At 47.1% G+C, this 233,398-nt stretch overlaps 3 protein-coding genes, 2 long non-coding RNA genes and 2 pseudogenes across 25 annotated transcripts, besides 21 other annotated features; 3 read left to right on the top strand and 4 right to left on the bottom strand.

Annotated features, from left to right (window-relative positions):
* Positions 1–14,785: 14,785 nt before the first annotated feature.
* Positions 14,786–37,658, top strand: C1QTNF2 (C1q and TNF related 2). 7 transcript variants are annotated; one of them, XM_011534426.4, is made up of 5 exons: positions 14,786–14,900; positions 30,069–30,185; positions 30,392–30,644; positions 35,631–35,648; positions 35,853–36,420. In XM_011534426.4, the coding sequence occupies exons 2-5, from the start codon at positions 30,141–30,143 to the stop codon at positions 36,242–36,244; spliced, it is 708 nt and encodes a 235-aa protein (XP_011532728.2). In that variant the 5' UTR covers positions 14,786–14,900; positions 30,069–30,140; the 3' UTR covers positions 36,245–36,420. The 7 variants fall into 7 exon arrangements, with proteins under 7 accessions (XP_011532728.2, XP_011532729.2, XP_011532727.2 ...); XM_011534427.3 differs by having other exon boundaries at positions 35,536–35,648; XM_011534425.3 differs by having other exon boundaries at positions 35,631–37,658.
* Positions 37,659–45,841: 8,183 nt separating this feature from the next.
* CCNJL (cyclin J like) lies at positions 45,842–136,329 on the top strand. 11 transcript variants are annotated; one of them, NR_131769.2, is made up of 8 exons: positions 45,842–45,967; positions 69,907–70,030; positions 104,674–104,887; positions 115,868–115,949; positions 125,641–125,943; positions 129,704–129,863; positions 131,077–131,283; positions 131,614–136,306. NR_131769.2 is itself a non-coding variant. In NM_024565.8 (7 exons), the coding sequence occupies exons 2-7, from the start codon at positions 73,489–73,491 to the stop codon at positions 132,032–132,034; spliced, it is 1,308 nt and encodes a 435-aa protein (NP_078841.3). In that variant the 5' UTR covers positions 72,848–73,048; positions 73,440–73,488; the 3' UTR covers positions 132,035–136,329. The 11 variants fall into 11 exon arrangements, 9 of the variants coding, with proteins under 9 accessions (XP_011532948.1, NP_078841.3, XP_047273657.1 ...); NR_177110.1 differs by lacking the exons at positions 45,842–45,967; positions 69,907–70,030; positions 115,868–115,949 and adding exons at positions 72,848–73,048; positions 73,440–73,554 and having other exon boundaries at positions 131,614–136,329; NM_024565.8 differs by lacking the exons at positions 45,842–45,967; positions 69,907–70,030; positions 115,868–115,949; positions 131,077–131,283 and adding exons at positions 72,848–73,048; positions 73,440–73,554; positions 109,000–109,143 and having other exon boundaries at positions 131,614–136,329.
* On the bottom strand, positions 58,287–58,753 carry SNRPEP1 (SNRPE pseudogene 1; annotated as a pseudogene).
* Positions 72,630–72,689: a silencer, noted in NCBI's record as "silent region_16583". NCBI's record gives its function as "represses an Ori minimal core promoter by ATAC-STARR-seq in GM12878 lymphoblastoid cells {active_cell/tissue: GM12878}" and the evidence as "EXISTENCE:reporter gene assay evidence [ECO:0000049][PMID:35858748]".
* Positions 72,800–72,919: a silencer, noted in NCBI's record as "silent region_16582". NCBI's record gives its function as "represses an Ori minimal core promoter by ATAC-STARR-seq in GM12878 lymphoblastoid cells {active_cell/tissue: GM12878}" and the evidence as "EXISTENCE:reporter gene assay evidence [ECO:0000049][PMID:35858748]".
* Positions 96,031–97,008: an enhancer, noted in NCBI's record as "H3K27ac-H3K4me1 hESC enhancer chr5:159715411-159716388 (GRCh37/hg19 assembly coordinates)". NCBI's record gives its function as "activates a minimal SCP1, AML or CMV promoter by ChIP-STARR-seq in naive H9 embryonic stem cells {active_cell/tissue: H9 hESC(naive)}" and the evidence as "EXISTENCE:reporter gene assay evidence [ECO:0000049][PMID:30033119]".
* Positions 98,523–99,256: an enhancer, noted in NCBI's record as "H3K27ac-H3K4me1 hESC enhancer chr5:159713163-159713896 (GRCh37/hg19 assembly coordinates)". NCBI's record gives its function as "activates a minimal SCP1, AML or CMV promoter by ChIP-STARR-seq in naive H9 embryonic stem cells {active_cell/tissue: H9 hESC(naive)}" and the evidence as "EXISTENCE:reporter gene assay evidence [ECO:0000049][PMID:30033119]".
* Positions 99,257–99,990: an enhancer, noted in NCBI's record as "H3K27ac-H3K4me1 hESC enhancer chr5:159712429-159713162 (GRCh37/hg19 assembly coordinates)". NCBI's record gives its function as "activates a minimal SCP1, AML or CMV promoter by ChIP-STARR-seq in naive H9 embryonic stem cells {active_cell/tissue: H9 hESC(naive)}" and the evidence as "EXISTENCE:reporter gene assay evidence [ECO:0000049][PMID:30033119]".
* Positions 106,130–106,657: an enhancer, noted in NCBI's record as "H3K27ac-H3K4me1 hESC enhancer chr5:159705762-159706289 (GRCh37/hg19 assembly coordinates)". NCBI's record gives its function as "activates a minimal SCP1, AML or CMV promoter by ChIP-STARR-seq in primed H9 embryonic stem cells {active_cell/tissue: H9 hESC(primed)}" and the evidence as "EXISTENCE:reporter gene assay evidence [ECO:0000049][PMID:30033119]".
* LOC105377691 (uncharacterized) lies at positions 114,347–117,146 on the bottom strand. 2 transcript variants are annotated; one of them, XR_007059027.1, is made up of 3 exons: positions 117,058–117,146; positions 116,344–116,487; positions 114,347–114,658 (listed from the first exon to the last, which is right to left on the bottom strand). It is a non-coding gene; the product is annotated as an uncharacterized LOC105377691 (long non-coding RNA). The 2 variants fall into 2 exon arrangements; XR_007059026.1 differs by having other exon boundaries at positions 116,344–116,492; positions 117,058–117,132.
* Positions 124,002–124,141: an enhancer, noted in NCBI's record as "active region_23558". NCBI's record gives its function as "activates an Ori minimal core promoter by ATAC-STARR-seq in GM12878 lymphoblastoid cells {active_cell/tissue: GM12878}" and the evidence as "EXISTENCE:reporter gene assay evidence [ECO:0000049][PMID:35858748]".
* On the bottom strand, positions 126,712–127,173 carry LOC727947 (ubiquinol-cytochrome c reductase binding protein pseudogene; annotated as a pseudogene).
* Positions 146,690–198,031, bottom strand: FABP6 (fatty acid binding protein 6). Of its 3 annotated transcripts, NM_001130958.2 has the most exons (7): positions 197,958–198,031; positions 186,255–186,363; positions 171,593–171,676; positions 155,788–155,866; positions 153,139–153,314; positions 150,503–150,592; positions 146,696–146,806 (listed from the first exon to the last, which is right to left on the bottom strand). In NM_001130958.2, the coding sequence occupies exons 2-7, from the start codon at positions 186,303–186,305 to the stop codon at positions 146,753–146,755; spliced, it is 534 nt and encodes a 177-aa protein (NP_001124430.1). In that variant the 5' UTR covers positions 186,306–186,363; positions 197,958–198,031; the 3' UTR covers positions 146,696–146,752. The 3 variants fall into 3 exon arrangements, with proteins under 3 accessions (NP_001035532.1, NP_001124430.1, NP_001436.1); NM_001040442.1 differs by lacking the exon at positions 197,958–198,031 and having other exon boundaries at positions 146,690–146,806; positions 186,255–186,371; NM_001445.3 differs by lacking the exons at positions 171,593–171,676; positions 186,255–186,363; positions 197,958–198,031 and having other exon boundaries at positions 155,788–155,906.
* Positions 147,063–148,018: an enhancer, noted in NCBI's record as "NANOG-H3K27ac-H3K4me1 hESC enhancer chr5:159664401-159665356 (GRCh37/hg19 assembly coordinates)". NCBI's record gives its function as "activates a minimal SCP1, AML or CMV promoter by ChIP-STARR-seq in naive and primed H9 embryonic stem cells {active_cell/tissue: H9 hESC(naive and primed)}" and the evidence as "EXISTENCE:reporter gene assay evidence [ECO:0000049][PMID:30033119]".
* Positions 151,963–152,012: a silencer, noted in NCBI's record as "silent region_16581". NCBI's record gives its function as "represses an Ori minimal core promoter by ATAC-STARR-seq in GM12878 lymphoblastoid cells {active_cell/tissue: GM12878}" and the evidence as "EXISTENCE:reporter gene assay evidence [ECO:0000049][PMID:35858748]".
* On the top strand, positions 175,342–189,716 carry FABP6-AS1 (FABP6 antisense RNA 1). Of its 2 annotated transcripts, none has more exons than XR_002956232.2 (4): positions 175,342–175,435; positions 180,590–180,690; positions 186,241–186,589; positions 189,465–189,716. It is a non-coding gene; the product is annotated as an FABP6 antisense RNA 1 (long non-coding RNA). The 2 variants fall into 2 exon arrangements; XR_941148.3 differs by having other exon boundaries at positions 186,241–187,185.
* Positions 185,767–186,126: a silencer, noted in NCBI's record as "silent region_16580". NCBI's record gives its function as "represses an Ori minimal core promoter by ATAC-STARR-seq in GM12878 lymphoblastoid cells {active_cell/tissue: GM12878}" and the evidence as "EXISTENCE:reporter gene assay evidence [ECO:0000049][PMID:35858748]".
* Positions 191,779–191,979: a silencer, noted in NCBI's record as "peak5559 fragment used in MPRA reporter construct". NCBI's record gives its function as "represses an SCP1 promoter by STARR-seq MPRAs in K562 erythroleukemia cells {active_cell/tissue: K562}" and the evidence as "EXISTENCE:reporter gene assay evidence [ECO:0000049][PMID:32103011]".
* Positions 196,835–196,934: a silencer, noted in NCBI's record as "silent region_16579". NCBI's record gives its function as "represses an Ori minimal core promoter by ATAC-STARR-seq in GM12878 lymphoblastoid cells {active_cell/tissue: GM12878}" and the evidence as "EXISTENCE:reporter gene assay evidence [ECO:0000049][PMID:35858748]".
* Positions 209,171–209,759: an enhancer, noted in NCBI's record as "H3K27ac-H3K4me1 hESC enhancer chr5:159602660-159603248 (GRCh37/hg19 assembly coordinates)". NCBI's record gives its function as "activates a minimal SCP1, AML or CMV promoter by ChIP-STARR-seq in naive H9 embryonic stem cells {active_cell/tissue: H9 hESC(naive)}" and the evidence as "EXISTENCE:reporter gene assay evidence [ECO:0000049][PMID:30033119]".
* Positions 218,121–218,721: an enhancer, noted in NCBI's record as "OCT4-NANOG-H3K27ac hESC enhancer chr5:159593698-159594298 (GRCh37/hg19 assembly coordinates)". NCBI's record gives its function as "activates a minimal SCP1, AML or CMV promoter by ChIP-STARR-seq in naive H9 embryonic stem cells {active_cell/tissue: H9 hESC(naive)}" and the evidence as "EXISTENCE:reporter gene assay evidence [ECO:0000049][PMID:30033119]".
* Positions 219,376–219,670: an enhancer, noted in NCBI's record as "tiled region #721; HepG2 Activating DNase unmatched - State 4:PromP". NCBI's record gives its function as "activates a minimal TATA promoter and a strong SV40 promoter by Sharpr-MPRA in HepG2 cells {active_cell/tissue: HepG2}" and the evidence as "EXISTENCE:reporter gene assay evidence [ECO:0000049][PMID:27701403]".
* Positions 219,376–219,670: a silencer, noted in NCBI's record as "tiled region #721; K562 Repressive non-DNase unmatched - State 21:Repr". NCBI's record gives its function as "represses a minimal TATA promoter and a strong SV40 promoter by Sharpr-MPRA in K562 cells {active_cell/tissue: K562}" and the evidence as "EXISTENCE:reporter gene assay evidence [ECO:0000049][PMID:27701403]".
* Positions 219,923–220,522: an enhancer, noted in NCBI's record as "NANOG-H3K27ac-H3K4me1 hESC enhancer chr5:159591897-159592496 (GRCh37/hg19 assembly coordinates)". NCBI's record gives its function as "activates a minimal SCP1, AML or CMV promoter by ChIP-STARR-seq in primed H9 embryonic stem cells {active_cell/tissue: H9 hESC(primed)}" and the evidence as "EXISTENCE:reporter gene assay evidence [ECO:0000049][PMID:30033119]".
* Positions 222,204–222,858: an enhancer, noted in NCBI's record as "H3K27ac hESC enhancer chr5:159589561-159590215 (GRCh37/hg19 assembly coordinates)". NCBI's record gives its function as "activates a minimal SCP1, AML or CMV promoter by ChIP-STARR-seq in naive H9 embryonic stem cells {active_cell/tissue: H9 hESC(naive)}" and the evidence as "EXISTENCE:reporter gene assay evidence [ECO:0000049][PMID:30033119]".
* Positions 223,516–224,171: an enhancer, noted in NCBI's record as "H3K27ac-H3K4me1 hESC enhancer chr5:159588248-159588903 (GRCh37/hg19 assembly coordinates)". NCBI's record gives its function as "activates a minimal SCP1, AML or CMV promoter by ChIP-STARR-seq in naive H9 embryonic stem cells {active_cell/tissue: H9 hESC(naive)}" and the evidence as "EXISTENCE:reporter gene assay evidence [ECO:0000049][PMID:30033119]".
* Positions 225,393–225,462: an enhancer, noted in NCBI's record as "active region_23557". NCBI's record gives its function as "activates an Ori minimal core promoter by ATAC-STARR-seq in GM12878 lymphoblastoid cells {active_cell/tissue: GM12878}" and the evidence as "EXISTENCE:reporter gene assay evidence [ECO:0000049][PMID:35858748]".
* Positions 232,920–232,989: an enhancer, noted in NCBI's record as "active region_23556". NCBI's record gives its function as "activates an Ori minimal core promoter by ATAC-STARR-seq in GM12878 lymphoblastoid cells {active_cell/tissue: GM12878}" and the evidence as "EXISTENCE:reporter gene assay evidence [ECO:0000049][PMID:35858748]".

The raw sequence follows: 233,398 nt of genomic DNA, 5'->3' as shown, positions 1-233,398 counted from the left end.
TCAGTTGCAAGTAACTGAGTCTTAAGTAAATCATTCTATCATTCTAACAAAGCAGATGCTTCTGGGTGATGAAGTACATGACAAAACCAATAAATTCCATGGGCATCAGTCTATTGCCACACTCTGTTATGGACTGAATGTTTCCCCCCCAAATTCATATGTTGAAGGCCTAACCCCCCATCAATATGACAGTACTTGGAGATGGGACCTTTGGGAGGGTGTTAGGGTTAGGTGAGGTCATGAGGGCAGGACCCTGGTCCCGTGAGATTAGTGCCCTTATAAGAAGAAGAGATACCAAGAGATTTGTGCAAGATGGCAGCTGCCTACAAGGCCAAGAGAAGAGGCCTTAGAATGAAACCTACCTTGCCAGTACCTTGATCTTGGACTTCACACCCTCCACTGTAAGGAATAAATTTCTGTTGTTTAATTCACCTAGTCTGTGGCATTTTATTGTGGCAGCCCAAGCAGACTAATACATACCCCTTTGCTAATCTTTGATAAGAAGTAATGTGATGCATGATACCATGACAGTTAATAAGGCTGGCAGAGATAATAAAGGCAAAGTCATATCCAGAATATGTATCTTTTCTAGTGACAGTAAATAGAAAGTGCCCACTGTAATCAACCTGCCACCAAGTACCTATGTTAGGCGCTCAGTGTTGGTCCCTGCTGTTGGCAGGTCAGGCACTCAGCATATCAAACTTGGTGAGAGGAAGTCCATGTTGTTGAGCCTAAATGTAAGTCTCCATCCTTGCCAGCATGGCCTCTCTTGTACATGGACCTATTGGGCAGTCATTGGGAATTTTGGGGAAAGAGGCCATCTGATATCCGCAGAGTATGTCATCTTTTTTTCTTTTTTTAAACTGATATTTGAGAGTTATACATATTTGGGGTGTACATGTGACAGTTTTACACATGTGTACAATATGTCGTGATCAAATCGGGGTATTGTAATATCTGTCACCTCAAACATTTTTCTTTGTGTTGGGAGCATTACAATTTTTCTAGCTATTTTGAAGTATACAATAAATTACTGTTAACTATAGGTTCCCTACTGTATTATTGAATGCTATAACATATTCCTTTTTTTTTTTTTTTTTGAGACATAGTTTTGCTCTTGTTGTCTAGGCTAGGGTGCAATGGTGAGATCTCAGCTCACTGCAACCTCCACCTCCCGGGTCCAAGCAATTCTCCTGCCTCAGCCTCCCGAGTAGCTGGGATTACAGGTACCTGCCACCACGCCTGGGTAATTTTTGTATTTTTAGTAGAGATGGGGTTTCACCATGTTGGCCAGGCTGGTCTCGAACTCCTGACCTCAAGTGATCCATCTACCTCGGCCTCCCAAAGTGCTGGGATTACAGGTGTGAGCCACCATGCCCAGCCCCATATTCCTTCTTTATAACTGTAATTTTTTTTACTTAATTACCAACTTCTCTGCATTCTCCCCTGCCCACCACCACCACCACCACCCTACTCTTTGCAGCCTCTGCTAACTACCATTTTACTCTCTATCTCCATGAGATCCATGTTTTTAGCTCCCACATATGACTGAGAACATGTGATATTTGTCTTTCTAGGCCTGACTTATTTCACTGAACATAATGACCTCCAGTCTCATTCATGTTGCTGCAAATGACAGGATTTCATTCTTTTTTAAAGGCCAAATAATATTCCATTGTGTATATATACCACGTCTTTATCCATTCATCCATTGAAGGAGACTTAGGTTGGTTCCATATGTTTACTGTTGTGAATAGTGCTGCAGTAAACACAGAAGTGCAGATACACTGATTTCCTTTCTTGTGGATACATACTTAGCAGTGGGATTACTGGATCATATAGTGGTTCTATTTTTAGTTTTTTTGAGGAACCTCCACATTGTTCTCCATATTCACTGTACCACTTTACATCCCTACCAACAACATATGAGCATTCTCCTTCTCTGCATCCTCACTAGCATTTATTATTTTTTGTCTTTTTGGCAATAGACATTTTAACTGGGGTAGATGATATCTCATTGTGGTTTTGATTTGCATCTCCCTGATGATTAGTGATGTTGAACATTTTGTCATACACCTGTTGGCTATTTTTATGTCTTCTTTTGAGAATTATCTATTCAGGACTTTTGCCCATTTTTAATTTGGATTATTTAGTTTTTGCTATTGAGTTGCTTGAGTTCTTTATATATTGTTCTTTTATTATTATATTAATCTCTTGTCAAATGGATAGTTTGCAAGTATTTTCTCCCATTCTGTAGGTTGTCTTTTCATTCTGTTGATTGTTTCCTTTACTGTGCAGATGCTTATTCATTTAAGGTAATCCCTTTGTCTATTTTTCTTTTGTTGCCTGTGCTTTTGAGGTCTTATTCAAAAATTTTTTCCCAGACCAGTATCCTGTAGGGTTTTCTCTATGTTTTTGTCTAGTAATTTAATAGTTCTTGGACTTAGGTTTAAGTCTTTAATCCATTTTTAGTTGATTTTTGTATGTTGTAAAAGAGATCTCGTTTCATTCTTCTGTATGTGGATATCCAGTTTTCCCAGCACCACTAATTAAAGAGACCACCCTTTCCTAAGTTTATTTTCTTGGTGCCTTTGTCAAAAATGAGTTGGCTATAAATGTGTAGATTTATTTCTGGGTTCTTTTATCTTTTCCATTGGTCTATGTGAAAGAGTGTCATCTTGTCTTACTGTTTATTGAGAGCCTCCTCTGCAGTGGATGGATGTCTGTGTTAGTTTAGGTTCAGCAAGGCAGTCCAGAAGACCTCAAGCCAAAGTCAGCTGTCACAAGAGACCCATATATTCCAGCAATAGGCGTGGCTAAGTATTCCTGCCACGCTCAGACATTTGCTGGGGAGAGCTCCCAGGAAGTGTGAACTGGCACAAGTACAGTGATGAAATTCAGAGTGCATTAATTTCAGCCTCTGGGGACCCTGGTTAATTATGTTGCCTGTAGTTGACAGCTGCAAAGTGCATTCTCATGGGCACACAACATCGTTTGGTAAGTATCCATCTGGAGCACAATTATCTTTAATTCTCTGCCTATTCTAAGAGGTCCATTCATATACCTGTCCCCCACACCTTTTTGTCACTTATCTTCTCAATCTGTTTTTTCCAAGTCCCTGATCGTCCATCAAACCATTAGTAACTTCCCTTGACTACTGCAGTTTAGATCCATACTTTTGGATATTGTTCAATTCAGACATAGTAGAGAACCAAATGTACTGCTCAAAATTTTCTCTAGGAAATTTTCCCTTCATTAGGATCTTTCCAAGACATACCTGATCCGGGTTGTAATGCTGCAATAGATTTTGCAGCAACCAGCTTGTACCAGCATATTGGTCAGAATAAATTATAAACCAGTTCTAAATTTCTTCCTGCTAGTCAGCTGGTCATAAAGAACTCCCCATGTAGCCTAAATTATGGATTGAGAAAAAAGAAGGCTTGCAACACAAGTAGGTGTCAATGGTGTTAAGCCACTTACTCAGGCAACTTGCTTGTGCCTTCCAAATCTGCTTAATCTTTGTTTCTTCTGTACTTCTTTCCACTTGAGGATAGATTGCTGCTATGCTCACTCCAATTTATGGCTTGCTGGATCAAATAGCACCCTATCCCATGGTTAGATGCCTAGTATCAAATCAGTGACTATTTCTCAGGAGAAAAATAGTTATCTACAGAAGAGGGTGTGGATTTTCTCTACCACCCCAGAGGTCAATGCTTCAGTTCTCCTATTGGCATTTGCCAAAGCCTCCATTAAGAATTCCTATTTGCCACATTCAGGTGTCATTGGATCTGCTGCCTCTTAAGCTCCAAGTGGCAGAGTAGCTAGCACTACAGCATGGACTTGCTGCAGAGCCTTTTCGGGCTCTGGTCTCCACTCCAAACTGGCAGTCTTATGGATTACTTGGTAAATGGGTCAGAGCAGCATCACTCATTTGTGGTATATGTTGCATCCAGATTTAAAAAGAAGCTCATCAAGCACTGTTCCTCTGCTGTATAGTGGTAGGTCATGCAAGGCACAGCAACTTCTTGTTCACCTTGAAGGGGATATTGCAATATGCTCCAGACTATTAGCACATCAGAAACTTTGCTAAGGTCATGAGTCCCTCTATTTTTGTGGTGGTTATCTCCCATTCTCTGACCCACATGCATTTTGCTAAGACATCTGAAGTACTTGCTACTACCTTCTTATCAGATCAGTTACTCTGTGGAATGTCAAGATGATCGAAATCTCTGCAGACTATATTATAGCAGTCAGTAAGTTAATATATCTCTAAGGCAAGTCTGTGAAGGTGATCTCTTGGCTCTGTCAGGTAAAGACAAACTGTTTCTGGTGTTCATTGCAAATTGGTATAGAGAAAAAAAGTCATTTGCCTTATCACTAAGAACCTCTTAAGACTTTGGATTCTTTTCTCTACATTATGCCAGAAAGTTCTGAGACCTCAAACTGATTATATATAGGTTACTGTTTAGTCCAAGTTTCTGTCATCTAAGTAAGTAAATTCTTAATACAATCTAACACCCAGAATCTCTGATACGTACTCTCATACCAGTAAATTTGGCCTGTTATATTCCACCTTCTTTGGTCTAACACTCTTAGAATCCCATTCCAATATATATTGACCAGGTTTCAGCCTATAGAAATTAGAAAAATCTTGCAGTTCTTTTGGATTATAAAGTATTTCCTTCGGAATCAGACTTTGTATTTGTTCCCTTGGAATATGCTGGGTTTGACCCTAGTTACGTCCTGGTGGCAACAAGGAGTAGTTAGGCCGTGTCTTAGAGAATATAGGCACCTCCTTGAAAGGCTCTTGCCTCAGGTGAGGTTATTACAAGGTCTTCAAGCAAAAGATAGCTAATCTCAGACATGGAAGATTTTCAGCTTCATCCAAGTCCATGAAGGTGTCCTCATTCCAATTCTTGGGGACACTTTCCAAATTCTCACCCTAACTTTTGCTGGGAAATGTGGGCTATGAAATGTATCTAAATCTCATTTAGATACTTTTAGGACTGCCACAGATGCTCTCTAGTTCTCTGACAAAGACTTGAGCTGAGATTTGAAAGAGCTGAGTGTGACATTTTCTTCCTGTAAGCACTCCATGCACTCAGAAGCGGGCATCCCACCTCACAATGTTTATAGTCATCTTCATTCCAAGCAGCCACGTGGGCCCCCAAGGCACCTGCCTCAGGGGGTTCTTTATTACAATAAATAATTTGAATATCAGTGTCATTCCATCCCATGGATTACCAGCATCCCATTTCATGACAAAGAGCTCAACATTTCATTCAAGTCTAAAGACAAACCCAAACACCTCAAAAATTCCATCTTTGAGAGTCTGTTTCCTGGGACTCCTGATCCCAATTTCTGAATCAATCAGGGTTCAGTCAGGATACATAAGCTATACCAGTTACTTTCACAGGGAGAATTTAACATAAAGAAGTGTTAACCAGGTATTGGAGAACTGGAGGGGCAAAAAGAATACTATAGTAAATGCACAAAGCAGCTACCAGCCCTACAGCTGGGAGAACATGGAGAGTAATTTGGGACTATTAAAATGCAGAAACTTTGATGGAGGGCCCCACGGAGCTGGGACTGAGAGGGCATCTGCCATCTGATACTGGTTGTCTGAAGAAATATAATGAGACTGAGATTGTGGAAAAAAATGCAAACTTGAACCAGCTGCTTCTACGGGAAATAACTGTCATTGCCAGGGTAAGGAACTGTTGCTTAGTGACAATGACAGTAACAGGAACAAAACAGAAAGGACCAAGTTCCTTGCCACTGTTCTTGACTTCCAATCTTCTTCTAGTATTCCCTATTTGCAGGCTGACAGAAGGCCGGCTGGTAAAGAAGAAATGGGATTTGCAAAGTACCAGCCCTGGCATCACGTAGCTGAGTTTGGAACTGAGACTATAGCTTAATAACCAATACTGTGTGTGTCTGTCTGTGCATGCGTACACTTGCATGTGTGTTCATGTGTGTTTTCCGAACCATTTTAAAGTGAGTTCATCGTGTGCCTTTACCCCTACATACTTCAGCATGCATCTCCTAAAAATAAGGACATCCTTTTTTTTTTTTTTAAACAGTTTCACTCTTTTTGCTCAAGCTGGAGTGCAATGGCGCGATCTCAGCTCACTGCAACCTCCACCTCCTGGGTTCAAGTGATTCTCATGCCTCAGCCTCCCCAGTAGCTGGGATTACAGGCACACACCACCATCCCCGGCTAATTTTTGTATTTTTAGTAGAGATGGGGTTTCACCATGTTGGCCAGGCTGGTCTCGAACTTCTGACCTCAGGCAATCCACCCACCTCGGCCTCCCAAAGTGCTGGGATTACAGGTGTGAGCCACCATGACCAGCTGACATTATCCTTTCTAAGTACAAAACCATTCTTCACACCTGATAAAAAGTAATAATTCTTTAATATTACCTAATACTCAGACCATATTGAAAGTCCTCCCCAATATCTTTTATTTCTGATTTTATTATCTTTTATTTCTGAACCACCTTTTTATTTTTTCATGACATTAAAATTTTGAAGAATATCCCACTTACTTGATTGGAGTATCTTCTTGTATGCCATTTAACGAATTATTCTAGGTTTTCTGCTAATCAGAGGTTAGGTTGAAAGGCTTTATTCAATTCAGGTTAGTATCATTTGATTCAGTTTAGTAGGTATAAAATGCCAAATTGTTACATCCTTGGTAATGCTAAATTTACTTAATTGGTTACAGAGTAGCCACCAAATCTATGTTTTTCCCTTTGAGCTTTTTTTAGAATGTCTTATTTTTAATATGTAATACATGCATATGGTAAATTGCAACAGTACAGAGAAAGCTGTGACTCCCGTCCTTATCTCCCAGCTCCAGAATTCTCCCCAGAAGCAGCTACTGTTACCAGATTATGGATTTTTAAAGAGATAGTTATTAATAAACGAGTATGTGCATGGGTGCCTGGGTACATTGTGTGTGTGTGTGTCTGTGTGTGTGTGTGTGTAACCTTTTTTTCTTCACAAGTAGTAGCACATTACACATTCTTGAATACTTCAAGATTTTTAATTTACTGTCAATAAAATAAATTTACTGGATGTAAATTAAGTGGATGAGGCATAGTCTTCTGAGTGTTATTTAAAGGACATCTGTAGAAGTCTTTTGAAATACAAGATTTAGAGAAATTAGTCACCTTCTACTTCAGAACAGCTAACAGTTAAAATACCCCTTTCCAGCCACTAGCAATATCTCATTTATGCAGTTTAATCATGTCTCATTTCCTTAATGTGGGACTCCTACTTTTCTTCCCAGCCAAAAGGCAAAGATGGATCCTTTATTTCTCATATTCCCTCCTAAAATCACGCGGGCAAAATGTGGCAAAGCCTGTTTCTGGACTCATTCGTAGGCTACTTTCCTCAGAACCTGATTCTACAAAGCAGAAGCCTCTAGAACTTAGCAGGGCATTTTCTCAAATCAAATGTTAGTTCATTTCTGATCCACACACTGAGTGGAGAAACCTCATCAAGAGCTTTTTGCATCAGATTCCAAAATGAAGTCTTTCCAGCTGAGGCCCTTTGAGTTACATCTGGAAACTGATTGGAGCTTTTCTGGGTCAATTCTTGTTGAATGTAAACGATAGCTATTTTAGTCTGATTTCTTCTACACTAGGACTCTGTCTCAGAGCTTTAACTTTTTTTTTTTTTTTTTTTTTTTTTGGAGATGGAGTTTCACTCTTGTTGCCCCGGCTACTGGAGTGCAATGGCGCGATCTCAGCTCACCACAACATCTGCCTCCCAGGTTCAAGCGATTCTCCTGCCTCAGCCTCCCGAGCAGCTGGGATTACAGGCATGCACCACCACGCCCAGCTAATTTTTTTGTATTTTTTTAGTAGAGATAGGGTTTCTCCATGTTGGTCAGGCTGGTCTCGAACTCCTGACCTCAGATGATCCACCTGCCTCGGCCTCCCAAAGTGCTGGGATTACAGGCGTGAGCCACCGCGTCCGGTCAGAGCTTTAACTTTCTTAAAATCTGAAATGGGGCCAGGCGTGATGGCTCATGCCTGTGATCTCAACACTTTGGGAGGCCAAGGCAGGTGGATCACCTGAAGTCAGAAGTTCGAGACCAGCCTGACCAACATGGTGAAACCCCGTCTCTACTAAAAATACAAAAATTAGCCGGGCATGATGGCACATGCCTGTAATCTCAGCTACTCGGAGGCTGAGGCAGGAGAATTGCTTGAACCCGGGAGGCAGAAATTGTGGTGAGCCGAGATCACGCCATTGCACTCCAGCCTGGGCAACAAGAGCGAAACTCCATCTCAAAACAAAACAAAACAAAAAACAAAAAAAACCTAAAGCAAGAAGAGCCTCTGAGAACTCTGGTTCTTCTTTTCCTTCCCATGAAAACTACTCGCTTGTTGACGCCCTCTGCCCAGCTAAATATAGTCTAGTAGAAGGAACTTATGGCTGGGTGCAATATTTTGGTTATCCCAACTCTGACCCTCATTCAATGTGTAACCTTGGGAAGATGACCTGCCTCTGTGCCTCAGTTCCTTCAGGTGTATAATGAGGGAAATACTTGTCCCAAATTTGAAAGATGGAACAAAAAGCTATTTAAAAAATTTTTTTAAGAAAGCATATCATTGTAGAGGGATTACTATTATTAACTATCCAAACTCTGGCACATCCCCAGATCCAGCTCATCCATAAGAGCAAAAGAAGAATTTCCAAAAACTACAACACAGCATAGACTTTATTTTTTATTTTCTTGGAGGGAGGGATGTTGAATAAGTAACATATTCCCATGGTTTTAAAAATCAAATCATTCCAAAAGACAAGCAGTGAATAAGCCTCCCTCTCACAACTGTTTTCCAGTTCCCCTCTCCAGAGACAACTTCATGGGTTACAATTTCTGTATCCTTCCAGAAATAATTGTTTTTATACCCATGTGTGTTTGTGTGTTTTCCTTGCCTTTCTTTTATTAATGTGTATAGTAGCAAACTATATACATTGTTCTGCTCCTTATTTTTCTCACTAAACAGTATATCTCAGAGATCATTCCATATAAGACATAGAATTCTGCCTCTGTGTAGATATGTATAGTGATTTATTTAATCAGCTCCCTGTTATTGGGCATTTAGATTGTTTCCAATCCTTTATTAAACAAGGTTGCAGTGAATATCCATATGCACATTCCCAGAATAAGTTCCTGGAAACAGAATGGCTATATCAAAAAATAAATTGTGTATTTTTAGTTTTTTTAATAAATCAGCAAGCTTTCATTTGGGTTGATCTGGTTTCATTCTAAGTGACATAATACACAGAGCAGCCAACATTCACTTCGACATCATGGTCTTTTAAACCTGGGCTGTTTTGATCTTTTCCCTCATATGGCATTAGAACAATGAATACAGTTCTCCAGGCTGGAGGGCTTAGAAGTCTGTGGAATGGCAGCAAGTCCTCTCTATGAACAGCTATCTCCCCGGTACTGCCACATTGGTGAGCACCATCTGGAATTATCTCATTCTGGAGAAACTCACAGACCCTTATTAAAAGTAAGCATCTGAGAACTTGGGTCTTGGCCATCAGCTGTTTGGAATGATTCAACAATAGTTTTAAAATATTATTTTATACCAAAATTGGAGAAAATAAAAGGCTGAAAATGGCAACAAAAAAAAGCCTACATTTAAATAATGAGTGTAAGTCAGAAGACTTTCTTCTTGGCTCCACAACCATTAAATCATTGAAGGTCTCTGGACCTCTTTGTCTTCGGGTATAAAATGAAGACCTTGGACCAAATTATTTCTCAGGACCTTTCCTCCTTTGATATTCTGAAGATTCAGATGCAGCATAAGTGGTACTTGTCCTCCCAATCTGACCATTTTCAAAATGCAAGAAGTGTCACAAATCACTACATGATTACTATCCAAATGGGTGATATAGTTGTGAAGGGATTTAGACAGTGATGTGCTGGTGAACAGGCTGGGGGCTGGGGTAGAGGAAACAGTGCTCTGATTTGTAGAATTTGCTGATTTCATGGTGTGATTACTTTCACATTACCAACATGACATCACTAAACTCAGAGTTGGGAAGAGATGCATGGAATTGGCTGCTGGGATCCACCAAACCACAAGTTAAGAATGCAAAGAAGGGATTTTCTTCATACTGTTCTATGCTGAGAGGACTTCATAAAAGAGGAAAGATTTGGACTAGGCATTGAAGGATATTGATTAGGACTTTCCATGGTAACTGACAGAAACAATTCAAACTAGCTTAAAGAAAGAAAAAGAATATGAGAATGAACCTGTTTTAGCACAAGTATCTGAAAAAAGGGCTTTAATAATGTAGTCATGGCACTTGCTCCACCTTTCAGTTCTTCTTGAATCTACTTCTATTTGTGTATTCATGTCATTGTCTCCTGCCATAAGCAGGCTGTCTCCAAGTGGCAGGAAAAACATGGCTAGTGGCAGCCCAGGGGCTACCTCTTTGCAGTCAACAATTCAAAAGAAAAGCAATGCACTCTTATGGAGATCACGTGGAAAGACTGATTGGCTCACTTGGATCTCATGCCCACCAATTCAACTCCTAACTGGGCAGAAAGGGAAAGGGTATGTAATTCACATGCCCCTGGCACTGTAGCCAGAGAGCAGACAGAGCACTAAGATAGACCTCTCTTCCCCTACCACCCAAAACACATGAGAGTCATCCAAACAGAGTTCACCAATGGAAAAAGCCATGAATTTCTGGTAGAAATAATGGTAAGGCTTTGTGGAGAGGTAGAAGAAGATATAGTAATTAGAGGGAATGGCATATGTAGGTGCAGAAATGTAAACATTGATGGTGCATTTGGGAGTCAGTGAGAAAACCACCCTGAGCAAAGCAGAGCTTACCTATAAGACAGTGGTTTGCAACAGAGGGCAATTTTGCCCCTCTGGAAAGATTTGGCAAAGTCTGAAGACATTTTTGTTGTCCCAGCTGGGGTCGAGGAGGGCTGCTACTAGTAGGTAGTATCTAGTGGGTAGAGGCCAGAGATCCTGCTAATCCTACAATGCATAGGACAGTCCCCTCAACAAAAAAAGGCTGAGTTTAGGCTTTATCCTCTGTTACACAGGGAAGCATTAGAAAGATATTTAGAAGGACTAAGGTAGCTTGTACATACCCTGCTCCTTCTGCCTGGCACCACTCCTCACCTTGGCTACCTTTGTATGACTAGCCCTTTTTTATCCTTTGGGACTCAGCTTAAATATCACCTACTGAAGAGATCATCTAGACTTTTCAATCAAAGTAGGTTATCTCACAGACTTCATACCGTTATTCTTTCCCATGTTTCCCTCTTATTTTCACCACAATTTTGAATTATATGTTTATTTGGTTGCTGGTTTCACATCTGTCTCATAAGGAGAGACCTTCCTTATTCATTCATCACTGTGAGCTCAACATCAAGCAGAGTGCCTGGTGCATTGTAGTTGCTGATATTTAATCAATGATTAATCTGAAGGTTGATGGGAGGATTGAAATGGGGTTGAGCATAGGAGGTGGATAGAAAGAGGAAAGAAGGCAGTCCTCTAGATTTCTTCTCTGCTTGTTCTGATCCACACTCATCTCCTTTCCCTGACTTTCACAGCACCTATAGTTCATAACATGACATGTCAGTTAGGATTTTAAGCAGACATGAATTTAATAAAAAGAATCAAATAGACTCAGAACCATTGCAGAACAAGTTCTGGCTTGGGCTTGCAGGAATGAGTCCCAAAACCTGCCGTCGTACTAACCCCACCACCCCAAGGGATGTGGCCTTCTGCCACAATCAGGAGGCCGGCGACTGGCCTAGTCTGACTACAAGAACACAACATCTTAGGTGTAATCTGGGGATCAGGAACTGGCAGAACTCTAGAGTCACACTGCATCTTCCAGGTCACCACCAGCAAAGTGGATTCCTCCCAGGCTGCTACCTCCTCTTCACATAACTGTTTTTGTTTTTTGTTTTTCTGAACACAATTTTGAATTCAGGTCTTTCCCAGGTGCACAGGACTGGCTAAACCTAAATTATAATGGGAGCCCCAACAGCAAGGAGTCTAGGAAATGGATTTTTAGCTTTCTAGTCTCTGTTGTATAGGAAAGCACACCAAGAAAAGTTTGGACAATTGTGGAACAAGCCAATCTGCCACATCTGCCTCATGGCTGCCCCGCTCTGTGGCCATCAATGTCATAATATCATTCGTCTTCTCTAGGTGGATACTAGCATGTTCTCTAGATGTGAATGGATGTGAAATGAATTGAATGAAATCGAAGGGGAAAATCCTCCTCTTTCATGTTCACACTTTGCACCTTTCCTATGGCACTTAATTGTATTTTGCCTCCTGGTGTAATTTGTGTTCTCATTCAGAAGTTCATCTCTTTGTCCCCATACTCATAATAGGTAATAAATGTTTATAGACTGTGGCCGGGTGCAATGGCTCACGCCTGTAATCCCAGCACTTTGGGAGGCCGAGGCAGTTGGATGACATGAGGCCAGGATTTCAAAACCAGCCTGAGCAAAATAGTGAAGCCCCATCTCTACTAAAAGTACAAAAATTAGCCTAGTGTGGTGTTGCGCGCCTGTGGTCCCAGCTACTTGGCAGGCTGAGACGGGAGAATCGTTTGAACCCGGGAGGTGGAGATTGCAGTGAGCTGAGATTGTGCCACTGCACTCCAGCCTAGGCAACAGAGCAAGACTCCATCTTAAACAAACAAACAAACAAATGTTCGTAGACTGAATTCAAGCAGAGAGTAAAGACAGAGAGAGGCTAGGGAGAGGAAGTTCTAAGCCCCATTCTAGCTTGACACAGTTCCTGCAGCTCGTGGAACTGCCACCGGACAAGTATTTTGGATTGCATGCTACATGAAGCCATCACCACTGCAAGGAACCATAGGACAGGGACCCAGGAACTCTGCTAGGCTTCAGGAAACCTAGGTTCCAGGTATCCTTCAAAAGTTGGAAAAACATGTGCCCCCATTCATTCAATCAGTAGTGTTTATTAAATGTTTCACACTACCAGGTATAGCAGCACTGCCTTTCTTAACTTTTCATTAACCTTTTTTTTTTAACCAATGAGAGCATGCCAGTGATTTCAACCTCTGTCATGATGGAGCCACATGGATAACACACAGATATTACCACTCTACTCTAGGAGAGGGGCTTTCCTGAGCCCTTTAGATTCTGAATGGCCTCCAGGCATTCTAAGCAGTTTCCTCACCTTTCCAATTGCTGACACATCTGACCCAAGAGGCGGTGGATGGAAGTTTCCTTTCCAGCCATCTGTGTATCAACACCCTAAACTCCACTCCACATGTTATCATTCCTTCATTTTTTGAGCTCACACTTCCCCTACATTCAGACAAGTCTCAGTCATCTCTCAGGGTTCACCTGAAACATCAGTTTCCCAGGCCTTCCCCTGACTGCCCAGTTTATACTTTAAGCTTTTCTTTTCTATAACACTCATTTCACTTGTAACCACTTGTGTCATCCCCAGCTGGAGGACTCTAAGTTTCATGAGGGTAGGCATCAAGCCTATTTGTTTCCCTCTATGTCCCCAGCACCTTGCTTGGGGACTGACACACAATGGATGCTTATTAAATATTTGTTGAATGAATGTTTGTTAAGCCTACAAACTTTCTTTCTCAAATAGTATTTATGTGATATTAGTAATAATTCCCTACATAGTTCAATGGCTTACCAAACATCTTTATGAGTTAGTGTCCCAACTTTGGGGTAAAGGCAGTGCAGGTAATATTATTCTCCCATTTTTTTTAGAAAATAAAACACCATCTGTGAGATTATCTGACTTGATTAAGGTGGTGGATACAACATTAGAATTCAAATGCATATCTGTATTAAAATTCTGACTGTAAATTTTGTGTCACTTACCAGCTGTTAACCAGATGCTCTGGCTGTGCAGAGTGAAATATGGGTAGCTAGTGGAAGAGAGCAGTGGAAGGAACAGGGAGAAGCAAAAGCCAGGCCTTGGAGGATTTCCTTTCCTCCAGTGCCTGCTTGATTCCCAAATAGGATTGCTTTGCCTATCCTGGGAGCTGAGACCCTCCATAAGTCTCTCAATGACTTGAGGCTGGGCCAGAGTGAGTGAGACCAGTGAATCCTCACCTTCTGGGGAGAAGAGAAATGAGAGCTGGTACACAGGGGAACTCACCCACACTAGTGTGTATGTGCACACTCACATCCGGACAAAATCCACACCAAGGCATGCATAGAAATCAACACATAGAATGAGCCACTGCACAGTCATACACACATTTAAACATACACCCCACATACAGATGTCAAACCAACACACAGAATGAGCCCCTGCACAGTCACACACACATTTAAACATGCACCCCACATACAGATGTCTAGCCACTATCGTGTACATCCAACCACTGATGTGCCCTCCAGTTTTACACCAAGCTGCCATCTTGGACATGTGCATGCATGTGTACATACACCGAACAGCCCTGATGAAAATTTGGATAAACGCACGTACGCACACACACAACTAAACACATCCCTATGATTTATCATCACACTCAAGTACATGCACACCTTTGCAAACGCGTGGGAAACAATCACTCTGATCACTCTGGCGCACAAAACCTCCAAATACGCTAACAAGCTCTACAAACGCAGAGATGCATCGACACACCCGAGTTGTCATCAGCACTGCAAGTTTTTTCCAAACAGCTGCTAAAAAGAGAATGCTGCGCTGCGGGCCAGCCCACGTGACCGGGAGGAAGGCTCTCCCGCCCATGACGGGATGGGAAAACTATGCCTGGGGCCGACGCTCTGCCCGGCTGCTGCCGCTGAGGAAAGCCGGGACGCGGAGCCCCGCCGAGAGCTTCTTTGCTCCGGACGCCCCTGGACGTGGCGGGCAGCCGCGAGGGTGAGTGTCCCGCACCGCGGTCGGGCGGGGGCGGCAAGTGCGCGCGGGGAGGAGGAGGAGGAGGACTCGCACTGCTGCGGGCGGGGCGGGATGCGGAAGGTGGGAGAGCTGCCAGCGCGCCTTTATTGCGGGCTGGGCAGCTCCTGCATTCCTGCCTCTCGACTTCTACCTTCGTATTATAATACAAATTAACATGTTTTGAGTCCTTACTGTGTGCCAGGCTCTGTGCCCAGTGGTTTACCCGTTACAATAGTAACACCCGTAGCTCTGCCATTTATTGAGCGCCTACTTTGTGCCAAGTCCTGCTAGCACTTTACTTGTGCTCTTTCATTTTCATGACAACAGATTATCCCCGTCTACAAAAGAGGAACTGGGCTCAGAGACATTAATGACTTGGACAGGGTTGCACAGCTAGTAATTGATAAAAAAGGGACTTGAAGTCTGGTAAATCTGAGTCCAATACCCGAGCTAACAATCACAGTTAACATTTACTGAATGCATTATTTCACTTAACCTTCACATTTATTTAAATATATGATACAGACTGGCAAACTGAGCTCAAAAGGTATTGAACGGCAGGCAGAGATTTGTACTCAATGCCTCATGACTCTCTTCACTCTCCTTCCCCACCTAAACTACTTGTCTTAATATGCTTTGTCCTTATTTCTCCATCCCCACTGCTGCTGCCCCATTCTAGGACCTCGCTTTTCAGCTAAATAATTGCAGTGGGCCCTAATAGTCTCCCAGCCCAGGTCTCTCCTCTGACACCATGAGTCCCTTGCATTACCTCATTGTGATCCTCCTCTGCTCCTTGACCACAAAATTGCCCTGCTTGGAAGCCTGCAGAGGTCCCTTCCTTAGACTGGCCATCTCTCAGAGACCCTGTGTTTCCACCATGCTGAAGTAGCAGTAATAGAAAGACAATGTCTTACATAGGTCAATCCAAGGCTGGTGCTCAGTTAGCACTGTTAAAAATCTGTCCTCTCACATCCTTATTTTTGCCCTCCCTCTGCACCATTCTCTAATTTATTCTGTCATCTGGAGTAATTATATCAATTACTCCTGCTTTCAACTGCCCGATCCTCAAACTCTCCACACATTTCCAAGCATCACTACAGCCCTTCATTGTAACACATCAGATTCACTGCAGAATTTGTTTCCTCCCAAATGTCTGACTTCTCCCCATCTCCTAGCAGGGATACCACACTTACCAGTCTTCCAATCCTTAAACCTTAGGTTTACCTTTTGTTTTAAATGTTATAAAAGTAACGACGCTCATCACAAGAAATTCGAACAGTTCAAAAAGGTAGAAAGAGAAAAGTAAAAGCCCACACACCCCCTCCCAATTCTGAAAGGTAACCCCTTAACAAGATTGTGTCTTTTCGGAAAGTATTTCCCCAACCCTTCTGTACATATATATACTCTGTATTTGTGCTGTTTTTTTTTTTTTTAAACTCAAAGAGAAGCATACTTTACATTCCATGGTACAACTTGCTTTTTTCACTTAACAGTGTGTCTTCGCCATGTTTTCATATCTGCATATACAGGCTTACTTTGTTCTTCTAATGGGCATAGTGTGTCATTGTATGGATGAACTGAGATTATTTTTCACAAGGCTGGAGTCACGTTTGAAGCCACTCTGTCTCCATTGAATGTTCAGCAAGTTCTCCAAGGTGTCACTTTTTTCCTCTGCAAATCTCCCTATTCCTCCCCCCTGTCTCGCTATTCCTTCTCTTATGCTGACCCTGCTGATCAGACAGTCTCTCCTGCTGTCTCAATCACTGATGCTTCCTACTCCTAAATGTTCACTGTGGGGTAACAGAGTCTCTCTCCACACCCACAGCTTCACCCACTCCTTCTTCCTGGTCAAAGGCCTGCCAACCTTAATTTACCTCTGTGAGATGAACTCTTGCATAAATCAAACTTCTGTTAGTTATATTCCATTTTAGCTTCTCTTTTTTTTCTTTTTTCTTTTTTTTTGAGAAGGAGTCTCGCTCTGTTGCCCAGGCTGGAGTACAGTGGCACAATCTCGGCTCACTGCAATCTCCGCCTCCTGGGTTCAAGCAATTCTTCTGCCTCAGCCTCCCCAGTAGCTGGGACTACAGGCGCACACCACCTCACCCAGCTAATTTTTGTATTTTTAGTAGAGACGGGGTTTCACCATATTGGCCGGGCTGGTCTCAAACTCCTGATCTTGTGATCCGCCCGCCTCGGCCTCCCAAAGCGCTGGGATTACAGGCATGAGCCACCGCGCCCAGCCCATTCTAGCTTTTCTTTTGAAAGGAATTATGTGCCAAATATTTTTTCAAGCAAATAACCTTCCCCTGGATTTGTTCACTTCTGTTAAGTGGCTTACTCCTATAACACACATACACATGCGCATACACATCACTGCCCTGTTAGTAACTCCCCTGTTAGCTGAGGGGCCATGGTGGAGGAACATGAGCTCTGGGCCCTGAGCCAGCAGGCCTGAGTTCCACCCAAACATTGACCTAGGAAAAGTAATTTTTCCCTTTTCTGAGCTCTGTTTTCTCTTCTGCCAAGTGGAGATGACAGTATCAGCCTCTTAGAAGTGTGGGGAGATTTAAAGGAGATATGAACATCAAAACTTTGAAATAAGAACACACAACATACATGGAGAATCATTACTCTTTTCCTCTAGATTAGGGGTTGCAAACCCAGATACTGACAGAGACTGTGCACAATGTATATAGGAATGGGATGCATGACATTTGGGAGTGGTGAGGACTGTGGACACTGTAGAACACAGGCTCTCTGTCCTAGTCAGCGTGGGGCACCGTGACAACACCACAGACTGGGGAGCTGCAACAATAGACATTTATTTCTCACGATCCCTAGAGGCTGGAAGCCCATCATCAAGGTATCTGCAGTGTTGGTTTCTTCTGAGTCCTCTCTCTGTGGCTTGCAGGTGGCCATCATCTGCTGTGTCTTCACATGGTTGTCACTCTGTATGTGTCTGTGTCCTGATCTCCTCTTAATGTAACGACACCACTCATACTGGATTAGGGCCTACCCATATGACTCATATTACCTTGGTTACCGTTTTTAAGGTCCTATCTCTAAATACAGTCCCATTCTGATAATCTAAGAGTTAGGACTTCAATGTGTGAATTCTGGGGAGACACAAGTCAGCCTGTAATACCTTGTCTCAAGGGGCAGCTACCTGTTGACCTGCCCAAATGCAGGCTCAGTGCTGCCCAGATCCTTCTGCTGCCCAAGAAAAGCTGCAAACGTCGATGTTAACAGAAAATCTCCCAAGTTTTACATTGGCAACAATTTCAAATTAAAAACCCAAAACAAAAAGTACAGAGTAGTCTGTGATCTGTGTGAGGCCACTGATAAGCCAACTGATCCCTGCTTGTCTAGGCTATAATTTCCTCAGTGGCAGGGGCATGTTCCATAGCTTTTTAATCCTCCTCAGCCAGTCTCTGCACGTTGTTTATTCTTTTTCTTTTTTTTTTTTTTTTTTGACAATGTCTTGCTCTGTTGCCCAGATTGAAGTGCAGCGGCACAATCTCTGTTCACTGCAGCCTCTGCCTCCTGGACTCAAGCAATTCTCCCCACTCAGCCCCCCAAGTAATTGGGACTACAGGCATGCACCACCACGCCCGGCTAATTTTTGTAGTTTTTGTAGAGATGAGGTTTTGCCATATTGTCCAGGCTGGTCTCGAACTCCTAGGCTCAGGCACTCCACCTGCTTTGGCCTCCAAAAGTGCTGGGATTATAGGTGTGAGCCGCCGCACTCAGCCTGCACATTGTAATATTAACAAAAAGTTAAAAGCTAATCACTGAATGACTAAATTTGAATTTTACAATCTTGTGTAAAGTAGGGCACACCTGTAGAAATCCTGTACCTCTTTGCATTTATGCCCAGCTATACAATTGCATCAGCCATTATAACTGCTTTCATTGCCATTGATGCCAAAGTTTGCAAATGTTCAGCTCCTCACGGGGTCACTGTTACGGCCACTTTACAGATGGGGAAACAGCAGACCCAGGTCTATCCAGGTTTACCCAGGTCTGCTTGTTTATTCTCATGAGTGTGGCAACCTTCTCCCATGACATCATCTTTCTCTTTGTTCTCAGGAATGATTATTGTATCAAAAATCACTACTGTTACTGAGTGCTTACTGTGGGCTGGTTGCTGCATTATCTCATTAAATATTCACAATTACTCTGTAAGGGAGGTGTGAGCAGTCAAATTACTCAAGGGAGGCATTCCTAAAGACCTCAAATAATTCAAAACTGGTATCATTAAAAGCTCACGGGCCGAATGGAAAACCAAACATTGTATGTTCTCACTCATAAGTGAGAGCTAAGCTATGAGGATGCAAAGGCATAAGAATGACACAATGGACTTTGGGGACTCAAGGGGAAAGGGTGAAAGGGAGCAATGGATGAAAGACTACAAATAGGGCACAGTGTGTACCGCTCGGGTGATGGGTGCACCAAAATCTCACAAATCACCACTAAAGAACTCACTCATGTAACCAAACACCACCTGTTCCCCAATAATCTATGGAAATTAAAAAATTTTTTAAAAAAGCTCACCTGCTGAAGAATGGTAGATATTTCTGATTACCTGTTAGGACAGTGCTGTTATGTGGCTATAGCATAAATACAGTTTACAATTTACAATTCACACTGCCTTACAAGATTTTTGACAACTTTTAACTTGGGAAAATTGGGGTTATTTCAGATTTCACACATCAAGTGAAACAATGAATATTCAAATTCAAATAAGACCATACAGTATTATTTTTCTCATTTTACAGACAAAGAAACTGAGGCCTAGAGAGATTAAATAACTTGGCCCAAGGTCAAACAGCTGGAAAACAACTTAACCACCAGACCAGCTCGTGCTTCTCTAGGGGTAGACCTGTATCTGATTTTTTTTTCTTTGTAGAGATGGCGGGGTGAGGTGGGGGGAGGTCTCACTTTGTTGCCCAGAGGGTCTCACTTTGTTGGCCAGACTGGTCTCGAACTCCTGTCTTCAGGTGATCCCCCCACCTCAGCCTCCCAAAGTGCTAGGATTATAGATGTGAGACATTGTGCCCGGCCCTGTATCAGAAGTTTAGGGTTACTCCGAACGCCCATCAAGGCCTGACCAGAAATGACTCCATGGAAGTTCTTGGGTTCACCCAGAAAAGTCAAGGAAAACTTAGCCTTTTCTCCCTGTCCCCTTCAAAGTTCAGATTCTGTTTCTCTCCCTCAGTTCTTAGATCTTCAAGTGTAGTCCCTTTTATGTCATTCCCAGGGATTGTTGCCTAATCCCAAAATTTCCTTCCCCTGCCGCCTGCCTGGTCTTGAATGCTGTTATGTCTAGATGCTGTTAGGTGCCTATTACAAAGGAAAAGGAGAGTGAGGCTTTTCTTTCCCGGTTACACAGGTGTGCCAGCTGGATGCTCAGGTAAGCAGACAGTTATAACCTGCCCAGGTAGTTCTAGGGATCAGAGTGGGCCCTACAGGAGCAGCAACTACATCTTTTCACCTCTAATTCCCCAGTGTCTGGCCTCAAAGGCAGTAATAATAAACCATACTATTTATTGGGTATCCATGTGCCAGGCTACAGTATCATGCACACATGCACACCTCATATCCCATTTGGCCCTGTCGCTTGATGAGATGAGCACCATCCCGCTTCTTCCCTGGTCTTTGTATTATGGAGCACAGACACGCCAGGTGGCTCAAAGTTGTGGAGCCAAGGCAACACCCCATCCTTCCCTCAGAGCAGAAACAGCAAGGCAGGAAAAAAGGCCCAGCCTCCCTAGGACTTTTTTTTGGTAGCACCTGACAGAGCCATCACTCAAAGTGATAAGTGAAAATGGGAATTTATGAGAAGCTACAGGAGTCTCTACCTGAAATGCATGCAGGACTCAGGGTGGCAGATCAGGACTGGTTTTTGTTAGTTCAACTGCAGTTAGTGGCAATTACAATTTTAAACAAGGTCTTAAAACTCGTATCATTACATTCAACATCCATTATCTTGTTTGATTTTCGGAAGGGCAAGAAATAATAAAATAATAGAAGCTAATGCTTTTATACCTCTTGCCATATGCCAGGCCTTATTCTAGAAACATTAAATCCTCGTAACAACTGTCTAAGGTAGGTTCTATTATTATCGTGTTCATGTTGGAGAGGAGGAGACTGAAGGGGAGAGATTAAGTAACGTGTAAAGGTACTACAGCTAGTTCATGGCATCTGAACTCACACAGCTATGCTGGAGCTATTATGGAAGCCACCATGCGGCTATTGGAGACTTGGAATGCTCCAGTCTGAATTGAGATCCGCTGCAAGTGTGAAATACATCACTGGGCTTCAAAGACTTAGTACTAACTTAAGAATGTAAAATGTCTCATTAATAATTTTTATGGTGATTACATGTTGAAATGATGATATTTGGGAAATCAAGGGCTAAATAGCATTGAAATTAATTTCACCTGTTTCTTTTTTACTTTTTTAATGTGACTACAAGACAAACTGACACATGTGACTTGCGTCATTTTCCTATTGGGCTGAGCTGCTCACACCCACTCCCCCACCGCTGTGGTCAGGCACGTGGAGACTGGCCCTGAGGATGCGATATGGGGATATGAACACCCTCAGCCGCCTTCTCTACCCCTCACATCTCGCACAGCTGCTGCATTCTTCTCTCCCATGGCAGTCCTTGGTCTCCACGTGGCAGAAAACAGCTGCAGACAATGCCAAAGCTTGATGGCTTTGTCTTCAGCCGCTCCAGAGCCTGACTCTTGCCCTTATTGTGCAGAGGAGGCAGCTGAGGCTCAGACGTGCAGCAGGCCAGGGCCCAGGGGGTGGGCTCCACTGCCCACCACGTTATACACCACATTTGTCATTTTGTAAAGGCTGGGCTTGTATATATTAGAAGGTATAATTCTTCAGCTTTAACATACAGGCTGATTTCCTGTGTGCTTTCAGGAATTCTTGCTGAGACAAACCCCTGGCTTCTGAGACCTTGTTAGATCATGATGTGTCCTTGGATCTCATTTTCTAGGCTGAACCAGAAATGAGGAGAGAGAAAATAGCAGATCAAATATTTTCTGAGGCATCCTGTCAAGTGGGCCCCAGGACTTTTAAGCCTCTGTATTTAGACTCTGGATTCTGGACAGTTTCCAAAAGGACACTGATCTTGAGATCTGGAGAGAGGGGACATTTCGTGAGTACTGTGAGGAGCGGCAGCCAGCCGCTTTTTCCTCCAAAGGATCTCTTTAGCTTTTCAGAGAAGCTGGAGAGGACTGTTTCCAATTTACTTCCTGGAATTCAGGGAGGGCGTGGAGTGTTTTTTATTATAGTATTCTATTCTCCCATCAAAGTGGATTTTCAGCAAGCTTCATCTGCAAGCAAACCTTGTCCCTTTTAACACCAAACACAGGGAGAATTGCCCTGCTGGGTGAGATTTGGGTGTCCTCCTCCACCAAGGATGAGGCCTCCCCTGAAACACTCCTGGGGCTCCCAGTGGGAGTTCAGGACTGTGATCCCTTAGTTCAATTGCAACTAGTAACAATTACAATTTTAAATACGACTCTAATTTTGTATCACGTTTTGTTTTCAAATCCACTATCTTATTTGATTCTCTGAATAACCCTGTAAGGCAGACTGGGCAAATGTTAATATCTCCATTTTACAGGTGAGGAAATGAAGGCCCAGATAAGATGAACTGACTTTCACAGTCACGCGATCAGTAAGTTACAAAACTAGGACTGGGACCCCAGTCTTCAGAATCCAAGCCCAGTCATTGCACTGGGTTTTCCTCAGTAGCCAAGTGAGGCTTTGTCATCCGCACGTTTATTGAGACCCTTGAGATCCCCTTGTTTTATAAATTATAATAATACCGGTGGGCTGGGGAGGTCCTCAAACGCCAGTGGGACCTCGACCCCAGCCAGTGTCCAGGCGCTTGACACCATCTCAAGAAGGAATTCAAGGATGAGTCAGAAAATTGTGAAAGTATGGTGATTTTTTGCAAGGGAAAACAGTACACACTCAGGAGAGGGGGCTGTGGGCATTCTCAAGAGAGAGTTGGGCAGAAGTGTTTGGGGTTTCTATCTTTATGGGTTTCTTTAACCAAGAGGTGGAATATTCATGAAAATTCCTGGAAAAAGGTGGAGATTTCCCGGAACTGTGGTGCCACTCATTTCTACACCAAATATGGGTGTTCTCGGAGCTGTCGTGGCACTGGTGGGTGTGTGATTGAGTACATGAATCAGCGTATAAAGAGGTCCTAGGTGAAACCTAGATCAAATCCATCAACATGTTGGGTCCAGTGGGTCTTAGCCAGCTTGGTCCACACCCTGTTTTTCAGGGTCTTATCGGTCTATATAGCCTCTAATCATGTCAAATTGCTGCCTGGGATTTTTCTCCTATGACCACCCTGGATTATTCCAGTCTCCGTAAGGGCGGCCAGTTCATTCAAGGTTATTCAACAGCTGCGTGTTGAGCACTTACTCTATGCAGTGCTGCGCTAGGCTCCAGCAGCCCAGCTGAGAGCAACATGCAGGGCCCATACGTTCCTGGACCTTCCATTCCAGGGAAAGAGCCAGAGAGTTAACAAGTCAAGAAACAAACAAATACATAATCACAAATTGGGCCAGGTGCCTTGAAAGAACAGGATGGGATAAGAGCATATGCAGGATGGGTGCAATGCTTTGGATCACGTGATCAGGGCAGGTCTCTCTGAGGAGATGATATGAGACCTGAGACTTGAAGGATGAGGCTGGCAGCTACCTGAGGGCTTCCCAGAGGAGGTTAAGGACTGGGGGCATTTTAGGCACAGTTCTTTCCAACCGTGGAGCGTTTACAGTGTCAAACACTGGGCTAAATAGAATCTTTGAATGCATTCCTTCACTCATTTCTCACACAAACTCCCTGAGGTAGGTATACTATTATTTTCATTGCATAGTTGAGGGAATCAAGTGCTGGGTGTTCCATGGCTCTTAACCACGGAGTTAAATGCCACTCCTATCTGTCAGTGTGTCAAAACCTGATAACCAACAGGCCAGATTTATTTGAGCATAATTTACATCTTCCAATCTGCAACGGGAGACTGTTCAGCACCCAGGCCTAGTAGGCTTGCTCAAGACAAGTATTCCTGGAGCTTCTACTACTAGCAGACACATTCAGGAAGGATCAATGAGAGGCCCACGTCCCCACTTTTGGCACCTCTCACATCACAGTCTGGGCAGAGGGCCCTTGGGAATAAACCAGAGGGCCATGTCCTGTGGGCCAGGAGGAAGACTTCCCTGACAGTAGACCCAGCCTGTGGCACTTTAGCTCCTAGCGCTTTTCTAGAACATGTGTATTGATGAATCATTAGCTACTTAACAGAGAGATGAGAAGCCCAGGGACTGGGCAGCTGAAAGCCAGACTTAAGAACTCATCCAAGTTCAGCCAGCTACAGTGGCTCACACCTGTAATCCCAGCACTTTGAGGCGAGGCAGGTGGATAACGAGGTCAGGAGTTCGAGACCAGCCTGGCCAGCATGATGAAACCCCGTCTCTACTAAAAATACAAAAAATTAGCCGGGCATGGTGGTGCGCACCTGTAGTCCCAGCTACTCAGGGGGCTGAGGCAGGAGAATTGCTTGAACCCAGCAGATGGAGGTTGCAGTGAGCTGAGATTGCGCCACTGCACTCCAGCCTGGCAGCAGAGCGAGACTCCATCTCAAAAAAAAAAAAAAAAAGAACTCATCCAAGTTTATCAACCCACAATTCCATTTCTGGGGTTTAACCAACTAATATTTTTTATCCCTTTAGTAGGAAGGCTCTAATGAAGGCTTCCATATTAAACTAACACCTTCCCACCCCCAGAAAGGACAATTTAGGAACTCAGATTGTTTTTTTACAGGTGAGAAAGGACTAATACTTACCTCTCTTCTGGTTAATTGGACAGCTCTCTATGGAGCACCTACTCTATCTAAGGCATTCTGCAAGGCTGGCCCCACCCTAGGGGCCAGAGAGGGAACAACCTAGCCCCTATACTGTAAGGGGTCAAAAGCAAGGAGGGATTTGATCTGATTCGGGTTAGAAAAGCAGAGGAAAAAAGAACAGATTTGTATCAAGGGGTGTCAGTGCTCTCTCTTCTGGATTTCAGCCACTGTCTGGTTTTCTCTTCGCTGTGGATTTTCTTGAGGGCAGAGTCTGCGTCTCCAACACTTACTAATTAAGCAAATATTTCTTGAACATTCACTGTGTGTGAGGAAGTTTGAAGCCAGGTGGCCAGCTGGGGTCCTGTACTCATGGAGCTTACATTTTAGTGGAGACACATGGGGGAGGCAACCAAGTAAAGTGAATATGGGTGAGTGGTTTCAAGTGCTGGAAAAGAAACAAAGAGCTGGGAAAAGGGAGCTTGCAGAAAGCGGGCGCTGGCTGAGAGGGCACATCAGGGAATGCCTGGAGGAAGTGACATTTAAACTGAAATACAGCAGATAAAGAGCCAGCAAACCAAGAGGGTGGAGCCGTGAGGTTACTGGTGGAGTGGCTGGTGCCTTGGGGCTGAATGGAGCTTGGCCTAGAAAAGGTAGGGGGGGTGGGTGCTGGGCCAGAGGAGCCGAGGGAGCCAGGGAGGAGCTGAGGCTGGGGCAGGGGCTAGAGCCAGCTCAACTGGGGCATTGTAAGCCATGGCCTGGGTTCTGATGTTTGCTATTTTAAGCCAGCACCTATTGGAGGGTCTTGGGGAGTGACACCCTGATCTTTTGGTTCAGGCCTTGGAAACTCCCCCATTAACACACCAGAGGGGCTTATGGTGGGGACCCAGGGCCCAGGAGGCTGTCCCCTCCACGCCTCTCATCACCTTGTCTAATCCAAGTGTGGGCCTCTCAAAGGACAGGAGGTTTTGCTCAAGCATTGATTTACTCCAGCACCCCAAGAGAGAGAAAAAGCATCACTTGTACGTTTTCAAAGTCATGTACTGTGTGTGTAAAAATTGTAAAATAAAATACAGGGCATCAGAGAGATTTCTCTATGGCTGTGTGTGGTTTTGGCATATGCTTCAAGGTCTTTTCTGTAATGTGGAATATTTAGGGGGAAAAATATAAGAAATGCTGACATAATGGAAAGCATTTGGGTACTAGGATCAGCCAAACCCAAGTTCAAATATAACTTCTGCCACTAACTACTTGTGTAAACATAAGTAAATTAGCCTCTCCAAGTTTCAATGTCTTTTATAAAATGGGGGGAAAATAGCAGGGGCAGGAAGCAAGGTGGCATGGATTAAGCATAGTTTTCAGAGGCACACAGACATGGGTTTGGATGCCATCTCCATTAATCCCTGATTGTGTGACTCTGGGTAAATAACTTCACTTCTTGGAGTATCTGTTTTTTCCTCTGAAAAAAAAAATGGGACAATAAGGGCTCAGGTAAGCTTCATAGGGCTCTAGTAAGCTTTGTATAAAACAATGCAGCAGGCTGGATGCGGTGGCTCACGCCTGTAATCTCAGCACTTTGGGAGGCTGAAACGGGTAGATCGCTGGACTGGAGTTTGAGACCAGCGGATGACATGGCAAGACCCCATCTCTACAAAAAATACAAAAATTAGCTGGGCATGGTGGCACGCTCCTATAGTCCCAGCTTCTCGGGAGGCTGAGGAGGGAGAAACACTTGAGTCCGAGAGGTGGAGGTTGCAGTGAGCCGAGATCACGCCACTGCACTCCAGCCTGGGCGACAAAGTGAGATAAAAAAAGCAATGTAGATACAGGGCTTCACACAGTGCCTGGAACATTGTAGGTGCGTAATAAGGTCAGTTTGCTTCTGCCTTGGTTTCCCCATCTGTAACTGAAGAGGTTGGATTAGATGGTTCCTTGAGGCCCTCCCCAAGTTCTTGATTCTAAATGTATTTAAAAGGTGCTAGCTGAGAGTGGTGGCACACTCCTGTAGGTCCACCTACTTGGGACAGAAGGCTGAGGCAGGAGGATCACTTGAGCCCAAGAGTTCAAGGCTGTAGTAAGCTCTTGCACCACGCACTCCAGCCTGGGCAACAGAGCAAGACCCCCATCCCTAAAAAGAAAAAAAAAAATTAAAGAAAGGCCCTGGAAGAGTTAATCTGCCTGGATTCCTTGGGGCTTTAGTGCCCCTCTAAGCACCCTGCCCCCCAGGCTTTCTCGACACCCTTGTGTAGAGAGTGGGGTGAGGGTGGGGCAGGGCACAAGCTGGGAGCAGGGCTATTTGTAGCCTTGTTTTTCTTGGAGGTGTTGTGGAGGCAAGGAGACTCTCCTCTCCCTCCCTTCCTCTAGGTTTGGAACTAGAATCTAGTCTCCCCGCCTTTATTTCCAAAACAGTTCCTGGCTCTAGCTCCCAAGACTCCTCTGGGACTCCAGGAGCTTCAGGCTCCAGTTCAGAAAACGCTTCCTCCCTGTGTGTCTCAGACACACACCCTTCCACCCAGGCACTGGGGCCTGCCCCAAACCAGCTTTCGCAGACAGGCATTCCCTCTTTGTCCAGAGAAGCTGGTGCAAGGCCATTGTGGGCAAGAGAGCAAATCCGCCTTCCTCTTGTGGAGCCTGTGTGGCTGGGCATGGAGGTCAGAAGAGAGAGGGGAGTTGTCAGCTGTGACAGATGGTTCCCTTTCTCTCCCTCTCTCTCGTCCGGCTGGCTCTCTTTTCTGCCTGTCTCTCTCCCTCTCTCTCGTCCGGCTGGCTCTCTTTTCTGCCAGTCTCTCTCCCTCTCTCTCGTCCGGCTGGCTCTCTTTTCTGCCAGTCTCTCTCCCTCTCTCTCGTCCGGCTGGCTCTCTTTTCTGCCTGTCTTCAGCTAGCTGTTTGCAGGATTCTCATCTGCCTCGAAGACTCGCTTCCACTTACTCCCTCCTTCTCTCCCTACTGCAAAATGGTTGTAGACTGCAACTTTCCAAATCATTTCGAACCTGCTTTAAAAATTCAGTTTCTATTCTGGGGGTCCCAGATGTGCTGCAGCTCACAAATAAGGCCAACCAGTTTTCCAAGACTCTCCTAACGTAGACAGGGAAAGAAATGGTGATTCACAGGGCCTGGGGAGTGTCTAGGCCATAGTTTTCCAAAAGCACCTGTCATTCATGTAACATTTCCATGATGTTTGCCGTACCTGCCTACCATCTCTACTATTATTTATCCAACCTAGGTTGAGCAAGTGTGACATCAGAAATACAATCAAACTGCATCCTTATTTTTGCCTACCCCTCCCTACTTATAATTTAGTCAGTGAGGGGAGCTCCTCCTCCCCCTGGTTGAAGTCTCCACTCCCAGGCAACCCACACCTCAATTTCCATTCGAAGGTGAGATTTCTTCCTGCTCCCCCAGTGAAGGTGTGAAACGGGCAAGGCCATCTGCTCCCCTTGTCAGCTCACCTGTTTCCAAGTTGAAGGGAGGGGAGGTACAGGGACAGGAGGAGGATTTCTAGATGTTTCACGACTGGGGCGGGCCTAGACTGCTCTGTGTCTCTGTGCCTGGCAGACATTTAAAGCTGTCTTTTCCATGGGGGCCTTTTGCAGGCTCTTTGGGAGTAACCATTTTGGGCCCTGTGATTGTCACACTGCTGGGATGTGGGCAATGAACATTTTCCTTTCTCTGCAAGTCTAGGCCTTCCCCTCAGCATCTGTTTCCAGGGTTAAAGATCCTGGAGGGGGCAGGAGGAGAGGTATGGTCAGCCTGTTTCTGAGGGGAACAGCCAGAGGCAGCCGAAAAGCCTGGACAGGCTCCAAGAGCCAGGGGCCAAGCAGAGTCTGAAGGGAAAGGGGATTGAAAGCCCAGAAGGAAAAATGAGTTCCAAAGGTCAATGCCTGAGTAATGCCCCTGCTGTGCAACCAGGACCACAGCTGCCGAGGATCCCCCTAATACTTAAACGCTCTGATTGGATAGCCACAGGCTGAGTGAGGACTACAAAGCCCACAGTGCTTTGTATCTGGAAAGAGAACAGATTGAAGTCTGAAAGGCTCAGCATTGGAGCTAGAAGAGACCCTAGAGACCATCTACTCTAGTGGTTCCCAAAACAAGGTCTCTGGACCACCATCAGCAGCATCCCTTGGAAACTTATTAGAAATGCAAATGGTCCAGCTTCACCCCAGAACTAATGAATCAGAAACTTTGGGGATAAGGCCCAACAACCTGTGTGCTAACAAGCCCTCGAGGTGAGTGTGATGCGCACTGAAGTTTAGGAACCACTGCTCTAGCCCAGCCCCTGTTGTTCAGGTGAGGAAACTGAGGCCCAGAGAGGGAAAAGGGTTTGCCTAAGGTCACAAAGCAAGTTGCCATTTTATAGTTAATCGCCATGGCAGGAAGTCATGCCTGGGATGTTCCCCCTCCTGGTTTCATTCTTGAGAGAGAGGCTGTTAATTACAAAGCAAAGGAACTGATTTGTTGAGAGATCTTGGGCAAGTTGCTTATTTCTGCTCTGGGTCTCAGTTTCTGCGTATGCATAGTGAGGGCAGGGAGTAGATACCTCCAGGTGCATAGCACACTGATCTCCAGTGGGATCGTGCTATTGCTGCCATCAGCCTTAAGGACACGGTCTAGCCTGGGACAGGAGGGCACAGGCTCTGGATCTGGACAGCCTGGTTCAAACCTTAGCCCTGCCATCTACTCATCGCATGATGTAGACCAGGAGTGTCCAATCTTTTGGCTTCCCTGTGCCACATTGGAAGAAGAATTGTCTTGGGCCACACATAAAATACACTAACGATAGGTGATGAGCTTAAAAAAAAATCGCAAGAAATATCTCATGATGTTTTAAGAAAGTTTACAAAACTTGTGTTGGGCTGCATTCAAAGCCATCCTGGGGTGCATGCGGCCCACAGGCCCCGGGTTGGAAAAGCGTGATGTAGACACATTGCTCAACTTCTCTGAGCCTCCGCTTCTTCTCCTGTATCTATTCTATAAGGGTATTGTGAAGATCAAGTAATGAATGGAAAGCTCTTAGCACATGCCTGGCGCACAGGAAGCGCTTGGGGGAGGAGCTGCTACCACGGCCTGCCAGGGTCACTCAGGTGATGGTTGACCTCCACTCAGTAACTGAATCCTCAGCCCTCCTCATGTGCAACCCTGAGTCTCCCATGAGAAGCAGACTAGTTGCAAAGTCACCTACAATTCAAACATTACCCTTGTAGAACTGTAACTTTCTATTCATGCCACAGATTTGGATGAAACCATGGATCATTTCTCTCCATTCACAGCTCCTCCCAGTCATCAGTCTCTGGGTCATAAGTTCTGCATCCATTTCAGCCACTCTGGAAGATGATGGTCTGATGATGAATGCCTCACCCCCGAGACCCCTTCGAAGTGTATTCTGGGTAATGACTCCACTCACCCAAATATGTCCTCAAGATATGACGACTCTGTCCACATCACATCTACTTGTATGTGATGCAGGAAAGAGCAAGAGACAGAAATCCAACTGAGTGTATCCCAGCTGCCTCCTCCTGTGCATCCCCTCTGACCAGCCCCAGGTCAGCTTGGTGGCCACACTCACCTGTCACAGCTCTCTTGCCTCCCACAGGTAACCACCATGATCCCCTGGGTGCTCCTGGCCTGTGCCCTCCCCTGTGCTGCTGACCCACTGCTTGGCGCCTTTGCTCGCAGGGACTTCCGGAAAGGCTCCCCTCAACTGGTCTGCAGCCTGCCTGGCCCCCAGGGCCCACCCGGCCCCCCAGGAGCCCCAGGGCCCTCAGGAATGATGGGACGAATGGGCTTTCCTGGCAAAGACGGCCAAGATGGACACGACGGCGACCGGGGGGACAGCGGAGAGGAAGGTAAGAGGCCTATACGTGCCACTCTCGTTCCCACCTGGCTGACAGCATCCGGCATGTGGGGGGCATCATGAAGTTAATAAAACTAGTATTAATCCTCTTCATTATAAATCAAATTACTATTTACTTATAAATCTATATATATATATATATATATATATATATATATATACTTTTTTTTTTTTTCCCCTTGAGACAGAGGCTTGCTCTGTCGCCCAGGCTGGTGTGCAGTGACATGATCTCAGCTCACTGCAACCTCTGCCTCCTGGGATCAAGCAATTCTCCTGCCTCAGCCTCCTGAGTAGCTGGAATTACAGATGCATGCCACCATTCCTGGCTAATTTTTGTATTTTTTAGTAGAGAGGGGGTTTCACCATGTTGGCCAGGCTGGTCTCAAACTCCTGACCTCAAGTGATCCATCTACCTCGCCCTTCCAAAGTGCTGGGATTACAGGCATGGGCCACTGTGCCCGGCCTCAGAGCAGTTTATTCTGAAAGGAACATGGGTATTGAATTTTGTGTTCCTGCCCCCGGTGCACCTTTGGGTTGCTAAGTGACTTTGGAAAAGTCTCCCAAAATATTACTGAGAACTCTTGATAATTGCAAGTGACAGAAACTCAATTTATAGTCCCAAATGGAATGTATTAGCCCATAAAACTGAGACATCAGGCCAGGCGCGGTGGCTCACACCTGTAATCTCAGCACTTGGGAGGCCGAGGTGGACAGATCACTTGAGGCCAGGAGTTCAAGACTAGCCAGGCCAACATGGCAAAACCCCATCTCTACTAAAAATACAAAAAATTAGCCAGGTCTGGTGGTGTATGCCTGTAATCCCAGCTACTCTGGAGGCTGAGGTAGGAGAATTGCTTGAACCCAGGAGGCAGAGGTTGGAGTGAGTTGAGATCGTGCCACTGCACTCCAGCCTGGGAAACAGAGCAGGACAGTGTCTCAAAAAAAAAAAAAAAAAAAAAAAAAAAAAAAAAGCCTGAGAAGTCCAAGAGCCAAGCTCCAGGAATAGCTGAGTCCAGGAGCTCAAATATCATTGTCACGGCTCTGCTTCTCTCTGTGTTTGTTGTATCCTCACAAAGGCTAGAAGTTCTGAAATAGCACTGCTGGGCTCCGGCCCACATCTTCCTGGCTTCATCCACAGAGCAAATCTCAGAACAGCCAATTCTCCTTGGCCACATGCGTATCCTGGACCAATTCCCTTGACCAAGGAGGTGAGGTGCCTCCATTTGCAGGGCAGGCTCATGGACCCACCCCTGCGTGTGTGTGAGTGGGTGGTGGGGGCAGTCAGTCATTGTGACTGACAGCCCCGCTAGGACCGTATGAAATGAAATGGTGAAGGGCAACTCCCCAAAGGAAGGGATGCCAGGCAGACGGCGAGCAGAATGGATATACTCTACAGACCTTTCCGTTGTGACATTCCTTATATCTCCAAACTTTCACCCCAGCAACCAAGCACTTTTCAGTGTCAGCAGCATCCCTAAGCCTACATTTTAAGCAGTAGAGAAATATAATAATTTTTATTTGTATGGCATTTTAATATTGACAAAGCACTTTTGAACATGTTGCCCATCTGACCATCCATATCGTGTGCCGGAGGGATTCTTATTTTCCCCATGTTACAGATGAGGATACTGAGAGTCAGAGTGATTCAGTTGATAGCAAAATGTCATCCTCGCAAGAACGTGAACTTTGGAAACAAACCTGGACACTGATTTTGACAAACTACTTAACTTCTCTCCAAACCATGGTTTCCTCATCTCTAAAATATGGATAATAATAGCACCTGTCTCACAAGGTTGTGGTAAAGATGAAATAAAACAATGTATGAAGGACCAGTCTCAGCATAGACATACAATAAATGTTAGGCACCCTGTAATTGACTTATTGAGCTCACATAGCATGCAGATAGCTGACTCCAAATCCAGGTCTTTTCCTACCACACCAAACTAATTCCTTCAAAGGTACCTCCTCCCCAGGAGATTAGTATAAAAGTAACTATCATAGCTTTAACTGGGGTGGGTCTTCCAGCGTGCTGGGCACTGGTATCATGATATCCAATTTCCTGACCACGGCGGCAGACTCAGGTCTGGACATGTGCTCCAAGCAGGCCAGCTAGAGTTTTCCCTGAGATTTGCCTATGGATCCTGAGGGACAGAGTCTCTGCTGTTGACTTCCCCAAATAGATAAAGCTTACCAGGAAGTTCTACCATGTACTGGGGCTGCCTTTGGCCATCTGTTCTGCTGTGTGTTGAGTCTCTGCAGAGAAGGAAGCCACCACACCAAGGAAGGCAGTGTTGGGAGAGTCCCAGCGCATGTAACTCAAACAAAGCTTGTCACCCTGGGGCCAATTCAGGATAACATCCAACCACCCGCCATCACCACACATACAAATTCACCTCCAGAAAAGTCTTTCAAGAGTAAAGTCAGCTTTTCCCAAAGTCTCTCAAAAAAGGTAAAGAAGAGGAAAGCACATTATATAATACATGGTAGGACCTCCTGGTAAGCTTTTTTATCTATTTGTCTCCCGCCAAAAACCCCAAGTCAAAATGACTTGGAGGCTGCGTGGTGGCTCATGCCTGTAATTTCAGCAGTTTGGGAGGCCAAGGCAAGAGTACTGGGAGGCCAGGAGTTTGAGACCAGACTGGGCAACATAGGGAGACACCATTTCTACAAAAAATTTTAAAATTAACTAAGTGTGGTGGTGTGTGCCTGAAGTCCCAGCTACTCAGGAGGCTGAGGCAGGAAGATTACTCAAGCCCAAGAGTTTGAGGTTACAGTGAGCTATGATCGCGCCACTGCACTCCAGCCTGCGTAACAGCGTGAGACTCTATCTTTAAAAAAAAAAAAAAAAAGATTCTGTCTCTATTCCTCTTCTCTTGGCCCCTTTTCCCACCTTTTGTTTATTTTCATTTTTTCAAGAAATAGCTTTGTGACTTTTCTGAGTTTTATTTTTTCCCATTCTTTTTGTTTATTTTTAATTATATGAGTAATATACAAATACAGTCTCATTGTAATATATTCAAACAATACACATAAAGCAAAAGTCCTCCTTACTTACTACCCCTTCTCATCCTTCCCTCACCCTCCAGAGGTAACCACTATTAATTGGTTAGGTATGTATCTTTCCTGGCCTTTTTCTATATATTTACATATGTATTTAATAATACCAGGCATTGTCAGGCACTTAACATAAGCACTCTGTTCCTGAAAATCAAGTGTTCAGTAACAAAATGCAATTTGGAAACCTATTTCCGAATTATGTAAAATAGGAAAAATTCAGATGCATTACAGATTAACTCAAAACTCTAAAACACAGTGAAATGCCTACATACAAATGTATAAGAAACAAAGTAACTTGTTAGGATGTAAAATGCCTAAAACTTTACTTCCTTGACCCAGTTCATATGGTTCTAACAACCTTGTGTCGAGTGAACTCAAGTCATTATCCATATAGGTTTTGCTTAAAATGTTGTATTGAGTTGAGGGGACATAAACTAAATTGATTTTATGCAATCAGTAGCCAAAAATGTTGGATTGAGAGAAATGTGCATTTTATGAAACATTGGAGTATGAAACATCAAAAAGCCTTCTAAAGGAAAACACAACTGGGGGAATTGTTCTGCAGGGAATGCCAGCTAGTATTTAGGAATGTTTGCTATAGGCCAAGCACTCTTCTATGCGTTTAAATGGGTGTAGAAATATTTAGCACTGTGGGCCAGGTGTGGTGGCTCACGCCTGTAATCCCAGCACTTTGGGAGGCCGAGGTGGGCAGATCACGAGGTCAGGAGTTTAAGACCATCCTGGCTAACACGGTGAAACCCCATCTCTACTAAATATACAAAAAATTAGCCGGGCGTGGTGGCAGGTGCCTGTAGTCCCAGCTACTCAGGAGGCTGAGGCAGAAGAATGGTGTGAACCTGGGAGGCGGAGCTTGCAGTGAGCGGAGATCGCGCCACTGTGCTCCAGCCTGGGCGACAGAGCAAGATTCCGTCTCAAAAAAAAAAAAAAAAAATTGGCATTGTGGATTCCATTCCTTTTGTTTTTCTAATTTTTATTTTTTAGAGACAAGGTCTTACTCTGTTGCCCAGGCTGGAATGCAGTGACACAATCATAGCTCACTGTAACCTGGAACTCGTGGGCTCAAGGGATCCTGTCACCTCAGCCTCCCAAGTAGATGGGGCTAAAGGCATATGCCACCATGCCTGACTAATTTTTGTATTTTTTGTAGAGACTGTCTGGCTACATTGCCCAGGCTGGTCTCAAACTCCTGGCCTCAAGCAATCCTCCAGTCCCAGCTTCCCAAAGTGCTGGGATTATAGACGCGAGCCACCTTGCCCGGCCTGCCTTCCTTTTAACACAAAGGGTCTGGCCACCTGCTCTTTCCTCTTAGTGTATGTTAGAGAAGGTTTCATAGAGCACACGTAACTCTACTTTTTTTTTTAACTCCTGCATAGAAATCCACAGTATAGATGGACCGTAATGTTTTTTATCATTTGCCTTTGGATGGGCATTTAGTTGTTCCTATTTTTTGCTATTATAAGCAATGCTGCAATAAAATCCTTGTACACGTGGGCAGGGCTTATATGCACTAGGCAGGGATTTTACTAAGATCAACGTGTTGAAATCAAGAGGCTTTTTCCAGTTCTCTTCTCAACCCATTACCAGCGCAGCCCATGGAAGGATTGAGCTGGCAGACAGACCAGACCCTTCCTTAGAAGGCAGGAAAAGGAAAGGGTGTGAACTGTTACAAGTTATTCTTTTTGCCCTGATCCACAGTGATTCTTGAAGGTAAGTATCATCATTTCCATTTTCCAGAGAGCTAGCATTAGGATTTACACCCACTTCTATATGTCTGCAAAGCCTTCTTGTTCTTTCTATTACCCAAGCACTCCTTCTCCAAGATTGGAAGACCAAGCCGCACCGCACCCCTCTGCCTAGGTCTGTGAGGACCCTCCATAACACCAGCTGCTCTGTCTTCCAGGTCCACCTGGCCGGACAGGTAACCGGGGAAAGCCAGGACCAAAGGGCAAAGCCGGGGCCATTGGGCGGGCTGGCCCCCGTGGCCCCAAGGGGGTCAACGGTACCCCCGGGAAGCATGGCACACCAGGCAAGAAGGGGCCCAAGGGCAAGAAGGGGGAGCCAGGCCTCCCAGGCCCCTGCAGCTGTGGCAGTGGCCATACCAAGTCAGCTTTCTCGGTGGCAGTGACCAAGAGCTACCCACGGGAGCGGCTGCCCATCAAGTTTGACAAGATTCTGATGAACGAGGGTGGCCACTACAATGCTTCCAGCGGCAAGTTCGTCTGCGGCGTGCCTGGGATCTACTACTTCACCTACGACATCACGCTGGCCAACAAGCACCTGGCCATCGGCCTGGTGCACAACGGCCAGTACCGCATCCGGACCTTTGATGCCAACACCGGCAACCACGATGTGGCCTCAGGCTCCACCATCCTGGCTCTCAAGCAGGGTGACGAAGTTTGGCTGCAGATCTTCTACTCAGAGCAGAACGGGCTCTTCTATGACCCTTACTGGACAGACAGCCTCTTTACGGGCTTCCTAATCTATGCCGACCAGGATGACCCCAACGAGGTATAGACATGCCACGGCGGTCCTCCAGGCAGGGAACAAGCTTCTGGACTTGGGCTTACAGAGCAAGACCCCACAACTGTAGGCTGGGGGTGGGGGGTCGAGTGAGCGGTTCTAGCCTCAGGCTCACCTCCTCTGCCTCTTTTTTTCCCCTTCATTAAATCCAAACCTTTTTATTCATCCAACCATCTATTTATTCACTTCTTTTTAAAGTATCTACTGTGTAACAGGCACTATGCTATTCTCTGAAAGATGCAGCAGTGGACAAGACAGAGTATCTGTCCTCATGCAGCTTACATTCTAGCAGGAGATACAATTTACAAATATACAAGCAAATAATATAATATTATGCCAGGATAGAAATGAACATGCCATGGTTGACAGTAATAGGAATAACAGGAGACAGGGAAGAGGTGGAAATTTGTTTCTTTTTTTAAGTTTGCGTTTTTAGGTTTACTTACATACAGTGACTCTCCAGATTTTAAGTTGACAACTCAGTGAATAATTTTTGCTTATGTGCACACTCTGAAACCTCCATGTAGATCAAAGAACAAGCTATTTCCAACTTCTCACCTCCCTTCCCCAAAAGCTCTCTTAAGACCCCTCTAAGTCAGTACCTGGAAAATTTCCATTTTTGAGCTGAGTTCCAAAGAAGGAAATAGAGCAACACAAAGGCCTCGAAAAGAGGTCTCCAGCAAAAGGCTCTGCAAGTGCAAAGACCTTGACAGGAAAGAGGGAGGGGCCAAGGTAAGAACTGAGAAGGGAGGCATGAGGCGTGAGGCTGGAAGATAATACAGAATGTCCCAGGCCATGGCAGAGCTCGTTCCATTCACGAAGGCTTATCAGAATACAAAGTGACACTGATAGGCGGATCATCTTGAATCTGCTCATTGCATGAGTCAAGTCGGCCACAGACTTGAGCGCTTTATTATTAGTTAATCTTTTGCAGGCCCGCTTCTCAATGAATGAGATACACCAGGATATGCACGTGCATCTGAGAACCGCTGCTCTGAGATGGCAGGAATGGATCCCACGCAAATGAATCGCACCCCAAGCACAGGTGTTGCCAGTATGCAGGGATCTGGGGGCTTAAGAAGCTGCAGTAAAAGTGCCAGGTGCTGGCGGGATGTGGTAGCTCATGCCTATAATCCCAGGACTTTGGGAAGCTGAGGTGGACGGATCATTTGAGGTCAGGAGTTCAAGACCAGCCTGACCAACATGGCAAAACATCGTCTAAAAAAATACAAAAATTAGACAGGCGTGGTGTTGGGTGCCTGTAATCCCAGCTACTGGGGAGGCTGAGGCGGGAGAATCGCTTGAACCCAGGAGGTGGAGGTTGCAGTTAGCTGAGATCCTGCCACTGCACTCCAGCCTGGGCAACAGAGTGAGACTATCTCAAAAAAAAACAAAAAAAAAAAAAAAACAAAAACAAAAACGCAGGTACTGAGAGACCCATGAAACGATTTGCTGGAGATAATTTTCAGTTGGAGCTGCAGCTCCCTAGCAGCTTTCTCTGGCTGCCCGCCTAGTGAGATCCTCAGGGACAAGGATAGCTGCACGGGATAGTTCCAGAAGGAGTGGCCATCTCCATAAATAAAATCGGGTTTATTTAAAATAACTCCATTGTCTCTGGGCCATAAATGGTTTGGGATTGGGGTGGGTCTGAAACATTCAGGAAAGGCTTTCTGGCCCAATCAGATTGACGTGTGGGTTGGGGTCCCCTGCAGCACCCCTGTGGGAAGGGGTCAGCTTTGGTCAGTGAACAGTTCTTTTTACCTTTTCTTTTTCTTACAAAAATAAATTTTAGGAGAGCCTTTCGCTTCTTCCTCTTCCTTCCCTCAGGGATATAGGCATTTGAAGGCATTTGACTTAACCCTTTGTAGCCCAGGTAATAAATCCAAACTCAGCAAGATGGGCTGGACCCCAGAGCTCTGTGGTTGCCACTTTTTGGCCCATATTGAACCGATGTCCCCTTGGCATCTACCAGGGACTCCTCAGGGAGAGTGTGGGAATGATGGGGGAAGACTCGTCACTCTTTTGTAGAGCGTGGGGCAGATGATAGCAGAGACCTTCCAGGGCCCAGGGCTGGGGTCTTGTCTTCCTTGGATGTGGTCTAGCGTTGCTCCAGATGGTGGGTTTGTGGCAGGTGGGGCAGAAGCAGATGATGCAGTTGAGGCGGGTCTCTGGTAGAGAGTGATGTCAAAGATGAGCACTCCTTTTATCCCCTGACTCTTCTGAGGATGGCTGCCTCCTTGGTGAGCCACTTGGAGGTCTCAGGCTGATCATGCGGGATGGTGGCCCAGATGAGGAAGGGGATCCAAGGCGGTGGCCTTCCCAGATGCACTGGGCCCCAGCCCTTCTTCCTAGCTTCGGCTGATTACTGTGGGCTTCAGCAACCAGGGCCTACCTGTAGGTCTCCACATTTGTAAGCACCACAGAACCCAGTGCATCTTTGTGCACTCAAATCGCCCTTGATCCAGGGGTATTTTCTCATTCAGAACACACTTTGAAAGGCGGCCATTCCCCTTCTGGAGAAAGCCTGGAGAATCTACAGTGCCCTTAATTACAGTGCAAAGAGCACTAGACACACAAGGCCCTCACAGGCCAGCGCAACCCTGGGTGGAGCCTCAGGGTTCAGCTGACAAATGATGAGGGTCTTACTCCCTATGTCTAGGGGGGCTTCGTGGGCTGACTTCTGCATCAGGACTATGATGAGGGTGGGGGAGCGAAATTGAGGCACTCACGTCATGCACAAAATGTAAGAGGGTGACAAAAACCACAGTAATCAATAGAAATATATATATTTTTGAGACAGAGTCTTGTTCTGTCACCGAGGCTGGAGTGCAGTGGCACGATCACAGCTCACTGCAGCCTCGACCTCCTGGGCTCAAGTGATCCTCCCACCTCAGCCTCCTGAGAAGCTGGAACTATAGACCTGTGCCACCACACACGGCTAATTTTTAAATTATTTGTAGAGACGGAGGTCTTGCTATGTTGCCCAGGCTGGTCTCAAACTCCTGGCCTCAAATGATCCTCCCACCTCAGCCTCCGCAAAGTGCTGGGATTACAGGTATGAGCTAGCGCACCTGGCAGAAATAATTTTTTTTAAGATGGAATCTTGCTCTGTCGCCCAGGCTAGAGTGCAGTGGCGCAATCTCAATTTACTGCAACCCGTGCCTCCCTGGTTCAAACGATTCTTGTGCCTCAGCCTCCCGAGTAGCTGAGATTACAGGCGCCCTACCAACACGGCTGGCTAGTTTATTTTTTTATTTTTTTATTTTTAGTAGAGACGGGGGTTTCACCATGTTGGCCAGGCTGGTCTCGAACTCCTGACCTCAAATGATCCACCCGCCTCAGCCTTCCAAAGTTTTGGGATTATAGGAGTGAGCCACCACCCCCGGCCAGAAATATTTTAATACAATATTTTAATAAATCAAAAATAACCCAAAAACTCTATGATAAACAAAATATCAGAATGTTAAGTAAAGATGAGATCTGACAGGGCCGGGATCAGGGCGAGGTAAGGGAGGGCGAGTCATGGAAGAGCAGCTGGATCCTGGTGTCCATCCGCAGCTCGGGAGCCCTTGGCAGCCAGGCCTCGCAGGTGAAAAGGCTTTTTTTCCCTCCTGCCTGTCATCTTCACTCAGGCCACTAGGGGGAGAACGTCGACTACACAAACCTCCCGGCCTGCGGCATGGAGGCTGGGAGATACACCCTGGTCTCAGGCTATTTTCTAGATTGCCTGCCAGAAAGCAGGTTGTTGTTCAGTCCATTGAAGGTCTCTTTCAATTCAGCAGACGTGTCCTGAGCACTCACTGAGGCAAGGCTGAAGAATGCACCCGGGGTCCCCAAACCAGGTGAGGAGTCAGATCTATCTGGCACCACAACCTCATTCAGCAGCCGAACCTCCTGCGGGGACAGCTTCCATGCGCTTTCATAAAAGCTCCTCAGCCGATTCTAACCCACAGCCGGCTTTGCCAAGCTCTGGGCCGGGCTGAGGGGAAAACTAACACAGGAAAGACTCGAGTTCTGCCCTTCAAGGGAGGACATTTTGTGTGCCTCCCTTGTCCCGGTGTCATTTCCACAGCTGTCCTCAGGCCGGGGTGGCACTGAGAATGGAGCACAGTGTGGGTTTGAAGGTCACCTCGCAGGCCCAGCTCCTCAACCACAGCATCTGAGGGTGCTCCCGAAGACCTCTGTGGCTTCCCAACACTTTTCTCTCCCTGCTCCAGAGACGGAGACCCAAAAAGAATTTCTCCGAAAGAGGCCGGGCACGGTGTCTCACGCCTGTAATCCCAGCACTTTGGGAGGCCGAGGTGAGTGGATCATTTGAGGTCAGGAGTTCGAGACCAGCCTGGCCAACATGATGAAACCCTGTCTCTACTAAAAATACAAAAAAAAAAAAAAAAAATTAGCCGGGCATGGTGACGGGTGCCTGTAATCCCAGCTACTCGGGAGGCTGAGGCACTAAAATTGTTTGAACCCAGGAGGCGGAGGTTATGGTGAACCAAGATTGTGCCACTGCACTCCAGCCTAGGCAACAGAGTGAGACTCCGTTTCAAAAAAAAAAAAAAGAATTTCTCAGAAAGAGCCCAAAGATGGCTCTGGAAAATGGTGGGGTTTGTTTTTTTATTTTTTATTTTTTAAACATTCTCCATCTACTTTATACTTTTGCCTCAGATTGGCCCTGACTTAAAAACAATAATGAAGAGTTCAACCTCATCACAGGTGTTTATTTTTGCTGATGCCGTTGCAAACTTCCGACAGTCATTTATCTCCACCCCAAGTGGGTTTCAAGCTGATGCTGACAGCGGTCCGAAATGGCTTCCTCGTGTGAAATGTCCATATTCTATTTGGGGCTCTCTTATCCCATAAAACACACTTAATGTGTGAGCTTCAAGACATGGAGATCAAGGGCCTCAGAGGTGAAAGGCTAACGGGGCATTAATCCTCAACCTCCTCAGTTTCCTGTCACTTGGCAGAACTAGATGGGCAAATCACTTTTGAAAAGCTCCTCATTCCCTGATGTTGAGTCTGGTTCTAGGCATCCTACAACCTGAAACCGAGGAGGGTGTGGAGGGTCTAGAAGTGCCACCTGCCGTAGGAGTGTTGGCTGTTCAACCTTGAGGAGAGAAGACTGGGAGTCCTGGTGAGACTGTCAGGGAGTAGCACTGGTGGAGTAACAGCAGAGCTGAAGGGCAAGTGGGAGTTGGCAAGGGAAGCTGGATGGAGAGGGCTTTCCAGGGAGGGGCATGGCAGGCAAAGGCCCCGTGGTGGGGCAGGGCATGACACAGGAGAGGAATCAAAGAAGCCCCTCCCCAGGTCATGGGGGCAAAGTGTGCAAGGGGAGAAGATGAGGGGGCAGAGCCCAGACCTTGAAGGCTGATAGGTCAAACTAAAGATGGCTATCTTGACCATGAGAATAACAGGAAACCACAGAATGATTTTAAGGGGGCAAGTGACATAAGCAGACTTGGGTTTTGAGAAGACCACTCTTGCAGCTATAGGAGAAACATTTCAACTTACCCTATAGAAGAGCTTTCATTTTGTTTGTTGGTTGGTTTGTTTGTTTTGAGATAGAGTCTTGTTCTGTCGCCCAGGCTGGAGTGCAGTGGTGCCATCTTGGCTCACTGCAACCTCTGCCTCCAGGGTTCAAGCGATTCTTCTGCCTTAGCCTCCTGAGTAGCTGGAATTACAGGCACCCGCCACTACACCTGGTGAATTTTTGTATTTTTAGTAGAGATGGGGTTTCACCATGTTGGCCAGGCTGGTCTCGAACTCCTGACCTCAGGTAATCCACCCACCTGGGCCTCCCACAGTGCTGGGATTACAGGTATGATCCACGTCGCTCGGCCCAGAAGAGCTTTCTAATAGAATGCTAGACCTTGGGAAAGTAATAACAATAAAAACTAACATTTACTGAGTTCTTACTAGGAATGAAACACTGTGTGCTTTTCATGGATTAATACGTTTGGCCTTGAGAACAACATGTAAGGTAGGTGTATTACGATGATCCACTTTCCACAGATGAAGAAATAGAGGCTAGAAGAGGTTCAGAAAGTTGACTGAGGTTACCCAGTTGGAGAAGTTGCACAGCAGGAGCTCAAATCCAAGTCCTTCAGACCTCAGAGGTCATGGTCATAATGACTACAGCCCTCTGACATCCAGGCTGCCAGGGACCACAACTCTGGTTCTAACCGTGGTTGCACCTGGGTGGAGTGGTAAGACTTCTAATCCTGTCTCCCACCCACCAAGTGACTCTAATGCAATTAGTCTGGAGTACAGCCTGGACATTGGGAATTTTTGGAAACTCCCCAGCTGAGTCTGTGGTGCAGCCACATTGAGACTCATAGGCAGATAGCTCGTAAAACACTTGAGAGAGCTGTTGCAGGGAATAGCCATCTCTCTGGCTGGACTCAGTGATCTCTGAGTTCCCTTCTAGCTTGGATTTTTTTTTGACTTTATGATTCACCAGTTCTGCTGCCAGAAGGCTTTCTCCAAGGTGACTGAATTTCTGGAACTGACAGATGGAGCCTGAGGGACCTTGGTAATACTGTGTCAGCTCCCGTGGCCAGTCAGGGAGAGCAGAGTCTTCAGGGCTGTATCTCCGCACCCTGCCCACCATCTTCCCTCTGACGCAGACCAAGCCTGCAGACCAGTGAGAGGAGAAGAAATGAAGTCAGCTGACCCACAGTTGGCACTGCCAGGACTGGATGCTGCTGGCTGTTGGCCAGGATCTGATCCACTCCTTTGAGAGTGTCAGGAGCTGTGGAAGGTATGGGGTGGGGGGCGGGGTTCCTCCCAAGGCAAAGTTCCTGTGGAGGTCAGATGAGACTGAGCTTGAGAACTGAGTTATGAAAAAAACCTCAAGGAACATCCTTCACCTGCCCTCTATGGCTCCTTAGCTTCTTGAGGTTCTGCTGCTCAGAGCCTAGTGTGATAAATAACCTCTTTCTCTTTAGCCACCTGGTCTCCTGTCACTTGAAGGGGTGGCAAGCTCATTCCCCACTCCAGGCCTTTGTACTTGCTGGTTGACCAAACTGTGATGCATCCATACCATGATATACCACTCAGCAATAAAAAGAAACAAACTATTGATACACTGAAACAACCTAGATGAAAAATTATAAAAAGTAGTCATCCCTTTTGGCCCCAAATCCCAACTTGAAGAAGGGAAATGCTGAATACGTAAAAGACGAGTTATTGAAATAAATGCTGTCAAAGGACAAAATTTTGACAAATTTAAAGATCTTAATTGGCTTTTATTTGCAATTCTAGAATCAGGCAATACCTCATATTCCGTAAACCAGAATGAGTGTTCCTAGAATCGGAGCAGAGAATGTTGGTTTTATAGACCTAAAAGGGCTGAGGAAAGCAGAAACAGAAAGCAAAAAGCGGATGGGTTGCTTCAAAGTTACTTTCCTTGTGAAGGTTAAAGAAGAGAGGACTTCCTTATCATACCAGCTAAAACTAGCTTGTTTAGAAATTTGGCTATTGTCTCTCCTGATTTCTGGGAAGGTCAGATAAACAACTTAGTTTTGGCTGGGTGACACGGAACTTCAGCATGACTGATCCCATTTTGGTTTATTCAGTTGGGCCTAACGCAGGAGTTCAGTCTAAACCAATGGCCTCCTACACATTTTATTTAACAGCACTTACTGAGGACCTTTATATGCCAGGCTCTGTTCTGGGCCCTGGAGATAAAGCAGTGAACAAGACAGAGAAGGATTCCTGCCTTCGTGGAACTTACATTCTAATACAGAGACTGGCAATAAACCAAGTAAACATAAAATAAAATGGGGTTAGATGGTCAAAGTGCTACGGAGAGAAAATAAAGTAGGGGAGAAAATGGGGGTGCTGGTTAAGGGTGGATTACAGCTTTATGGGGGTGGTTAGGGAAGCTGTTACTGCAAAGGCAACATTTGAGTACAGTCCTTTTAGAAAGTGAGATGAGAATATATGAGGGTAGGGGTGGAAGGTAGCAGGGAGCATTTCAGGCAGTGGAAATATCTGAACCTGAAGCAAGAGTAAGCCTGGTGGGTTGAAGGAATAGCCAAGAGGCCACCATGGCTAGAGTCCTTGGTCAGAGAGATCATGGATGGCATTTATGGACCATTGACCTGACGGTGGTCCCTGGAGTTTTGCTGTTGTCTTTTTTTTTTTTTTTTTTTAAGATGGAGTCTTGCTCTGTCGCCCAGGCTGGAGTGCAGTGATCTTGGCTCCCCGCAACCTCCACCTCCCGTGTTCAAGTAATTCTCCTGCCTCAGCCTCCTGAGTAGCTGGGATTACAGGCACCTGCCACCATGTCCAGATAATTTTTGTCCTTTTTGTAGAGAAGGGGTTTTGCCATGTTGCCCAGGCTGGTCTCAAACTCCAGACCTCAAGTGATCCACCCACCTCAGCCTCCCAAAGTGCTGGGATTACAGGGCATGAGCCACCTTGCCCAGCCCCCTGGAGTGTCTTGTACAATAAAACACTCACATGTAAACAGGAAATAAATGTGAACTCAAGATCCCCCTGCAGAGATGCTGATTGTGTGGGTCAGAATCTGACCTTGTCCTGAAGTAGGTTTCATAGTGAGTAACAAGAAAAGGGGGGCAGGGTAGGAAACAGCTCAAGAGAAATGCATATCTCTGAACAAACTATAAATAAGAAATAATCCCCCAGAGTAGGATGGGGATGCTTTTCCTGGGCTTTTTCTGCTCAGGTTCGGTGAGGTGATGGTGGAGATCTTAGCAACACACAGGAGTAGGAAGTGGAACATCCTCACTCAGGCTGCAGCCCTTCTCACTTGCCCTCATCGGCCCTAGGGTCCAGACACTCCGAAATGCTTTACAGACAACCCCACACTTTAACAAATTGAATCCTCACAGCAACCTCATGAGCCAGGTCCTGTCTTCTTTGTTACATTTTAAATCAACACCATGTAAAAGAAATGCTTTCAATTTTAAAATTTGTCTGTTAAAAGACCCTTCAAATGGATTAATTTATTAATTAAGACACATTCTCAATAGCAGAAATGCCAAAAAATCAATAATAGGATTGAGGAAATTGCAAATGGGCATCCATTTCATAGATAATGAAATTGAGGCTCCTGCAGTTGGAATTAAACCATCAGGGGCTTGAACCTGAAACTGTTCCAGCCCCAACTCCCTCATTTTAATAACTGGCAACTCCATCCACCCAGGTGCTCGGCTCAAAAATGTAGAAATAATTCCCTCCACCACAGCGTTGTCACAGAGGGTTTGTCTTAGTCCTAAATTAGCGGGACCTTGAATTGGCAGATGGCACCTCCTACTATAACTCCCATCTGTTGATTTCTTGATCCATGGCCCAGCTCGTGAATTTTGCTGATGTGTTTTAATCTTTCGAATATATGTGATTTTGACATTCTCCTTATTAACATCTCTATTTGTATGAACATAAAAATAAAATGTTTTTCTCAGCCAAATCTTTGAATCATATTGAAGCTTGAGGAAAATGGGCCGTGGCCTTGAGTACCTGGAACACGCTGATAAAGTTGATCCATTTGGTTGTGTGTTTCCAATTAGTCAACCACAGCTTGCAACTTGGCAGATATGAGTAACAGATGAAAAAACACTTTCTGTGTCAGCACTAATGGATAACTGAAAGCAAGTCGACAAAGATTTGGAAAATGAGGCATACGTCTAAAAGAAAACCACAATATTATGAGGCTGAAATGGTACTGAAATATTACAAACACTTGGAGGAGTAAGTAAATCTTAATGTATTTAAATTGAAGAACGTGTTTGGATGTGTTTTGGGGTTTTGGCGTTTTTTTTTGTTTTTTTTTTTTGTTTTGCATGTTGCTCATTATATAGAGTTACAAAGTGATAATCACTTTCACTCTGGCAATTATACATTTGATTTGTTTATACCATACATATATATATATAAATTATATATATATGCACATTTCTTAAGTATTATCCATGTCTTGGATTTTATTGCTCTATCTTCAAAGCCATCTCTTGTTTATAGAGATTGAGGTTTAATTGCAAGTGCTAGGCTAGAGCATGGCACTGTGGTTAATTTTGCCAGGTCTTTTTGAGGTTTAAGAGTAGTTTTAGCCTGGGTGCGGTGGCTCATGCCTGGAATCCCAGCACTTTGGGAGTCCGAGGTGGGTGGATCACAAGGTCAGGAGTTCGAGACCGGCCTGGCCAACAGGGTGAAACCCCATCTCTACTAAATACAAAAATTTGCCGGGCATGGTGGCAGGTGCCTATAATCCCAGCTGCTCAGGAGGCTGAGGCAGGAGAATCGCTTGGACCCGGAGGTAGAAGTGGCAATGAGCTGAGATCGCGCCACTGCACTCCAGTCTGGGTGACAGAGCCAGACTTAGTCTCAAAAAAAAAGAAGAAGAAGAGTAGTTTTAGTATACCTAGGATGAATACAGTTACTGAGCTTTTAAAATGTGCCAGGCCCTATGGTAAGTGCTTTATACGCATTACCTAAGTCCTTCTTACCCATCTGAGATCTCATGGGCCAAGATTATAATCATTCCCTTATACAAATAGCCCTTACATTCTTGCCCTTTTCTCTCATCATTCTTTCCTAGCAAAACCTTAATCCAGCCAAACCCAATCCTTCTCTTTCTTAATTCTGTGAATAAAAGTTCTCTAAAAAGGAATTTGGAGGAAACAGGCTTTATTTCAGTGAACAGTTTACAAACCAAGGGGACACAGCCTTTAGTGTAAAATGAAGATACGTTCCAGAGACAAAGAGAAGGTTTGGCTTTTTTTGGGGGGTGGGGGAGTTGAGGGGGACAGGGTCTCACTCTGTCACCCAGGTCGGAGTGCAGTGGCGTGATCTCAGCTCACTGCAACCTTCTCTGGGCTCAAGATTCTCCCGCCTCAGCCTCCCAAATAGCTCAGACTACAGGCCCATGCCACCACACCCAGTTAGCTTTTTTGTGTTTTTTTGTAGAGACGGGGTTTCACCATGTTACCCAGGGTGGCTTCCAACTTCTGGGCTCAAATGACCCACCCGCCTTGGCCTCCCAAAGTGCTGGGACTACAGGAGTGAGCCAGGTTTAGCTTTTATAGAAAAAGTTCCCACATAGGTTTCCAATCAAACATGTTTATGCAAATGAAGGATTCAAACTTGCTTAGTTCTGAATTGTTGATACAGCTGAGTTCTGCTTGATTGATACAGCTGAGCCCTGATTGGCTGAAGTAGGTGAGCTCTGGTTGGTTGAGGTGAGCCCTGAAAGTCCCAAAATTAAACGGAGGTGAGGGGTGTTTGCAGAACTCAGAGTATGTGTGTGATCTGTAGTCAGCAAATGGTCATTTGGCTCTATTTTAAATTTAGGCCCAGTTAGCCACTCAGGATCTATCTTGAAGGATTGGTTCTTTCAGGTTCACATTTGTTCACAATTCACTCATTTCCAACTAAATATTAAGAAGAACACGTAACTGTGCTGATTGGGCCTACTTTCAATTCATGCCTACAAATCTCCAATGGCACAAAATGTAACCTGGCAACATTTTGTTGGAAGGAGCTCTACCAGCTCCTTCCCAACCCCCGACATTCTCAATGCAACGTCCCTAAGGTGGGAGTCAACATGGTTGGCTCAAGGAGCAGAGTAACAGGAAGAGAGTGGCAGGTGATGACCTCAGAAAGGTTACAAGCACCCAGATCATGTAGGGCCCTGCAGAACTGGTAACCACTTGGCTTTTATGCTGAGTGAGACGTGAAATAATTGGAGGGCTTTGAGCAGATGCGCGATGAAGTCTGGTTTCAATTATAACAGCATTCCTCCAGCTACTATTTGAGAATAGACTGTGAGGGGCAATGACAAAAGAGGGAGACAGGAGATTAGTTTAATAATCCCAGCAGCCAAGTTCGGTGGCTTACACCTGTAATCCCAGCACTTTGGGAGGCGAGGCGAGACAGAAGGATCTTTTCAGCCCAGGAGTTCAAGACCAGCCTGGGCAACATGGTGAAAACCTGTCTCTACACCCTAAAAAAAAAAAAAATCAAAAATTTGCCGGGCATGGTGGTACGTGCCTGTAGCCCCAGCTACTCAGAAGGCTGAGGTGGGAGGATTGCTTGAGCCCAGGAGGCAGAGGCTGCAGTAGTCCATGATCGTGCCACTGCTCTCCAAGCTGGGCAACAGAGCTAGACCCTGTCAAAAAAAAAAAAAAAAAAAAGAAAGAAAAAGAAAGAAGGAAGGAAGGGAGGGAGGGAGGAAAAAAAAAATCCCAGCAAGGGATGATGGGAGCTTGGCCCCAAGTGGTTGCAGGAAAGAGGTAAGAAACGATGTAATTTTGGCCGTCTTTGGAGATAGAGCCAACAGGTTTCACTGAGTATTTGGATGTGGCCTGTGACGGAAAGTGAAGGGTCAACACTGACATAAAGGTTTTTGCCTGAGCAACTTTAAGGCTGGAATTGCCCTTCACCAGGATGGGAAACACTGCTCCTGGGAGGAGTGGGAGGAGCAGGCTCTGTGGATGGGAGCAGGAGGTGAGTAAATAGAGTTTGTTTTGAGAAACATTGTGTCAGAGATGTCTATAAAACATCTGTGTAAGTTTCCTAGAGCTGCCATAACAGATTACCACAAACTGTGGCTTAAAACAACAGAAATGGATTCTCCCACAGTTCTGGAACCCAGAGTCTGACATCTACATGTCAGCAGCAGGGCCGCGCTTACTCTGAAGGATCTTGGTTGGATTCTGTTCCTTGCCTCTTCCAGCTTCTGGTGGCCATCAGCATTCCTTGACTTGCAGCTGCATTGCTGCAGTCTCTGCCTCCTTGGTCACACAGCCTTCTCCTCTTCTGAGTGGTTCTCCTCTCTTTGTGTCTTATAAGAACACTTCTATTTGACTTAGGGACCCTCTTAGAGATCTTCTCACCTCAAGACCCTTAATTACATCTGCAAAGACCCTTTTTCCAAATAAGGCCACATTCACAGGTTCCAGACATTTGATGTAGACATATTCTTTTGAGGACTGTCATCAACAACTAAGTTGAGATGGCAAATGGGTAGTTGAATGTATGAGTCTGGAGTTCAGAGAAGAGTTCTGGACTGACGATATAAATTTAGAAGTCCTCAGTCTATAGATGGCTTTTAAGCCATGGTTCTAGAGAGATCACAAGGGGGAAGAATTCAAATAAAGAAGGGGAGAGTCTGAAGACTGAGTCCTGGGACACTCTGGTATTTGGATTGTGGACGATGAGGAGGACTGAAAAGTAAGTGGTTGCTACAGAGCTAGAAGAGAATCAAGAGACTGTGATGCTGGAAACCAAAGATACTGTTAAAAAGAGCAAGGGGTCTGGGTGTAGTGTCTCATGCCTGTAATTCTAGCACTTTGGGAAGCTGAAGCGGGAGGATCACTTGAAGCCAGGAATTTGAGAATGGCTTGGACAACAAAGCAAAACATTGTTTCTACAAAAAAAAAAAAAAATTTCAAAAAAAAAAATTAGACATGATGGCATTTGTCTATAGTCCCAGCTATCTGAGAGGCTGAGGCAGGAGGATCTCTTGAGCCCAGGAGTTCAAAGGCTGCAGCGAGCTATGATCACGCCACTGCACTCCAGCTTGGGCAACAGAGACCCCATCTCAAAAAAAAGAGAAAGAAAGAAAGACGAAGGAATGATCAACCATATCAGATGATGCAGACTAAGTGTTGACCATTGGCTTTAGCAAGATGGAGATCAGAGACCTTGAAAGAGCATTTTGGGTGGAGGAATGGAGGCAAAACATGCCCAGGCAAGAGACAATAGGAAGCTGTACTCTAGCAACTTTCTTGTGGATTCTTTGGGATTTTCTGTATATAAAAATATATAAATTCTATATATCCAGGTACATAAAAATATAGATATATAAATAGATCATAAACTATATAGTCTACATTATATATAAACAGATATATTAAAATGTAATTTTTCTTTTAGATGGAGTCTCGCTCTCTTGCCCAGGCTGGAGTACAGTGGCATGATCTCTGCTCACTGCAACCTCTGCCTGCCAGGTTCAAGTGATTCTCCTGCCTCAGCCTCCCCAGTAGCTGGGATTACAGGCGCATGCCACCACACCTGACTAATTGCTGTATTTTTAGTAGAGATGGGATTTCACCATGTTGGCCAGGCTGGTCTCAAACTTCTGACCTCAAGTGATCTGCCCACCTTGGCCTCCCAAAGTACTGGGATTAGAGGCATGAGCCACTGTGCCCGGCCAAAATGTATAATCTATATATAAAACATTAGGACACAGTCGTGATGGTTGCACAACAGTGTGAATGTAATTAATGTCACTGAACTGTACAGCAGCACCGCCTGGGCAGTTGTTGGAAAGGCTCATCATCAGCCCACATTTTCTTGTCATGGATTTGGAAGCCCAGAGAATGGGGTCCAGCCATCTGTTCTTAACAAACCCTCCAGGTGGATCTGATGCCAGGTCTCATGTGAGAAGGCTGGCCAAAGGAATTGTGGGAGAAATGCTCGACAACAGCGGTGTGTGAAGTTCATGGATCCCGAGAGGCCAGTGTAGTGGTCCTGAGTATCAATTCTGGGGCTGAATTGCCGGTTCTGTTCTAATTCCTCCACCCAGCTGTGTGATCTTGGACAAGTCTCTTAACCTTTCTGTGCTTCAGTTTTCTCATCTTGAAATGAGGATGATAATAGTAGTATCTCATAAGGTTGTCGTGAGGATTAAATGACTTACTGTATGTCAGGCACCTATAATGGTACCTTGCCCATGGAGAGCACTATGAGAATAGCTATTGTGATTGATTTAAAGTGAGGCCATCGGCATGGATTTGTATCATTTTATTGTGCCCTCTGGTTGCGCAGGTGCTGAGTAGGTGGAATGTTGCCTTTGATAAGGGCTGGGTTTTTGCTGGGTAAAAATCATGAATCGAGAGTAGGCAGCCTAGTGGAGATTGTGTACAACCAAAGGATTTAATGGTGAGCCATGGAATCTGCACTGTGTGTAGCACGGGCATGACAGCGGTGGGCGAGGCAGTGAAAAGGTGGAGGGATCAATGGATGGAGGACCCAATGGAGTAGGGTGGTTGCTGAAGTTGGGGTGCCTGAGGGGTGAGCTGGCAAGACAGTGTTGTTGGTCACAGCATGCGATTCCTGAAATGGATGGTTTGCAATTATCAGTAACAACAGAGTCTGAGTTTTGGCCACAGAGTAAGTGGCTGAGTTAGGGTGGAGAATACGATTGTTGGATAGGACTTTAAGGAACTGAAAAACCTGGGTCTTGGATGAATCATCTACCAAGACAGCAAAATCACCAAGAATTCTGATGAAGCAATGTTGGAATTGCAACAGCAAGGCACCAACTCAGCTCTTCTAGGAGTGAGGGGAAAACCCTGGGGGTCCACAGGATACAGGGGCAAGATGGACTAGTCTGATGATGTGAATTGCTAAGCAAGGGGGCGTAGAGAAGGGAAGGAGAGTGGCTTGGGTGTGGTGATGGGGAGCAGGGGTCACCACCTTCCGCTTGGTCCTCTTGGTACAAGGGGAGAGGGACAGAAAACAACTCCACCTAAGGGGATTATAGTGGAAGCTTGTTCTCTTAGCTAGAGGGAAAATAGAAAGGGATTTTTTTTTTTTTTTGGAGACAGGGTCTCACTCTGTTACCCAGGCTGGAGTGCAGTGGTGTGATCATGGGTGACTGCAGCCTTGACCTCCTAGGCTCAAACAATCCTTCTACCTCAGCCTTCTGAGTAGCTGGGACTACAGGTGCACACTGCCATGCCTGGCTACTTTTTAAAAAAATTTTTGGGCTGGGCACGGTGGCTCATGCCTGTAATCCCAGCACTTTGGGAGGCTGAAGTGGGCAGATAACGAGGTCAGGAGATCAAGACCATCCAGGCTAACACGGTGAAACCCCATCTCTACTAAAATATACAAAAAAATTAGCCGGGCGTGGTGGCGGGTGCCTGTAGTCCTAGCTACTCGGGAGGCGGAGGCAGGAGAATGGCGTGAACCTGGGAGGCGGAGCTTGCAATGAGCCGAGAGCGTGCCACTGCACTCCAGCCTGGGCGACAGAGCGAGACTCCATCTCAAAAAAAAAAAAAAAATTTGTAGAGACTGGGTAGTCATATGTTGGCCAGGCCAGTCTCAAACTCCTGAGCTCAAGCAATCCTGCTGTTTTGGCATCCCAAAGTGCTGGGATTACAGATGTGAGCCACCATGCCCAGCGGAGGAAGAGAATCGTTGATGAGGTTGATGGTCTTAATTCACTGATCCACTTCTATGCCTGGCACTCAGCTGGGCACTGCGATGGAGAAGAAAAGTGTAAGATATTTCTGCCATCATGGACTTTATGCTCCACCCAGGAGACAGAGAGTAAACAAGATTTTAAAAGCCAAATATGTAGTCTATTAGATAGTGCTAAGGACTAGGAGAAAAAAAAAAGCAGAGAAGACATATGGAAGGGTCAGTAGTTGAAACTATAATAGGTGGCTGGGAAAAGCCCCCCTGCTAAGATGACATGGAGTAAAAACTTGAAGGATATTGGAGAGCTGGCTGTACAGATATGTGGGGCTGGGAAGAACGGCAAGTGTGGAGGCCCTGAGGTGGGAGCATGCCCAGAATGTCTGAGGACAAGCAAGAGGCCAGTGTGGTGGGAGCAGGTGGACAGGGTGGGGACCGTGGGAGAAGATGAGGTCAGACAGGTTAACAAAGGTGTAGGCAGATCACACAGGGCCCTGTAGGTATAGGCCTTTACTCTGAGTGAGATGAAGAATCACTGAGGGGTTTTGGGCAAAGGAAGAATGTGAATTGCATTTTGATGGAGTCATTCTGGCTGGGCAAAGTTGGGGAGAGGGGCAAGGGCAGATGTAAGGCGACTGGTTAGGGAGCTTTTGCCACTATCCAGTGGAGAGTTGGTGGCAGCTTGGACCAGGGAAGTCGTGGGGCCTGGTTTTAAGGCCAGATGGCCAGTGTGTCCTCAATAAAAGAAAGCAGGCAGCATGTGTGGGTACAGGTGCAGTAAGAGGAGGCAGAGGTGTGGTGTGGGAGCTTGTGGAAGTTCCTCTGATTTTTCCTATGTTCTTAGTGTATAAGGAAGCTAGCTGAATGTGAGGAGGGGTGAGGAAGTATTAGACGTCAGCAGGGAGAAGAGATGGCATGAAATATTCATCTTGGAGAGAGGGAGGGGAAACAGATTCTAGCAATGGTATATACTGGGGCCCATGCATCAGACTCACCAGAGGCTTGGTTAAAGTAGAGTGCTGGGCCCACCCCCAGAGTATTATGATTGAGTAGCTCTGACATGGGGTCTGAGAATTTGCATTTCTAACAAGTTCCCAGATGATGCTGATGCTGCTGGTTCAGGGACCATCCTTGAGACCCACCAGACAAGAGAAATATAGTAGGCTTGCTCAGCCAAATGGAAAACCCATTTGTGCTTAATGATGGTGACTTTACTGGAAGGCCATTAGTATGGCTGTGTTTCTGTCCCATCACGGTCAGTGCACAGGATCTGGTGCAGAACAGGCAGCTGTATTGAACCTGGGTTGAAGGTTGACCAAGTGGATGCTGCAAGTTATGAGAAAGTCAAGAGGGTTAAGGGTAGATGCAAATGATTGATTCCACTGATTGACTTTGGAATGGAATCTGGAAAAGGTGAGAAGAGAGGAGGTGAGACAGCAGAGAGGAGATAAGATCCAGGGCTTCGGGCTGGGCACGGTGGCTCACGCCTGTAATCCCAGGACTTTGGGAGGCTGAGGCAGGCGGATCACGAGGTCAGGAGATGAAGACCATCCTGGCTAACACAGTGAAACCCTGTCCCTACTAAAAATACAAAAAAATTAGCCGGGCGTGGTGGTGGGCACCTGTAGTCCCAGCTACTTGGGAGGCTGAGGCAGGAGAATGGTGTGAACCCGGGAGGCAGAGCTTGCAGTGAGCCAAGATCACGCCACCGCACTCCAGCCTGGGCGACAGAGCAAGACTCCATCTCACAAAAAAAAAAAAAAAAAGAAAGAAAGAAAGAAAAGAAAAGATTCAGGGCTTCAAGGATAACTGGGGTCTGGGTCCTAGTGAGGGTGAGCTGGAAAGATGGCAAGTGATAAGTGGTGAGTGGTCGAGGAGTTATTGGACGCTGAGACCATGGATGGTGCAAGACCATCACAAGGAACAGCTGAGGTGAGATGGAAGACAGGGGATTAGAGGACAGGGGATCAGAGTCTCAGAAGGTCCATCTATCTGTTTGGATATTGAAAACACTGAGAATTAAGACAGGAGCAGTGGGCCGGGCACAGTGGCTCACGCCTATAATCCCAGCACTTTGGGAGGCCAAGGTGGGCAGATCAGAGTTCGAGACTAGCCCGGCCAACATGGTGAAACCCCATTTCTACTAAAAATACAAAAATTAGCCAGGCATGATGGCGCATGCCTGTAATCCCAGCTACTTGGGAGGCTGAGGCAGGAGAACTGCTTGAACCCAGGAGGAGGAGGTTGCAGTTAGCCGAGACCGCACCACTGCACTCCAGCCTGGGTAACAGAGGGAGACTCTGTCTCAAAAAAAAAAAGAAAAGAAAAGACAGGAGCAGTGTTAGAGAGAGTGATCATGAGCCAGGAGCTAAAATCCTCAAGCAATCAGGGGTGACCTGGTGGCCAGGAGGTGCACTTTGAAGACATGAGGTTTAAAGCCTGAAGGTTTTACAGGAACAATGATGGAGAAGAGAATGGCAGTGACAAGGGGGAGCCGAGAGGAGAGAGGAGCCCACGACACCTTTAGGCCCATGGTGCGGAGGCGGCAGGAAGTGAACACAGCCACCACTTAAGGCAGCTGAGCTCTCAGGGAGAGCCAGGGTCTGTTCCATCTGTGGTTCTTGACCCAGCCACAAATTAGAAACACCTGGGGAATTTTGAGAACATGCCAATACCTGGATGCCACAATCTGAAATTTTATTTTATTGGTCTGGTGAGGAGCCTGGACTTCAGGATGTTTTTAAGCCCTTGAGGTGATATGAATGTGCAGCCCAGGAATGAGAGTAAGAAGATCAAGGGGACCCTGAGAGATTTGGACCAGGGTCCAGAACAGAGTGGCAGGTTTCAGGAGACAGGGTCAGAATTGGGGACAATGGCAAGGCGGGACATGAGGATTCAAATCTGAAGGAGCAAGGGGAGACCTGAGCTTCTATAGTAACAGACATGAAGAAGGCTCAGGTGCCTCACTGTGGTCTCAAGGCAGGTCATGGTGATGAGTCTGTGTTGGAAAGAGGCAGGGGTGGGGGTCTTGCCAGGAGCAAAGAGAGGGTGGTGGTCTCTCCATAACCACAGTGGTGATGTGGAGGACAGCGGACGGGTGTCCTAACAATACCTGTCTCAAAGAATGAAATGTCAACAAATTGAGTTTCAAAGATTTAATTGGCTTTTATTAGCAATTCATGAATTGGACAGATCCCATCTGCAAAATAGAAAGGTGTTCCAATGAGCTGAGCAGAGGTGGTGGGCTTTATAGGCAGAAAAAGGCTGAAGAAAGTAGAAACAAGGATCAAAAAGCAGATGGGTCATTTCCAAGTTACTTTCCTTAGAGGGTTAAAGAAGAGGCCGGGCGTAGTGGCTCACACCTGTAATCCCAGCACTTTGGGAGGCCAAGGTGGGTGGGTCATGAGGTCAGGAGATCGAGATCATCCTGGCTAACACGGTGAAACCCCATCTCTACTAAAAATACAAAAAATTAGCCGGCGTGGTGGTGGGCGCCTGTAGTGCCAGCTACTCTGGAGTCTGAGGCGGGAGAATGGCATGAACCCGGGAGGTGGAGCTTGCAGTGAGCCGAGATCATGCCGCTGCACTCCAGCTTGGGCAACAGAGCGAGACTCTGTCTCAAAAAAAAAAAAAAAAAAGAAGACTTCCTTATCATACTGGCTCAGGTTGATGAGCCCCTTTGGGTTGGTTGCTGTGAATCTCTTGTTTTTCAAGAAACTCTCCTGTTTCTAAGTTTAGTTTGACTACATAGCACCTAGCATGAGGGACTCCATTCTGGTTTGATCTGGTCTGCTGGGGCCTAGTATAGGGGCTCAGTCCAAAACAATGTTTTTTTGTCTCATAAATTGTTTTTAACACCTGGACCTCCAGGACTGTGGCTTGGCTCCTAGCTTCCTCTTCCCTTTACCTCCATGTCGGATTCCTCAGCCAAGGCATGGGTTCCAGTGAGGCAGGGGAGCCTCGTGGTTAGAGTACAGACTGTGGAACCAGATGGTCTTGGTTCAAATCTCTGCCCTGGGTAACCTTGGATAAGTTACTCAATCTTTCTGTGCATATAGTAGGGCCTAGTGTGTTGCCATTATTCATTTTTTCTTTTTCTTTTTTTTTTTGAGACAGAGTCTCGCTCTCTTGCCCAGGCTGGAGTGCAGTGGCGTGCTCTTGGCTCACTGCAACCTCCGCCTCCTGGGTTCAAGAGATTCTTCTCCCTCAGCCTCCTGAGTAGCTGGGACTACAGGCACATACCACCACGCACGGCTAATTTTTTTTTTTTTTTGTATTTTTAATAGAGACGGGGTTTCACCATATTGGTCAGGCTGGTCTTGAACTCCTGACCTCGTGATCCCAAAGAGCTGGGATTACAGGAGTAAGCCAATAAGCCCAGTCTTTTTTTTTTTTTAAGAGACAGTATCTTGCTGTGTTGCCCAGGCTGGTCTTGAACTCCTGAGCTCAAACGATCTTACTGCCTTGACCTCCCAAAGTGCTGGGATTACAGGCTTGAGCCACCATGCCCAGTCCGCCATTATTCTTTACAAAACATATCCCAAATCATCTATTTCTCTTCATCCGCGTTATTCCAACACCAGTCCAAGCCACCGGTATCACTTGCCAGGAGTTCTGCAGTAGCCTCCTTAACGGGTGTCCTGTTTCTACTCACTGCCTACTCTAACTCACTCTCATGCTGCAGCCAGGGTGACATTTTGAAACTGAAGATTAATCCCTGTTCCTCCTGTGTTTAAAATCTTCCCATGACTTCTCATCCATGGCATTTAGAATAAAGTCCCAAATCAGTATACCTGGGTTACAGGAAAGTCCCTCACAATCTGGCCTTCCTCTTCACCTCATTTCCTCAGCCACTAAATTCCAGGTTCGCTGCCCTTTCTCTTCTTTAACATGCCACGCGCACTCCTGCGTGAGCCTCTGTACCAGCTGTTCCCTCTGCAGAGTATTCATCCTCTAGCCGGGGCATGGCTGGATTCCTCCTGTCACTCAGCTCTCAATGGAGGCATTCCATGGCCCCAGTGTCAGGGGGTGTCTGATCACTCACTTTGTTCACACCTGTTTTCATTCTCTGCATGGCACTTACTACTTTTTTGTATTGTTTTTTTGTTTTTGTTTGTTTACAATTTGTTCTTCTTTGGATTTCCTCCAAAGCCGACACTGAAACAGGTTTGGATACAGATAGTTTATTTGGATAATGTTGCCAGAAAGCAGGGAAGGTGAGACAGGAAAAGTGCAAAGTCAATGTGAGGGTGTTACTAGCGTCTCTCCTTACTCTGGAGCTTTATCCTGCCAGGACCTCTGACAAGGGTCATACAGAATGCCTCCCAGAGTTGTTCTTCTGAAGGACGGGGGCCATATCCTCTATCGCCAACTCCTGGCCCACCTTGTTGGGGGCTGCCTCTGGGCATTAATTCCTCCCTTCCAGGTTGTGCTTGCCTGAGAGCCAAACTGGTTCCAGCTACATCGCTGCATTGGAGAAGGCTTTGGCAGCCAGAGAAGAGTCAAAGCTTTCCCCTATGGCTGTGGCTGAACTCAGTGGTGGCCCAAGTGGCTGTGCAACAGGTATCAGTGGTGTCTGCTGCCTGCTCCATTTCCCCCAACATCTTCCTAAGTTAAGCTCTTCCTAAGTGGAAATGTGGCTGTTTTGCTCACTGATGCTCCCAAGAGCCTAGCACAGTGCCTGACACAAAGTAGCTATCACTAAATATTAGTTGAATGGACTCCTTTCATCAATCCAAGGGTAGGCACTGCTGTTATCCTCATTATATTCAGACGAGGAAACAAAGACTCACCCAGCTCACATAGGTGGCACAGCTGGAGTATGAGTCCAGGCAATCTGACTTTAGACTTTGAGCTTTTTTTTTTTTTAAATACAAACAATCCCATAGCATTTATTGCCATCTTGTAATAACATAAGGGTAATCAAAACAATACGAATAAATGTTCATATTGGACAAAAAACATCTAAAAACAAACTGTATCCATCTCAACAATTTCTCACTTCATTGTTCATTTCTAGTTGGAGAAACTTCGTAGCAGAGTAATATTATGTCCTTTTAGCATGATCCGACTCGGTCGTATTCATGACTTTGTTTTAGAATGAATCTCTTCTGTATCATCTAATACAAGGTTCATATACTCATCAAAACTAATGATACAGCCTTCTATCCGCATATTCACTTGCTCATAGAGCCACACCTGAATCTGCGATCTATTTTGTAAGTTTATCTGAAGATGAGATTGATGGGCTGCACCATAACCTTCTGCACTTTCTGGCCCTGGCCATGGTATGCCATGGTGGAATTTCACAAAGAGCACACCCACCCGCTGATTTCAAGCTTTTAACTCTAAGAACCTACTTTATCAGTAGCTATAGTTACTGAGGACTATGATTAGAGTTGATCATTTAATTTATATTGGCAGTGTAATCGTTTTGAATATTTATTTTAGAGATTGCCTTGCCTTTATGGCATAATGGCTTTTTTTTTTTTTTTTTTTTTTTGGAGACAGAGTCTAGCTCTGTCGCCCAGGCTGGAATGCAGTTGGAATGCAGTGGTACAATCTTTGCTCACTGCAAACTTCACCTCCCGGGTTCAAGCGATTGTCCTGCCTCAGCCACCCAAGTAGCTAGGGTTACAGATGCGTGCCACCATGCCTGGCTAATTTTTGTATTTTTAGTAGAGACAGGGTTTCACCATATTGGCCAGGCTGGTCTCAAACTCCTGACCTCAGGTGATCCGCCTGCCTCAGCCTCCTAAAGTGTTTGGATTACAGGCTTGTCCTACCCACACCCCACCCGGCATAATGGCTTTCATATTGTGTTAGGATATGATCAAGAGGATTAAGAAGAATGAAAAACTCTAGTATTTCAAAGGCCTTGGAAGACAGGATAAATACTTGCAACTGGCCAGGTCTGATATGGAGTAGGAAGAGGTCCTGGAGTACGTGCACGCTCCACAGTTGGTGCCTTGTAGCAGGAGTTGGCAAACTTTTTTGTAAAGGGCTGGATAGCAAATAGGCTTTCTAGGCCATAGAGTCTCTGTCTCAACTACTCACCTCTGCCACAGTAAAAGGAAAGCATCCACTGTGAATATATAAACAAATGGGTGGGGCTGTGTTCCAATCAAACTTTATTTCTAAAAACAGAGTCCAGGTCAGATTTGGCCCACAGGCTGTGGCTTGCTGACCTGTCTTTGAGGATGTAAGCTAGATCTTCTGACCTTTCAAGAGAAGATGAAAATCAGGATTTTTATGTTAAAAAAAAATCCCAATTCTGAAAATACAGTGTGGGCTGCCAGTTTGCTTGCTTATATTGCCTCAAATATGTGTATACTTTTGTTTAGTAAATAGGACATAAATATCAACAACCATAATACCCATGGCATGTGGAAAATACTGTAGTTCAAAAGAGTGACAAATTCCCCTGGAACAGGCAATAGTCACTAATGGCTTAATGGAGGAGACGGTGCTCAGCTGGGATTTAACAGTTAGGTAAAGTTTTTCCATACGAAATTTAGGATGTGGTAACATTCCCAGCAAAAGCAATAGTATTAGCAAAAATATCTGAGGAACCAGAAATATTCATTTTGACAGGGAGCAACAGGCGATAAGATTGGGCAAGCAGGAAAGGAGACCAATGACTGCTGAGGGGGCTGGAGTCTGGTTTATGGACTGCTCAAAACTGCACTGTAGGGAAGCTGGTGTTAGCAATGCCCATTAACAATTGGGGCATGGAGCAATCAAAAATGGAGAGACTAGTTAACAGACTGCTGTACTAGGCAGTAACTGTTTCTTAAAATGAGCTCTTAACTCAGAGCCAACATGCCCAATTTCTAGCTCAAGAACTAAAATCATAGGATGCCAGAGCTAGGAGGAAGCTCAGAGGTCTAACCACCTCTGCCCCCACTGACAGATGGGGAAGCTGTGATCTGAGAGATGTCACTTGCCCACGGCCACAGAGCAAGCTAGGGCAGAGGCAGGCCTGGAACCCAGTTCCCATGAGCACACACACCAAGTACCTTGGAAGCATATACCCTTGCAAAGGGAGAAAAGGTTTGGCTGCTCGTATTCTATAGTGTAGATCATAAAAGCCCAACACAAAATTTAAAGACAGCAGGAAAAACGTGTGTAACAAATTCAGTAACTAATTCTTCCTTTAGCAAAACTCTAAGACATCAACAGAAAGATTGGTAAAGGACAGTTTGTAGAAGAAGAAATACATATGACAGATAGTCACATTCAGAAAACACCAGTCTTGCTGGAGAGCAAAGAAATGTGAACTACAATGATATATTCAATTTCATAATCAATTTGAGGAAACACTGATTCTAAATATATATTTATTATAGATAGATAGATAGACAGACAGTTTTTTGTGTGTGTTTTTGTGTTTTTGCTTTTTGTTTTTGTTTTTTGGAGACCGAGTTTTGCTCTTGTTGCCCAGGCTGGAGTACAATGGCACGATTTCAGCTCACTGCAACTTTCACCTCCTGGGTTCAAGCAATTCTCCTGCCTCAGCCTCATGAGTAGCTGGGATTACAGGTGCCCGCCACCACGCCTGGCTAATTTTTGTATTTTTAATAGAGACAGGGTTTCACTGTGTTGGCCAGGCTGGTCTAGAACTCCTGACCTCAGGTGATCCGCCTGCCTCGGCCTCCCAAAGTGCTGGGATTACAGGCATGAGCCACCACGCCTGGCCAGATAGATAGATTTAACAATGACTTAGTCTTAGTGAGAATCCACTTTTTAACATTGTTGATGAGGATGTTTTAGTATAGCCTTCCTGGAGGTCAATTCATAATCTATTTCAGAAGTCTTAAAACTATTCATACCCTTTGTATAAGTCAAGTTTCTCTAGAGAACCAGAACCAATAGAAGACGAATGGACTGATGGATTATAAGGAATTGATTAATATGTTCATGGAGGCTGACAAGTCCCAAGATCTGTAGTTGGCAAGCTGGAGACCCATGAGGTCTGAGGGTGTAGCTCCAGCCCAAGCCCACAGGCCTGAGCACCAGAAGAGTCTTGGGGATAGTCCCCGTCGGAATGCAGGTGAGCTTGAAACCCAGAAAGAGCCAATGTTTCAATCTGAGTCCAAAGGTGGGAAAAATCAATGTCCCAACTCAAAGACAGACAGAAAAAGAAATTCTCTTTTACTCAGCCTTTTTATTTTATTCAGGTCTTCAACTGACTAGATGAAGCCCACCACACTGGGGAGGGCAGTCAGCTTCCCTCAGTCCACCAATTCAAATGTGACTGTAGAAACCCCCACAGATATACCCAGATCAGCGTTTAACTAATTATGTGGGCACCCCCTGGCCCAGTCAAGTGGAGGCACAAAATTAACTGTCACACCCTTCATCACAACAATTTCACTTCTAGGAGTGTATCCTCAGGATATTGGAGAAGCATAAAGAAAGGATGTTTTTAGGATTTTCATCTCAGTGTTGTTTACAATGCACAGAGAAAAGCCAGAAACAGCATGAGTTGCCAATAGCTCTTAGTCATATTTAAAATACCTAAAATGAAAGACTGGTTAAATAAATGAATTGCCTATACGATAGAATATTATGTAGCTAGTAAAAATATTTTTGAGCCAGGCACGGTGGCTCACACCCATAATTCCAGCTACTTAAGAGGCTGAGGTGGGAGCTTTGCTAGAGGCCAGGAGTTCAAGACCAGCTTGGGCAACATAGTGAGACACTGCTTCTAAACAAACAAACAAATTTTTGAGGGACTTTTTTTTTTTTTTTTGAGTTGGAGTCTCGCTCTGTTGCCCAGGCTGGAGTGCAGTGTCACGATCTCAGCTCACTGCAACCTCCGCCTCCCGGGTTCAAGCAATTCTCTTGCCTTGGCCTCCCGAGTACCTGGGACTACAGGCACCTGCCACCACACCCAGCTAATTTTTGTATGTTTTTAGTAAAGACGGGGTTTCACCATATTGGCCAGGCTGGTCTCAAGCTCCTGACCTTGTGATCCACCCGCCTCAGCCTCCCAAAGGGCTGGGATTACAGTCGTGAGCCACCGCGCCTGGCCTTGAGGGACATTTTTATTATTTTTTTTTTTAATTTTTTTTGAGATGGAGTGTTGCTCTGTCTCCCAGGCTGGAGTGCAGTAGCGCAATCTCGGCTCACTGCGTCCTCCCTCTGCCTGCCTGTTTCAAGCGATTCCTCTGCCTCAGCCTCCCAAGTAGCTGGGACTACAGGTGCGCTGCGCAACCACGCCCAGCTAATTTTTGTAGCTTTAGTAGAGATGGGGTTTCACCATATTGGCCAGGCTGGTCTCAAGCTCCTGACCTTGTGATCCACCTGCCTCAGCCTCCCAAAGTGCTGGGATTACAGGCGTGAGCCACCGCGCCCAGCCGAGGGACATTTTTAAAGGTATCTCATGAAAAATGCTCGTGAGATCATTTTGGGCTTAGAAGTAGCAGGCTAGGAAACTATGTATGCATACAATTACAACTTAATGATTACACAGTAATTTTGGCTCGCACTTATTCAACACCCTTTATATACCAGGCATCATATCATTTGACCTTCATATAACCCCATAAAGGCAGTACTATTATTATCCCCATTTTGGAAAGAAGGAATCTGGGGTTAGCTAACTTGCTTGAGATCATTAACTAGAAAAAAATCAAAGCCAACATTGAAGTCTGGGGCAGTCTTAGAGCCTTAGCTGTAATACTGAGCTGGTGGAAGCAGGCTGGGTTGGGAAAAGAGGGAAGAGGGCAATACATCAAAAATGTCCTTAGAGACGTGATTAAGTTCCACATCTAAGTAAATGGGAACTTCACCCTTTAGGTGTTCAGAGGTAAAACCTGGGGTCATCTGATTTCTTTCTCTTACACCTCACATCTAGTCCATCAGCAGATCCTATAGGCTCCTGTTTCTAACTATGCTCAAGATCTGGCCCCTCCTCACTCCCTTCACCTCTTCCCCCTGCCCAAGCCAGCCCCATCTCTCAGCTGGATTATTACAGTAGGCTCTGACCTGGTCTGCCTTTCCTCACCCCCACTGCCTATGTGCCTGGCCAAAGACCATTCCATCAATATCACAGTGGTTACCTGCTGGTAGGGGGCAGGGTTGGGGGAGGTGTTGTTCAGGATCTTAATAATATATATATTTTTTGAGACGGAGTCTCACTCTGTCGCCCAGGCTGGAGTGCAGTGGCACCGTCTCGGCTCCACACCCAACTAATTTTTTTGTTGTATTTTTTTAGTGGAGACAGGGTTTCACCATGTTGGCAAGGCTGGTCTTGAACTACTGATCTACCTGCCTCTGCCTCCCAAAGTGCTGGGATTACAGGCGTGAGCCACCGCGCCCGGCCAGGATCTTAATAATATTTTAATCGTGCTTTAATAGTGGTACAAGGAGAATGATACTTGCGTAATCAAGAAATTTTTCATAGATTTCCCAACCCTTCTCCACCCCAAGCCTGAGTCCCCTCAGCTGAGCGGCTGCGACCGTAATCCTTGGCTCTTGAACTTTGGGTCTTTGCAGCCCTGGAAGCTACGGAAGCCCCTCATAGAAGGTGGCTTTGTGGCATCCAGGTGGCCCAAGGAAAGCAGCACCCTGCTGCTGGCAGTGAGGAACTTCTAGGCATGAGGGTCCCCCGGCAGGCTTGTCTGGTCACCTTTCACTGTCCAGTCTCAGTCTCCTTCCTGTTTATTGTCTGTTGGAGGAGCAGGGCTGGCAGGCTCAGGGGGGTTGAAGTTAATGGTGCCTTTTATTTCCTCCTCCTGGAGTCTGGAAAGCTCTTATCCCATTGTTCCCTGCAGAATCCCTGTCAGGCTGGAGGGCTCCTATCACACACCTACGCCAGGGTTTCCAAGCCAGGGCTGATGTGGTGTGTCGCCCACATGGTGGAAAAAAAAGAGAGAGAGAGAAAGAGAGAAGGAAAGAAAGAAAGAAAGAAAGAAAGAAAGAAAGAAAGAAAGAAAGAAAGAAAGAAAGAAAGAAAGAAAGAAAGAAAGAGAGAGAGAGAGAGAGAAAGAAAGAAAGAGAGAGAGGGAGGGAGAGACAGAGAGGAGAGAAGGAGGGAAGGAAGGAAGGAAAGAAGGAAGGAAGGAAGGGACAGAGGGAGGGAGGGAAGAAAGAAAGAAAAAGAAAGAAAGAGAGAAAGAAAGAAAGAAAGAAGGAAAGAAAGAAAGAAAGAAAGAAAGAAAGAAAGAAAGAAAGAAAGAAAGAAAGAAAGAAAGGAAAGAAAGAAAAGAAAGAAAGAAAAGAAAGAGGCAAAGTCAAGCCAGTATTTTAAAATCAGGAGATATCTCAATTTCCTCTTTCTTTTGAAGTCAAACAATCTGGCAATAGTGGGCACCAATTCCCAAGCTTTCACAATTTGAGGGGATGCAGAAGGGGCTCCCCACCCTGGATGCAGCACGCACCCACTGGTCAACCACAGTCCTCATCGCTCCACACTGCTTCCTGGCACTGTGGCTGGTGTGGACATTGACTGTCAAACTCAGGCGGTTTTTTCCTCATAAAGAGGAATACTTCTCTCCCTCCAAGTTTCTTCCAAAGGTTGGGGAGTGGGGGAAGTTAGACCAGGAGGGCCGTAAGTCATCTTCTCGTTATGTTGTCTTCCTGACCCTCTTATCCCCCCAGATTGTGTCCTCTGGGATCGAATCCCACCCCCTCCTTTCACAGAAGGAGAAACTGAGGCCCATGGAAGGAAGGCTACTCACTCAAGCCTCACCATGGGTTCACAGAGCTTGCTTCAGGCTCCAAAGAGCAATGTCATCGGAAGGTTCTAGCCTGCTCTGTTATTATTATGGATGACAAAATAATATTAGAGAGCAATTTATACCTCATGATTCTTCATGTCATACAACAGTCCTTTAAGGAAAGAGTAGTTTTCTCATTTTACTAATATGAACAAGGAGGTCCAAAAAGCATAAGTGGCCCATAGAGGGTCACACACTTTCTAGATCTCATTTGAAAAATGAGGACAGTAACTCCTGACCAGTCTGAAGTCTGGGCCAGGTGATTCCCATAGGTCCCCGTTAGCTCCGCTATCCATGTTATCCATCGTTTATTTATTTATTTATTTATTTATTATTTATTTATTGAGACAGGGTCTTGCTCTGTTGCTCAGGCTGTACTGCAGTGGAGAGATCAGGGCTTACTGCAGCCACGATCTCCCCACCTCAACCTCCCAAGTAGCTGGCACTAACAGGCTTGCACACCACCACACCTGGCTAAATTAAAAAACAAAAAAAATTGTAGAAACGGTCTCACTATGTTTCCTAGGCTCGTCTTAAGCTACTGGACTCAGGTGATCCTCCCACCTCAGCCTCCCAACGTACTGGGATTCCAGACTTGAGTCACTGTGCCTGACCTGTTGTTTATTATTTCAGTAAACCTATATTGACGACGTCCTTTACTGCAGGCACTGGGCTAGATGTTGGGGATACAAATACGGAAAAGATACAGGTCTTGTCTTCGAGGAACCTGAAGTGTGTGGGGTAGATAGATGCAGGTGTGGGAGAACAGAAAGAAAGGCAATGGATAATTATTTGGGAAGTAGGGAAGCCTGCTCTCAGTGATTGCTTGGACATGTGTCACAGTGCTGGCATAAGCTAAGCATGCCGCAAATGATAAATTTTCTCATATTTATCCACAAAAATACATCACTAGCAAGGGGGAAAACTTTGCCACAAGGATTGCTCACAAAGGAGATGGGTGACTTCAGGTTAAAAACAACATGGGCTGGGCGAGGTGACCCTTGCTTGTAGTCCCAGCTACTCAAAAGGCTGAGGCAGGAGGATCCCTTGTTGAACCCAGGAGTTCTAGGCCACAGTGAGCTATGATCATACCACTGCACTCCAGCCTGGATGACAGAGCAAAACTCCATCTCTTAAAACAAAAGAGAAAGAGAGAATATCTTTGGAAGGAAACATAAATGAATTTCTTCTGGGATGGCAGTCAGGTGGGACAGAGTGGGAGCAGTGTGAGATAGTTTTTGGACAGTTTACGGAGCCCTCTCTCAACTTGTTGTGAGTTCTTTCTAAAAATTTTTTATTGAGATATTTTTAAAATATGCTATTTAATGTCATTTTCAGCAAAGAAAAATTCAAAATGTAAAGTATTAGCAAGAGTTTTTATCATTTATATTATGCATGCCAGTTTTAAATGCAAAAATAAGAACACAGCTCACATGCAAAATCACTGAAATTACACAAATTCTATTTTGTAGCCTGAACATGCATATATATTTCATTCTTTCCGTAATGGTGAAAACACTCCACAAAATTAAGTTAACTATTTTTATTTCACTCTCGATACATGCACATCCAATCAACACGCTCTACCTTAGGCATAATACTAATGAGTAAGGAAGAGCTGAAGGAAGAGGAACTATGGGTTGCCCCATTTTTCCCTTTCTATTTATGTCATAATACATGGTTGCCTAACACAGGGACACAACACCCCTAAGAAAGCATATGATAGGGTTCCCCGGTCATTCATCTTTCCTAGAATACTATTGCCTTCTGTTATGGATTGAATGGTGTACCTCCACAAAAGATAAGTTGAAGTCTTAACCCTCAGTAGCTCACAATGTGACCTTATTAGGAAATAGGTTCATTGCAGATGTCATTAGTTCAGATGACATCATATTGAGTAGGGTGGGCCCTTAGTCCAATATGACCGGTGTCCTTGTAAGAAGACATGGCCCGGCGTGGTGGCTCACGCCTGTAATTCCAGCACTTTGGGAGGCCAAGGTGGGTAGATCACCTGAGGTCAGGAGTTCAACACCAGCCTGGTCAACATGGTGAAACCCTGTCTCTACTAAAAATACAAAAATTAGCCAGGCATGGTGGTGCGTGCCTGTAATCCCAGCTACTGGGGAGGCTGAGGCAGGAGAATTGCTTGAACCCTGGAGGCAGTGGTTGCAGTGAGCCGAGATTGTGCTACTGCACTCCAGCCTGGCAACAGAGTGAGACTCCATCTCAAAAAAAAAAAACAAAAAAAGAAGAAGAAAAAGAAGACTACGTGAAGAGAAAGAGAAGAAGCCCGTGTGAAGACACAGGCAGGGTCTGGAGTGCTGTAGCTACAAGCCAAGGAAGAACAAGGGACTCCAGTTGTAATACCTGGCCACCCCCAAAAACCAGGAAGAGGAAAAAAGAATTTTTCCTTAGAGTTTTCAGAGGGAGTGTGGCCCTACTGATGCCTTGATTTGGGACTTCTAGTACCCAGAATCGTGAGAGAGGAAAGTTCTCTTGTTTCAAGCCATCCCATTGTTGTACTTTGTTATGGCAGCCCCAGAAACTGATAACACCTTCTTTCCGTGTTCCAAAGCAAGTTCTAGTTCAAATAGAAAGCACAGCCTCTCAGGTACTCCCCCCACCCCATGCCCACTTGTACACATGATCCACTGACCTTCTGCTCCCTTTGAATGTCACCAAACTCCATGCATCGCAGGTCCACTGGAATTCTATGCTCATGAGGCACGGGATATAGTACATGCAAACAGAGAACGGAACAGCAGACACTTATCATGTGTCTCCTCTGCTCCCTGCATGCTTCACTGTCCTGAAGGACTTCATTTACAAAACACAGGTTCAACGATAAAATTTTCTATATGGATGGAGCTGGCCCTGCGTGAGAGGGAGGTTTATTTTTCACTTATTCCTTCTGTGCCTTTTTAAATTTAAAAAAGTAATGTGGACCAGCTTTATGAATGTCCTAGGCTTTGAGTTCTGTTTGCAAAATGCTGCTTTTTTATTCTTCCTGCCTTGTTCTCAGACCTAATCTGCCGACTCATATCTCAAGAACTTGTAGTCAAGGATCATAAAGGATTTGGCAAATGTTCTCTTGACTAAGTAGAGCACACGATTAAAAATCATTTAAAGGCATTGGATTGGTTTTTGGTTAAAGATCAAAGTGGTAATAAGGCAGATGTCTTCCGTCTGTCTCTATAAACTGAGCCAGGCTTCATGCTTTTGGTCCTGAATGGAGCAGTGCCAACCATTAACACCATGAGGAAACACTATTCAAAGTATATGCCTCAACTTCCCCTGGACAGTTGAGTATTTGAGGAATTTATATGCTTGACCCTGTCAGGATATTCACTGCAGTATGGTTACATGGAAGCAAATATTCACTGCAGTGTGGTTATATGGAAGCAGAAGGCTAGAAATGTATGGACATTCCCAGGCTAAATGTCCACACATCATGATGGATCCATACTATGGAACTACGGGATGCCATGCAGTTCTTTGGGCACTGCCATAAAACAACAAAACACAAAACAGTAAGGCACACAAGGATGTGTAGAGTATGCTACCTTTCATGTAAAAGGAGAAAAAGGCATGAATGTCTACACTGGTGAATGCATAAATCACTTCCGAAGGAAACATAAGACTCTGGTTATCATTGGGGAGGAGGAGAACAAGGCCTGGGACCAGAGGGAGAACGTGTACATTTTTCCATGTTTGAGAGTTTGTATCATATGAAAAGCAAAAGGAAAGTTCAGTGCAAACTGGGCAGTTGATAATATCACAGTGAAAATATTAGACCAATTTGTCCTCTAAGGAAGATTGAAAAGGGCAGATTTTTTTTTTTTTAGGGATATATAAGAAAGCTGAAGATAAGTAGAATGCACTTGCTCTAAATCTGTTGTTCCCAACCTGTGAGCTTCAGAGGTTGAGGGTGGAGGGATGGTAACTGACTCATGGTAAGCACTTAATGAAAGTTTAGTTTTTGAATGGCTTAATGAATGCTTCTTCTTGTCTTGGTTGGGGGTGGATGGGAGAAGTGATTCCAGTTGCATTGGTACTTCCTGCTGCCCGGCACAGGAAGCCTTCTCTGCTAAGGGCACCTGTGGACAGTGACTCAGCACAAAACCATCTGTTTATTGGTGCAATGTATATTTACTCTTCAGAAATACTGAGAAAATGAGGGACTCTGGAGAATGATACACAAAGGGGTGTGGAATGAGTATGCTTAGAATCCTACTGAAATACCCCTGGAGAAAAGCCCAAAGCTTCTGCTTTCCCTCTTAGTTATCCAAACTCCTGATAATTGATAGCTGAAGTTTAGGAAAAGGGCAGTACATATTAGTGAATAATAAAGGCCTGTCTTCTTTCAATGTACCCAGCATAGAAAGACTGGGAAATAAATAATACTGCTATGAAAAACAAAACAAAACAACAATGCTGTTCATTGTTGTTGAATGGAAGAACCCTCTAGTACATATTGATATGTCATGTGATTATTTTAAAGTAACATTCACTCTTTTTTTCTGGTTATGAAATAATGCATATTTCTTGTTGAAAATTTAGAAAATACAGAAATATTAGGAAAAAAGGTAAATTAAAATTTACCATAATCCTACCACTCTGATTACACAGTTAATATTTTTGCATATGTGTGTGTGCATGAATGTAGTTTAACTGGGATCGTACTCTAATCTTTTTTTGTTTTTATTCATCCCCTTAAAGACAGCTTATTCTTTCTCTTGTTTTTGTTTTTGTTTTCAGAGGCAGTGTCTCGCTCTGTTGCCCAGGCTGGAGTGCAGTGGCACAATCACGGCTCACTGCTGCCTCAACCTTTGGTGCTCAAGTGATTCTTCTATTTCAGCTTTCTGAGCAGCTAAGACTACAGGTGTATACCACCACACCTGGCTAGTGTGTGTGTGTGTGTGTGTGTGTGTGTGTGTGTGTGTGTTGGGGGGCGGGGGCGGGATCTTGCTATGTTGCCCAAGCTGGTCTTGAACTCCTGGCCTCATGCAATTCTCCCACCTCAGCCTGCCAGTGTGCTAGGATTACAGGCATGAGCCACCGTGCCCAGCCCAGTTTATCCTTTTTATTTAATAAATTATAAACATTTTCTCCAATTCATCATGCATCCTTTAAAAAATGCTTTTAAGAGACAAATAATTATTAAACCAGTTCCCTGTTCTAATGGTTCACTATGATGAAAAAGCATTTTTGATGAAACACCTTTGAAATAAATCTGCTTTTTTTAAAAGAATAAATTTCTACAGGTGGAAGAGTTGGATCAAATAATACAGTTTAAAATGTTTTGATTTATGTTGTCTTTCAGAAAGATGGTCTTAATTTATATTCCCAACAACACTGTGGATTGACCAAAATTCCTTAACAAAAAAGTACCCCACTGTTTTTTTAAAAAAAGCTTTTAATTTGCATGCTAGGGAGTATGAGCATTTTAAAAATAACATCTATCCATATGAATTCCTTCTCTGACGGCATACCTACTCATGTCTTGCATCCATTTCTGCACGTAGGGTGTTAATGTTTTACATACCGATTTATCAGAGGTCTAGAAAGTAGCATCAACCTTTTGTCACATTTGTTAAAAATATTTTCTCAAATTTGTCGTTTGCCTTTTTGGCAATGATAATTGATGTATCTAGATCCTGCATATTTATTCAAATTTGTCTACTCACCTTGCCTTTGGTTTCTTCCCATGTCTTAGTATCTAGGCCTTCCCCTCCGTATAATTCGTGTATGTTTTCTTCTTATCCTCTTGTGATTTGCTTGTTTGTAGTTCTCTGAGTTCTTATATTTATTTTGGTGATATTTAAACAAGTCCTTAGTTTTACTTTTTTCCCCCAACCTAATTTATTAAATAATTTAGCCGTTTATACTTGTCCCAACAAAGTGAAATGCCACATTTATCATACAGTGAATTTTTAAATATATTAAATTTTCCTAGACTTTCAGTTATTCCACTGATGCTTAATCCATCCATTCTTGTGTGAACACTACACTGTTTTAACTATAGTGTTGCAATATGCTTTAAGATTTGATAATACAGGTCTGTCCCCCCAGTTTTTTTGTTCGTTTGTTTGTTGAGACGGAGTTTCACTCTTGTTGCCCAAGCTGGAGTGCAGTGGCACGATCTCGGCTCACTGCAACCTCCGCCTCCCAGATGCAAGTGACTCTCCTGCCTCAGCCTACCAAGTAGCTGGGATTACAGGCGTGCACCACCACACTCGGCTAATTTTTTGTATTTTTAGTAGAAACAGGGTTTCACCATGTTAGCCAGTTTGGTCTCAAACTCCTGACCTCAGGTGATCTGCCTGCCCTTGGCCTCCCAAAGTGTTGGGATTACAGGCGTGAGCCACCGCGCCCCGCCATCCCCCCATTTTTAAAATATAAATTTCTTAGCTTTTCTCGCAGATATTCTCCCATTTGAAGGTTAGAAAACATGTTAAGTGCCCCCTCCTCCAATCTACCCACAACCATTAAAATTTTATTAAATAGAGTAATTTGGGTTAAGTTGGTGTTTGTGCCTCTATTCCTTCAAGCCTTCTTTATTATGTTTCAACCTTTGTAATGTCTTCATTAAGAGCCTGCACATTTATTCAGTTTATTTTTAGGTATCTTACACTTTTAAAATGGTTCGTTTGTTTTACATTAAAACTGCTCTTCAAGGTCCAATTGAAGCTTATCAAAGCTGATTTAATTTTTTTTTCCCAGGTGTGTCTTTATGTGCAGGAAAGCAGTCAGAAACTAAAGGCTCTTCAGTCACAGTTGTTTACTGAGTGTTCACTTAATACCTGGTGTAGTGATTATCCCTTTACACGCATTATCTCCTTTAATTTTCAGCAGGTTGGTTTAACTTTTATTTCCATTTTACACACGAGGCTCTGAGTTTGAGGAACTTGACAAAAATCACCCAGTTGGTAAGTGGATTTGATTCCAAATTTGTGAATCTCCAAAACTATCACAAAAATCAATCAGCCAAGAAGGATAGCCCAATGCTATGCCATCAGATGGGCTGACTCAAAAGGATGACTTTCCAAAAGCAAGCAATTGAATTAAAAAGACAATGTTTTCCATCCACCGGACCCGGCAAAAAAAGACTGGTTTTCCTCCAATGTGAGGCATAGTTCATATTCTGCAGGAGCACAATAATACCAGTGACTTAGGCTCCTTTAGAATTAGGGACTCGTGGGTGAACAAGGGTGGTTTTTCTGCAGCTTTCACTGGAATTGTCCGTTTGGAAATCTACCTCCCCATGGCAGGGCGGGTTTCAAAGAAGAGGAGAACAAACAAAAAACAAAAACAGGAAAAAAAAAAAAAGAGAGAGAGAAAGAAAAACAGGTGGAACCGACGTAAGGATGGCTAGAGCAGTGCGCGCGGAAGGCAGAACTTTCTGGGGGCGTCCTGTCCGCACGTTTCACGCGTGGTGCGCGCAGGTGGCGCCGCGGTCCCTTTGCTCCCTGCGCAAGCCGGAGGGGTGCCCAGAAGGCTACCACTAGCCTCAGCGAAGGTGAGAGAGAAGCTTTCCGCCGAAGCGAGGGAGGAGGGCGGGCAGGAAGCGGAGCCAGAGCTGGCAAAGAAAGGCTCCAATTCCCAGCCCCCCGCCCCGCGGGGCGCGGGGGCGCCGGCAGCGCATGCGCGAGGCCCGGCCCCCAATTCCCCCAGCGAGGGAGGGAGGCCCCCGGCGGCCGGGAGCCTGCGAGCCGCGGCGGGACCCGAGCGCACGCAGGGGCGCGGCGACGGCGGGGGCTAGTCGGGCTGCGGAGGCGGCCGTCGGGAGTGCGGAGCGCCTCGGACGAGGGTCCAACCGCCGGCAGGCACCAGAGGGCACGGCTGGCTCGGCACTGGGAGGGGCCCGGCGCTCGCAGCCCCCCACGCCCAGAGAGGATGCGTGAGTTTCGCCCCGGCTCGAGGGCAGGATGTGGGAGCAGGACAAAGGCTGGGCGGCGGGGGAGGAGTTGGGGACGGCGAGCCTGTGGCCGCCGCCAGAGCCCCAGCCTCGAGCGAGCTAGCGGAGTTGACAACTTTCTCTGCAACTTTTGCAAAAGGGAAGATAAAAATTCTGCAAGTTGTTGCACAGCTCCATATCGCCCCGTGTCCGGCGAGCAGAGGGGAGGGGGCACCGCAGCCTTCCGCGGACCAGAGGCGACCTCCAGCTCCTCTGAGCGGCGCAGGAGGGGGCGCCCGCCGGGGCCCGGGGCCAGGGGCGAGAGAGGATAGGGACACCGGGGGTCGGAGCCCGGGGTACGCTCTGGCCGCTGAAGTTGCCCGTGTCCACGCAGGGTGCGCCCTGAGAGCCGGGTAGCCTCGGATAGCGGCGCTGCGTACGCGATGATGGATGAGCCGTGGTGGGAAGGGCGCGTCGCCTCGGACGTCCACTGCACCCTGCGCGAGAAGGTCAGTCCCTCCCTGCCCTTGTCACTCTCAAGACTGGGTACAGTCTCCTTCGGTCTCGACTTCGTGTTCTCAGGTCGCCTGCGTGGGAACTCAGAACTCCCGGGTGCCTTTTTTTCCTCTTACCCTTTACCTTCTCCCGGAGTGTCTGAGCGGAATTGGGGGGCGGGGGTTAGAGACTGGAGATGGGAGAGATTGAAGTTGGTTTTTCTGATAAGGAGCTCAGAACTCTGGGCCAACTAGTCAGAGACAGCCACTGTACCTCTAAGGCAGTGTTTCCTATAGTATTGCCACCCTAGGTTATTTTAAACCGTACGTGAAGGGGTCTTTAAAAAATATTGTGTATTCATTCTAATGTGTAATTTAAGAATGTGTATGTATCTAGCAAGCTCTGCGTTTGCGATTTTCCATTTATTGTAATAATGATGTCGCAGTTTATTTTAAAACAAATTTAAGTAAAAGTAGTAACTCTATATAAAGATAAGTGGTAGTACAGGGAATACATGGTTATGGCCAAATACGTGTATCTATGTGTATATCTAGAATGGGACCGAATGAAATTTAAGGAACACCTGTATAATTGAAAGAGGCTACAAAACAGGGAGGCTGAGGGAAGAAAACAAAAACTCCCCTGCCGGTTTGCCTCCTGTGGCAGAAGGTGGGTGGGAGCAGCTGAAATGTGATCCCTGCACACCCCTCCCCTCAAGGAGAGAAGGGCTGAGGGGCATTGGGAAGGTGGAAGAGTCCAGGTGGGCTGGAGGCATGGCCTGTGTGTCTTGCCTCCAGTCCCTGGGCTGAGATTGGCAAGGGGTGGCTTGGGGAACAGGTGTGAAGTAGTGAATGGATTGGTTTCCTAGGGCTGCCATTACAAAGGACCACACAAACTGGAGGGCTTAAAGCAACAGAAATTTATTTCAGCTCTGGAAGCTGAAGATCCCAGATCAAGGTGTTAGCAGGGCCATGACTCTCAAAAGGCTCTAGAGAAGGATCTTTCCTTCTTCCTTCTTAAATTTGCTGGTGCTTGGTCATCCTTGGCATTCCTCGGCTTGTAGGTACATCATTCCAGTCTCTGCCTCCACTGTCACATGGTGCTATCTGTCTGTCTGTTTTCTCTTCTTACAAGGATACCCGATCATTGGAGTAGAACCCACCCTAATCCAATGTGATGTCATCATAATTTAATTACATCTGAAAAGACTCCATTTCCAAGTAAGGTCACATTCTGAAGTTCCAGATTAACATGACATTTGGGGGGACACTACTGCGCCCAATACAGGGAGGAAAAGGTCTTCCTAGTGCAGTACCTGAGCCCCCACACAGGTTTCACAGTCAGTGCATTTGCTCCGAGTGTCTGGAGGAGTTCTGCTTAAAGGGTCACCAGCTACTCAGTGTTTTTACCTCATTGAGTAGCTGTCTTCCTGTCCAATTAATGCCTTTTTCTTTTCTTTCTGTACCTGCTGACCTGTCTTTGTCCTGCGTTGCTTGGCAAGGCTGTGGCTTTCATCTGTTCCCTTGGTCTTCTTCCCAGAACAGAGTGGCCAACGTGTGGCACATTCTAGGCATCTGGACAAGAAGAAATCCAGGTCTTGTTGGTTCAGTTGAAAAGCAAGGAAAGTGGTAGGGGTATGGTCCTGGCCCTTTTCTGGAGGAGGTGGCTGAATGGAGCTAGTGAGGACTGCCGTGGAAATTGGGCTTCCTTGTTTATCATAGACTCAAGTGGTTGTCATTTCTGCTCATAGCTTAGGAGGAACGACTTCTACCTGATTTGCCCCTTTCTAGAGGGAAGGATTTCTAAGAGCAATAAATGCCATTTGTTTAGTTACCTGAGAATGCCCAACCTTTTATACATAAGGGAGGATGTCCTAAATGTTCCTTCGGCTGCTCAAAGAAGCAAGAAAGGCTCCATGAACTGCTATAGCCATGTCATAGTGCCGTATGAGTTTACTATTGGGCTGCCCACCTCGGAGAGACGATGAGTTTGTCCCAGTTTTGCAGGTTAGAAATAGAAAGCTCACCCAAGGACTGATGGCCAAGGTCAACCTTGACTTAAAGCTGGCCTTATTAGGACAAATCCCAAGTTCCTTTGGTTATAATGTCCCACCTCCTCAAAATACTGCTATTGTTCTCCTTTACTTTATTTCCTCTCCCACTTCAAAGAAGAAAATGCTTCTTCAAAAATTTGGCTTCATGGAGTTTGGCAAGAAGAGTGAAGAATAGGGGAACTTAGTAGCCATACTAGCCTCGCCTTTCTTGAGGAATGAGGGCTGGCATTTTGTTTTTCTCAGACAGGGTAATTGTTTTTCTCAAATGTCTACTCTGATAATATGTTTCTAACACTGTAGAACAACTTTACAAGAGCGTGGCACACAGTAGACACTCTTAGTTGAATGTTGCCTGATGAATACAAAGCATGTTTACATATGTGCTGTGTAACTGTTTCCATACAACCACAAGCAATTATCCTCACCTGACCGACACAGGAGGCGAAGTTGAGATCACTGAGACGTTGGGAGCCCCAGTTTGTCAAATATGAGATTCCAGTCTGGCATCATACTACAGGGTATCAAAAACTTGACACCATGGAAACAAGTCTTGGTACTGCATGCACGCTAGTGATGGAAGTGAAACCCTGATCTGCTCATTTAACCTCTCTAAATCTGGCCCCTATCATCCATTCTTCCCAGAATAGCCAGAATTTAGATTGTGTCATTCTCTGCTTAAAGACCTCCAATGTCATCTCACTGCACTTAAAATTCCCAGTCCTTACCACTGCGTGGAATACCCAGCATAGCCTGGCTCTGGCCTGCTCTCTGACCTTGTCTCTTACCCCTTCCCTACCCTCCATGCCATTGCTCTTAAGCCACACTGACCTCCTTTCTGTTCCTGGAACAAGTCAAGCTTGTTCATGTCTCAGGGTCTTTGCACTGGCTCTTTCCTCTATTTGGATTCTGTGTTTCTCAGACTCTCACATGGTTGCTTGTCTCCCTTAATCTATTGCTGCCTCTCCATGTCACTCTATTAAATCACCTTGCTTTTTCTTTGTAGCATTTACCAGGATCTGAAGTGTTTTTCTGTTTTTTGTTTGTTTGGTTGGTTGGTTTCTTTGAGACGGAGTCTCACTCTGTCGCACAGGCTAGAGTGCAGTGGCACTATCAGCTCAGTGCAACCTCCGCCTCCCGGGTTCACACCATTCTCCTGCCTCAGCCTCCTGAGTAGCTGGGATTACAGGCATGTGCCACCACACCCAGCTAATTTTCGTATTTTTAGTAGAGACGGGGTTTCACCTGTTGGTCAGGCTGGTCTCGAAGAACCCCTGACCTCGTTATCCGTCAGCCTCGGCCTCCCAAAGTCCTGGGATTACAGGCGTGAGCCACCGTGCCTGGCCTGAAGTTATTTTTCGTTTGTTTGCTGCCTTTCTTCCCACACTAGAATACATGCTACACGAGAAGAGACCTGTGTCTGTCTTCTTCCTTGCGGGGGCCTCAGTGCCATGAACACAGCTTCCCGATGTGTATGGAATGACAAGGAGAATGAATAAGTCAGTCTTCGCTTTCCTCTTCTGTAAGCTGGGAGAAACGTTTTACAGCAATGTTAAGATTAAGTGAGATAACTTAAGAACAGTGTGAGGTGCATGGTGGGTACTTGGCAGGCATTGCACCTCTCCACTTAGGGTTGCTGCAAGACAGTGATGGCCCGTTCACATAGTGCTGCTCAGAGTAAGGCTTAGGGTTTGTGACCACCCTCCAAGGGGTCCACAGATGTGATGGGTAATCCTTGTAAGAAAGGCACTGTTAGCCACTTGGACCATTGGTCCTATGATGGTGTTGAAGTCAGGAAAGGGACTAGTTCACCAAAAATCATGTATCTACTGAGGGCTGGGAACCAGGAGTGAGACCCCATTGGTAAGACCCTCTAAGCAGCCTGGCATCCCAATGGGTGAATGTGGGGAGTTGAACCCTCCTCCAGCCCAAATTGCTCTGGAGAAATCTCTCCCTCCCCTTCCTGTAGGCCACCTTTATCCCATGCTCAGCCCTTAAATTCCTCCTTGGATCCTTCTTCCTGTCCCTGCTGCATCTGCAGAAGCCCACCTAGGACCCCGCTCCCTTCAGCTCCTCTGACCTTTCTGCTGGGGGTGGGAGTGCCAGCCAGTACAGGGATGTGGGGTTTCTTGCCTGCTACGTGTGCCCCTTGACCCTCTTCCCTGAACCAAAAGGAGGAGTAGATTGTCACCAGGCTGGCGTCACCAGTGAGGAGGCTGCTAGTGATGTTTTTCTGGTAACCAAGTCTGTGCCAGGTCTGTCCAGATTAAAACTCGGGGCCATTTGTTTTTTTCTTGAAAGATGCATCCACCTAAGTTTAAAATTAATAGGGTGTTGAATCCAAGAACTAACAGATTTTGGTGAGTGCTGGTTACACATGATGGAACGAGAGCATTGGATGGTATGCAGCTTGAGGGCCACGTTCCTTGTCCCTTAAGCCTCTCCTTTGTCATGTGTCCTGGCCCCACCCTCATCCTTGCTTCTTTCACCATCTTTGTCACCCTGCATAGTGACTTGTCCTACCCACTAGACTGTGAGCTCCTTGCAGGTATGAGGTGTGCCTTGTTACCTTGGCATTCCCAGACCAGTGTCTGAGTCAGAGAGGGACCTCAGGGTGTCCCCCACCTCACCTGATGCAGGCACAGGCATTGGGAGTGCACAAAAGAGTGAGACAGCCCCAAATGGACTCTTCTGGGAAATGTTGAATGAATGCTTGTGTGCAGGGATGCTTCCTGGGAATCCTTCATCTCGTCTTCGGCATCTGCCAGGACAGTCTTTGTGTGTGTGGGCACAGCATTGACTGTGGTGCCCAGCACAGGATCTGGTTGATGGAGGATGCCACCCCAGCTTCCTACAGACCTGCATGTTCTCCTGTCAGGTAACATGGGGCAGGAAGTTAGAAAAGCAATTACCTGCAAGGGCAGATTTACTGGCCTGGACCAAAGTACAGCTTAAGGATCTTAGGAAAATAACTGCAGGTTGCGCCCAGATAACAGAAATGTAGATAATTCCTCCCAGACTTCTAACAGGAGGTCCTGTTTTTCTTCCTGAATTTTCTGAGCAGCAAAGTAGATAGAACTTGCACTCGTCTCCTTTTGATTTATGCCCATTTTACACATAGTCTTCCCTCTCCAATTAGAAGGAAATAGTTATGTTAGTAAGCAAAGACACACACCACTGTGACTTAAGGCTTCATGAGTGTGTAGAAGACTTTCTGAATACAGGGATTTCTGGAGTTCTTAGGGGAAAAAAATCTCCCTCCCAAAGCCATGTTGATAAGCTCTGCTTGACATGAGCTGGTAACTTTATCTTCCTGGGCTCCAGGGAGCCAGGGGCTAGGGGCTCCCTCCTTCTCGTCCACTGGGTGTTTACCTTCTCCCAAGACGGGAGTCATGTGATACCTTAGGGGTCTTCTCATCCTGCTCCAGACTTGAGATCTGCAGGGCAACCAGCCACCTAATGCATTTTTTCCCACTTCCTGAAGCTTACTTCATTGCACACTCAGAGGACTTCAGCTCTGTGAGACCGCTTTTTTTTTTTTTTTTTTTTTTGAGACGGAGTCTTGCTCTGTCACCCAAGCTGGAGAGCAGTGGCATGATTTTGGCTTACTGCAACCACTGCCTCCTGGGTTCAAGTGATTCCCCTGCCTCAGCCTCCCGAGTAGCTAGGATTACAGGCGCACACCACACCCAGCTAACTTTTGTATTTTTAGTAGAGGCGGGGTTTCACCATGTTGGCCAGGCTGGTCTCTAACTCCTGACCTCAGGTGATCCGCCCGCCTTGGCCTCTCAGAGTGCTGGGATCACAGGCGTGAGCCACTGTTCCCGGCCACATTTCTTAAACCAGTGGACAGATAAAAGATGTTTGATTTGTGACTGAATCTATGCAAAGATCTTCCAAAACATGAACAGCAAACATTTCGTTTAGTGTTGATAATGTTAGTAGCTACTGTTTATTGAGCACTTTCTAGATTTCAGGCAGTGTGCCAGCATGCTCCCATATATTATCTTATTTACTCCTCACTTTGGCCCTAGTGTTAGGATTAACCCCAGTTTACAGACAAGAAACTGCAAGGCTCACAGGAATAAGTGTCTGAGATGAAACCGCGGATTGTATCAAAGCTTGAACGTAAATTCATTTTAAAAATATCCAATTTAACACAAAGTGGAAATACAAAGCAGGGGAAAATTGAGGTTCTGTCATCCATGACACTATAGGCTCTTGTGTTTTAGTTTGTTTTCTGGCGCTCTCCAACGGATGTGCTCTCTCTAAACCATCCTGAGAAGCCAGCCGCTATGGACGTGGGCCTTGCTGTGGGCATTGGAAAGGGCTGATGACTAGGCCAAGGTCGCCTTTATTTGGCCCTGGTGAGTGGCCATGCCTGGACCTCACCTGTGTGTGGTGCCTCTCCCCTCAAAGTGATTTGGCCTCTGCCATTGCCTGTCCCTAACTTGCCAGGGAAAAGGACACCTCAGGGCCCCCCCGCTTGCCGAACTCTGACAGCTGGATAGTGGTAGAAATTCATCCCAGCTTCATCCTCAGCCCCTGTGTCAAAACTGCATTATTTTTTTAGTGACTCCTGAAGCTTGCACGTCCTTTTATTTCTCTCTTTCAACATCAGTATTTTTTTCTCACTCCTTCCCCTAAATTCCTCAAATTTCCCCACTTCAAGGCTGAACACCTGTCTCCTTATAGAAATCAGTGACCTGGCCAGGCGCGGTGGCTCATGCCTGTAATCCCAGCACTTTGGGAGGCCGAGATGAGCGGTTCACGAGGTCAAGAGATCGAGACCATCCTGGCCAACAAGGTGAAGCCCCGTCTCTACTAAAAATACAAAAAAAATAGCCGGGCGTGGTGGTGTGCACCTGTAGTCCCAGCTACTCATGAAGCTGAGGCAGGAGCATTGCTTGAACCTGGGAGGCGGACGTTGCAGTGAGCTGAGATCACGCCATTGCATTCCAGCCTGGTGACAGAGCGAGATTTCCTCTAAAAAAAAAAAGAAAGAAAGTAGTGACCAAGGTCCATACTCAACAAAGGGCTCATGGATTTGGGTAGGTCATCCTCCGCTTGGTTTTTCCATTCCCTTCCCCTCCTTTTGGATTTCTGCATCCCTCAAGGGAAAGTTCCCCCCAAATCACAAGATGCCCCCAGATCTACCAAAAAGAAAGTGTTCCAAACTCTGGCAGTGGGATGTGTCTGCCCGGCTTAGTTACAGGAATGTGTCATTCAGGCCTTTCAAGCTCAAATGCTGGCTTTGACAAGCTCTTTCCTCCTCTAATGGCAGGGCTATCTTATGTTTGCAGTCTTCAAGTGAGACCTGAAGCAGTCTGCCCTCATGACCCCCTGGAGATGAAGGTGTGGGGGTTCATAAAATAAGGAGAAATTTCCTGCAGTCTAACCTGCAGAGGTGATTCAAGCTGTCTTAGAAGGTGTATACAGAGGATGGAAGATGGACTGGGAAGAATTGAAAACCGCAAATGAGGTTGGGGGACAAGATGGGCTGCCACTCAAGATAGTGTCTAGCTTTGAAACTGACTGCAGTGCTTCACCCGTATTCTCGAGGAATCTGGTGACAAAACTGAACCAGAACTTGGCGTTGTCACTTGAGTCTTTTAGGTCTTAGAATACCAAAATGCTCAGTGTGTGCACGATACCCAGTCAAGACATGGTCTCAGTGCACCTTATCTGTGGCAGAAGCAAATTACCTTTGAAGGCTTCCTTTCCTCTGCAAAATCACGACAGCAATCCCTGCCCCACCTGCCACCCAGGTGTCCCAGGGAGAAAATGGGTGTGGGTGTACCCCATCAATCTCCAGGGCCTCCACATCATGAGATGGGCAAGGGACTTGGCTGGGCACCCTGGTTGGCTGGGGAAGCCTGTGCTAAGGGAGTGGAGGACATTTAAGACTTGGAGCTGGCCCTGTGCCCTTGTCATTGACTTCTTCTTTGTCTTCCTAAATCACACAGTCCCTCGGGTAAAGGGAGTGCAGCCAGCAGTTCTCTAGTATATCTGAGCACCTGGCAGAAAGAGGTGACACTGCGACTCTGCTGTTCTCTCTTTTTCTTTTTGAGTTATTACACACACACACACACAGACACACACACACACACACACACACACAGACACACAGAGGATTTGTTTAAGAAATGGCAAAAATGAATACAAGCAAACAGAAGAAAGTAAAATTCCCCTCACAATCCTACCACTTGGAAACAATCTCTGTTGACATTTTTGGTGTGTGTCCTTTACTGTGTGTGTCATCACAATACATTTTTATTTTGGATTTTTTTTTTTTTTTGTAAAAATGGAAAATACCGGCCGAGTGCAGTGGCTTACGCCTGTAATCCCAGCACTTTGGGAGGCTGAGGCAGGTGGCTCACTTGAGATCAGGAGTTTGAGACCAGCCTGGCCAACGTGGAGAAACCCTGTCTCTACTAAAACTACAAAAATTAGCTGGGTATGGTGATGAGTGCCTGTAATCCCAGCTACTGAGGAGGCCGAGGCAGGAGAATCGCTTGAACCCGGGAGACGGAGGTTGCAGTGAGCCGAGATTGCACCATTGCGCTCCAGCTTGGGCAACAAGAGCAAAACTCCATCTCAAAAAAAATAAATAAATGAAAAGGAAAATACCTTGTCGTAAAACACTTTATCTATTTCCCATATACATTTTTCCATATCATTCTTCTCCACCCAATTCCTGATTATTGGACACTAGCAAAAAATTAGAAACAATCAATTGTTTGTTTAGAACAGATAACACATGAATGTGATTTTGTAAAACCACGCTATACAAAAGAGTAGATGATGGAAAGGCTTCCTGCCACCGTTGTCCCCAAATTTCCCTCCGCAGAAGATACCACTGACCCCAATTTCTCGTGAATCCTATTCTGTGCATAAGAAAGCATAAATTACGTATGCTTTGACAGAGAGGTAGTATGAATTACACACTTTACCATTTCATTATTTTAATGTTTATTTTATTTTATTATTATTATTTTTTTTTTTTTATTGAGACAGAGTCTCACTGTGTTGTCCAGGCTGAAGTGCAGTGGCATGATCTTGGCTCACTGCAACCTCTGCCTCCTGGGGACAAATGATTCTCCTGCCTCAGCCTCCTGAGTAGCTGGAATTACAGGCATGTGCCATGACGCCCAGCTAATTTTTGTATTTTTAGTAGAGATGGGGTTTCATCACGTTGGCCAGGCTGGTCTCAAACTCCTGACCTCAAGTGATCCGCCCATCTCAGCCTCCCAAAATGCTGGGATTATAGGAGTGAGCCACCATGCCTGGCCTCATTATTTTAATGTGTAGATTTTAATAATCTAAATAACTTTTATGAAACCATGAATAGAAGGGATTTTTGATATATTTCGCTAATTGTAGCAATAATGATATATAGTGGGCACTCAGGAAATTTATATTGAACAAATGAATAGAAGATTTCCTTTTGGTCATTTTCTTTTCAAGTATATACATTTTATTTTACAAAAATACTATCAAGTATATCACAGTTTCATAACTTTTTTCCTTAACTGCACGTGCTAAATAACCTTCTATGTCATTTTCTGTCCTTCTGCAATCCAATGCATAATGTTTTATGGATACATCATGATTTCACTAACTCATCTCATTGTTGGATATTTAGGGGACTGCTTATTCATTTTTTAAAAATTGAAGTATAATTTATATACAGTACAATATACAGATCTTAAGTGAATATACCGTTTATAGTGTACAGTGAGTTTTGACAAATGTATATACTCATGTAACCACCACCATAATCAAGACATAAGGCCAGGCACGGTGGCTCATGCCTGTAATCCCAGCACTTTGGGAGGCCGAGGTGGGTGGATCACATGAGGCCAGGAGTTCGAGACCTGCCTGGCCAACATGGTGAAGCCCCATCTCTACTAAAAATACAAAAATTAGCTGGGCGTGGTGGCACATGCCTGTAATCCCAGCTACTCGGGAGGCTGAGGCAGGAGAATTGCTTGAACCCGGGAGGCAGAGGTTGCAGTGACCCAAGATCATGCCACTGCACTCCAGCCTGGGTGACAAAGAGAGACTGTTTCAAAAAAAAAAAAGACGACCGGGTGCGGTGGCTCACACCTGTAATCCCAGCACTTTGGGAGGCCGAGGCAAGTGGATCACAAAGGCAGGAGTTCAAGACCATCCTGGCCAACATGGTGAAATCCCATCTCTACTAAAAATAAACAAAAAAATTGCTGGGCGTGGTGGCACATGCCTGTAGTCACAGCTATTCAGGAAGCCGAGGCAGAAGAATCGCTTGAACCCGCGAGGCAGAGGTTGCAGTGAGCCGAGACTGTGCCACTGTACTCCAGCCTGGGTGACAGAGTGAGACTCCATCTCAAAAAAAAAAAAAAGACATAGGCCATTGCCATCAACCTAGAAAGTTCCTCATCAGTCCCATCCTGCCCCCAGCCTTAGGCAATCACTGATGTGCTTTTTGTCCTTGTAAATTAGATTTGTCTTTTCTAGAGTTTCACATAAATGGAGTTATATATATGTACTCCTTTCTGCCTGCTCCTTTTTACTTAATGTAATGCTTTTGAGATTCATCCATGTCGTTGTGTCTATCAGGAGTTTATTTCTTTTTATTGCTGATTAGTATTCCGTTTTATGTCTATAAAAATTTGTTCATCCATTTCCCCACTGAATGCCTTTTTGAGTTGCTTCTCGTGCACCATTTGATTTTATATAGCACTGCTGTGGTGATCCTTGATTTATATCTGTCAGTATGCTCAGGAATAAGTTCCTAAAGTGGAAGCCCTAATCACAGGGTATGATTTTAAGAACCTTGCATATCACCAGGTAATACATTCCCACAAGATTGCGCTAGTATACTTCCAGTGGTGGTATGGAAGAGTGCCTGCTTCCCAGCAACTTTGCTAACCCTGGATATTACCCTTAAAAAAAATTAGTACCATTTGGATAGGTTAAAAATGGTGCTGAATGGCTGTGTTTAAAAGGAGCAGGAGCCGGGCATGGTGGCATGCACCTGTAGTCCCACCTACTAGAGAAGTTGAAATGGGAGGATCACTTGGGCCCAGGAGTATGAGGCTGCAGTGTGCTATGATTATGCCAGAGTGAAACCCCTATCTCTTTTTTTAAAAAAAAGAGTGGGAACCTCGAGTGGGAAAATGACTAGAGCGGGGGTGTCCAATCTTTTGGCTTTCTTGGGCCACACTGGAAGAAGAATTGCCTTGGGCCACACATAGAATACACTAACACTAACAATAATTGATGAGCTAAAAAAAGAATCACAAAAAAATCTCATAATGTTTTAAGAAAGTTTAGGAGTTTGTGCTTGCCACATTTAAAGTTGTCCTGGGCAGCATGGGGCCCATGGTCTGTGGGTTGGACACGCTTGTGCTAGAGGATGGCAAGGCGAGAGGAAGGGAACTCTGAATCCTTTCTAGGCTTCATGGAGCCCCATCTGCAGCACGGAACTGGGCTGAGACCTGCATCAAGGGCTGGATGAGGGCTGTTAAGGTGACCTGGCTGGAAAACTCCTCCAGCTCCCTCTTAGTCCCCGCATTGCAGTGTGTGCTGCCCCTGGTAACTGGATCCTTCGGAGGCAGAATTTGAATCATCCTGAGGCACTCAGTGCCTTGTAGGTCCCTGGAGCAGATGGTTCCAGGCCCTGGGCATTCTTGTGACATGGATACCCATGCCATGCCGCCAGCTGCTAAGTCTGGAAGTGGTCATCAAGTGATTTGGGTGGAAGGGTTGGGGGGACACGAGGAGGAAGGAGAGGATGTCATTCAGAACAGAAGCATCGGGAATTGGATAGATTCAGTTATTGTAAGGGAAAGTTGGAGAGAACTTCAATGGCATCAGAAGGAAATTGGCCACACTGCGGTCCGTCCATGCATGAAAATATGGTGCAGTCATTAGACGCAACGTGGTAGACAGCGTTGGTGTGCAATGGACTTTTCTGATTATTGTAAAAAAAAAAAAAAAATCCAAGCAATTCAGAGCACTTCCGACTCTTTGGAGTGAACCATTGTTTTTTCCTTAACTTTTTATTGTGGAAATTTAAAAAGATAACACAAATGTGGAAAGAACAGTAGAATGAGTCCTCACATACCCACCACCCAGCTTCCTCACCTGTTTCATCTGCTCCCCCAGACAGTGTGTCATTTTACCCATAAATGGCACTACCAGATAAGGGCTTTTTTTTTTTTTAACATAACAACTATGCCATTTTCACACCTAAAATAATTACCAATAATTCATTAATATCTTCTGTTGTCCATTCCTCTGTTGTCTCAGAAATGGTTTTTATAGTTGTTCACATCATAATCCAGATAAAGTCCATGCATTACATTTTTTTTTAGCGTCTTTTAAGCTGGGCATGGTGGCTCACTTCTATAATCCCAGCACTTTGGGAGGCCGAGGTGGGTGGATCACCTGAGGTCAGGAATTCGAGACCAGCCTGGACAACATAGTGAAACTCTGTCTCTACTAAAAATACAAAAAAATTAGCCGGGCCTGTTGGCAGGCACGTGTAATCCCACCTACTCGGGAGGCTGAGGCAGGAGAATCGCTTAAACCCGGGAGACAGAGGTTGCAGTGAGCCGAGGTCACGCCATTGTGCTCCAGCCTGGGCAACAAGAGGGAAACTCATCTCAAAAAAAAAATTTTTTTTTAAATTAGCTAGGCATGGTGACACACACCTGTAATCCCAACTACTTGGAAGGCTGTGGTAGGAGGATTGCTTGAGCACGGGAGGTCCAGGCTGCAGTGAGCCGTGTTTATGCCACTACACTGTAGCCTGGGTGACAGATCAAGACTCTGTCTCAAAAAATAAATAAATAAATAAATATAAAATACGTAAGTGTTCTCAAGTATTTTACTCTCCAATGGTCCCCTACCCTGCCTGAAAATATTTTTTTTCATGCCATTGATTTTCAGAGAAAACAGTTTGATTTGTCCTGATAAATGTCCTATATTCTGGATTTGACCTGCTACCTCCTCATACTGTCATTTAACTTGAATTCATTGTTAACAGATTGGTTTATACACTTCGCTAATGTTGTGGGATTATAATATGCTTTAGCCTACCTGTTTTCTAGCTGTAGACTCAAGCTGTTGTCCATCGCTTCCTCAGAGAAGCCGTCCCTGACTCCCAGACAAGGACGGGCTGGGCCTTTTGTATGTTCTCAGAGCACCCTTGGTGATTCCTTAAGCACTTAGCACAATTTGTAATCATACACCTATTTCTGCAATTATTTGTTGTAGAGCTAGCTCCCTCCCCAGACTGTAGGCCCAGGGGAGCAGGCGCTGGGTCTCTCCAGCTCTCAGCAGAGTGTGTGTTGCATAAGAGTCCCTCCATCAGGATTTGCTCATCACTGACACCTTATCTGACTGAAGTCTGTGCTGTGCAGCCCGCAAATTGCCTTCCTGGACTTCACTGTCGAAACTGTCTTTTTTTTTTTTTAAATAGAGTCTCTCTCTGTTGCCCACACTGGAGCGCAGTGGCGCAACCTCGCTCACTGCAACCTCCACCTCCTGGATTCAAGCGATTCTCATGCCTCAGCCTTCTGAGTAGCTGGGATTACAGGTGCGCACCACCACGCCCGGCCTCAACATAGTCTTGTGGGGTAGGTAGCATGGCTACCAGTAACTCCACCATGTACTAGTAGAAAAATGGCTTCTGAGGGGTTAAATGTTTGACCAGAGTCCCCCTTTTAAGCAAGGTAGTTAAAGCCTTAATATTTTGCGGATCTGCTGTCCCCGCCTGACCTTAGATAAGGCACACATAGAGCAGAGGACTTGCAATGCAGCCTCCAAGTTGGTGATGGTATAACATGGACTTCCCCTCAAGCAGAGCTGACACCCTGGGCAGCCACCAAGCTAGGTGAGAAGGCGGGGGTTGGTGGAGCAAAGCTGTTGACTTGGCGCTGGAATTTCTCTTCGGTCTCTCCTTTTGTGTTAACTTTTGGTTTTGAAATCATTTCAAACTTAGAGAAGAGTTGCAAGCATAATATGCAATTTTGTGAACATTTTAACACATTTGTCCTGTCATTCTTTTTCTCTATTTATATTTCTTTTCTTCAACCAAGTTGCAAAAATAATGCCCTATTATCCCTTAATACTTCAGGGTTTATTTCTCCGGTGTTTTGTTTTTTTTTTTTTTTTTTGTAAATAGAGACGAGATCTCACTGTGTTGCCAGGTTGGTCTCAAACTCTTAGGCTTAAGCGATCCTCCCACCTTGGCTTCTTAAAGTGTTGGGCTTACAGGCGTGAACCACTGCACCCAGCCATGGTTACTTTTAAGACGGGCTCTGAAGTGGTTTCTGCGGGAATTTTTGTCAGATCACTAGGGACATCTATCTTCCCAGGACCTCCCCAGAGCCATGTTTCAGGAAGAGGGGATTCAGCATTCTAGTTAGGAAGAAGCCAAGCAGTCACTGGTGGGCTTTGCTGGCTTCAACTGTGGGGAAGGCAGAGCTCTGGCTAATTTTCTGGGGCCATCTTCTTGGCTTGGTTGTCACACAGTGCCTGCGAAAGCAGCCTCTTTATCCAGTGGTCATTTAGTGAGCCTCATGTGTAATCTGCAAGACCTGTGGGAGGCTCTGCCAGGAGAAACCATGACCCAAAACCTGCCCTGAGGCCCTTAGCATAGCTGAAGATATAGTCATATCAAACCACTTATAGCCATATGTTAATGGCCATAATAGCCATTTAATGTTAGTAATGATAGTCCACTTTTAATGGGTGCTTACCATGTGCTGAGAGCTTGAGATCCCCTCCATTAGCTAAGTCCTCAGGCAACTCCTTCCAGTAGGTCCTATACTTATCCCCATTTTACAGATGGGACATGCAAAGTTTAGAGAGTTACATACCTTACCCAAGCCCACATAGCTAGTAGGCAACCTGGCTCCAAAGCTCACTCCTACCGCTATACCAAAGACAGGTCCAGTTGCCCAAGGAAGTCTTAAAAAGCTTCAAGGAGGAGGTGCTGTTTGATTTGGGTTTGAAGGATGAGTAGAAGTTTGCCAGGCAGAGACAGGTGTGAAGTTCATCTCTCTGCAGGGTCCAGGGCAGCTAGGGAGAGTCAAGCATTAGCGGCCTGCAAGGGGCAGCCTGGTCAGTTGTGGGGAGGACCAGGAGATGCACCAGGAACACTGGCTTAGAGGATGTGGGTCTTCCTAGATGTTTGAACCTTATCCTGAGAACCCATGGAGGGCAATGGGAAGGGTGGGGAGGAGAGTGCCAGCTCCCTGGAAATGCACCCTGGCCTCAGAGACTAGTTATTACAGTTATTGCAGTCGCCCCAAAGCGATGGCATCTGAACTAGGGGAGGAAGTGAGGATATTTGACAGGTTGTAGACAATAGGGTCAAAAGGACCAGCGAACAAAAAGCGTGGAAGATTTCAAGTTTCTTGCTAGTTGGAACAAAGTAACTTTCCTTAGCTGAGCTTGTTCAGCCTTTTTCATAGTAAACATTATTCTTGGAGGGCCCCTTCTGGAAACTGTCAGTTGAAGGACTCCCTCTGCCCTGTAAGTGAAGGGAATTGATGTTCATTGGGCACCTGCAGAGTGCTAGCAACTGTTAAGTGCCTTGTGTATGTTATCTGGCTTGATTATTAAAGTTGCTTCAGAAAGAAAAAGGATGAGTTAAATGTACTGACCAAGGCACTGGTGGTTCTTGAATATCTGCATGTTTATTCCTGCATTTAACACACTGTTTTTAGCAGCCAACTGCATGCTACACACTGTGCTAGCCACTGCCTACAGGATGAACAAAAATTGTGTACACAATTGGGGATGAACAAAAATTGTGTCATGGAGGTTATAGTTGAGCATCAGGCTCAAGCGGAGAACTTGTAAAGCATAGATAGGTGCCCAGCTCCATCCCCAGGAATTCTGATTCGGTGAGACAGGAAATAGAGGGTGTATTAGGTCCCTAGGGCTACTGTGACAACGTGCCACAAACTTGGGGCTTTATTCTCTCACAGTTGTGGAGACCAGAAGTCTGACATCGGGGTGTCAGCAGACCATGGTTCCCTCTGAAGGCTCTAGGGGAAGGTCCTTCCTTGCTCTTCTATCATTTGGCAGCAGCTGGCATTTTATCCGTGGTCTTCCTTGGCTTGTAGCTGCATCATTCCAGTTTCTGCCTCCATCTTCACAAGGCCTTCTCCTCCTTGTCTGTCCTCACCTCGTCTTCCCTCTGTGTCTCTGTCTCTGTTTACTCTTCCTATAAGAACACAAAACACTGATTAGCGCCTATCCTGATCTAATATGACCTCATTTTAACTTGATTGCATCTGTAAAGACTCTATTTTCTTATTTATTTATTTATTTGAGACAGAGTCTCGCTCTGTCGCCCAGGCTGGAGTGCAGTGGCGCGATCTCGGCTCACTACAACCTCCAGTGCCCGGGTTCAAGAGATCTCCTGCCTCAGCCTCCCGAGTAGCTGGGACTACGGGTGTGCACCACCATGCCCAGCTAATTTTTTGTATTTTTAGTAGAGACAGGGTTTCACCTGTTGGACAGGATGGTCTCGATCTCTTGACCTCGTGAACCGCCCTCCTTGGCCTCCCAAAGTGCTGGGATTACAGGTGTGAGCCACTGTGCCCGGCTGACTATTTTCAAATAAGGTCACATTCTGAGGTTTTGAGTAGACAAGAATTGTCAGGGAAATACTATTCATCCCAGTACGGGGGGGAACCCCCTTTTTAAATAGGTCCCCAGGGGATTTGAATGCGTGTGGTCAACTGGCAACCCATTTGAGAAACCTTTGGACTGTAGATGGGTAGGGAAGTAGAGTCGCAGCGAGGGGGTAGTGGTGCAGTCACCCTACTGTCCCATTTTGGGCTTCTCATTAGGGTCGAAGCTCCCAGGAGAATCCACAAAAGGAATCTGGAAATCGGGGGCAGGAGCTGGAGGTGTGGAGGGAAGAGCTTTGGAGCCACTCCACAGAGTGATCCAGGAGGAAAGCGGAGAGATCCAAGAATTGGACCTGTGACAGAGAACCAGCATGGAGGGGGACATCGGGACCTCTTCCCCTGGATAACAGAGGGCGTGGGAGGATGAGGGGCACCCCAGTCCTCCACTCCAGAAGGTATGGGGGATGCGGTCCTGTAGGAAGCTGGCAGAAGTAAAGAATTCAGTTGGAGGGTGTGGCGTCTTTTAAAAAGGCCATGAATGTTGTGTATGGGGGTGTTTGGAGGCCCCAGAGCCATGGGTTGGATGGGGGACCAGTGAGGGTTGTGCACGCATGTGTGTGGTCACTGTGGATGCCCTGGCAGCTGTGGCTGGGCCTGGTACAGAGTTTGCCCAGAAGGGCAGTGGCTCTGGCTTCCGGGAATGAGGAGGTGTGCTTGGAGCTGGCCTGCCTGCCATCTGCCCAGGAGTAGTACAGACGCCGGCTGCGGATGTGGTGCCTGGGTTACCTTTCACTCTGCTGGAAGGAAGCTACAGGCTGGACTTCAGCAGGAGGGGACGTTACGGGCATTGTTGGCCTTATGTGACACGGGCCACCCTCTCAAGAATGTTGAAATAGTGTTCCCACAGAGGTGTTGATGCTTTACGGAAAATGCTTCCTTGGGCCTTATGAAGCAATCGGGGCAGAGAGAGGAAGGAGGGTGAGCCTCCTGCCTTGCTGGGCCTCCCAGGTCGTGCTGTGTACTGAGGCCTCTGAAGAGCCAGCCTTTCTCCCCCTTTCTTTGCCACTTTACATTTGCAAGTCTCCACTTCCTGTTGGTCACCTTGGTTACACATGGTGTTTCTTCACCTCTCTGCGGTTCTTTGTTCTTAGACAAGACCCCTCTAGCTGTTGTCTCAACCCAGGGCGTGGATTCCCGGGCTCTTGTTGGCAGCAGTAGGGATAGGCATGGTAGGGAGATTGGAGGAGGAAAGCAGAGTGGTTTCTCTTGGTGGCTGGTGTTTGAGAGCAGCTCAGCCCTGCTTTACTGCACCTTGAGCTGTTTACGAAGTGGTTGTCGCCCTCCAAGTATTGTCATACCCCAAGCCCTGGCCCGCTCCTCTGATGTCCAAGCCCAAGATTTACCACTCACCTGCAGTGTGGCCTTGGCAGTTATACTTCTGTGCCTCAGTTTCCTGGCTACTAGGGCTAGTGCTGGTTCCACCTCGGAGGGTGGGTGTGGGGAGATAGCAAATGCACATAGCATTTACGTTCTAGTTGTAAGGGAGGAGATAGTCCCATGAGAGAGAGAGAAGTGGACATGCGTGCGCACAGAGAAACAGGACCGGACATGCGCATGCCGACATGTGTACATTCTCCGAGTATTTACGTGCTGATGGAATTGCTGGAGACTTTAGTTCTCTTTGTGCTCCTCTGTATTTTCTAAAATTCCTATAGTGATTAAGTATTTTATAATCAGTTAAATAAAACATTATTATTATTATCATTTTCTGAGATGGAGTCTCGCTCTGTCACCCAGGCTGGAATGCAGCCCACTGCAACCTCCACCTCCCGGGTTCAAGCAATTCTCTTATTTCAGCCTCCCAAGTAGCTGAGGCTGAGGTTACAGGCGTGCACCACCACGCCCAGCTAATCCTTTTGTATTTGTAGTAGAGACGGGGTTTCACCATGTTGGCCAGGCTGGTCTTGAACTCCTGACCTCAGGTAATCTGCCTGCCTCGGCCTCCCAAAGTGCTGGGATTACAGGTGTGAGCCACCATGCCCAGCCTAAAACATTATTTTGAAAGGAAAATACAAACAAACCTAAACTATCACATGGAGGGTTAGAACACAGTGTTTTGAGAACATAGTGTCTAGAAAACAGTAGAGTCAGAAGACCCAGGTTCAGATTCACCATTTATTAACTGGGTGATCTTAAGCAAGTTACTTAGTCTCTCTGAGCCATCCTTGTCTGTAATGTAGGGATGCTGGTAATCTCAGAACCCTTTTCTGTAAGAAGCATATTTTGAGATTGTGTGACACAGAATATGTATTGAGAAACATTGCCTTTGAAATGACTGCTAGGTGCATAGTTTATAATTTTTGAAGCTTCCAATCTTTGTGGGTCTGTTGGAGAATTAGAGTACAAGATGCATGGAATGCAGTGTCTGCCAAATTATAGAAAAAAATATTAAATTGTATATATACATACAGACTTTCAAGTTATATATATATATATAAAACTACTATATATATATACACACACATGTTACATATATATACACACACACATATACATACACGTTAGAGACAGGGTCTCACTGTCACCCAGGCTAGAGTGCAGTGGCATAATCGTAGGTCACTGCAGCCTCAAACTTCTGGGCTTAAATGATCCTTTCACCTCATCCTCCCAAGTAGTTAGGCCTACAGGTGCTCACCACCATGCCCGGCTAATTTTTTATCTTTTGTAGAGATGAGGTCTCCCTAAATTGCCCAGGCTGGTCTCAAACTCCTGGCCTCAAGTGATCCTCCCACCTCAATCTCCCAAAGTGCTGGAATTATAGGCATGAGCCACCATGCTTGGCCTCAAGTTAAATATTTTTAATGTATATCTATCTGTATGTATAGAGATATCTATATATCTCATAAGGCTCTATAAAACTATTCATCATAATGAGCAATTCCAAATACTCATGAAGACTTGCGGGAAGGTATGAGAAGCTGGAGGAGCTAAATTTCGGAGGAAAGAGAAGGCTGTGTCCTTCCTTGCCCTAGGATGGTGTGTGCCTCGGTCTACCAAGTAGCAACAGAGGGTTTCCACGGAGGAAGCAGTTTAGTGTTTTTGTTTTGTTTTGTTTTTTAAAGAGACGGGGTCTTACTGTGATGCCCAGGCTTGAATGCAGCGCGTATTCAGAGGTATGATCCCAATAGTGATCAGCATGGGGGTTTTGACCTGTTCCATTTCCAAGTCGGGCCAGTTCACCCCTCCTTAAACAACCTGGTGGTTCCCCACCCCTGGGAAATCACCATATTATATACATAATATATAAGAGATGGGCACCTGGACCTCCCAAGGCAGGACACCCAGCACTTGGCTGCCTGGGGCTTCTGTGAGCTGCCATGCGCTTTTTGTAAGCCTCTCCTAGGCTCCTGATGCCATGGCCATGTGGACGTTCTTACTAGGGCGTTTCTGCAGGTGAAAGCTGTGGTTCTTAATCTCGGCAAGCTTTTCAGTAAATCTCTAGGTTTAGAATCATTGAATTATTAGGCATCACGCCAGGGATTTTTGCAAGTCTCGCCTTGTGGATGCACTGCAGTTTCATTTTCGCTGGCATACCAGGTGCCCCGTAGCTGGCACCCTCAGGCACCTTTTCCCAGAGTCAGCTTTCTGGGATGTTACTCTGCCCCCAAAGAGGGAGGAGGGCAGGAGGAGTGTCCTGTGGATAAATTCAGCCTAGAGTTTTCCAAAGTTATATTATTTTTTTGACGAACAAATGTTTCAGGGCCTCTACTGGGCTAATATAGGCTTCCTTTAAGGAGCAATGTAGTATGCGATGTTTCGCCAAACTGTGGCCCACAGAACCCTTTTTTTCAGGGAGCATATCTTGGGACTAGTGTGCCACAGAACACACATTAGGAAACATTGCCTTTGAAAAATGACTGCTAGGTGCACAGTTTATAATTTTTGAAGCTTCCACTTCTCCATAAACACTGACCCGCTTCTTCCGTGGAAACCCACTGTTGCTCTTGGGTAGACTGAGGCACATGTCACCCCAGGGCAAGGACAGAGCTTTCTCTTTCTGCTGGAATCCAACTCCCTCACTTACTTTCTTTTCTTTCTTTCTTTCTCTCTCTCTTTCTTTCTTTTTTTTTTTTTTTTTTTTTTTTTAAGTAAAGACGGGGTGTTTCTATGTTGCCCAGGCTGGTCTCATCAAGCGATCCTCCTGTCTCAGCCTCCCAAAGTGTTGCAATTACTGGTGTGAGTCACTGCACCCAGCCCCTGCCCTGTTTCTTATGCCTCCTCGCTGGTCTTCATGAGTACTGGGAATTGCTTATTATGATAAATAGGTTTATACAACCTAAGATCAGGAACAAATAATGTTTTTTCTCACCTGTTTAAGTATTTGCCATTCCTGAAATATGGAGGTTTTTGTAATTATCAGGTGTTCCTTTTGCATCAGGTATTGGGGTCACAGAGCTGAACAAGACAAGCCCAGTCTGTGCCCTCATGGTGGTTACAGTCTAGCAGGCAGGAGGACAGTAAGAGCAAATGAATGAGTAGATAAAAAGTCCTAGGTGCTTGGGGGGGATCTCACAGAAGCATGAGCCTGAAACACCTTTTTCAGCAGTGACTTTTAGGCCAGGCATGGTAGCTCATGTCTGTAATCCCAGCACTTTGGGAGGCCGAGGCAGGCAGATCACTTGAAGTCAGGAGTTCGAGACCAGCCTGGCCAACATGGTGAAAACCCCGTCTCTACTAAAAATTACAAAAATTAGACGGGTGTGGTGGTGGGTGCCTGTAATTCCAGCTACTCGGGAGGCTGAGGCAGGAGAATCTCTTGAACCTAGAAGGCGGAGGTTGCAGTAAGCTGAGATCGTGCCACTGTACTCCACCCTGGGCAACAGAGCAACACTGTCTCAAAAAAAAAAATTAAATAAATAGAAAAAAAAGAAGTGACTTTTAAGCTGAGATCTGAAGGAAAAGTGGATTAATAATGAGAAGTAAAACCTCAAGGCAATTAGAAGAAAATAATGCAGTGCAGGACACTAAAAGTTAAACCGAGGACTTCACTTCCTCCCCTAATAGAAGAAACCAAGGGTGCCTGGCGGAACTTTCATAGTACAAGTCACCTTCTAACCCCTCCGAGGTTAGCCTCAAAATGCTTTCAAAGCCTGTGTGTGAAGAGCACATGCTGAATTTTTTCCTCCCCCTCCCCGGCTATGCAGCAGTGATAGGTATGGTTCTCTTGGGGGCAGTCTCTGCCCTGCACATCTGGCCGTGGGCCCAGGGTCTTGAGTGACTGCATTTCACCTGGCCTCACCTGCACTCCCGGGCACGTCTGAGCCCAGCACAGGTATGGGAAGTGTTTGTCACTCTGCCAAGGTCAGCACCTGGGGACGGGGGTTGGGAAAAGCAGCCAAGGACCAGACACATGCCTGGAATCTTCAGAGACCTGTCCAGGCAGCCCTGCTGCCTCTCTGTCTCTCCGTGTAGCTTAGGTTGGGGCTTTAGGTGGGCTGTGATTCATGAGTCCTTGGCCTTTTCCGGGGCACTTTCCCTCTCAGGTAATCCTCTTTCTGCTTGAGAACCCCCAGGCAAAACTCTTGGGCAGCAAGGAGAGTGGTTTCTAAAGGGGCAGCCACCTCTCCTTCCCCCAGAATGGCTCCTCTGGTCTCAGAAATGCTGGCTCACACGTCACAGTGGGGTTTCCCACTTGGGGAGCAGTGACCTCTGCCATGGGTTACCCTAAGGAAGGAAGCCAGGGTAGATAAGGGAGTCCCGAGAGGAAGGGAGGGCATAGAGGGCCACAGGCAGAGGGAAGATTCCTCAAAACACTCTCCATGTATTCAGACGTCCATTCACTGAGCCAGCAGCTACTCATTAGTACTTACTCTGTGCCAGGGACCAAGGGTATGGCCAAGGGCAGGAGAGAAAAGCAGCTCCGTCCCTCATGGAAACCCCCTTCTGTGGGGGGCAGGGGACAGTTCCTAAACATGCTTCAATGTGCAGTGGCTGCTGGCGGTGGGAAGCCCACAGGAGGCTGCTGGGTAGGAGGGAGGTCAGGGATGGCCTCTGAGGAATGGTCTGAACAGGGACCTGAAGGAAGAGAAACAGCCCACATGCCCAAAATCTGGGTTTGATGACGTCATGGCACAACCTTACGGTGGAAAACTAGGCAGCCATTGCAGACATTGTTTCCCATGCTCTCTGAGGGGCAAGTGGGAAGCAGTTGTAGATCGCTATGGCATTTTATGAGAGTTTGCACAAAGAAATATCTGAAGAATCCAGGTAGAACCTAGTAGTACTTCTGTCTGAATCCTTCTAAGTGAGGGAATATGAGTGATGTTATTCTTTTTTTTTTTTTTTTTTTTTTTAGACAGAGTCTCGCTCTGTCGCCCAGGCTGGAGTGCAGTGGCACGATGTCCATTCACTGCAAGCTCCGCCCCCCCGGGTTCATGCCATTCTCCTGCCTCAGCCTCTAATTTTTTTGTATTTTTAGTAGAGACAGGATTTCACCATGTTCGCCAGGATGGTCTCGATCTCCTGACCTCGTGATCCGCCCGCCTCAGCCTCCCAAAGTGCTGGGATTACAGGCGTGAGCCACCACACCTGGCTGGTTATTCTTTTTAAGATTCATCAGTGAACATATAATTTATAATTAGTAAAAAGAAAAAGAAAGGAAAAGAAAAAAATGGAAAATTCCTTCTGGAAGGGGCTTTGCATTGTAGGAAGATGAAGTGGGATACTTACTGGGCATGGGGTGTTATTATGACAGGGCAGATTTTGTTAAAGGGATGATGTGGGGTTGCTAGGAAATCCTCAGGGATAAATTTTGAGCTGGGCCTTGTAACACAGTGGGTATCTAGTCTTTTTGTTTGTTTCCAAACTGAAAACATAGTAACTGAAGTAATAAAGTGGTTATGCATTGAGCATTTTTGAAAAATTCAGGCTGTTGAAAAGCATGATCGTGAAAATGCAAGATCTCAGTGCCCATCCCGACCTCTCCTCCGTAGCCACTGTTAATATTTTGATGTATCTTTTCTAAGTTTTTTCTAGCCCGTAGCTATTATGTTAAAAAATAATAATAATAATAAAGGACTGTGATGACAAAAGCAGGGGTTTTTGTAAGGTGGATTTCTTTTTCCCGGAACTCCACCATGGCCATCTGTCCATGCCTCCACCTGTTCATCTCTAGATACTCCTGCGGCAGATGGGCTTCCCTGAGTCAGGTGATCAAGGGCCAACAGCTGGGGAGGGAGAGTGATCAGGAAGCCTCTGCCCTTCCCTCCCCTCCCACCTCAGCCCCCTTCTTCTACAGCCTCCCCCTAGCCTTTCTGCTGCCCACACTCTCACCGCCTGTGGCCCTGCCAGGCATGCTGAGGGGAAGGTCACCCTGCCTGGCCAGGTTCCTGCCCGCCCAGCGCCTGCCTGATTGCTGAATGCCTGCCAAGCTCCTGCCTAATCTGGGGAGAGCTTTAGAAGCCGCCCTAGGGCAGGCTGCTCTTTTGTTTCTGGAATCCAGGCCACTCAGCAGAGGGGCTGGCTTCCTGCACTGCGCTGCTGCGGCCTTCAAGTGGACTTAGGTCAAGAGTGCCTGGGGAGGAATGCAGTCCCTTAGAGCAAAGCCCTTGTAATGAATGCCTTCCCTGCACCCCCTAATTGGGTTAGCGAAGTGATCAGCTAGATTCTCAAACTAAACAGGATAGGCATGCTGCAGTCCTACATTGTTATTTCCATGACAAAGAATCTCCCTTTTCCCAGTGAGGGGAACAAGCTGAGGCTCAGAGCTGCTAATTCTACTTGGTTTGAGGGCTCTGCAGAGGACACACTGACAGAGGCACCTCAGCTCAAAGGTAGAAAGCCTCATTGCACATTTCTCAAAGCAGGTTTCTTTGAAAGCCCAAAGAGCCTTTGACAGAGATAGATCAATTCAACTTCTCTGAGACTTGATTCCCCAGCTTGAGGGAAGAGGAAGGGCCACTAGGCTTGCTGAGCTGCTGTTAACACCAAATACTCTACATTTACGGCAGCGTGACCCCCATTTCTCAGATAGGGACACTGAGGGTCAGTTCACATGCCCAAGGTTGGTAAATAGTGGAACTAAGATTCCGACCCAGAACTGCCTGACCTCACACTCTGTAGGTATCAAGCTAATCCCCGGTATGTGGGGGCGGGAGGTGAGGTGGTTGGTACAGGGAGTGACTCTGTATTTATTCTTTCTTATTCGATACATATTTATTGAATGTCTGCATCTGTGCCAGCTACATAAATAAGTAAATTTTCGGCCACAAAGAGAAGACTACCAAGAGAATAAGGGGAACCTGATTTGGAATGATGGAGAGGTCAGAGAAGTCTTAGGAAGTGACATTTAAGTCAGTATTTGAGGGACAAACAGAAACAGGGAGAAAGAGCATCCCAGGGAGCCAGTGTTCTAGCTTCAAAATCCTGCCCTCTTGAGACCAGCCCCTTCCAGCACGCTGTACCTACTAACCCCTACTTGCCATATATTGCTATGCATTCCAGTGGTCCATAACTTTTCCTTTTTTCTTTTCTTTGCTTTTTTTTTGAGACAGAGTCTCACTCTGTCACCCAGGCTGGAGTGCAGTGGTACAATATTGGCTCACTGCAACCTCTGCTTCCCGGGTTCAAGTGATTCTCGTGCCTCAGCCTCCCGTGTAACTGGGACCACAGGTGTGCACCACCATGCCTAGCTAATTTTTGTATTTTTAGTAGAGACGGGGTTTTGCCATGACGACCAGGCTGGTCTTGAACTCCTGGCCTCAAGCGATCCGCCCACCTTGGCCTCCCACAGTGCTTGGATTACATGAGCCACTGCACCTGGTCCATAACTTTTTCTTTTATGCACCAATGTCTTTCTTTGAGAATCTGCTCAAGGCAAAGGACGCTTCTCCCAGGAACACGTACAGGAAAGACGTTCTTTGTGTTGCCTTGAGTTCTCTTCTCTCACTTGGCTCAAGGGAAAATCTAGAAGGCTTTGAGCTTGGCCAGTTGAGTGGGGAGGGAGGTCAAGACGTTGCCTATCTGACTTGTGTTTGGGGGCTTTGGACTGCACTGATGAAGGCAGCGTGGCCCGGCCAAAGGTCACTTGGCTAAGTCTAATTTCCGGCAGCTGCAGCCCACCAGACACCAAGGATCTATGACTGTGGCTGCTGCTTGTCATGACCCTAAACTTAGAGCCCTGTGCTTAGAGGAAATACCCACGTAGTCTGCAAGCTTGTAGGGGCTGCTGGAAGGTAGGAGCACTGTTGAGAGGAGCTGCCGCCCCGCACTGGCTGCTGCTACCAGCTGTCTGGCCTTACCCTAGGAAGAAGCTGGCCAAAAGATCTCTATGCAAGGCTGCTCAGACCAGGCCAATGATCTGCTCTAATCCCTTCAGTTTCTATTGCCCTCAGAGTAGGGCAAGGCAGTTTTCTCAACAGGGCATGCAAGCTGGGCCCCTGCCCACGTTTCCAGCCTGTGTCTAGGCACACCCTGCCTGGCTGGCTGTTCCCCAGATGGGACACTTGTGTGGCTTTGCAGGTGCTGTTTCTCCTAGTGAGAGATCCTTACCTTTCCTGCATCTTCAACAGGTAAATTGTACAACTTGGCTCAATCTGTCTTCTTTGAAGTTCCCATGGACTTGCTACTCTGTAGAGTTGGTCACGACTTCCCTCTGTTGGCCACGACTTCCCTCTGTTGGCCAGGACCTTCTGTATCCACCACTGCAATTCTTTCCTTGCTTTCTTTACTGCCTCTCCCTCCCTCCCCACCCCTTCTGTCTTTCAGCAATTAGTTATTGGGCACCTAACCCTGTTCTCTTCACACTGGGGTGCTGAAGTAACAGTGATGTGCAAAGGAGACCCAGATCTGCCCTCAAGGAGTTTGAACTCCATGGTGGCTGCATAAATTCATCAAACCATGAAGATGAAGAATACACAAGCACATCAGGTCTTTTCCTTAAAGAAGTTAAGCTGGGGCTAAAAGAGCTCCATGACTGATTGATTGATTGATTTTGAGATGGAGTCTCACTCTGTCACCCAAGCTAGAGTGCAGTGGTGCGATCTCAGCTCACTGCAACCTCCACCTACCAGGTTCAAGTGATTCTCCTCCCTCAGCCTTCTGGGTAGCTGGGATTACAGAAGCGTGCCACCATGCCCAGCTAATTCTTGAACTGAGGTCTTGAACTCCTGACCTCAAGTGATCCACCCCCGTCGACCTCCCAAAGTGCTGAGATTACGGGTGTGAGCCACCGTGCCCAGCCGAGCTCCATGACTTAAAAAAAATAAAAATAAAAAAGTTTTCTGGTAAGCCCAAGCAATTAAAAAAAAAAGTTGAAAAAAGGGATACTTTGAAAGTCTTCTAATTAAGATCTTTTGCTAGTTAGATAAAGCCCAGGGACTCAGGGACTTTTTGAAACTCAATTTCTTCATATATAAACATAAGGGAGAAGAAGTAATTTATTCAGGCTTTGAGAGCCTTCCATGAGCAAAGCTCTAGGACTGCGAAAAATAGCTGAGTCCTGGTCTCTGAGCTCTCTGGAGGATCAGGCCAGAGGAGAAGTAATCAGTGTGAAATCTCAACTCAAGCCTCACTTTCAGGAGGCAGGCCTCCCTCCCCTCAGAGACAATGGGGCCTCCCAGAGCATCTGTGGCTTTCTTTTGCAGTATTAGTTCATCACAGTTTGGAATTCTGCAACTGTCTTATTGCTGGATTGCCACCTCTCTCCCTTGTTGGACTGTGGACTCCATGACTGTGGGTGATAACGTCTGTCTTGTTTTTTTATAGCAGCTTTATTGAGATATAACAATTCACATATCATAAAATTCACTTTTATTTTATTTTAATTTTTTTTGAGACAGGGTCTGGCTCTGTCGTCCAGGCTAGAGTGCAGTGACACAATCTCGGGTCACTGCAGCCTCCTCCTCCTGTGCTCAAGTGATCCTTGCACCTCAGCCTCCTAAGTAACTGGGACTACAGGCACTCACCACCACAACAGGCTAATTTTTTCATCTTTTGTGGAAATGGGGTTTTGCCATGTTGCCCAGGCTAGTCTCAAACTCCTAAACTCAAGCGATCCACCCGCCTCAGCCTCCCAAAGTGCTGGGATTACAGGTGTGAGCCACTGCACCTAGCCAAAATTTAGCTTTTTTAACGTGCAGTCAAGCAACCTAAATGTCCATCAACAGATAAATGGATAAAGAACATGTGCTACATATACACAGTGGAGTACTATTCAGCCGTAAAAAAGAGTGAGATCCTGTCATTTGCAACATGGATGGAACTGGAGATCATTGTATTAAGTGAAATAAACCAGGCACAGAAAGACAAACTTCACATGTTCTCACTTATTTGTGGAATCTAAAAATCAAAGCAATTGAACTCATGGACATAGAGAGTAGAAGGATGGTTACCAAAGGCTGGGAAGGGTAGTGGGGGTTGTGGGGGAGGTGGGGATGGTTAATGGGTACAAAAAATATATAAAGAATGAATAAGACATACTATTGTATTGCACAACGGGGTGAATATAATCAATATCTTAATTGTACATTTCAAAATAACTAAGAGTGTGATTAGATTGTTTGTAACACAAAGGATAAATGCTTGCGGGGATGGATACCCCATTCTCCACGATGTGATTATTTCACATTGCATACCTGTATCAAAACGTCTCCTGTACCACACAAATCTATATACCTACTATGTACCCACAAAATTAAAAGTAAAAAAATTAAAATATGCAGTTTAGTTGTTTGTGTATTCACAGAGCTATACAATCATCACCACTATCTAATGACAGAACAGCTTTATAACTCCAAAAAGAAACCCCATACCCATTAGCAGTTATTTCCCATTAACTGTTACCCCTAACCTCTGGCAACCACTAATCTACTTTCTGTTTGTATGGATTTGCCTATTCTGGACATTTCATATAAATGGAATTATATAATATGTGGCCATTTACGACTAGCTTTTTTCACTTAACATAATGTTTTCAAGATTCACCCCTGCTGTAACATGTGTAATATTCTGTTGTATGGATACATTACATTTTGTTTATCCATTCATCAGTTGATAAGTGTTTGAGTTGTTTCTACTTGGGAACTGTTATGAATGATGCTGCTGTGAGTATTCATATACAAGTTTTTGTGTGGCCATATGTTTTCATTTCTCTTAGGTATATATATATATATATGTATATATATATATATATATATATATATATATATATATATATATTCCAAGGACTGGAATGGCTGGGTCACTTAAGAACCCTACGTTTAACATTTTAAGGAGTTTCCAGACTGTTTCCCACAGTGGCTGCACCATTTTACTTACCCACCAGCAGTATATGAGGGTTCCAGTTTGCCCCTATCCAGCACTTGTATATACATTTTCAGTTTTGTATTGATTTTTTTTACAACAACCATTCTAATGAGTGTGAGGTGGTATCTTATCAGGGTTTTAATTTGCATTTCCCTAATGATTAGTAATGTTGGGCACCTTTTCATGTGTTTGTTGGTCATTTTTATACTTTCTTTGGAGAACTGTCTGGTCAGTTCATTGCCTATTTTTAAATTGGGTTGTTTGCCTTTTTATTGTTGAGCTGTAAGAGTTCTTTGTATGTTCTGGATACAGTCTTTTATTAACATGTGATTTTCAAATATTTTCCTCCATTTTGCAGGTTGTCTTTTTTCTTTCTGGATGGTATCTTTGGAAGCATAAATGTTTTAAGTTTTGAAATTCAACTTATGTATTTTTCCCTTGATGCTTCTTGTTTTAGTGTCATATCTAAGAAACCATTGCCTAATCTAAGGCCATTAAAGATTTCCCCCTGTTTTCTTCTAAGAGTTTTATAGTTGTAAGTCTTAACGTTTATGTCTATGTCTATCTTATTCCAGATTGCATCCCCAGTGCCTAGAATAACACCCAGTGTAGAGAAGGTACTTCATACTTACTGAGTAAAATGAATGAATAGCTCTTGAATGAATGAATGAATGAATGAGCAGATATCCCTTTCTAGTCCTGGATCTGCTGCTAGTTAAGTAAGCCCCAGGGTTAAGAGAGAGGTTTTCTATAGAAGAGGGGCACCAATTTGTTTCGATCTCATCCCGTTGTGAGCCTGCCATAAGTGAGCTTTCACATTCCTTTTCTGCCAACTTATTTCCTGTTTTCCTTCAATTTTACTTCTTTTTAGTTTCCTTCTTTGGCAAAATGTTGCAAAGACATTTCCTAAACAAGTAGTGTCTAGGCTGGGCTTGATGGCTCAGGCCTGTAATCCCAGCGCTTTAGGAGGCCAAGGTGGGAAGGATCGCTTGAGGTCAGGAGTTTGAGACCATCCCAGGCAACACAATGAGACCCCTGTCTCTACAAAAAATACAAAAACAATTAGCTGGGTGCAGTGATGAATGCCTGTAGTCCTAGCTACTTGGGAGGCCAAGGTGGGAGGATTGCTTGAGCCCAGAAGTTCAAGGCTTCTGTGAGCTGTGATTGCACCACTGCTCTCCAGCCTGGGTAAGAGGGGGAGACTCCTCTCTTAAACAAACAAACAAACAAACAAACAAATAGTGTCTAATCTTCTTTGATTGAACGGTAAATATGAGAGATACTGCATATAAGAACATTATTATGTTGTAAAAAACTTTGTTGGTTTGATATCTTTTATTGGTTTTTCTTGAGTTAGACAAATAAAATAAGGTAATGTGGCAGTATATATATTGCAAAGTAGAAGTAAAAGTCATCTAGTCACCTCCCAGGGGTGTGGGAAGTATCATGATATCTGAACTTACTTTTAGAAAAAAAATGTATATGCATGTAGAGAAAAAGAAGGCAGATGTCAAAAATTAGGGAATTGAGGTGAAGGGTATTTGGGAGTTCCTTGTACTATTATTTCAACAACTTTTTTAGGTTGATTTTTTTCAAAAACCCGTCTCTCGTAATCCTACCCTCAGAAAGAATTAGATGTGGATCCTGAGAGGTCACAGGTGTGCTAGGCATTTTGCATACATTTTAAATTTAGTTCTCAGCTCTCGAGGAGGAAACAAAGGTGATGGCAGGTGACCAGGGTCACACAACTTGGCTGAGTAGTGGAACCAGAATTTGGATGTGTTACTTCAGACCAGACCCTAGGGGAAAAAAAAAGAATTTGGACTTAGACCTCTGACCCCAATGCCTTTATTCCTTTATGGCCTTGTGTATCTCAAATAGCAAACCTTTCCCATGGGAAGGAATGACTGGCTTCCTCTGTCATCCTCTAGGTCCTTGATACTTTATGAGCCTGTGCTTAGTGAAAGCAGATGGGAGATAGCCCAGGCGGGGCTGCCATCCTGGGACTTGCAGGAAAACTAAGAAGGGTATGGAGGGAATCGTTGCCTCCCATTCAGGCCCTGAGGTCCCATTTCCTGGGACAGCCGAGACTCTCAGGAGGCAGCCCTGACCGTCACCCCTCCGCCCCGCCTGTCCTCCAGGAACTGAAGCTGCCCACCTTCCGAGCCCACTCCCCACTCCTGAAGAGCCGCCGGTTCTTCGTGGACATCCTGACCCTGCTGAGCAGCCACTGCCAGCTCTGCCCTGCAGCCCGGCACCTGGCCGTCTACCTGCTGGACCACTTCATGGATCGCTACAACGTCACCACCTCCAAGCAGCTCTACACCGTGGCCGTCTCCTGCCTCCTGCTTGCAAGTAAGCGAAAACCTACGTCTTCCTCCGCGCTTGTGCGGTCTCCTCCCGCTCAGTGCGCCTGGCTGCTTCCAAATCACTTTACATTTTGACGATCTTTGCACGTCTTATATGTTCATCCTTCACTGAGCGTTTTTTAGCATCAACATTTTTAGATGCAACATTTTTTAGCATCTTTAATGTACCAGACCAAGTGATAAGGATGTTAGCAGCTTGTCTCAATCCACACAGTGGCCCTAGGAGGCAGATACTCTTAGTATACCCCACTTTACAGAGGCACAGAGAGGTGACGAAGCCAGTTTTGGGCTGCCCGGGTAGTATATGGCAGACAAGATTTGAGCCCAGAACTGCCTGGTGCCAGAACCTGTGCCCTCAACCTCCTGTCTCCTGCTTCCTGGTATGGGGGATATGAACGTGCTGGGAGGGGAACCCTAGCAACCACTGTTCATAAGGTGTTTTGAAATGTGACTGCTTGATTTGGACCTAAGCAGGACCCATTGTGTGGTCACCAGGCCTGGGCACAGCCCTCTTGGGGTTTGCACCTTCCAAACAGGCCTCACTAAAAACACAGCGTAGCTTTGACCATCTGTCTGTCTGCCTTGGTAGAGATTACTGTGTTAATTCGCTGCTACTCGGATGATCTCCTTAAAACACAGTTCTGCCATGCCACCCTTCCACTTAACATCATCCCATGGTTTACTGGCAGTCTTAGGTTAAAGACCAACCCTTGAGTTCCTGCCTCTTTGCCCTGTGCCTTTCTCCTCATCACTTCCTGGGTTCCAGCCACACTGGCCAAGCCCCCTCTTGTCATAGAGCTTTGCACATGCTGTTCCCTCTACCTGGATTGCTTCTCCCTCCCTCCCGCTGCCCACCTGGTTCTGGGTAAACATCACCGAGGCTCTAGATCCCTGTGAAAACCTTCCCCCACTGCCCTCAGCAGGTGAGGTCTCCCAAGTATGCAGACCCTCAGCGTCATGTGCTTTGAATGAACAACCACCACCCCCCATGGATAGCAAGTTTCAGGGATGGAAAGGAGCTTGGCACATAGTAAGACCTCAAAAATAATCTGTGTAATCAATGAAACTAATGGAGCTAATGGTTCCTTGAGAGCCAGGCCTCTATACTTCTATAGTTGCCCTAATGCAGAGGAATGGAATGCCCCAGAGGCCTCAGGCTCAAAGTGGCCAGGTACAATTAGGACATTTCTTTGACATCTGGTATTTTATCCTTGACAGTCAGATTTTACATTCTCCTCTGAGATATGTTTGTGTCCTATTTCATTATTCATTTCCCCTCCCTGCCCCTCCATCCTTCATCCTGCTTGGTGCTGCAGGACTATGGCACCCACTTTCTCCTGTAGCTTTGTCTGCTTTTGGCAGGCTTCCATAAACCCCATGGGCACGATCACCCAGTTCCGGAAGCACAGATTTAGAGTTTTCAGAATTCTGTCTCGTTTTCCACGCTGGCACCTTTTACCTGCTGTTGTTCGTGATCCCATTGGCTGCTTTAGGCTCATAGCCCCACATTTGGTGATTTTTCTCTACCTTTGGCCAACTGGATTCCCTTGTTACACATGCGAGCCAGTCTTGCTGGGTGTCCAGCCTGTCTCAGCACCCCAAATCAACGTGCAGCCCCCTTTCGTCTGCGGGGCTTGTGAAACATCTCCGGCTGTGGAGGGCACACTGGGCATCGTATTTCAAGCAGCACAGGAGAAATTTGCGCCACGGCCTTTGGCCTGCTGCTGTCTGTGATCTGTGGGCTGCATCGCGGCCCGCTGGGGGCAGGGGACTTATATTTCCATGGGGCCATGGAAGCTCTCCCCGAGTGTCTGTCTGGGGAGCTGGGATGTGAGGCACACACTGGAGACTCCTTTGTGCTGCTGCCACCTTGGCGGAGAGAGGGGACGTTTCAGACAGAGAGGCAGACGCCCCCACCCACGTGTCTGAGGGCAGCACAGCCTCGGGCAGCAGGAACAGATTTTTCAGGACACCTGCCATATGCTGCAGAGACCAGAGGGAAGAAAAGTTTCCATGACAGCCTGAAATCCTATTCTTCCCTCCTCCCCTCTCCCCAGGCCATTGTGGGCCACAAGGGGGATCCCCTTGCCTCGGGAAGTTTGGAGATCTGCTAATTTGGTACCAAATTATTCTGAGATAAGAAGAGCTGGGGTTCTTGCCCCCCCACCTGTCAATCTCAGGTTTTTAAATCTGCTTCCAGATAGACAGGAAGGCTGGGCGCGGTGGCTCACACCTATAATCCCAACACCTTGGGAGGCAGAGGCAGGTGGATCACCTGAGGTCAGGAGTTTGAGATCAGCCCAGCCAACATGATGAAACCTTGTCTCTCCTAAAAATACAAAAATATTAGCCAGGCCAGTCGGATAACCTGAGGTCAGAAGTTTGAGACCAGCCTGACTAACATGGAGAAACCCCATCTCTACTAAAAATACAAAATTAGCTGGGCATGGTGGTGCATGCCTGTAATCCCAGCTACTCAGGAAGCTGAGGCAGCAGAATCGCTTGAACCCGGGAGGCAGAGGTTGCAGTGAGCTGAGATCATGCCATTGCATTCCAGCCTGGGCAACAAGAACGAAACCCCATCTCAGAAAAAAAAAGCAATTAGCCAGGCGTGATGGGCGCCTGTAATCCCAGCTATTCAGGAGGCTGAGGCAGGAGAATTGCTTGAACCCAGGACAGGGAGGTTGCAGTGAGCCAAGATGGCGCCATTGCACTCCAGGCTGGGCAACAAGAGCAAAACTCCATCTCAAAAAAAAAAAAAAAAAACAGATAGACAGGAAGCAGAGATGGGATTTTCTCACCTACCTACAGCCCCTTCTGCCCCGTCCAACAGGGCTCAGCCAGGGACCCATGTCTGCGGGCCACAGGAGGAGGCAGAAGAAGCGAGAGCATTTCGTCATTCCACAGTGGACATGTGGCAAAGACACCCTCTCTCCCTCAGAGTTCATTGTTTGCGTCTCCTACCTTAACACAGGATAGAACTCTACCATAAATATAGTATAGAGATCACTAAACAGTAAATGAAGTTGAGCCTCCCTCTTCTTTAATCTTTCATCTTATACAGCACCCCTCCTGCAATGTCTTTTTGTTCTTCCTGTTGTTTAATTAAAAGGATAATTTGACAACGTGGAAATCCCACAACTTCCAGGTGAGTTGGCTTTGGCAGTGCCCCTGAATCATCGGCATCACAGCGGCTGTGGCTTCCTTCCTTACTGTTCTTTCTACATGCTGGACCCCATGCCAGGCACTTTACACACATCGCACGGATCCTCACGACCAGCCTATGCGGTCGTGCTGTCACCCGCCCTTTTTATAGGTTCAGAGAGGCCACAAAACTTGCCCAACTTGTAGTGTGGGGTTGTGTTTGTGGGTTTTTTGTTGTTGTTGTTTGTTTGTTTGTTTTTGTAAAGAAAAATACAACCAGGCACGGTGGCTCACACCTGTAATCCCAGCACTTTGGGAGGCTGAGGCAGGCAGATCCCTTGAGGCCAGCAGTTCAAGACCAGCCTGGCCAACATGGAGAAACCCTGTCTCTACTAAAAAGAAAAACCCACAAAAATTAGCTGGGTGTTGGTGGCTCATGCCTGTAGTCTCAGCTACATGGGAGGCTGAGGCTGGAGAATTGCTTGAGCCTGGGAAGCAGAGGTTACAGTGAGCTGAGATCATGCCACTGCACTCCAGCCTGGGTGACAGAACAAGACTCTGTCTCAAAAAAGAAAAAAAAAGAGAGATAAAATTCATGCCACAACATAAAATTCAGGATTTTAACCATTTTCAAGTGTACGGTTGAGTGGTGTTTAGCACCTTCACGCTCTCTCTACTTCCAGAACATTTTTATCACCTTAAAAGGAAACTTCGTACCCATTAAGCAGTCACTTGCCGTTTCTTCCTATCCCCCAGCTCTGGCAGCCACTAATCTGCTTTCTGTCTGTATGGATTCGTCTATTCTGGCTATTTTATATAAAGGGGATTATACAATATGTGACCATTTGTGTCTAGCATTGTTCTCTTCATACAGAATTTTGAAGGATCATCCATGTTGCAACATGTATCAGTACTTCATTTCTTTTTTTTTTCTTTTTCTTTTTTTTTTTTGAGACGGAGTTTCGCTCTTATCGCCCAGGCTGAAGTGCAGTGGCATGATCTCAGCTCATTGCAACCTCCACCTCCCAGGTTCAAGCAATTCTCCTGCTTCAGCGCCCCACCCCCCACCCACACCGCCCCAAGTAGCTGAGACTACAGGTATGTCCCACTATGCCTGGCTAATTTTGTATCCTTAGTAGAGGCAAGGTTTCACCATGTTGGCCAGGTTAGTCTCGAACTCCTGACCTCGGGTGATTCACCCGCCTCGGTCCCACAAAGTGCTGGGGTTACAGGCGTGAGCCACAGTGCCCAGCCTTCATTTCTTTTTATGACTGAATAATATTCCATTGTATATCCCACAGTGTGTTTATCCAGTCATCTGTTGATGGATGTTTAGGTTGTTTTCACCTTTTGGCTGTTGTGAACAGCGCTGCAGTGAATATTTGGGTACCAGTTATATTTGAACACTGGTTTCTAATTCTTTTGGGTATATGCCTATGGGTTGGATTATGGGTCATGTGGTAATTTTATGTTGGACTTTTTGAGACACCTTGGAGGTTTGCTTTTGCTTGGTGGTTGCTGCCTGGAGATGACTGCAGTATTGAGTCTTTGGCCCCAGGGCATGGACCAGCCTGAGGAGGGAGGGAGGGTTGGGGAGAAAGCCAGGAGGGCAAGAGGTGACCTTTTGCTAGGGTAGCTAGGCCTTAACTGTAAGACCTTATTATTTTGCACAAGAAGTGTGAGATACGTTTTTACTTTTAAAAACCTGAAAGCATTTAGCCAGGTGTGGTGGCACGTGCTTGTAGTCCCCGCTACTTGGGAGGCTGAGGTGGGAGGAACTCTTGAGCCCAGGAGGTGGAGGTTGAAGTGAGCTGAGATCTTGACACTGCACTCCAGCCTGGGCCACAGAGCCAGACCCTATCTCAAAACAAACAAACACAAAAAACCTGAAAGGTACAGAAGTACCTAGTGTGAAAAATTAGTTTCTCCCCTTTGCTCACAGTCCCACTCCCACAGTTTTGTGTGAATCCTTCCAGACCTCAGCCGGGCACGGTGACTCAAGCCTGTTACCCCAGCACTTTAGGAGGCCAAGGCGGGCAGATCACTTGAGATCAGAAGTTCAAGACCAGCCTGGCCAACATGGTGAAACCCCCTCTCTACTAAAAATTCCAAAAATTAGCCAGGCATGGTGGCACGCACCTGTAATCCCACCTACTCAGGAGGCTGAGGTGGAAGAATTGCTTGAACCCGGGAGGCGGAGGTTGCAGTGAGCCAAGATTGCACCACTGCACCCCAGCCTAGGCCGCAGGGCAAGACTCTGTCTCAAAAAAAAAAAAAAAAACACACAAATCCTTCCAAACCTAGATGTGTTTTCATAGCTGGGAAAATTTATTTTCATTTATGGGGGGAAAATGAATCATAGATTACACCCCTACACACTACCCAGTGAACAAAACTGCCAGATTCCCTCTCTTCCTTCCTTTTCCATTCTTCCTTTTTCTTCCCCATCTAATGGCAATTCCATCGTACTTTTTCTGTTTTCTTTCACTGTCACTTCCGGACCCTGAGCCTGAGCCTGTCCCTGAGAAAACAAGGTTTCTCACTGGTGAGTGGTTTTCCTCTGTCCTCTGAGCCCCTCCTGCCCCTGGCCCACTGCCTGTTGTCTGTGAAAAGCAGTGGAAGGTGAGGCTGATAGATCTGACTCTTACAGTAAAGTTCTGACTTCTGGTTTCTGTAGGTGGGGCCACATCCTGTGCTGACCTTCGTGCTGGCCCCTGTCCTCCTCCCTAGGAGAAGTGTCTGGCAGGAGGTGGTCGCATGGCCTTTCTTTCAGGGGGGTGGGAAAGCCCCCGTCTCTGGCTCTGGTCCTCCTGCAGAGCAGGGTCCCTTAGCTCTGTGAGTCAGTCATGCTGTGCTGAGCTTACCTGTGAAAAGGCCCATCTCCTTACTACAGATTGTTTTTTTTTTTGAGACGAGGTCTCACTCTGTCACCTAGGCTGGAGTGCAGTGGCATGATCTTGGCTCATTGCAACCTCTGCCTCCTGGGTTCAGGTGATTCTCGTGCTTCAGCCTCCTGAGTAGCTGGGATTACAGGCACACACCACCACATCCAGCTCATTTTTTTATTTTTAGTAGAAACGGGGTTTCACCATGTTGGCCAGGCTAGTCTCAAACACCTGACCTCAAATGATCTGCCTGCCTCGGCCTCCCAAAGTGCTGGGATTACAAACGTGAGCCACCACACCTGGCCCTTACTATAGATTTTTAAAATTACAATTATTATACTCACTTGTAAAGTGAGATCCAAAGAATAAAATAAAAATCCTTTTCCCAATCCCAGGTAACCCCTGGGAACAGTTTCTTCTGAATTTGATCTGGTGTATTTTTCTGGAATTGTTCCATGGATATACAAACACAGTTGATTCTCATTACGGGTTCTGTTCTTGCGAATTTGCCTACTTGCTAAAACTCTTTTGTAGGCCGGGTGCAGTGGCTCACGCCTGTAATCCCAGCACTTTGGGAGGCCGAGGTGGGTGGATCACCTGAGGTCAGAAGTTCGAGACCAGCCTGGCCAACATGGGGAAACCCCTTCTCTACTAAAAATACAAAAAAATTAGCCGGTTGTGGTGGTGGGCACCTGTAGTCCCAGCTACTCGGGAGGCTGAGGGAGGAGAATTGCTTGAACCTGGGAGGCAGAGGTTGCAGTGAGCCAAGATCGCGCCACTGTACCACAGCTTGGATGACAGAGTGAGACTCTGTCTCAAAAAAAAAAAAAAAAAAAAAAGTGGCGGCACTTTCGTGGTGCTTTGCAAACACGCACAGAGCTGTGTGTCCCATATGGATTGACCCATACCCATATTCCAAGCTGAGACCCAGTAAGAAGCACTCTGTCTTCTTCTTTCACCTCTCACACTGTAAACAAATGTGTTTTTAGTGGACTTAGTGCCACATTTTTCATATTTTTGTGCTTTTTGTTGGTGATTTTGGTGTCAACAAGTCTCCAAGAATAGAGCTGAAGTGCTGTCTAGAGCTCCCAAGGTCAAGAAGGCTGTGATGTGCCTTGTAGAAAAAAGCCTCTGTTAGAGAAGCTGTGTTCAGGCAGAAGTTATAATGCTGTTGGCCATGAGTTCAATATTAATGAATTAATGTATTAAACAAATACACAACACAAAGTTATAGGCTGATCAGTTGATGAAATGTTGTGATCAGAGCCTTGCAGGAACCTAACCTTGTACCTTCCCCTAGGAGCAGTGGTTCAGTATTCACTAATTCAGTGTTCACAATGGCTTTATAGAGCATAACTGACATGAATAACAAGAATTGACCAGATATATTTACACAGCTGGGTTACTGCTAAAGGTGCTTTCTTCATAGTATGTTACGGAACCTCTTTTTCCATCAGCGCTTGTGGATTTACTTCACTCTTTTTATTGACTGCAAAGTCCTTTGTTTTATAAACACTGTCATTTATGTAATGATTTCTCTATTTTTGGACATTCAGGTTGCCATCTCTTTTTTTCACTGCTGTACAGTGACTGGCTTTTTCCCTGTATCTTTGCAAACTTACATGAGTCTGTCTGTAAGATAAATTCCCAGAGGTGGAATTGTTTTGGTCAACAGGTAGGTAACACTGAAGATTTTGATAAGTAGTGCCAAATTGCCTTACAGAAGTTTTAACTCAACCAACAGCTGATGAGACCCGTTTTTCCGTAAATTTGACTTCATTTGTGGGAGCCTTTGGAACTGTTAGCATTGGTGGTACAGTGGTGAGCACAGCTGCCTTCCAGAAAAACATTTATTTGACTTACTCTCTACCTAAACAATAAACTATAAAAGAACAAGCAATGTCTCTTCTCCATCCCGGCCCCTCACCCGTGTCCACTTGGGGCTTCTCTTCTGTGCTCCCAGCCACGAGAGCCTTTGCCCTGCATTTCTGCCTTTCCCTATCCAGGAAGCACAGACAAGGAATCCTTTCCAGACTGATTGCTTTTAGTGCCTGTTAAGCCTCATGTCTTAGGGCAGATACCACTAAAAGCTATTGCCTGCCAGGTACCTGCAGTGGGGCTTCAGGAGATTCTAGGAGAGGCCTGTCTTCCTCCCAGTAAACCAGCATCACTCCCCTTTGCATCCTCCATCCCCCACTCACCCCTGCTTTGATTACTTGGCAACTGTTGCTTCTGAAAAGCAGCTTCTTTGACAACAAGGCAGGGGACGGGATGGGGTCTCCCCACTGGAGATTTCAGAAACTTGAAAGCAGTCTTAATCCTTTCTGGTCGACAAGGATGAATGAATATGCTGCTTCCTAGCCTGGAGAAGTTAAATACATCAGCTCTCCCCAAAGCTGGGAATGCTTGAGATGCCTCCACGGCTCTAATTGTAGGCAGCAGCTGCAAATGGGGCAATATTTCCAGGTGGTCTTTTTCAGGGGTGTATTTCTGACAAAACATGAGATTTATTGATAGAATTAAACCTAAATCTTCAAGGAAACGTGGCAGCGCCCTTGCAGGAGATAATTTAATAGCTCCCTACATCTCATGCAAGAGTGGTCAGGAGGAAACTCCATTTCCTTCCTGCCGTGGAGAGCATTTGAAATGCTTGAGCCTTTCAATGTTTGAACATTTCAGGAATCAGAACAGGTCTTACATTTGATGTGTGCAATTAAAGTGACTATTGCTTATCTTTCTTCCAAAACACTGCCATGACATCAATGGTGCTTCTCTAATCAGTGACGTTTGCGTGGTGGCCACGCGGCACAGGGCAACTGGAAAAGGTGGTCTGTCACATTAGTGAGGGCCATGCTGAGCAAATCTGGGCACGGGGCTCGAATGTCACAGCACAGTGAGCGGAGGACATGGTGATTTTCCATTTCCTGTTCCCATCTCTGCAGACTGGCAGGCTTAGAGCTGTTTCAGGGGAGGGATTTTGTGTAAACTGCCTGTCAGACAGCTGGCTGGGCCGGAAGCTCTTAAATTGTTCAATTTGCCTTAGCAAGTTTAACACCCAGACCTGTTTGTCCAGGGCCTAACTTTCCGGGCTCTGCATGGCTTTTTTTTATTTTAATTTTATTTTTGTTTTCCGGGAGTGGGGGTTGTATTTCAAGCTGCACGAATAATTAATTGAACATGCGGTGTTCAGGAGCCCCTGATCGCAGCAGCCCACCCCTCACCACCCAAGCACTTACCTGTCAGTATTGTCAGTTGTGATAGCTAGCACTGGCAGGGCAGCTTTGGTTGATTTTGAAATCCGTTTCAGACTCGAACGAGATATGTTGGCCTATTCTATCCCTTGGTGCTAAGATTAGAGATTATTTTTATGTGTGGAGCATTTACCTGGATTTTTGAGATTGTCTTCAAGGAGTGTGTGTTGCCTCCCTCCACCTCCTAAATCTTAATTTTAATTACAAGCATTGTGGTGTCTAGACAGGAAAAGTCTCTCTTTGTCACCGACATAGTGAGGTTTCTGGGACTTTTCTAGGAAAGTCTGATGCCTCCCGACTTGTAGGTACTTGTAAAACAGGTTCATGCCGAGATATTCTTGGACTGGAGCAGACCTACGTTCTGGAATGTTCTCTGGCAGTTATTCTGCTAGCTCTGGCTTCTAGATTCCCAGCAGCAGAGTCTTGCCTTCTGAGGAGTTTAAAGTGTTTTTATCAGCAGGAGAGTAATATTTGTTCCTGTAGAAAACCAGAAGATGGGAAAAAATAAAAATAACAAAATAAAAATCACTTGTAATCTCACTACATTTCTCTTTTCTATAATCGGAACCTGCGGGTGGAGGGTAAATCCTAGCCTCAGTGGTGATGGGATCGTTAATGTTTATTGAGTGTTTGTTTATTTTTATTTATCTTTTTGAGGCAGGATCTCACTCTGTCACTCAGGCTGGAGTACAGTAGCATGATCACGGCTCCCTGCACCTCAGCCTCCCAGTACCTGGGACCACAGGCGCGTCCATACCACCAGGCCCTGCTAATTTTTTTTTTTTTCGAGACACCATTTTGCTCTGTCACCCAGGCTGGTGTGCAGTGGCGCAATTTCGGCTCACCGCAACCTCCGCCTCCCAGGTTCAAATGATTCTCCTGCCACAGCCTCCTGAGTAGCTGAGATTACAGGTTCCCACCACCTCACCCAGCTAATTTTTGTATTTTTAGTAGAGACAGGGTTTCACCATATTGGTCAGGCTGGTCTTGAACTCCTGGCCTCAAGTGATCTGCCCGCCCCGGCCTCCCAAAGTGCTGGGATTACAGGCGTGAGCCACTGCGCCCAGACTTTTTTTTTTTTTGGTAGAGACAAGGTTTTGCCATGTTGCCCAGGCTGGTCTCTAACTTGTGTGCTCAAGCAGTCCACCAGCCTCGGCCTCCCAAAGTGCTGGGATTATAGGCATGAGTCACTGTGCCCAGCCTATATGTCACACAGTGTTCTGAATTTTTTACACAGATTTACTAATTTAATCCTCAAAACAATTCTATAAGGTAGGCTGTAGTTGTATTTTCCGCAAGTATCAGAGGAAGAATCCGAGGCCCAGTAAGTTAGGACACTTCCCTAAAAGCATACAGCTCGGATGTGCCTAGTAATGGGGACACAGGTTGTCACCTTGGGGTTGACTCAGTGGTTCTCAGCCACTGTACAACTATGGCCCTAGTTGTACAGCCAGACCACGTCCTTCCTTGGCTGTGCCAGGAAGATTCAGGTCAGAACGCGGAGAGATTGCTGGGAGACTCCTGGGCACACTTCCTTCTGAGCCAGCAGAGCAGCATTTGTGCTGACCCCGATGAAAACATCAGCCCTCAGGACCAGCTCTTGTATCTGGAAGCATCTCCCCTCTGAACCACAAGGGCGGTACCCAAGATGGCCTCTCCTTTTCCTTCTCCCTGTTCCCCGCATAGGTCGGAACAAAGGATCAGGGTCCCCAGTGCCCACACGTTCAGCGCAGCAGTGCCGTCAGACCTGGGCCAGAGGCAGCCCCTGGTGAGTTAGGAGTGAGCTTTCTTTAAAGCAGTGACACCGAAACCTTCTTTCGTGACAGGAGATAACTCCTATCCTCCGTACGAGGACAGAAGCACTTGTGGGATGCAGGCCCCAGATGCCAGCTATTCGGGTGACAAATGGCCCCCACCCCGCAGGCCCTGCTTTCAGTCAGTGACACTTATTTGGGTCACGTGTAAAGCGGAGCACAAAGGAACCAGGGGTTGCCTGAGGCCGCAGTGTGATGTCATCACAGCAGTTTCTCCTTCCTGACACAGGGAAGTCCTCCCAGCAAGAAGGGAAGCCCGTGGGTGACCCAGCTGGCCGAATGCCACCTCTGACCTAGAAGGCATTTTCACAATTTCCTCCTAAAGAAAACAACCACCCACAACCTCACCTCTGGTCTCTTTTTAAAACTGGGCTCAGGAATTGATTCAGCCTGTCAGAAATGGGCTTGCTTTCATTCTTTCATCCATCCGTCCTTCCATCCATTCGTTGATTATTTATCAAGGCCTCTGTGCCAGAGACTGGAGATGCAGCCCTGCTCTTGAGAGAGGAAGGAGAAGAAGAGAGCTTTTTCTTGATTTCCTGAGGGAGAAAGGAAGCTCAGCCAGGCAGGGTACCCAGATCCACCTTCACACCAGGTCTACCCAGCGGACTTTGGAAGCCCAGGAATGGCTGGTGTTGGAGGCCTGTTTCTCCAGGATGTTTCCTAACTACAGGATCAGAAATGGGCCAGAGATCTTGGATGCAGCTACAGCAGGTCCTTAAGGGGACTTAAGGGGAGGCTACCTGGCCTCCAACCCCTGTGGTCCTCTCAGCTTTCTCCCTTCCTTGAGCACCACTGAAGCACCCTCTTACAGATGAAGGGTTTTCTTGCTTTGTCCCTGGCTTTCTCTCTCCCCTACACCAAATCTCATCCAGAAACCAAACCACTGTCATTGTAGCTGTGACTGTCATTACAGGGCTGGCTCTGAATTGAGCACAAGTTTACAAAGGGTGCTGTTCTAAGCACACTAAGCCATCATGTCACCCTCACCACAATTCTATCTACTTGTCTTCTTCCCATTTCACAGATGAGGAAACACAGGTCCAAGAAGTTGTGACTTACCCCAGACCACATGGCTAGTAAGCGGCTGCCACTCCGTAGAATCCAGGACAGTCATCATCAGAGTGTGGGCACTGCCCGCTGCACTGCCTTACACAGTAAAAACAGCCTGCCAGAGCATGGTGCCCTCAGAGTAGTTTCACACCCTCTCCATCAATTGCTCAAAATCTGTCTCCCCTGGTTCCTCAGAAAGACGCTTGTCTGCTGGGCGTATGAGCAGTGCCTTTTTTTGCCAAGAGTAGGAAGCACCTTTCTTGCCTTCAATAACTGCAAGAAGTCAAAGAGAGTTTCTGTTTTTTAAAAAAAGTCAGGCTGGGGAGCACCTTTAGTACAAAAAGTTTCCTGTTAGAGAGCCACTCCTTTGACTTAAATGCTATCATTGGAAGAAAAAACTAAGTCCTGTTGATCATATAGCTCTTTAGTGGAAAGGCTCTGGAATTAAATTGCTAAGTAGCGTAAGCAAAGGAGAGATTGAAGTCAAGAGAATTTGTGGAAGGGCCAAGCATGGTGGTGCATGCCTGTAATCCCAGCACTTTGGGAAGCCGAAGCAGGAAGATCACTTGAGCCCAGGAGTTCAAGACCAGCCTGGGCAACATAGTGAGACACTATCTCTTCAACAAGTAAACAATTTTTAAAAATTTTTTCAAAATTAAGAGTATTTGTGGAGAACAGGGCGGTTAGATGGGGTGAAGCTGAAACTAGCCTGACACATCCATGGAAGTTCCTCCACCCAGATAGATACACTTATTATGGAGCTTATAGGATTGCAGGGGGCCTTGTGACTGTATATAAGGTTTCCTGCTTATGATGTAAAAAGCTCGGGACTTTGGAATCATTTATTCATTCATTTTTTAAAATACACAAAAGCTATTATTAATTTTATGCTAGAGGCTGTGCTAGGTGAACAGGATCTGTGGTGTTCTGCAAGACAGATTTGTTCCCTACCCTCATGGAGCAGACAGACTTTTAAATGCTGCTTTGTCCCTTATCAGCTGGGAGATCGGGGTAACTCAACCTTTCTGAGCTTCTGTTTCCATGTGGGAAACACCCCCAACCTCCCAGGGTCGTTGCCAGAATCAGCTGAGAGCATCTGTTAAGGGCACAGCAAGCACAGTTCACAGACCCCCTAGCCCACCCAACCCTGCAGTAAATAGATGTGTGGTCCAGGGTCTGCCAGCACATTTGATGCCTGCTGTGCGTTGGGCCTCGGGATGCAGCAGAGAACCAAATGCCAAACGAAGCTCCCCGCCCTCCCAGAGCTCACATCCTGGTGTGTGGATTCTCTGCCTCTTGCTACCCAGTGGATTCTCTGCCTCTTGCAACCCAACTGGGTTACCTGGGAAAAGTCTCACCCTGGGGGAGGGGGACATCTGGGAAAGGCCTTGGACGCAACACTCACTCCCCTTTCTTCCTCCCGGACTGTGAGCCTTGAAATCACCAGCAGGAGGCCAGAGTTCAAGGTCACAGTCCTGGGGAAAGGAAGCTGTAACGACTCCAGTCCACTCCATGCATTCCAGCACAGTGTTGACTGTGGAGTCGGGTAAGGGTAGGGGAGCCTTTTGTTGGGCCTTTTTCAGCCCCTTTTTCAGAACCTGTAAGAAAATATTTCTAGATAACAGGACTTGAGAAGATCCCGGGTCTGGAGTGCAAAGAATACCATGTTCAATAAATAATACAGCAGCTGCTACCATTTATAGAGCACCTCCCACATGCCCGTCATGTTACCTGGGACACTCCTTGCACCCTCCCTACTGCCCTATGAGGTGTGGGTTTCCAGGTGATTGCCCAAGATCACACAAATGATACCAGGAGTGAGGATGGGAAACTGGCACTTGAGCCCCTGCCCTGCCCCTGCTCCAGGACATTCCTGCCTGTTTCTGGTGGGGACCTCCCCCAGAATCCTGGCTGTCCCTGGTCACACCGGCTCCAAGGCCATAAATAAAGCTGGTAGAAGTTCTGCCTTTTCTGGGGCTACTTTTCTCCACTCCAGGAAGGAAGAATCTGAGAGAAAAAAGCATTAGCATCAGAAAGGTCTCTATTGAGCCTGGCCCTGCGTGGGCTTCCACCCCTGGGACACTGGCCTCCCTTGCCAGCAAAGGCTGCAAAGCTGGGAAAAAGCCCTTTCAGCCAGAGCTTTCTCTTTCCTCTTCTGTCCCTGCCACCTGACTGCGTAGCACTGCCCACATGCACCTGGGAAGATAGATGTCAGGCCCCACCTGGGAAAAGGCAAGGCCTGGGTACCACTGGGCGGTCCTTGATCCCTCTGACCCGCCAGCACCATCTTTCCTTTATCATCAGCACCTGCAGGGTAGGCTGGTGGCTGCTGGAGGGGCATGGGGATAGCTATGGGATCTCAACTTCTGATAAAAGTCTGGTTCTCATTCTCAGATAAAATGAGGAAGAGATTTTTTAATAGGAGAGCGGCCATTCTTGTGGAAGAATAGCTTTGCTTGTTTTTAAAGGCATTGCATTTCTTTTTTCTTTTTTTTTTTTTTTTTTCCCCTGGAGACGGAGTCTCGCTCTGTCGCCCAGGCTAGAGTGCAGTGCCCCGATCTTGGCTCATGGCAACCTCTGCCTCTGGGGTTCAAGCAATTCTGCCTCAGCCTCCTGAGTAGCTGGGATTTCAGGCATGCACCACCACACCCAGCTGATTTTTGTATTTTAGTAGAGACAGGGTTTCACCATGTTGGCCAGGCTGGGGCATTGCATTTCCTTTTTTTTTTGAGATGGAGTCTCACTCTGTTGCCCAGGATGGAGTGCAGTGGCGTGGTCTTGGCTCACTGCAACCTTCGCTGCCCAGGTTCAAGCGATTCTGCCTTAGCCTCCTGAGTAGCTGGGACTACAGGCGCACACTACCACACCTGGGTAATTTTTAAATTTTTTTAGTAGAGACAGGGTTTCACTATATTGGACAGGCTGGTCTTGAACTTCTGACCTCGTGATCCGCCTGCTTCGGTCTCCCAAAGTGCTGGGATTACAGGCGTGAGCCACCACACCTGGCCGGCATTGCATTTCTTTAGGGAAGAAAAGTAGCCAGCTGTGGCTTTAAAACCTGTTTCTCTTTAGCCAGGAAACTTTGGCCTAATCTCTGAGCCTGGGTTAAGCACCTGAAAGGGCAGCAGGTAGCCCTGAATGGGTCCATCAGTAGGCATCTTCCCACGCATGAAGGACTTTTGGGGGCATTCGTGGGGCACAGTGCAGAACACGGTCTGTCTAGTTGGGGGTGGGCCGCGCTCAAGCCTGGGCAACAGGAATGAGAGAATGCTGAATTTCTACAGAACCTTGTTCTGTGCTGGTTACCTTTTTGTTTTAAGTTTTCGGGCTTTTTTAAAGGCAGTGTAAATGCTGATGACTGTTGGCACTGGGTAATAACATTCAAGGGAGTTCATTATAGTAACATTTCTCTCTCTCTTTTCGTATATTTAAAATTTTCTAAAATGAAACGGCTTTTTAAGCAATTAAAAATAACTGCTTCTCTTGGCGCTAATTCAGAAGAGTCAGGAATCCTGTTTGGTCTGCCTTGAGGCTTGATTGCCAGGACAGTAGGTAGAAGATAAGCCAGTCTTCAGAGTGTTCACCTTCATAGAGAAAGAAAGTAGAATGTGCTTGCCAAGGACTCGGGAGAGGGGGGACCTAGGAATTATTGTTTAATGGGGACAGAGTTTCAGCAGGATGAAAAGAGTTCTGGAGAGGGATGGTGGTGATGGCTGCCCGTCATTGTGAGTGTCCATATAATGTCACTGAACTGTACAGTGAAAAATGGTAAACTTTATATTATGTGTTGTCATAAGTTTTTTCTAATTAAAAAAAAAAAAGCCAGTCTGTAAGCTGGATCCACAGCATCTTGCCACCACGGCCTCATCTGTGGTTAAGCATGTAGGCCACATGGATGGATGCATGGTCATCCTCACCTGCCACGAATTGCCCAGGAGCTCTGTGTGCCAGCCTCAGGAAATGGTGTTAGGGATCAGCCAGCCACATGCAGAAAGGAGGGCACATAAGAGGCATCACTTACAGGCACCACCGTCACCACCAACACTGGGGGTACACGTGCGTCTGCCTAGCCTCCGAGAGCCAGAGAAGTGCTTCACTAGGTTTAGAATGCTTTTTAATCTTATAAGTATGTTGATAGTGACTAGGCACAGTGGCTAATGCCTGTAATCCCAACACTTGGGGAGGCCGGGGCGGGCAGATCACTTGAGCCCAGGATTTCGACCAGCCTGGGCTCTACTAAAATTACAAAAATTAGCCAGGTGTGGTGGCGTGTGCCTATATACCTAGGTACTCAGGAGGCTGAGGTGGGAGGGCCACCTGAACCCAGGAAGTTGAAGATATGGTGAGCCGAGATTGAGCTACTTGCACTCCAGCTTGTGCGACAGGAGTGAGACCCTATCTCAAAAAAAAAAAAAAAAAAGAGGTTGATAGGGCTCCTGCTGTTCCAATTTAGGACAATGTGAACATCAAAAAGAAAAATGTAGATGGAATGATATGATTTTTAAAACTTCCTTTTCAACCCCCAGTATAATAATTTATTCAGAAAAGGATCATCCATGGATGCAAAGCCATTGAGCTAAAGGTTGTTGAGAAACAGGATATTCACAAAGTGTGCCCTCCCAGATTATTTATTAATTTCCCAGGGAAGCTGGTACCTTGAACTGGAGCAGTCTCGTGTCACCACCTTAATCAAGTGATCTAACATAAGCCAGGACAAAGTGACGTTTCCTAGGACTCCTGCTATGGTCCAGTGGGTGAGAAGGACAGAACAGCTTCTGTCATTTGCTTGCCTGTACTGTTTGACCTGCATCTAATTGTGAGGAAACAATCAGGCAGATCCAGAATGTGGAGCATTTTACAAGACAACTGGCCTAGATTCTCCCAGAGTCAGTGTCATGAAAAGCAAACGAAACAAGGGGACTTCAGCGGTAATAGACTCCATGTGTGAACCTAGTTTGGATTCTGGATCCAAAAACACAAAACAAAGGTTATAAAAGGCATTTTTAGGACCCCTGGAGAAAGTCAGATGTGGACTGAATATTAGAAAATGTGATTGCATTAATGTTCATGTCTTAGAAATGCTAATAACATTACAATTTGTAGGAAAATGACCTCAGGAACGGATGCTGAAGTGTTCGGGGTGGCATGTCACGTCTGCAACTTGACTAGAAATGGTCTAACAAAACCAGTATTTACAGACAGAATACACCTAGACAGAGCACACATGGATCAGGGTCAGCAAGGGCAGAATCTGGTGAAGGGTCCTATGTGTTCATTGTTGTCTTTCATCTTTTCTCTGATTTGAAAATTTTCGAAATCAAAAGTGCATCAGAGAAGTCAGAGATTCCATGGCTATTGTCTGGCTTGGAAGGACTCAGAATTCTGTTCCCAGCCTCTCCCAGGGGACTCGCCTGAAGTCTTCTAGGCATCTGTTGCCTGTGCAGTTTGTCGATAAGGAGGAAGCAGCTGAGTAACGGTGCTTGGTGGTGGCAGCGCTGGGGACAAGGGGCCAGCCCCACTCACAGTCCCAGGAGGAAGGGAGGAAATGTCTGCCAGGCACGTGCAGCATCAGGAAACTCATAAAATCTTTTCTGGCTGCTTTTTAACTGCTGGCCAGGCCAAGCCCAGGTTAACTCTGAAGTCTGCTTCTGGGTGTAGAAGCTGAGTTCTCCCATCAGCTTTTTCTCTGAGCCTCTGAGGATTGTAAAGAACCTACCTAGAAGGTTCCTGCCACGAGCAAGTGCATGACCAGCTCGAAGCACAGCCCATTCTGTGTGCCGGGGGCTTGTGAAGCACTTTCCATTCTGCAGCACCATTTTATCTTCATGTGGGACAAGGTCCTACAACATAAGCAAATAAGCAGCCTGTCGAGTTTAGTGCTCGTAGGTCCAGGGCAAACTCCTGAGGATTCAGACCCAGCACTGCCTGGCTGTGGCCTGCCGTGTGCGTTCCCAGGAAGCAGAGGGAGCAGGTGAAATCAGATTCCGCAGTAATCCCTGGTGCCTTCCATTGGAGGATAATCCTCTTGGGCCTGGTAGCAGAGCTCTGAAAGGTTTGAAAAGCGAGGAGGGGAGGAGGAAACTAATCTGATTGAGCACATCTGCCAGTTCTAAGAGATTGCTGGCTGCCAGCAGTGCTGTGCAAGGGTCTTAGTGCCACCCCAGTACAGTGCACCTTCACCTCGCCACCTCCTGCTCTGGGGAGGGAAAGAGCTCGTTTCTGCTGAGTGCATGCAACCAAGGCTGGCTCAGCACAAGATTCAGGGGAGCCGGGGCAACTTTGGAAAAAATAAATAAATAAAATTCTTCCTTTTAAAAACTGCACAAAGAATACATGATCATTGGAGAAAAAACTGGGGAATACAAGATCATCAGAGAAAAATTCAAATGGCCTAAAATATCTGTTTCCTGAGAGGACTATTCATTCATTTAACAAATATTTATTGGGTACCTACTATGTGCCAGGCATGTGCTGGGAACTGGTGGCACAGCAGCGAATGGGTTGGACTCAGTTCCTATTCTTACAAGGCTTAGAGTCAGATGCCAGCCATTCATATTAATACTTGATGTTAAGCAAGTAATCTAAGTGTAGGAAGTCCGTTTAATATCTGGAGGTCTCTAAACTGAGCTCTGGAGGACACCGATAAGGGGGGTGAGGGGAAGAGCATTCCCAGCCCGGGGAGGGGTTGGAGTCCCACGTGGCTGGATCCTGTGCTTGAAGAGGGAGTGTTGGGGGGAGTATGGGGGGAGCTGCCAAAGCCAATAGAGCCAGTCGGCCAGAGCCTCAACCCTGGGATTTCCAGCCATGCAGGAGGCTCTTCCTCTCTGGGCAGCTTTGACCTCGCGTTGGCCTGCCTGAGTTGTTCTTGTGTGCAAGACAAGAAAGTGTGTACTTCGGACACAGCACCATTGCAGGCTGAGTGACTGGGCTCCGGAAAGGGATGGAATGTGTGCTTGCTGTAAACTGCATGGTGCGGGGCTGGTAGTGCCTCTGCCCTTCACTGTCTTGTACATTTCCAATCACTAGACTCCTCTGCATCAAAGACCAGAGCTCTGTGTCAGGTCGTCGTTACCCACCGAGTGGGCTGCTGCAAGGCTTGCCGAGAAGGGAGCAACCCTGGCTTGCTGAGACGTGGTTGATTCATTCTGCAGTGACGTCTTTTGAGCCGTCCTCAGGAATGTGTTGTATCTACTGTGGAGCAGCCTGTGGTGGTTACTTCCTTATCTCCCCTAAGCAGCATGAGAGATGGGAACTGGGTCAGAGGCACTTGCAGCTGGGAGCAGGTGCGTGCATGTGTTGTTTGCCCTTCCCTTCGTGAGCACTGATGTGTGCTTTGAGGTCAGCTGGGCCGCCCCAATGCCTCTTTTGGCATTTACTTAGTGGCAGCTCCACACCCCATGAGGCTGGCCTTGGGGTCATGGGTGAACAGACCGAGGCCAGGCCCTTGAAGGCCTCACCACCTGATGTGGGAGTCGTACAGTACAGGGGGCTGGTGTGGAGGGCGTCTTCTGAGAGGCAGGGACTCCAGGTGAAGGACAGGTCAGGGTTGGCTGAGTGAGGAGGGGATGGGGAAGGGTGCTCCAGGCCCAGGGGGCTGTGTCAATGAAGGCTTATAGGCAAGAACTGCCAAGGACAGGGTCCACGGCCACCTGTGGGGTGGTTTTCCCAGAGTGAGGAACATTGAGGCTGGAGAGGCCCACAGTCTGCAGAGCCTCACGCAGTGGAAGCTGTCATGCCCCCCCACCAGCCCCTGAGTCTTGACCCTCAGGGCACAAGGACCTCCCATTGTTCCCTGAGAGCATCCACAACTGATGACTGCCGGGGTTGCTATGTAAATGCCTCTGCTCTTTAACCCGTGGGTAGGATAACCTGAGGCCTGTCTTAGGCTGTTTCTCAGAATTCCTCAGTAGGATTAAGCTCGGGTTGTCCACAGTGGTGACTCGCTTGTGTCCTTTTGGGCTTTCTTCCCTTTCCTGTTCTCGTCCCCCACCTACCGATCTTTCCTGGGCTTACCTTCCAAGACCTGGAAACCAGAGGGAACCCACACTAAGACCCCGTTTACACAGTTTGAACTCAATAGCCAGGATAGCGGGAAGCCATTGAAGAGCTTTTCTACACGTGGAGGGACAGGGCCAGGTTTGCGTGGCCATGCTGACTCTAGCCAGGAGGTTGGATTGGTTAGGGCCAGATGGAGAGTAGGGAGGGCACCTTATTCCCCAGCCCCTGGCTGCTGCTGCTGACCGCTATCGGCTGCTTTGTGTTCCAGAGGCTTGTCTGAGCATTTGGTTTGCATTTTCCCATTGACTCTAACAAAAGCCTTATGAAGTATAGGTTCCATCTTACAGATGAGGAAACTGAGTCACAGAGAGGTTGAGACACCTAGCCATGATCCCCCAGTGGGAAGTGATGGCTTGTGGATTCAAGCCTAGGTTTGACAGATCTGGAATGTGTGCTCCTATTCCTCCGCAGTCTGGCCTGTCTGCTTTCTGTCTTCTTTGCCAGCAATGTCCAGGCACTGTAAGGTGGGCCGTTAGCTTCCTGGGTTCAGGTAAATGTCTTCCAGTAACCCCTGCTTCCCCTGCTCCCCGACAGGTAAGTTCGAGGATCGGGAAGACCACGTCCCCAAGTTGGAGCAAATAAACAGCACGAGGATCCTGAGCAGCCAGAACTTCACCCTCACCAAGAAGGAGCTGCTGAGCACAGAGCTGCTGCTCCTGGAGGCCTTCAGCTGGAACCTCTGCCTGCCCACGCCTGCCCACTTCCTGGACTACTACCTCTTGGCCTCCGTCAGCCAGAAGGACCACCACTGCCACACCTGGCCCACCACCTGCCCCCGCAAGACCAAAGAGTGCCTCAAGGAGTATGCCCATTACTTCCTAGAGGTCACCCTGCAAGGTGACAGCTGGGACCCGATGGCAGGACCTCCCACCCCTTCCCCACCACCCAGGGGTCGGGGTCAGGCGGCTCTAAAAGGCATGTCCATCCAGATCAGGCCTTCTCACTGGGGCCTGTGCACCCAGATCACTCTTAACTTTGCAGGCAGTAAGCAAAGAAAGGGCAAGGATTCGCCCAGTAACATGTAAAAGAGAAATAGCAACTTATATGCAGGCAGCCAGAAACCTAGAAACTTACAGATCAACTGGTAATTTTTCTTACAGTAACCTGAAACATTGCAAATGAATTAAATAGCACAGATTTGCAGATCGGTTATTCTCAAATAGCGGCCATCATACAGATAGTATGGGGAGAGGGAATTATGTTTACATCTGTTTTAGCAATAAAAGTTACCCTGTTACTTGAAACTTACTTGAAACTTGAAACTCAGTCTTCCCAGTGTTTTAAAATCTAGATGTTAACTGGGTCAAAAATACTGCTGATAGGGGCGGGCGCGGTAGCTCACACCTGTAATGGGAGGCCAAGGCGGACAGATCACGAGGTCAGGAGATCGGGACCATCCTGGCCAACATGGGGAAACCCTGTCTCTACTAAAATACAAAATATTAACCGGGTGTGGTGGTGCATGCCTGTAGTCCCAGCTATTTGGGAGGCTGAGGCAGGGGAATTGCTTGAACTCAGGTGGCGGAGATTGCAGTGAGCGGAGATTGCGCCACTGCACTCCAGCCTGGCAACAGAGCGAGACTCTGTCTTTTTTTTGTTTGTTTTTTACAATAGATATTTATTTAAAGTAAAACAGCTGCAGACCAAATAATTCTTAAGATTGTTTCAGGTTTAACCATCTTCGTAACAGCTGCATCCACAGACTTCAACTACATGATTACCTCTTTGCCCATTCTGCTCTTTCTTTTCTTTCCCGAATAACCTCTTTCAGATACGGTTCAAGGTAGAAATTTTCCTCTTCATATTTGGTCCACTGCTCTTTAGGCAAGATCTGATGCTTCATGGACAGGTCCAGTGCCCTCTTCATGTGAAACATCCTGTCATTATAAAGGTTCTCAGGAAGCCTTCTTATGGCTTCTTTCACATCTTCATTCTCATATATTGTATCATCTTTCATTAACCCCAGTTTATTGAATCCTGTGGCGTTGTAATACCATTTTCGAATACCATCCAGCCACTTGCCTGATGCTGCAACAGCCTTCTTGCCAGCCATTTTGACCAGCGAGACTCGGTCTTAAAAAAAAAAAAAATACTGTTGATACAACCATCCCATAACCTACCACAAACTAAAATGGGCATGAGTATCCAGATCAATGATTGGACTGGGCGCGGTGGCTTATGCTTATAATTCCAGCACTTTGGGAGGCTGAGGTGGGCAGATCACCTGAGGTCAGGAGTTCAAGACCAGCCTGGCCAACATAGTGAAACCCCATCTCTACTAAAATACAAAAATTAGCCAGGTGTGGTGGTGGGCGCCTATAGTCTCAGCTACTTGGGAGGCTGAGGCAGGAGAATTGCTTGAACCCAGGAGGCAGAGGTTGCAGTGAGCCGAGATCGTGCCATTGAACTCCAGCTTGGGCAACAAGAACAAGACTCCATCTAAAAAAAAAAAAAAAATCAGTGATTGTGATCCCAAGCATTAACTGAGCATTTACTGCATGCCAAGTGTCTTGCTTCAGTGCTTTGCATACATTATCTCATTTGAACCTCACAGCAACCCCACACCAAAATCACCTCCATTAATCATATTTTACAAAAGAGGAAAATGATGCTGTAACTTACCCAAGGTTGCGCTTATTTTTTTTTTTCCTTTTTGTGGAGAACGGGGTCTCGCTATATTGCCCAGGTAGGTCTCGAACTCCTGGGCTCAAGCTATCCTCCCACCTCTACCTCCCTGAGAGCTGGGATTACAGGCGTGAGCCACCACACCCAGCTGTAACTTACCCAAGGTTATTGCTAGGATTTTATTTTATTTTTTATTTTTATTTTTTGAGACGGAGGCTTGCTCTGTCACCCAGGCTGGAGTGTAGTGGCACGATCTTGGCTCACTGCAAGCTCCGCCTCCCAGGTTCAAGCGATTCTCCTGCCTCAGCCTCCCGAGTAGCTGGGATTACAGGCGCCCGCCACCACGCCTGGCTAATTTTTTGTATTTTTAGTAGAGTTGGGGTTTCACCGTGTCAGCCAGGATGGTCTCGATCTCCTGACCTCGTGATCTGCCCCTCTCGGCCTCCCAAAGTGCTGGGATTACAGGCGTGAACCACTGCACCCGGCCAATTTTTTAAATTTTTTTAGAGATGGGGTCTCGCCATGTTGCTCAGGCTCGTCTCAAACTCCTGGGATTACAAGTGAGAGCTACCATGCCCTGCTCATTGCTAGGATTTGAACCTTGGGAGTCTGACTGAATGATCGTTTGTATCACCCTGTTAGCACCCTGACTGATACTTTATTTTTTAAATTTGTTGTTGTTGTTTAGCTGCCCTATGAACTGATCTTTAAAAGGCAAAAGTGGAAGTAATTGAAAATCATGAAAAAAAATTTTTTTTTTTTTGAGATGAAGTCTTGCCCTGTCGCCCAGGCTGGAGTGCAATGGCTCGATCTCAGCTCACTGCAACCTCCACCTCCCGGGTTCAAGCGATTCTCCTGCCTCAGCCTCCCAAGTAGCTGGGATTACAGGCGCCCACCACCACGCGTGGCTAATTTTTTGTATCTTTAGTAGAGATGGGGGTTTCACCATGTTGGCCAGGCTGGTCTCGAACTCCTGACCTCGTGATCCACCTGCCTTGGCCTCCCAAAGTGCTGGGATTACAGATGTGAGCCACTGCGCCCAGCAAAAATCATGAACAATTTAAGACAACAGAGTAATAAACTGAAAATCCAGTGTCATTCAGGAAAACTGCAGAAATTTCAACTGTTTGCACATATTTAGCACCAGCTTTTCCTCGTGGCCAGATATCTTAGTTGGACATTAAGATTCCTCAGTCAACCTAAGTGCCAATTTTAGTTATAAATATCAAAGTCTTACAACCACTCATTCAGTAGATTTTCACTGAGTGCCTACTATGGGCCAGGCATTGTTACAATTAATAAGTAGCTTTAAGTCATACCCCAAAACGGAAGCCTTTGAAATAGTGTGTCATTCTCTTATAATAACCAAAGAAAGGACAAATGTTTTGCAGTTCTATTTGTAGAACATCAGCAAGCTCCTTGCTGCTCCCTGGGAGCCGTGGACAGTATTTTGAAAACACTGTTCTAGGCTGCTATCAGAAATCTCAGACTGGTCTGAGCGTGGTGGCTCACACCTGTAATCCCAGCACTTTGGGAGGCTGAGGCAGGAGGATTGCTTGAGCTCAGGAGTTCGATACCAGCCTGAATTACATGCTGAAACCCTATCTCTCAAAAAAATACGAAAATTAGCCAGATGTGTTTGTACATGCCTGTAGTCCCAGCTACTCAAAAGGCTGAGGTAGTAGGATCTCTTGGGCCTGGGAAGTTGAGGCTGCAGTGAGCTGTGATCTCACCACTGCACTCCAGCCTGGGCAACAGAGCGAGACCCTGTCTCAACAAAAAATAAATCCCAGACCAAGAGCCAAGGTTAAGATTCAAAAATGGAACTTCACAGTTTCTAATTTTCCATCCTATTTGTAGGGCAGCGATGAAAAGCCTTGAAAGCGATTCATTTGTCCATCCATTCTCAGGGTGGGCCTGGGATTCCAAGGGGAGGATTTGGATGCTGACTCCCTCCGTGGCTTTCTTTCAGATCACATATTCTACAAATTCCAGCCTTCTGTGGTCGCTGCGGCCTGTGTTGGGGCCTCCAGGATTTGCCTGCAGCTTTCTCCCTACTGGACCAGAGACCTGCAGAGGATCTCAAGCTATTCCCTGGAGCACCTCAGCACGTGTATTGAAATCCTGCTGGTGTAAGTTTCTCCCCTGAATCCTGTGTTTCTGAAATAGTGAGGTTCCTCTTGCCTTGAGGCCTGCCTCAGGCCACGGGCAGTTTCCAGAGTCTGGAACTTGTGGTGGTTCTTCCAGCTACAGGGTCTCAGGGAAAGTGGGCCATGGTGACTCCTGGTAGAAGTGGGGTTTCGAGAACCAGTTCTTCCTATTTTGAATAGCTTCAGGTTTGCTTTTTATTTTATTTTATTTTTTTTTTGAGACAGAGTCTCGCTCTGTCACCCAGGCTGGAGTGCAATGGCACGATCTCGGCTCACTGCAACCTCCGCCTCCCGGGTTCAAGCGATTCTCCTGCCTCAGCCTCCTAAGTAGCTGAGATTACAGGTGCGCGCCACCACGCTTGGCTAATTTTTGTATTTTTAGTAGAGACGGGGTTTCACCATGTTGGTCAGGCTGGTCTTGAACTCCTGACCTCATGATCCACCCACCTCAGCTTCCCAAAGTGCTGGGATTACAGGTGTGAGCCACTGCGCCCGACCGGGTTTACATCTTTAAAGTCAGGCAGCAAGGGAGAAGCGGGCTGTTTGCACCTTTAAATGTCTAGGCTATTTGATCTAAGTCCCAGTGTAATCTTATAGATAATCGCATTGAAGGACTTCCATTATAAGCTACTTTTCTCAGACATGGTCACAAAGCTGACCTCTTAGCCAGTAAGCTCCCCTAAGCGCCACAGCCTCTGCAAGGGTCCCTGGGAATCTTGGGGAGGAAATGTTCAGTGTGTCAGAGAAGATACTTAAAGGCATCATGAGCCCAACACCCTGAAACTGACACTGGAGGTAAATGTGCCCCATAGTTACTGCAGGGAGCAAGGCAAACAGGACAGAGCCATTCCCAGTAGGCACACACTGTCCAGTTCCCCTTCCACCTGCCAGGCACTGCGTATCCTGGGTGCTGGCCTGACTGACTGGTGGGCTGTGTGGGCAAAGCGGAAGCCCTTAGACCCCTGAAGAGAGCCCTCCCCGATGTGGGAAGCTTTGCTGGCAGCTGTCTTTATCTCATTCCTCTGAAAAGTCAGTCCTACTCCGTAGGCCTTATTTTAAAATTTGTGTTTTTGAGAAGGTCCCCAAAGCCTGGTCTGAGTGTCGGTGCATGCCTTACATAAGCCTCTAATTGTTTTGTTTTCCCAAAAAGCTATATGGGAAGCTTTTTTTGAGATGGCAAAAATCTCTGTTCCAGCCCCCTTTTCAGATGAAAAATCCTAGGCCCCAGCGGTCAATTTGGTTGATATCAGCTAGCTAAGGAGTGACCCCGCTGGGGATGGAGCTGGCCCAGAATTGCCTGGAAAGCAGAGATTGGGCTCATTCAGGCCCCAGGAACACTCCAGTGCCAGGGGATGGGAAGGCATTGGTGAGCACAAGCAGGCGCCATCCTCCTGGAAGCCAGGTAACTAGAAGTTACCCTCTGGAGCAGGTTACTCTCTGGGGTATTGACTGTGGAGATAGGGCAGCATGGGGCTGTGGGGACAGCCAGCCTAGTCTGGAGGGGCCAGAAGAAATTTTCTGTAGGAAGCAGATCCAAGCTGAGAGCCAAGGCCTGAATCTAGTTTGTGAACAGCTGGAGCGGTGCCACACACAGTGAGCACAGCCAGGTAAGGCCTGGTGGACACAGGACACACGCATCTCTTCCAGTCCCACTTAGCAAGACAGGTAGAGACACACACAGGCATCTGGTGGCTTTTGGCCTCCAGTTCTCACCCAGGTCTTCTCGTTTCAGAGTGTATGACAACGTCCTCAAGGATGCCGTAGCCGTCAAGAGCCAGGCCTTGGCAATGGTGCCCGGCACACCCCCCACCCCCACTCAAGTGCTGTTCCAGCCACCAGCCTACCCGGCCCTCGGCCAGCCAGCGACCACCCTGGCACAGTTCCAGACCCCCGTGCAGGACCTATGCTTGGCCTATCGGGACTCCTTGCAGGCCCACCGTTCAGGGAGCCTGCTCTCGGGGAGTACAGGCTCATCCCTCCACACCCCGTACCAACCGCTGCAGCCCTTGGATATGTGTCCCGTGCCCGTCCCTGCATCCCTTAGCATGCATATGGCCATTGCAGCTGAGCCCAGGCACTGCCTCGCCACCACCTATGGAAGCAGCTACTTCAGTGGGAGCCACATGTTCCCCACCGGCTGCTTTGACAGATAGGCCACCTCCAGACCTCACGAGGAAGCCTTGGAGATGTGGGCAGAGGAAGAGGACACTGAAGAGGAGAGCTCAGCCAAGTGAGGCAGCAGGAGGCCATCCCTGAAGAGCCTTGGAACGTGGAGGGTCTGTGCTCCTTTTAAATAAAACTGACCCAGAGCAAAACATTCAATAACATACCTCACCCGAGAGCATTCCTCTGAGAAACGTCTGCCACGTGTGGCTAGGGTACAAAAGGATGGCTTGGTGGCCGTCCCCCCACACAGGGGCCCAGTGAATCGAGAAAGACTTGATAAGAGGCCAGGAGAGTGGGAACTGGACACAGACCACTGATCTCAAGCATGTCCAGTTTTTAGCATTAAAGACTTTTCTATTCTTTGCTGATGGCAGCTACACCGCTGAAAAAGGAGGGGCAGCCTGGCGTGTTCTCAGGACCCCCGGAGGATCCCATATTGGGTGCTTTTCTTTCCCTGGCTCTATGCAGAGGGGCCTGAGTTGGTGTGTATGCCTGAGTGTTTGCCTTGCGAGGCACAGTGGGTGGCTGTCTTGCCTTTGTTTTCGAACCTAAAACCATTTTCAGCCTTTTAGATATGTCATGTGCTGCTGCTTCCCGAAGTGGTCTTGCTTTCTGTTTCGTAAGATGTCTTGTTTACACACTGTATCAGGGATTTGGTGATACTTGAAAATTCCTTTGGAGAAAAAAACAAATTTAATTGCCACACTGCCTGTCCCACATGAGGGCTGTTAATTTGGAACCCAAGTTTGAACCCAACTTGTGATGGACCCGCAGGTAACCACAGAGCTTCCTTTTTGAAGGCATATGGTTGGAGAGAACCATTTTCCCAGCTCTCGGTTCCGGAAGATTCCACGTCTTGGAGGCTGTGTTCACCACTAGAACTTTAATAACTACCCAGGGAGGGAGAAGCTCGTTGAAAGGAAGACAAAGATTTAAACAGTTCCCACCTCTCTCCACCACATACTTACAGGGCATGAGTTTAACCCAGTCTAGGCTTTGAGTGTGGCTGATAGCGAAGGATAGCAATGTGGAAAATTTGCTTAGTCCCACCTGTATTTGGGGAGTGGGATGTACATGGGCGTTTGATACCACCATTGATAGGCAAGCGACTGGTTGGATCAAAAGCCAGTATTTAGGGATCTGCAGCGAGAGGGCCCTCAGGAAGACTCTTGTAACCATGTGCAATATGTTTTTATTCTGACTCGCAGCTTGTGCTCAGCATGTTCTTTGGTTTAGTTTGGGGTTGGGGGACACATTGTTCACCCAGCAGAACTGGGAGGTGCAAAGGACCGTGGAAGCAATTTTTGTTTTGTTTGAGGAATACCTGTCTTGGATTCCTTAGCCCCTTGCCAGTCCTGGAGACTGTGGCAGGGGCCGCCAGGAAGGCAGCTGTCTGCTGCTGAGTCAGATCGGAAGGTGGTGAATCTTTCCAGAGCAGCTGAAAATCTCAGCATGGAGACAGTAAGAAAAGAGACGGGGTGTGGATAAGACTCTGCCACCGTGTCACACTAGCATAGGAGGCTGCACGTTCATTTGTTGTTGTTTTTTTTTCCTTTGCCAACCTCCGTTCTATTTATGTGCAAGCAGTTTGGATTCAAGTTCTTGTATCTGTCTGTTCTGGGACCTGGGGATTGTGAGGGTTCCCTCACAGCCAGCACGACCCCCAGAAAGAGGCGTCCCACAATAAACACGTCACCTGCTCTTGATCTCTCACCTCTTGTCCTAGGCATCCCCTCTTGGGCCGGCCCCTCCTTCCCTCTCTCAAATCAGCCCTGGTGAGCATCTCCCTATGGTAGAGGGTGGAATATTGGGGGCAGCAGCAAGACCTCGGGAGCTGAGTCCTGCCCTCTGAGTAGGAGCTGGGCCTCCCTGGGCACACAGAGGCCAGCGGAGGGGTGTATAAGGCTTGACACCCCAGCTCCATCACCGTCTCAGGGTTTTTCCAAAGAAACCAGTAGGATATATATGGAGAGAGATTTATTTTAAGGAATTGGCTCATGTGATTGCAGAGGCTGTGGTCTAAAATTTGTGGGGCATGTCAGCAGGCTGGAAATTCAGGTAAGAGCTGATGTTGCAGTAGAGTTCAAAATCTGTAGGGCAGGCCCACAGGCTGGAAACTCAGGCATGATTTCTGTGTTAGCAGTCGTGAGGCAAAATTTATTCTCCAGGAAACCTCAATCTTTGCTCTTACGACCTTTTACCAGTTGGATGAGGCCCACCCACATTATGGAGGCTTTTCTTAAAGTCAACTGATTGTAAATGTTAATCACATCTAAAAATACCTTGACAGCAACATCTAGACTAGTACCTAGCCACACAACAGGCACTGTAGCCTAGCCAAGCTGCCACATAAACTTAATGATCACACCACTTACCAGCTGTTGGAAGGCAGTTGACCCAACCTCTCTCTGAGCCTCCATCTTGTCACCTGTTAAAATGGGAGTGATAACACCTTGCCTCATAGGGTTCTTAAGAGGATTAAATAACATAATGTACATCAAGGCCAGTACCTCCAAAAAAGGAGATAATTATTATATTTCTTCAAGCATAAGATCAGCTTTTTGTAAGATGCACTATTATTTTATGCACTAATAAGACTTTTTAGAAAACTAAATCATGAGGCAGTTTGCAAGATACCATTGATTATATGTTGCATTCTGATTTCAGAAGCGTTACATGTCAAAATATGTATATGTAGAATTGATGAGATATAGCATCAGCTGTTATGAAAAATGTCAGATTCGTACTCCTCCTTGAAGGGAGTCTCACTCAAGACTTCTGTCTTGCCCTCTACCTACCCAGCTTCCAGCAGGAGAACCACCCCAGAGAGCCGGTGTCACTGTGGGGCTGAGACATTTGCTAAGTGCAGATGCCTTTGATTAGACAATTAGGGGAGGAATGGGAAGATGAGCTCAGGGCCTGAGGCTGCAGCCCAGACCCAGGAGTGTGTTTGACACCGCCAAGGGCGGGGCTGAGGGCAGTGCTCACCACCCGCTGTGTGCAAGGCTAGGTGAGGCAGGAAGCTCTAAGTTTTGGGGATTCAGAGACAAGGCAAGTCTTGGGTTGACCAAGAGCACCCACCTCACTTTGGACAAATCCCTCCCTCTTTGGGCTTCCATTTCTCCATCTGTTACTATGGAGATGGTCAAGTTGGTGGATGGTTCTAAGCTCTTGGGGCGGGGGGAGACTGTGCCACAGAGGCTGTGACCTCTGTGGCCTTCAGCCAGAGGGATCCACTTGTATTTCTTCCACCCTTGGGCACTCCCATGTAAGATTGTGTTAATTCCCATGCTGGAGGACAGCTATGAAAGCTTTAAAAAGCACAAAGATAGTCTTAAAGTTCCTCCCAGGGCTGGCATCAGGTTAAATTCAGAGGTTTTCAAGCCTGAGCAAGCTGCAGAATGACCTGGAGCCTTCTCTAGGAGGGGTGGGGACCTGGAATCTGCACTTTAGCCAGCTTCTTGGTCATTCAGGCATATGATTTCTTTGTTTGTTTTTTATATTTCAGTTGTATTTTTATAACTCCCCAGTTTAGTTTGATTTTTTAAATTTTTATTTTATTTATTTATTTATTTATTTATTTATTTATTTATTTATTTTTTGAAACAGGGTCTCACTCTGTGGCCCAGGCTAGAGTGCAGTGGCACAGTCACGGCTCACTGCAGCTTCAACCTTCTGGGCTCAAGTGATCCTCCCACCTCAGCCTCCTGAGTAGCTGGGACTACAGGCACCTGTCACCATACCCAGCTAATTTTGGTATTTTTTGTAGAGATGAGGTTTCACCATGTTGTCCAGGCTGGTCTCAGACTCCTGAGCTCAAGCAATCTGACTGCCTCGGCCTCCCAAAGTGCTGAGATTACAGGTATAAGCCACTACGCCTGGTCCAGCTTGTTTTGAAAAGTATTTTCTGACGTCTATATGAATTTAACAGAATTATCTCAAAGTACACAGAAATTACCTGTATTTGCCAGTAAATATGAGATGCTGATGAAAGAATACTCAATATACCAATATTTAAGCATGTCAACATAATAGAACTTTTTCCACCTTTTAAAATTATTTTTCCCACCTAACCCAATTTATATTTGACATTTGGGTTACATGTGCATATAGAAACAGACCTATTCCACAACTGACCATAGATAAACTAGCATGCAAGTGTCCTTTCTGGATGTAATTAAGTTTCAGAGGCAGCATGGTTCAAATGGGAGCAAATGAGCTGACCTCCTCATGAAATACACTAGGCAAAAAATCAAGAAGTATTAAAGTTGCTAAAGACTGATTCCAGATCTTTTATTTCTTCCTTTTTCTTTTTAATTTTGAGACAGGGTCTCACTCTGTCGCCCAGGCTGGAGTACAGTGGTCCGATCTCGGCTCACTGCAACCTCTGCTTCCCAGGTTCAGGCAATTCTCCTGCCTCAACTTCTCAGGTAGCTGGGAGTACTGGTGCGCGCCACCATGCCCGGCCAATTTTTGTATTTTTAGCAGAGACAGGGTTTCACCATGTTGGCCAGGCTGGTCTCAAACTCCTGGCCTCAAGTGATCCACCCGCCTCGGCCTCCCAAAGTGCTGGGATTACAGGCATAAGCCACCCGCCCAGCCTCTTCCCTATCTTTTAAATATACAAGTGTGCACTGTGGGTGTGTGTGAATTAAGACGATTCTGGACTGTGAGCTCCTATGGGCGGGGCTATTGTCACTCTATAAAAAGCCCTAGGGCAAAAAGATGGAGGTAGTGCAGGGAGCAGAGGGCGCCTGTCCTCCATCCAGCCATCATCAAACCCACCGAAGAGGCAGACCCGATTAAGTCTTAGTGGGTTAGGTGTTGACCTGGGCCTTCAAGGGAGGTTTTACTCCACTGTGTTTTATTTTATTGTTTTATGTCGTTTGTTCCACTATTTTTGTAATTGGGGCAAAGTGAGAGGTTCAGCTAATCTAAGAACACTTAATATACCCCAGAAACTGTCTGAATCAATTATTTTTATTCTTCTGCCAAACACAACTGATTTCCATCTGCAATTATTTTTTAAGGTAAGAAACAGTAAGTCAGTGAAGAAAGAGCTGGGTTAGCTTGCCCACTGAGAGATGCAGAGCCGAAGGCTGGGGTCAAGTCAGGTTGGCCGCAGCAGGGTACAGAGCAGCCTCGGTGGGCTTCCTCCAAGAACGTTCTGCAGCACCTGACACACTGCTGGTACACCGTCTCAAAAGGCAGCCATTTCCATAATAGGGATCTGCATTAATAAGTTGGTTTTGTGATCACAGCTCCCAAGTAGTTCAATTTTAGCTTTGCAGTTTTTAACTTGATTGCTTTTTCTATTCCTATCTCTGCTGGGCAACGTGGCTCATGGGAATGTTGTGTCTCTTCATGCAGCTGTGCCCTCGGTAGTCAGGGGATTCCCTATCTCGTACCCAGACGTCACCACACTGTCTACCCTCCAATTCTCTGAAATGTTTTTTTTTTTTTTTTTGAGCCAGAGTCTCGCTCTGTCGCCCAGGCTGGAGTGCAGTGGCGCAATCCTGACTCAGTGCAACCTCCGCCTCCCGGGTTCAACCGATTCTCCTGCCTCAGCCTCCCGCTTAGCTGGATTACGGGTATATGCCACCATGCCCAGCTAATTTTTGTATTTTTAGTAGAGACGGGGTTTCATCATATTGGTCAGGCTGATCTCAAACTCCTAACCTCAGGTGATCTGCCCGCCTTGGCCTCCGAAAGTACTAGGATTACAGGCATGAGCCACTGCACGCAGGACTTTGAAATGTTTTGATCTGAAAACTGCTTCTGCAGTGGGTGACCAACAGATGTTACCCAGACACACAAACAGCACCGACTTAGGCACCTGCTCTCCCATCTTTACGTGCACAAAGGTACCCAGAGACTGCCTGTGTGATTTCTTTGAAGAAACATTGAAGGATTAACTGTGCAGGAACTGGTTCCCAAACTCAAATGAGAGTAAGGAAGTAGCATCCCTGTCTGAATGTCAACCATTTGAGTCCTAGACCTCAACTTTGTTCTATACTTAGTATTTCTTTCTTTGTTCTATGCAGCATTTCTCTGGCTTAGCTGAGTGAAGGGCTAGGACACCCAGACTTCTTTTCCAAGAAGAATCTGCTTCTTTCCAAACTAACACTGCAGACTAAATGCCTGGATTTGGCTTAGAGTCAGGGTTCCAGTTCCTTCTGCCCTCCAGGTTCAAAGCCCATCTCTCCAAAGCTGTTTCTGCTCTTCCCCTTAGTCCTTGTGGGACTGGCTCCTCACCCTTATTATTATTATTATTATTTTTTCTGAGACACAGTTGCTCTGTCACCCAGGCTGGAATGCAGTGGCACCATCTTAGCTCACAGCAGCCTCCACCTCCTGGGTTCAAGTAATTATCCTGCCTCACCCTCTCCGGTAGCTGAGATTACAGGCAAGCGCCACCATGCCAGACTAATTTTTGTATTTTTAGTAGAGACGAGGTTTCACCATGTAGGCCTGGCTGGTCTCACACTCCTGACCTCAGGCGATCCGCCTGCCTTGGCCTTTCAAAGTGCTAGGATTACGGGCGTGAGCCACAGTGCCTGGCCTGCTGCTCACCCTTTATATCAGTGATTCTCAACAGGGGTCATTTTGACCCCCAGGGGACATTTGGCAATGTCTGGACACCCATTTGGTTGTAACTGAGGGGGGTTACTACCAGCATATAGGGAGTAGAGGTCCAGGATGTTGCTAACCATCCTACACTGCACAAGAGAGCCCCTCATGGCAAAAAACTGTCCAGCTCCAAATGGCAATAGTGTTGAGGCTAAGAAACCCTGCTGTAGGTCTCAGCTCACGTGCTACCTCCCGAACAGGCCTCTGTAACAACCCTAGTCATTCTCTCATTAGCTGTTGATTTTCTTCATGGTATTCAAACCATCTGAAATGACCGAATTAATTTGTTTACCTGATTTGATGGCTGTGCCTAAACTACCTCCCCTCCCACCACCCCATATAATAATAGCTCCTGGTGGTGGTGGCAGTAGTCATCACAGCTAACATTTATTAAGTACTTACTGTTGTATTTCAGGCATTTGCTCATATTATTTCCTACAGCCATCCTAGTAACCCTACAAAATAGGAAGTATTATTAGCTGTGTTTTACAGATCAGAAAATAAGGGCACAGAGAGGTTATTTGCCTAAGGACAGCAGCGGCAGTGAAGGAGCCACAGTTCAACCCCACGCCCCAGCATCCTGTGCTCCTGACCCAGTGGCTTCGGAGTGCAAGAGGTAAAGTCTCCGTGGCTGGCCCAGCTGGCCATCCACTCACCTGGTAGGGAACACCCCACTAGGACAGAACAATGGACGTGGGTTCATAAAAGCAAAGAGTTGCCTGGCGTTCACACTCCTGATTCATGGCCGGGGTTCTCAGAGCATGCTCACCAGCAGACACAGAACCGTAGCTCCTTGCACATCTGCCACCGGCTAACAAGATTTGCGGCTCCATCTGTCTGCTTCTAACATGCTTAGATCTGGGAGGGGCTCCCTGAGCTCCCAGCCCCATCTGTGAAGGTGAAGACCTGGGACCAGGCTTGGGGCCTCCCCAGAGCTTCCCCCAGGAGGGGACCTGCCTCAGTGCTGGCTCAGACCAGTTCCAGGCACCATCCAGCTTGTCAAGCAGCCCAAAGAGCTGCCCTCCTCCTTGCCAGCAACCAGCATCCTTGTATTTCTGAGGCAATCCCTGGCACCAGGTGCCTGGAAGAGAATCTTAGCAGCTCTCATGAACCAGGATCTGTTCCTCAGAGTAAACCCTTGTGAACCGAATTTCAGAAGAAGACACCAAAGCATTTGGTAGGTGTCTCAGGTCCAAATGCCCGCCAGGGCCAGGTAGGTACCGTAAGTGTGCAAATACAGCTGGATGACTGACAGTGCGAGGTGGTGGGGACTGTGTTGAGCTATAAAGCCAGTGTTTCCCTAAAGGATATGATGTCTACTCAGCTCCTACCTGGTATTATCTTTCTTTTTTTTTTTTCTTTTGTTTTTTTTTGAGACGGAGTCTTGCTCTGTCACCCAGGCTGGAATGCAGCGGCGCAATCTCGGCTCACTGCAAGCTCCGCCTCCTGGGTTCACGCCATTCTCCTGCCTTCGGCTCCCCAGCAGCTGGGACTACAGGCGCACGCTGCCACGCCCTGCTAATTTTTTTGTAATTTTAGTAGTGACAGGGTTTCACCTTGTTAGCCAGGATGGTCTCAATCTCCTGACCTCGTGATCCACCTGCCTCGGCTTCCCAAAGTGCTGGGATTACAGGCGTGAGCCACCGCACCCAGCCCCTACCTGGTATTATCTTTCAGAGATGTAAGCTCCATGTTTCCAGAGAAACTGGGAATCTGTGCTTTCTAGGAAATTATTTTTTTAAAAAATTTTTTAAATTAAATTTAAAACATTTTAACAAATAGGAAGCCAATAAAACATTTTAAGTTAGAGTGGAATCTAGGCTGGGTGCAGTGGCTCACGCCTGTAATCCCAGCACTTTGGGAGGCCGAGGCAGGTGGATCACCTGAGATCAGGAGTGCGAGACCAGCCTGGCCAACATGAAACCCTCTCTCTACTAAAAATACAAAAAATTAGCCAGGCATGGTGGCAGGCACCTGTAATCCCAGCTACTTGGGAGGCTGAGGCAGGATAATCACTTGAACCAGGGAGGCAGAGGTTGCAGTGAGTGGAGATGGCGCCACTGCACTCCAGCCTGGGTAATAAGAGTGAAACTCTGTCTAAAAAAAAAAAAAAAAAGAAGAAGTGCAATCTAGACAAGAATGCAGAGCCTGAGAGGTGAGAGGTCTGAGTGTGTCTGGTCTTGACGATAGCCATCACTCCATTCTGAACCTCTGTCTCCTCATTTTAAGGGGAAGGCTGCCAACCTAGTCTGTGGTTCAGGTGTATGGTAAGGAAGCCTGGAACACGTGGTATTATCATTCAGCAGTGAGTTCCACAAGGAACACTGGAAATAAGTGGACCCCCTCTTCTTTAGGGCTCAGGTGAGACAGCTGCACCTCCCCCCAACCCAGCTCCCACTTCAAAGGAAGAATTCAAGTGGCCAGGCTTCTGCTGGGCCAGCTCTGGCTGGTTCTAGGCCCCTGCCCTTATCAGAGACACACAGGCAGGACATCTGGGAAGTCAGGCCTTCTGCTGCTCCCAACTGTGTGGACTTAGGCAGGTCATTTCCCTTTTCTAGAGCTCAGTTTCTCCATCTGTAAATGAGAGGGTGGGACTGGAATGGTCTCCCAGGTCATACCTGGCAGGGGAGCACATCCCAGTGGCAGTCCATGGTCTTCTTACCTAGAGTCAGGTCCAGCAGGTCTGAGATGGGAGGTTTCCCAGGAGAGGCTCGTGCACAGCCAGGCTTGGACACTGCTCCCTGCTCTGAAGCCCTACCCTGTATGTGCCAGTTCTCACCAGTAGACGTTTCAAGAAGAGCCCTGGCCGGGCGCAGTGGCTCACGCCTGTAATCCCAGCACTTTGGGAGGCCAAGGCGGACGGATCACAAGGTCAGGAGATCAAGACCATCCTGGCTAACACGGTGAAACCCTGTCTGTACTAAAAATACAAAAAGTAAAATAAAATAAAAGCCGGGCGTGGTGGCGGGCACCTGTTGTCCCAGCTGGAGGCTGAGGCAGCAGAATGGCGTGAACCCGGGAGGCGGAGCTTGCAGTGAGCCGAGATTGTGCCACTGCACTCCAGCCTGGGCAACACAGCAAGACTCCGTCTCAAAAAAAAAAAAAAAAAAAAAAAGAAGAAGAAGAGCCCTTAATAGCTCCTTTGTACACGCTTACTATGTGGCAGGCCCTGTCTTTGGCACTTTCCTCATGCTCTTATCCTTACTCCTCTTTTGTCCTCACAACGCCACCATGAGCTAGTTGGATTATCACCATTGCCTAGATGACGATACTGAGGATTGTGGAGGCTGAAGATCTCGCCATGCCATGTCACCCTGGGTGACACACAGCCACACAAAGGCCCAATCACTCAAGATTTCACTGCTCCTTCCCCCCAAACACATCAGGTATCCAAGGAATGACAGGCAGGTGGCAGAGTGCCACCTAATGGTGATCTTCTTTCATTTATTTATTTATTTATTTATTTATTTATTTATTTATTTATTTATTTTAAGACATTGTCTGACTCTGTCCCCCAGGCTGGAGTGCAGTGGCACGATCTCAGCGCACTGCAACCTCTGCCTCCTGGGCTCAAACCATCCTCCCACCTCAGCCTCCCAAGTAGCTGGGACTAAAGATGCCCACCACCAAGCCCAGCTAAATTTTTTGCATGTTTTGTAGAGACAGGGTTTCACCATGTTGTCCAGGCTGGTCTCAAACTCCTGAGCTCAAGCGATCTGCCCACCTCAGTCTCCCAAAGTGCTTGGATTACAAGCATAAGCCACTGCGCCCGGCCCTAGTGGTGATCTTTAAAGATGCTATGAGTAGCTCCCAAGTTCACTAAAGGAGCTTGCCAGGAGGGAGGCAGGTGCCCTGGCACAGTGGGAAAGATGACTCCCAAATGTCAGGGTGAAGGTCATGGAGAGCCTGTGGTAAAGGGCACCTGAACCAGGTCTGTGGAATGGGGAGTCTTTCCAGCATCTTGCACAGTGCAGCAAATAATGAAGCCAATCTAACTTTCTGGGAGTCATGAGCATGGATAAATAAAAAAAAAATTTTGTTTTGAAACAGGATTTCACTCTGTCACCCAGGCAACAATGCAGTGGTGTAATGATGGCCGCTGCAGCCTCGACCTCCTCGGGCTCAGGTGATTGTCCCACCTCATCCTCCCAAGTAGCTGGGACTAAAGGCATGTGCTACCACGCCCGGCTAACTTTTGTATTTTTTGTAGAGATGGGGTTTCGCCATGTTGCCCAGGCTGGTCTTGAACTTCTGGCTCAATGGTCTGCCCGCCTTGGCCTCCCAAAGCAAGGATTTTTACCCTTTATCCTTGTAACTCCTCTGTGACCGAGGAAGGGAAGGTCTTACTAATTCATTTTACACATGACCAAGATGAGGCTCAGAGAGGTCCAGTGACTCACAAGTTAGTGACAGAGGCACTCCTAACCCTTTGATTGCATTGACCTGAGAGTGATGGTTGTGATGATGGAGGTGATGGTAGAAACTAACATTGAGTGACTTTGTAGCAAGTCCATTAGGTAAGTACAGTTGTTATTCCCATTTACAGGTGAGGAAACTGAGGCTCAGAGAAATGGATGAACTTACCCCAAGGTGACACAGCTTCTAGGTGATAAAGAAAAGATTCAAATCCTGGTAATGTGACTCCAAAACCAAAGCTCTATTTTTTTTTTTTTTTTTGAGATGGAGTCTCGTTCTGTCATCCAGGCTGGAGTGTGATGGCACATCTCGGCTCACTGCAGCCTCCACCTCCTGGGTTCAAGTGATTCTCCTGCCTCAGCCTCCCAAGTAGCTGAGATTACAGGCACGCGCTACCACACTTGGCTAATTTTTGTATTTTTAGTAGAGATGGGGTTTCACTGTGTTGGCCAGGCTGGTCTCTAACTCCTGACCTCAGGTGATCCACCTGCCTCACCCTCCCAAAGTGCTGGGATTACAGGTGTGAGCCACCGTGCCTGGCCCCAGAGCTCTTTTTTTTGAGACCGGGTCTCTCTCTGTCGCCCAGGCTGGAATGCAGTGGTGCAATCATGGCTCACTGCAGCCGTGACTTTCCCGGGCCCATTCTATCCTCCCACCACAGCCCCCCAAGTAGCTGGGACCACAGGCATGTGCCACCATGCCCAGCTAATGTTTTAATTTTTTTGTAGAGATGAAGTCTCCTTATGTTCTCGAACTCCTGGGCTCAAACGATCCTCCTGTCTCAGCCTCCCAAAGTGCTGGGATTACAGGTGTGAGCCACCACACCCAGCCCAGAGTCAAAGCTCTTAACCACCGGCTCTTCTGGCTGAGGAATCCTCCCTGCCAAGATGCCAGTGACATAGGTGCTTTTCTCCAGCTCACCTTACTCCATTTACCCACACTGAGAAACTGTAGCTCCATCAGTGAGTGAAGCCCACACCCGCATTACTACTCTCAGAGACTCACTCACTCTCTGCTGTGTGACTTTGGATGAATTTCTTTTCCTCTCTGAGCCTCAGTTTCCACGTCTGTGAAATACAGTGTTTAAACTAGTTGAGAGCTGAGGTCCTGCTTTTCCATAGTCTATGAATCTGTGAGTTTATAACAATACAGGCTTAAGAATTTCTCCCCTGGCTGGGGGCTGTGGCTTATGCCTGTAATCCCAACACTTTGAGAGGGCTAGACATGGGGATCACAAGGTCAGGAGATCAAGACCATCCTCACCAACATGGTGAAACCCCGTCTCTACTAAAAATACAAAAAATTAGCTGGGCGTGGTGGCGTGTGCCTGTACTCATGGGGCTGAGGCGGGAGAATCGCTTGAACCAGGGAGTCAGAGGTTGCAGTGACCCGAGATCACGTTACTGCACTCCAGCCTGGTGACAGAACAAGACTCTGTCTCAAAAAAAAAAAAAATATTTCTCCCCTGCCAGCAATTTGAATTTGTCCTTGAATCAATTATAGTGAAAATTCTCTCTTGTCTCTTCTGTCACTCCCTCCCTCCATCTCTCTCTCTCTCTCCTCTTCCTTCCTCTTTCTCTCTCTCCCCTTGTCTCAATTTTCAGCCTAATTATAGTTAACTCTGTTATTTAGAGACTTATTATCCAAGCTCATTATGAGTAATTATTCATTCTGGAGGGGAAACAGCAACACTGCTAGTTTAATGCTTACCTGGTTCACTTAATTAGTAATAAGTCTTGGCAAAACGGTGGAATTCATGGGTCCTTGCTGGATGGGTGGGTGGGGAGAGGCTGTGTATTGTTCTTAGAAAGATAAACAAGGTTTCAGAGCAGAATGTGGGAGGAGGCAAGAGAAGGCTGCCTGTGACCTGAGCTGTGACATCTGTCCAGGTTGAGGCTGGCCCACAAGAGTGAAAGGCTGCAAATTGCGCAGAGCTGGAAGGACCTTAGGTCAGGTAGCACGTATTAGGCTCCTTCTGTGTGCCATACCCTGTGCAAAGCTCTGGACAAACCTTATTCCTTATGTCTCACGTATGGGACTTGTACATTCGAAAAAATGTAAGTACTACCTGCCTTCGGTAATTCAGTTCTTATAGTGAGTACATTCTCCTTTCAGTAGTCTCTCAGGAATTTTGATGAGTTAAGGATAAATTTTCCCATTTGATACCACTATGTCTTTTACCTCTCTCACCCTTTTCACAAAGGGAGGCCTTAGGCCCAGGGCCTTGGGCAGGCAACAGAATCTAGCTAGAAGTCAACATTGTTCAGCTATGACTTTTTAAATAGTTTTAGTTTACTTATGGCAAATAACAGTGGTTGTCTATGTATGGAAGTGACGTGATTTTCCATTATAGTAAAAATAAGTGAATTGTCTTATAGAAAAATATAGGGTAGCCAGGCGCGGTGGCTCACGTCTGTAATCCTAACACTTTGGGAGGCCGAGGCAGATGGATCACCTGAGGTCAGAAGTTTGAGACCAGCCTGACCAACATGGAGAAACCCTGTCTCTACTAAAAATACAAAATTAGCCAGGCGTGGTGGCACATGCCTGTAATCCCAGCTACTTGGGAGGCTGAGGCAGGAGAATAGCTTGAGCCCAGGAGGTGGAGGTTGCAGTGAGCCAAGATCGTGCCATTGCACTCCAGCCTGGGCAACAAGGGCAAAACTCCGTCTCAAAAAAAAAGAAAAATATTGGGTAAAAAAGAAGTCAAGGTGGTACCCAGATGTGGTAACACTTCCAAGGAGAGAGGAGGATGAAAAAAGTCCCCTTCAGGACTCTGAATTAGAGATTGTCCCAGGACAGCTGCCAAACCCAAATGCTGCCTCAGAATGCTTCTCAACCCAGGACACCAGGCACCTGATGTCTGGGTGACCCCGCCCCCCCTTCCCAGCCGCCCATAGCCTCTCAAAGTTCTTCCCAGGCACCCCGCCCAAGCCCTATGAGTCAAAACCAGGACACTCCAGTCCCTCCTGTCCCTCCTATCACCCCCATTGCCCCTTTGCCATCTCATAGACCACTGATTCCCCTCAGCCCATCATTGGTCCTCCTGGACCCCCTTTGTACCCCTCAGTGGGTAAACTGAGGACCAAAGGGATGACTCCACAGTGAATAAAAGCAGAGCCCCGGCCAAGCTGAAACAGCTTCCCTGGGTGAGCTCTGGTCCATCCCCACTTTGAGCCTTGGAGCCCAGCAGCCGGGGCCCTTCCTAGAGGTACAGCTCCCACCCCACAACCCCCAAGTCCTGATATGCCTGGCCTGTGGCCCATCCGAGAATCAATGCGTTACCCTTCCCAGCTGACTTTGTCTCCATAAAGGAGGCTTCAAGCAGCACAGAGTAGTGGGTGGCAGAGTGGGGCGAAGGGGCCACAGAAGTGTGCCCACCATGTTTCCTGTACGCCACCTTCAGCCTCACCCAGGGGCAGGAGCATTGCAGTCATCCACATTCATGTCTTCCTCCGCCATGACATGAATCCCACATGGATCTCAGGGGCAATGTGTTGCCCATGTGGCCACCCTTGGGGGCTTTCCCACCCTCACCCAGCCAGAGGCCATCCCAAGACACCAGAAAAGAAAAACAAAGAGGTTCTGGAGCGAGCAGCGTCTGTCCTTATATCAGTTTTATTGGTGGGTTTGTAGCTCCCTGGGCCGGGCCTGGCTGCTTAGGCCAGTCTCTTGCTCACGCGCTCATAGGTCACGCCTCCGATGGTGGAGACCTGAAAGAAGCAGCCGGGACAGAGGGAGTCAGTGCCCCACCCCAAGGTAGCCAGGAGGCACCGCTGAAGGAAGATGAGTCTCCAACCCCGGCCTTGAGTAGATAAGAGTCAGGCGCACCACTTCTTTCGGCCTCAGTTTCCCAATTTGTTCCAGGAGTCAGTGTGAAGACTCCCTGTGATGAATGGTAACCAGCTGTGAGGGGTGATGTGGCTCTGGGTGTGGAACCCTGCACCTCTTTTCCTCTCCATTCACCCATGTCAGGCTGTTACCCTGCATGATTCCATTTAATCCTCCCAACAGCCCTGTGAGGTTGTTCCCATTGTACAGATGGGAAAATTGAAGTTTAGAGAAGTCAAGTAATCCTTCCAAGGCCACACGCCATGGCTGCACCATGCAGTGTTTGTGAGCACCTGTCACATGCTCGGTGATGGGAAGATACAGTCCCTACTCTCGAGAAGCCTAAGGTTTAGTGGGAGAGGCAGGCGGGGGGGATGCTGTTCTTTGAAGGCCCACAGTGTGCGGTGCCCCAGGCTCCATGCTGTGGAGCTGTGCTGCCATTGGATGTGCACGTGTCATCAGCTGGTTCTGACACCCAGCAGAAGAAAGCAGCATTTCCATGAGAAGGGCGGGTAGCAAACAGAGAGCTGTGGGAGAGCCCAGAGGAGGCAGGGAGCCACTGACTAGATAACAGGAGGGGGAATTGGCTGTTGGACAGAATCCTGAAGAATTGGATTTGGAAAAGCAAACAGGAGAAAGGGAATTCAGAGCAGAGGAAGCACATGGCACAGAAAGGGAGATAGGAATGGCTCTGTCCAGCTCAGGAGCAGTAGCTGGTCCAGAGGGGCTGGGGAGAGCATACCTGTAGAATTGGGCAGTAAGGCCGTGGAAGGTCAAGCGGAGGAGTTTGGTCCTGATTCATAACAAAGGGCAGCAGTGGGAGGTGATGTGTGATTTGCATATGGGATGGATGGAAGGTGGGGGAGAGGTGGAATCAGAGGAGGCTGGGGCTTGGTGTAGGGGAGAGGTGATGAGAACATGGCAGGGGTGCTGGTGGCGGAAGGCAGGAGGGATGCTTACAAAATGCACTGTCTATTGGTGGAGAAGTGGGGAGGTGCCAGGATGATTCTGGGCCTCTAGAGATGGGGGATTTGCAATCAAGACAGCTCCTCTCGGGGCCTAGTCATGCAACTTTGTTTATGTGTGCACGTGCCTGGGTCTATGTGCATACATGTGTGTGTTCCTGGCTGTGTCATGTGTGTGTGTGCATGATGACCCTGAACTCTGGTCACTGCCCACACCACATGGGCTCCATGATGAGGAATCTCTGGGAATTGACAAGCAGGTTCGCTCAGCTTGGGAAGATCAATTCTCTTGTCAGGCCCAAACCTGCTTCCAGTTCTCCTGCCCTATGCTCTTCCTGCACACCTCACAGGCTGGGGAGCTTTGCTTCTTCTGGGAGTTACTGACTGACATTTCATGTAAAAATGCATCAAAAGCCCTTTCATCAGATCCTTCAAAATGTCAGTTTTCACCCAGGAGAAGAGGGATATAGTCACTTTTGTTCTTTTTACAGTTTTTCAACACTGTACATCTATTAGTTTTTAGATTATTATTATTATTTTTTTTGAGACAGAGTTTTGCTCTTGTTGTCCAGGCTGGAGGGGGCTCATTCTTTGCTCACTGCAACCTCTGCCTCCTGGATTGAAGCGATTCTCCTGCCTCAGCCTCCTAAGTAGCTGGGATTACAGGTGTGCACCACCACACCTGGCTAATTTTTTTTTTTTTTTGTATTTTTAGTAGAGACCGGGTTTCACCATGTTGGCTGGGCTGGTCTTGAACTTCTGACCTCAGGTGATCCACTTGCCTCAGCCTCCCAAAGTGCTGGGATTAGAAGCTTGAGCCACCACACCCAGATAATTTTTAGATTATTTAAACAAAAATGTTAAAGGGGGATAAAAAGACCCGTGGGCCTGGGCAGAAGAGGCAGGGGGCCTAGTCTAGAAGTCAGCAGATGAGATCTGCCTCTGCATGTACTAGTTGTGTGGCCACGGCCAAGTCCCTTGCTGTCTCTGAGCCTTGTAATGCTGCTCTGTAAAATAAGTATAATGGGAGGGCACGGAACCTCTTGGGCCATCTTATGGACTGCGCGTGTGTCCCCCCACCAAACCCATATGATAAAGGTCAAAGCCCCAGTGTGATGGTATTTGGAGATAGGACCTTTAGGGGGTAATTAAGTTATGAGAGTGGAGTCCCCATGAAGGATTAGTGCCCTCATAACAACAGACACAAGGCCTGGTGCAGTGGCTCACACCTGTAATCCCAGCACTTTGGGAGACCAGGGTGGGCAGATCACTTGAGGTCAGGAGTTCGAGACCAGCCTGGCCAACATGGTGAAACCCTGTCTCTACTAAAAATACAAAAATTAGCCAGATGTGATGGTGGGCTCCTGTAATCCCAGCTACTTGGGGAGGCTGAGGAAGGAGAATTGCTTGAACCTGAGGGCGGAGGTTGCAGTGAGCCAAGATCATGCCACTGAACTCCAGCCTGGACAACAGAGCAAGACTCTGTTTCGAAAAAAAAAAAAAAAACAGACATGAGAGAGATGACGTCTCCCTGCCATGTGAAGAAACCAGGACGGGGGCCCTCATAAGCCCCTGACCATGCTGGCACCCTGATCTTGTACTTTCCTGCTTCCAGAGCTGTGTGAAATAAGTGTCTGTGGTGTAAATCATTTACACCACAGTGTCTGAGAGAGGCAGTGTGCTCCTTTCCTCTTGACAGGGCTTGAGATGTGGGCACAAGAAAGCGAGAATGAGAGAGAGAGAGAGAGAAGGATCAAAGAAGGAGAAGCAAAGGGGTCACACAAACACTGCCTCCCTCATCATGTCTTCCCTGCTGGAGAGCTTCAGGGAGGAGGGAAGGGCCCTTTCTAGACCTACACGGGACCCCAGAGGGTCTCTGGCCCAGGTCACAGGCTCACAGTGAGGGAATGAAGTATGGAAATGCCTTCTTTTCCCTTTTAACCTCACGTTCATTCCTTCCACCTGGGGAAAACTTGGAGACCCACGGGAAAGCAACAGAAGTGAGAGGAAGGGCCTCCCAGGGCACCACCTCCAGTGTAGGAGGAGTGGGTCCCCAGATGTGTGTGTGGGACCTGCCAATATTTACAGAATTTTTTTAATTAGTTGCCAATATTTAATAGTGTGGAGATTTCACACGGAAGTGCAAATTTCCAACTTCTCTTGATAAATCAGAAGATCTGGTAGAAGGGGCCTGATGTCCCTCATGGAAAAGGAATGGAGTGGTGGCTGTCCTTTGAGGAGCCCACCTGGACCACCTCCTTTATTTATATTCTGGGAAGGATCTTCCGGGCTTCCAGTCTCGTGTCCCAGAAGCGGTTGAGTGTGAGTGCTGCAGTCAGGCTACTTAGCATCAAACCTCAGCTCTGTCGTCAAATCTGTGTGCTCCCTCACTTATCCCTGTGCTTCAGTCTCCTCAAATGGAGATAAAAATCCCCACCTAACAGGGTTATTTTGAAGACCAAATGACATCATGTGCATCCAGCACTCAGCATAGAGCCTGGTACAAGGGAAGTGCTGGTAAAGCCAGCTGCGTAGAGGCCTACTTCTGAGGGGCTGTGGCCAAGAGGCAGACAAATATCCAATAATCATCCCAGGAATCAGCATGACACTCACCTCCACCAGCTTGTCACCCACGATCTCTGAGGTCTGGTGATAGTTGGGGAAATTCACCACCAGCTTCCCGCCCTCCATCTGCACAGTGGCCTGGAATGGAAGCACAACATTAAGCCTGGGTTGTTGCAGGTGATTGGCAACTATCTGGGGCTGGTGGCGCGGGCAGTAAGAAGAATTTACCAAGGCCAGGCACGGTGGCTTATGCCTATAATCCCAGCACTTTGGGAGACTGAGGCAGGCGGATCACTTGAGGTCAGGAGTTCGAGACCAGCCTGGCCAACGTGGTGAAACCCCGTCTCTACTAAAAATACAAAAAGTAGCCCGGTGTGGTGGCTCATGCCTGTAATCCCAGCTACTTGGGAGGCTGAGGCGTGAGAATCACTTGAACCCGGGAGGCAGAGGCTGCAGTGAGCAGAGATCGTGGCACTGCGCTCCAGCCTGGGCAACAGAGCAAGACTCTGTCTCAAAAAAAAAAAAAAAAATGAATTTACCAAGACAGTTGTAGGTAAAAAAAAAAAAAAAAAAAAAAGTCAGATTTCTTAGAGAAAGTATGAAAATATGTTGCAAGGGTGCACTGGGCAGGACAGCAAGAGAGGAGCTGACTGCAAGGAGACAAAGTCTTGCTGGAGAGTTTATAGACTGTTGCTTATGCTGTGTGCTGAAGCGGGTTTTGTGCAGTACTGACAAAGCAAAGGTTATGGTGAGATAACTTACATTTTTCTATCAGTGGAGGTGATGATAGCTGGGCACAGGAAGATTGTGAGTTATTTGCACAGGAGGGCTATGTGTTCTGGACCATGAAGAAAGGCAGACTTACAGCTTATCTGCTCTCCTTTTTTGCTTTACCCTGCTGCCGCCAACCTGACTCCTTTTCTATTATTAGAACTCCACATGGGTCACCAGAGGCCTAATGATAGAGGCAAATAGCTGGGGTTCAAATCCCTGGTCCCACCATGTTCTAGCTGCAAGGCCCTAGACACATTACTTGGTCTCCCTGAGCCTCGGTTTCTTCACTTCTTTTTTTTTTTTTCTTTTTTTGAGACGGAGCCTCGCCCTGTTGCCCAGGCTGGAGTGCAATGGTGTGATCTCGGCTCACTGTAACCTCCGCCTCCAGGGTTCAAGCGATCTCCTGCCTCAGCCTCCCGAGTAGCTGGGATTACAGGCACCGGCCACCACGCCTGGCTAATTTTTGTATTTTTTGTAGAGACAGGGTTTCACCATATTGGCCAGTCTGGTCCTGAACTCCTAACCTCGTGATCTGCCTGCCTTGGCTTCCCAAAGCGCTGGGATTACAGGCGTGAGCCACCGTGCCCGGCCAGTTTCTTCACTTCTAAAACAAAAGCAAATGACTGCATTTTTTCTTCTAGCATTCATTATGTGGCAGGCAACATGCCAGGTGCTTTCATGCACTGTCTTGTTTAATCTTCACCACAGCTCTTGGAGCTAGAGATTGTATGTAGTCTCCTTTTGCATACTAGAGATATGAGGCTCAGGGGAGTGAAATGACTTGCCCAAGGCCCTACAATTGCTGGTGGGAAATCATGGTTTCAAACCCAGCCAAGGCTCACTCCAGGGCCCAGTGTCTTTATCTCTGTGCTACACAGAGAGGCAGCATAAAAAAAGCACTTATGGCTGGGCACGGTGGCTCACACCTGTAATCCCAGCACTTTAGGAGGTCAAGGTGGGCGGATCACAAGGTCAGGAGTTTGAGACCAGCCTGGTCAACATGATGAAACCCTATCTCAGCTAAAAATACAAAAATTAGCCAGATGTGGTGGTGCACGCCTGTAATCCCAGCTACTCAGGAGGCTGAGGCAGGAGAATCGCTTGAACCCAGGAGGCAGAGGTTGCAGTGAGCCGAGATCATGACACTGCACTCCAGCCTGGGTGACAGAGTGAGTCTCGAATAAAAAAAAAAAAACACTTATGCTCTCTAGTGCCTGGTGTAAAGGCCTGCCCCTGTTGTGTAACTAAGGCAAGGTTTTTTTTATTTTTATTTATTTATTTTTTTGTGTGATGGACTCTCACTCTGTCGCCCAGGCTGGAGTGCAGTGGCATGATCTCAGCTCACTGCAACCTCTGCCTACTGGATTCAAGCGATTCCCCTGCCTCAGCCTCCTGAGTAGCCAGGATTACAGGCATGCACCACTATGTCCAGCTAATTTTTGTATTTTTGGTAGAGATGGGGTTTCACCATGTTGGCCAGGCTAATCTCAAAATCCTGGCCTCGAGCCATCCACCCACCTCGGCCTCCCAAAGTGCTGGGATTACAGGCATGAGCCACTGTGCCTGGCCAGCAAGCTTTTTAATCTCATGATTTAGCCTCCCCGATCAATCTGGAGAGAGTAATTGTAGCAATTTCATAGGATTAACTGCATTAAGATGGAAAAACTATTCAGCAAGTGTCTAGCTTATAATAAGTGTCCAGCAAGTATTAGCTATTTTTCTTATTGTTTTAGTGCCCATGTTTGACCATTAAAAATCAGGAGCATTAAATTGCCAAGTAACTCAAGCTCCTAATGCTGGAGGCCAAACTGGAGAAAGAAGCCTCAGCTCGGGAGCGGGGAGGCCATGTTTGAGAAGGAGAAGTCAGATGGAGGCCTGGGGAAGGAGGGGGACAGCCAGTGGCCTCTCACCTTGAACGTCTTGCCCCCCATTGTCTGTATGTTGCTTTCCTTGCCAACAGTGAACTTGTTGGTCATGGTGTGGCCCCCGGAGTAGTGCTGGGACCAAGTGAAGTCCTGCCCATCCTGCTGCACCTCCGTGACGATCTTGAAGTTGCGGGCCTTTTCGATTACATCGCTGGAGATCCCTGGACCCGGGGACAAGCAGAGTAGCCATATAAGAGCTGCTTTTAACCCTGTGGTTTGGGAAAAGAGCTTTCCTGCCCACCCCCACCGCCCTACCCCCTTGTGCATGATAGGCTAGCCTGCAGGTTAAGAGCACAGTGCCTGAGACAGCTAATACGTGCTGTGAGCCATGTGGCTGGGGAAAGTCCCTATCTCTCTGAGCTTCAGTCTATTCATCCACAATATGGAGATAATAAGGCCCATCCCAAAAGGCTGTTACAAGAATTATATTCAATGTGAGTGTGTTTGTGAAGCTCCTGGCACATGGTGGGTGCTCATCAATAATAACCAAGCTTCTGATAGTAATATAAATATAACTGAATCTTGCCAAGCTCGCGAAGTTCTGGAATGAATGAGACTTTCAAGACCAGGTATGGTGGTTCATGCCTGTAATCCCAGCTCCTTGAGGGCCCGAGGCAGGCAGATCGTTTAAGGTCAGAAGTTCGAGACCAGCCTGGCTAACATGGTAAAACCCTGTCTCTACTAAAAATACAAAAAAATTATCTGGGCATGGTGGCAGGTGCCTGTAATACTGGCTACTTGAGAGGCTGAGGCAAAAGAATCACTTAAACCCTGGAGGCAGAGGTTGCAGTGAGCTGGGATCGCGCCACTGCAGTTCCGCCTGGGCTACAGAGCAGGACTCCGTCCCCTCCTCCCTGCCAGAGAAAGACTGTGTCTTCTAATACTTTTATTTTACAGATAAGGAAGTGAGCACCCAGAATGGGAAAGGGACTTCCCAGTATTTCACTGAAATTTAATGACCGAATCAGGTCTAGAACCAAAGTGGGCTCACTTCCCATCCCACAACACGAGGCTGTTATAGGTGAAGCCAAGTCATTGCTCCTTCAGGGCCACTGCCAATACATGACTCAGAGGGACTCTCGACTCCTCAAGGCCCCAAGGCACAAGGGCCCTGGTCTCAGGGTTGCTCTGAGCCAGCTGGCAGGCAAGAAGTGGCCACCAAGAGGGAGGGCACGGGTCCCCTTGAGCTGTCCTCTGAACCTTGAGAGTTACACTGCCTGAGACTTTTTAGATAGTGAGATACTGAGATTTCCACAAGATTGTCAGATCCACTGTCTCATTGGTTCCTCACAACAGACTGGTGTTACAAGTCAAGCAGTGAGAGAAGGAATGAAATCACTGGTCTCTCTGCCCACAGTGTTTGGCACAGTAAGAGGCCTGTGTTTGCTGAATGACTGTGTGAAGAAGTGACTTGTCAAACCTGGTCTCCATGCTAACCCTTTGGTTTCCTCTCCCAGGCAGGATGTGGTGACACCACTCATCACAGGGTCCTGGGTGCCAATGGCCTCTGCCACTGACTTGGGCAAGTCACGCTGAGTCCCCATTGGTAACACTGAGATAGCCTTGCATATAGCTGGTGTTCAATAAATGTTTGATGGGCTGGGCTCGGTGGCTCACGTCTGTAATCCCAGCATTTTGGGAGGCCGAGGTGGGTGGATCACCTGAGGTTAGGAGTTCAAGACCAGCCTGAGCAACAGGGTGATACCCCGTCTCTACTGAAAATACAAAAAATTAGCCAGATGTGGTGGCACATGCCTGTAGTTCCAGCTACTTGAGAGGCTGAGGTAGGAGAATTGCTGGAACCCAGGAGACGGAGGTTGCAGTGAGCTGAGATCATGCCACTACACTTCAGCCTGGGAGACAGAGCAAGACTCCGTCTCAAAAATAAATGAATAAAAATAAATACATGTTTGACTAAATAAACATCAAATCTCTACTTCACCAACCAAGTCTCCACTTTACCAATTACTAGCTGTGTGACTTTGGACTAGTTAATTCCCTGGGCCTCAAGTTTTCCATCAGTAAAGTGGAAATACTAATATATTCTATGTGTGTTTTAAAGTCAAAGAGTGTCTATGCTGGGTGCGGCAGCTCACGCCTGTAATTCCAGCACTTTGGGAGGTCGAGCTGGGTGGATCACCTGAGGTCAGGAGTTCAAGACCAGCCTGGCCAACATGGTAAAACCCCATCTTTACTAAAAAAATACAAAAAAAAAAAATTAGCCGGGCGTGGTGGTGCACACCTGTAATCCCAGCTACTCGGGAGGCTGAGGCAGGAGAATTACTTGAACGTGGGAGCCGAAGGTTGCAGTGAGCCGAGATGGTGCCACTGCACTCCAGCCTGGGAGACAGAGTGAGACTCTGTCTCAAAAATAAAATAAAATAAAATAAAATAAAATAAAATAAAATAAAATAAAATAAAATAAAATAAAATAAAAAAGTTAAAGAGTGTCTTAGTTCTTATTATCCTCAGAGCCTGGGAGAAAGCAGTTGCTCAACAAATGTGTGAATGAATGAATGAGTGAGTGAGTGAATGAATGGATGAAATCCTGTCCCATTCTACTTTAGGGTTCCTGGCCCAGAGCTGGCTGTGACAAACCAACCCCGAGGAAGGGATACCCAGGAGCTCACTCACCAAGGAGCTTCATGAACTCATCATAATTCTTCTCACTCTCCATCTCGAACTTGCCGGTGAAAGCCATGCTGCTGGGAGGCTGGAGGCCAGAGAGCAGAGGGATGAGGAGAATGGGTGGTGCTGAGGGGTCTGCTATCCCAGCTTATAAACTCTCCCAGTTGCTGAGGCTCAGCCCCTAAGTCACCCCACTTCTTCTCCCTCCTGTCCTGAAGAGGAAGCACTTGCTGTTTTATGATGTGGGCAGGACCTGGAGGGACAGAGCCCCGAGGTTATTCACCCTGGGGAAGTGCTGTCACCCCATTGCCAGCAGGGTCAGGATGGCAACGGGTTTGAGGAGTCATCACCTCTCTGCCCATCTCTCCCTCCGTTCCCGCATGCCCTGCCCTCAACCCATGCTCTCACCATCTCTCATCACTCTTGCACCCTCTAACTCTGCAGCCAAAGCACTTGAGCACTTGCTGCATGCAGGGCCAGCACTGAAGAAACACAGATGAACGAGACACACACCTTTCCCAAAAGAGCCTTTGGTTTAGTCCAGAGACAAGCACACACCTGCAGAGAGTTCTTGTGTAAGCAGGATGTGATGTGCCCCAGGAGAAAAGCAGATGGCTGACCTGGAGCATGGGGAAGGAGCAATGGTGTCCAGCGCAGGGCTAGTGCATGTTTGGGGAGGAGGTGGCATTTGGCACCCGTCTTGGAGGACCAATAGGACTTGGATGTGTAGAGAAGCAGGAAGGTTGGAGGAGGCTGAGAACAAAGGGAGACGATATTCTAGGACGAGGGAACAGTGTGACGAAGATGGAAAGGGCCATGATGAAAGGAAACAATGAGTTTAGCTGGAGCAAAGCAAACTTGAAGGAGAACAGATGCTCCTAAGGGTGCAGATAATGCAACCAGAGTAAAGCAGCCACCCATGGGCCTAGGCAGCGCACCTGGAGGAGAAGGTGCCAGGTGCCTTGAAGATGCCTGTGCACCAGGCACTGGGCTGGATGCTGGATGAGTTTTATTTTGTTCAAGCTTCAGAGCTGGAAGGGGTTAGGGGTTCAGAATCTTGACTTCCATTTCCTGCTGTGTCTCTCAGTACCACTTCACATGCAGGGACTCTATCTCCTCCGTGATCACTCCGGCCTACCCATCTTGTGAGAATGTCCTCTGCATTGGGCAAAATTGACAGTGCAAAGTATAAAACACTCTGCAAAGGCTCTCGTGATTATTATGTATTTATTTATTTTTGAGATGGAGTTTCACTCTTGTTTCCCAGGCTGGAGTGCAAAGGTGTGATCTCGGCTCACTGCAACCTCCGCCTCCCGGGTTCAAGCAATTCTCCTGCCTCAGCCTCCAGAGTAGCTGGGATTACAGGCATGCACCACCACACCCAGCTAATTTTGTATTTTTAGTAGAGACGGGGTTTCTCCACGTTGCTTAGGCTGGTCTCAAACTCCCAACCTCAAGTGATCCGCCTGCCTCAGCCTCCCAAAGTGCTGGGATTACAGACGTGAGCCACCACACCCGGCCAATTATTATTATTAATTCAGGAAACCTCTGCACGTCTATTTCCTTTTCCCAGGCTTGCTCTCCATGAATCTCCTTCATTTCCATCTAAAGCTGAATTCAATACAGTTGCTGACTCCCAGACCTGGGACTAAGCGGTCTCTGAACTGATGAAAAACCAACTCTGCCACATTTTACCAGGCTTTAATCTCCAATCTTGGAATTTCTAACTCCAGCCAGGACTCTTACTTTAGTCTAACAGGCAGACAGACAGACAGACAGACACACACACACACACACACACACACACACACGTCATGGATTTTTTTAAGTTATATATATAAAAATTTCAAATAATTCAGAGCAAGTGAGAGTCCTGTCAGAGGTGGCCTGTGATAGTAGTTTGGTACCTCTCCTTCTAGGCTTTTTCTTTCCTTTTCTTTTTTCCTGAGACAGGGTCTCTCTTTGTCGCCCAGGCTGGAGTGCCGTGTGTGATCTCAGCTCACTGCAGCCTTAACCTCCCAGGCTCCAGTGATCCTCCCAAATCAGCCTCCCAAACAGCTGGGACTACAAGTACATGCCACCATGCCTTTTTTTTTTTTTTTTTTGAAGTGAAGTCTCCCTCCGTTGCCGAGGCCAAAGTGCAGTGGTACAATCTTGGCTCACGGCAACCTCCGCTCCCAGGTTTAAGCGATTCTCCTGCCTCAGCCTCCCTAGTAGCTGGGACTACAGGTGCTTGCCACCACACTTAGCTAATTTTTAGTAGAGACAAGGTTTCACTGTGTTGGCCAGGCTGGTCTCAAACTCCTGAACTTGGATGATCCGCCCACCTCGGCCTCCCAAAGTGCTGAGATTAGAGGCCTGAGCCACCACACCCAGCCCTTTTAGGCTTTTAAATGCACATATTTATTTTCTGGTATAAATGAGACTATATTGCTCTGTTACCTCCTGTTTATGTAATGATATGGGCACATGTCTATATCATTACAAAAGGGTATATCATATCCTGTTCAACAGCTCCAGAGTATTCTATCATATGTATGTCTCATAACTTACTTAGCTATTGCTGGATTTTTAGGTTGTTTCCAATCTTTTCCTATTATAAATAACAGTGATAAAAATATTCTTGTTCACACCTTTCACTGTACATGTCAGATTATTTGCTAAGATTGCTTGCTAAGGATGAATTCCCAGACATGAAATTCCTGGAACAAAGGATTGTAGTATTTAAAATTTGTATATCTATTACTTTACTGCCTTTCAGAAAAGCTATAGCAGTTTACACTCCCGCCTAGAGCATGTGAGAATTTCCCCTCACTGATAATAATAATGATGATACAACAATGACTGATAATAATAACAATGGCAAGAATAGCTCACATTTATTGGATCTTTATTATGCATTTGGCACTCAGCTGAGTGTTTTACATGAATGATCTTATTTAATCTTCAGAACAGCTCTATGAAGTATGTACTGTTATTGCCCCCATTTCACCTAGGAGCAAACAGAGGTTCAGTGAAGTGTTACCTTGACAAAGTATACCTTGCCAAAGTCACAGAGCCCCAGTGTATAGTTTATATTTACTTTTTTTTTTTTTTTGAGACAGTCTCATGGGGCGATCTCGGCTCACTGCAACCTCCGCCTCCCAGGTTCAAGCAATTCTCCTGCCTCAGCCTCCTGAGTAGCTGGGATTACAGGTGCCCACCATCATGCCCGGCTAATTTTCTGTATCTTTAGTAGAGACGGGGTTTTCCATGTTGGCGAGGCTGGTCTCGAACTCCTGACCTCGTGATCTGCCCGCCTCGGCCTCCCAAAGTGCTGGAACTACAGGCGTGAGCCACCGCGCTCGGCCTATATTTACTCTTAAAATAGCTTTCAACGTCTTTTTTTCAAAAAATCCCTATAATCCCATAACCCTAATACAAGCAAACTGCTTTTATTAATTAATTAATTTATTTATTTGAGACAGTTTCACTCTATCGCCCAGGCTGGAGTGCAGTGTCACATCTCGACTCACTGCACCCTCTGCCTCCCAGGTTCAAGCCATTCTCCTGCCTCAGCCTCCCAAGTAGCTGGGATTATAGGCGCCTACCACCACGCCCGGCTAATTTTTCTGTTTTTAATAGAGACAGGAGTTTGCCATGTTGGCCAGGCTGGTTTCGAACTCCTGACCTCAAGTGATCCACTCGCCTCGGCCTCCCAAAATGCGGGTATTACAGGTGTGAGCCACCCTGCCCGGCCTTATATTTTCTACTCTCTTCCTCCCTCTTTTGCTATTTCTCTCCTTCTCCCTCATTATTGTTTTCTTTCTTATCAACTGTAACAGATATACAATAACCACACGCCACATAAATACAATATTGTATTCTATTTTTCTTCACCCAGCATTAGTTTGTAAACACGGTCCCATGTTTCTGAAAAGCTGTCAGGTTGGGCCAGGTGCAGTGGCTCATACCTGTAATCCCAGCACTTTGGGAGGCTGAGGCAGGTGGATCACAAAATCAGGAGATCGAGACCATCCTGGCTAAACAGTGAAACCCATCTCTACTAAAAATACAAAAAAATTAGCTGGACATGGTAGCAGGTGCCTGTAATCCCAGCTACTTGGGAGGCTGAGGCAGGAGAATCGCTTGAACCCAGGAGGCAAAAGTTGCAGTGAGCCGAGATCACACCACTGCACTCCAGCCTGGGGGACAGAGCGAGACTCTGCCTCAAAAAAAAAAAAAAAAAAAAGGTGGGGCTGGGCCCAGTGACTCATGCCTGTAATCCCAGTACTTTGGGAGGCCAAGGTGGGAGGATCACAAGGCTAGGAGTTCGAGACCAGCCTGGCCAACATGGCAGAACCCCATCTCTAGTAAAAATACAAAAATTAGCCAGGTGTGGTGGTGGGCACCTGTAGTCCCAGCTGCTTGGGAGGCTGAGGCAGGATAATTGCCTGAACCCAGGTGGTGGATGTTGCAGTGAGCCGACATCACACCACCACACTCTAGCCCGGGCAATAGTGTGAGACTTCATCTCAAAAAAAACAAAAAAAAAAAACTGCTATCAGGTTTGACCAGACATGGTAGTTCATACCTGTAATCCCAGCACTTTGCAAAGCCAAGGCCGGCGGATCACTTGAGGCCAGGAGTTCGAGACCAGCCTGGCCAACATGTCAAAAACCCTGTCTCTACTAACAACACAGAAAATTAGCTAGGCATGACGGCACGTGCCTGTATTTCCAGCTACTTGGGAGGCTGAGCCACGAGAATCACTTGAGCCTGGGAGGCTAAGCCTGCAGTGAGCCGAGATCATGCCACTGCACGCCAGCCTGGGGGACAGAGTAAGACTGTCTCAAAAAAAAAAAGAAAAAAAAAGGAAAAAATTATTGTAGAGACAGTCTCACTATGTTGCCCAGGCTGGTCTCAAACTCCTGGGCTCAAGTGATTCTCCCACCTTAGCCTTTCATAGTCCTGGGATTATAGGTGTGAGCCACCACACCCAGCCTTGAGTGGCATTTTAATTTCCTCCAAAAACTTTTCCTTTGCATTCACCACTCAGCTAACTATTTGACTCAAGAGACCCAGCTTTTGGTCTATCTCATTATTCCCCCATTAAGCTTAATCATTTCTAATGTTTGATTTAAACTGAAAGATGTGCTACTCCTCCTTTCACTTGAACACCTAGAAGACATTTTCAGCTTATTAATTGGCCTAATTTCTTTTGTTGTTGAGACAGGGTCTCCCTCTGTCACCCAGGCTGGAGTGCAGTGGCACAAAAACGCCTCACTGCAGCCTCAACCTCCCAGGCTCAATCAATCCTCCACCTCAGGCTCACGAGTAGCTAGGATCACAGGCATTCACCATCATGCCCAGCTAATTTTTTTATTTTTTAATTTTTATTTATTTATTTATTTTTGAGATGGAGTCTCGCCCTTTCGCCCAGGCCGGAGTGCAGTGGCGCTATCTCAGTTCACTGCAAGCTTCACCTCCTGGGTTCACGCCATTCTCCTGCCTCAGCCTCCTGAGTAGCTGGGACTACAGGCGCCCACCACCACGCCCAGCTAATTTTTTGTATTTTTAATAGAGACAGGGTTTCACCGTGTTAGCCAGGATGGTCTCGATCTTCTGACCTCGTGATCTGCCCGCCTCGGCCTCCCAAAGTGCTGGGATTACAGGCGCGAGCCACTGCGCCCGGCCAATTTTTTTTTTTTTTTTGTAGAGATGGGATCTCACTTTGTTGCCTAGGCTGGTCTCAAACTCCTGGGCTCATGCGATCCTCCCACCTTGGCCTCCCAAAGTGCTGGGATTACAGGCATAAAGCATCGTGCCCAGCCTAATTGGCCTAATTTCGATATTGTGTCTCAGGGAATAAGAAGGCCTGAGGAGGGAAAGAGAGATGGGGAATGGATGGAAGTTCACTATTTTGGCAGGGCACAGCAGCTCACGCCTGTAATCCCAGCACTATAGGAGGCCGAGGCGGAAAGATCGCTTGGGCCCAGGAGTTCCAGACCAGCCTGGCAATATAGTGAGACAAAAAATCATCTCTATAAAAAAATGTTTAAATTAGCCAAGTGTGGTGGCGTGTGCCTGTAGTCCCAGCTACTTGAGAGGCTGAGACGGAAGGATCGCTTGAGCCCAGGAGGCAGAGGCTGCATGAGTCAAGATTGTGCCACTGCACTCCAGCCTAGGCAACAGAGCGAGAATTTGTCAAAAAAAAAGGAAGAAGTAAGAAAGGAAAGAAGGAAGGAAGGAAGGAAGGAAGGAGAGAGGGAGGGAGGGAGGGAGGGAAAGAAGGAAGGAAGGAAGGAAGGAAGGAAGGGCGGGCAAAAATTCACTCTTATATGAGTGGAATTTATGGTACCCCAAAACAATTACAATGGTAACATCAAAGATTGCTGATCACCAGAACACATATAAAAATAATAACAAAGCTTGAATACTGTGAGAATTACCAAAATGTGGCCCAGAGACAAAGTGAAAAATGGTGCTGACAGATTTGTTCCACATGGGGTTGCCACAAACATTTGATGTGTGAAAAACACAGTTTCTCAGGGACACTGAGGCTGGAAGGTCACCTGAGCCTAGAGTTCAAGACTGAAGTAAGCTATGATCATGCCACTGCACTCCATCCTGGGCAACAGAGCCAGATCCCATCTCTAAAAAACCTAAAAAATAAAAATAAAATACGGTATCTATGAACTACAGTCAAGTGAAGTGCAATAAAACAAGGTATGCCTATATTTCCTTGAGCTAAAGCCCCAGGATGGGACTACAAACTTAAGGGGTCTAGAACATTCTTACAACTCATACAATGTTTTGTCAAATTGGGATTGAATTACTTTACACCCAGCTTAACTGGGACTCAGAGTTTCAAACATCTTTGGTACTTTCCTGCCCCTCAACATAACAAATTGGGCCATCTTGAGAATTTTTCTTTTCTTTTTAACAACTTTTATAATAAAAAGGGGGTTTATTTTCTGATTATAAAAGTAACATATCTTCATAGTAGAAAATCTGTGGCCGGGCATGGTGGCTCATGCCTGTAATCCCAACACTTTGGGAGGCTGAGGTGGGTGGATCACCTGAGGTCAAGAGTTTGAGACCAGCCTGGCCAACATGGCGGAACCCCATCTCTAGTAAAAATACAAAAATTAGCCGGGTGTGGTGGTGGGCACCTGTAGTCCCAGCTGCTTGGGAGGCTGAGGCAGGTGAATCACTTGAACCTGGGAGGCGGAGGTTGCAGTGAGCTGAGATGGTACCACTGCACTCCAGCCTGGGCAACAGAGCAAGACTCCATCTCAAAAGAAAAGAAAGAGAAGAAGAAGAAAAGAAAATGTAGGAAGAGACCAGCCGGGGCAATATAGAGACCTCATCTCTACTAAAAATTTAAAAATTAGCAGGTGTAGTGGCATGTGCCTATGGTACCAGCTACTTTGGAGGCAGAGGCAAGAGGATCACTTACACCTGGGAGACTGAGGCTTCAGTGAGCTATGATTGCAATACTGCATTCAGCCTGGGTGACAGAGAAAGACCCTGTCTAAAAAAAAAAAAAAAAAGAAAAGAAAAAATTTGGAAAGAACAAAACACAAATAAATTTGAAGCTACCTATAATCCTTCCAAACAATCTTATTTTTCAATTGTAAAATTAATGCATACTCATTGTTTAAAAAGACAAAAGCTTAAGACTTTGTAAAGGTTAAAACCGCAGATCCCACTACATCTCATTTTCCAGAGCCAGCTGCTGTTAAATTCAGTAGATAAACTTCTAGATGTTTTCCACATGGACACAAACATATTTGTGCATATCCTTTTTTCCTACTGGTTTTAACCAAAATGAAATTCGGAGACACTGTTTTGTCTTGCTCTTTTTCACATAGCTATATACATAGATATACATCATGGACATAAATGAGTCTTATTTCTTCATGGAAACTGAAAAAAAACTCCATCCATTATTCAAAGGGACTTGCCAAATGGACAAATCCACTAATAGAGTATGTTTTGTCGCCATGCTCTAGGCATGAGAAACAATGAAAAATTCACCATCTCCCTGAAAACCTTGGGGGAAATAATTTTACCACGGTAATGGAGATGCAAGTCAGCCAGAAGGTGACAGCCAGTGAGTGAGCTAGAAAGGTTTAGGGGGTGAGGCACAGTCTCCTGGAGTCTTCTGGGGTCTCTCGTCTTGGAGGAAGTTCGTACCTTGTAAAACCCCTCCTTCCTGCCTTGGCCTGCCTGGAATGACTGCTCACCTTTCATCAGTCTTTCTGAATTCTAATTGTCCTTCACCCCCGCCTCCTCCAATCAGGCTTTTTTGATTAGTCCAACCTGTAGAGATTGTCCCTTGCAAAAATCCCCAGAGCCTGTACCTTCTCTTTGTAATGACTCAGTGGGGGAACCTGGGCTTTAGAGTCACTCAGCCTTCTCATGTCTTAGCTCTGAGACTTCAGACACACCATTGATTCATTCAACAAACATCACCTGAGCATCTCTAGTTCACTGGGTTCTGGAAATACCAAGTACCTGTCCTCAAGTCTCAAGTCTTTTTTTTTTTTTTTTTTTTGAGAGAAAGTCTCACTCTGTCACCCAGGCTGGAATGCAGTGGTACAATCTCGGCTCACTGCAACCTCCGCCTCCAGGGTTCAAGCAACTCTCCTGCCTTAGCCTCCCAAGTAGCTGGGATTACAGGCCCCCATAGACCACGCCCGGCTAATTTTTGTATTTTTAGTAGAGACGGGGTTTCACCATGTTGGCCAGGCTGGTCTTGAACTCCTGATCTCAAATGATCCACCCACCTCAGCCTCCCAAACTGCTGGGATTACAGGCGTGAGCCACGGCGCCCGGTCTGTCCTCAAATCTTGTAGGAGACACAGTCCCATAAACAGGCAGTTACAACATGATGTGATCAAAGAAATAAAGACTGTAACATAAGGATATTTTTGGAACACAGAAACATTACCCGACCACTTCCTGAGTATGAGGGAAGGCTAATATGAGAAGAATTAACAAATAAGGCAAAGCCTTATTTATTATTAATAATAATTATTATTATTATTAGGCAGGGTCTCACTCTGTCACCCAGGGTGGAGTGCAGTGGCACAATCAGCCTCAGCCTCACAGGCTCAAGAGATCTTCCTGCCTCAGCCTCCCAAGTGGCAGGGACCTCAGGCATGCTCCACCACGCACGGCTAATTTTTTAACTTTTAGTAGAGACGAGGCCTCACTTGTTACCCAGGCTTGTCACAAACTCCTGGACTCAAGCGATCCTTCTGCCTTGGCCTCCCAAAGTCCTGGGATTACAGGTGTGAGCCATCACCTGGCCTCATTCATTATTATATGGGGAAAAAAATACCGATCTTCCAGAGTTTTAATGAGATTAAATGAAAGTACATAGCAAAAGTGCTTAGTACAGGATCTAGCATTTCACAGGTGATTGTTGAAGGATATCTACTGTTATTCTCACTCACTGGCAATTCGTCCAGCCTAGCTGCCTATTTTGAACTACTGTTTATATATTGCAGCATTAATTTAACCCTTCACAAAGTGAGTCTTTTATCTCCCAACTACATTGTGATCCCTTCCAGGCCTCAAGCTGCATTTCATTTTTCCTTCTGTATGTATTCCTGGTGGGTACTGGGATAGTGTTGATTTCACTTTATTTGTTCAGATCTATGTGGAATAGGCTGTAAGGCTGTGTTCATACGCTACTGGGGATGTAGGAAGGGAGGGCTTGTGAAAAATAGAAATCCCTGTGACCTGACCCCCCAAAATTCTGGTTTGGTAGGTCTGGGGTGGGGCCCTAGAATCTGCATTTTGACAAACTCCCCAGTGATTGTACTGCTCAGCAGCCTTGAGAAGCTCTAGGCCAGGGGATGTGGGCAAGAAGGACCAAGTGGCTTCTCCAGGCCCCCGCTTAACTCCCTTTCCCATTGATTTCCTTCTGCACGGTCAGAGCTGTTTTTTTCCTTAGTTGCTACTCTTCCAAGGTCAGTGTCCAAGGCAGGATGGGAGTGGTGGGGCTATGGGAAAGGATGACATTGGCACTCAGCTGACTGACTCAGCCATGCTCCCACCCCTTCCCTAGAGTCTAAGTGTACATCTGACCCTCCACCTTCCATCCACCCATGCCCGCCTCTTCCCCTCTTCTCCTGGGTTTACCTATTTGTTCAGACCCTCATTGAGAACCTCCCCGGAGGGGTGAATGAACTCAAACTGCCTCCATATCACAGTGAAGTTTTATGAGGCAATAGAACCAATAGAACAACTATACCCCAATAGAGATAAAGAAGAGCCCAAGGCTAATTCCCCTGGGCCACCCCAGCTTTCCACCTGAACTCTGGCCCCTGCCTCAGCCAGCTACCATTATTCTCAGAGTAATGCCTGGAGAAGGGGGTGGGAATACAGGTTCTTGAGTCCATGGGTGAGGAGGAGCCCTGGGCACCCTCCTATTCTCTCCATCCCCAGGACCTTACAGGTCTTGCATAGAGTAAGTGAACTATCAGAGTTATCAATTCCTTGATTAAACTCCCCTTCCTCTTTCCTCCACTAAAATCTGAAATACTAGTTGGCATCGATCCCTAGAATGTCAGAGCTAACTGGAGCCTCTGAGAACAATATTTTCCCATGATGATACTTCTAGTTTTACTCTCAAGAATCAAAGACCAGGAGTTTGAGATCAGTGTGGCCTACATAGTAAGACCCTGGCTCTAAAAAAATTAAAAAACAATTAGCTAGGCATGGTGGCTTGCGCCTGTAGTCCTAGCTACTGAGGAGGCTGAGGTGGGAGGATCACTTGAGTCCAGGAGTTTGAGGCTACAGTGAGCTATGATTGTGCCACTACAATCCAGCCTGGGTGACAGAATGAGACCCCAACTCATAAAAAAAAAAAAAAGGCCAGGCGCAGTGGCTCATGCCCGTAATCCCAACACTTTGGGAGGCTGAGGTGGGAGGATCACCTGAAGTCAAGAGTTCTAGACCACCCTAACCAACATGGCGAAACCCCGTCTCTACTAAAAATACAAAAATTAGCCAGGCATGGTGGCGGGTGCCTGTAATCCCAGCTACTCAGGAGGCTGAGGCAGGAGAACTGCTTGTACTCGGGAGGCAGAGGTTGCAGTGAGCTGAGATCGCGCCTTTGCACTCCAGCCTAGGAGACAGAGTGAGACTCCATCTCAAAAAAAAAAAAAAAAAGTCAAAGACTAAGATAAGAAAATCCAGTTGGCGCTTTGTTTATCCACAATGAGACACGAAAGAGACAGAGACTCTAGGCACAGGCTGCCTAGGTTTGAATCCCAGCTCTGTCACTTACTGGTTCTGTGGCCTTGGGCACCTTATTTATTTTTTTGTGTCTCAGTTTTCTCATCTGCAAAATCTGGATAATAATGGTGCCTATCTGAAGGGGATGTTACTAATGTTAAGTGAGTTCAGCCAGGGGTGGTGGCTGCCACCTGTAGTCTCAGTGACTCAGGAGGCCAGAGGCCAGGAATTGGAGACCAGCCTGGGCAACACAGCAAGAACTTGTCCCTAAAAAAAACAAACAGAAAACCTAAGCTAGGCATGGTGGCCTGTGTCCGTAGTCCCCCTGCTACTCGAGGGGCTAAAAGAAGGATCGTTTGAGCCCAGGAGTTCAAGGCTGCAGTGAGCTATGTTTGTGCCACTGCACTACCTCCTGGGTGACAGAGCAAGACTTGACTCTAAAATAAATAAATAGGCCAGGCACAGAGGCTCATGCCTGTAATCCCTCCTCTTTGGGAGCCTGAGGTGGGAGATTTGCTTGAGCCCAGGAGTTTGAGATGAGCCTGGGCAACATAGGGAGACCCCATCTCTACAAAAAATAAAATAAAGTAAATCAACTGGGCATGGTGGCATGTGTCTGTAGTCCCAGCTAGTCAGGAGACTGAGGTGGGAAGATCACTTGAGCGTAGGAGTGGAAGGCTACAGTGAGCCATGATCATGCCGCTGCACTGCAGCTTGGGCAACAGAGAGAGATTCTGTCCAAAAATAATAATAATAATAAAATAAATAAATAAATAAGATAAAATAAAATAAATAAATGAGTTCATTTTTGTAAAGTACTTTTCGCAGCACCTGGCACAGAGTATATAAGAGTGTGTTAAGTGAGTGTGTTAAGTAACTGTTGGGGCAGGCTGGCCGTGCAGCTTCCACGATGCTCTGTCCAATTCCCAGCTTTGCAGTGTTAATCATTTCCCTCATCTCCAAGTGTCAGATGTACTAGCATTCAGCCCTTCTTCTTGTCTTTTCTCTGAGCCCTCATTCCCTTGGTGATTTCATCCAGCCAATAGCTTTAAATATCATCTTTTGCTGATGACTCTAATTTTTTTCCTCCATCTCAGATCTCTACTCTGAACTTAGTATATCCAACTGCCTGCCTAACAGCTCCACTCTATGCCTTATGCCATTTCTAACTGACATCCAAAAGTCCTGTTCTGCCCTCAACAAAACTTGCTGCCCCCATGGAGCATCTCAGTTGATGGAAAATACTGAGAGCCAAGATCTAACATGGACCTGCAATGCGCCAAGTCCTGTGCTAAATGCTTTACATAAATTATCATCCTATCCTCCCAACCAGTCTTGTATGTCAGTCCTGATATTACCCCCATCATGTAGATGAGGAAACAGAGGCTCAGAAATAACATGTCCAGGTGGTAAGCGGAGGAGGATGTCTGGCTACAGGTCCTGCACTCTTGTCCACTAACTAAAAGGAACAATTTGATTACATGTAGCCTTCAGAACCAATCAGGGTCTTGGAGACTGATTGCTCCTTTGGTACTTAGTGAATGACCCCAAAGCACCAGACAACCATGCTAAGCACTCAACACATGGCATCTCTGTTAATCCATGCAACAAACTTCTGAGAGGGCTGTAATAATCCCTACTTACAGAAAAGAAAGTCTAAGTTCAGAAAGGTTAGGTGACTTGTCCAAGGTTACACAACCAGTCATTGATTAAGTTTGGATAGGAATTCAGTTTTTTCTGAACTAAGTGGTGCTTGCTACCACCATGCATCCTGCTGGCTGTCTGATCCAGCAGTGGAATGCCAGTCTGTTAAGTTACAATGAGGGCCAGGCAGGCACGGTGGCTCATGCCTGTAATCCCAGCATTTTGGGAGGCTGAGGTGGGTGGATCATCCGAGGTCAGGAGTTCGAGACCAACCTGGCCAACATGGTGAAACCCCATCTCTACTAAAAATACAAAAATTAGCCAGGCATGGTGGCACGTGCCTGTAATCCCAGCTACTCAGGAGGCTGAGGCAGGAGAATTACTTGAGCCCAGGAGGCAAAGGTTGCAGTGAGCTGAGATTGTGTCACTGCACTCCAGCCTGGGTGACAGAGTGAGACTTGGTCTCAAAAAAAAAAAAAAATTACAATGAGAACTGTAAGTCATATATTCATCATTTCATTCACTCAATAAGTACTTACTAGCACAAGGCTATGTGTTAGGGGATGGAGATACACAGCAGAAGACAAAATTGTCTCACCCCATTGAATGAAGCTTCCAGCTTCGCAGCTCATCAATTTTCCCCAGTTCATCCCCTACTCAGCCTCATCTGCTTTCCTATCCAGCCCATGGATGTATCCCTACTCTGCCAGGACCCTCAATGTCCTTCCGCCACATTGGCTTCCCAGGCCCCATCCTTACACACAAGAAAGCATTTGTCCTTCTACCTCCCATCTGCAGGACTTACACCTGCAGCCAGAAGAAGTGGCGCAACTGGGGAGGAGGGTAACACCACCTCAAGTTCATGACCCTCCCTCAGCAGGGCTTTGGGATACTCACTGGTTCTTTCCTCTCCTTGTTGGATGAATCCCACCCCATTCCTCACAACAGCAGCTGGTTTGAAATAACCTTTACCTTCTTATCAAGTCTCTTACAAAATTCCCACCACCTCCACTTCCCCAGTTCTAATTCCTCATGCCTTTACTTCTTTTTTTCTTTTTTTTTTTTTGACAAGGTCTTGCTCTGTCACCCAAACTGGAGTACAGTGGCAAAATCATGGCTCATTGCCACCTCAACCTCCTGGGCTCAGGCAATCCTTCTGCCTCAGTCTCCCAAAGTTTTGGGATTACAAGTGTGAGCCACCATGCCTGGCCACCGTCACCTTTTTTTTTTTTTTCTCTGAGACAGAGTTTCACTCTTTTTACCCAGGCTGGAGTGCAGTGGCATGATCTCGGCTCACTGCAACCTCTGCCTCAAGGGTTCAAGTGATTCTCCTGCCTCAGCCTCCCTAGTAGCTGGGATTACAGGCACCTGCCAACACACCCGGCTAATTTTGTATTTTTAGTAAAGACGGGGTTTCACCATGTTGGTCAGGCTGGTCTCGAACTCCTGACCTCAGGTGATCCGCCCACCTTGTCCTCCCAAAGTGCCGGGATTACAGGTGTGAGCCACTGCGCCTAGCCCACCATCACTTTTAATGGCCATATTGTAATCCATTGTACAGACATATCACAACTTACTCAGCCATTCTCCTTTTGTTGGACAGTGAGGTTAGGAAAATAAAATTGTATACATCAATAGGAAACACCACAACATGGGGAAAACAAAAACAATAGCATTATTCAAAACTATGTGTTAACATGAACAGTGTTATTTGAGGCAACTGGAATACAGCTGAAGTTCCACTGGATGGCCATGGGTCATAAACTAGTGGAGGATAGTGACCTCTGAGATGGTGACCAGGGACAAGCTGGGAAGTTCTGCAGGGCAGCCACCTCACTAGGAACAGTATCTGCCAGACAGGGAAAACCTTTATTTTCTGCTTCTGTTTTGTGTCTCTGCCTGTTCCACAACCCACTTTTGAGTTGAGTTGATGGGATTTCTTTCTTTCTTTCTTTCTTTTTATAGAGACAGGGTCTCCCTATGTTGCCCATGCTGGTCGTGAACTCCTGGGCTCAAGTGATCCTCCTGCCTCAGCCTCCCAAAGAGTTGGGATTACAGACATAAGACACTGCACCTGGCCAGTTGATGAAATTTCTGACTGTTGTAGACAAGGTCCTTTGAGTCACAAGTCAAGAAATCCACTTGAGGCCAGGCATGGTGGCTCATGCCAGCCACATTGGGTGGCTGAGACAGGAGGATCACTTGAGTCCAGAAGTTCGAGACCAGCATGGGCAACACAGGGAGACCCCGTCTCTACAAAATTAAAAAGAAAACGAAATCCACTTGAGGCCAGGTGTGGTGACATACATCTGTAATCCCAGCACTTTGGGAGGCTGAGGTGAGAGGACTGCTTGAGGCCAAGAGTGCAAGACCAGCCTGAGCAACATAGCAAGACTGTGTCTCTACAAAAAATTTAAAAAATTAACCAGGCATGGTGGCACGTGCCTGTAATCCCAGCTAATAGGGAGGCTGAGGCTGGAGGATCACTTGAGCCTAGGAGTTCAAGGCTGCTATGAGTTATGATTACATCACTGCACTTCAGCCTGGGTGACAGAATGAGACCCTGTAATAAAAATTATAAGAGAGAAGAAGGAAAGAAAGAAAGAAAGAAAGAAAGAAAGAAAGAAAGAAAGAAAGAAAGAAAGAAAGAAAGAAAGAAAGAGAAAGGCAGGCAAAACCTACTTGAGCTAGCTTAGGTTAAAAAATAAAAAAGGTGATTTATAAAGTTGAACCATCAGCATGTATAACTGCTGATATTTGACCTTTTTGACCTATAAAAACAACAATTTCAGATGGTGCAACCTAATATTCTAACAATGCAGAAGGATCTCAAGGAGCCCAGGGATAGGACACAAAGTCTAGGTTCATGAGGAACTAGAACCAGAATCTGAAAAACGTCAGGAACCCTTCCCTCCCTTCTTCTACCCCATACCTTTCCTTTATGTGTCTGTTTCATTCTCTGCAGGTCTCCTTTCCGGCTCACCCATGTGCACGCAGACAACACAGCTCTCAGAACCTGAGTCAGAAGAGAAATAATCTGATTGGCCTATCCTGAGTCAAGTGGGCATCTCTGGTCCAATCAGCTCTGTGCAGGGAGGCAGAGCTCCTCATAGCAGCGCTCTTAATTGCAAGCAATGGAAACTGATTTGAGCAAAAAAGAAATTTATCAAAAGGATATCGACTGGATCACAGACTTTTCAGGCTTGGAAAACAGACAGAGACAGGACAGGACAAACAGCTAGAACCACAGCCACAATCACATCACAGAAATGATTTTGTAAGGATTCTGCTGCCAAAGGCTGGACTGGGCAATTTGCACCCCTATCAAGGGTAGCACTGCATGCGGACCCTGCAGCCACCATTTCCCTGGGCATAGAATATGGCCACCACCACCAGAATGGATTCTCTTGTCCCTGCTTATTTGTATCATGAGCTGCAGAGGCTGAGCCCACCTCATGTCCATGCACCCTCATTGCCATCGGGCGATGGGACAAACGGGACATGAGTACTGGCCTTTTCAGCTTTGTACTAGAAGGTGGGCCCACCTTTCGTTGGGCCCCATGTAGTGGAAAGTTCTCTAAACATAGAAAAGGGTACAGATGCTTGATCCCACCAAAAGCGTCATGTGGTACCAACCATCTCGACCGTGAGGGCCAACTGCTCTGGGTGGACAGTTCTTGAAGAAGGGACTGTGGGCTGGATAGGTGCCCAAAGAGTGTCCGTGACAGTTACCTCTCCCCAAAGATTCTACCCAGCTCATGTGCCTTCTATGAAATCTTTCCTCCTCCCAATCCATCCCATCCTGGCTCTTTTCCACTTAGAACTTGCATAGGAGGGCTGGACGTAGTGGCTCACACCTGTAATCCTAGCACTTTGGGAGGCCGAGGCGGGCAGATCACTTGAGGTCAGCAGTTCAAAACCAGCCTGGCCAACATGCTGAAACCCTGTCTCTACCAAAAATATTTTTAAAATTAGCCAGTTGTGGCCGGGCACGGTGGCTCACACCTGTAATCCCAACACTTTGGGAGGCTGAGGCAGGCGGCTCACAAGGTCAGGAGATCGAGACCAGCCTGGCTAACACGGTGAAACCCTGTCTCTACTAAAAATACAAAAAAATTAGCCAGGCGTGGTGGTGGGTGCCTGTAGTCCCATCTACTCAGGAGGCTGAGGCAGGAGAATGGCGTGAACCTGGGAGGCGGAGCTTGCAGTGAGCGGAGATCGTGCCACTGCAGTCTAACCTGGTTGACAGAGTGAGACTCCGTCTCCAAAAAATAAAAATAAAAATTAGCCAGTTGTAGGGCCAGACGCAGAAGCTCATGCCTGAAATCCCAGCACTTTGGGAGGCTGAGATGGGCAGGTCATGAGGTCAGGAGATGGAGACCAACCTGGCTAACATGGTAAAACCCTGTCTCTAGTAAAAATACAAAAAATTAGCTGGGCATGGTGGCGGGTGCCTGTAGTCCCAGCTACTTGGGAGGCTGAGGCAGGAGAATCGCTTGAACCCAGGAGCCAGAGGTTGCAGTGAGCCGAGATTGTGACACTGCACTCCAGCCTGGGCAACAGAGAGAGACTCCATCTCAAAAAAGAAAAAGAAATTAGCCAGTTGTGTGGTGGCAGGCGCCTGTAATCCCAGCTACTCAGGAAGCTGAGGCAGGAGAATAGCTTGAACCCAGGAGGCGGAGGTTACAGTGAGCTGAGATCACACCATTGCACTACAGCCTGGGCGATAAGAGGGAGACTGCATCTCAAAAAAAAAAAAAAAAAAAAAGAACTTGCATAGGAAGGCACAGGATGAAATTGTTGTTGTTGTTTTTCTATCTGAGATATAAGCAGCTGGAAGGCAGGAAGCCTGCCTTATGTTTCTGTTTGGCCTGTGCAGGGCAGGGCCTATAACTGTGCAGTGTCTATACCTGGGCCTTTACATACTTGTTGGTCGGCTCAGGCATCAGCCAAAGCTCTTACAGATCTAAGTAGCAGACACGGACTCTTGGTGACAAACCAAAAAATAAAATTTTTGGAAACGTATGGAGTAACTCATAGAAAGGATGAAAAAGCTCCACCACCAGGCCTCCAGATAGCACATAGCACCAGGAAGCAAGAAGGAAGGGACAGTCCCTGGGGCACTGCCAACCCATTGATTACCTTCAACAATCCTTCATCCTTATAGTACTGCACTCATGACTCAAAGTCCCAGCTTGGACAGTTACAGGCTCTGTCACTTGGACAAGTCACTTAACCTCTGTACTGGGGTGTCCTCGTTGACAGAATAGAGCTAAAAATAAAGCCCACTTCCTTAACTGGCAATGGGAGGGTTGGATGCTCAGTACATGAAGATCCTTAGAAAGGGGGCCAGCACCTAGCAAGCACTTCATAAATATCAGCTACTAAAAAATACCAGGAGAGAAAGCCCAATGGGCTCAGCCGAGGACATGTATTCCCTCTGGGGGTGGGTGAGGCCAGTGGAGGCTCTTAACTGACAGTCCCACAGAGACCCACATGCAGCAGTATCTTCAAGGAGCAGCTCTCCAAGAAACACAGAAGTACACTGACAGAAGAAGGGGGAAAGGATACTGGGCAGGCAAGAACATAAGTGCCCATGATGACTTCTCAGCTCCCCAGGACAGAAAAAGGGTCCGACTCCAACATCTACAGGTTTGATCTAGGGCAGTGGCTGGGAAGAAGGAAGAAGATTGAGAGGCATGTCTAACAACGTCCAAGCAATCTCCCTACCAAAGCAGCCCATGACCCTTGAAAGATATTGCTTCAGAAGAAAGTCAGATGGCAAAAGGTCGTCCCGCTCCCATGCAATCATTCATTGCCCCCTCTCCTGCCACTGGCAAACCGTGATTAATTCCTGTGGCAGCCGCAGAAATCATTCCTAATGAATTTCTAATGAACTCATTTGGTGTTAATGCGGTGTGTAATTCTGCAGGACACTCGTTGTAATTTAGCCTTATTAAATCTCTAGTTATTGGGAACTACTATTGCTCTAAGCTCATAAGCAGGAGAAAAGTAATTATGCAGAGCAAGCGGTTAAATTATGAAAAGGATTGGACATTCTGAGAAGGCTGAGACGTGGCTGCTCCTGTGTTTTCTCCCTGGGGTGCACTGCTCTACAAAGGTGAGCAGGCTGTGCAGGTCTTCGAGCTGAGGCAAGAATGCCCACCTTGACTTCTGTTCTGCAGTGTTAGAGCTGTGCAGGCTGCCCCTGTGTTCTGGTATTTTTAAGGGCCAACCAAAGGTGGCCTTGTCCCCACATGATCTACCCCACTTGCCCACTGCTTGGGCCTGAATTTCCACCATAGGGATAGATTCCTTCATGTTTGAGGTGCTGTTCCAGGTTGAAAGGTAACTTGTACCACAGTTCAGAGAGCAGTCACTGATAGGTTATCTCATCTGATGATCACAGCTTCTCAATTATTGTCATTAAAACCCTTTGACAGATAAGGAGATTAAAGTTCACAGAGGTGAAGCCACTGGGCTCCCAAGGTCATCACTGGGTGCCAGAACTAGGAACAGAGCCCATATCTCCTGGTAACCAGGTGAATTCTCTTTCCAGCTTACCTGTCATTCATTGCCTGCTGTGTTTTTCATGCATATGTGACTCATGCTTCCACCTAGATCACATGTTTCTTGAGGTCAGAGCCCTTTCTGTGATCTGCTTTACCTGTTTGACTTGCCTTGGTACAGAGAATGGAGCTGCAAGACTCCCCTGGTCAGATCACGTCGGGTCTCCTGAAGACACCAGGAGGATTCTACTGTGCACAGGTTGATTGTATGTCTCCTTTTCCCACTTCTTCCTGAAATTTTCTTATTATACTTTTGATTAAAATGTATGTCTTAGGTTGCTTTCTGTTGCTACAGCTGAATACCTGAGACTGTATATATAGACATAGAAAAGGGCTGGACGCAGTGGCTCATGCCTGTACTCCCAGCACTTTGAGAGGCCAAGGCTGGGGAATCACTTCCGGCCAGGAGTTTAAGACCAGCCTAGGCAACATAGTGAGACCCCCGTCTCTAAAAATAAAAGAAAAGGAAAAAAAGACAAAAAAGACGATGATTTATTGCAGTTTTGGAGACTGGGAAGTCCAAGGTCTAGGGGGCACAACTGGTGAGAGGCTTCTTGCTGGTGGGGACTCTCTGTAGAATACCAAGACGGTACAGAGCATCACATGGCAAGGGGAGCTCACTGAGAGCCAAACTGGCTTTATTTATTTATTTTAATTTTTTGAGACAGGGTCTCACTTTGTCACCCAGGCTGGAGTGCATGGGGCAATCACTGTTCACTGAACCCTCAACCTCCCAGGCTCAAATAATCCTCCTGCCTCAGTCCCCCAAGTAGCTAGGAATACAGGTGTGGGCCACCACACCCGACTAATTTTTGTTTTTTTATTTTTTTGTGGAGAGAGATTTCACCATGTTGCCCAGGCTGGTCTCAAACTCCTGGGCTCAAGTGATTTGCCTGCCTTGGCCTCCCAAGGTTCTGGGATTATAGGCATGAGCCACCACACCAGACCTTTATTTATTTCTGAGAAAGGGTCTTGCTCTGTTGCCCAGATCAGAGTGCAGTGATGCAAAGATGGCTCACTGCAGCCTCAGCCTCTGGAGTAGCTGGGACAACAGGTGTGAGCCACCACACTTGACTAATTCTTTTTTTTTTAGAAATGGGGTCTCCCTGCTGGGTGCAGTGGCTCACGCCTGTAATCGCAGTACTCTGGGAGGCCGAGGCAGGCAAATCACAAGGTCAGGAGTTTGAGACCAGCCTGGCCAACATGGTGAAACCCCGTCCCTACCAAAAATACAAAAAATTAGTTGGGTGTAGTGGCAGGCACCTGAAATCCCACCAACTTGGGAGGCTGAGGCAGGAGAATTGCTTGAATCCGGGAGGCAGAGGTTGCAGTGAGCCGAGATCACACCACTGCACTCCAGCCTGGGCAACAGAGTGAGACTCCCTACAAAAAAAAAAAAAGAAAAGAAAGAAAGAAAAAAAGAAATGGGGTCTCCCTATGTTGGCCAGGTTTGTCTTGCATGCCTGGCCTCAAGCAATGCTCCTGCTTTGGCCTCCCAAAGTTCTGAGATTATAGGCATAAGCCACAGTGCCTGGCTCCCACTCTCATGATAACTAATCCACTCTTATGATAACCCATTAATCCTTTAATTTATTAGTGGATTAATTCATTAATGAGGGCAGAGTCTTCATGATCCTATCACCTCTTGCTATAGTTACATGGGGTAGTAAGCTTCAACATGAGATTGAAGGGGACAAACATTCAAACTATTGCAATGTAGATTCAACTTTTTTCTTTTTTTTTAAGAGACAGCATCTTGTTCTGTCACCCAGGCTGGAATGCAGTGGCATGATTTTAGCTCACAACAGCCTCAAACTCCTGGGCTCAAGCGATCCTCCCACCTCAGCCTCCCAAGTAGCTAGGATGAAAGGCATGCACCACCTCACCTGACTAATTTTTTTTTTTAGACAAACGATCTAGTTATATTGCCCATGATGGCCTTAAACTCCTGGCTTCAAGCAGTCCTCTTGCCTCATCCTTTCAAAGTGCTCAGATTACAGGCATGAGCCATTGAGCCCAGCCTTAAACTTTAAAAATAATTTAAAATCATTTTCTTCTGATGATAAAAGTAACATAAAATTCAGAAAAATGCATAAAATTCAGAAATTTTTTACATAAAATTGAGAAAAAATGCAGAAAAGTCTAAAGAAGATAAAGATGGCCAGGCACGGTAGCTCACTCCTGTAATCCCAGCACTTTGAGAGGCCAAGGCGGGCAGATCACCTGAGGTCAGGATTTTGAGACCAGCCTGGCCAACATGGTGAAACTCCGTCTCTACTAAAAATACAAAAATTAGCTGGGCGTGGTGGCAGGCACCTGTAATCCCAGCTACTGGGGAGGCTGAGGCAGGAGAAGCGCTTGAACCCGGGAGGCGGAGGTTGCAGTGAGCCGAGATCATGCCATCGCACTCCAGCCTGGGGGACAAAAGCGAGACTTCATCTCAAAAAAAAAAAAAAAAAGGAGGTAAAGATGACCTACAGTCCCGTCTCTCATATGTAACTATTGCTTAACAGTTGGTGTGTATTTACTTCCAGACCTTATTATATACACATATAAATATACATACAAACATTTTATCCAAAATGGGAACATACCATATGTACTGTTTTGGAAATACTTTTTATTAAACTTGGAAACATGACATTTTTGAAAGATGATTTACACTGTTGAATAATAAATACAAACTAATTTAGCAAGAATGTCCTTGGTAACTCCTCTCTGTTATAAAAAAGAAACAAAAGAAGGGTAATTTAGAGCAGAAAACCTAAATAACCCCATACAAAAGCCAGAAAGAAAATCTGACTATTGCTACCTTGTCTCCTAAAATGTCTTGGTTATCCATTTAATTTGGGTGTTTGGCATGAAAAAGCTGATGGATGGAAGATGCAGGCCTGGGAGCAAAGTCATGTGACCCTGGGAGTCGGATGAATGGATTGGGCCATGGGAGTTTAGAGGTAAATCTAGGTTCGTGGCCCTTGCCCATTTCCCTACCTCATCTTCTGTCATATCCTCAGTTTCTGCTGCAAACTCATTTCCACTGGAATCCCCTAAACTCACTGTGCTATTTTGCATTTCTTTGCCTTTGCACTTTTCCTTCTACCTAGAATGCCCAGTGGCATAAATGGGAAAAAAATTGACTTTCATGCAACGTCTAACTCAATTATTTGCCTATGAGGAAAACAAAAAGAGCTGTTTGAAGGGCAAAGTAGGTTTTTCTTCTGTATGGACGAAGGTCCTGGGGTAGGTGAGAGTAAGGTTTTTTTCGCCTTTGAAGGTGGAAACACTCTAATCACAGCTTGCCTTGGTGCTGTGTCTAGCATCCATGACCCAGGTGCTGCCGTGCATGTCCAAGCCACCCTGGACTTGACCTCCTCACTCCTCAGTGGTGTTCTGGTCTGTAAGTCCCTCTCCTAACTATTTCCTGAACTTTCTTCAGTCCTGGGTGCTCATAGCCAAGCAGCCCTCAGAGCTGTGGGTATGCACTTTGTGGCTGTTTAGACGTGGGTAGGAAAAAATAATGTTGCCATCGATGTAACCAGTATGTGTGGCTCTGTGTAGAAATGCATACTGCCCGTGTGCATTTATGTCTGTTGTACTATACATAGATTTGCATGCATGTATGAAACATGATGTATATGTGTCCTTCTATCTGTGTACCTAGGAGGATGTATACTTTTCTCTGTGTATATTAAGTTTGAATCACTGTGGATACATGTAGAATATTATGTGGGTTTTTTTGCTTTTTTGTTTTTTTTGAGACAGAGTCTTGCTCTGTCGCCCAGGCTGGAGTGGAGTGGCATGATCTCAGCTCACTCCAGCCTCTGCCTCCCGGGTTCAAGCGATTCTCTTGCCCCAGCCTCCCAAGTAGCTGGAATTACAGGCACGCATCATGCCCCGCTAATTTTTTGTATCTTTAGTAGAGATGGGGTTTCCCCATGTTGGCCAGGTTGGTCTCAAACTCCTGACCTCATGATCTGCCCTCCTCGGCTTCCCAAAGTTGGGATTACAGGCATGAGCCACCACGCCCAGCCTGCTTTTATTATACATACATGTAAACAGCGTGCACATGTGCTCAGCTGTGACTTTCTATATATGGCTCTAGTTGTTTATATACAGATATATGGATATGTATATGTGAGATAATGTGTTTATGGAAGGAGGGTATCGGTTTGCTGCCTTAGGCTACAAGGAAAGAAAAAGAAAAGAAAGAAAAGAAAAGAAAAAAGAAAAGAGACCTTGAACAATAAATCAAGTTAATATCTCTCATGACTAGAATTCCAGAGATGGGAAGGGAGGACTCTCAAGTTGACTGATTGTGTGGATCAGTAACGGCATTAGAGGCCCTGGGTCATTTCCACTTCTCCACTCTGCTTAATTCTGCATCCTCAAGGTCACGAAATGGCTGCAGCATTTCCATACCCCACACTCTCACATTACAGAATCCAATGACAGGTAAATGAGTCTTCACTTCTGAGATGACTTTCTTAAGAATAAGGAAAATTTCACAGAAGCCCCAAGCCAACTTCTTTCCAAATGTCATTGGCTAGAACGTGGTCACATAGCCCAAAGGTAAACCAATCTCCATCAGAGGGACTAAGACCACCAGGGTTGGCTTAGACTAATGAAGGTCCCTCTCCTGGAGCAGGGTTGGAGTCAGCCTTTCAGAAAACAAGGTTGCTAGGAGAAATGGGCATCTGACAGAGTTCATCAGGAAGGGGGAAGCCAGCAGCACCTGTGATAAAGGAGTGTGCACACTTGTGCAGGCATGTCTGTTTATAAGTGTACACGACTTTGAACATGTATGAACATGCAAATATGTAATGTGTGGGGGTATTTCAGTTGCTTTTTTTTTTTTTTTTTTTTTTGAGATGAAGTCTTGCTCTGTCACCCAGGCTAAAGTGCAGTGGTGCGATCTCGGCTCACTGCAACCTCTGCTTCCTGCTGAGAGAGCAAATCCTGGCCAAGATGACAATCTAATCATTAATGGTATCTTGTCTTTGACTGGGAGGCCTTGGGTCCCATGCCAGATGGAAGACTCGGCCCTTATCATAACTCTGCCAAAACCACAATACTGGCAGTGGGAGACGAGACTACCACATATATTTTTTATAATTCTCTGAGAAACTTTCAGTTTTGGGCTTCTCTATCTGAGGCACCACTGGTCCCCAAAAAGCCAATGGAAAACCTTAGCTGTTACGCCCCCTTTCTTTCCAACCCCCAGACCATCCCTAGCTATGGAGCTGGAGACCTCGGGACAGTATTTCTCAGAAAGCAGGAAGCCTGAGCTCAAGGCTGCTAGCAGGGTGAGGCTTCCTACCTTGGATAGGCCCTGAGCACTTGGCTTCTTTCCCTCTCCACAGCAGTGTGTTTCCCAGTAAAGAAAATAGGATGCGGCCGTGCGCAGTGACTTACACCTGTAATCCCAGCACTTTGGGAGGCCGAGGCGGGTGGATCACCTGAGGTAAGGAGTTCGAGACCAGCCTGCCCAATATGGCGAAACCCCGTCTCTACTAAAAATACAAAAAATTAGTCGGGCTTGGTGGCGGGCGCCTGTAATCCCAGCTACTCGGGAGACTGAGGCAGGAGAATTGCTTGAACCCGGGATGCAGAGGTTGCAGTGAGCCAAGATTGCGCCACTGCACTCCAGCCCGGATGACAAGAGAGAAACTCCATCCCCACCCCCCCTAAAAAAGGAAAAGAAAATAGGATGCAGGGGATGAGGGGGAGCTGGGGAGGAAAGACATGGGCTGAGCACGTTCATGCATCACTCATTGTGTGCCCTTCGTGGAATTTCACTCCATCTCCATAGTGAGCTTTTTTAAAAAAACGTATTATTTATTTTTATTTTTATCTTTATTTTATTAGAGATGGGGAGTCTCACTCTATTGCCCAGGCTGGAGTGCAATGGCAGGATTATAGCTCATTGCAGCCTCCAACTCCTGGGTTCAAGCAATGCTTCTGCCTCCCAAGTAGCTAAGACTACAGGACTACAGGTGCATGCTCCACAGCAAGAACCCTGTGGGTATTTTTTTTTTTTTTTTTTTGAGATGGAGTCTCACTCTATTGCCTAGGCTGGGGTGTGGTGGCACAGTCTCGGCTCACTGCAACCTCTGCCTGGCCTAAAAGTCCTTATTTTTTGGAAATTTATACTGAAATATTTACAGATGAAATATAGTGTCTGAGGCTGGGCGCGGTGGCTCAAGCCTGTAATTCTAGCACTTTGGGAGGCCAAGGTGGGCAGATCACCTGAGGTCAGGAGTTCGAGATCAGCCTGACCAACATGGTGAAACCCCAACTCTACTAAAAATACAAAATTAACCAGGCATGTTGGCGCGTGCCTATAATCCCAGCTACTTGAGAGGCTGAGGCTGGAGAATTGCTTGAACCCGGAAGGCGGAGATTACAGTGAGCTAAGATTGTGCCATTGCACTCCAGCCTGAGCAACAAGAGCAAAACTCCATCTCAAAAAAAAAAAAAAAGAAATATAATATCTGAGATTTGGTTCAAAATAATTGGGTGGAGTTGGATGCAGTGGTTTGCACTCATAATCCCAGCTACTTGGGTGGCTAAGGCAGAAGGATTGCTTGATCCCAGGAGTCTGAGACCAGTCTGGGCAACATTGCAAGACCTTTTCTCAAAGAAAAAAAAATGAGGTGAGCATCGTTAAATAAAATTTATGAGATGCCATTGTTTTGGACTGAACTTCTGCACTAGGTCCTAACAAATCAGGCCAAACCAAACTGGAGTCACTCATTCTGAGGGGCCATATAATCAAACTGAACTTAGAAATAGGCCAGTTTTCCAAAAAATAGGATATTCACAGCAGCTAGCTAAAATGCCCCAGTCAACCTGAGACAGCATGATAAGGAGGTCCCCTCTGCTTTAACCCTACAAGGAATGTAACTTTGAAATAACCAATCCACTTTTTGTTCCCCGTTTCTGCTTTCTTCAACATTTTTCTGCCTATGAAGCCCAGCTTCTGGCAGGGCGTGGTGGCTCAAGCCTGTAATCCCAGCACTTTGAGAAGCCAAGGTGGGCAGATCACCTGAGGTCAGGAGTTCGAGACCAGCCTGGCCACCACAGTGAAACCCCATCTCTACTAATAATATAAAAACTAGCCGGATACGGTGGTGCATGCCTATAATCTCAGCTACTTGGGAGGCTGAGGCAGGAGAATCGCTTGAACCTGGGAGGCAGAGGTTGCAGTGAGCTGAGATCAAGCCATTGCACTCTAGTCTGGGCAACAAGAGTGAAACTCCATCTCAAAAAAAAAAGCCCAGCTTCTCTGGTTACCCCATTGGAGCACCTTTCTGTTTTGTATATGGGATTCTGCCCAATTCATGAATCGCTAAGAAAAGCCAGTTAAAATTTTTTTTTTTTTTTTGAGATGGAGTTTCGCTCTGTTCCCCAGGCTGGAGTGCAGTGGTGCAATCTCACTGCAAGCTCTACCTCCCAGGTTCATGCCATTCTCCTGCCTCAGCCTCCCGAGTCACTGGGACTACAGGCGCCTGACACCACGCCTGGCTAATTTTTCTTTTTTTTGTATTTTTAGTAGAGACGGGGTTTCACCGTGTTAGCCAGAATGGTCTCGATCTCCTGACCTCGTGATTTGCCTGCCTTGTCCTCCCAAAGTGCTGGGATTACGGGCGTGAGCCACCACGCCCGGCCAAGCCAGTTAAATTTTTGAAACTCAATTTGTTGACATTTTGCTTTTTGACATGGTGAAGTGGGGGAGTAGGTGGGATAAAATAAGGTAGGATTGGCCATGTTGATCAGTATGGAGCTGGGCTGTGGGTACATGGGGTATTGTATGTTTGTATATATTTGAGTTTCTTCATAAGAGAAAAAAGTTTTTGAAGAGTTAAGTGGAAATAAAGGAGTCACTTTCTCAGAAAAGCCTTTCTGGCCCTCCAGGCTAGTTCAGGTCCCTTTTCTATGCTGCCATGCCACTTCTCCTTCATGGCACTTCGATGAATGATAATGACAATACTGAGGATTGTGTCGTCTCAATATCCATCTCCCCTGTAGAGAGCAGAAAGTAGAGTCTGCCTAAATCCCTGCTTCCACCCAAGAGCACATTTGGTGAAAGAATAAATGAAGAATGAATCAGTGAATGAATGGCTGGGTGAGGTGGCTCACACGTGTAATCCCAGCACTTTGGGAGGTGAAGGCGAGCAGATCGCCTGAGCCCAGGAGTTCAAGACCAGCTTGGGCAACATGGTGAAATCTCATCTCTACAAAAAAATACAAAAATTAGCTGGGTGTGGTGGTGTGCACCTGCAGTCCCAGCTGCTCAGGAGGCTGAGGTGGGAGGATCACTTGAGCCTGGAAGGTGGAGGCTGCAGTAATCCATGATCATATACTGCATTCCAGCCTGAGTGATAGAGTAAGACCCTGTCGCAAAAAATAAATAAATAAGTGAATGAATGAATGAGTTCAAAGAAACCTCACTGTGGGCTGGAGAAAACAGGACAGGTGGCTTCCTGAAGAAAGAGAGGAGGGGGAGGGGAAAGAGGAAGAAAGAAGAAGGGTGAGAAATGAGAAGGGGAGAGGGAATCCCACCTGGCTCCTCCCCCAACTCTGACTTTACTTATTATTTTGTTATTTAATTGTATGGCATTGCATTTGGCTACCATTCCTATTTAAAAAACGTTTAAATTATTATTTTTAAATAGGTAATACATTCACTTCTCTTAATATCCAAGAATAACAAAAGAGCTATGGGGAAAATCTCCCACCTCACCTCACTCCCATCCCCTTCCACCCTACCCCCCCACCCTAGGCAAACGAAACCACTAGTTTCTTTGGGGATTTTTGTTTTATTTGAGACAGGGTCTCGCTTTGTTGCCCAGGCTGGAGTGCAGTGTCGCGATCTTGACTCACTGCAGCCTCGACCTCCTGGACACAAGTGATCCTCCCACACCAGCCTCCCAAGTAGCTGGGACTACAATTACATGCCTCCACACCCTGCTAATTTGTGTATTTTTTTTTTAGAGATGGAGTTTTGCCATGTTGCCAAGGCTGGTCTGGAACTTCTGGGCTCAAGTGATCCTCCTGCCTCAGCTTACCAAACTGTAGGGATTTCAGGTGTAAGCCATGGCACCCAACTCAAAACTACTAGTTTCTTATGTATCCTTCAGAGATATATGTATAAATGCACGCAAATATGTATACATTCATATGTGTATATATATGACCCTCTTGTAGGGTTAAATCCCCTGAAGTAGAACAACTGGGTCAGAGGATTGCCAGACACTGACGAAGCCTCCATGAAGATTGTGCCAGTTCATACTTCCCTGGCAATGCTAAGGCCACCTTCCCCTCTCCCCACCCAAGGGCTAGGTTTGAAGGATTAGGTGTGGCCAGGCCAGGAGGAAGTGTGGAGCCATCCCAAGAGATGCCCATGGCAGGAGAACACAGATGAGACAGCTGGGGACAGTAACACAGACCTCTCCTCAAACTAAAGACTTGCCGGGTGCGGTGGCTCACGCCTGTAACCCCAGCACTTTGGGAGGCCAAGGCGGGTGGATCACCTGAGGTCAGGAGTTCAAGACCAGCCTGGCCAACATGGTGAAACCCCGTCTCTACTAAAAATACAAAAAATTAGCCAGGCATGATGGTGGGCGCCTGTAATCCCAACTACTCAGGAGGCTGAGGAAGGAGAATCTCTTGAACCCAGGAGGCAGATGTTGCAGTGAGCCAAGATCGTGCCATTGCACTCCAGCCTGGGCAACAAGAGGGAGACTCCGCCTCAAAAAAAAAAAAATAGAAAAAAAAGGACTCAACGGGCGTTTGCATCCTCTGCTGTTCCCTGCAGCCTCTGCCCACAACGGCAGAAAGAACTAGGGCCTGAGAGTTCAGAGGTCAGATGGGGATTCTGGGCCTAGGTCTGCCACCTCTGCTCAATAGGTGGCCATGGGTAGGCCACTTTCTTAAGAATAATGACTAACTGCAGGCACAGTGCTAAGCATGTTGCATGTGTGTTCTCCCATAATCCTAAGAGGCTGCCACTTCCGCAGCTTGAGCTCAGAGAGGTTAGGAAGGCTGTCTAAGGTCGTCCAGCTATTAAGCAGCAGAGATGGAATTTGAACCCAGACTTCACACTAGTTTCACTGCTGGAGCCTCAGTTTACCCCTTAGTGAGATAAGGCAGCCAGACTCTGCCTAAGCCTTTTCCATCACAGGACGTCCTGTGTGGTGCGCCTGCACGGTGAGTGGCACAGTCAGAGGGCCCCTGGCTGGGGTAGGTGGGAGGGATGTGGAGCCACCTCCGTGGGGAAGACCATGTCCTGCCCCACTTCTTGTAGGACGGCCTGTCTCTCCTCAGCAGTCCTTTCAGGAGGCTTCATTGCTCTGGGCTGGTGCGGGGGTTCAGGTTAGGCTGTGAACTCCCTAGTGAGCGGAGATCCCACTGGGACGCGTCTGTGTCCCTCCCCGCGCCGGACACTGGGGCTCACCACAAGATAGGCTACCATGCGGGTTTGCTAATGGAGACGAAGGAGGGGGCAGGGGATGAAGATAGCAGGGGGAGATGCCAGGTAGGGAGAGAGGGAGACAGGAATGGCAAGACAGAGAGGAAGTGCGAGGCCTCAGTAGGAGACAGCCGAGCCCCGCCCGCCGGCCCCAGGCCGACGGGGAGCCGGGATGCCGCGACCTGGCGCGCCCTCTGGTGGCCGGCTTGGCACGGCACGGCCCGGGGTGGCGCAGGAGGGGGTGAGCCCAGGGGGCCAGGGGGCTGCCCCGGTCCCCACCGCCATCGTCTCTAGGGGTGGCCGAACCTGCCACTACTCCAAGTGTCCGTCCTCTGAGGGAAGCCATCTTAGTAACAACAACAATGAGACTGTCACAAAGACAGTCACAGAGAGACAGCTGAAAGGAGGAAAAGGGCTTTGGAGCCATGACAAGTCTGTTATTAGCATCACAGAGAAAGGCGAGCAAGTCCCCCACCCAAGGTGTTCTCCCCACTGTGACCTGGGTCATCCTTTCATTTGCCTCAAATGACTTATTTCCAGCTTCACGGAGCTACCTGAGTCAGCGCCTGCATCTCCACCACCATCATCATCGTCACTGTCTTCATCGCCTCTGGGCTGGACCAGCCCCTGCCTGTGAGCTCCCTGGAGCCAGAGGTGCAAAGTCTGCAATGACACAAAAAGCCAGCACGCTGGGAGGGGCTCTGGAGACCATCTCATTGTTCATTCATTTGTCTATTCAATCCATTTTATTGACTGCTCACTGTGTGCCAGACACATGGGCCCTGGAGATACAGAAGAAACACGTGAGGTCCCTGCCCTCCAGGAATTAAGAAGATAAAGTCAAAAGTGCTGTAAAGAACAACAGGATGATGGGCCAGTATTTGAAGAGGTCGTTTTCAGATGGGGTGGGCAGGGAAGGCATGTCTGAGAAAGGAATCTTTGTGGACACCTTAATGCTTAGGACATGGGGCTGAGAAAAGCAGGCAGAGGAATTTCAGATAACGCCTCAGTTGGTAAAAAGCTAGGGGGATGGTGCAGGCAAGGAATAGAAGGAAGGACAGTGTGGTGGGAGTTTGGTGGTGAGTGAAAGAGGGGCCTGGGGACCGTGCACACTTGAAGGCTGTAGCCGGGCATCTGGCTTGGATTTTGAGGACTGAGGGGACCATTACAGGGCTTTAGGCATGGGGATGGCACGATCCAATTTACATTTTTCATGTCATTCCATCTGCTTCCTGGAGAACACATGATAGGAAGAAGGAACGTGGAAGCAGGGAGACCAGTGAGGTGGTAACTCCAGAAACAAAGAGGTGGCGGCTGATGGGGCGAGTGGGAGGAGCCTGACCCTGGTGGATTTTGGAGGCACAGAAGGCAAACCTGCTGGGGGATTGTCTGTGGGGGACAGGGAGAGCAAAGACTGGGTGCCTTCCTCTTCCTGCCTTCCTCTTCCCGCTTTGCACCCCTTCTGGCCTGAATCATCTCCCTCAGGTAACTAAGAGGAGGGGGCAAAGGACTCCAGACTATGTAGCCAGATATAGCCCCAGGTCCCCAGGGCTATATCTTGGGTCTGTGCAGAAACTAGGGACGTGGGGGCCAGAGGTATTTTTAGCCTTCTAGCTCTCTCCTTCTGTCTTCTGCAATCCCTCTCCCTACCCCCTTCCCCCTTCTTCTCTCCTTCTCCCTTCCCTCTCCAGCTCCTTCCCCCACCTCCTGCTCCTCTTTCTCTCTCTCTCACACACACATACACACACACACACACATACACACACACACACACACACACACACACACACGAAGCAGCCTTATCAGGAGGAAGCCTCCAGCAGAGACAAGCGGTCTCCAGGGACAGAGCAGAGGAGCTGACAGGAGTTTCCGGAGCAGGGGGAGGCTGACTTCCCTGCCTTCCCCATTCCTTCCAGCTCCCACTGCCTCTCGCTTCCTGCAGCATTTCTCTCCAGACGCGCGCTTCTCAACTGGAGGCCACTTTGTCTTCCTGGGACATTTGGCAATATCTGGAAACATTGTTGGTTGTCATAACTGAGGAGGGGGCAGGGTTGGCATGGAGTGGGTAGAGACCAGAGATGCACAGGACAGCCCCCATAACAAAGAATGATCGGCGCCAACAGTGCTGAGAGCCCTCCCTAGGCTCTGCCGGCAGAGCTGGAAGGGACTGTCCTCTTCCTTGTGGTCCCACTATCACCACACTGGCCACACTGTCCCTGCATTATCTCTATTGGTCTTCTCAGCCACACTGTGAGGTACATAGTATTATTCACCCAAGGTCATGCAGGCAGTAAGAGGCAGAGCTGGGATTAAGACTGTGAAGCCTGTGGTTTAACTGGTCTCTCTCTACTGAAGGGGTTGTCACAGCCTGTGTCATTGTTATTAGCAATGGGACACGCTGTCTCAAGTGAAGTCTTATTCAGAAGTCCAATGTAAGTCCACTGTGTAAGACAGAGAGCGTAGAACTGCCTAGGGTGAAGCAGTGTGGGAGGTTATGAACCCCCTGGGCCCACCCCTCTTCCCACCTTATGGAGCCTCCAAAAGCCATCTGTCTAGCCGGGCAGGGCCCCTGTGGAGGGCTGCACAGGTTGTGCACTGCAAAACTCTAGGAGAGGCCACTCCCATGGGCTTCTTCGTGGGGCCTGTTGAGGTAAGGCAGAGCTCCTTTAGGGAAGGGTGGCAAATGGGATTTCTCCCATTGCAGACATGTGTTGCTTAGCAGACAAGGTGTCACGGTAGCCTAATAAGGTCTGGAGTAGGAAAGCGGGATGAGAGTGGCTGAGTGGCCAGCATCTGCCTTCCTGGTCCTAAAATATGGAGAATAGAAAATAGAATTGGAGGCCAGGCGCGGTGGCTCACGCCTGTAATCCCAGCACTTTGGGAGGTCGAGGTGGGCAGATCACCAGGTCAGGAGATCAAGACCATCCTGGCTAACACGGTGAAACCCCGTCTGTACTAAAAATACAAAACAATTAGCCGGGCGTGGCGGCATGTGCCTGTTGTCCCAGCTACTCAGGAGGCTGAGGCAGGAGAATGGCGTGAACCCGGGAGGCAGAGCTGGCAGTGAGCCGAGATCGTGCCACTGCACTCCAGCCTGGGTAACAGAGCAAGACTCCATCTCAAAAAACAAAAAGAAAAGAAAATGGAATTGGACTAGGAGATATCTTGACACTCCCCACCCTTGCAACTTAGCAGCGACTCAACAATGAAGCTGCCAACCCTCGTTCCAAAACCTTACAAGACCTGAGGCTCGTATATACACTAGTCCCCCAGGAAAGCCTTCCCTAACCCTAGAGCCTCTCTCCCCAGAGCCCCATCAGGTTTCCTTTTTGGGGCCTCCTGTTGTTCATCTTTATCTAAACCTGGATTCATGTTTGGGCAGAGAAGCTGTAGTTGAGGTTGTCACCGCCTTCTCAACCCTCCTGGGGAAGGCTTGGGCTAGACCTGGCAGAAGGGGTTGGATAGGGGATGTCCCTCTCCAGGTCTCCCCGTGGAGTGAGACCCTTTCCCCTTGAGTGCCATGGTGGCTCCCCAGGCATCATCAAGCCACCTGGCATCTTGGTGCTTTGACATGAGATCCAGTAGACACCCTGTAAAGGAGGACTGTGGGCACTGCCTGCTCTCTCGGCATGGGCTTCTCCAGCTGCCCTGCACTTGGGCATCTTACAGCCTGGAATAAATCCTCCTGGCCCATGTCCCCTCTGCCTGGACCCAGCTACAGAGTGATACTGCTGATGCCAGAACTGACTCTTCTGTTCCAACAGGGAGTGGTGCCCTCGGGTCCCAAGAGGGCTGCAGACTGCAGGCCTCCCTGAAGTGAAGATGCAGCAAAGTGGAAGACAGCACACGGAAACCATGCAGCAGCTCCCTCTGGGGAAGAGAAAGAGGGAGCCACGTTGCTCTATACCCTGTGGACTTCTTGCAATATGAACCTTCATGGACCTAAGAAAAATAATAATAAAGGAAAAAATAGCCAGGTGGGCTGGTTCACACCTGGGATCCCAGCACTTTAGGAGGCCGAGGCAAGTGGATGACTTGAGCCTAGGAGTTCCAGACCAGTAACAAGGCAAAACCCTGTCTCTACCAAAAATTATCTGGGTAAGGTGGTGCATGACTGTAGTCTCAGCTCCTTGGGAGGCTGAGATGGGGAGGATCTCTCAAGCCTGGGAAGCTGTGGCTGCAGTGAGCTGTGATCGTGCCACTGCACTTCAGCCAGGCCACAGAACGTGTCCCTGTCTCAAAAAGAGAGAGAGAGACAGAAAAAAAGTTTGAGGCTTGGCAGTAGAGCCCTGAATGAGGCAGTGGCCAGTCCAGCAGTGAATACACACTAAGAACGGGCTGTGACCATGTGGAAGGGCTCTTGTTCTCAACCCCTTGTGCTGGCCTCAGAAAGGAGAGTCTTTTTTTTTTTTTTTTTTTTTTTTTTTTGAGACAGAGTCTCGCTCTGTTGCCCAGGCTGGAGTGCAGTGGCACCATCTCAGCTAACTGCAACCTCTGCCTCCAGGTTCAAGCAATTCTCCGGCCTCAGCCTCCTGAGTAGCTGGGATTATAGGCACCCGCCACCATGCCCGGCTAATGTTTGTATTTTTAGTAGAGTCGGGGTTTCACCATGTTGGCCAGGCTGGTCTCAAACTCTTGACCTCAAGTGATCCACCTGCCTTGGCTTCCCAAAGTTCTGGGATTACAGGCATGAGCCACTGCACCCAGCCAGGAAGGAGATTAAATTCTGCCTTCCCAGGAAATACTCTGTCTGTGTATTTGTTCATTCAGACAACAAATATTCCTTGAGCTCCTGCTATGTACTGAGCACTGCACTGGGTGCTAGTCAAGGTCCCTGCTTTCCGGGAACAAATAGACTGATGGGGTGGGCAGGGAGTGGGGAATATGGAGGTATAGGCAGGGAAACCGGCCATCAGAGCAGTGGTCAGCATCAGGACAGGGGATCTAAAGGGACTGCCATCAAGGTGGGACATGAGGGGTCAGGAAAGGCCTGGAGGTAAGGAGGTGGACACTGGAATCAAAAGAATGAACAAAAAGCCTGGGAGAGTTGGAGTGCGGTGGATAGGGGTGTTCTACGCAGAGGGTGTCCCTGGTGAGAGGCCCAGCTCAGAAAGGGGATTTCTTTCTCTCTCTCTCTTTTTATTTTTATTTTTTATTTATTTAATTTTTTTGAGACCGGGTCTTGCTCCATTGCCCAGGCTGGAGTGCAATGGTGCAATCATGGCTCACTGCAGCCTCAAATGAGAGATAACAGCGTGCTGGCAGTCCTCACAGCCCTCGCTCACTCTCGGGGCCTCCTCTGCCTGGGCTCCCACTTTGGCGGCACTTGAGGAGCCCTTCAGCCCACCACTGCACTGTGGGAGTCCCTTTCTGGGCTGGCCAAGGCTGGAGCCCACTCCCTCAGCTTGCAGGGAGGTGTGGAGGGAGAGGCGCGAGCAGGAACTGGGGCTGCGTGCGGATGCGTGCGGCGCTTGCGGGCCAGCTGGAGTTGCCGGTGGGCGTGGGCTTGGTGGGTCCCGCACTGGGAGCAGCCGGCCGGCCCTGCTGGCCCCGGGCAATGAGGGACTTAGCACCTGGGCCAGCGGCTGCGGAGGGTGTACTGGGTCCCCCAGCAGTGCCGGCCCACCGGCGCTGCGCTTGATTTCTCGCCGGGCCTTAGCTGCCTTCCCATGGGGCAGGGCTCGGGACCTGCAGCCAGCCATGCAGGAGCCTTCCCCCGCCTCCGTGGGCACCTGTGCAGCCCGAGCCTCCCCGACGAGCGCCGCCCCCTGCCCCACGGCGCCCAGTCCCATCGACCGCCCAAGGGCTGAGGAGTGCGAGCGCATGGCGCGTGACTGGCAGGCAGCTCCACCTGCAACCCTGGTGCGGGATCCACTGGGTGAAGCCAGCTGGGCTCCTGAGTCTGGTGGGGAGGTGGAGAATCTTTATGTCTAGCTCAGGGATTGTAAAAACACCAATCGGCACTCTCTATCTAGCTCAAGGTTTGTAAACACACCAATCAGCACCCTGTGTCTAGCTCAGGGTTTGTGAGTGCACCAATCGACACTGTATCTAGCTGCTCTGGTGGGGCCTTGGAGAACCTTTGTGTGGATACTCTGTATCTAACTAATCTGATGGGGATGAGGAGAACCTTTGTATCTAGCTCAGGGATTGTAAACGCACCAATCAGCACCCTGCCAAAACAGGCCACTCGGCTCTACCAATCAGCAGGATGTGGGTGGGGCCAAATAAGAGAATAAAAGCAGGCTGCCTGAGCCAGCAGTCGCAACCCGCTCGGGTCCCCTTCCACACTGTGGAAGCCTTGTTCTTTTGCTCTTTGCAATAAATCTTGCTACTGCTCACTCTTTGGGTCCCCACTGCTTTTATGAGCTATAACACTTACCGTGAAAGTCTGCAGCTTCACTCCTGAAGCCAGCGAGACCACGAGCCCACCGGGAGGAACGAACAACTCCAGACGTGCCGCAACACTCACCGCGAAAGTCTGCAGTTTCACCCCTGAGCCAGCGAGACCACGAACCCACCAGAAGGAAGAAACTCTGAACACATCCGAACATCAGAAGGAACAAACTCCAGACGTGCCACCTTAAGAGCTGTAACACTCACCGCAAGGGTCCGTGGCTTCATTCTTGAAGTCAGTGAGACCAAGAACCCACCAATTCCGGACACACAATCTCCCAGGCTTAAGCAATCCTCCTGCCTCAGCTTCCCAAGTAGTTCAGACTACAGGTGTGCACCACCATGCCTGGCTTATTTTTTATTTTTTGTAGAGACAGGGTCTCACTATGTTGCTCAGGCTGGTCTCAAACTCCTGACTTCAAGCAATCCTCCCACCTCAGCCTCCCAAAGTGCTGGGATTACAGGCATGAGCCATCAACCCCAGCGTGGGATTTCTTATATGATCCAGGAGCCACACTGGCATTATCTCCAGCTACCCTTTGACCCCAGACGGCCTTTCAGTAGAACCTGGGCGCATGCGCCTTGCCTGGCCTTACTGTACAAGCACATTATCTCTGCCCAGTGGGCCAGTGAGTTCCTCAGCCAGGACTGAGCCTGTGTCTCTGTGGCTGCCCTGCTGTCTAGCACGGTGCCAGGCGCATAGTAGGGCCCAGTGTCTATTGGATGATTCTGTTTGCTGCAAGTTCATGATTTCCCATAGAGAGGGGATCCAGGCCTAATGGGCCATTAGCTCATCAGACATATGTTGAGCACTTACTATGTGCCAGATGTGGGCGAAGCCTGGGGACTTAGTGGAGAGTAAACACGCAAGGTTTCTGCAGGAATGGAGCTAACCTTGCCCTGGGGAAGATGCAGTGTGTGCAGAAAAATGTCAGATAGGGATGACTGCTGGAAACAGGAGAACACAGGGTGAGGGATAAGACTGGCGAGGCCGGGCACAGTGGTATGAGCCTGTAGTATCAGCCACTTGGGAGGCTGAAGGAGGAGGATTGCTTGAGCCCAGGAGTTCAAGATTAGCCTCGGCAACATAGCAAGACCCCATCTCTAAAATGTTTAATTTAGAAAAAGAGGACCAGTGGGGATTGCCAGGGAAGGCTGGCTGGGTAGGTGACATTGGGGCCTTTACCCTTGTGAATACTGGCAGGAAAATTCAAGGGGTCAGGTGAGGGAAAGGGGATATGGCTCCCTGGCAAGTTAGAGAAATAGAAAGCACTTTAAGAGGTCAAGGCGGGAGAACTGCTTGAGCCCAGGATTTCTTTTTTTTTCTTTTTTTTCTTTTTTTGAGATGGAGTCTCGCTCTGTCACCCAGGCTGGAGTGCAGTGGCGTGATCTTGGCTCACTGCAAGCTCCGCCTCCTGGATTCATGCCATTCTCCTGTCTCAGCCTCCCCAGTAGCTGGGACTACAAGGCGCCTGCCACCATGCCTGGCTAATTTTTTTTTTTTTTTTTTGTATTTTTAGTAGAGATGGGGTTTCACCATGTTAGCCAGGGTGGTCTGGATCTCCTGACCTTGTGATCTGCCCGCCTCGGCCTCCCAAAGTGCTGGGATTACAGGCGTGAGCCACCGCGCCCGGCCGAGCCCAGGATCTCAACACCAGCCTTGGCAATATAGTGAGACCCCATCTCAATTAAAAAAATTTTTTTAATAAATAAAAAGAGAAACAGAAAGAAAGCCATTGACGCTGAAGCAAAAGGAATGAGGGCATGAGAGGGGAACACAGTAGAGAGATGGGCAGGGTCTAGGTGGCACAGAGCCCTAGTAAGGTAAGGTTTGGGGTTTGTTTGTTTGAGATGGAGTTTCACTCTTGTTGCCCAGGCTGGAGTGCAATGGCATGATCTTGGCTCACTGCAGCCTCTGCCTCCCGGTTTCAAGCGATTCTCCTGCCTCAGCCTCCTGAGTAGCTGGGACTGTAGGCGCCCGCCACCATGCCTGGCTAATTTTTTGTATTTTTAGTAAAGACGGGGTGTCACCATGTTGGCCAGGCTGGTCTCGAACTCCTGACCTCAGGTGATCCACCCACCTTGGCCTCTCAAAGTGCTAGGATTACAGGCATGAGCCACTGCTCCTGGCCAGGTTTGGGGTTTTATTCCAAGTAAACAAGGAAATCTTCCAAGCCTCTAGGCAGGGATGTGGCATGATCTGATTTGCTTTTTTTTTTTTTTTTCCAGATGGAGTCTTGCTCTTGTTGCCTAGGCTGGAGTGCGGTGGCATGATCTCAGCTCACTGCAACCTCTGCCTCCTGGGTTCAAGCGATTCTTCTGCCTCCTGAGTACACCACGCTGGCTAATTTTTTTTTTTTCATGTTTAGTAGAGATGGGGTTTCACTGTGTTAGCCAGGATGGTCTTGATCTCCTGACTTCATGATCCGCCCGCCTCGGCCTCCGAAAGTGCTGGGATTATGGGCATGAGCCACCGTGCCCGGCCTGATTTGCATTTTTAAAAGATCACAATAACTTCCAAAGCATTCTATGGTTTCCCTCTAGCCCCAAAATAGATTCAGGATATATTTTCATGGATGAATCAAAACAACTTGCCAGTATAATGGACATAGGTTAAGGGAAGGGAGGAGTTCTCAAGGGCTCCTAGACTTAGGGCCCATGCAACTGGTTACTCTGAAGCTATTCCCAGTAGAAAGAGCTCAGTTTTGGGGTCAGGCAGGCCTAGATTTCAATCCTTACTTTAATCTCAAGCCTCAGTTTTCTCTTCTGTAAAACTGAGACACAGGCTGGGCGTGGTGGCTCACACCTGTAATCCCAGCACTTTGGGAGGCCAAGGTGGGCAGATCGCCTGAGGTCGGGAGTTCGAGACCAGCCTGACCAACATGGAGAAACCTCGTCTCCACTAAAAATACAAACTTAGCTGGACGTGGTGGTGCATGCCTGTAATCCCAGCTACTCGGGAGGCTAAGGGAGGAGAATCACTTGAACCCGGGAGGTGGAGGTTGCGGTGAGCCGAGATCTCACCATTGCATTCCAGCCTGGGCAACAAGAGCAAAACTCCGTCTCAAAAATAAAAATAAAAAAGCTACGACACGATGACAGTTGCACATAGAAGGTGTTAATTCTTGTCCCTTGACCAAAGAGGTTATAGATGTCCAGAAAAATAGCGTTCTGTTTAAGGTCTTGTTGCTGGATAGATAAGCAACTCCAAGTTTGTTCAGAGGCAAGTTTGTTCAGAGAGAAAGGAGGAAGATGAGTAGGGGCTCTGAAGGCAGATCTAATACAGCCAGTTCAAACCTTGGCTCTGAGCTCCTGTAAAGTAGGAATATGTCATTTTTATCTCCTATGCCTGAGATAATTAAATGAGCTATTGCACAGTGGGCACACACAGTGCCTTTGCTCACGAAATTTTGGGAGTGGATGGCCAGCAAGACACCATCCAAATCTCTAAGTCCACATCTTCTGCTGAGCATACATACCAACAACTTCCCAAAGAATAATATCCTTTATGCGATAGCTTCATCTGTATTCTCACTTCATTCCCACAACTATGCTCTGAGGTATGTCAGTAGTATATCTTAAAATTTTTTTAATGTTTTAATTTTTTGTAGAGATAGGGTCTCTCTACGTTGTCCCAGGCTGGTCTCCAATTCCTGGGCTCAATAGATCCTCCTGCCTTAGCCTCCCAAAGTGCTGGAATTACAGACATGAGCCACTGCACCCAGCCAAGGTTTAAAAGGCTGAAAAAAATAAAAAGAAGAATACAATTTCTTGGCCTGACGCGGTGGCTCATGCCTGTAATTCCAACACTTTGGGAGACTGAGGTGGGTGGATCACCTGAGGTCAGGAGTTTGAGACCAGCCTGGCCAACATGGTGAAACCCCATCTCTACTAAAAATACACAAAATTAGCCGGGTGTGGTGGTGGGCGCCTGTAATCCCAGCTACTAGGGAGGCTGAGGCAGGAGAATCACTTGAACCTGGGAAGTGGAGGTTGCAGTGAACCGATATCCTGCCATTGCACTCCAGCCTGGGCAACAAGAGTGAAACTCTTGTCTCAGAAAAAAAATAAATAATAAGTAAAATACGATTTCTTGACCTGTGAGAATCCAAATGTCAGCTGCAATAAACAAAGCTTCATGGAAACACATCATGCCCACTCGTTTATGTCTTATCCATGGCTGCCTTGGCTACAATGACGGAGTTGAATAGCTGTGACAGAGAGTGTGGCCTGCAAAACCCGAAGTATTTACTCTCTGACCCTTTATAGGAAAAGGGTGCATAAAGTGTGTACTCTAGATGTAAAAAGGAAAGAAGGAGGGAAAATAAAGAAAAACAAAAAAAGAAAAAGGGTGCAGAGCCCTGCTGTAAATCACAGCTGCAGGGCAACATTTTCTCTCAAGGCGGCAGACTGGATAAGCACCACCCAGATAATCCAGGGGCCACCCCAAGGGGATGGGGGAGGGAAGAGTTTCAAGTTCAGAGAAGGAAGGGAATTGCAGGGAACCGCTCCAACCGGGAGGGGCCTTGCAGAAATGAGTCCAGCCCCCTCTTTTTAGATGAGAAAATCTGAGGCCCAGAGACAGGAGGCAATCTGCCCAAGGCCACCCAGCACGTGGCTAACAGCCCGGTCCCGGCGCTGCCTCCTTCTCCGCAGGGAGAAGCCGGCCAAAGTCGGGGGTCGCAGCCCAGGGGCGACACCTCCGGGCCTGGGGTCTCCTCCGTTTAGCGGGGTCCCCGGAGGGTCGGTGCAGGCCGAGCGCCGCGCGGCGGCGGCCTCTCCCCAGCGGGAAAGGGGAGGCGCCTGCGGAGTGGCCTCCCTGCAGTTCCTGTTTCCCGCTCTTTGGCTTTGGAGCAAGGGCCCCCCAATCCCTCCCCCGTCCCCCACCTCCCACCGCCCAGTTCCAAGAGTCCGCCCTCAGCCAGCCGGCTACCTGGGCTGGGGATTTGCTAATGTTTTTTTCGTTTCTTTTTTACAAAGCACAGAAGACACACCCAGCTTCCTAGAGCTCTGAAGCAGCATTTGATCGCGTGTGGCTGAGGAAACTCGAGCTTGTAGCTGATAAGGAATCGGGAGGAGAGGCCGGGAGGGCATTCCTGGGGTGCTTGGCTCCAGCTACCCCATTCCACCAGGGCTTCCCGCCCCTCTGGAATCCTAGCCCGGCCCCTGCCTGCTTTTCTCCCGGGTGAATTGGGAGGGCTGCCCCAGAGGAATTCAGGAGATTCCCTCTCTTGTAGCCTGGAGAAATAAAAAATATTAGCAGGCCGGGGTCTCAGTGGCTCACGTCTGTAATCTCAACACTTTGGGAGGCCGAGGCGGGTGGATCACCTGAAGTCGGGAGTTCTAGACCAGCCTGACCAACATGGAGAAACCCTGCCTCTACTAAAAATACAAAATTAACCTGGCATGGTGGTGCATGCCTGTAATCCCAGCTACTTGGGAGGCTGAGGCAGAAGAATCGCTTGAACTCGGGAGGCGGAGGTTGTGGTTAGCCGAGATAGCGCCATTGCACTCCAGCCTGGGCAGCAAGAGCGAAACTGTCTCAAAAAATAAATAAATAAATAAATAAATAATAGCAAATATTTTTAAGGGTGCAGCTCAGAACAGTTGCTGGAGAGGAACTGTTGATGGAATGGGTAGACCCTTCAGCACTACAGGCTCAAGCTTCCCACAGCTCCCAGCTTCCATCACCTGCACCCTTGTTCCCCCAAGTCAGGGCTCTACTCCTGATCTGACTCGAGTTTTCCCTTTCCCCAGTTTCCCCACCCTTCCATGAGCTCCCCCCCAACCCCCACCCCGTGCTGTTGGTTCCTCAAGGATAACTTCTGGAGCCTCCCCTCTTCCCTGGACAGTCCCTTCACCTTTCTGCTCTGTAACTTGCCAGCTGCCTTCCTCCAGGACCCTGTGTCCTCCTTCTAGTCCCTTCAAAGTAATCTGTTTTGTTGTCGCTGTTGTTGTTGGAAACAGGGTCACCCAGCCTGGAGTGCAGTAGTGTAATCATAGCTCTCTGCAGGCTCTACCCAGCCTCCTGGGCTCAAGCGATCCTCCCGCCTCTTTCTCCTGAGTAGCTGGGACTACAGGCCGGTGCCACCTGTTTTTAATTTTCTCACACACCCTGTAGATCAGGGCCTGGGAGGTCAGTTCACTCTCTTGCAATCTTTTTTTTTTTTTCACTATGTCACCCAGGTTAGAGTGCAGTGGCCCAATCTCGGCTCACTGCAACCCCCACCCCCCTAATGCCCCACTCTCCAGCTTAACTTCCACCTCAACCTCCCAAGTAGCTGGGACCACCGATGGGCACCACCAGGCCCAGCTAAGTTTTTGTATTTTTGGTACAGACGGGATCTCACCATGTTGCCCAGACTGGTCTCAAACTCCTGAGCTCAAGTGATCCGCCCTCCTCGGCCTCCCAGAGTGTTGAGCTTACAGGTGTGAGCCACCACACCTGGCTCTTGCAATCCCTTTCTCCTCCCTTCTTCCAAACACATTACCACCTGTGGGTTCATTACATCAATCTTTCCTGCCCACAACTCTTCTTGTTCCTCTCTTTTGCCAGCTTCTTGGAGGTGGCCCTCACTGGTGTTGGGAACAGGTGCTTGGTGTCATAAAAAACAAAGGATCTCTCAGCAAGGCTAGTTTACTTTCTGCAGAAAGGGTGCCATCACTATCAGTAATTCTCGCAAGAGCACACACGAACAAAGGAGACAGGGTCATTTATAACCTGATGCATCCACCCTACTGCTGTGTCCAGTTTCCGTTGGCTGGAAGGGTACCTCACATTCTATACTTGTCCCGATTGGCTAGTCATTTAGAACTTTCCGAAAGAGGCAAAGGCAGAGGAGAACAAAGGAAGGAGGAAGCAACCTGTGGAATGCTGAGAAAGGTAAAAACACCTCCGAATAAGGAAGAGGAACAGGCTATGACCTACTGCTTGCTTGGATCAGTATAAGCACGCCAGGGCAAATATCTAGGCTAAAATGTGGGTGCTAAGAACACAAAGTACATTGATTTCTTTATTATGGCTAGCAGATTTCTAAGAATGTTAGCACAGGTCTTTGAATAAATTTTGCTTCTAAGAGAAGTTACTGTTTATTCCTAATTAGACGGGAAGGAAAGTCCCTTTGAAGAGGAAGCTCTACTTCACTTTCTGCACTGGTCAGAGTGGCTCACAGCTGTCTTCATCTTTATTCCTGTCACCACCACTTCAGCCTCCAGCTGAAGGACCCACTGACATGTGGCCTCTGTTTCTTAGTCCCTGTAATCAATGGTGCCCTCCACGCACCTCAGCCATCCTCCCACCATCACGTCCCTGCCTCCCATCCTAGCATCACACTTCCTCTGAAATTCCAAGGTCAGGGGTTCTCTTTGACCAGCACTTCCTCCTCCTGCCATTCATTTACTCCTCCCTCCAGCATATCTTCAACTTCATCTGGGCCCCAAATCCAATGTCCTTTGTTCCCCTCCCTTCCAGCCCTGTCTGTCCCCAGACAGTTCCCTTACCCAGATTCATCCACTAGTATTGGTTTTATATTACTTCCTCTTACTTAAAAGGCTTTCTTGCAAAGCTTTTGTTCTTTCACAGAAATGTCCTGGTTTTCCTCCTGCCTCACTGGCTGCTGCTTCTCACTCTCCTTCACAGGTTCCTCCTCTACTTGGCAAGAAAATATAATGTGCTCCCCCCAGGTGAGGTCCTGGAACTGCTTCTCTTCCTTGTCAACGCTCTTCTCCTGAGTGATTCCTTCCCATGCTGAGACATTTAAGAGCACATATAGGCTGGGCATGGTGGCTCACGCCTGTAATCCCAGCAATTTGGGAGGCCAAGGTGGGCAGATCACCTGAGGTCTTGAGTTCGAGACCAGCCTGACCAACATGGAGAAACCCTGTCGCTACTAAAAATATAAAATTATGCCCGGGCATGGTGGTTCACGCCTGTAATCCCAGCATTTGGGAGGCCGAGGCGGGCAGATCAAGAGGTCAGGAGATCAAGACCATCCTGGCTAACACGGTGAAACCCTGTCTCTACTAAAAATACAGAACAACTAGCCTGGCGTGGTGGCAGGCACGTGTAGTCCCAGGTACTCAGGAGGCTGAGGCAGGAGAATGGCATGAACCCGGGAGGCGGAGCTTGCAGTGAGCCGAGATCGCACCACTGCACTCCAGCCTGGGTGACAGAGCGAGATTCCGTCTCAAAAAAAAACAAAAACAAAAACAAACAAACAAAAAAAACAAAATTAACTGGGCATGGTGGCTCATGCCTGTAATCTCAGCTACTCGGGAGGCTGAGGCAGGAGAATCGCTTGAACCCAGGAGGCAGATGTTGCAGTGAGCCGAGATTGTGCCATTGCACTCCAGCCTGGGCAACAAGAGCGGAACTCCTTCTCAAAAAAAAAGTACATATAAGCCAATCACCCCATGTTTATTTCTTCAGTTCTGACTTCTCTGAACCCCAGATTCCTGTGTCCAGCCACTAACTAGACCTCTCCTCAGGGATGTCTGTGAGTGATCACGAAGCTTGTGTGCACTTTTTTTTTTTTTTTTTTTTTTTAGAAACCTTTCAAGCTCTGTAGAGAATGGCCTGAAATCCAGGCCCTGGGACACCCTTAGGCCTCTCACCCTCACTGAGTCTAAAATAGAACTTACCTCTCTTCCCCAGACTTCTCTTGCAGGGGTCTCATTCCCAGCCCTCGCCCACCATGTGCCTATCATGCCTGTTAGAAACCAGGCCTCCCACAGCCAGACACCATGGCTCACTCCAGTAATCCCGGCACTTTGGGAGGCCAAAGTTGGAGGATCTCTTTAAGTCAGGAGTTCAAGACCAGCCTGAACAAGATAGCAAGACCCCATCGCTACAAAAAAATTAGCCAAGAATGGTGGCACGCGGCTATGGTCCCAGCTACTTGGGAGGCTGAGTCAGGAGGATTGCTTGAGCCCAGGAATTTGAGGTTGTGGTGAGCTGATTGTGCCATTACACTCCAGCCTGGGTGACAGAATGAAACACCCCTGGCCCCTGTCTCAAAAAGAAGAAACAAAGGAAGAAAAAAAGAAAAAAGAAAAAAAGAAAAGAAAAGAAGGAGGGAGGGAGGGAAGGATGGAGGGAGGGAAGGAGGGAGGGAGGAAAGGAAGGAAGAAAGGAAGGAAGCAAGCAAGCAAGCAAGCAAGCTGGGCATGGTGGCTGATGCCTGTAATCCCAGCACTTTGGGAGGCGGAGGCAGGCTGATCACCTGAGGTCAGGAGTTTGAGACCAACCTGGCCAACATGGTGAAACCCCCATCTCTACTAAAAATACAAAAATTAGCTGGGCATGGTGGTGGGTGTCTATAATCCCAGCTACTCGGGAGGCTGAGGCAGGAGAATCACTTGAACCTAGGAGGCGGAGATTGCAGTGAGCTGAGATCACGCCATTGCACTCCAGCCTGGGCTACAGAGCAAGACTCCGTCTCAAAAAAAAAAAAAAAAAAGAAAAGAAAAGAAGAAAAGAAAAGAAACCAGACCTCCCCATACCTCTCACTCCTAGATCTAATCAATCATTAAAGACCTTCCTTATCTCTGGAAACTCCACCAAACCAGCCTCTAGGCATCTACCTCTTACCCCACTGCATCCTTCCTCCAGACCCCAAGCTTTCTATGTACAAATCCATGCTACCATGCCTCATACCACGCAGTGGCTCCCATTTGTCTCCTGGCTAAACCCCAAACTCCAGCCACTTCTGGAATCTGCAGTTCCACCTCTCATCCCCCCTTCCCTGTGGTGCTGCTTGGGTGCTCTTGTATGCCTCTGGCCTCTGTATGTGCTGGTCCTGGCTCCTCTCTTTGCCTGGACAACACTTATTTGTCCTGCAAGACTCAACTTGGCCTTCTCTGCCCCATATGTCTAGATCATGCCATAACATTCAATGTTCACCTGTACCATGCTGGAATTGCTTGTCTGTCTGTCCTGTCCCCCAAGTGGAAGGTAAGCTACATTGGTCTTGTAATCAGGGGCCTGGCACATGGCAGGAGCTCAATATTATGTGTGTTGAATGAGTGAATGAACGGATGAATAAGTGGATGAATCAGTCTGGATGCCAAGCACGGAGGTGGCACATTACACAGCTGTCATAGTGTGGAATGTGGGGGTGGTGTTCATCACATTCATGTAGTGGATAGGCTGAGAGCTTTAGCTTTGCATTGAAACAGTCAGGAGTTTCTGACATTATTTATGTGTGTGACATGGGGCAGGTCACTTGGCCTCACTGTGCCTTGGGTTTTCCACCTGTGAAACAGGATGATAATATCACCTTGAAGTGTTTGCAATAAAAAGCATGCCCTTGGAGGGCTCAGCAGACAGTTTCTGCTGCATAGAAGAATGACAGTTTTGCTTTGTAAATCGGGCTGATGGTACCTATCTCCCAGGATTGCTATGAGAATAAAATGAAATAGGCCGGGCATGGTGGTTCACACCTGTAATCCCAGCACTTTGGGAGGCTGAGGCGGGTGGATCACCTGAGGTCAGCAGTTTGAGACCAGCCTGCCCAACATGGCGAAAACCCGTCTCTACTAAAAATACAAAAATCAGCCGGGCGTGATTGCGGGCGCCTGTAATCCCAGCTACTCGGGAGGCTGAGGCAGGAGAATCGCTTGAACCCGGGAGGCGGAGGTTTCAGTGAGCCAAGATCACACCATTGCACTCCAGCTTGGGTGACAGAGCAAAACCCTGTCTCAAAAATAATAATAATAATAATAATTAAAAAATGAAATAATGTTTGTAAAGCAGTTAGCACAGTGACTGTAGTTTTGGCTGTAATTCCTAGGGCACACTTGAGTCCCATAATATAGTGTGACAGGCAGGAAACCTTGGTTCTCCATGAGTAACTCAGAGACAAATTTCTTCTCTCAGATGCTCGGTTTTTACATCTGTAGAATGGGTCAGTTCATCGGGTTCTCTGGAGGTCCGAAATGCCATGATTCTGAGTCGTGCCTGGTCCTTATCATCCCTGATACTGCTGGGCACTCTCTTACTGCTTTTGAGCCCACTTTCCAAGGAAAGAGGAAAGACTCCTCTGTCTCTCCAACTCTGCTCCCTCAGCCTCATCAAAGCTGATTTACTCGGTGACTCATCCCCTCTGAGGTCCCTGGTCCCTGTGCTTCCGGCTTTCAGTGGGTGCTAATGGGTCAATATCGGAGACACTAATGGAACCTACAGGAACCCAGTGTCAGTTCACTAATGGGACGCCCCATCTGCCCGCCCTGTAACCTAATGCCTTCACCCTACTAAAAGGCACTTGGGGATTTCCTGTTGGCTCCAATCTGCTGGTTTCTGACATCTTGAAAGTCAGAGGACAGGAAGGGTCAGGAGGTGGATTGATAGATGGTGGGACAGAGTGGGAGACGATCTGAACCAGCAGTCGGGATATATCTGGGCTCCCATACCAACTCTGCCACTGACTTGCTGTGTGAGTTTGCACAAATCCACTTCTCACTCTGGGGCTCGGTTTCCCCATTTGTAACATGAGGCAGGTTGGTCTATGAAGAACTTGCTGGAGCTGACATTCTGGAATTATCATATAGCATTGCTTTTGCACCTGAGAGCTGAATGTCTTTTCAGCGTCATTCAATTCCAAAACCTACTGAATACCTACTATGTGCCAGCCTATACCAGGCACTGAGGATCAGGGGTGAATGAGGCACAGTTCCTGTCCTAGGAACTCTCAGGCACCATCTCATCCTGCTACTATTTTTCTTTTCTTTTCTTTTCTTTTTGAGACAGGGTCTCACTTTGTCACCCAGGCTGGAATGCAGTGGCTTGAACACAACTCACTGCAGCCTCAACCTTCCAGGCTCAAGAGATCCTCCCACCTAAGCTTCCAAAGCAGCTGGGACTACAGGTGCACACCACCACACTTGGTTGATTTTTATAGTTTTTGTAGAGATGTGGTTTCACCATATCGCCCAGGCTGATCTTGAGCTCCTGAGCTCAAGCGATCCATTCACCTCAGCCTTGCAAAGTGCTGGGATTACAGGGGTGAGCCACTATGCCCGGCCCTGCTACTGTTTTTCTATTCACAAAACAGAGGTGGAAAGAGAAGGAAGGCTTCCGCACTTCCTGAAGATCCCCTGTGTGCATGGCTAAGGGCCCAGAGAAGATAAAAATGGTTTCAGATCTTTCAGTCCTTTCGGTTCTCTGACTATACCATTTTCTCTTGACTCCTGGCCCTTGTACAAGCCATTCCCTATGCCTGGCATTATCTTAGCTCTCAATTTATTTTTCAAGTCTCACCTTCATTCATTCATTCATGCATGCATTCATTCATTCAATTCACATGGAGAGAACACTTACCTTGTGCCAGTCTGTGGGATTGGGATCTAGGAGTGAACAAGATATACTCTGTCCCTGTTTTATAGGAGCTTGCAGATTTTTGTTTTATTTCTTATTTTTATTTTATTTTTTATTTTTTAAAAATGGAGTCTTGCTCTGTCACCCAGGCTGGAGTGCAAGGGCACGATCTTGGCTCACTGCAACCCTCGCCTCCTGGGCTCAATTGATTATCCTGCCTTAGCCTCCAGAGTAGCTGGGACTACAGGCATACGCCACCATGCCTGACTAATTTTTGTATTTTTAGTAGAGATGGGGTTTCACCACATTGGCCAGGAAGTCTTGAATTCCTGACCTCAAATCATCGGCCCATGTTGGCCTCCCAACCTCCTGAGACTACACGCATGAGCCACTGTGCCTGGCCTATTTTTATTTTTTGAGACAAGGTTTCATTCTGCTGCCCAGGCGAGAGTGTAGTGGCATAGTCATATCTCACTGCAGCCTCAGCCTCCTAGGCTCAAGCAATCCTCCTGCTCAGCCTCCTGAGTAGCTAGGACTACAGGCATGTGTGCCACCACGCCCAGTTAATTTTTTATATTTTGTAGAGATAGGCTCTTGTTTTGTTGCCCAGGCTGGTCTCAAAATCCTGGACTCAAGCATTTCACCTGCCTCAGCCTTCGAAAGTGCTGGGATTACAGGCATGAGCCATCATGGCTGTCACCCCCGCATCCCCATCTTTTTTTTTTTTTTTTTTTTTTGAGGCAGAGTCTCACTATCGCCCAGGCTGGAGTGCAGTGGTGTGATCTCGGCTCACTGCAAGCTCCATCTCCTAGGTTCACACCATTCTCCTGCCTCAGCCTCCCGAGTAGCTGGGACTACAGGTGCCTGCCACCATGCTCAGCTAATTTTTTGTATTTTTAGTAGAGACAGGGTTTCACCATGTTAGCCAGGATGGTCTCGATCTTCTGACCTCGTGATCTGCCTGCCTTGGCCTCCCAAAGTGCTGGGATTACAGGCGTGAGCCACTGGAGTGCAGTGGTGGGTCTTGGCTCACTGCAACCTCTGCCTCCCGGATTCAAGCGATTCTCTTGCCTCAGCCTCCTGAGTAGCTGGGATTACAGGCGCCCATCACCATGCCCAGTTAATTTTTTTTTTTTTTTTTTTTGAGACAGAGTTTCACTCTTTTACCAAGGCCAGAGTGCAGTGGCGAGATCTCGGCTCACTGCAACCTCTGTCTCCCAGTTTTAAGAGATTCTCCTGCCTCATCCTCCCAAGTAGCTGAGATTACAGGTGCACACCACCACACCCGTCTAATATTTGTATTTTTAGTAGAGATAGGGTTTTACCATGTTGGCCAGGCTGGTCTCGAACTCCTCACCTCGTGATCAGCTCGTCTCGACCTCCCAAAGTACTGGGATTACAGTCATGAGCCACCACACCCAGACTCTAATTTTTGTATTTTTAGTAGAGACGGGGTTTCACCATGTTCGTCAGACTGGTCTCGAACTCCTGACCTCGTGATCTGCCTGCCTCGGCCTCCCAAAGTGCTGGGATTATGGGTGTGAGCCACCACGCCCATCCCCCTCTCCTGCTGGGCATGGGGGCTCATGCCTGTAATCCCAGCACTTTGGGAGGCTGAGGCAGCAGATCACCTGAGGTCAGGAGTTCGAGACCAGCCTGGCCAACATGGTGAAACCCCGCCTCTACTAAAAATACCAAAATTAGCCGGGCGTGGTAGCATGTGCCTGTAATCCCAGCTACTTAGGAGGCTGAAGCAGAAGAATCACTTGAACCTGGGAGGTGCAGGTTGCAGTGAGCCTAGATCGTGCCATCACACTCTAGCCTGGGCAATAGAGGGAGACTCGGTCTCAAAAAAAGGTTAAAAAATAATAATAAAAAAACAAAAACCAGACTGGACACAGTGGCTCGCACCTGCAATCCCAGCACTTCGGGAGGCCGAGATGGGCAGATCATGAGGTCAGGAGTCTGAGACCAGCCTGGCCAACATGGTGAAACCCTATCTCTACTACAAATACAAAAATTAGCCGGGCATGGTGGCGTGCACCTGTAATCCTAGCTACTCAGGAGGCTGAGTCAGGAGAATCGCTTGAACCCTGGAGGTAAATGTTGCAGTGAGTCGAGATCGTACCACTGCACTCCAGCCTGGTCAACAAGAGTGAAACTCAGTCTCATAAATAAATAAATAAATAAATGAATAAATAAATAAATAAGAGGGTCTTGCTATGTTGCTCAGGCTAGACTTGAACTCCTGGGCTCATGTGAACTTCCTGCCTCAGACCCCTGAGTGGCTGGGACTACAGGTGCACATCACTGAGCAGTTTACAGATTTTTATGGGAGGGGACAGTCAATTAAACAATTTCATTTAAGAAAAGGAGGTCGCTGGAGCGCAGTGGCTCATGCCTGTAATCCCAGCACTTTGGGAGGCCAAAGTGGGCAGATCACCTGAGGTCAGGAGTTCGAGACCAGCCTGGCCAACATGGAGAAACCCCGTCTCTACTAAAAATACAAAATTAGCCAGGCATGGTGGCATGCGCCTGTAATCTTAGCTACTCAGGAGGCTGAGGCAGGAGAATAGCTTGAACCCGGGAGGTGGAGGTTGCGGTGAGCCAAGATCGCGCTATTGCACTCCAGCCTGGGCAACAAGAGTGAAACTCTATCTCAAAAAAAATAAAAAAAAGAGAGAAAAAGAAAAAGGAGGTCAGGCATGGTGGCTCAAGTCTATAATCCCAGCACTTTGGAAGGCTGAGGTGGGCAGATCACTTGAGGCCAGTAGTTTGAAGCCAGCCTGGCCAACATAGTGAAACCCCGTCTCTGCTAAAAACACAAAAGTTAGCCAGGCTTGGTGGCGCATGCCTGTAGTCCCAGCTACTCAGGAGGCTGAGGCAGGAGAATTGCTTGAACCTGGGAGGCAGAGGTTGCAGTGGGCCGAGATCGCGCCACTTCACTCCAGCCTGGGCAACAGAACAAGACTCTACCTCAAAAAAAAAGGGGGGTGCGGAATTTAAGTTAGGGTGAACATGGGAGGGACAGAAACAAGGGCTGAGATAGGTGGGGTAGGAGCACTCTGGGAGGAGGCAGCAGCATATGCACAGCTGGGAGACAGGAAGGATATGCCTCTTTAGAAAAATGGAAAGACTGGGGCTAGGATCAGTGACCCATGCCTGTAATCCTAGCACTTGGGGAGGCCGCAGCAGGTGGATTGCCTGAGCTCAGGAGTTTGAGACCAGCCTGGGCAACATGGTAAAACCCCGTCTCTACTAAAATACAAAAAATTAGCTGGGTATGATGGCACGTGCCTGTAATCCCCGCTACTAGGGAGGATGAGACGGGAGAATCTCTTGAACCTAGGAGGTGGAGGTTGCAGTGAGCCGAGATCGTGCCATTGCACTCCAACCTGGGCGACAGAGCAAGACTCTGTCTCAAAAAATAAAAAAGAAGAAGAATGGACAGACCAGTGTGGCTGGATCAGAGGAGGCCAGAGAAGAGGCAAGAGCAGGAAGCCAGCACTCCCATGTTTGGGTAGGTGCATCCCCTGGACACCAAGCTCCCTTTCCCTCCCTGTCACAGCAGCTGTCACACTGGATTGTCATTGCCTGCTCATTTCTCTGACTCCCCAACTAAACCTTAGATTCTCGAGGACAGAGATCACCTCCTGTAAGCATTGTACCCTCTATTCTTAACTCACTGCATAAAGCAAAATCACCATTATCCACAAAGGCTGCGAAACAGTCTCTCCAGGCTTCCCTAGCTCAGTACATGACCTACACCAGCATTCATTAGGAGGCTCAAATGAGATAATAGAATGGACACCTTGATTGTGATCACCCTCCTCCCAGGTAACCAGGAAAAGACCTGTCCCTGTGCCTCCCAAACCCTCCTAAATTTGCTATGGCCACCACCGGAGCCCAAGCCACCATGGTAGCTGCTCTCTCTCCTATTTCCCCCGTCAGACTGCTCCTGTGCTTAAAGTGTTGGCAATTAATTCCTTTTTTTTCCAGCTATACAGACCAAAAAGCAAACAAAAACAAAAGCACAGTCACTTCCCACTGTGCTTAAAATAAAACCTTTATGCCAGCCTGCAAGCCCTAGCTGATCTGGCTTGTCTGTGTCTCCAAGCTCATCTCCTATACGCTCCCCTTCCTTTTGCTTCTCCACAGTGGTCTCTCTTTTCTTTTTCTGATTCTTACATATTCCAAGGTTTATTCCTGCCTCCAGGAACATGTGCTGTTCCCTCTAGCTAGAATGCTGTTTCCCCAGGTTTTCACCTGACAGCCGCTTCCTCGTCCAAACTCAGCTCCCAAGTCCCCTCCCTGAAAGGGCCTTCATGACTACTGCCCCCTCCATCACCCCTCGCCATTTTACATCCTCTTAGCTCTCCCTAGGATGTCCTTGTTTTTTCATTCAGTTATGTGTCTGTCAGTCTTTCCTCTCTCAAAGATGAAGTGCTTGAGATCAGAGACCTTACCTGTCTTGTTAGTGACTGTGGCCCCAGAACCTGGCCCAATGTAGGCCTTCAGCTATCAGTCGTTGAATGAATGAATTTATTGATCTCTTTTCTATGCTAGGCTCTGTTCTAAGCAGTTTACATGTATTATCTGGCTGAATCTTGCAATGGCAACCTTGAGAGAAGCTGCAACTTAGGCAGGTGAAGAGACCTGCCCAAGGTCAGGCAGCTAGGAAGGAATGGAGCCTGGATTCAAACCAGCCTGCCTCCCAAGACCACACTCGCAGTGACAATGGAGTGCTGATCCTCCACAAGCAAAGCTTCATGTTGCACACATGAATGAATGAATGAATAGGCAAATTACAAACACCTGAACTGAGTGGCATGACTGAATGACAGACATTTCCAGCTTTAAGAAGTTCACTGTGTTCATCTACTTGGGCCTCTGTTTTGGAGTGGGGAAAGAAGAGAGCACTCATTCATTGAGGGACCAGTGCGCACCAGGTACTGTACCAGTGACACTTGTGGCTACCTGCTCTGCCCAGAGTGCTGCCACCACCAACCCAGGCATGGGGGGACTAAGGGGGCAACCCCAGGGAGCATCGCATCCCGGTAGCTGCGGGCTCTCCCCGGGGCAGCTCTGCTATCTTGTGAGAGCCTTGTCTCTGGCTGGCTGCCACCCGCCTGCCAGCCCAGCATCTTAGCTCATCAATCACGTGGCTGCTCTCTGCCAGGCTGGATCTCAGAGGAAGACAAGTCTGCTGAAGACGGAATGGGCCGTAGGCTCAGGAGGGAATCGAAGCCACTGAGGGGGAGGGAAGGGAGGCCCAGAAAGACAGGCAAGGTCTGGATCAATCCCCCCTCAGCTAAGAAGGGTCGATTGGGGGAGGAAGGGAGGGCAGGGTTTCCATTGGAAGAGCAGTGAGAAAGGAGAGGTGGAGAAAATGGCTGGTGTGGGCGGCGGAGGTGGGGGGGTTCCCATTGCAAAGGAAATTCAGCCTCCCCTGGTGCCCTGCCAGCTCCCTGCACCCCAGGGAGCAGACTGACTCTGGGAAAGCGGGCAGGTTATGGCGGCTGATTTATCGCAGGCCCAGCTGCCTTCCCGCACCTCTCGAGCTCCCTGTGACCTGGCTTCCCAGCAACCCCTATTCCCCAAATAACCTCTGGAGGGGCTTAATGAGGGGAGGCTGGATACCTCCATCTTCCCCACTGCCCTCTCCTTTCTCCCATGTCCACCTCTTGGGAGTGGAATTTATGTTGTCTCCCCAGAGACTGTGCTGAAAGTCAAGATGTCTGAGCCAAAGACTCCTTAGAGATCTGCTAGTCCAGAAAGACAAATCAGCAGCCCTTTGCTGTTGTTTTTGTTCTGCTTCTCAGTCTGCACAGTTAAAAAAAAAAAAAAAAAAGAATTAGTTGCCAACATTTAAACAGAAATAGGTTGCACATAAAAATCTGATTTCTGATTTCTCTTAAAAATTCCAAAGATCTGGCCAGGGACAGTGGGTGTTGCTTGTAATCCCAGCACTTTGAGAGGCTGAAGCAGGTGGACTTCTTGAGCCCAGTAATTCGACACTAGCCTGGACAACATAGCGAGACCCTGTCTCTATAAAAAATGGAAAACTTAGCTAGGTGTGGTGTTGCGTGCCTCTGGTCTCAGCTAGTCAGGAAGCTAAGGTGGGAAGATTGCCTGAGCCCAGGAGGTTGAGGCTGCAGTGAGCCAAGGTCACGCCACTGCACTCTAGCCTGGGTGACAGTGTGAAACCCTGTCTCAAAAAAAAAAAAAAAAAAAAATTCAAAATCTGGCAATTCTGGGCTGGCCTTTCCCTGAGCTAAGTTGAAACTGCTCCAGACAGAGCCAACAACTGTGCCCACTTCGCCCTTTTGTGTTACTGACCAGGCCCCTGTGGCTTTGAGTTTTCTACCCCTCGTGCATTCCAAAGTGCTCACTGAGGAAACTCAGGTTTACAGTGGGCACGGACTTGAGTGGGGACTCATGAATGGCAGCCCTGGAGCTGAGAAGCCACTTGGTTTCATATTGCAGGCATGCCTCTTATGAGCTGTGTGACTTTGGGCAAGTAGAAGAACCTCTCTGAGCCTCGGTTTTCTCATCTGTGAAACAGGGATAATGGCAGTATCTTGTGAGGAATAAAACAGATACTGTGCATTTAACATTTAGTACCATCTCTTGTATGTTTACAAGGAAGATACTCTGAATTTCGAATAGGTAATGCATGTGGTAATGTAAATGTTCCAGTTAATATTCACACACACACCAGAGTGTAGTGGATTAAAACAACAATGTATTATGATCTCTTGTGGTTTTATGTCTTGACCCAGTTCAGATGAGACCTGGGGTCTCAGGTGTTGTTGCAGTCACATGGGAAAAACATCATCTGAATGTTTGACTGGGACTGAACTTTTTTTTTTTTTTTTTTTTTTTTTTGGAGACAAGAGTTTCACTCTTGTTGCCCAAGCTGGAGTGCAATGGCACGATCTCGGCTCACTGCAACATCTGCCTCCCAGGTTCAAGTGATTCTCCTGCCTCAGCCTCCCTAGTAGCTGGGATTACAGACATGTGCCACCACACCTGGCTAATTTTTGTATTATTAGTAGAGATGGGGTTTTACATTGTTGGAGAGGCTGGTCCTGAACTCATGACCTCAGATGATCCACCTGCCTTGGCCCTCCAAAGTGCTGGGATTACAGGTGTGAGCCACCGCACCTGGCCTAGGATTTAACTTTTTTTTTTTTTTTTTTTTTTTTGAGACAGAGTCTTGCTCTGTTGCCCAGGCTGGAGCACAGTGGCACAATCTTGGCACACTGCAAACTCCACCTCCTGGGTTCAAGCAATTCTCTGCCTCAGCCTCCCGAGTAGCTTGGATTACAGGTGCCTGCCACCATGCCTGGCTAATTTTTGTATTTTTAGTAGAGATAGGTTTCACCATCTTGGCCAGGCTGGTCTTGAACTCCTGACCTCATGATCCACCTGCCTTGGCCTCCCAAAGTGCTGGGATTACAGGCGTGAGCCACCATGCCCGGCCTGGGATTTAACTTTCAAGATGCACACTCACATGGCTGGCATATGATATTAGCCGTGAGCGGGGAGCTGAGGTGGGAATGTGAACTGCAGTGCCTCTGTGGGGCTGCTGCATCTGGCTTGGGCTTCTCCCAGCATGGTGGTGAGGATCAGAGAGAGAGCATGCCAAAAGCAAGCAATCCAAGAGAACGAGAAGCAACTGCATGACCCTTCCATGACCTAGCCTTAAAAGTCGTAAAATGGGCCGGGCGCAGTGGCTCACAACTGTAATCCCAGCACTTTAGGAGGCTGAAGCGGGTGGATCATGAGGTGAAGAGTTTGAGACCAGCCTGGCCAAGATGGTTCAACCCCATCTCTACTAAAAATACAAAAATCAGCCAGGCACAGTGGCAGGTGCCTGTAATACCAGCTAGTCGGGTGGCTGAGGCAGGAGAATTGCTTGAACTTGGGAGGCGGAGGTTGCAGTGAGCTGAGATCGCACCACTGCACTCTAGCCTGGGCAACAGAGCAAGACTCCGTCTCAAATAAGAACAAAAAAAAGTCATAAAATGTCACCCCAGCCATTCCTGATTGGCCTATACCAATTGCAAACCTACTCAGATTCAATGGGCAAAGACATAGACCTCACCTCTCAAAGAAGTCTGGGACCATGTTTTAAAACCATCACGACGGCTAGGCACAGCGGCTCACGCCTGTAATCCCAACACTTTGGGAGGCCAAGACAGGCAGATCACCTGAGGTCAAGAGATCAAGACCAGCCTGGCAAACATGGTGAAACCCTATCTCTACTAAAAATGCAAAAATTAGCTGGGCATGGTAGCGGGCGCCTGTAATCCCAGCTACTCAGGAGGCTGAGGCAGAATAATCGCTTGAACCCAGGGGGCAGAGATTGCAGTGAGCTGAAATTGCGCCATTGCACTCCAGCCTGGGCGATAAAAGCAAGACTCCATCTGAAAAATAAAAAAATGACCACAACATATATGAAAACTGAGAACATAAGTTTGCCTTTCACTTTGTCCCCTCAGGGCCGACTTACTCCCTGTTGCAAAAATCATTACTAATCAATTTCTTGTGTGTCTTCCCAGAGAGTCCACATATAAATAGGTGTGAGAATTATACATATACAGATGTCTCTACTATCTACTCTAGTTATCCAAATACTATTCCAACGCAGAAAACTAAATGGATTCAGACCACCTCTTGGATGAACTATCTGCTATCTGACTCTTGCTGTTTGCTGTCTGAAATGAAATGTAGGAGTCAAAGATTCCAGTAATGTAGCATTCCTTGCTTTCTGAACCCTAGATATCTGAATTCAGAAACCAAATAGATTTAGATAGCAAAAGATGATTTCATAAATACACACAAACACCTCTTCTTAGCACCCCCCACAAATGTGAGTATAACGGACACACTGTTCTTACCTTGCATTTTTCACTAACAACTTGTCTCATATGTCAGCCTGTTTCAGCACATCTACATGAACCTCATTTCTTGTAAGAGCACAGAGCATTCCATTGTTCAGGTGCATCATAATTTGTTTAATTAAATCACCTCCTACTGGCCACTTGGTCTTTTTTTTCTAGTCTTCTGCTAATCACAATCCATGCTGCAGCAAATAGCCTTCTTCTGAAGTCTTTATGCGCTTTTGCAAGATTATCTGTGTGATAAATCCCTAGAGACAGAATGCTGCGTCAAAGGGAAGTGTTCCCATATCCAGCTATGCTCTATCCTGCCAGAGCAGGCTCAGACCCCATATCTCTTGTGCTCTGGCCAGGATCTTTTACCTTTACTCATACTGTCACCTGTGGGATCCTGCCTGCTTCCAGAACAGCAGGTAGCAGCTGCTTCCCAGCTACTCACTAAGGTCATACAGAGGTCTGCATGTGTAAGGGGAATAAGGGGACCCCACAAGGCTTTTGCAAAAGAACGTCATATGGAGCTGGGATCTCACCTTACTTAAGTGCCTCCTGATTTTCAACAACTGCTGCATCTGCTTCTCTCAGACCCCAAAGCAGTTGCTGGGGTGATTTAGGCTGCTCCTATTCCCTTTAAAGAGAAGGGCCGGCTGGGCGCATTGGCTCACGCCTGTAATCTCAGCAGTTTGGGAGGCTGAGGAGGGCAGATCATGAGTTTGAGACCAGCCTTGCCAATATGGTGAAACCCCGTCACTACTGAAAATACAAAAATTAGCCGGGTGTAGTGGTGGGTGCCTGTAGTCCCAGTTACTCAGGAGGCTGAGGCAGGAGAATCACTTGAACGTAGGAGGCGGAGGTTGCAGTGAGCTGAGATCGTGCCACTGCACTCCAGCCTAGGCAACAGACAAGACTTCGTCTCAAAAAAATAAAAATAAAAAAAAAGAGAGAGAAGGGCCAGGCGAGGTGGCTCATGCCTGTAACCCCAGCACTTTGGGAGGCCGAGGCGGGTGGATCACTTGAGGTCAGGAGTTCAAGACCAGCCTGGCCAACATAGTGAAACCCTGTCTCTACTTTTAAAAATACAAAAATTAGCCAGTGTGGTGGCATGCACCTGTAGTCCCAGCTACTCAGGAAGCTGGGGCAGGAGAACTGCTTGAACCTGGGAGGCGGAGGTTGCAGTGAGCCAAGACCATGCCATCGCACTCTAGCCTGGGCGACAAAGCAAGACTCCATCTCAAAAGAGGAGAGAGCTTGCTTTTTATGGCGGGTCTGCACCCAGCAATGTAGAGCTGTCTGTAGAGGCTTCTAGATATGAAAATGTAAAGGGAAGGAGGCACCATCAGGGCCCCCAGTTGTTGCCCCTTCCCTTGCTTTTCAGATATCACATGATGTACCACAACTGCTGGGTTCTACTTCAGGGCACACTAACCTCAATTCCTTCATTTTTTTTTTTTTTTTTTTTTTTTTTTTGAGGCAGAGTTTCGCTCTTGTTGCCCAGGCTGGAGTGCAATGGCGTGATCTCGGCTCACCGCAACCTCTGCCTCCTAGGTTCAAGCGATTCTCCTGCCTCAGCCTCCCTAGTAGTTGGAATTACAGGCATCAACCACCACGCCTGGCTAATTTTTTTATTTTTGGTAGAGAGGGGGTTTCACCATGTGGGCCAGGCTGGTCTTGAACTCCTGACCTCAGGTGATCCACCCGCCTGAGCCTCCCAAAGTGCTGGGATTACAGATGTAAGCCACCACGCCCGGCCACAATTCCTTTATCTTTTAAGTGGGAAGAATAGTAATACCTGCCACCCAGGCTTGTTGTGAAGGTTAATTAGACTAATAGCTTGCAAAGTGCTTAGACCAATGCCCGGAACATATTAATACCACAATATTAATACCAGGTTTCTCTTTTTTTCCTCATTTAATCCTCATGACTTCCCTTGGAGAAACAGGGGCCATTATTGTTTTGGTTTTATAGAAAAAAAAAAACAGAAGCCTGGAAAGATAAAGTGACCTTTTATAGGTCACACAGCTCTAGCGATGGAATTTAAACTAGGTCAGTCTGACTCCAGCTTATTCCTGCTCTACCGTGCAGTTGATTCCAATCACATTCAGTGGACACGCTGGGGACGTTGGTGGTGTGGCCACAGCTCCCATGCTGTCTGTCTGGTGGGCACTGGGTAGTTTGGCTTGCCTGTCACTGTATCCCTGACCCCTACCCCATTCCTGCCAATGGGAAGCCCACACAGCCAGCAGACCAGAAGGAAAAGAAGTGAAACTGTGTTCTGGGAGTAAAAACGGTGGTGATGAAGGGGGAATAAGATCATTTCCACCCTCCTCACTGTAGTGACAATTCTTTGAGCCCTTCGTATGTGGCAGATACTGTGCTCAGGGCTTTGCATGCCAAATGATTTAAGATTCTTATGACTACAAGTAAAGGAACCCCAACTAAATAAGGAAAACCCAACTAACGAACTGGCTCATAGAATTAGGAAGTCAGGAAGTGAATCTGGCTTCAAGCAATGCAAGATGATGTCTACATCATCTTCGTCATCTTGGCTGTATTTCCTTCTAAGAAGTGACTTCATCCACAGATAGACAGGCTCTCTCGGGATTTATATTCTCCCAGCTCAGTAACCCCAGGAAGAAGCAGTCCTTTCCCAAGGCAGGCTCTGGTTGGCTTTCTTGAGGCTTCAGCCCACCCCAGGGACCAATCACTGTTGCCAAAAAGGGGATCTCATGATTGGCTGGGCATGGTCTGTGCCCCTACCCTGTGCCCAGGAAGAGGCCAAGGCTCTGACTGAAAGTCTCAACAGAGTACATGGAATGAATAGCATGGATTCCCAAAGAAAGGAATGCTCCACAGACAAAAGAGTCAATGAGTGAATTTATGACTGTTTCACTATATATGCATTACTTCATGTAATCTGTACTATAATCTTCATTCTGCAGAGGAGGAGAGAGATACAGAGAAACTGTGTCAGAAGGTCACACTTGGCTGGGCGCAGTGGCTCACGCCTGTAATCCCAGCACTTTGGGAGGCTGAGGCAGGCGGATCACTTGAGGTCAGGAGTTCAAGATCAGCTTGACCAAAATGGCAAAACCCTGTCTCTACTAAAAATACAAAAATTAGCCAGGCATGGTGGCAGGCACCTACTTTCCCAGCTACTTGGGAGGCTGAGGCAGGAGAATCACTTGAACCCAGGAGGCGGAGGTTGCAGTGAGCCGAGATTGCGCCACTGCACTCCAGGCTGGGTAAGAGAGTGAGACCCCGTTTCAGAAAATAAATACATAAAATTTTAAAAAATTTTAAATTAAAAAAAAAAAGGGTCACACTCATGCCAGGCACAGTGGCTCATGCCTGTAATCCCAGTACTTTGGGAGGCCAGATTGCCTGAGGCCAGAAGTTCAAGACCAGCCTAGGCAACACAGCAAGACCTTGTCTCTACAAAATAAAGAAATCAGCTGGGCATGGCGGTGCATACCTGTAGTAACAGCTACATGGGACGCTGAGGCAGGAGGATTGCTTGAGCCCAGAAGTTCAAGGCTGCAGTGAGCTATGCTCACACCACTGCACTCCAGCCTCGGCAACAGAGTGAGACTGTGTCCTTCACCCCAACCCCCAGAAAAAAGCCAAAAGGGGAAAAAAAAAAAGGTCACACTCTCAATAATGGCCCAGCAAGGAGTGGAACCTGGGGTTGCCTGGCTCCACAAAGCACCTACTTTTACACATGGTCATTTACTGTCCTCATAGGCTCTGCAGAGCTGAAGGACATGCATGGGAAAAAGGGGTATCTAGGAGGAATTGGGGAGCGGGAGAAGAGAATGAAGATTTTTGCAAAGTATCGCTGGGCCCTGCCTTTAGTGGCCTACAGTAATTTCCAATAGGGAAAGGTCCAAGTGCCCACTGTGGGCATGGAGCTCACCAATACGTATGCTCAGAGGCTCTGCTGTACCCCTTGGCTTGGAACCCTGACTGGGGATCCACCAGCTTGTTTTCTACTCTTTGGACATGAGTCAGGCTTTGCCCGGGGCTCAGGTTTGGGACTGAGCTGTGTTGCTTGCTGTCTGTATGTTCTTACATGTAGGAAGCAGCCCTCATCAAAACCAGCTTGTCAAACAGCATGCCAGCCACCCTGTTCCCTAATAGGGAATCTCTACCCACACCAACTCTACCCCAGCTAATTCCTCTTACAAGCCACAGCCTCTCCCATCCCTTGGATTTGGCACCTCATATTGCTCCTTTGCTTGCCCGGAAAGCTCTTCTTCTACCCTCTCTCCTGCCTGACTCCTCATCCTGTGGAATTCAGCTCAAAGGTCACTTCTTTCATGAAGCACCTATGTCATGCCTACTGCCTCCCCCTGGTCTACAGGCTGCTTCTCGGTACTTACCTCTAATATAGCACTAATCACTTTCTGATGAAATTTTTTTTACTGGTCTGTTTTCCTCACCAAAATCTAAGATCTCTGAGGATAAGAACTTCATCTTTGAAAACAGTTGGTGTTCCATACATTTGCATTGAATTGACAGATGAATGAAGGACACTACTAGGACCCATGGCATTCTCTTTGCGGGTTTGTGCTCTAGAAATCAAGTTTCCCTAGGGTATATGCTGTTGTCAGAGGCATTCAAACCAGAGCGACTCCATCTTGAACAGGAGCTGAGTAAAATAATGCTGAGACCTACTGGGCTGCATTCCCAAAAAGTTAAGGCATCCTTAGTCACGCGTTGATGAGATAGGAGGTCGGCACAAGATACAGGTCATAAAAGACCTTGCTGATAAAACAGGTTGCAGTAAAGACACCGGCCAAAACTCAACAAAACCAAGATGGTCATGAAAGTGACCTCTGGTCATCCTCACCACTCATTATACACTAATTACAATGCAGTAGCATGCTAAAAGACACTCCCACCAGTGCCACGACAGTTTACAAATGCCACGGCAACATCAGGAAGTTACCCTATATGGTCTAAAAGAGGGGGAACCCTCAGCTCCGGAAATTGCCCACCCCTTTCCTGAAAAATCATGAATAATTCACCCCCTGTTTAGCATATAATCAAGCAATAAGTATCCTTAGTCCAGCAGCCCAAGCTGCTGCTCTGCCTATGGAGTAGCCGTTCTTTTATTCCTTTATTTCCTTAATAAACTTGCTTTCACTTTATGGACTCTCCCCAAACTCTTTGTTGTGTGAGGTCCAAGAACCCTCTCTTGAGTTCTGTATCAGGACCCCCTTTTCCGATAACACCGGGGGTGCTGACAGGGCAGAAATGCAGCCAGGATCCTTGAGATTTCATTGGCAAATCCCTCCAATTCCAAGCAATCAGGGTGGGTTTTAAAGGGCCCCAGGTTCTTTGCTGGCTTCTTTCTGCCTTGAAGAAAATGAAGTAGAATTTAGTTCTTAGGTAAATCATAGACTTGTGTAGAATGTTGGAGTCATGGAAGCTTAGATGAGCAGGTGGAGACGGGGCAGGGAAAAGTTTTCCTCTACCTTGTTAGGATAATGACTGGGGGCCTGCAAATTAAACTGACAAAAGACAGATTAGCATGAGAAGAGACGGATTTAATCATTTAATCTTATCCTTAAAGGAATTCACACAAAAATGTGACTCAGGAAGGCATTAGAATTGGGAGTTTATATACCATCTTAATAGAGGAAGGAAAAGGGAGAAGGGCACTTACAGGAACACGTGACTTTTAGGAAAGAGAGATGGGCCCTTAGGAGAATAGATGGGAGATATGATAATTTTGTGACAGTCTGTTTAGGTGTGGTGACTTCTAGCCTTCAGAGATAACAGTCAATCTTCCCTGATTGCTCTGGGAGGGGATTTATAATTGAGTTCTTTTGGGAGGCTCTACTTTTAGGCAGATCAAAGATTTCAGGAACTCAAATCCCTTCTGCTCATAATAATTTTTATGCCATGGCAGCATATTCTAGACCCCTTCACTGAAAAGTCCAGGGATTAGATACCAACTACATCATTTAAAGCTGGATCTAGGAGCTCAAACCATTTCATCAAGTCTCAGTTATTTTTCTGTCTCTTACACATGTCAATTAATCAATCTGTTGTCCTCTCCCTCCCTCTCTATGCTGTCTTTCTCTGTGATGGCTTCATTCTCTGGCAAGCTCCTCCCATGTCAGGACCAGATGGCCCCCAGCACCTCCAGATATGCATCAAGCCAATTGCTGTCAATTTTACTTTTCCCAAGAGTTCCAGCAAAATCCCTTGGATTGGGTTTCACTGGATCCAGCAGAAGAAGAAGTCTGCTGATTGGCCAGGCCGGGCACACATGCCCACCCTCAAGCTGGGAGGGTGGAAAAGCAAAGTCAGCCTCACCCAAACCGCATGGACTGAGTGGAGGCGGGGTGGTTTCCCGGAGGATAACTAGGGTGCTGCTAACAGAAGGAGCAGAGTGGATGCTCGGCAAGGGAAAACCACAGATGTCCTCTGTACAGAGTGACTCTACAGTGTAAGAAAAGCTGAATCACAGAGTCATGGGATCACAGAGTCTCAGGAGACCCCTTCAAAGTGGGCTCCTCCAGTTCTTTCTGTGGCAGCTGCTTGCCCGGTGCCTCAGGGAGCCCCATGCTGTCCCTGACTGATGCCTGAGTGCTGGGCAGCCTGGGGAATCGGGGCGAGGGTCCCCCTGGCATTCCCCCCTCCTTCCTCACTGCTCTTCTGCTGGAAGATTCTGGGTCACAGCTGCCCACCAGGCGCCTTGTTTATGCTCCTTCCCAGCGAGCTCTGGGTTCTGGCCATCTGCCAGGCTGGCTGCCAGCCACACTGACCACAGACTACATTCTCTCTCCCTGACACACAGGCCCAGTCGGAAGGACATCCGGGGCTCCTCCAGGGATAGCAGCAGGCCAGGGCACAGAGAGCGGTCCTCTTGGAGGCCGAGGCCTCAGGCCTCTTCTAGACTAGGATAGTGGTCTCCCCTCTCACCTTCCACCAGAGCCACAGCCACGCCTCTCCAGCAACACACTGGAGCATGCAGTTCAGATCTGCTCAGACACTCTTAAGGCTTGGGCCATTACGTTTCTCCCAAGTGAGAGCCAGCAGCAAGAGGAAAAGAAGGGTTAACCTAAACAGAGCCTTACTGAGTAGAAAGGCCAGACCTTCTTCCTCTCCCCGCAACTGGGTCTCAAAGAGATTCCCCAGTGACTCCTGCTATCCCTTCTTCTTTTCCTCCTTCCCTGTTCACTGCTCTCTCCATAGAACATTCCAGCAGAAAGACAGCTTTAAAAACACCTAATCTGGGATAGCTCAGTGGCTCACGTCTGTAATGCCAGCCTTTTGGGAGGCTGAGGTGGGCGGATCGCTTGAGCCCACAAGCTCAAGGTATGCCTGGGCAACATAGGGAGACCCTGCCTCTACAGATAATTTTTTAAAAAATTAGCCAGGCCAGGTGGCACAGACTTGTGGTCCCAGCTACTCAAGAAGCTGAGGCAGGAGGATCACCTGAGCCTGGGAGGTTGAGGCTACAGTAAGTCATTATCGCACTAGTGCACTCCAGCCTGAGTGACAGAGGAGACCCTGTCTCAAAAGAAAAGAAAAAAAAAAAAGCCCGGACACGGTGGCTTACACCTGTAATCCCAGCGCTTTGGGAGGCTGAGGTGGGTAGACCACGACGTCAGGAGATTAAGACCAGCCTGGCCAAGATGGTGAAACCCCATCTCTACTAAAAATGCAAAAAATTAGCCAGGCATGGTGGTAGGTGCCTGTAATACCAGGTACTCGGGAGACTGAGGCAGAGAATTGCTTGAACCCGGGAGGCAGAGGTTGCAGTGAGCCTAGATCTCGCCACTGCACTCCAGCCTGGGCTACAGATGGAGACTCTGTCTCAAAAACAAAACAAAACAACACAAACAAACAAAAAACCCACCTAATCTGGAGATGGCAGGCTGGCAGCTCACAGTCCAGAATACGTTGTACTTGGCCCTCCTACTTTTTAAGAAAAATTTGAGCCAAAGTTTTAATAATCGGGAAATTTCAAATAAAAATTGATGTGTTCAATTTCTCTAGAAAGTGTGTGAGATCTGCTAACATTGGGCATCCATGTCCACATGGCACCAATCAGCATATGCTGAGTGCCAGTTGCCCTAAAGACAGAGTGGGCATCCTACATGTTCCCCATAGACAGTCAGCAGGCCCCTCTTATTCCCCTCCACTGAGACCAAGTGCCAGTTGTCATTTTCCTTCACTCCTTTTTTTTTTTTTTTTTTGAGACTCAGTCTTGCTCTGTCACCCAGGCTGGAGTACAGTGGGGCAATCTCAGCCTGCTGCAACCTCGGCTTCCCAGGTTCAAGTGATTCTCTTGCCTCAGCCTCCTGAGTATCTGGGATTACAGGTACATGCCATCATGCCTGGCTAATTTTTGTATTTTTAATAGAGATGGGGTTTCACCATGTTGGCCAGGCTGGTCTCAAACTCCTGACCTTAAGTGATCCACCTGCCTTGGCCTCCCAAAGTGCTGGGATTACAGGTGTGAGCCACCACGCCCCGCCATCATTTTCCTTCACTCTTGCATTTTTTTTTTAATTACTTTAGATAGTCTGCCTCTACGGATTCATCAGAAATAGGAAACGAGACTGAGAGTGTGGCATGTTTCAAGGAAATCAGAAGAGAACCTACGTGTTTATAGAGGAAATGAATATTCCTAGACGTTTCTATTATTGGCATGACCCCAGTGTAAGCATTTGCATTTGTAACCCCAATCTCATCAACCGCCTGCTAGTTTGCAGTAGGACTCATCTAGGCCCAGAAAGGTATATCCAGTCCCTTGGCCAAGGCTGGGCTGAGTCAGAAAAAAGGGGATGTAAAGGGGGTTTGGGGTTCCCTCCATCCACACCTGCTCTCAGCATAAATGAAGACATCTTTTCAGAAGCAACATCACCGTCATCTCCATGCCTCTCACTTTAAGGGGGAAGTTAGCCAGGCTTGGTGGCACATGCCTGTAGTCCCAGCTACTCAGAAGGCTAAGATGAGAGGGTTGCCGGAGCCCAGAAGTTCGAGTCCTGCCTGGGCAACATAGTGAGATCCCATCTCTAAAAAAATTTTAAAAAGAGGGAGCCAGCCGGGCATGGCAGCTCACGCCTGTAATCCCAGCACGTTGGGAGACTGAGGTGGGTGAACCACCTGAGGTCAGGAGTTCAAGACCAGCCTGACCAATATGGTGAAACCCCGTCTCTACTAAAAATACAAAAATTAGCTGGGCATAGTGGTGTGTACCTGTAGTCTCAGCTACTTGGGAGGGTGAGACAGTAGAACTGCTTGAACGCAGGAGGCGGAGGTTGCAGTGAGCTGAGATGGTGCCACTGCACTCCAGCCTGGGCAACAGAGCAAGATTCTGTCTCAAAAAAAAAAAAAAAAAAAAAAAAAAAAAAAAAAAAGGGCTGGCACAGTGACTCACGCCTGTAATCCTAGCACTTTGGGAGGCTGAGGCGGGCAGATCATGAGGTCAGGAGTTCAACAGCAGCCTGGCCAACATGGTGAAACCCCATCTCTACAAAAATATGAAAATTAGCTGGGCGTCATGGCGGGTGTCTGTAATTCCAGCTACTTGGGAGGCTGAGGCAGGAAAATCGCTTCAACCCAGGAGACGGAGGTCGCAGTGAGCCAAGATCGTGCGACTGCACTCCAGCCTGGGCCACAGAGCGAGACCCTGTCTCAAAAAAAAAAAAAAAAAAAAGCCTTTGAGGAAAGAAGGGTGGGAAGGACCAAAGGCCATCATCTGAGGAACCGTCTAGGAGCTGGGAGCTGACCTGTTCTCAGGGCTCCAGGCTCACTGCAGCGATGCCGGGAAGCTGACTTCTCACCAGAGGGAAGAAGTTTCTGTTGAATCTTGTTGTTTGAATGGGCTGCCTGGAGAGACAGGAAGTTCCTGCTCTTGAAGACCATCAGGAAAGACACAAGACCACTGGGGAAGTTGTAGGAAGAGTTAAGATAGAGGGTCTGGGTTGAGCCGACGTTATTTTTTGGAGGATCTCTGATAAATATCAGAGGCTTTGGGAGCCCCCTAAAATTACAAAAAGTTACATGTCTTAGGAGAGCATTTATGACTTTTTTCAGATTCAAAGGGACACCTGAGCCTACAAAAAGGTTATCATCCTCAAAAAACAAAACATAGAACTACCATATGATCCAGCAACCCCACTGCTAGGTATGTGTTCAAAAGAAAGGAAATCAGTTTGTCCAGAGCTATCTGTACCCTTGTGTTTATCACAGCACTACACAATAGCCAAGATATGTAATCAACCTCAGTGTCTGATATGGTTTGGCTGTGTCCCACGTGAATCTCACCTTGAATTGTAACAATCCTCACGTGTCAAGGGGAGGGCCAGATAATTGAATCATGGGGCGGTTTCACCCATACTGTTCTCCTGGTAGTGAATAAGTCTTACGAGACCTAATTTTTTTTTGTTTGTTTGTTTTTGAGACGGAGTCTCACTCTGTCTCCCAGGCTGGAGTACAATGGCGCATTCAGCTCACTGCAACCTCCACCTCCTGGGTTCAAGCAATTCTCCTGTCTCAGCCTCCCGAGTAGCTGGGACTACAGGCGCCCACCACCACGCCTGGCTTATTTTTGTATTTTTAGTAGAGACAGGGTTTCACCATGTTGACCAGGCTAGTCTTGAACTCCTGACCTCTGGTGATCCACCTGCCTCGGCCTCCCAAAGTGCTGGGATTACAGGCGTGAGCCACAGCGACAGGCAGGAGTTGCCATTCTTTACTCCTTTACTTTCTTAATAAACTTGCTTTCAGACCGGGCACAATGGCTCACGCCTGTAATCCCAGCACTTTGGAAGGCTAAGGCGGGCAGATCACCTGAGGTCAGGATTTTGAGACCAGCCTGGCCAACATAGTGAAACCCTGTTTCTACTAAAACTACAAAAAAAAAAAAAAAAAAAAAAAATTAGCCAGGCCTGGTGGCAGGTGCCTGTAATCCCAGCTACTCGGGAGGGTGAGGCAGGAGAATAGCTCGAACCTAGGAGGCAGAGGCTGCAGTGAGCCAAGCGTGCCACTGCACTCCAGCCTGAGTGACAAGAGCCAGACTCTGTCTCAAAAAAAACCAAAAAACAACCAAAAAAAACTTGCTTTCACTTTACTCTATAGACTCTCCCCAAATTCTTTCTTGCATGAGGTTCAAGAAACTTCTCTGGTGGTCTGGATCAGGAGGACCCCTTTCTGGTAACAAAACCAAAAAGTACACACATAACCAACTTCAGTTAAAGACAAATGTCAAGAATACAATAACACCAGGTCGAACGAGAGAGAGTGAAGAGATGGGGCTGTCATGGGCAGGATTCTCTGAGGGGGTGCTGGCTGAGTTTCCCTCCTGCCAGCTGCCAGCGAACTTAAAACCCCACCATGGCCTTCATTCCTCAGAAGATCCCCAAGAGGAAGCTGTTTCATCCTTGTTTTACTGTGAGGGAATGAGGCTTCCGGAGGTTAAATAACTTACCCAGGCGCAGAGCTTGGAAGTGGCCTGCAGGGATTCGAACCACCACACCCCTTGCACTGCAGTCTGTTTACTTCTCTGACATTGTGTTGGCTCCATTGTGAAATGAGTGGGTTGGCCTAAGACTCCTAAAGGGTCCTTCCTCTAAAATCATATGTATAGAGAGTATACAAAGGAGATCTGTCGGCAACTGACACCTCGGAGAGCAGGTGTTCGGGCTATTTTCTCTCCCCACAAGGAATAAAATACTAATTATGACATGAAAACTGAGAGGGCCAGGCTTACTGATTTTCTACTGCTCATCAGGGGATTCAGAGAAAGCGTATCAGTGGTTTAGCAGCTGCAGAAACAGGTCGGTAGTTAAGATACCAAATGCAAATACCTCAGGCTCGGAAATTCCTGCCCTGTTGAAACAAAGGACAGGATCTCAGGCGGTTTGCTCGCAGGGCTCCCGCAGGTGGACCGTCCCAGCCAGGAGCTTAGTGTGTGTGGGAGCCTGCTTCTAGATGTTTATGGTCAGTGGGTTCACACTCACTCACAGGAGCATCCTCCTCTGACTCTGCAGCCAAATCTGAGTCCCACGTGGCCTTGGCTGTGAAGCTGCACCCCCGACTGAGACCACAGACCGCGTTTGCCAACTTGCTTGTTCTGGCCTCCGAGCTCTTGGATTCTCACTTTTTTGAACTACATCTAAGAAAAAGTGGTCATAATAAATATTTGGCTCCTAACTGACCTTATAAGATGATGCCATTTGCTAACTGACCTTATAAGATGACGCCATTTAATTTTTTTTAACTGTGGTAAAATATATGTAACATAAAATTTACTTTTTTTTTTTTTTGAGACAGAGCCTAGCTCTGTCACCACACTGGAGTACAGTGGCGCGATCTCAGCTTCAATGCAACCTCCATCTCTTGAGTTCAAGCAATTCTCCTGCCTCAGTCTCCCAAGTACCTGGGATCACAGGCACATGCCGCCATGCCCAGCTGATTTTTGTATTTTTAGTAGAGACGGGGTTTCACTATGTTGGCCAGGATGGTCTCTATCTCCTGGCCTCGTGATCCGCCCACCTCAGTCTCCCAAATTGCTGGGATTACAGGTGTGAGCCACCGTGCCCGGCCTTTTTTGTTTGTTTGTTTTTTGAGACAGAGTCTTGCTCTGTCGCCCAGGCTGGAGTGCAGTGGCACAATCTCGGCTCACCGCAAGCTCTGCCTCCCAGGTTCACGCCATTCTCCTGCCTCAGCCTACCGAGTACCTGGGACTACAGGCACCCACCACCACACCCAGCTAACTTTTTGTATTTTTAGTAGAGACGGGGTTTCACCATGTTAGCCAGGATGGTCTCGATCTCTTGACCTTGTGATCCGCCCGTCTCGGCCTCCCAAAGTGCTGGGATTACAGGCGTGAGCCACTGCGCCTGGCCTCAGAGGGGTCTTTTTAAAGTGCAAATCCAGAGGCTGGGAGTGGCGGCTCACGCCTGTAATCTCAGCACTTTGGGAGGCCAAGGTGGGTGGATCACATGAAGCCAGGAGTTTGAGACCAGCCTGAGCAACATGGCGAAACCCCGTCTCTACTAAAAATACAAAAATTAACTGGGCGTGGTGGCAGGCGCCTGTAATCCCAGCTACACAAGAGGCAGAGGCAGGAGAATGGCTTGAACCCGGGTGGCGGAAGTTGCAGTGAGCAGAGATCATGCCACTGCATTCCAGTCTAGGCAGCAGAGTGAGTGAGACTCCATCTCGAAAAATAAATAAATAAATGAAAAATAAAGTACAAATTCAGTCCTGCCGCTGGACTGATAAAAACTCTTCAGTGTCTTCCTGAGAGCCTCAAGAAAAAGTCTAGGCTGGCTTATAAATTCCTATGTGTTCCTGCTCATGTCTCCCTCTTCATGACAGTCAGACAGAAGACTCCCAATGCAGCCTTCATCCAGGGTTTCTCCACTTTGACACTATTGACATTTTGGGAGAAATCATTCTTTTTTTTTTTTCTTGAGCTGGAGTCTTGCTCTGTCTCCCAGGCTGCAGTGCAGTGGCGCAATCTCAGCTCACTGCAACCGCCGCCTCCCAGGTTGAAGCGATTCTCCTGCCTCAGCCTCCTGAATAGCTGGGATTACAGGCGTGTGCCACGACGCCTGGCTAATTTTTGTATTTTTAGTAGAGATGGGGTTTCGCCATGTTGGCCAGGTTGGTCTCGAACTCCTGACTTCAGGTGATCCGCCCGCCTCAGCCGGATTGTTGGGATTACAGGTGTGAGCCACCGCGCCAGGCCAAAATCATTCTTTGTTGTTGGTGCTGTCCTGTGCATCTCAGGATGTTCTTTGGCTTCTACCCACTAGATGCCAGTATCACCTCTCCCCAACCTCACCTCCAGTCATGATAACCAAAAGTTTCCAGCCACTACCAAGTGTCGCCTGGGGTACAAAATCAGCCTACACCCGCTCTCTGTCCTTGGTGGCTACAGGAGCATTTACTTACCTGGCAAAATCTCACAGTCTTCAGGTTTCTCTCCTAAATGGCCCCAACATGCTGTACCTGTGTTTTCCCCACTAGACTGTGAACATCCTGAGGACAAGGACCATGTCTAATTCATCTCGGTGTCCTCAGCAGCACGAGTCAGAAGCCACTTGTCAGAGTTTCTCTGCTTTGTGGGAGGAGAGGGTGGTATGAACAGGTGGAAGACAAGTCTCTTGGTGTACACATTTGCCGGCTGTGTCTGTTTACATTCCATTTATGCAGTTCCTGCTATATGTAAGCAAAAGGTACAAGTAGCATCTCAATTTAATTTTTGAAACCTTATGTGTTAGGGATTCTGATCCCATTTTACAGAGAAGAAGAAACCAAGGCATAAAGAGAAATGACTCGGCCAGGCACAGGGGCTCACACCTGTAATCCTAGCACTTTGGGAGGCCAAGGTGGGCAGATTGTCTGAGCTCAGGTGTTCGAGACCAGCATGGGCAACATGGTGAAACCCCATCTCTATTAAAATACAAAAAAAAAAAAAAATTAGCTGTGTATGGCGGTGTGCGCCTGTAGCCCCAGCTACTCGGGAGGCTGAGGCACGAGAATTGCTTGAACCCAGGAGGCAGAGGCTGCAGTAAGCTGAGATCATGCCACTACACTCCAGCCTGGTGACAGAGCGAGACTCCATCTCAAAAAAAAAAAAAAAAAAAAAAGAAAAGAAATGACTCACCCAAGATTCCATATAACCTGGAAGTAGCATGGCTGGTATTCAAACCCGGGATTCTCTGGTTCTAATGCCCCTGTTCCTATCAGTTTCATATTCTCCTCCTGTTGTGATTGTAAACCTAGAGGCTCAAATTCATCAGAATATCAGGGTTAGGTGGACCTTTAGAATTGCACCATTTCAGGCACATGCTGGTAGGTCCTAACCTCTGTGCTAACTCCAATCCATTGGTGGTAGCTGATGAGAACACTGTGTTGACAATAATTCTGAGGCTGATTAACACATGTACCATCATCAATTGGCAAACCCTGCCATGGCAGGGGTGTGTGTGGCGGAATGTAGGCTGTCAGCCATCCCAGAACTGGTCCAAACCCCTTACTTCATAAGTGGAGAAACCAAGGCCCAGAAAGCTGATGACCAAAACCTGTTACTGTCTTTTTTTTTTTTCTTTTTTTGAGACAGAGTGTCACACTGTTGCCCAGGCTGGAGTGCAGTAGCATGATCTTGGCTCACTGCAACCTCTGCCTCCCAGGTTCACGTGATTCTCCTGCCTCAGCCTCCCGAGTAGCTGGGACTACAGGTGCCCATCACCACACCTGGCTAATTTTTTGTATTTTTAGTAGAGATGGGGTTTCACTATGTTGGCCAGTGTGGTCTCGAACTCCTGACCTCGTGATCTGCCCACCTCAGCCTCCCAAAGTGCTGGGATTACAGGCGTGAGCCACCGTGCCCGGCTACTATCTGTCTTTTTAAATATTATAGCCATCTAGTGACTGTGAAGTGTTATCTCATTGTAGTTTTGATTTGCGTTTACCTGATTGCTAGTGATATTCAGCATCTTTTTGTAAGCTTCTTGGCGATTTGTCTATCTTCTTTGGACAAATGCCTACTCAATGTCTTTGTCCTTTTTTTAAAAAAAATTTTTTTCAGATGGGGTCTCACTATGTTGCCCAGGCTGGTCTCAAACTCCTGGGCCCAAGTGATACCTGCCTTGGCCTCCCAAAGTGCTGGGATTACAGGCATGTGGCCACTGCACTTGGCCTTCTTTGTCCATTTTTAAATTGGGTTGTCTTATTATTATTATTATTTTTTGAGACAGGGTCTCACTCTGTCATCCATGCTGGAGTGCAACGGCATGATCTTGGCTCTCTGCAACCTCCGCCTCCCAGGCTCAAGTGATCCTCGCACCTCAGCCTCCCGAGTTGCTGGGACTACAGGTGTGTGCCACCACACCCGGCTAATTCTTGGTAGTTTTGTAGAGATTGGGTTTCGCCATGTTGCCCAGGATGGTCTTGAACTCCTGAGCTCAAATGATCCACCTGCCTTGGCCTCCCAAAATACTGAGATTATAGATGTGAGCCATTGTGCCCTGCTGGGTTGTTTCATTATTATTGAGTTGCAGGTGTGTGTGTTTTTTTTTTTTTTTTTGAGACTGAGTTTCGGTCTTGTTGCCCAGGCTGGAGTGCAATGGCATGATCTCAGCTCTCTGCAACCTCTGCCTCCCAGGTTCAAGAAATTCTCCTGCCTCAGCCTCCTGAGTAGCTGGGATTACAGGCATGCGCCACCACATCAGGCTAATTTTGTATTTTTAGTAGAGACAGGGTTTCTCCATGTTGGTCAGGCTGGTCTCGAACTCCCGACCTCAGGTGATCCGCCCATCTCTGCCTCCCAAAGTGCTGGGATTATAGGCATGAGCCATCGTGCCTATCTGTAAGTGTTTTTATACATTCTAGATACAACTCCCTTATCAGATGTATAATTTGCAAAAGTTTTTCCCCATTCTGTGCGTTGTCTTCACTTTCAACACAGGCTTTAAAACCAGGATTGGGTTCAAATTCCAGTTCTTCTACTTCTCTGTGACCTTAGGCAAGTTATTTAACTTCTCTCACCTTCAATTCCTTATCTGGAAAACAGGCATAAAAATACCTATGTTACAGGCATGCTGTGAAGATAAAAACAGATAAACAGTGCAAACAAAGTGGTATGGCTAGATGCCATACAGGTGACAACCAGCATGGGTAAGTATAACATGGAACAATGAGTAAGTCAGAAAAGCAACAATGCATCAAACTCCCAAAGCCTTCTGGTGCAATAATTCCCAAACTTGTTTTGGGAATATCTAAGAGGGTCTCTAGCCACCTTAGAGGATTCTGTAAAAATCTCAGAGTTAATAGCAATTTATTTTAGGATCAAAACAAAACCTAATGCTGCATGTCATAAAACAGTTGGTTGCGCAAGATACTTCTGTGTGATAGGAATGAGTAATGAAGAGGGGGACAATGGTTAAAAATCAAGCAAATCAAATCAGACATCCAGCGGGCGCAGTGGCTCATGCCTGTAATTCCAGCACTTTGGGAGGCCGAGGCGGGCAGATCACTTGAGGTTAGGAGTTTGAGACCAGCCTGGCCAACATGGTGAAACCCCATCTCTACTGAAAATACAAAAATTGGCTGGGCGCAGTGGCTCACATCTGTAATCCCAGCACTTTGGGAGGCCGAGGCAGGTGGATTGTTTGAGATCAGGAGTTCGAGACCAGCCTGACCAACACAGTGAAACCCCGTCTCTAATAAAAATATAAAATTAGCCAGGTGTGGTGGCACACACACCTGTAATCCAACTACTCAGGAGGCTGAGGCAATAGAATCGCTTGAACCCAGGAGGCAGAGGTTGCATTGAGCTGAGAACGCACCACTGCACTTCTGCCTGGGTAACAGAGCAAGACTCTGTCTAAAAAAAAAAAAAATAGCCGGGAATGGTGGTGGGCACCTGTAATCCCAGCTACTCTAAAGGCTGAGGCAGGAGAATCTCTTGAACCTGGGAGGCAGAGGTTGCAGTGAGCCAAAATCATGCCATTCATTGCACTCCAGCCTGGGCAACAAGAGCAAAACTCCATCTCAAAAAAAAAAAAAAAAAAAAATGCACGGTGGCTCATGCCTGTAATCCCAGCACTTTGGGAGGCCGAGGTAGATGGATCAAGAGGTCAGGAGTTTGAGACCAGCCTGGCCAAGATGGTGAAACCCTGTCTCTACTAAAAATACAAAAATTAGCCAGGCACGGTGGTGAGCACCTGTAATCCCAACTACTCAGGAGGCAGAGGTTGCAGTGAGCCAAGATCGCACCACTGCACTCTAGCCTGGGAGACAGAGCAAGACTCCGTCTCAATAAAAAAAAAAAAAAAAAAAAAAAAATCAGACATCCACAAGCAAAAAATGAACCTCAACCTAAACCTTATACCTTATACACAAGTTAAATTGAAATGGATCATAGACTTACATGTAAAATGTAAAACTATAGAACTTTAAAAAAATAGGTGAAAATTCAGTATCTAGGGCTAGGCAAGGAGTTCTTACACTTGACACTAAAAAGCATGATTTCGCCGGGCTCAGTGGCTCATGCCTGTAATCCCAGCGCTTTGGGAGGCCGAGGTGGGCAGATCACCTGAGGTCAGACCAGCCTGGCCAACATGGTGATACCCTGTCTCTATTAAAAATACAAAAATTAGCTGGGCATGGTGGTGCATGCCTATAATCCCAGCTACTTGAGAGGCTGAGGCAGAAGAATCACTTGAACCCAGGAGGTGGAGGTTGCAGTGAGCCGAGTTGTTGCCACTGCACTCCAGCCTGGGTGACAAGAGCAAGACTCCATCTCAAAAAATCAATCAATAAATAAATACAAATAAAAAGCATGATTTATATAATAAAAACTTCATCAACTGAACTTTATTGAAACTTCAAACTTTTGTTCTGTGAAAGCCCCTGTGAAGACAATGACAAGACAAAGTACATGTTGGAGAAAATATTTGCAAGCCATATATCTGACAGAGGATTAATATCTAGAATATAGCAAAAACTCTCAAACTTGACCGGTTGTGGTGTGCTGTAATCCCAGCACTGTAGGAGGCCAAGGTAGGAGGACTGCTTGAACCCAGGAGTTCAAGACCAGCCTGGACAACACAGTGACAACCCATTTCTACAAAATATTTAAAATACAGCTGGGCATGGTGGTGCACATCTGTAGTTCCAGCTACTCCGGAGGCTGAGGTGGGAGGATTGCCTGAGCCCAGGAGTTGGAGGCTGCAGCAAGCCATAACTGTGCCACTGTACTTCAGCCTGGATGATAGAGTGAGACCCCACTCAACTCAACTCCAACAAACAAAGAACAAAAACAGAAAAACAAAAAACGCCTCAAACTCAATAGTTAAAAAAAAAAAAAAACAAACAATCTGGTTGGAACATGAAGCAAAAGTTCATCAAAGCGAATATATAAATGAGAAATAAGTATATTTTCACATTCAGTATTATTCACCGTTAGGGCAATGCAAATTAAAAACCACAATGGGTTATCACTTACATAAGTATCCGAATGACTAAAATAAAAAATAGTGACAACAACAAATGCTGGTGAGGATGCAGAGAAACTGGATCACTCATACATTGCTGATGGAAATATAAATGGTACAGACACTGTGAAGAACAATTGGGCAGATTCTTAAAAAACTAAACATGCAACTACCATACAATGCTGCAATTGCGCTCGTAGGCATTTATCCCAAGAAAATAAAACTTACAGTTACACAAAGCCTGTATAGAAGTGCATATAGCAGCCAGGCGCGGTGGCTCATGCCTGTAATCACAGTACTTTGGGAGGCTGAGGCAGGTAGATCACGAGGTCAAGAGATCGAGACCGTCCTGGCCAACATTGTGAAATCCCGTCTCTACTAAAAATACAGAATTAGCTGGGGGTGGTGGTGCGCGCCTGTAGTCCCAGCTGCTCAGAAGGCTGAGGCAGGAGAATCACTTGAACCCAGGAGGTGGAGGTTTCAGTGAGCCGAGATCATGCCACTGCACTCCAGCCAGGCAACAGAATGAGACTCTGTCTCAAAAAAAAAGAAAAAAAAGAAATGTGTATAGCAGCATGATTTGTAATAGCCAAAACTGGAATCAACCTACAGGTCTTTCAACAGGTGAACAGTCAAACAAATAGTGAAAGCTACATACCATGAAATAGTACTCAACAACAAAAAGGAAGGAAATACTGATATATGCAACCACTGAGAAGAATCTCCAGGGAATTAAGCTAAGTGAAAAAAGCCAATTCCCAAATAGTATTTACTGTATTGTTCCACTTACATAACATTTTGAAATGATAAAATTTTAGAAATGGAGGCAGATGAACAGTTGCCAGAGATTAGGGATGAAGAGGAGAGGCAGGAGTTAGGTTTGGTGTGGTTATGAAAGAGCAACATGGCTGGGTGTGGTGGCTCACGCCTATATTCCCAGCACTTTGGAAGGCTCAGGTGGGTGGATCACCTGAGGTCAGGAGTTCGAGACCAGTCTGGCCAACATGGTGAAACCCAGTCTCTACTAAAAATAAAAACATTGCCTGGGTGTGGTGGTATGTGCCTGAATCCCAGCTACTCGGGAGGCTGAGGCAGGAGAATCACTGGAACCT

This window comes from Homo sapiens, chromosome 5, assembly GCF_000001405.40.
Source record: "Homo sapiens chromosome 5, GRCh38.p14 Primary Assembly".
Classification (NCBI taxonomy): domain Eukaryota; kingdom Metazoa; phylum Chordata; class Mammalia; order Primates; family Hominidae; genus Homo; species Homo sapiens.
The sequence above is the reverse complement of the archived record's forward strand: the minus strand, read 5'-3'. Positions and strand labels throughout refer to the sequence as shown.

Coding starts and splice junctions, on each gene's coding strand:
- FABP6 (NM_001130958.2), bottom strand. CDS start 186,305: ATGAAGACAGTGACGATGATGATGGTGGTGGAGATGCAGGCGCTGACT. Junction 171,677..186,254: donor AGATGCAGGCGCTGACTCAG/GTAGCTCCGTGA, acceptor CTTCTGACTCAG/GTTCTGAGAGCTGTGTTGTC. Junction 150,593..153,138: donor TGGGGGGCAAGACGTTCAAG/GTGAGAGGCCAC, acceptor CTTCCATTCCAG/GCCACTGTGCAGATGGAGGG.
- C1QTNF2 (XM_011534425.3), top strand. CDS start 30,141: ATGATGAATGCCTCACCCCCGAGACCCCTTCGAAGTGTATTCTGG. Junction 30,186..30,391: donor CCCTTCGAAGTGTATTCTGG/GTAATGACTCCA, acceptor TGCCTCCCACAG/GTAACCACCATGATCCCCTG. Junction 30,645..35,630: donor GGGGGACAGCGGAGAGGAAG/GTAAGAGGCCTA, acceptor TCTGTCTTCCAG/GTCCACCTGGCCGGACAGGT.
- CCNJL (NM_024565.8), top strand. CDS start 73,489: ATGATGGATGAGCCGTGGTGGGAAGGGCGCGTCGCCTCGGACGTCCAC. Junction 125,944..129,703: donor CCTAGAGGTCACCCTGCAAG/GTGACAGCTGGG, acceptor GCTTTCTTTCAG/ATCACATATTCTACAAATTC. Junction 129,864..131,613: donor TGTATTGAAATCCTGCTGGT/GTAAGTTTCTCC, acceptor TTCTCGTTTCAG/AGTGTATGACAACGTCCTCA.